Source organism: Gorilla gorilla, chromosome 14 (assembly GCF_029281585.2).
Source record: "Gorilla gorilla gorilla isolate KB3781 chromosome 14, NHGRI_mGorGor1-v2.1_pri, whole genome shotgun sequence".
NCBI classification, from domain to species: Eukaryota; Metazoa; Chordata; class Mammalia; order Primates; family Hominidae; genus Gorilla; species Gorilla gorilla.
The window spans coordinates 46,903,153-47,115,947 of record NC_073238.2 but is presented as its reverse complement, the minus strand read 5'-3'; the positions used below and the strand labels follow the sequence as shown (position 1 = coordinate 47,115,947).

The 212,795-nt window shown below is 36.7% G+C and overlaps 1 protein-coding gene across 12 annotated transcripts; it reads right to left on the bottom strand.

Moving 5' to 3' along the window:
• Positions 1 to 21,876: 21,876 nt before the first annotated feature.
• Positions 21,877 to 209,016, bottom strand: PDS5B (PDS5 cohesin associated factor B). 12 transcript variants are annotated; one of them, XM_019039884.4, is made up of 35 exons: positions 208,724 to 209,016; positions 146,489 to 146,615; positions 143,365 to 143,568; positions 137,040 to 137,126; positions 136,835 to 136,932; positions 136,090 to 136,216; positions 127,522 to 127,602; positions 122,016 to 122,156; positions 119,411 to 119,526; positions 116,463 to 116,557; positions 111,389 to 111,534; positions 108,123 to 108,274; positions 106,838 to 106,951; positions 101,127 to 101,208; positions 98,511 to 98,559; positions 95,539 to 95,678; positions 93,963 to 94,078; positions 88,388 to 88,493; positions 85,329 to 85,489; positions 65,468 to 65,591; positions 62,361 to 62,519; positions 56,545 to 56,613; positions 54,969 to 55,105; positions 51,601 to 51,724; positions 46,106 to 46,310; positions 43,698 to 43,812; positions 41,432 to 41,564; positions 40,998 to 41,117; positions 39,961 to 40,023; positions 38,934 to 39,079; positions 35,062 to 35,167; positions 29,118 to 29,557; positions 28,917 to 29,027; positions 26,355 to 26,490; positions 21,877 to 24,658 (listed from the first exon to the last, which is right to left on the bottom strand). In XM_019039884.4, exons 2-35 carry the CDS (start codon positions 146,594 to 146,596, stop codon positions 24,623 to 24,625), a joined length of 4,347 nt encoding a protein of 1,448 aa, XP_018895429.2. In that variant the 5' UTR covers positions 146,597 to 146,615; positions 208,724 to 209,016; the 3' UTR covers positions 21,877 to 24,622. The 12 variants fall into 12 exon arrangements, with proteins under 12 accessions (XP_018895429.2, XP_055216538.2, XP_004054403.2 ...); XM_055360563.2 differs by having other exon boundaries at positions 35,068 to 35,167; positions 208,724 to 208,961; XM_004054355.5 differs by having other exon boundaries at positions 28,917 to 29,024; positions 208,724 to 208,914.
• Positions 209,017 to 212,795: the final 3,779 nt, after the last annotated feature.

The following is a 212,795-nucleotide window of genomic DNA, read 5'->3' as shown; positions in this document are numbered from 1 at the left end:
TTCTAGATATGATCTTGATTGGGATCTCTGGCACCATCTAAGTTGAGGATGAGAAGCTGAGCGAGATGTGTGGGGGATCTTGATTTGGAAAGTGACTGAGATCTTGGTGGGGGTATTTTCCTTTTTCTTTTCTTTTTTGGGAATTTTTTTCATTTAATCTTCTCCTAGCTGTGGCTCCATGTTCTTGAGCTCAAAACAGCTCTACTACTCATTGACTGATCTTTAAACACATACATCTGTGAAGGAAGCTCCCTATTTGAAATTCTTCTGCCAAGTATAAACCACTTCTTTTTTTTTTTTTTTTTTTTTTTTTTTTTTGAGACAGTGTCTCACTCTGTTACCCAGGCTGGAGTGTAGTGGCACAATCTCTGCTCACCACAACCTCTGCCTCCTGGGTTCAAGCAATTCTCCTGCCTCAGCCTCCTGAGTAGCTGAGATTACAGGCATGCACCACCATGCCCAGCTAATTTTTGTATTTTTAGTAGAGATGGGGTTTCACCATGTTGGTCGGACTGGTCTTGAACTCCTGACCTCAGGTGATCCGCCCACCTTGGCCTCCCAAAGTGCTGGGATTATAGGCGTGAGCCACCCCGCCTGGCCTCAAATCATTTTCTTTTAAATTAATTGCTGTAGAGAGGCAGATGAGGTTACTGAGCTGGAGAGACTTACATTCAGATCTAGCCTTGCCATTTTCTGTGTGGCCCTTTGCAAGATTAAGAGTGTTAGGTGCAACTATTCCAGTTGTTTCAGAGTTTTGTCTAAAAGTCCACGGCAGAACAAGCATTCTGTGTCCCATGAGCCATATGGAAGATGGAAAGCACCTACCAGGACACCTAAGAGACCTTGAAGCTTGGGTTCGCATGCTCAGGCTGGCAGGGAGAGGACACCATGTTCCACTCTCTACAAGTCAAGCGGGGGAAGGAAGGGGAAGAAGGAAGGGAAGGAAGCTCAAGTGGTGTTCAGGAGTTAGAGGCACCGGGGGACCAGGCTATGAAGGTGAGAAGAAGCCTGTCTGTGGTCACCCAGGAAAACCATGGGACCTGTAACATCCCCTGGTGGGAAAGAAGGGAGTGGGTTTGAAGTGACAGGGAAGGGGAAAAAAATGTCGCTTTCTCCTTGCTCCCTACTAAACTTGGGACTTGCAATAAGCCTAACATATTTATTACTCAAAACCCAATGAGACTCAGTTTCCTCATCTGTAAAGTGGAGATAAGAATAGTGGCCATCCCACAGGGCTTCTGAGGATTTGAGATAATAATAATGAACTTAGCATGCAGAAGACACTCAGTTGTATTTGTATGTAGTTCTATGTAGTTTCTTCCCTTCAAAATTGGAGTATTGTATTGTAGTAACAGTTTTATTACTGGATTAAATCATAAGAAATTGTTAATATTCAGCCATTTTGTCATACGGAAATGGCAATCTCCTATGTTTTGACATAAGGTATCAGGTGTCTTTTTCATATTATCAAATATCTTTGAAAACATAATTTTTAATGACTGCATCTTGTTCCATCATATGAATAAACTCTGATTTACTCAGTTCTACTCCCTGTTCTACATATTTAGGTTGTTCGAAATTTTTATTGTTTTCTACAGGCTTCTAACTAGAACATAGGTCATTTAATGAAATCTAAAATAATGCGTTGTGTAGTGTATGCATCATAGAATTTTCCAGAAGTGCTAATGAATATTTTCTTTCTAACCCACACGGACTCTATTAGTCTGCCCTCGACGCTCTTGGCCCCCACCCACCACCACGCAGAGCACTGGGCTGGCCCCTCCCTCTGCTTCTCTTCAGCTTCATTGAGGCTTTCCTGAGAAACACAGGAAGTGGGGTTGGAGGAGCCCAAGGCTCTGGGTGTAGCCATAAAAGAATCTTGCCAAAGCTCTTCTTACCAGTACATTGATGTGGCATAATTACTGAGGTGCACTCAAAATCCATGTTTCTTCTTCTTCTGTTTTCCACTCTGGCTTATAACCTAGACATTGGGCGGGGGGTGGGGGGTGGGTATTGCCCTAACCTCGGAAAGAGAGCAAGCCCATGCCCTTTCTCACCGCTATTAGATACACAAAACTCTATGGTTACTTGAAGCCATCCATCTTCAGTTCAAACTTGAAATGTTTGGTCCAATATATTAATGAATACTTCACTCACCTCCCTTCCCTCTGCCCTCCTCTATCAAGTTAAGGCTGGCAGGTGGTTGGCCTGCTTTGGGGGGAGGATGTGCTGTTTTTCTCCCTTCCTACCCACGTCCACAATGTCTGAAAGCCATTTCTGAAGGCTACATGGCAAATCCAGAGGGTGCAATAAGGAAGGAATAGAGACCAGGGAAAGACAGCTCCTACTTGTGTCTTGGTGGTAGGCAAGCTCTCTGAGCTGGGCAGATGCTTCTGGCAGATTCTTTTCCTCTTAGGCTTTTCTCCCCTGCTGAGCCACCTACCCCCATGCCCCTTCAGAGTGGCTCTCCTTCAGTCAGCCACTCTAGAATTCCCTCTTAATTTTGGAATCCCCCACAATTCTGAGCAGTCCTCACCCCAGAAGGCCACCCTCTTGGACAAAAATCTCTTCAGTGACCCCAGGCCTTCCTCTTACCCAGATTCTACAACCACTGCCCAGGATCCAGGACTGTAGACCAGCCAGGCCAGCAGAGGGGAGAGTAGCACTTCCCAGGCACTGCCCAGACCGGCTGCTTTCCCTCCACCTTCATGCCCACCCCACCCCCACTCCTCTCCCCTGACCCTTCAGATCTTGCTAGGTAGGCCAGGCAACAGGACGCTGAACAAGCCACTCAGCATATTATGGGTGGGGAGTGGGGGGCTCACAGCACAGCATTTTTCCAATATATCCTCTCTCCCTCTCCATACAGTCAGCTACTTGACATCTTCCCTTATATGGAAGATCATTTATATCTTCTCTAACCAGTTCTCAAACCCATTCACACTTTGCCATGCACAATCATAGCCATGTTTGGGTGGCCTGCCTTTCATTTTGTCCTCTGCTGGCTGTGGCTCCACGTCCTTGAGCTCTGAACAGCTCTGCCACTCACTCACTCATCTCTAAACACATACATCTATGGAGGAAGCCCCTTATTTGAAATAATCCTTCTGCCAACTAAATGTCTTCAAATGCAAACCATTTCCATTTAAGTTCATTGCTCTTTGTATTAGAATTCTCCAACTTTAGGTGTTTTTTTGTTTTGTTTTTTGTTTTTTTTGAGCAGGAGTAGGGGAAAGTTGTCTGCCAGTAGACAACTTTACAGGGCAGAGGGATTAATTACTTCTGTCATACTTTCCTTTTTATTAAATTATTGTAATTGCAAGCAATACTTTTCCTTCCTACGACCTTCAAGTGTATTAAAGTGTCCGTGACGCATGAACTGAGGGTAGCAGTGAAGTTCAAGAAAGAAAGCCACAGGGAAGAAGGCTGCCACTGGGATGGGACAGGAGCCAAGAGTCAGGGGTCAGAAAGGCCAACATTTCCAAAGGCTACGGACAGCACACAGGACAGAGGGAGTGAGGAATCAGAGGCCAGGCAGGGAAGGAGGGACACGCAGCTGAAGGAGGCAAGCCCATCTATTTCTGGTCACTCACCTGTGGCCGACGGAGTCCTCGAGGGAGCCACACCACTGCCACTGGCACTACTACTTAGAGAGGTGGAGTCTGTGCTCTCAGGCAAATGACAATCAAGCATGAATGTAGAATAAATTTATTTTCAAACATTCAAGTACTCACAAAATTTACTTCCCATAACCCTTTCTTAAGAACGCACGTGAGGATGAGCTCCAGCAAAATAAGGAAATAATCTAAGAGGAAGACGTGAGATGTAGGAAACAAACGGTAGAATCTACCCAAGAGAAGGAAGGTCACAGAATGAGAGCTGTGCATTGGTCCTGGAACAGAAAGACAGAAAGCTCCAAGAGCCAGGTTCAGGGAAAAGTACGGGTGGGGTCGGGGTGGGGGTAAGGATTCAAGAACATACTATCCTTGAGAGTTTGGGACATTTCGTTACAGGCCTTCCCATAATGTTTTATTTTTTCAATCATGTTTATGTATTACTTTATACAAATTATAATCATCTTAATAAAAAATAAAACACTACTGGTGTGACTTAACAGTCCAGATGCAGCCACTGAGTCAAGAGAGAAATGCTTTGTATTTGGGGGCCTTGTTAATGATACTTGCAATGTGGGTTAGGGTTAGACTAATTAGATGATGATGCAATGATCTAAATATTGGCTATTAAGATAGAAACAGGCCAGGCACGGTGACTCAACACCTGTAATCCCAGCACTTTGGGAGGCCAAGGCAGGCAGATCACCTGAGGTCAGGAGTTTGAGACCAGCCTGACCAACATGGAGAAACCCCGTTTCTATTTTAAAAACACAAAAAATTAGCCAGGCATGGTGGCACATGCCTGTAATCTCAGCTACTCGGGAGGCTGAGGCAGGAGAACCACTTGAACTCGGGAGGCAGAGGTTGTGGTGAGCCGGTATCGCACCACTGCACTCCAGCCTGGGCAACAAGAGCGAAACACTGTTTCAAAGAAAAAAAGAAACAGCTTGCAAGCAGGAGACAAACTTTAAAATGAAAATTAAAACTGTATTTTCAGCTTTAGTTAGCATATATATTGATGTCATTATAGCAAAGAAAATATTTATAGTCTGGTTATGAGGCCAAGAGGCCTCCAAGGTTCTACTTCAAGCTCTGTCACTAACTTATTGTGTAACCTGGAAAAATTCCTAACTGCTGTGTTCTCCAGTTTCGACATTTCTAAAATAGGATTCTTTTATTTGTATTGAATATGTATTGACTGTCTTCTAGTAGACAGTGTGCTGGACCCTGGGATTGCAAAAGAGAGCAAACCCCACTAAACCATATTCTAATGGAGGGGCAGACAATAAGCAAAATGTGGACATCTATTATAGTGTGTACCAGAAGCGGGTGAGTGCCATGCAGAAAAGTAAAGCATAATACAGTAGTAAGGAGTGCTGGGGTAGGGGATGACATTTTAAATTAGAAAGTCAGGAAGGCCGTGTTGAGTCAGAAACATCTGAGTAGACTTGATGGAGATGAGAACAAGACTCACCTACACCTGGGTGAATAATATTCCAGGAAGAGGAAATACTACATACAAGCACTATGACAAGGAAGGAAACTTGCCTGGTACGTTAGAGGGGCAGCAAGGAAGCCTGGGGGCTGAAGCACAGCCTGTGAGGGGAGAGTAGGAGGCGATAAAGTCAGAGATGTGATGGGGACCAGGTCATACGGCCTGTGAGACCACTGTAAGGACCTTGGCTTTCATTCCAATGTTGATGCACTGGGGAATTTTAAGCAAAAAAGACATAGGACTTGAATTCCATTTTAAAAGGGTAACTCTGGCTGCTGTGTGGAGAAAGGGCTCTGGGAGACAAGAGAAGAAGTAGACAAACCAAGTAAGAAGCTTCTGCAACAATCCTGATGTTATGGGTTGAATGTGCCCCTACCCACTCAAATTCATATATTGAAGTTTTAACCCCCACTACCTCAGAATGTGACTTATTTGGAGTTAGTCTTCACAGAGGTTTTAAGACGAGGTCATTAGGGTGGGCCCTAATCCAATATGACTGGTGTCCTTATAAAATGGGGAAATTTGAACACAGATACATACATAAGATGATATAAACAGACGCATGGAGGAGACGGCTACCTACAAGCCAGAGAGAAACCTGGAATAAATCCTGCCCTCAGAAGGAACCAACGCTACCAGCACCTTCATTTTGGTCTCCAGAATTTCCGGCCTCCAGAATTGTGAGCTAATAAATTTCTGTTAAGATATCCAGTTTGTAGTAGTTTTTATGGTGGCCCTAGCAAACTGATAAACCAGGTAAGATATAATAGTGGCTTGGATGGAAGTAGCAGTGGAAGTGGTTAGATCCTGGATATATTTTGCAAGAAGAGTCAACAGGATTTCCTGACAGATTAGAAAGGATGTGTGAGGGAAATGGAATTGACTTCAGGGCTTGGGCATGAATAACTAAAATAATGAAATTGCTACAGACGGAGATGGGGAAAGCTGAGGTTGGACCGGGTTTGGAGGTGGGCATGGGTGGAAAGCCCAGGAATTCAGTTTTGGATATGTTATTAGAGATTGAATCAGGGATGATTATGACACAATTAATTGTGAGAATCAAACGAATTCAGTACATATTTGTTACATGTTTACTATGTACAAAGCACTGTGGCAGTTTTATGTAGTATTTTTTAAATGTTTAAGTCTCTGTTTTATAGAAGCATAGGTGACAAGTTGTATGATGTTCCACCTCAAAATGGTGAAAACACTAAAATTAAGAAGTGGCATAGGCTATGCATGGGTTGGCCATAAAGTAATCAGAGTTTCTTTAATGGATTGTTAATTTCCTCTACAGATAATTTCATAGCTGTAAGTTAGCAAGATGATAATGACAAGTCATTACAGTTAATACTCTGAGGTATTCATTTAGAGTCATATGCTCTAGTGTGACTGGTTTTCTCAGTCTTGTCACTATAAAGATACGTATGCTTTGTGGGCTCAAGAATCAGAAAGATCTAAATCCAAATTCTGGCTCTGACCCGAGCTGTGTGAACATGGCAAGTTACTCTTCAAGTCTTGGTTCCTTTATCCGTAAAATGGTGATAAACATACCTCATAGGATTGTTGTGAGGAGTAATTAAGCGACACACATAAAATGCTTACTCTAGTGATCAGTTCACAGCAAGTACTCAATTAAACTATTACTATTCGTTTCTCATGGTGCTATAGGAATTCCGGTTGAAGCGAATCACTATCACTATATGGTCAGAAAAAAATATAATGGGACAAACAACCCCTAGGCTAGGACTTAAAGCAGAAGGGATATTTGCACAGGCAGCAGAGACCAATGCTTCTCAAGTTTTAAGGTGAATTTCAATTACACAGGGATCTTATTGAAAAGCAGATTCTCAGGAGGTCTGGGGTGGGCCGTGAGATTCTGCATTCTTAACAAGCTCCCAGGTAATGCCCATCCTGCTACTTGACCCACACTTTGAATACAAAGGGTCTAGATCACTGACAAGCAGAATGATGTAAGCCAGGACTAACGGTGTAGATATACAGTGTGTTGAATGACAGGTACAGTCAGTCTGGCAGAAGTAAAGTTAACAGAAATACCATGAAAAAGTTTGGAAAGTAGGATGAAGCCATATTCTGGCAGGCTGTGAAAGGCTTGTTGATTTTATACTTCATTGTGTAGTAGACAGCTGTGAGCGGGAGAACAATAGCTTGGTGGAGGTCAGGCAGGGTGACTCACACCTGTAATCCCAACACTTTGGGAAGCTGAGGCAGGACTGCTTGAGTCCAGGAGTTCGAGAACAGCCTGGGCAACATAGTGAGACCTGGTCTCTACAAAAAGTACTGAAAAATTAGCCAGGTGTGGTAGCACACACCTGTAGTCCCAGCTACTTGGGAGATGGAGGTGGGAGGATTGCTTGAGCCCGGGAGTGCAAGGCTGCACTGAGCTGTGATCGCACCTCCGCACTCCAACCTGGGCGACAGAGCAAGACCTTGTCTCTAAAATGAGAAAAGAATAACATGGTAAGACAGCACCTTCACACACTCTGGTATTTATCTGTACAACACATCTGAACAAACAGGGGCTGAAGATGAAGAGGTCCGAGCAAGACTGCTCCAGTCAGGGTCCTTTCATCTGGGAGAAAGTGAAATCCCTTCAAACCAGTTTGAATAACAAGAAGTGGGGAGGTGGTTACTGCAAGGCCACAGGGCTCAGAAGGTGCAGAGGTGGATTCAGATCGAGGCCACCTCTTTCTCACAGAATCTCTAGGGACTTCTCTTCTTCTTTCCACACATCTGCTCACCCACCTTTGTCCTGCAGCAGGCTTTCCCTTAAATTCCTCTCACATATGGCCCAGAGTAGCCCGTGGATTTTTTATTTACTCTCCATGACTCACTAGAAACTTGTCTGTGTCTTTTAATTCAAATTCCTACAGGAAAACACAAATAGGTCACACAATACATAGGTCATTGTGAACGGGCTACTCTTCTCTGTGAGGTAGGATCAGAGGGAAGACAAGATCATGCAACTCAGTAGAGGCAATGTGCCACAGCAGATTAAAAAGGCTGTGGCAGGTACCCCAATATATGTATGTTTAATGGGAAAAAATGTTCAAGTATAGTTTATCCTTAAAAAAAAAAGGCATCTCCTTGTTCCTCCTCATCCAGACTTCTCCAAATCAGCCTCCACTATCTCCACTTCCTGAACTCACATTTGCTCACCCCACTGCAGTCTAGCTTCTGCCTTCTTTTCCCCCACCCCAATAATGCCCTAAGTCTGCCCTATTAAAAGTCACCTGTGATTTCACAAGTCACTAAATACCAAAAACAGTAATGTCAGCGTCTCTGTGGCTCCAATTCTGCCTTGTGTCAATAAGTACAGGGAATCTAGTTTCTCCACCAATATGCCCAAACAAATCCAATCACATCAAATATATCAGTTTGAATGAGGTAGTAATAAGGTAAGATTACACAATGAACATAATTTCATTTGACAAATTCTTTCCTCCGACATTTGCCTTTACTCGGTTTGTTCCTCTCCATATTCACCAAGGACAGCTCCTAGCCCCTCTGAAAGTTTGAAGCCAGCTGATCCCCAGAATCAAGGCTCAGTATTCTCCAACTTGAATGGTGATCTCACAAGAGGGAGTTCTCATCCCATACTCCTACTAGTGGAGAAGTGTCACCTTGCGGTTTCTTCCTGCACCATCTGCCAGATATGCGTGACTGTCCACTGTCCAATCATCTGAAGGTTCCTGTAGGCTGGGGGCTATCGTCCCATGAACAAGGTGAACAGAGATCCCCAGGAGCCAGCTTAGGCTCCAGTCCCACTGAGATCTAGGCGCAGGCTGATTCCCACAGAGGTCAGCTATGAGTTAAGTACAGCTCATAACTCCTTGGAGAATTCAGAGTCCAACCGTATTTAGGGAAGACTATTTATTCTCCTATTATGGTTTAGATTTGTTTCTGGTAATAACAGGTATCCCTCAGTTAATGGCAACTCCTCTCTCCAGTGCTTGGGCCAGGTGCTTTCTCTCACAGTTCATACCCAATATATCAGCAAATTCTGTTGGCTGTACCTTTAGTACATATCCAGAACCCAACCACTTTTCACTACATCCATTACTACCATCCCATCCATCAAGGCCATTCCAGTCACAGATAACCCAGATTAGCACAACCGCTTCCTTAACTAGTCTGCCTCAGCTATCCCCCCTCACACTAGCCAGAAGATCGTTTTAAAATGGAAGTCAGAGTATATGACTCCTCTCTTCAAAACCTCAGGTGGCTTCCCATCTCACTCAAAAGCCCTATGGCTTTTGCTTATAGTCCTTGTAATAGTCCACAAGGTCCTACATCTGTGCTTCCACGCCCCTGACTTCATATAAAGCTCTTCCATCTTTACTCCATTCTAGCCACACTGGCCATCTTGGAAAATACTAGCAATGGCTAATATTTTTTGAGCACTTACTCTGTGCCATGTACTTCTTTACATTTACTTAACCCTTCAGAACTGAGACTCTGAGAGGTTATACAACTTGCTCAAGGTTACACAACTGGTAAGCAGCAAAACTGAGGATGAAACCCAGAGTATGGCTGCAAAGCCACAGTCTCAGCCATATATATAGTATAGCTATATACTGCCTTTAATACGTATTTTTATTAGAGCTACTTTCTAAATATTTGTCATTTTTTTCCTCGACCTGAGAATATTTTTTAAAATTCCAGGTAATTAGATATTTCATTTTAATTCATTTTTAATTTTGTAATTTGAGATTCTTTTGGCTTGATAGCCAATTTCCATACGACTCAGTTTCTTGACAAGGTGTATTGTTTCAAAATTACAATATTTAACATCTCTATTAGATCTACCTTATTTTGATCCCTTATATACTTTGATATGTAACTTTTTGCACAATCAGTTTTCATCTTTATCTCATCATTAGTTCTTTGAGCTCTTTTTCAGAATTCAAGTTCTCTAATTTATTTGCGAGTATGGAGAATGTCTGAAGTCTTTCCTGGGATATTCTTTTGATAGCTGTTTTTTTCTTTTGTAGGAGAGCAGAGATGTTGGTTTGTGGTAACTATTCATAGTTCCCCTGCTGATTCCTTTTTGCCACTAGTCACCTTCTGAGGATGGCAGGTCTATCTAGGCCATCTGTTTACAAAATCCATGACATTGTAAGAGATTGGCCACCTGAAACAGCTGGTAGCTTCAACTTGAGTTTCATGATATAATCTCACTGAGGAGTAGGGGGCAGATCCCATCCTTAGTTTTTGCCTTGCCTCTGTAGAGTATGAGGTAGGCATGGCTGACAGTGAAGCCTGTCATGGGTTCTCTAGAGACCCATCTGTTGTTTCTCTCAGCTGAATTCAGTCTCCACCTGCAAGTGGATTGTGCAGCTGTATTTTCCTTGGTGATTTCTCACTTCAGGATTTATTTGAAGACTAGAATGCAGAAAGTGCAGTGTTTCAATGAGATTTCTCATCAATTCCACACCCGTCACTTAAGATGAATGAACTGAGTTACTGCAGGGGTGTCCAAAATGTGTCTTGGGCCCAGTGGAAGCCCTTTAATCATCTTTGTCACACCTACCAGAGGATCTTCGAGTGTGTTTTTCAGAGTGGTGACACCTTCAGAGAATTCATTCTCGAGCTTGAGAAGTCTATCCCAAATTGATTTTGGTTTTAGTCCAAAAATATTTGGTGGATATTCTTCCTACTTTGTGGTATAAACTTAGGCTTTCTCCCCACTCCCCCTTAACTGAAGTTTCCTAGTTATTTAAATCCTCCTGTTTTCAACAGTTGCAATAGCATGGAAAGTAAAATGTCTTCTGGTTTAAAAAGTGAAATAATCAGGACTCCTTGATAGTCTATATCCCAGGTAATTGAAAAAATGATGTATCACAATGATGATGGTGGGTAGAAGGGCTGTGGTGGGAACAGAAAAGGAAGATGAAGTCACAGGAAATACAAATAATCAGTAATCAGTCCAGGCACAGTAGCTCATGTCTGTAATCCCAGCATTTTGGGAGACCGAGGCAGGAGGATGGCTCAAAGCCAGGAGTTTGAGACCTGCCTGGGAAACACAGGGAGACCCTGTGTCTATGAGAAATATTTTTAAAAATTAGTTGGGCATGGTGGTATGCACCTGAAGTTCTAGTTACTCGGGAGGGTGAGGCAGGAAGATCGCTTGAACCTAGGCGTTCAAGGTTGCAGTGAGGTATGATCATATCACTGCACTCAAGTCTCGGTGACAGAACAAGACACTGTCTCTAAAGAATAAAAATAAGTAAAACAAATAATCAGTCACCAGAGATCATAATTAAAGTCCAGAAGCCAGTAAGGGACACAGACTGGGAATTACTCATCAGAGCTGAAGCTACCAATAATTTGTCGCACAAATAAAGTTTATTTTTTCTCAGAGTCACAGTATTTAGTCTTATCTACAGTGTAATCAAGTTGGGCCATTTAAAATGATAAGCTCTAGTTTAAGAGGTCAAAAGCAGCAAGTAAGGCAAGAAGACACAGAGCTTGGTCTCAGAATCAGGTCTGGATGAGATTACAGCCTAAGACATAATAAATAGGAATCAAAACAAAACCAGTTGGCAAGATGAACTGCAGTTTAGGAAATGGGCAAAGGTCCGATATTTGAGAGCCCATAAGAAGTGGATACTGGAAGATGGTAACATGGCTTGGATATTCTCCACCTCTGACTCATATAAATCTCAGTGAGATATATCTATAGCTACATATCTGTATCATATCTCTGCAGTTAATGTTTTCTTTAAATACCAACTATTACCCTCTTATCCACAAGTGGGCAAGGATCCCCATGAACTGAATTCGTGACATATGCTTTGATAATTAAAGGCTAACAATTTTAACTGTTATTTGTTATATGAGGTAGGCATGGCTGACAGTGAAGCCTGTCATGGGTTCTTTATCCTTTACAAAGATTTTTCACACACACCATATTTTATTTGATTGATGACACTCATTTTTAAGAGCTATTTTTTGCCTATTTGATAGATGAGGAAGCCATACTGCAGACAGATAAATGACTTGCCTGTGATCACACATCTATTACATTTACATAGCCAGCAGAATGAAGGCTCCATCAGCTATTTTACACTTGGCTTTACATCTGGAGTTAACACAAGTAATAAACACATCTACACCAAAATAAAGTGGTGAATATTTTCCCCATAAATGTAATATCATTCAAATGTACATGGGGAGGAGTAAAAACTTATAGAGCATGGCAAATCTAAAGTTACTGCCTAAGTTTAGGTATGGTCAGAAGTACCCTTGAGGCCGGGCACAAGGGCTCACGCCTGTAATCCCAGCACTTTGGGAGGCCGAGGTGTGCAGATCACTTGACACCTCATCAGCTCCTGACAACTCCTGACAGCTGGTCAGGAGTTCGAGACCAGCTGGCCAACATAGTGAAACCCCATCTCTACTAAATATACAAAAATTAGCCGGGCATGGTGGTACACGCCTCTCGTCCCAGCTATTCGGGAGGCTGAGGCACGAGAATCGCTTGAACACGAAAGATGGAGGCTGCAGTGAGCAGAGATCATGCCACTGCACTCCAGCAGTGATACAGTAAGAGTCCATTTCAAAAAAAAAAAGTACCCTTCAGAATAGGTAAATTTATAAAATATTATTGCTTCCTTGCAAGATTTACTTCATTTTATCTGCCTTATACTTATCCAATCATACTATATGTTGTTGTGATGATTAAAGAAGATAGTAAAGTGAGATCTTTCAAAGCAAGTGTTTTTAAAATCAGTGTATATTAATGATATGGCTCTACCAAAGTAATATGTCTGTTATCTATATACATACATATTTTCTCAAGGGATAATAAAAGTACAATTACTATTGTATAAAAGTCAGTACAATTATTTTTTACCTTTAAAAAGAGGACAAAAAGCCGATGACTCTTACATTAAGTTGCAATGCCAATTAAGTAATGAGTGAAGAAAAACCACCAGTGAAAATAAGGGGGATAGAGAAAGGTAGGAAGAAAACCCTATTAGAATAGTGTCACAGGGGCCAGTAAAAAGGAAGGGATACACAGAAGTCATGAATAGGACCTACAAAAAAGGACGGGATACAGTCACTGACACTCTCCAATAATAGCTCCAAAAAATGAGCTGCTCTCCATCTGGGGTGGCTAGCAGAAGCTCTGAGGAACTGAAGTGACTCCAACTTATGAGATGAACAGTAGTAAAATAATGACACGCTGTAAGATAACAGCCTTTTAAGAAACAGCTCAGGAAGGCTCAAAGATGATGGATTGAATACAGGTTTATGAAACTCTTGTGCCCCAAACAAAACAGGTTAAGAATAAAACCTAAGTGCTGGAATCAGGGAGGGACACCACAGGATCAAGACAGAACAATGATTACTGGCAACTACCCTCCCTCATAAAATGATGGGAGATAATATAAAAACACAGAAACATACTAGATAAATCCGCAATGATGATAAAAAGAAATGTACAAATCTTGACAAATTCTGGGGAAAAAAGTATATCTTGAGAAAGAATTATAGCCCAAAGCACATGCTGGAGAAAAGTGTTGCCAGGGTAAAGCTGAGATGTGGAAGACAGCTGGCTCTAAAATCTCAAAAACTCTAAGACTTCCTGAAGAAGAATAGAGAAAATGGAGGAAAAAATAAGTAATAAAAATAGCTAAATGCTGTTTTTGAATCAGATGGAACACAAAATGACACAGGGAAGTTGATAAAAAGGAGTATCATATACTAATAAAAAGCATAGCAAGATTAAGACCATAGAATTCAATCAAAAAGCATTAAAGAGAAAAAAACAGGTATTTAATACTGCTGACATGATACAATGCATCAAGAATACATATCAGTCATAGGACTCCTCACATCAAAACTTTGAAATATATAAAGTAAAAACTGATACAAATACAAGGAGAAATATTCATAATCTTTATGGGAGACATTAACAAAACCATCTCCCCTAAACCAGAAAGTTTGACAGACAATAAAAACAAGATATAAAAATTTAAATAACCTAAATAAACAAGCTCCATCTAAAATACAGATACACACAAACTGTGAATAAACCTTCCTTTCAGCATACATAAAAACACAGAAAAATCTCTCAGTAATACAGACAACCGAAATTATACAAGTGACATTCTTGGCCCATAAATTTAGCTACGTAAGAATAACAAAAGGATAATAAAATAAAAAATACGCCCCTCCCTTCAAGCCTATCCCCACATTTTTTTCCTCTTTTGGGAGGAAAAAAAAGAACACTAGGCTTAATAATCAAAACTAAAATGACAAACTATTTGGAAATGAGCAAAAAGTGGAACACCACCAAACAAGACCTATGTGATATAATCAAGAAGTACTTAGAAAAGGAATGCATATATTAGAAAACAAGAAAGACCAAGATATACGTGAACTAAGCATTCAACCCAAGAGACTAAAAGAACTACTAAGTGCAAGTGAAGTTGAAAAAAGAAATGAAGATCACTGCAAAAATTATAGAAATAAATAATAAATAAAACCAAAAGCTGCTTCTTGGAAATTTTTAATGATTCCAGTGATAAAGGAAAAAATGTTGACAAAAAACTTAGACTCAAGAAAACAAAATATAGAGAGAGAGATGCTGCAGAGATTTACAAAATAAAACAGCCTATGTTAAAACTTTTCCTAACAAATTTTCAAACCTAGAAATGCATGATTTCCAAGGAAAAGATGATTACCAAAATTGAGCCAGGTAGAAGGAACAATCTGGCTTAACCAACCATAAAAGCAGCTAAAAAGACAATAAAAGTTTCAGCTCCTAAAAAAATCTACTAAGCACCAAAGGAGTCACACAGTTTTTAGTAAGATGATATGGAGACTAAACTAGTGTTCCTATCCACCAACAACAAACAATTAGAAAGGTACTTTTAAAGAAAGTTACAATGTGCAAGACTGTTATGAAGAAAATTGTAAAACTTTATTGATAGAAAAAGAAGCAAGATTGATACAAAGAGACTGACCAACTAACCAGCCATATTCAAAATGGGAAGATTCAACATCATAAAGATGGCCATTTTCTCCAAATATATATTTTTAAATTCAAAGTAGTTCTAATAAAAATCCTAAAGATTTTTCCCCAGAATCAGGCAACATGATTTAAAAATTCTTGTAGTTATAAAAAGACAATAGCCAGGACAATTTTGAACAGTATTAATAAGGAGATGCCTTACTATAAAACTACAGTAAATATACTACATACATAAGCTAATGCAATAGAAAAGGAAGCCTAGAAACAGATCTTAATCTGTAACTGCCTGCATTTAGTATATGGCGGATAGAGCACTGTAAGTCAAGTAGAGAATAAACTATTTAATAACTAATGATACCGAGGCGAATGGCTATCCATTTGAAAAAGAGAAAATAAGACCCTTAGCTCACAACATAAATACAGTTTCAAACTGATACAAATCTAAAAATGAAAAGCAAACAGGAGCTCTTATACATTGCTGGCGGAAGTATAAAGTAATATAACTACTTAGGAATGCAATTTGGCAATACCTAGAAAGCAGAATATCCATATTTACTAAATTCAACATTTTCATTCAGAATAATTGTTTATGAGACAAGAAGAATGCTTACTTTCGAACTGCTTATAAAAGTGAAAGTGCAAACAACCTGATTATCTACCAATAAGAAAAATGATTAACTATGATAGAGAAATGGATTAACTGTTGTATATTCAAACAACAGAATGCTTTACAGCAATTAAGAGGAATTAACTACTGGATGTAATCAAATCTAAGATAACATCGATTATAAGGTACAGCATTATTCTGTCATTAAGAAAATGCTGCCAATTTTAAGACACCACTGATTTAGGGAGCATCCCAATTTTAAAAGATGTTATATTGTGAAGAAATGGAGATCAACAAATGTCAATACAGCTATATTTCAAAGACACGGTGTTGGGTGAAAAATAAGTTTCAAAACGATAACTATGATGTCTTTTTTCCAAAAAATTTTAAAAACACGAAATAGTCCTATGTATTTTAAATACACATAAGTAAAATGAAGATGAACACATGCATGAGAATGATACACATTATTAGGATAAGACAAAAAAGGGAATGCAGCTTGTGCACAGCTTTTTTATATGTTAAAAGTGAGCTTATCTTCTCCACCAAGGGACAGAGACAAATCAATCACTCCACAGTGCCTGTGACACACACAATTATACAACATTCTTCAAACCCAAGAAACACAGCTTGCTAAACGTTTCTGAGATCTTATTCCTTATTCACAGGAAGTGGGTAGGGTGTGCATCTGTGTGTGTGCACGCGCATGTGCATGCACGCGTGTGTAGGCGTGTGTGTTGAGGGGGAGAACTTAATGCTAACTGAAACACAGCAACGTTGGTATCTTTTAAATTTGGGAAATGAGATCATGAATATCTATTAATGAGATAATCAATGTCTGCTGTATTATTTCCTGCATGTCTGAAACACTTTTTTACTTAAAATTTTAGAAAGCATCAAATAAAACTTTTAAAAATGCTATTATAATTTCAGGAAGCAAATAACTCCTACACTACATAAACGTTCATAGAAAAATACAAACAATTCTCCAACTCATTCTAGAAGGCTAGCAAAACTCCTTACATCAATACTGGAATAATGCTAGTATGATAAATTATAAAGCAATCTCAGACATGAGAATACTAAGTAAAATGTTAGCAAACTGAATCTAGTAGCATGACCAAGCTGAGTTAGTCCTATCAAAGCAAGGATGGTTCTATATATGAAGTTTATTAATGTAATTCATTAAATTATCATATATTTTTAAAAACATAAACTTCCATACAAACATGGAATTCAACATATATTCCAGATTTTATTTTTCAATAACCCTGATTAGAACTAGATACTTTCTTAAATTAGAAAAGGCAGAATGCTTTCTATTTAACTATGCTCTGGAGGAGCCAACCAATGCTAATTAGACCAGAAAGACATTTTGTATACGTTTCAGAACAATATAAAATAATACTGACGAAACAATTTGCAGATCGTATTATCCATCTGACAAATCTAAGAGAATTAACTGAAAAACTATTAGAGTTCAACAAAGCAGCTGAAAACAAAATAGCAGCTGGGCTCAGTGGTTCACATCTGTAATAACAGCACTTTGGGAGGCCAAGGTGGGTGGATCAACTTGAGGCCATGAGTTCGAGACCAGCCTGGCTAAATAGTGAAACCCCATCTCTACTAAAAGTATAAAAAATTGGCCAGGTGTGGTGGCACACACCTGTAGTCCCACTTACTTGGGAGGCTGAGGCACAAGAATTGCTTGAGCCTAGAAGGCAGAGGTTGCAGTGAGCTGAGATTGCTCTACTGCACAGAGCAAGACTGTCTCAAAAGAAAAAAAGAAAAGAAAGAAAGAAAAGCATAGCAGCTATACCAATTAGAAAATAATGGAAATAGCAATGTAAGTAATAATAATAAAACCCATAAAACATTTTAAAAGGTGCAAAGCCTATTCTTACGAAGAAAATAAAAACTGTATTGAAAGGAAGGCCTTAAAAAAATCTATCTCAGTGGGAAGACTCAATACTGAATAAGCGAAAATAACAAGAAGAGCCAAGGAATGACCAAGATTAAGACTTCAAGAATTTTTGGACCAAATATAAAAACTTATCAATATAGTGAATTAGATATTGGTACAGGCAAAAGATAAAAATTAGAAAAAGAAATCAATGAAATAAAATACAAAATATGAACGAAGAATTAGCTAAACAAGAGTGACCCATGATGCAGAGCTTCGTGGGGCACATTATCCTAAAAGCGATGGTAAATTATTGAAGAGATATAAGGTTTATATTATTTGCTACTGTTGCTGCTGCTGCTGCTGCTGCTGCTGCTGGGAGGTAGATGAAATCATGGTACTTCACAATCTGGCTACATTATGAAAATGAATTTGAGGTGGGGCAAGAGTAAATGTGAGACCAACAAAGAGGCAAAGAAATGATGAGAACTTAAGGGAGACTGGTGGAAAAAAGTAGAAAAACTCAAGGGATAATAATCAGGAGGTAAACTCAACAGGATTTGATGACAGACTGGATACAGGTGTAAGGGACAGGAGTCAAAGCAAATTTCTAGATTTGCATTACTAGGTGGATACTAATTCCATTTTCAGACATACGAAAATGATCAGATTTGGGAAGGAAAGGTTATTCATTTAGTTTCAGAAATGCTGAATTGGAGGTATTATAATAAATTTCTTAATAGTTATATGCTTTCAGATTTTAGAAATGCCAGATGATGTAAAATGTCTACATTTTTTTTTTAGAAGCTGTTTCCACCTTCAAACAGAAATTCACATAAAGGACTGGAATCCAAATATCCAAAGCACCCAAAGACTATGTAAATATTAATAAATCACACGCTGAAACTGATGAACCCTGACACCAAATATTTTATCCTGAAGAATATGTCCCACCTAGCTTCCTTCATATCAGTAAATGACACCACTCACTCAGTTTCTCTGGCTCAAAGTTTAGGAGTCATCTTTGATTCATCTCCCTCACGCTTCCATATCCATCAGCAAAGGGCTACTAACTGTAACTTCAAAATACATCATGAATCCAAGTACTTATCACAATTTCTATCACTCTTATTGTGAAATGAATGAATTGTCTAGACTACTAATATAATTTAACTAAGCTGGGGGGCTTCTATTCTTACACTCTATTAGCCATTCTCATCAATAGCCAGAGTAGTATTTTTAAAAATTAAAACAAAGAAACCTTGCCACTCTCCTACTCAAAGCCTACAATGGATTCCCATCAACTTTTGAACAAAATTACCAAGAGACATAGGTGTGATCTGGCTCTTTCTTATCTCCTTTCTATCCTACCCCTTCCTTCAGCTTTTGCTCAATTCAACTCCAGAAACATCAGCCTTCTTGAAATCCTTGATGCACAAAGTTCATTCTTGCCTAAGGACTTTCATACTTATTCTTCCCTCTGCCTGGAATACTCTTCTCCCAGATATTCATAAGGCTTGATGCCTCACTTAATTGAAGTCCATGCTCAGATGTCACCTTCTCAAAGACGCCGCCTTTGACTACTCTGTGTCAAACAGCGTCCCTGCTGGGGAGCTGGGCGGAATAGCCTGAATGAAATCTCCTGCAGGCTTGCTGTGCTAGTCTGTCATATAATGCATGTCTTACCATTAAGACATTTGAAACAACCAGATTGAGTCTAACTAAAGTTGCAACCCAGGCTCAACTCTTGAAGTGATCAATCTCTAGAATGCCTAAAAGAAAAAAGAGCAAATCTGCTCTTGGGAGAAAAATCACATCAACTTCAATCCTTTAGTACTTTTAATTCAATGTCCTCAAATAAGAAAAAAGTTACAAGATTCACACAAGGAAGGAAAAAATGTGACCAGGAAAAGTTTGATGGATGTTCAATAGAAAAAAGAGTTAAAAGAATCAGATCGACAAATGACTGAGAAGTTGTATTTAACTGGTAAAGATTTGGACTATATAATTAAGAGAAAAGGGGAAAAGATGAGTAAAAAGAGACTTTCAACAGAGAACTGAAATCTATAAAATATTATTAACTGGACATTCTAGAACTGAAAAATACAGTTTTTTGTTTGTTTGTTTTAAAGACAGAGTCTCACTCTGTTCCCCAGGCTGGAGTGCAGTGGTGCGATGATTTCAGCTCACTGCAACCTCTGCCTCCCAGGTTCAAGCGATTATCCCACCTCAGCCTCCAGAGTATCTGGGATTACAGGCGCCCGGCTAATTTTTTTATTTTTAGTAGAGACAGGGTTTCACCATATTGGCCAGGCTTGTCTTGAACTCCTGACCTCAAGTGGTCCGCCCATCTCAGCCTCCCAAAGTGCTGAGATGACAGGTGTGAGCCACCACACTGGCCTGAAAAATACAATATTTGAAGTTAATAACTAATTGAAAAGTTAACGGGAAGAACAGACAGCAAAAGAAATCTGAAGATCGATCAACAGAAATATCCAAAATGAAGCACAGAGAGAAAAAGTGGAAAGAACAGAAAATACACTTAAAGGCAGATGGGACACAAGCAATCTAATAGATTTATAATTGGAATGTCAGAAAGAGAAAATAGTGTAGAATATGTGAAGAGATAACAGCCAAAAATGTTTCAAAACTGATGAAAGACATCAACCGGTCAGTAAACTCCAAGCAAATTAAATAAAATGAAAATCATACCTAGGCATACCACAGTCAAAGTGCTGAAAACAAGAAATTTAAAAAAAAGAAGAAGAAAAATGAACTAAGATGATAGCACATAATGATTCTTAAAAAAAGAACAGAGCAAAAATGGAAAATCTATGGGTAAATATGAGAACATGACTATTCAACAAGGATACTGTAGCATTTTTATACTGAAAATAGACAACAACTTTAGCACAAAGGCTAGAGAGGCAGATACAGCTGAATTGTTTTAAACTTTTTGCATTGTTCGGATGGTGGCAAAAGCATTAATCACAGACTATAATAAGCCAAACATAAATACTGTAATTCTAAAAGAATAACACAATCAGGTTTAACTAAAAAGCTAATGGAAGAGATAGAATAATAAAAAGCACTTTAAATGAGCCAGAAGGAGGCAGGAAAGGAGAAAATAAAGGAGAGATTGGCATAAAAGAAAATAAATAGCAAAATGGTAGATTTAAAATCAACTATATAAGTAACTACACTAGAGCTTAAATACTATTAAAGAACAAAGATTCTCAGATGAAAGAACAAAATACAATATACTTTATACAAAAGTATAAAATGTTTACGATACACATTTTAACCATGAGAACATAAGTATGTTGAAAATAAAAGGAAAAGTTTTATCATGCAAACAATAGCTGAAACAAAACTGATATGGCTACATTAATATCAAGCAAAGTAGATTAGAAATATTCATAAAGATACCAAGTGACATTTTAAATTATAAACCATATCACTTCATCATGAAGACATAACAATCCTAAACTGTATGTTTCAAAGTATATAAAATAACTTCTCCACCTATCATTAGTACTTTCTATCCTGCTTTTCCTTTCTTTCACTGCATTTTTCACAATCTGACATCATATATTAATTTTTTTTTTCTTATTCACCCACCTCTAACATAATGAAAGTACCACAAAAGCAGGGACTTACACTATCTTGATCACACTTTATCTTCTGCAAAACTGAGTAAAATTTTTGAGTGCCTGGCACATAGAAGGCACTCAATAAATGTTTGCTGAACGAATTAATGAAACTGCTACTGGCAACTTATTTATTTAGTGCTTATTTTTAAAGTTTATATTATACATTTATTTTGTTCAGTTACACAATTATTCAACTTAAATAATACTTAGAATTCTCTGTCCGCCAACATTTTGCATGAGAAGTTTAAACAAAAGGTTTGGAAAAAGTTACTGAGACGTGTTTCCACTTCACGAAACAAAGGCTCCAAAATTAAAAATCATCAAATGTGCCTTTCTCCATTTAGTAAATATATATGTTGATTTACATAAACAAAATAATACAACTGTATTAGCTTTTATGTTTATTCAACTTCACAGAAATCCAAAAATGTGTCTGAAAATTGGTTATCTATTTAAATAGCAATTGTTCATTATGGTGACATAATACTATGTGGTGGCAGAGATATGCCTAATTTAAACAAATTCTTAAATTCCTGACGTTCTTACAAGTGGACAAAAGGAAATCTTAAAAATCAGACTTACAAGTTATAAGAAGATATAGAAAGCAATTTAACCTTTAATACCTGGAATAAGTTTTACAGCCACATTTGTAATTTACATATACAGTGGAGATCACTGAAAAAGCCTCCTGTTGCACTGCAGCAAGAAATTTTATTATAATGTAGATTAAACAAATGTGCTACAGAGTGCAGCAAGATAACCTCACTGAGGAATAAGATTTTCATAATGGAACTTGTTACAGGGACTTAAATATTTTCTTAATGTTATACAGTACATATTTTCAAAATGAACATTATCACTGAAATAGTTTGCTAACAATTGTTAGCAATTAATGTTTTATACACAATTTTACTGTAAAGTATGTGGCTCTCCAAATCTTACTACATGAAATGTTAAGCTTAAATGTAAGATAATCCCCTAAGATGGAGACTCAAGACATCAAAACTTTGATCATTATTGCACCTATTTTTCTACAAAAAAAAAAAAAAGAAAGAAAAGAAAAGAAAAATTTACATCGTAATCCACCCAAAAAAAGAACAGACAGGTCGTAAAATTACAGACTCATTGGCATTGAACATAACAAAATCTACAATGAACATTTTTTTGTGAACTGCTGTACAGCATTACAAAAATGTGAAATGAAATTTGCTTAACTATAATCATGCAAATAAAAATCCTTCACAATCATTTTTCGTATGTTTTATAAAATGTTCTTAATATTTCCATAAACATTTCTGGTGCAATTTAATCAATGACAAAAATACAAAGCTATTCCTTATTCTTTATGTTATAGATTTTAAAACATGCCTTTTTACTGCTGAAACAGAAATTATGTGTTTGGGAGAACCGAGCTAAGGAAACATTTCAAAACCAATGTATGTTGATCCCACCTGAGCTGCTTTGATATATGACAGCCTCTCATAATTACTGGTGTCAGTATTGTTGTAAATGAAGAATAGTTAAATATGGAGAGATTAAGACACAATTCAAAACACTTTTTAAAAAATAAATGGCTGTTTCATAAACACAAACAAATCTTTAAAAGAAAAATAATCACATCAATTGCAATATACATTGGCAAATAGTAAAATGTCATTTTCCAAAATAGTAGCTTCTTTATTATATGCCCCATCTATTATAACCAATCTTGGAAATATATCTTAAACATAATGGTGTATCATATGAAAATGTTCCACTATTCAATGTGATAAATTTAATAAGTTAGAATATGATTTTTTCCCCCTCTGGTGTTAACCATGAAAAAACATAACAGCACCTAAAATACTAAAATGAAATTAGGTAAGCATTAAGTAGTAACCTATATGTTTTGGTTCAAAATACAGTTTATACAACTGTATAAAGGATACTGCCTTAAGTAATTTATTTCTACATTTTGCAGACTACAATGAAGAAAAAAAAAGACCTGCTCTAAATCCAAATAAATTTCCACTTCTCCCAATCTGGACAAAGTGGAATTTCATTCAAAGTTCACAAGACTGTGACAACTACAGTAGCTGATATACTTGGATATACCACTTCTACGCTGCCCCCACCCCCCAGAATCAATTTTTTGGCTCCAAAATAAAGTACAATAATAAACTCTTGATGAAAAACTATGTTATGGGGCAATCTATCATATACTATGGCTAAATATGAATTTACAGAAAACAACACATCCCATTTTCAGCACTTTTTTTCATAAACATGCAACTCACTATAAAATACAAAACACTTGGCTTTCAAGAACAGCTTTATAAAGACACACTGCATCAATAAAATTTTTTCTTTCTGATTAACTTTACACTGTTATGGAGAACTGGAATATTTCTAATGTGTATATATCAGGTTTTATATTATAGTGTAATTTGCATTTTCTGAACATAATGTTCAAGAGGAAATATCTATACACAATAACATTCTAGACTATTAAAAACTCAAATTACAGAATTTTATTGATACAGTAGATTAATAAAAACTGAAAGGATGATAAAATGGGATAAAGAATTCAGTACATTATTTTATAACACACTCTTTAAAATTAAAATACTTTAAATCTTTCTTCTTAAAATTTTCATTGCCATGAAAGGCCAGAAAATTCTGGGACAAATCAATACTGAGGTGTAAAGTAATCCAAGAACTTCAGGACTATTTCACAATTTGCATGGTTGTCCTCCTATCAGAGGCATCGTTCTGGTGTAATGGCAGACAATTTAGCACCTCTGAAGATTAAGGGTGCCCAGGAGTAAACACTAGGTAAGATACACAAAGGGAAGAGACCATTTAACTCTCCAACAAATAGTGACATCAAGAAAATGACACCAATTGTTGAAAACAAATTTTTTTTCACAGTAAAATTGCAGAGAATACAAATACAAACACTGACAGATTACTGCTTAAGATCTATCCTAACAAATTCTTTTCAAATCAATAGATCCAATAAACAGTCGGGTACTGTCAGTTTAAAGCCGCAGATAAAAGCTATACAAGCACTTCAGAAATCAGAAACATTAAAAAAAGAAAAAAGATATTTACAAGTTTCTTCTTTATGTCTACATAGCCATCGCACATTACACTTTCACAAGACTCCATAGTCAATGTTACCATGCGTATGGCTAAAGCATGTGACCACAAATGTATGGGGTCACCAAAGTAAGGTCCAACTGTCCACTCTTCAGCAGTCCCATTTTGTGCATCAAAGGCTTTATTCAGCCTCAAGCTTGACCAAAAAAAAAAAAAAAGATTTTTCCAAAGCTTTCACAGAGAAAGTTATTAATTACATTTGTTCATCGCCGTTCCCTTTTAGCACTTCGCCGCCGTACCTTAAAAGGAAAGTCACCAGATGCTTAATTAAAATGGGTATATGTGCATAAGATATGCAGTAATCATTTTTAACTAATCTTTATTCTCATTTGTTCCTGATTTTCTTTGCTTTCCTTTCCCTGAAACTTTTTATCCTTACTTTCTGCCCCAGCATCACATATTTAGACCTCTATAACATTTGAACCCTTACAGGCTCACAGACTTCCCCAGAACAGTGAAAGAAAAATATTATTTTACTTTTCTATCTAATAATTTTAAAGAGAAATGAACAGAAGTCAACGTCTACAGCAAGAAAAATAACTCAAACAGATTAATCATCTTTCTACTTATGTTTCCTGTGGTAAATGAAAACATTTCCCATTTATGAACTTACATTATCTTTCTGGGAAAGTAGTTACTGAGTTTGGATCTTAACAATTATCAATACAGTAAAATAACCTAAAATTCAAACATATTATCATTTGCTGGCAAGCACTAATGAAAGCATAAAACTTTAGTTCAAAAAATGTCAATATTAACAATAGGAATATAAAAGAGGGTTTTAATTTACATGTAGTTTTTCTCTGATGAAGACATCAATCATTATTGACTCTGCTTCAGACTTACTTTGATGTCCTCCCCAAAACCCTTTAAGAAACAAGCCAAACTAATTTGAGGCCACAATTAAGCATATTTTCCTGTGTACTTAACTCACTTATTCACAAAAATGAATCCTGGTACAGATAGGAGTTCTGATTCCATTAAATAGGACAGAACAGCAGAGACCAATTCTGAGACTTGATTATAGAGCTTAGGTTTCTCAAACAAAGATGGGAGAAAAGCTTCTACTTAAATGTATTATGTTTTTTCCTAAGAGAAATATCTGAGTTGTATTAACTGGTAAAGTTATTTATTTATTACTTTAAAAGTCAAGAAGGGCCGGGTGCAGTGGCTGATGCCTGTAATCCCACCACTTTGGAGGCCAAAGCAGGCAGATCACTTGAGGTCAAGAGTTCGAGACCAGCCTGACCAACATGGTAAAACCCTGTCTGCACTAAAAATACAAAAACTAGTCAGGCATAGTGACACTGGCCTGTAATCTCAGCTACTTGGGAAGCTGAGGCAGGAGAATTGCTTGAATCTGGGACGCGGAGGTTGCACTGAGCCCAGATCGTGCGCCACTATACTCCAGCCTGGGCGACAGAGTGAGACTCTGTCTCAAAAACAAAAAAGTCAGGAAGTAACACATACCTACTTTTGCAAAATAAGTATGTATTACCAATTTTATGAATTCTCATTCAGCTCAAACTTCAATTCCAAAGGCTGATTTTATTCTGTGTAACTAACTTCTAATTTCTATTATGAAATCCAAATAGAAATACCAAATGGAGAGTTGTAAAATATAAACAACAGTATATTTAATGGGTATCAGTGCCCTAAAATCAAGGTACAACTTACATGCTTAAAGTGTCAATATTAGAATGCTGTACATTCAGTTCAGACTTGACATTTACATTCTCATTAAGCTACACCTATTTGCTTAGTTTCGGGCTTCCATAAAAGATGTTCTCCATTATCCAACCTGGTAGATAAAATGACGCTATAAACTAATGAAGTAAAACATATAAATACTAAACAAGTACTAAATGTCTAACCAAACATTTACTAACTCTGTTTTTATATCCCACACCACTCACAGAAACTTTGAACACATACATTTACTGTAGAAACTTCCTCCTCCTCTGTTTCTTCCTGTGGAATATCATCGACAGGAGAGCTACCCTGAAACACATCTACTTCTTCACTTGAATCATTTTCCTTAGTAGCTGCTTGTTTGGAGCGTCCTATACGGCTAGAGTAAAACACACGTAAAACACAATGAACGTTCCAATCTTTCAGCAGATTACCTCGTTAGAAGAAATGTTTCAAGTATTTCATCGTCATATCATGTTTACCCTCAGTTACTTTATGAGACAAGAACATTTCTTTAATATTCTGAATCCTAAACCAGCATTTAATCATAGAATGTTACATATTATCTACCAAGTAACAACAAAAAAATGTGACTGAGAACATACCATAACCTAAAGTCTGCTCTTCCTTTCATCTTTCCTAACACAGTAAAAGGCATCTATGTCTACTGAGCTGCTCAAAGCAGAAAGGAATTCTGCTTTGAATATAGTGTACCTGTCTTTGTCTGGCCTTGTAGATTCTTACGGAGATCTCAAATCCATTCACTTCTCTCCACATCTCCATTGCTACCACCTAATTCAAACCATTCCCATCTCTTGCCTCTTCTCTTTACAAAGTTATCTTTTAAAAGTACAAGAACAGATGATGTTACTGCTCCCTACTGAGCTGAGAATAATTTTGTAAACCTCCTTAACACAGTATACAAGGAACAGTAGATGGTCCTTGCCTACCTGTCCACTCTCATCTCTTTCTGCTCCCCAACTCCCCACAACTACAATACAACAAACCCTTGCCTTCCTTTAGCTTTCTGATTTTGCCAAGTTTTTTTTTTCACTTCAGAAACTTCAAATATAGTGTTCATGCCACCTGTTCTCTGCCTGTCTAGCCCCTACTATTCTCAAGATATCAACTCATTGTTACTTTTAAAGAAAAAACTTCCTCACTCCATTAGATGGTGGAAAACAAGAACCACGAGCCCATGAAAACAAGTACCACGTCTGTTTTGTGTCCCTAGCACCTAGTACTCTCTGAAACACAGGAGGCATCAAAAAATATGTAATAGAACCATCTAATCAAATGGATCCCTCTTGATAAATATTTATTTTTTAAAATTAGAAACATAACATCACTTCTATAAGCAATCCAAAATATGTATTTTTTTAACTCACGCTCGAACCAAACAATTTTTTTTACTTGGTTTGGTTTTTCGAGATTAATGAAACTAGAAATAACATGAAACATGATGGCAATCTTTTTCAATTTCACTGAGGTCAGAACAAGAAAAAGAAACAAATCCTAACATATGTTAGTATACTAGCTCTAGAAAGAGCTTCCCAGTGAAAGGAAGATAGGCTTCCAAGACAGACTACAGAATCTTCTTCCATATCAATTTTTTTTTTTTTAAGAAATACTTGTTTGGTTTAGAACATTCATAGGACTTGTGTAATTTTAGGAGAGCACAATAATCATTTAAACCCTGAATTTTATGATGTCCAAATATAAACAAACTAAAATTATGAGGTTTGTTATTTCCTTGTTACATCATTCATGTGTATTTTATTAAATAAAGGATTCCTTAAGAATCCTTTGTTTAGAAATAGTGATTTGGTTGAACCCAAACACATTTATAAAGCTGCCACAAAAATGTACTTACCTTTACTTTTAACCTGATAGAAAAATTACATGGAAGATGGCATGAAGTACTGGCTAGACACCCAGGCAACTTTTCCTCTTCCTGTGGAATACACAGGAATAGGAAAATCTCTAAGATAATTGAGTATTTAATGACAGTACATTGGCAACTCTGAAAAGTTGAGCCACTGATGTAATTATGTATGGGTGGGATTACTCTCAGAAAAAGTGTTAAATTTCCGACTAATAGAAGACATGCTACTCTATTTCCACTCACATAACTGAGGAGAAAAAATACTGTCAAATCTACAAATTACAGCAGTGATACTCTGGTGACACTAAAATTTGGGGTACAGATTCTTACTGTACCTCTCTTATAAATGTGTTTGTGTGAACATCTAAAACTATATACATGTTGATGTAGATAAATGAACTGGGTTAGAAAACAAACAAAACCAAGATATCAAACGCTTGAGACCAACATGTGATAATTTCTATGGATATAATTTTTAAAAAATGGTACCTGTTACTTTCCTACTACAAGTTCAAAGAATAAAAGCAGAAGCATAAGACCGGTTTTCCTTTTTTTAAAGGAAAAGGTGCTAATGAGAAACATTTAAAAAAAAATTGTAGTGTGGAATGACAAGGCAACCTGGTCAATGTGTGGTGATTATTTAAAAATACCTTATCATTTCTTTAGATGTCATAAAGTCTGTATAGGAAATAATATACTATTTGGTATTCATTTATAAAGATTTGCCTGCACCTGTAAAAATGTACAAGATAGTTTATTGAGATATCAATCACTAAGGTAAGTTTATAAAAATTTTATCTTACCTAGTGTAATGGGGCTAAATATATGGAATTTAAATACAGCAATATGTATGTTTACAAATTTAGGAACTTTTGCAAAATAATTTGAAATTGGTTTGAAATGTAATATTTACAACTTACACATTTTTTTTTGGTTGTGATGGTGATGGCGTTTTTGATGGTCTTCCTCGTCCTTTCTGTGGTGTGGACTGTGTGGATTCAATTGCACTAGATTCAGGAGATTCTGCTCTGCTTTGGGGAAGACCCAAATGTGGATAGCATCAAATTATGATTTATAATATAGTAACGAAACAGATGCAGTTTAGAGTTACACATGCTTACCTCTGCTGTGCTCTCCTTGACACTCGGTGCTGTTTGCTTTTGGACTTCTGTTCCGTATTTCCACTTTGTCTTTCTTCTTCTTCCTCCTCCTCTGGTGCTGGAGGTCCAGATTTTTTTTTGCTTCCTTTTTTAGAAGTTTTCATTGTTGGCTCTTCTTTTGGTGTACCTCCACCAAGAGGTTTTGGTGGTCGGCCTCTCTTACCCTTTTTTGGCGGACTATTCTGTTCATCTTCATTTTCTAATATATCTTCTTTGAGCCTCTTTTCCTCAGGCCACTGCTGTTCATCAGATTCTGAAGCCGTATGGCCTCTTTTCCGACTTCGCTGACTGCCTTTAGGTTTCTGTTCCTGTACCAACTTAGTCAAGTCATCCATACCTAACTTCTCCTCCTGTTCTGTGACGGGCATTTTTTTCCTGCCTCTAGGCTTCTCCAATTCAGACTAGGGAAAAAAAAATCACAATTTATGGTTATGAAATTGTGAGTATACATATTTTGAGGAATGAAACAAAAAAATCTGTTATCTATTGTTGTCCTAAATATGTACCTAAAATATACAGCTCTTAAATACACCAGAACTGTATTTATTTGCTTTTATTATAGTTTTTAATTTTAAAAACTTATCTGGGATAAAAGGGTACATTTGCACTCTTACTTTTCAGCTAGAGTGTCTTAAAAGGCAACCTCTCAAGATCAGTATCTTACTAAATTATAAATTTTAGTGAAGAGCTATCTCATTAAAAAGAGCATTATAAATTCAGTGCTTGGTCCTAAATGACAACTATACTAAAGTATGTGTTTGGATAGTCAATTTAAGTAATTCTAATTTTACCACATAGTGCGTAAGACATAAAATATTAACTATATGACATGCTTACAACATCATAAAAGAACTATTATTTTACAAATGGAGGTTGCAAGATACAAAAGATCAACATATTCATCATTTATTATAAATTTTGGAAACACTTCTGAATTAGAAATACTGCTTCTTTCTAGGTATAACTAACTGATTAACAACAGAAACAACAAAAAACCAGTGGCTTTCACATTTAAAATAAAATCCTAGTCTACATTCAGAGAATCTATATGTGAACCAGCGTGAAGGCTGAAGAAATTCTCCAAAGACCCAAGAATAAATTGTATGTATGAACACTTATAATACAAAGTTAATTTCCAAAAGTCTGCGCAATTTATATTTTCAAAAATCACTGAAAAGAAAACAAAAACTATCGAATTATCTGTAACTTTTTCTAACTTTAAATTGAGTTTCCTGTGTGTGAACTGCCTAATTACATCCTTCCTATTGTGTCCTTTGTCAACTTTGACTACTGCGGTGTTAGTGGGTTTTCTCTATATTCCTCTATGCTTTTGTGTATGCCTCTATGCTTATTTTTAAGTGTTATTTCTTTATTATTAATATTATCTTTTATTATTTTTGAGATGGAGTCTCACTCTGTCACCCAGGCTGGAGTGCAGTGGCACCATCTCTGCTCACTGCAAGCTCCGCCTCCCGGGTTCACGCCATTCTCCTGTCTCAGCCTTCTCCCGAGTAGCTGGGACTACAGGTGTCTGCAACCACGCCTGGCTAATTTTTTTTTTTTTTTTTTTTTTTTTGTATTTTTTTAGTAGAGACGGGGTTTCACCGTGTTAGCCAGGATGGTCTCAATCTCCTGACCTTGTGATCTGCCTGCCTCGGCCTCCCAAAGTGCTGGGATTACAGGCATGAGCCACTGCACCCAGCTTTTTTTTTTTTTTTTTTTTGAGACAGAGTCTCGCTCTGTCACCCAGGTTGGAGTGCAGTGGGGCAATCTCGGCTCAATGCAACCTCTGCCTCCCGGGTTCAAGTGATTCTCTTGCCTCAGCCTCCCGAGTAGGTGGGACTAGAGGCATGTGCCACCATGCATGGCTAATTTTTGTATTTTTAGCAGAGATGGGGTTTCGCCGTGTTGGCCAGGCTGGTTTCAAACTCCTAAACTCAGGTGATCCATCTGCCTCGGCCTCCCAAAGTGCTGGGATTACAGGTGTCATTGCACCTGTCCTTTAAGTGTTATTTCTTACTTGCTTTGGACTGAATTGTGGCCCCCACCACCAAAGAAAAGAATTGTATGTTGAAGCTCTAATCCCAATGTGACAGTATTTGGAGATGGGGCCTTTAGGAGGTATTTCGTTGAGATGAGGTCATGAGGTAGCACCCTCATCATGAGATTAGTGTCCTTATAAGAGGAAACATCAGTGAGCTTGGGTGCCTTTCTTCTTCCTCCCACCCCACACCTCTCATGTGAGGACACAGGAGAAGGTGGCATCTGTAACCCAGGAAGACAGCCCTCATCAGGAACCAAATCTGCTGGCACCTTGATCTTGTACTTCCAGCCTCCAGAACTGCAAGAAAATACATTTCTGTTGTTTAAGCTACCCAGTCTGTGGTATTTTATAACAGCAGGTTGAGCTGACTAAGACATTATTGTGTATTGTTTTAGAACAGAATGTGAGATGAGATTCTAAACTGGATTTTCCATTCCCAAAGACACATCCAACCATTTCAGAATCAATGATTTGTAGTGCTTCCTTTATTTTATATGTTTTGAACAAGAAGAATATTTCTGGGCTATCATAACAGAAGCACAATATTTTACTAAGTATAATTATGTATCTGGTAGGGCTGAACCTACCTTTATTTCTCCTCCTTTTATATTTATTTATTCCTCCACATAGACTTGAAACAAAACCATGCTGGAATTTTGCAATTATATATTCAGTTGAAAAAAACTTTCATCCTTTTTTATTCCTTTTTCCTATACAAGAACATTGCCTGCCTTCTCTCTCTTCAAGTCTTCCAGTTTTGAGATTTTCTACATATAGGTCCTCCCTATCTCAGTTTTGCGATTTTCTACATATAGGTACTCCCTATTTCTTTTAAAGGTTATATTTAAATCTATGAATCTGTCAATCAGTCAATCTAAGTTTGTTGTTGCATTGGTTCTTGTGATGAAGAAAATAATCCCTTTTCCCCTAAATGTACATCTGATACAAACCAAAATTATCAGAGTAATGTTAGTTACAAACATAAATATATACATAGGTAGGGATAGATTTTCAATTGCTTCTTTTATTTTTCTAAGATTACAAAAATAACAATTGGTCAAACATTCTAGAGCAATTTTAAAAAACAGTGGTGACAGCAGGTTGCTTGTTTTGTTCCTGATTTTTAAAAAGAATGCTTCAAGTATTTTGCCTTTAGGAAGAATGGCATTGACTACTGATTTAAAATAGACAAAACTTTTAGCACATTAAAGATGTATCCTTCTGGTACTAGTTTACTAAAAGTTCCTATTTGTCAAGAACGGATTTTAAGTTTTATTTATGTCCTCTTGGCATGATCTGAAATTATTTTGTTTTTGGTTTTCCCTTCGGTTTATTTAATATACTATCATAGTAAAAGATTTGGTAACATTAAGCTATCCTTACATTCTAAGGAGAGGGGAAGATCTATACATGACTGGATTTAGTTTGTTTTATTTATTTAGAGTTTTGTGCACAAATTAAAAATTAACTGTTGTTACTCAAAGATAAGAAGGTAAAAGAAATGTTAAATTAGAACTAAATTTAAAATGTCACTTCTTATTTTAATTACTATAATTCTTTTTGATGTCCAAAGATCTAAAAAGGTAGATGATTTCCTTTAAGCTTTGGAAAAGGTTGGCAGTAAAAAGAAAACCCAATGTCTACTTTCTTGAGAATACTAATCTAGTTTCCTAAAGCACCACTACTTCTCATTTCTTTTTCATTTTGCATTGCACTGTTTTAAGAACAGAGGGAGTATAAAATTGAGGTTAGAAGCAAAAGACAGGAAAATATTTTATTTATAAAGCTAAATATTTAAATACAAACGTATATGGAAAATAATTCCTTTGCTGTGAAATTTCAATGAGAAGCTGGTAACAAGCAAATGAGACCGTGCTCTTTCATTATAATCTACTGGTCTTTAAATTCAACTTGTGTCTCATAATGCTCATCTCTCTGAGGGCACTTCAGTCAAAACTAGCTTATTAATAAGATTCTTCTAGCACCTCTAAAACTGGACCTAACGTTACACATTATCCATGCCACAACAAATAGCAAAAGGCCTCCATTACAATCATACTAATAGATCTCAAGAGCTCAAAAATTCAAAATAGTTCAATGAAAAATAGAGTAGACTTTGTTCTGTACTATCCCAAAAGGTAAAAGCAGATGCAAAATTTATAGGATAACAGATTAAGAATTAATAAAAACCATGTTTCCCAACTTTTGGGGGATGGGAACACCAAGGTATAAGTGTAGTACACTATAGGTGTGGGTATGAGTGACCTAGTTGACTTTTCCAACAAATGAAATACATCATGAGCTCTCTGCTTAAAGCATTTTCAACGTGGTGACCAGCTCTCATTAATAATAAAGGAATTTCTGCAGTAAGTGAGAACTAAGAAGACATAATACCTTTTCTAATTCAAGGATTTTCTTCTGTAAATCCAGATAACAAGATTGTTTCCAAGCTAAGTGATCAATTCTTAATTTTGCTCATGTGAAAATTTTAAACAGCCAATAAACATCGTAACTTACAGTACACATAGTTAGAATTCAGTAAAATTTTAGAATAATTCTTTCACAGCAGGCAGTATGGCTCAAGCCTGTAATCCCAGCACTTTGGGAGGCCAAGGCAGGCAGATCACCTGACATCAGGCGTTTGAGACCAGCCTGGCCCACATGGTGAAACCCCGCCTTTAAAAAATACAAAAATTGGCTACGCATGCTGGCACATGCCTGTGGTCCCAGTTACCCAGGAGGGTGATGCAAGAGAATCACCTGAACCCAGGAAGCGGAGGTTACAGTGAGCCCAGATCGTGCCACTGCACTCCAGCCTGGGCGACAAAGTGAGACTGTGTCTCAAAAAACAAAACAAAACAAAACAAAAAAGAATAACTCTTTCTAAATGGAAATAAACACCCTGCCAAAATAAGTTATTGGAGAAACATGAAAATAAACTTCTTGGCATGTGTAATGCTGGACTTGTGGAAGATGGGCAGTAATATTTTAGAGAAAGTAAAAGTAATTATTTCTTGGTTAACCTCTCACCTCTCTTAATCACGTAGATCTGAACATTTTAACTTTTATTATTATGATAACCATAATCAAAAGTCGTAACAATGAAACAGCAGCAACAATTCATTTTGGCTAAGTCACTTACTCTGATAAAGCTTACCAGCTAAGTATCCAAAATTTACATACAGATAAGAAAATTGATTCTGATAGCCTAATTAGTTATTAAGGAAATGATCTGAAGCTGAACTGTAAAGTCAAAACAAACCCAGTTAAGTCCATTGAGTTGTGTTAGAAGACATAACTGTATTTTGTCTATGCTAAAACTTTAGCAAATTTGTCTTAAAACAACACAAACTGTCTATCATACAAGTTATCATTTTATCATTTCTATTAAGATTTAAAAACTGAACAAGGACTTGACGAGAACTATAGCATTTTCTACCTTTAACAGCAGCTTATTTAGTAAAAGGCTCAAGAAATAAATTAAATGAAAGAAGCTTTAAGGGTCCTCATTCCATTCCCCTTCTCTAAGGCTAAGTCTAAATATCCTATGTTAACAAAAACAACAACAACAAAACCACAAGCAAATGAGGAAAACAATACAAAAACCAAGCAGTTGAGTATGCAATTGGCAAGTCTAATACCAAAAATCTGAACAATCGAGATTACTTATCACATTGATAAGAAGCACAGATTCTATATACTTAAATTACATAGAGGATAATTATAAACTCAGGTTTGTGGTTAAAACCACTAAAATAAAACAAAATGTAAATTTGATAGTCATGTTAACTGGTTTCAGTGTAAACATTACTAAGTAAAATTATCATTAATATTATTATAAAATCAATGCAAATATCTCACCCTTACAAGATCAGAGTCGTCTCTCTTGTCACTTTTTTTCCCCGGCAAAGGTGAAGACATTGTGTAATCTTCATTTTCACTGTGATCCATTTCAGAACTATCAAGCCTTTTAATATAGACATTTGTAATTGTTATTACAATCAAATAACCTTACAAGCTTTTTCTGTTCCTAGTGTAGCTTTACAGATTTATGGAAAAAATTTCATTCTTTTCAAAAATGAATCAGTTTCATTCTACCATATTTGGTACCAACTCAACAAGCAATGAAGCTCATTTAATTTAATATAGTGAGAAAATTTTAAAAATCAAAAATTTAAATCTAATATTTTTCTAAGTCTTTTTAAAACCTAAATTCTATTTTGGGGTCAGATCATAGAACCAATTAAAACTTTTCTCGTTGGCAGGTTAGCTTGGTCTACACTGCAACCTGCCCTCGTTCCTTACCCTATTCTATTTTTTCTTCTCTCTGTAGAATTTAACACCCTCTAACACACTATAATTATTACATTTATTACGTACTGACTGCCTTCCCCTGTTAGAATATAAGCATGAATCTTGTGTCAATCAATTTTACTTACCAATGTATGCCAAGCACTTAAATCAGTGCCAGGCATAGAGTTGGCATTCATATAAAGGTCCAGGCCTCTGTCCTGGGTGGTCTCATCTTTATCTAGTTTTTAAAACTATTTATATGTTGTTGAACTCTAAATCTCAATCTCTGGTCCAGCTACGCTGAGTTCTAAACTCACATATCCAATTGTCTACTCAACACTTCACTTGAAATTCTAATAGGCACCTGATCTTTAATGTAGCCAAAACAGTTATTTGAACACTCTTCTTATTCCCACTTCCCCAAAACACACACATACAAACAGAGCCTGTTCTTCCTCAAGGCTTCTGTATCTCAGTAAACGGTACCACCATCTCTCCAGTTATTCAAGTAAAAAGCCCAGGATACACCCTTAAATCGTCCCTTTCCCTAACTGTTCACATCTAATCCATCAGAAAGATCATCTGATCTATCTAACATCAAAATAAATCTGAGGGTGGTCTAAAGGTAGTGAGTTATTCTCAACTGATTGCTCATAGTTAGTTAGACATCAAACTCCTTGTTTTAACTCACTCCTCCCTTCTCACTACTGCATTTCACTACTCTTAAAAAAAAAATCTGAAATTTGACTATTTACCATCTTCTTCCCTCTTCATCCCTGCCATAGATTATGATTCGCTGACTCCTAACTGCTTTTTCTACCTAAATTCTAGCTCCTCTATAGTACATTCTGCACAAATCATCAGGGCAATTTTTTTTTAAAACCACAAATGAGATTGCTAGACTCCCTGGCAAATCTTTCAGTTGCACTTAAAATCAAATCCAAACTCCTTACCATGGTTCACGAAGTCCAAACATAATCAGACTACCTCTCAACTTCCTCTCATAATTTTTCCCTCATTCCTACTTTCCAAACAGGTTTCTCAAATATACCTACTTCATTCCCCGCAAACAGTCCCACTAAACAGACGGAATTTGGAAGAAAAAAATAACAAAACAGATTGGTCAAACATTGAGAGAAAGTTTAAAGAAAACTATATTGAAAAAGTATAAATTAGGATACTTTTGTGTTGAATAACAAATGGATGATAAGGAGAGGGTGAAATTATACTTGTCTTGGAAGCAAACAAGGGAAGCCAATTAAGATCTCTGAGCAATGAAATAACATCACAACAGTAGTTAGTATTTTTAAAGGATTATCTAGCAGTGATACAATATACACAATTGAGAGGAATAAGGAAGTAAACTAGTCAAATACAACAATAATTAAAGAAAGAAAATGAACTAAATGATGACAGTAAAAAGAGAAGTACAAAACATTGCACAGAAAAATGTTAGCAAAACTCAGCAACTGAACAAATATAGAGGGGGGAAGAGTCAAACACAATTTCGAGGCTTTCTAACTGGGTGAATTAGATCATCTTTGATTATAATAAGGAATTCAAGGAGAAAAACCAGTAATTTAGAAAATGAGTTGATGGAAATGTTTCTGGTCATGTTAAATATGAGACCATTTGATAGAAAATGTCCAACTGATATAACTAAAGGGTCACTTAGGTATTAGCCACTAACATGCATTAATACAGGAATCTAGAACAAACAAAAGCTATAAATGCAATTTCTTTTATTTCTATCATACTATATATCATTCAACAATTTATTCATTATAAGAAATTTGGTAAGATTTCATAGAATGTCACCTACCTTCTTTACTGATTGGTTATCAACAATGAAAAAGACAGTAGTCTTTTAATAATAACTTGGCAAAAATCAATAAATAGTGGCAGTTTAGCCCTATACAATGCTCTGTGCTAACAAATCATGCCCTAAGCACTTATGCTAAAACCAGTGAAAGGATGAATTAAGTTTCCTTTTGTTTTTCTCAAAGAATCATTTTAAAAACTCTTCTTTAATGAGCAAAGGACATGAACAGACACTCCTCAAAAGAAGACAAATGGCCAACCATTAAAAAATGCTCATCATCGCTAATCATCAGAGAAATGCAAATCAAAACTACAACGAGATACCATCTCACATCAGTCAGAACGGCTATTACTAAAAAGTCAAAAAACAACAGATGCTGGTGAGGCTGCAGAGAAAACAGAACGCTTATATGTTGTTGGTGGGCATGTGAATTAGTTTAGCCACTGTGGAAAACAGTTTGGAGATTTCTCAAAGAACCTAAAACAGAACTACCATTTGATCCAGCAATCCCACTACTGGTTATATACCCAAATGCAAATAGATCATTACACCAAAAAGTCACACGCACTCATCTGTTTAATGCAGCACTATTCACAATATCAAAGATATGGAATCAACCTAGGTACCCATCAATAATGGACTGGATTAAAAAAATGAAGTTCATATATACCATGGAATACTACGCAGCCATAAAAAAGGATGAAATCATGTACTTCACAGCAAGAAGGCCATAGTCCTGAGCAAATTAACACAGGAACAGCAAACCAAATACTGCATGTTCTCACTTATAAATGGGAGGGAACATCAAACACACATGGGTATACACATGGAAACAACAGACAATGCGGACTACTGGGGGAGCTGGAGAAAGGAGGATGTGGGCTGAAAAACTACCTATTGGGTACTATACTCACTATCTGGATGCAATATACCCATGTAACAAACCTGCACAGGTACCCTCTGTATCTAAAATAAAAGTTGAATTTTAAAAAACCAAAAAAGCAAAAACATACTTTTAAAAAAACGAAGTTTATATATGTACGTGGTACTATACAAATAAATTCAAATGATACCAAAAAGTATAAAATAACCTCCCTTTCTATACTAGGTTAACATAAATACTGTTAAGATTTTGCATATTCTTCAAAAAAACTTTCTATGCATATAAAAACAAATGTGAACATTAATCTGCTTTCAAAACTTAAAGATTCCATAATGCTGTTTCATATACTTTGCCTTTTTCACTCAATAATGTATTGTGGAAACTCTTCCATACTAACTCAGACCTCATCATGTTTAATGACTATGTATTCCATTGTATCATACACCATAATACAACAGTTTTACAATTGCTACACACTGAGGTTGGAAACTAGTTTATGTGTACTAACACAGATTACCCCCAACAAGCTAAAGAATGAAAGACTAAGACAGAGCACCCATCCAAAATAAGCAAGCAAATAAGTATGAACTTGTGACTACCAATGTTAAATGGAAAAATTAAGCAATACATTACTTTCCATTTACTGACATGAAACATTTTGGATTATATTATTTCAGATCTCATAGCCTTGCTGGAATCCTTAAATGTAAATTGTGGCATTTCTTTTGCACTTACCTCCCCTTTATTCTTCCAGGAGAGCTTGGATTTGAGCTGCTGCTTGCATTGCTTACAGTTTCCATTCGTGATGATTTGGTCTGAGATTGCTTGCCTGCTGATGAAAGTGGCTTGTTAACAGCTCCTAGAACATTGGTTGTTTTAGGCTGAAATGAGAAATGTACATCTCTTTTTATTTGGTTAAAGCCAAAAGAAAGTTACGTGTAAAGAACCATAAATAACATCTCTAAGTATTTACTTACAAATCATGAAAAATGTGTCTATCCTTAAGCAAAATAATAAGTATAAACTAAATATCACTTGAACAAATTAAAAACTATACAGACAGAGTAACAGTTGAATTTCTTAGTTATTTGGAGAAAACGGCTTACATAAAAAGTGAGAACAAATGAAATAAATAATCAACAATGAAAATAGATAATTAGACTCTTGCCATGGAAAGACATAAGAATATGCTTTTTTGGCCGGGTGCAGTGGCTCATGCCTATAATCCCAGCACTTTGGGAGGCCAAGGCGGGTGGATCACGAGGTCAGGAGATCGAGACCATCCTGGCTAACACAGTGAAACCCCGTCTCTACTAAAAATACAAAAAATTAGCCGGGCGTGGTGGCAGGCACCTGTAGTCCCAGCTACTCGGGAGGCTGAGGCAGGAGAATGACTTGAACCCAGGAGGCGGAGCTTGCAGTGAGCCGAGATGCGCCACTGCACTCCAGCCTGGGCAACAGAGACTCCGTCTCAAAAAAAAAAAGCTTTTTAAGATTTTTTTATCTTGATATTAACCTAAGAAGTCTAAGAATCAGGTCTCCTAGGACTTTATTACAAGCTAAAAAGTAAGTTTGTGTATTTCAGCTTGTGTATATCTAGTAAATATAATTATTTCTTACTAGTAAACGTAAGATCGTTAATACTTATATTTTCCAGCTTGAAAATATAAATTTTTGAAGAAATACAAAATAACACAATTTTGCCAATAATCATGCTAAAATAAGCTACCACATAAAAATTAAAATGATTCTCAAAACATACTTTTCCAGGAGTGAAAAATGATTTCATTTCAGGAGGCAGATAATTTTTGGTGTTACTGAAATTCTACAACCAAGAGAAAAAGAAGTCGTCAGTGAATATTAAAACACTATCTACAGGTGGTTCAAAAGCCAACAAAGCAAACAGCAGTTTTTTTATTTAAACTAAATTATCATATGAAACACAAAATTTCAGTCACTGATTTTAACTACTGTAATAAGGTTAAACCAACCTCATGCCAACTCTAATATTAACAAAACATATTTGAGCTCTAACATGTTAGAGCTCTAAGAGTGCATCAGAAAACACATGCTTCTTTAATAACACCCTTCAGGGGAAAGACCACATGTACATACTCCTATTACTCTGCTCACACCAACGTGACAGCCCTTTTAGCTACTGAGCAATCCTACAGGGCTGTTCCAAATCTCTATACACTGGTAAGGTCTTAACTGGCATTTTGCTTTAAAAGCAAAAAGAGGATAGTGGTTATTTCCAGACTCTGTTACTCAGTATGTTCAGCTAAATTACGAGGAATTAAATAAATAGATTATAAGGGAGTAAGAGGGACTGTGGGAAACACTTTTTACATCTTATATCACACTCGAGTTTTTGGAGCATGGTTTGGTAACACTCTTGTAGTATTCCCAGGGTCTTAGGCATGTTCTAGTGTCTGTTCTCTGCTTGTTTCCTCATACCAATTATAAATCCCAATAAAGGGCTTTTAACTTCAGACTGTATCTCTATCAGCACTCTCCTTCCCATTTTGAACAATGGCCATTAATTCACAGATTCACATGCTTTGATCACATTTCTACTTGTGCTCTAAGACTGTCTTAAAACTGAACATAAACACCAGATCATCCTAATATCTGAACCTTACGTGTGTCCTCCAGTTTGACTCATATTCTGGTTCTGATCTTAAATCACATTCTTAAGACTCACAGCAATTTTTCCATGATCCTTCCTGATCTTCCTACAACCCAGTGCTGAGAATACATTTTATTTCAACTTACACAAACAAACTGTAAAGTAACTACCTTGTCAGGTTGAGTGAAGAAACGAGCTGGTAGTACCGGGTCTTTAGGAGATTCCAAACTGTATGTAGTACTCTTTGACATGATGATATTCATGGCAACATCACACACGGTGTACAGTTTCTGCAATAGTATATTTTTTAAAAAACAGATACTTAAGCTGGCAATCTAGACTCTGTAAACTAGGAATAATTTCAGAACATGAATCCAGTCTGAATAGTAAACTAATGAAAGCAACAGTCTGTGTAAGCATTTTAGCTTACACTACTGGTTTTGCTCATTTACTTGTAATAAAATTACTGCTAATTCTACGTAATTCTAATTACTAATAGAAAAAATTATTTGATGTTATCTATAAATACTACAGAAGTTTCATACTTTACACCTAAATTTTTAAATCAATATGGAACCATAATTATTTACAAAGAATTACATACTTCATTCATTTTTGCATCATCTGGTCCTTGGGCATCTTTTGTTTGTTTAATATTTTCTACCATCTTTCTGATAAAAGCGTGACTGTTATTTTCATTTTTAGCCATTAATATTTCCAGAACAAACCAAAGACATCTAAAAAAAAAAAAAAGGAAAAAAGAAATATAGAAGAAAATCATCCTTTGTTAAATATAGATACAATAATTCTAAATATAAATATAACGAACCTAGATAATATAACTCCAGGAAGAAAAAAAAAAAAAAGAAACAGTTACAAACCAGCAGGGAAAAAGAATATGTCACACAAACATATAAAAACAGGTCAACAATGCAGATATGAGCTTATAAGATCCCTTCTTAAAATCTCACTAGATTTCCAAGGAGGCAGGTTAAAGGGGAAACATAAATGGTAGAAAGGATGAAGTTATCTTAACCCTCAGCTATGACAGGGAGTTAAAGACTATCAAAGGAATAGTGGTGCCACGGATCAAGTGAGGCCTCAGATACTCAAGACTGACTACAGTCCTGATGGGAACTCTTCAAGAGAATATAACTGCCTTATTAAATATAAACAGTTAAGAATATTCAATAATAGAAAAAGTCACGACTGACAACTATAAGCATTGTCTTTGCTTAAAAAGGGAAAAATTAAAAGAAAGCTTCAGTAGCTAAGTTTTAAACTTAATTACGTACAACTCTACTCAATAAAAAATGAAAATTTTTTTGCTTATGTATTATAGAGACAGAAAGGAACAAAGTTATAGTTGATACATAGAGGAGAAAAGTAATGGGAGAAGGAGGAGAGAAATGTGAAGCAAGGTATTATTCTAGAACAGAAAAGAAATAACCTTTAGGAACTTAGGTATAGGATAAGTTCTTCTGAAGTGGCTCCCTGATAGAATGGAGATTATGCATGGCTACACTGGGGCTACTTAGAAATATAACCGTAAGTCTCTAGTAAATTCCAAAGGATGTTTTATTTATTTTTAAAAACCCAATGTTCTCAGAAAGAAGTGGCTAGAGGTTTTCAATAGTTTTAATCACTCTAACACAAAACTAATTTTGATAGAACTAATTTTTTTTTTTTTTTTAATAGAGACAGAGTCTCACTCTGTTTGCCCAGGCTGGAGTGCAGTGGTGCGATCTTGGCTCACTGCCAACCTCCACCACCCAGGTTCAAGCAATTCTCCTGCCTCAGCCTCCCAAGTAGCTGGGACTACAAGCACGCACCATCACATCTGGCTAATTTTGTTGTACTTTTAGTAGAGACAGGGTTTTGCCATGTTGCCCAGGCTGTTCTGGAACTCCTGACCTCAGGTGATCCACCCGCCTCAGCCTCCCAAAGTGCTGAGATTACAGGCATGAGCCACCAGGCCTGGCCGAACTAATTTCTCATTTTTTAAAAAAGGAAACTGCAGTGGGAAAAAAAGGGCATTTTTTCCTTTGCCATGAGAATTCATCATTAATTTGATTTTATTCTCCTGAGGCTTCTCAAATTATTTAACTATAAAATACTTCTAAAAATTAAGACATTAAGAAACATTTTAATATAATAGGAAACTAAAGGCATCATAAATTAGTTGATTAAAAATCCCAATGGTAATCTTTTATTGTAACTGAACGAGGACCAGGGTCTTGAGCTTATTTAAAGAATTATGCTGGTCTTAAAAAGATTTCTCTAAATATCACTATATTCCTATTCCCCATCCAGGCATGTACAGTGTTTTCAGTCTTTAAGCAATAATCTTTGAAAAGAATTACAAATATTTTAAACTCTAGCTAGAGAATCACCAATTAAGTAATAAGTAGGAGTAGTTCCCCAGTTACGAATTTGGCCCATTGTTAAAATTAGACCATTCTCCTTCTACAGAGGAAGACAGTTATTGCAAAGAAAAATGTGCTTACTACATGAGTAAAAGCAAGATTATTAATTGACCTCACATGAAAATCTACACAGTTTCAGAAGGAAGAAGGAAAAGATAAGAAATGGAATGGAAATTTTAATGAATTACTTCAATAGAAAAGGAACACCAGACTGGTAAAGAAACATAACTATAATAATTATGATTAAGTTTTGGGAAACTACATTAAAAATGTAATATAAAGAGATGGTATGAAAAAAGAAAGACAAGAGAGCAAATAAAGAACCTTAAACACCTAAGAAATGAAATACATCAATAAACTAATTATAACTGAGATCCAATTATCAGCATTAAGGAGAAAAAATAACTTTCAGAAAATATGAAAATGGGATGGAAAAAGTCTTACTCTTTAACATCTTTAAGTTGTTCAATATCCTGTACTTTGACATAATCTGGGTCATGTGCCAAAAGGTGAATTGTATATGGAACAACATACTCTGGTAGAAGAGACAATAATTTTTCTGAAAAAGAAAACAAACAAACAAAAAAAAAAAAACAGAAGAAAAAGAAAAAAACAAAACAAAACAAAAATATCCAGGTTAGAAAACCAAATCTTACACACTCTTTCTTTCGTACTATATTTTCTGCATCCCAACAGTTCACCACAATGACTTGAAGAAAAATATATTGAAATACCCTGTGTTGAGGTACATGATAAACAGTCTATTCATTCATCTACCATGTTCAATATTGAAATGGCCTACTAAATACACCATGGGCTGAGGCTACAAAAACAAATATTTCAGTTTTAAAATACATAAGGAAAAAGTGACCCAAACAAACTATATTCAAAAGTGAGAGAAAAAACATCTATTTTTCCTATTAGAAGTGACTCTATGTTTAACACTCTCTTGTAAGCTGCTGAGCAAAATAAGTAACATCTAGTATTTTTCAGAGTCAATATGGAACAAGAGGTTGATAACTACTTGTAACAGAAGAACAGAATAAAGGAACAGACTTAAGAGTTTCTAGGGCATTTTAAATAAAGAAACAGCTATTTAGTTTAAATGCAATTATTTTTGTATGTTGGCTGAGATAAGCATATTCTGTTAAAGAGGTCAGAATGGTAATCCTAATTGGTTTAATAAGGGGTACACATAGACTGGGACTCATATTCTGGACAATTTCCATTTATATTTCCTATTTTCCAAATAAAAATATAAATTGGATGTTTTAACCTCATGTATATGTGTCAATAAAGCATCAAATTTTCTTTATTTCTATTGCTAAATCTACAAAGAACAGTTTGTGTGTAACATCATTCATTTCAAGGCCGACGTGGAAAGAAAAAGGCAACACGGTTCAAAATCTGGTGAAATTAAAATTAAATTCTATCAAATATTTATTGACTGTTTACTATGTTCCAGGCCTATATTAGAATCTAAAAATATAAAGATGAGTAAGACTAGGTAAAGAGCTCACACTAAAGCATAATCAGAGACAGAAGCTACACTTCAATGTGAAAGGTGCACCAAAATAAGAATGGCTAACACATACTGAGCACTTCTTTGGGCCATACATTATGCCAGGCACTGTATGTAATTTTTTAAATTCTCACAACAACCACAAGCAATCAGTATAATTATACCAATTTTGCAAATAAGGAAACTAGGGCACAAATGATTAAGTAATCTGCCAAAATACGACAGGTAAACGGCAGAAATGGGATGTGACTGCAGACCCCTCACATTTTCCAGCATAAGGAAAGAAGAAAAAGAAAGAGGGTCACAGTGATGTGGTAACCCCAAAACTGTATTTTAAAGCATTCAAAAGGTGTCAACCATGTTCCTTGGTTTTGTTCATTGTTTGTCTGGAAACAGGAGGCAATTTCCAGATAGAGTTGACAACAGAGAAAAAAGACTGTTACACAAATTTCAAGTAATCGAAAGTAAATGAAACACAGATTTCATAATAGGGAGCAGAAAGAAAGCTTGAAACTCAGGCTGAGAGCAAACTATAAAGGGCTATAAGGTGTTTCAACTTTATCCCACAAGCAACAGAGAATCAACAGAAATTTCAAGTAAGGGACTGATGTGATCTAATCTGTTTTAGAAGGATAATTTTGATAGCAATGTGATACAGCAGGCAGTGGGTCAGAGGCACAGGAGCAATTACAACAGGGAGGCAATGTATACAACAATCCAAGTGAAAATATAGCAAGGTAGGAGAGTAGAAGATGAATGCTCAAGACATTTGGAGAAAGAATTAACAGAATTTGGTGACGGATGAGAGGAGGGAAAAAAGGTATGAATAATGCCTCTGATTTCTGAGTGAGATAACTGGATGGATTTTAATGCTGTTTGTTAAATCACAGAAGTCAAGAGGCACACCAACTAACCTCAATGGGGTAAAGTGAGCAGATGAAAAGTAGGCATGCAAACACCTGATATTAATGTCAGCTACAGGTGAGAACAAACAACAAACTTATACTTTTTTCCAATTAAAATAAGATAAAGCTCAGACAATCTATATAAACGTACAAATTTTACTATTCTGTTAAAAGTACCTCCAATGTCATTGTTTATTTTCCTTGGCCATTTAGTCCTTTACATAAACAGATATAGGTTGATATTTAAGTACCATGCATTTTTTAAATGACCTTCATATTAAATGAAAAGCAGTTATTGAAAAATGGTAATAAAAAGTGTCAATTACAAATAATAAATAACAGTAATATCATATATCATGCTATATTCTATAAAACTGAAACTAGCAGGCTGAAAAAGTATCCTTTTCATTTTCTTATATGCTTACCACTAACAGCTGCATGCTGCTTCAGATACTCCCGCCTTACATTTATATTTTTCACCAAACATTGCCTAGCATGAGCTCTTCTCTCCTTTACAGGATCTTTTGCACAAAGGGCACAGATTGCCATATACTCAAGTGGAAGCCGTAAACGGGAAAGGCCTTTGTGAAGTTTCTGGGCAAACACTTGTCTTACTTGATAGCATTCATCCTGTAAAGACACAATTATTCCAGATATGATTCAAATGGCAGCAAAGAGTAACAACTTCAGATATAAAATTTGCTATTTTAAGTAAAGAAAAGAGTAAACAGTAGCAAGTTTATCTACAATAATTGCTTCACTGCTCACAAGAGTGAGATGTTGTGACTAAAGTTCATTTCAAAGCTGCAATATTCATCTGGGCCCTAATAAGTACCAGTTAGATGTGTTAGAAAACAAACATACTTTTAAAACAGAAAAAAACTAGTAAATATAAATCTGCCCTAACTTAAATAAGATACAAATATTAAGGCTTAAACACCATCTCATATATATCTTTTTCATTTACTGGGCAAGATAAAACTGCCCAATTTATACATTTGAGTTCTGTCACTGAAAAAAACTATTCATATTAAAATGTACAACTCTAGCTGGGCATGGTGGTACACACCTGTAGTCCCAACTACTCGGGAGGCTAAGGCAGACATAGCAAGACCCTGTCTCTTAATAAAGAAATAAAAAGCACAACTCTGAAGGTAAGGATTACTAATCCATTTCAGAAACACCAAATTATTTTGACTTCTATACTTAAACCAGGCTGATTATTACCCGTGTGCCTGCTTAACTCATACTACTCCCCTCTCCTAAACTACCCACCCCTAGTCTCCTAGCTAACTCCTACTTATCCTTAAAGATAGCTTCTATATCAGACAGAACGCAGTGTGTAATCTGTATCCAGCACCCACCTCTGTACTCTTAGCATTCTGTACTTATCTCCAGCATAGCATTTAGTATAAAGTATTAAAATGATTGGTTTAAATGTCTGTCTTACCCATCAGTACTTGTTCCTTGAAGAAAAGAATTATGTTTTTATCTCTCTAAGCCTAACAAAAAACCTGGCACATAGATGATCAGAAGTTTTTCTGAACGACACTAGTTCCCCCTTATCAGTGGAGGTAGAGGATACATTCCAAGACCCACAGTGGATGCCTGAAACTGAGGATAGTACCAAATCCTATATATATTCACAAATGAACAGGCCATTCATTAAAATCCCAATCAAGTCCAGGTTTTTGTCCCTCTCTGACTAATCATTCAGGATGCAACAATACAAGACAAATTAATTGCAATGTCAATCCTTGAAGCATCACACAAGTAGCAGGTTTTCAAAAAGTCATCAAAGTGATGTTAGAGAACTGTGAAATCATAGGCAACTCCACTAACATAAATAACAACTGAAGAAGAGAAAATTAACAGGAATGATGACACACACATAGGTACTTCAAGAGAATCATATGAATAAATAAGTATAAAAAGCGCTACTGGGAACTGAGGAAGTCTTCAAATATTTTTCTGCAAAGATGATTATCCTTTTGACCGGTATTACAAAAGTTAAATGTGAAGTAAAGAATAGAGTAATACAATTTTATCTGAAAAAAATGTACCCTCAAAAAAGCAAACACTGGATATAATTGGTTAAACATAAGAAAAAAACAGATGGTGTCTAATACTACAAATGTCCCCGCCCCCCCAGATAAAGTTCCAATCAAAGCTTTTATTCACTACTGACTATAAAATTAATTTTAGTCTGCAGCTTAAGTAAATTCACTTTTAGTAGCCTTTTCTAGTTCAAAGTATCTCAAAACTACCATTAATACCATGTAAATATTTCAATTAGTTTGTGTATCTCATTGTATTATTGATACATCTCTATTTTCTGTTCTCCTAAGAGATTGTTAGCTTCTCTGGGCTATAACCATGACTTACTCATCTTTGTATTTCCAGAACTTAGAACAATGTACAGCACACAGAAGTACAGAGTAAATCTTTCATGAACTGAATTCCAAGTTCTAAAATATCTAAGTAATTAAATTATATTAAAATTAATATTGTTTTATTAAATTTCTCCAAATGTACTTTCTGTTCAAATACATAACAGCAGCCTCCCAGATACAATACCGCATTTAAAGAGCCTCAAGAAATAAAGTACATGTACTAAAGCACAAAGCATAGTCCTGTATGTATCAGGGGACTACAAATAAAATTCATAGGAAATCAAAGACTTCTTCCAGCTAAAAGACTCAGAGCGAGTTTTGTAAAGAAGGTTGTGTCTGAGCACTGACTTGCAGAAAGGGTTAGGTTGGATGTGTGGAAATGGGAGAGTAAAGAGAAAATTAAAGGCAGCAAAGTACAAGGCACAAAAAAGAAAAAAAGCTGTTCAGCTACATGAAAGGAGGTTAAGTAAAGGAGAGTGTGCTCAACAAGATTTTTAAGCGTACATTTGGGTTAAAATATTAGAGGGGCTCAAACACCACGTTGTAAAATATGTGCAGTTGTTTTTACAAGCATCAACCCCCTAAATATTTTTGGAACAGAGGAATGACATGATTATAACTGTAATTAGGGAAATTTACCAACAATAAAAAAGATTCCCAACAGTCTTGGTGAGAGCTAATGATGATTACGGCAATAAGAATGGTCAAGAAAGTATGAATAAAAATTATATAATGGATATCAAAGGACAGAATTATCTGTACTTTGCAACAAGGTGCAAGGACAAGCCAAGAGTCAAATATAAACCATGCTTTTAGGTATAAGAAATGCCATTCAGATTTATTTAACACTTATATAGGCTCTTCATGTCAAGAAAGAATAGATCTGGGAACTACTATATTTAACACTTATATAGGCTCTACATGTCAAGAAAGAATAGATCTGGGATATATTATAACTCTCAGTATTATATTCACAGAACATAAAAGTATAAAATTTCTGTTTAGCATCTGAAGTAGGACCTGAGTCTTGAAAAACCTTAACGTTGCTGATGTAATAGTCACTTACATAGATGATGAGATGGCCAAAGAAGACTGTGTAAGTGAAGAAGTTGATCCTAGACAGATCCTCATAGAAGACATACATTTAAAAAAAAAAAAAAAAGAGGAAGAGCCAGAAAATGTAATCAGATAAGTAAAGCAACAATCAAGAGACAGAAACCAAATAAGACAGTTTTAAGAATAAAGAAGCAATGAGTTGTGTCAAATATAATGAAGCCCAGTATCACTGGACTTGAGGACTTCAACAGGACATTTCTGGAAAACAACAAAGGCAAATGACAAAATATGAGTAGAGAAGACAGGATAAGAGAGTAAGAGAGACAAAGACAGATTATTCTTTCTTGAGGTTTGGAGGTTTAAAAAGAGGAGATGGGCATATGATTTAAAGGAAGAACAGATTACAGAAAAGCTTTGCTTAAAATAGGGTAATTTGATATGTTTCTAAGTTGTGAGAAGATGCTAGTAACTGATTTTTAACCACTGACACATGTTCCATAGTCAAGATAATTCCAAAGCAATCTTAAAGTTTAGGCCATTTGAACTTTCACCTTGGGAATTTGGTGCTTGAGGTGGCAATGTATAACAAATATTTGCTAGAAAAGGAAGTCCTTAGAAGTCAGTAACTGTGGATGCTTTTTACTTAGAGTGGACATTTACCTAATGGCTGGCACATACTTCTTATATACTGTAAGTTTCAAATAAAGTCCATTTCTTGTATTAGCATACTTTGTGTTTTTTAAATATTTCCACTTCAATAATGATAGCAGCAAATGCTCTAAGAAATGCCATACCAAGAACCTGATAAACAGACTGCAAGTCTTCCCAATTTAATAAAATAATTACATATGTTGGTTTCTTCTAAGAAATGTGATAGATGCTTTTTAAACAATTTTCAGTTTAAGATTATCTCCAAAAATTAAGTGGGGAAACTATACCAAGGAAGTTATGGGCTCCCCAAAATTCCTTTTTTTTTTTTTTTTTTTTGAGATGGAGTCTCGCTCTGTTGCCCAGGCTCGAGTGCAATGGCACGACCTCGGCTCACTGCAACCTCTGCCTCCTGAGTTCAAGCAATTCTCTGGCATGAGCCACCACACCCGGCCGAAATAGCTGTTTTTAAAAGACTGAAGTACCAGTCTTGACAAATCATTTGACAAAAATGATTACAATTTAAAAATAGATGACTGTGTCTAGAGAGTTATACATAAGTGGCAATTTAAAAATATGTACTAGAATAAAGTGTGGGGAGGAAGAATTGCAATGATCACTGAAGTAAATTCTTAAGACTACTTGGAAAAGAAGAGAAAAACTAAGTGTAAAATAACGAAATTATTAATGAAAAACTCATACTGAAACTATTTTATTTACTAATGTGAAAGTCCTTTTTACTTTTCTCAATGATGCTAAAGACTTCTAAAGCGGTACAGTCCAAATATAAAGTTACTCTAACAAGAAATCCATAAAACTGGAATAGGAATCTGAAAGTTTCACTGCTTATAATCCGAAAACTTAACTCACTGAGTAATAAGGAATGCTTCTAACCTGAAATTAGTTCTATGTCATGTCTTTATAAAAGTATAAATTTCGATACTGTTGTTTTCCTTTCAGGAACTGAATACATACAGTCAGTCTTCCTTATTTGTGGATTCTATGTTTAGGAATTTGCATACTCATTAAAATTTATTTGTAACACCAAAATTAATACTTGAAGCAATTTTTGGGTCATTTGCAAAGTAAATACACAAAGCAGCAAAAAATGTAAGTAGCCAGATGTGCACATTCCCAGCTAATGTCAAAGAAGGCAACACTGTGCCTTCTTGTTTCAGCTTTCATACGTAAACAGTGTCCTTTTTGAGGTCTATTCAGTGCCACATTTTTCACAGTTTTGTGGTTGATGTTTTTGTTATTTCATGATGAAGTACTGTCTGGTGTTTCAAAGCACAAGCATACAGATGAACTGCTGTCTGGCGTTCCAAAGCACAAGAAGGCTCTGATATTCCTTACAGAGAAAATGTGTGTACTAGATAAGCTTTGTTCAGGTACGAGTTACAGTGCTGTTGGCTGTGAGTTCAGTGTTGAGACAACTATATATAATAAATAGTCTTTAAACAGATACATACATAAAACAAGGTTGTATATTAACTGGATGATGAAAATGTTGTGGCCAGGGGCTTGAAGGAATCTATTCTGTGAGTTCTCTTAAGAGCAACTGTTCAGTATCTGCTAACTGAATGCCTGTGATAACATTATAGAACAAAACTATTACAAAGAAGAAGATCAACTGTACTATGTTAGCAACCCAAAACTCAAATGACAGTTTCAGAACTCTGAAATGTTTCTCATGCATAAATTTTTCAGAAACAAACCAACCATACACATTCAAGATTTTAATCTATGTATCACAGTGGATGTTTTTCCTTCCTAAAAGTCAAAGACCTTCAAAAAGTAGTTGTACACAGCCATTTCCTTACGTTGATAGCTAATGCACATAGCTGATATTGTTCTAATGTGATGATTTCATGGTAACAGGGTTCTTGCGCCAGCTTCACAATAGCACTCCCAGCAGCAAGTCTCAGACGTGACATATCTGGTTTACTGAAAAATGAGTAGAATGAATATAGATTAGCATTTAAAATACTTGTACAAAATCTTCTGTACATCTAATATTATTAAAAATTCTGGCACAAAAAAGTTAAAAAAAAAATGCTGTGATCTGAATGTTTGTGTCCCCCAAAATTCCTATGTTGAAATGCAAGTACCTAGGAGATAGTATTAGGAGGTGGAGCCTTTGGTGAGGTGATTAGGTCATTGTGGGAAACCCTCATGAATGGGATTAGTGTCTTTAAAAAGTGGCCTGAGAGGGCTTGTTTACCACTTCTGCCATTTGAGGACACAGCAAGAAGTCAGCAGTTTGCAACCCTGGAGAGGGCCCTCACCAGAACCCAACCATGCTGGCACCCTGATCTTGGATTTCCCAGCCTCCAGAACTGTGAGATAGAAATTTCTGTTGTTTATAAGCCTGGTATTTTATTACAGCAGTCTGAGCAGGCTAATACAGAAAATAATTTAGTGATACTGAACACCATATTATGCTCATTTAACTTTGGAAGATGTTGTCTAATACTACAAAATTCTTCTTTTAAACATAAGTCAATGCTAGTGTCACTCAAGTCATTTAATTCCCTCATTCTAAATAAAACAGGTCTTAGTCAAGCGTAGAAGAAATCTGTCTCTATGTTTAGTTGTTAGGTTTTACATACTCTACTATGGATTTTGTTGGAGAAATGTTTATATATAGATGAGGCATCAAATATGTTCTAGCTTGCTAATAAATCAAACACAACTACTGTGCTAAGCACAGAAGAAGAATGAAAGCAGGTGTGGTGAGGAAAACATTACTATTCTTAGCTAGAATTCAACTTTTCAAATATTACCAAGAGGCTCTTTTTAAGTTCAAGGAAAGAAAACTGCTAAAATGAAGCACAATTCATAGAATTCCAGACTAGTAAATACATCTAAACAATCCTTCCTAATATAGTGATATATTAGCTGAAATAAAAGGGATCTTGAACAAATATAAGGAGGGAGAAGTTGTAACTCCTTAAATAGAACCCCTTTGTAGCTCTATAGTAAAAGATTGTTATTCAACATCCATGCAACAAATCTATGTCTATTGTGTACATATAGCACTGCGGGGTATTTAAAATAAAAGACAATCTTAGTTTTCCAAGACTTAATAATCTAGTTGGCCATGTAAAAATATTGACTGGATGCTAGCCAACATTAGTAAGTTTCTAAAGTTGTAGGACCTCGTCTCAAAGGTGTGTCTCATCTCATCAACAACAATATTCCAAGTAGCTATTAATCAGTAAATCACAGTTCTTAGTGCAAAAAGTATAAACCACCTGTTGGATGTTTTCCTCACAGATATGGATAACAGATGCTTCCTGTGTTATCTATCCTTAAAATTTCCCATCTAGACCAGAGGTTTCTATTTAACCTCGTAAACTTTTTTTGTTTTGTTGTTTTTAGCTTTATTAAGCAGAGGAAACTTTTCTTGAAACCAAATCTTACATAAAAGTTTAAGGTGTAAACACAAAAAATCACTTTTGCTTAAATAGGAATGCAAGCTTCCTACTTAAGGAAAGGACACAGACCCCCACCTACCAACTCCCAAGACTCCACCTGTTATGTCTCTACCAGAAAAAATTCTTATTCCAACTCTAGGCTGCCCCTAAATATTCCTGAATGTCATATGGGTTCCACAAAACACAGCATAAGTGACATTATATACTGGGTATTATTCCAATTACATTCGAAATTTTAATACATATAACCCTTACATAAACTCTATAAGGAGATACTATTGTTATCCTCATTTTACAGATGAAGAATCTAAGACACGTAGAAGTTAAATAACTTGCTGATAAATAAAAGCAGCTGATAAATGGTAGAACCTCAGTTTGAACCTGTGTAGTGTGTCTTCAATCTGCCTGAATGTTGTAAACCACCAAAGAACTTTGCCTCTCTGATAAAAGTTTATATAGCTGAATATAATTGGCCAAATAAGAAGTATAAAATAATATAATTAATAAATTGATTTATAAGGCCAAATGTATTAACACTGAGGAAAATTTCTTTACCAGGCTGAGCTGATCAATACAAAATTATTTCAAATTCAGTAAAAATTTTAAATCAAAACATACTTATTATTTGTAACTCCTAAACATTGGCATATATAAATTAGGGGAATAGAGACATGAAAACAGAATAGATTAATTAGAATAAAAGAAAGTAAACAGATACAGAATGAATAGTTTACCAAGTTTTTTTTATATGTTTTGTTTGAGAAGGATGTGCTTCTGTTAACATTCTATGCAAAGAATACAGTATAAGCAAAACATACAAGCAGAATACAGTATAAGCAAAACATACAAGATGGAAAGGCAGAAGGCAGCTGGCAGTCATCTTTGTATGTTTTCTTATTAAAGTCTTTAGATATATTAAGGAGCACAGAGCTATTCTCCTATTTTGTATTACCAAGGAGGGGCACCAAATGGCACTTGGTTTACAAGAGGACAAACCTTAAATTTTAACTAACACTGACATAATAACCACCATTATCATCAATGCTTCTAATTATTATGTGCTAAGTAGTGTTTTAAATGCTTTAGGTATACTAACTTATTTAGTTATATCATAACAGCTAGATGAGCCAGGTACACATAATTATTACCTCTACTTCGTGGGTTAGGAAACTGAGGGACCAAGAAGTTAAAGCAACTTACTGAAGTTCACCTGACTAGTAAGTGGTGGAACCAGAATTTGAATCCAGGCTCCAGAGTCCAGTAGTTTTCAATCACTACACTCTACTTACTACATCTTTCAAAGAAAATAAAATAACAAAAACCAAAAAAGTGTGCTCATTTTCAATAATTTACTTCAAGTACATTTTTAAAGTATGCATTTATTTATACTTCTGGAAACAGATTCAATAAGTTGCCTTTCACCCAATCTGTTGTTTCCCCTTATATATTTAACAAGAATGTAAAACACCAGTTATTGACTGGTACACTCACACTTTCATACGAGATATTCTAAAATGTAAGAATCTATTGTTTAAAATATTTACAATGTATAACAGTACCCTGCACCAGACATGTGACCGCCACTGTAAAATAACCACTGTACAAAAGCATATTCCAGTAAAAATATATGCACATGTACAAAGCAATTCTAATTTTAAAAAAAAAAGAAAAAGAAACAGCACCATTCAACAGTTACACCAAGAGCTGAAATATTATGCAATCCAAAGAACTGTGAAATAGTAATTGCATACCTGATTTTCCCCTGTTCTGTCAAGTCTCCATCACTATGCAATATTGTTGTTAGCAATCTTAAGGTAGAAGTTCCTGATTTACTGTGATTATTTTTCATTCCAAGTAGCCATCGAACCATCATTTTAATAGCCTGAATCTATTTAAGAGAGAAGTCGACAAATAAAACACTGGTACATTTTGAAAGAATTTCCGTATCAACTTTTTTTAAAATAAAATGTATTTAATGGATGCTTTTTAAGAAAAGAAAAAATTCTTTTCTGTATATATGAAGATAATCTTGAATGTTTTAAAGATGTTTCAAACCTCCAAGAAAATGGCAAAAGAATGATTTGACTAAAGACTAGTTTGTTCTTTGCTGTTTTAAAATGTTTCCCCAACATGTATTTGATCCTGTAGAACATACAGTAAAATCATGCTTAACCTCTCTAATCAGAAAAGTTAAGTTCCCAACTACAAATTACATTTAATCTTTTCTGCCTAAAAAATGATACCACTCATATTTGTTCTACATTTTATGATTATGAAGTATTTAAAGTATTTTTACACGCATTACTTCCTTTAATGTTTCCAAGAATTCTTTTGAAGAAGTACATATTACCTCTTTTTAAAATGATGTACAAATTATCTTTCACATATTAGCTCAGCTTTTTACAGAGCTAAGGCTCAGATGCTAAGAGGGTCTTCGATAGTGTCTGGCTCACGGCAAAGACGGAAGATCTCTTTCCTGGCCAGTTGGTAAGTATGCCTACCAACTGGTAAGTTGGTAAGTGGCCTACCTTCTAGTCCAGTGCTGCTTTCAAGTATACAAAAACTGCAGCTTGAGACCAATGCCGAGAAAAACAGGTTTATACTGAGACTCAAAGTATCAAGCATCATTCATTGATGTAAAGGTGGGGCTATTGTACAAGTCTGCAAAACTAGTATCATAACCTCAAGCTAGAACAATGTGAAAAGGTAGTTCGTAATACGAACTATAAACAAATATAAATACACACACACACACACACACACACACACACACAGAGACTGAAAGGGTTTATAAGAAATTACAGCTAGAAAATAACAATATTTAATGTATTTATTTTTGGCCTTCATATCTTGGTAGTGGATTGACATGAGGTCTACACTACAGGCCATAGATGGTTTTAATAAATCAAGAGTCTATACCAATGATGAGCAATCTTATAAAACTCCTAATTCAATAAATTATAGGCTGAATTTTTTAAAAATAAAAAGTTTTATTAAATCCCATGGAAAAGATGAACAGGCTTAAAATCTGAATTATCATCTTTACAGAACAGAGGAAAGTCCATAAAAACTAGCACTGCCTTTTGCCATCAGGGAAGCAGCTTTCAAATCTTTTTTTCTCCTCAAACTAGATTATGTGCAGCTGTCCACAAAATCCCAGCTTTCTCATTATTACCCTATAGTCTCACAGCACATAAGACATCATACAATAAATATAAATACTTGAGTGACTTTAACATCTTTCCAATAGAAATAGAAATTTTAATACCTCAAATATTACAATGTGGTGATTATATTAAAATCAATAGATCTATGCATATTACTCACTTTGACCATTGTCTCAGGAGATACTTCTTCATCTGGAACCCAAAGTTTAGTTGTCTTTTTCCCTGGAAGCTAAAAATAAACGAGAAAAAAAAAAAAAACAAGGACTTTAAAATATAAATATGAATTCTTTTCAATTAGCACTTAGAAAATGAATGAAATCTGTACCTTCTGCAGTGACATTTGTTATATATGACTAAAGTACTTCATCTAACCCTATTTACTTTAAAAAAAAAAAAGGTTGAAAGGCATACCTTCACTAGCGCCTATGTACAGCACTTACAGATCCATCACGACTGGTTCTTTCTAGGTCTGTGGTGGGACTAACTCTAACTTCTTACACATCACTCCCTTATTTAGCCCCTTTTGAGATTCAATTATCTAATGCAAGAACTAGGATTTTAAAAAAACATGGAGCCAAAAGGTGTAGCTCTTAAACAAGAAAGTTATAAAAAAAAAAAAAAATCTTGAGCTGGAGAGGTTTTGTTTTTGTTTTCAGCACAACTGCAAACTAATCCTGAGGTGATCATGTGCAAGTACTAGCAGGTAGGTGTTTACAGTAGTAACCAGGAAATTAAAATAAGATGGCAAAAGAGCTGAACCAATCTCGGAACACTTGAGATCCCATTTTTACCCTCAGGTCAAAGAACAGGAATTGAATATCACCTCAGGTAACCCTCTGGTAACAAAACAGGTAGCCCCCAACATCTAAAAAGGCAAACTCCCTCAAACACAAACAGCTACAGATTCACACACAGTTTATAACTCATTTCTTCCACTGAGAAGTGCCTTCAAAGTATGAAGTAAAAATAATGAAAAAGGAATCACATTAGGCACCTTGTGATGAAATTTCTAACTAAGGATGTCAAGATCCCAAAAGCTTCCATAGAGAAACTACCAAAAAGGAATAAAAGATTAACTTCAGATTTCTCAGCTGCAAGACCAGATGCCAAAAAAACAATGCTCTGAATTTTCAAGTGACTTGAAACACAGAATTCTAATATCCAAAAAACAGTACTGAAGAATGAACACTAGAATTCAAGACAGAAAGCTTCCAAATTACAATCCATGTTGAAAGAATTACTCAAAGATAACACTATTTAATTCACAAGAAAAAACTAAATTAGTATAAACTATTACAAATACAAAGAAAAATGAAAACAAAAACCTTACATAAATAAGAAACTATCAGATACTACCAGAAACAACAGAGACTATCAGGTAGATTTATAAATAATAAAGCCACAAAAGATACAACAAAAACAAACAACATAAGAAATCTGAAAATTATGGGATGGAAAAATATACCAGTCAAGATGAAAAGCACTGAAGAGGATATGGACTTAAATGGGATACTGATATATTTTATCTTACAACACCAAATAAAATATAAAATTCATGAACATTTACACAACCAGCAGAATAACATCAAAATAAACCAGAACAAACATGATTAAAATCAGAAGATTGAAAACTTCATCACAGCAGAATATGTGAATATATCTCTTTCAAAAACTGGTAAGTTAGGATGAAAAAGGATAAATACCTAAAATGGAAGTAAATATACAGAAATAAAATATGCAAGCATTAGAAAATAATCAAAGCTGGCATTCTTTATAATTGACAAAATTAGAATTTAGCAAGAAAGATGGATATAAAATCAGAATTACCAAATAATTCACCTTATCAATCATAAACATAAAACATAATCTTAAAAACTTTATTTAGTGCCTAACATAAGTTGTGTGAGAGAAATTTAACATTTTTCTTTTTAGAGAAAACTATAAAACATTAAGGAAAGACATCTTGTGGATGGGCAAACACATCAGTGGAAAAGAACAGAGGCTCTATAGGAGACATGAGTGGTAGCACTGCAGATTACCAGGAGATGGTAAGATATTTAATAAACAGTGCTGGGAAATTTGGTAACCCTAACATGCAGCAAAAATGAAATCCTTATATCACAGCATACAAAAAAAAAAGTAAATCAATTCCAGATGGATTGATTTTTGTGTGTGTAAAAAAAGAAAACCTTTAAACTTTTAGAAGAACATATGGGAGGCTATTTTCATGACATTAGAGTAGGAAAAGATTTCTTAAATAAGATGTAAAAAGTATTAACTACCAAAGAATAATGATAAATACAGCTACATTAAAAGTAATAACTTTTGTTCAGGCCAGGAGCGTGGTGGCTCACGCCTGTAATCCCAGCACTTTGGGAGGCTGAACTGGGTGGATCACGTGAGTTCAGGAGTTGGAGACCAGCCTGGCCAACATGGTGAAACCCCATCTCTACTAAAAATACAAAAACTAGGTGGACATGGTGGTGGGCGCCTGTAGTCCCAGCTACTCGGGAGGCTGAGACAGGAGAATGGCTTGAATGTGGGAAGTGGAGGTTGCAGGGAGCCGAGATGGCGCCACTGCACTCCAGCGTGGGTGACAGAGTGAGACTCCATCTCAAAAAGAAAAAAAAAAGGAATAACTTTTGTTCAAAGGATCAAAGGACACAATAAAGGAGTGAAAAGACACACATAAATGAGGTTTTACACACTTCATGATGATACTATAACATGTACCAGATAAAAGATCAATATAGGTAAAGATTGCCTATGGGAAAAAAACACCAAGGGGAATAAAAGGTAAAATACATCAAAAGGGAATTTCAGAAAGTAGGCAACATGAATGGTGACTAGACACACAAACTTAATTAGTAACCACAGAAATGCACATTGGGACTATAATGAGCTATAATGAGATACTGTATCTATTAGATATTTTCTCCCAACAGTGTATAACATTATTGTCAGATTTCTTAATAGAAAAATAAGTTTTAACAAACATTATAAAAAATGACTTAAAAAAAGTGAAAAGTTAAATATGTCTATATACCGTGATTCATCAACTTCACTCGTAGGAATAAAACCTAGAGAAATTCTTGCTCATATGTAGCATGGGGCTTCAATAGCAACATTCATAGCAGCACTGTCCGAAAGAGTAAAGAAATGGAAATATTCCACAATCTACTAGAAGAATAAATAAATTATGAGATATTTTCCACAGTGAAATCATAGAGTAACAAATGAATGAACCACAGTTAGATTTAGTAACGAAGATTATTCTTAGAAACAAATGTGGAGTGATAAAAGCAAATCCTCCAAGACTATACAGGGTATGATATAATTCTTAGAAACCTCAAGAACAAGCAAAACTAAACAAGTATGTGGTAAATTTTGTTGCTGTTACAGATTAACCGAAGATTCAAGAGAGTAGATATTAGGGACAAGGAGGAAGTAGAAAGGATTGAAGAGTAATAAAACTCTAAGAACTCTAAGGAACTAAAAGTTCATAGGTGTTCATTGTATTATGAAACATGTTATAGAAATGTTACATATATTCCTTTGTACATATCAAATATATAATAAAACAAGACAAATTAATGGATTAAAAATGGTGAGCAGTTCTGTTTCTGACAAGATGTGACTAGGTTGTTTTGAACCAATTTTCATACTGAAACAAACGGAAAGGCTAAACAAAATATTTTTTAAAAATCAGTTTGAAGGGAACAGACAGCTACCAAAGCAGTGAGAATTTGCAGGGCAAAGTTTCAAATAAGGAGGGAAAGCAAAGATTTGAGTCTGGCACTGAGATTAGTTTTTTCACACAGACGATTAATGATTCTGAAAGTGAAAGGGGGATGAGAAGTTGAGCAAAGCTTTCCTGTCACAGAGCTAGAAGAACAAGATTAAGAATCCTGAGCCCATTAAAAAGTAAAGGCCTTGTTAAACAACCTGGACTTCTGGGTGGATCCCAGACAAATATACTCTAGACATAAGGTGACCAGAAAAAAATAATAAGCTTGTCCAAAACTGAAGCCAAACTTCCATTTTCATTGGATGGAAGTGATCTGACGATAGCTTAACTGCCTGACAGAAACAAAAGTAAAACTCTGGAAGAATATAACCACATCTGAAGCCTCACATTATCTCAACAACTTTTCATACAAAAAGTCTATCACTCAATCAAAAGCAATATATGTACAAGATAAGATTTGACCAAAAATTTGAGAAAAAAATAGACAAAAGTTACAAGAGATCATGATTATAAGCCTAACAGATACAAACTTCACATAATTAAGATTTTTCAAGGATTTAATGACAAGCAAATTCTGCAGCAAAACAAAGAGCTATGTTTAAAAACTATAGAATTACAGAATTGAAGTATGTGTATATATGTGAAATTAAGAATTCAAAGCATGAGCTTTACGTACGATTAGACAAAACTGAAGAGAGTGAACTCAAAGATAGGTCAGAAAAAAAACAAAAACTGAAGCATGAGGAGGCTGGTAGAAAAGTACAGAAAAAGTGTGTCACACAGCTAGGTCACAGCAAAAAAAAATGTACGTTTAAAGTGTGTTAATAGAACTGCAGTAAGAAAGGAAAGAGAATATGAAACAGAAATTGTATATGTAAAGATAATGCCTAAAAATTATTTAAAATTTGTAAAAGACTTTAAGCTATATATACAAGAAGAGCTATAAGCCAAGTACGATAACTATAAAGGAAAGCATACCCAGACACATCATAGCAAAACTGGAAACCAATGGAAAACAGAAAAGACAAAAACATTCACAGCAAAAAGACAGAAGACCTTCAGAGGAACAAGACTGTCAATAAACTTCAAGAAAAAAGAAAATGGAAAATAGAATAATATATTCAAATCATTGATGGGGGAAAATACGCCAGTCTAGAATTCTTAACCCAAAGAATGCATCCTTTAAAAAATCAAGGTAAAATAAAGATCTTTCCAGACAAACAAAAACTGAGAAAATTCATTAGTGGAAATCCAAACTAAAAAAAAAGTATTAAAGTAGTTCTTTAGATAGAAAATCATTACATAGAAAGGAATGAAAAACAAAAGGAGAAAATATGTTGGCAAATCTAAATAAACATTAACTGCATAAAATAACAGCAGTAATAGAACTGGGTGAACAAGAGCACAAAAAAGCACCAAGGAATAAAAGGGATTAAAGTATTTTGAAGTTCCTTGTGCTATACTGAAAGTTCAAAGCAGACCAATTGACACTGGCCTTTAGAGTAAGTCCAAAGTCCATGTCGTAATTTCTAGGAAAACTACTAAAATAATAGCAAAATGTAAAACAGACTGGTAAAATGAAATAAAAATATTTAATCAAAAATAAGAAAAGAGAAAAATACACAACTGACAGGACAAACTGAAAACAAAAAATCAGGTGGCAGATTAACCCAGATATCACTACTTACATTATGTTTACTTTTTGGAGGAAAAACTTTATCTCATGTTTCTTTTAATTTTCCAGAGAACCTAGTACAGTGCTGTCACAGCAGATACAAAATAACTGGAGACTAACAAAATCATTATTTCCTCTCCCAATGTTTTTTCGTTCTCTCCCAATGTAGGGAAAAGAACAAGTTTATATAGAAAAAGGTAAAACTATAATCATGACAACCATACTATGAGCTGGTTTACCAATCTGCATATTTTTAAAAATAGATGTCCTGTCAAAAATTAAACCCCTGTAAATCTGAAATAGATAGCATCAGGTTATACTTTATATTTATCAAGGAATGTATTTGAGGTCATATGCCTATTCTCAACTAAAAAGATGTTTCAAGGTGGTTTTGCTTATAATGGAGACAAGCCTTATTTTTTTTAAATAGGAAAACCTAAAATCAAGGCAGTCAAATGGAAGTATTATTGATATCATTTCACTTCTTTCTTTGTTGGATAAAATTGCAAAAGTTAACATTACAAAGAACATGAATCTAAAAAATATAAATTACCCGATCATTCATGAGAAGATCTTTCACAATGAAAGTAGCTACCAAAGATTTCAAAGGCGCAGCAAATTGATCAGGTGCAAGGAGAGCAATATGACCAATAGTAACCAATGGTGTTATGAGATGTTCCAGGTTGCTTGGATCTAGGCTCTTATGCAGAGGCTGAAAATGAGGGGAGGAAAATATATTTCAACTCTACACATATACAAATAAACTGTTTACATATTTCATTTTCAAATTACAAAATTTATTTTGTAATTTATTTTGTAATTCAAATTATAAAAACTACAAAAATTTCAATAAATATACATAGTATAAGTAGTAACTCAAGATTACATTTAGACTTCTATAGGTTATCTATGTCCAGAAGGCATCAGGTTCAAACATTTTCAGTTTTGCCCAATTCAGTTTAGAGGTAGGGTAAAGAAACATTTCGACACAGACTTCATAGCATATAGTTTATGACCATATACATGAATGTGTTAGAGACTGCTAGGGCTCACCAATATCCACTTCAATTTCCTGGGCATAAGGATGACTCCACTTGCAGCTTCCTGTGCAGTTAAGTGAGGATATATGAATGAGTTCTGGTCAAGAGAGTGGGAGTAAAATGAAGTATGCCACATATGCACTGAGGTAGGTATGAGCAGTATGTCTTCTCCACAGGCTCTACTCACTGGCTGGCTTGATGCCAAGAATCCAGTGGGATTTAAAGAGAAGTCACTAATCAGAATGAGTCTGTGTCCCTAAGCCACTGATTAGAAGGTCATTCAAACACCCACTAGACTTTTCAGAAGCAAGAAATAAGCTTTTACTACATCTAGTCACTTGAATTTGGGGATCTTCATTATAGCACCAAATATTAAATACCATAACAAATAAAATGATTTTTTGTTATTCTGATAGGAAACCCAACCATTAATATGCATTTCACCATGATAAAAGAATGAACAAGCTCTTCAAATACTCATATAAAATGATATCAGAAATATATTGTTAAGGCCAGACATTAACAATTACAGATTACATCTGTAATCCCAGCACTTTGGGAGGCCAAGGCAGGCAGATCACCTGACGTCAGGAGTTCGAGACCAGCCAGGCCAACATGGTGGAATCCCATCTCCACTAAAAATATAAAAATTAGCCAGGCTTGGGGCATACGCCTGTAATCCCAGCTACTCAGGAGGCTAAGCCAGGAAAATCACTTGAACAAGAAAGGTGGAGGTTGCAGTGAGCAGAGATCACGCCACTGCACTCCAGCCTGGATGACAGAGCAAGACTCTATCTCAGAAAAAAAAAAAAGAAAACAAAATATATGTTTGTGTGTGTGTGTGTGTGTCTGTGTGTTTTAATTTTTGAAATCAGAAGGGTGACTAAAATATGCCATTGGCATAAGGAGAGGAGAGGGAAACAAAATATGCGTGTGTATGTGCATGCATGTGTGCATGTGCATATTTACATGCCCTTACTTGTATATGAATAAAATATCTCTGGAAAAGTACGTTTAGAAACTAGTAACAATGGCTCTGCCTCTGGGAAAGGAAACTAAGTGGCTGGGGATACATGGGTGGGAGAACTTTTCACCGTATATTCTTTTTTGCATCCTTCTGATGTTGAAACAAGTGAATATATTTTCTATTAGACATTTTAATGCCACATTTTAACGAAAAACTGGTGCTCTATTCTCCCACACTGAACACCAAGAATTGTAGGCTTGAAAGGCCAATACAAAACTGTTCTTTCCCAACAAATTAGGGCAATATGAGGCTTCATTTAGTCAAAAATACATTTAAATGAGTTTACTTCTTGCTATTCTTGAAGACTTCCCTCAGTACTTCCATTGCACATCTTGCCAGCCTATTGTTCATATTATAAACAAAAATATCATAGTGTAGTTTTTTCAACTAGATTATAAGTTTGGTAATTTTCCATAACAAAACCATTTCTAAAAAGCAAAATTAATGGCCAGGCCCTAGATTAGTGGAACCTCAAAAATGCCAGATATTTCTAAGAAACCTTTTCTCAGGAAGCCAGCCAACCAAATGCTACATAGTAGGAGGACTACAGAGGTTCTTGTAAAGATAAAACAGCAGATACAATATCAAAATGAAAAAACTACTCTGAAATTCAACTTATATCAGTGTTTCTCTCATCACCATTGAGAGGAAAAGGAGAGCAACCAAAAAGAAAACTTTCCTATAAATTAACATCAATTTATTGAAGCCATTCTCATATACAAACACAGACTACAGAAAATACCGCCATCCCCAAATACACAAAAATTAAATTATCTGCTATCTACAGGAAAGATGGTGTTTGGAGGATATACTACTTTTCTTTCTCCTTCAGGTCTTTAACATAATACATGAAAATATGACAAAAGTACCAACTTTCTAAAACAAAGATATTAAGTCCAAGTACTTATGTCAAGGAGCATCAGAATAATTTCTAAATTGTTTTGACTCTACTCAAGGCTCTTGAACTAAAATTACAAAGTAGGATTTTATGAATTTTCTGCTTAGCTTTTATTTGCACTAACAGTGTTAGTGTTAGGTTCTAATTACCACAGGCAGCAATAAAATTGCAATGCCTGGGTAAAAGTTATTTAGAATGTGGATAAAATAATATAAAATACATATTGAAAAGATACTTTATATCTGACACAAAATTAGGTCAGTCATAAAACTATAAACTTACTTTATATTAACAATTAGTACTGATTTACAAAACCTTACACTTCAATAGTTTCTCAAACAGAATTCAAATTTTTTGATCCTACAAATGAAAGAATAATCATCTGTTACCTACTATCTGTAACTATGATTTTATATGTAATTACCTGTTAACAAAACATAGTCTCCAAATACAAATATATAAACCAATGTACAAAAATAAACAATTGCTTGATTTCTGAATCTGTTATCATTAAACATTTGAATACTCAGATATTTTCATATTTTAACACTTATCAATGTTGATTTTACTGATTCAAATTCTGAAAATATATTACAAAATGATGCATCACCAAATGTGAACATTCCATAAAATCATCAATATTTGTTTTGTAACTATGACATATGAAATAAACAAGAAAATTTTTTTCTCATTACCTCAAATATCTGTGCAAACTGGGTCTCTTTACTAGAAAATATCGCATGGATACAATGAATGGCATATTTGGCTTGACGGGGGGGTCCTTTTTTAGATTTGTGATGTAAAACAGGAAGCAAGGCTCTATTAAAAAAAAATCAAAGAAAAACAATAAACCAGAAAAATCAACAAGACTTCTGCTAGATACTTTAATATTTGTATTTTTAAGTAATGATTTACAAGGTCAGAAAAAGTCACCAAGATTTACTCAAACTCACTTTCAAAGGCCTATGATTTTGCTTTATAAATATTTATATTAAAAATGTAATCCAAATACAAATGTGGTGCTTTTTACTTTTTATTCACCAATAGCAAACACTAACAGGCTGGTGACTCACACTCTCCTGTTAACGTCGCTCCCAACAGGCCTCTCTCTTTTTATTCTTACTGCTATCATTCCAGCTAAACTTCTGCCACCTTACACATGTATGAAACTGACACTGTCTCTTCTTTCTCAAGTCTCTGCCTCTTCCAATTCACCTTTCATTTTGTGCCAGAGCAAACCACAAAAAGGAAAATCTGATTAAACAATGCTTATTAAGCAATATTACATGCCAGGGACTATTAAAAGGCTCCAGTATTTAACTTGATGCTACTAGCATTTTAGGGACAAGATAAATTAACAAAATAAATGTTATGTTAAACTGTGAGAACTGCTACAGAGAAAAAATTTTTTAAAGATGGAGGATAGAAATAGGAAACAGGGAGGGAGGTATAAGAGAATTACAATTTTAAACAGAAGATCTCCCTGATAAAGAAACATGTGAGCAGAGTTCTGAGGGAGGTACTGAGTAAGTCATATAGCCACCTGGAAGAACATTCATGCATCGTATTATTTCATAACTCAAACATTTAAAATGAATACTGAATAAAGGAGCTCTTAAACTATTATACAAACATCTCAAAGCAAAAGAAACTTCCATATCTTCCTCATTGCCTGATACCAACCCAGTGCTTATTACACTAAGAGTAGAGTCTCACAAAAGATACCAAAGGTGAAGTATAATTAAAAGAAATATATTCCTAACATGTAAAGGCCTAAAAACGGAGAATGAAGAGACCAACAAAAACACAGAAAAACAGGCAAGACAGAAAAAGGTAAAACATTCTTTAATATTATACTGAATGGGCAAAAGCTGGAAGCATTCCCTTTGAAAACCGGCACAAGACAAGGATGCCCTCTCTCACCACTCCTATTCAACATAGTATTGGAAGTTCTGGCCAGGGCAATCAGGCAAGAGAAAGAAACAAAGGGTATTCAAGTAGGAAGAGAGCAAGTCAAATAGTCACTGTTTGCAGATAACACGATTGTATATTTAGAAAACCCTGTCGTCTCGGCCAAAAGACTCCTTAAGCTGAGAAACAATTTCAACAAAGTCTCAGGATACAAAATCAATGTGCAAAAATCACAAGCATTCCTATACACCAATAAAAGACAAACAGCCAAATCATGAGTGAGCTCCCATTCACAATTGCTACAAAGAAAATAAAATACCTAGGAATACAACTTACAAGGGATGGGAAGGACCTCTTCAAGGAGAACTACAAACCACTGCTTAATGAAAAAAGAGAGGATACAAACAAATGGAAAAACATTCCATGCTCATGGATAGGAAGAACCAATGTCGTGAAAATGGCCATACTGCCCAAAATAATTTATAGATTCAATGCTATTCCCATCAAGCCACCACTGACTTTCTTCACAAAACTAGAAAAAACTACTTTAAATTTCATATGGAACCAAAAAAGAGCCCATATAGCCAAGACAATCCTAAGCAAAAAGAACAAAGCTGGAGACATCATGCTACCTGACTTCAAACTATACTACAAGGCTACAGTAACCAAAAAAGCATGGTACTGGCACCAAAACAGATAAATAGACCAATGGAACAGAACAGAGGCCACAGAAATAACATTACACATCTACAACCATCTGATCTTTGACAAACCTGACAAAAACAAGCAATGGGGAAAGGATTCCGTATTTAATAAAGGTTGCTGGGAAAACTGGCTAGCCATATGCAGAAAACTGAAACTTGACCCCTTCCTTACACCTTATACAAAAATTAACTCAAGATGGATTAAAGACTTAAATGGAAAACCTAAAACCATAAAAACCTTAGAAGAAAACCTAGGTAAAACCATTCAGGACATAGGCATGGGCAAAGACTTCATGACTAAAACACCAAAAGCAATGGCAACAAAAGCCAAAATTGACAAATGGGATCTAATTAAACTAAAGAGCTTCTGCACAGCAAAAGAAACTTATCATCAGAGTGAACAGTAAGTAGCCTACAGAACAGGAGAAAGTTTCTGCACTCTATTCATCTGACAAAGGGCTAATATCCAGACTACAAGAAACTTAAACGAATTTACAAGAAAAAAACAACTCCATCAAAAACTGGGTGAAGATGAACAGACACTTCTCAAAAGAAGACATTTATATGGCCAACAAACATATGAAAAAAAGCCCATCATCACTGGTCATTAGAGAAATGCAAATCAAAACCACAATGAGATACCATCTCACATCAGTTAGAATTGCGATCATTAAAAAGTCAGGAAACAACAGATGCTGGAGAGGATGTGGAGAAATAGGAACGTTTTTACACTGTTGGTGGGAGCATAAATTAATTCAACCACTGTGGAAGACAGTGTCGCGATTCCTCAAGGATCTGGAACTAGAAATACCACTTGACCCAGCAATCCCATTACTAGGTATATACCCAAAGGATTATAAATCATTCTACTATAAAGACATATGCACACATATGTTTATTGCAGCGCTATTCACAATAGCAAAGACTTGGAACCAATCCAAATGCCCATCACTGATAGACTGGATAAAGAAAATGTGGCACATATACACCATGGAATACTATGCAACCATAAAAAAGAATGAGTTCATGTCCTTTGCAGGGACATGGATGAAGCTGGAAACCATCATTCTCAGCAAACTAACACAGGAATAGAAAACCAAACAACACATGTTCTCACTCATAAGTGGAAGTTGAACAATGAGAACACGTGGACACAGGGAGGGAACATCACACACCAGGGCCTGTTGTGGGGTGGGGGGCAAGGGGAGGGAGAGCATTAGGACAAATACCTAATGCATGTGGGGCTTAAAACCTAGATGACAGGTTGATGGGTGCAGCAAACCATCATGGCACATGTATACCTATGTAACAAACCTCCACGTTCTGCACATGTATCTCAGAACTCAAAGTTTAATTTTTTTAAAAAAGAAGACATACAAATTACCCTAAAACGCATGAAAAACTGTTTACCTTCACACATTTTTTAAAAAAACTATAACAAGAGGACTTCTGCTTCAGATTACAATGGTGTAACTAAGACTATTTACTCTCCTGCCTTAAATGCCCAAAAGAGATAAATACGCTAAAGGTTTCAGACACTAGGGAACAGGTAGCAGAGAAATGTGATCCCTGATAAATGAGAAACAAACTAGAAGAGCTTTACTGCCCAGCTTATTGCATGGAAGTATTAAATAGTTTCTAGGCTGTAGTACAAATGACCCAAATAGAGCCTGGGTTGAGGGAGATAAAGATGAGAGTTCAGGGAGGCCAAGGAAGCTCTGATTTCTAGAGCACAATACCAGAAAGGAAGGAGTTACAAAGGGAAAGGCAGCATGAGCTCTGCTAATCTGCAGAGGCTATCCCTGAGTCTTTGGCTGGATAATGATCCTCAATCGTGTTAGGAGGAAAAACTACCTGAGACCAGGAAAAGGACCATGGAAAGCAGTAGGACAAAAAATTCCCTCAACACAAACAGGGCGGTTAATTACTCATTCCTACTAGACATAGTAGAAAACCCTTATAATATACAACCTGGAGAAAAATTACTCAATAGAAATAGACCCAAAAATGACATAAGTGATAGAATTAGGGTAGACATTAAAAGAGCTGTTACAAAAAAACACTATGCTACATAGACTCAAGAAGTTAGAATAAATCAGGAACGCAGTGCTAGAAATGAAAAATATAAAATATAAAAAATATAAATAGATATAAAAATATAAAAAAAGAACACAAATAGAATTACTAAATATAAGAAATACAATAGAAATGGAAAATAAACTGATGGAATTAAAAGCAGATTATACACTGCAAGAGAAAAGTATCAGTGAACTTGAAGACACAGCAATAGAAACTATCAAAATAAAATGAGAGAGAAAAAAGGGCAAGAAAAAAATAGTAAGACAGCAGCTGTGATCTATAAGACAGTATCAAGTAGTCAAAAATACTTGTAATTGGAGCCCCAGAAAACAAGAAGGCAGATGGAGAGAATAGATAAAAAAAAAAAGTATTCAAAATAATAATGGCCAATTTTTTTCCAAATCTGATTAAAATAACCTTAGAGATCCAAGAATCTCAATAAACCTCAAGCAGAAAAAAGATAAACCATTTCAAGGCATATTATTATTCATTTGGTTAAAAATTAGTGAAAAACAGAAAAATCTTAAAAGCAGTGCAAAAACAGAGGAAAAAGGATTGATAGAACACTTTTCATCAGAATCTGCAATCCAGAAGATAATGGAGTGACATCTTTTAAACACTAAATGAAAATCACTGTCAACCTAAAATTCTATTCCAAGCAAAATTATCTTTTAAAAATGAGGGAAAAATAAAGACTTTTTCAGACCAAAAAATTCACTATAAAATTCACTATAAAGAGAACTATACATCAAGAAATATTAAAAAGAGTTCTTCCAGAAGAAAAATGATACCAGATGAAAATATGGATAGACATCCAACAAATGAAAAGTGACAGAAATGGTTATTATGTGTGTAAAAGAAATTTGTCATTATTAATTCGAGATACACTAGACTAGAGTAAAAATATCAAGAACATATTATGGAGTTTATAACATAGAAAAACAAAACATAAGACAACAAAACTTAAAAGACTGGAGGAAATGGGCATGGAAGTATAGTGCTGTAAAGTTTTTACACATTAGTATAATTTTATTGGATGTAGATAAACCAATAGTAAAGATAAAATCATAATACTTGATTAATCTCAAGGAAAGCAGACATAAAGAAGAAAATAGAAGAGGAAAACTATCAAGATGGTAGCTTTAAACCCCACCATATCAATAATTACAATAAGTGTAAATGCTCTAAGCACTCCCATTGAAACAGTCTGTCAAATTGGATTCAAAACAACCAATATAAAAGCAAACAAGGAAACAAAAAACAACAACAGAAAGACAACTAGGACATTTATTTAAAAATAAATAAAGAAATAAACTTTTTCTTTAAGGGTCTTGCTCTACTGCCCAGGCTGGAATGCAGTGGTACAATCATAGCTCACTGGAGACTGAAACTCCTGGGCTCAAGTGATCCTCCCGCCTCATATTCTCAAAGCACGGAGATTTACAAGTGTGAGCCACCATGGCCGGCCAAGAAACTCACTTTAAATATGAAGTCCCAGGAAGACTAAAAATGGAAAGGAAAAATATATGCCTTACAAACACTAGGACCAAAGAAAAGTACAAATGGCTACACTATTCTCAGACACAAAAGCCTGCAGAACAAGGAAGATGACCAGAGTTAGGAAGAGACATATTTCATAACAACATTGTCTACTGGCAAGGCTGTGGGGAAGCAGACACTCTTACATACTGCTAGTGAGAATGCAAAGTGGTGTAACCATTATGGATAGGAACACAGTAATACCTAGCAAAATTGTACATGCATTTACTCTTCTATTTCTAAGAACTGCTCCCAAAGATAACTGTCAAAAAACACAAAAGGCACAAATACAAAGCTATTCACTGAAAGACTGTAATACTGAAAACAACCCAATGTCCATAAATAATGAACTGGTTAAATAATGATACAGCCACACAATAAATGGGGATCTCTCTATATTTATATGAGATAATTGCCAGTGCATGCCATTAGAGAGAAAAAAGGTGAAGAAAAGTGTATATAGTTTATCTTATTCATTTTATCAACTGTGCATACATATGCAGACAGATATGTGCACAGAAGAGGGCTTTTTTTTTTTTAAGTTTATCTACAGGGAAGAAAGGAATAGGTTAGAGGATTGAGGAATAGATGCTGGACTTCCTGAAATTTATCTTGCTTCCTTTAGATATGTTTAAAGCCATTTAACATTTCATATAATTAAAAAACAAAATTAAATTTTAAAAGAGCGACCTCTCAAAAAGAATGGAACAAATGAACAAGGGTATGTATCCATGTGCTAGCATAACCACCCAAAGAATTATTATTCCAAATAACTTTAAAATGGGAATTTGACTGCAGATCTCTAATATGATACATGCTAAATAAAAAAAAGAACTAGCTAAAAAAGTAAATGACTACTTTTAGGAATCATATTGGTGGTGCTACTGCTATCATGAGACTGCTATGGATGTATTATGAGATAAAGCATTGAGTTATTATGTAATATTATAGTGTTGTTACCCTGTACCATGAGGGAAAAAAGAGATATAAATGTAAAATTGAAGTTCAGTAAAAACCATGTAATCCTGAATTTGAACTGGAAGTAGCCGTATAAACAAACATGAATTTCATCTTTCAAAAAAGCTATGTCTACTGAATTATCATAGAGTCATGACTTATACATCAGCAATTAGTACCCACAGGACTCATGTTGTGATTTCTTAATACCATTCCCATTAAAAGGAACCAGAGCCCCTCGGAGAATTGGCCAATTCCAGGTCTGGGGCAGAACAAGTACAAGATAGTCCTGGAATATCCTGTCATACAAGATAGCAAAGAAATTACAGAGATTATTGGGATTGTTTCAAAGGACTCAGGGACTAACATGAAGAGGCTTCCAAGATTATACACGGGACAATCTGGGCATCAATGCATGTGATCACTATAACTGACTGAAACACAAATATGTGTAAACCCATCATGATTTTTTAAAAAACGACACTCAACTGGTCACCTTTGGAGGACACTAGTCCTCTTTATTTTGAATACTACTAAATAACATTCAAAAAATCAAGCATTTATTCTGCCTTTCCTAAACAAATATAACACTGGGAAACCAAAGAATCGATAAGAAATTTGCTTTTTACGAAAGTATTCAGCTAGGAAATGAAGAAGACTGACAATAAGAATATCAAGACTGACTACTAATATCAACAGCTGCAAACATCATAAATAGAGAGATGGCCAGCTATTATGAGCCTCCTGACAGGAAAGCATACCAATCTTATAAAATAGTCCTGTAAAAATAAAAAAGTTGAACCAGAATCCAATGAGGTCTCTGGACTCAGCCATCATTTTAGAGAAAATAAAGAAATATGGCCAGGCACAGTGGCTCACACCTGTAATCCCAGAACTGTGGGAGGCTGAGGTGGACAGATTGCTGGAGCCCAAGAGTTCGAGACCGACTGGGCAACAAGGTGAAACTCCGTCTCTACAAAACAACATAAAAATTAGCCAGGCATGGTGACATGTGCCTGTAGTCCCAGCTACTTAGGAGGCTAGGTGGGAGGATTGCTTGAACCAGGAGGTCGAGGCTGCAGTGAGCTGTGATCGCACCACTGCACTCTAGCCTGGGCAACAGAGCAAGACCCTGTCAAAAAAATCAAAACAAACAACAACAAAGGAGAACCTATCAAATTATGTCTAAGGGATAAAATTAGCAAAAATCAGTCTATGGGAAACTCTTCAAGAGAAACAACCTGATTCCTACTGCAAGCAGAGTGAGAGCTAGAGAGAAAGCCCACAAGAAACAAGATACTTAAAAGACACAGCAACCAATCACAATGTACTAAATCTTACTTGCATCCTGAATCAAACAAACAATTTTTGAGGAGGAAGAGTGGCTTGAGCCCAGGAATTTGAGACCAGTCTGGGCAACATAATGAGAGACTCCATCTCTACAAAAAGTTTAAAAAAAAAAATTAGCTGGATGTGGTGTCTGTGGTTCCAACTACCGAGAAGCTGAGGTGGGATGGTCACTTGAGCCCAGAAGTTCAAGGCCGCAGTGAGCTACAATCTGACTACTGCACTCCTGTCTGGGCAACATACCAAGACCCTGACACAAACAACAACAACAACAAAAACACATTTTTTGAGAAAACCAATTGGACATTAAGTTATTAGTGTTAACTGTGTTTGGGATAAAGATATATAGATAAAATGACAGTATCTGGGATTTGCCTTCAAATATAAGAGGAACAAGGGAGTGTGTGGAGGCACAGAAAAAATAAAGCTGGCTGTAAGTTTATTCATTGTTAAAGCTGGTTGGTGAATACCTGGGGATCTGTATTCTCCCTATTTCTGTATATGTTTGAAAATTTCAATAATATAACGTGGAAAAAAATTAGTATAACTAAAACACTAATCTTTTAGTCTATGGTCTGTGGTTTCTTTGTGAAATAAAAGATTATTATTCTGAGGTTACTTCAGTAACTAAACTTCATAGATAAGACCTATCTTCTCATAAATCAGATTTGATAACACAAACACCTATAATCTCTTTCCCCAATAATCAAGAGAAAAATTATTGTTCACACTAGCAGCAACTTTAGCTGAGATTTTTAAAGATAGTTACGTGAAACCTTTAGCTCATCCAATATTTTACATACTCAGTTATTTTAAAAGAAAACAAACTGAAACAATGAACATAAAGAAAAAACAATTTTAAGAATTCTGCAGTACTAAGTCAATGAAAATAAATAACCACCTATGCTGACTGCTTTTCCTATTGAAACGAATTTCTTATTCCCTCATTAAATTGACTTTCTACCTTCAAGTTCAAGTTTTTTCCTTGATAACAATCATACCAATATAGAAAATGAAAAATACATTCAAACTGAAAAATACATGAAAACCCTAAAGAAAAAACTCAGCATCTCACTACCCTGAAACAATACTGTCAACATTTTGGTGAACACTCCTAAAATTTCTCTAGACATATTATTATACAGACATTAATAAGTAAGGATATAAAATACACAGTATTTGGAAACATTTTTTTCAACCAACAATGTGTGTAGAACCTCATTTGTCAAATATTGCTAAGCACTATTCTTTTTAACAGTCACATAGCTCTCAGTGTATGTATAGTGTATGGCTATACCAAAACTAATCTCATACTGATAAGCATTTTAGATTTAAAATTTTTTTAAAACACCTTAACAACAATACCATGAATATCCCTGTGCTGGCTGTTTACATACTGTCTCTGAGCTTTAAACCTATCCTTTCATAATCTGCTCAGAGATCTTGAAGCTGTAAATCTGCAAAGAGCTGGTTTCCTATTAATTTCTTCCACTACAAGACACTAGAGCTTCTTAAGGCATTCTGAGCAGTAGTTTCACTGCTCCCCAGCAACAGCCAGGCCACGCCATACTTTGGCAGTCTGTTGGATGATACTGACAGGACTCCTCCACCTCTTAACATTACTTCTTCCCAATTATCCCACCAGCTCTAGAGGTAGTAGCTGCTTCCACCAATTTGTATCTCTGAATTACCAATGCAACATTTTTCTCTTTTGTCCTTTAAACATCTGTATTAATTTGTTTAAAATACAGTCATGCATCACTTAACAATAGGGATACATTCTGAGAAATGCATCACTGGATGATTTCATTGTTGTGAGAACATCATAGAGTATACTTACATAAACCTAGATGGTATAGCCTACTCACACCTATATGGTATGACCTATTACTCCTAGACTACAAACTTGTACTACATGTTACTGTACTGAATACTATATGCAATTATAACACAGTGGTAAATATTTGTATATCTAAACATAGAAAAGGTACTGAAAAAATATGGTGTAAAAGATAAAAGTTGCTCTCTCTCCCTCTCCCTCTCCGTCGTCTCCGTCTCCCGCTTTCCACGGTCTCCCCCTCTCCCTCATCTCCCGCTTTCCACGGTCTCCCTCTGTTGCCGAGGCTGGACTGTACTGCCGCGATCTCGGCTCACTGCAACCTCCCTGCCTGATTCTCCTACCTCAGCCTGCCCAGTGCCTGGGATTGCAGGCGTGTGCCACCACGCCTGACTGGTTTTTGTATTTTTTGGTGGAGACGGGGTTTCGCCGTGTTGGCCGGGCTGGTCTCCAGCTCCTGACCTCAAGTGATCTGCCCGCCTCGGCCTTCCAAGGTGCCGGGATTGCAGACGGAGTCTTGCTCACTCAGTGCTCAATGTTGCCCAGGCTGGAGTGCAGGGGCGTGATCTCGGCTCGCTACAACCTCCACCTCCCAGCTGCCTGCCTTGGCCTCCCAAAGCGCTGAGATTGCAGCCTCTGCCCGGCCGCCACCCCGTCTGGGAGGTGAGGAGCGTCTCTGCCTGGCCGCCCATCGTCTGGGATGTGAGGAGCCCCTCTGCCCGGCCGCCCAGTCTGGGAAGTGAGGAGCGCCTCTTCCCAGCCATCATCCCGTCTAGGAAGTGAGGAGCGTCTCTGCCCGGCCGCCCATCGTCTGGGATGTGTGGAGCACCTCTGCCTGGCCGCCCCGTCTGGGATGTGAGGAGCACCTCTGCCCAGCTGCCCCGTCTGGGAGGTGAGGAGCGTTTCTACCTGGCCGCCACCCCATCTGGGAGGTGAGGAGTGCCTCTGCCCGGCCGCGACCCCGTCTGGGAAGTGAGGAACGCCTCTGCCCGGCCGCGACCCCGTCTGGGAACTGAGGAGCGCCTCTGCCCGGCCGCCCCGTATGAGAAGTTAGGAGCCCCTCCGCCCGGCAGCCACCCCGTCTGGGAAGTGAGGGGCGCCCCCGCCCGGCAGCCGCCCCGTCTGGGAGGTTGGGGGAGCCCCCGCCCGGCAGCCGCCCCGTCTGGGAGGTGGGGGTCGCCTCTGCCCAGCTGCCACGTCTGGGAAGTGAGGAGCCCCTGTGCCCGGCCACCACCCTGTCTGGGAGGTGTACCCAACAGCTCATTGAGAACGGGCCATGATGACAATGGTGGTTTTGTCGAATAGAAAAGAGGGAAATGTGGGGAAAAGAAAGAGAGATCAGATAGTTACTGTGTCTGTGTAGAAAGAAGTAGACATAGGAGACTCCATTTTGTTCTGTACTAAGAAAAATTCTTCTGCCTTGGGATGCCGTTAATCTATAACTTTACCCCCAACCCTGTGCTCTCTGAAACATGTGCTGTGTCAACTCAGGGTTAAATGGATTAAGGGCGGTGCAAGATGTGCTTTGTTAAACAGATGCTTGAAGGCAGCATGCTCGTTAAGCATCATCACCACTCCCTAATCTCAAGTACCCAGGGACACAAACACTGCGGAAGGCCGCAGGGTCCTCTGCCTAGGAAAACCAGAGACCTTTGTTCACATGTTTATCTGCTGACCTTCTCTCCACTATTGTCCTATGACCCTGCCAAATCCCCCTCTCCGAGAAACACCCAAGAATGATCAATAAATACTAAAAAAATTTTTAAAAAAATAATAAATAAATAAAAATAAAAAATAAAGATAAAAGTTGTACCCCTGTGCAGTGCAGCTCCATCATAATCTTACGAGACTACCATATACATCTGGTCTATCGTTAACCAACACACCATTATGCAGTACATGACTTTATACCTAGTATAGTTTGTTTCTCTGACTGAACCCTGAACTATATGACAGATTATGTGCACATCTTTTCTAATTATCTCTGGGATAAGTTCCTGAAAGTGCAGAGTCAAAAACTATACACATTTTAAGTTTGCATATATTACCACATTACCAACCTAGAAGCATAGCATCATTTTATACTTCCACCAAGACAGCATTGTTGGAATGCTAACTAATACTGGTTGCATCACATAATTGCTTTTATTTGTATTTCCTTGATTACATAAGCATCTTTTCATGATTTGGAAGGCTGACAGGACTTCCTGCTTGTAAATTTCCTGTTCATTCTCTTTGCTAGTATTCTATGAGATTTATATTTGTTATTCCTTCATTAAGAATCTTTAATACATTGCAGCCAGGCACAGTGGCTCACACCTGTAATTCCAACACTTTGGGAGGCCAAGGTGGACAGATTACTTAAGGCCAGGAGACAGAGATCAGCCCGGCCCACATGGCAAAATCCGGTCTCTACTAAAAACACAAACAAAAAAAAATTGCCAGGGGTGGTGGCACACGCCTATAATCGCAGCTATTTGGGTGGCTGAGACACAAAAACTGCTAGAACCTGGGAGGCAGAGGTTGCAGTGAACCAAGAGATCAAGCCACTTACACTACAGCCTGGGAGACACAGTGAAACCCTGTCTCCAACAAAAAAAAAGGGGGGGGGGGGGGTCTTTATACATTGCAGGTATTAACCTTTTCTAACTAATATACACTGAAAATAGTTTTCCAGCATATCATTTGTGTTTCCAACTTATTTCATGCTTTTGGCTTTTATCTAAATAGTGGTTCCTCACCCCCACTAAAATAAAAGGGCACAGACTTAGCCTGTCCTCTTTATTACAATGTCCTCGACACCTAGAACTGTACTGTACACCTACAACCGTACCATACATGGTGGGGCAGGGAGTGGTGGGTAACATATAGATTTTTTTGCAACAAATGAATTTTTTAAAAATAATACAATCCAGGCCAGGCATGGTGGCTCATGCCTGTAATCCCAACACTTTGGGAGGCCAAGCTAGGCAGATCACCTGAGCCCAGGAGATCAAGACCAGCGTGGGCAACATGGCAAAACCCTGTCTCTACAAAAAATACAAAATTTAGACAAGCATGGTGGCATATGCCTGTAGACACAACAACTTGGGAGGCTGAGGTGGGGGGACTGATTGAGCCCAGGAAGTTGAGGCTGCAGTGAGCCATGACTGAGCCACTGCACTCCAGTCTAGGTAACAGAGCAAGACCCTATCTCAACAAAATAATAATAGTAATAATAACAATAATCCAACCCATCAATATTTCATTCATGACTTGGTATAAGTGTCCCTTCCTCTACAAACAAGGAAGTTATAAAAATATACTGGTTACTAGTACTTTGATTAATCCATGTTATATACTTAAACTAAATCCATGTTATACACTTAATGCAATAATTTGTCTTTGATTCTTCTGGAATATATGTAAAATCAAAGTAAGCGGTCTATTTTCCTTTCAAAACTGCTTGCTAATTATTTACTAGGTAACGTACCTTTTCCTGACCAATGTATTTGTTAAGTATTATATCCCCCCATCCACCATTATTACAGCATTGCAAATTTCTTGTATACTTTATTTCTAGGTCTTCTGATGTTTACTCCCATAATAATGTAAATGATTGTTGGTTATATACAGAAAACTTTGGATTTTTACATACTCATTTTGGCTACCCCATTTTGAGTAGTTTTTCAGTTGATTCTCCTGGATTTTCCAAGAAAATGAAAGCTTCTTCCTTTCCCACACTTGTATTTCTTATTTTATATTCTTACATAATTACACTAGCTAATGCTTCCAAAACAATGTTAAACAATAGCAGAGATAGTGTGGTATCTCACCTTGTTCCTGCTTTTATTGGGAATGCTACCGGTGTTTTACATGATGCTGCCTATTGGTTTGAGAGATATTAATTATGTTATGAAGGTACGGATTCCTATCTTATTAGATTTAATTAGAAACAGACTGATTTTTCTGGCCAGGCACGGTGGCTCACACCTCTAATCCCAGTACCTTGGGAGGCCGAGGCAGGCAGATCACGAGGTCAGGAGATCGAGACCATCCTGGCTAACATAGCAAAACCCCGTCTCTATTAAAAATACAAAAAATTAGCCAGGCATGGTGGCGGGCGCCTGTAGTCCCAGCTACTCGGGAGGCTGAGGCGGGAGAATGGTGTGAACCCGGGAGGCGGAGCTTGCAGTGAGCCGAGATCATGCCACTGCCCTCCAGCCTGGGAGACAGAGCGAGACTCCGTTTCAAAAAAAAAAAAAATCAGAAGCCCTTTCAGCATCTATCAAAAATGATCTATTGTATACCCTTTTCCCTACTTATATAATAAATTGTAAACATAAATAGTAGGCTTACTAATATTATGCCAACCCTCTCTGTATACTCCTAAAATTAACCATGTTTGGCCATAATATATTCTCGCTTTATTATTTAAATTCTCTTTTTGCTAGTATCTTGCTTATACAAAAATCACATATTAGTAAGATTTGTCTCAGCATTTTTTTGGGGGGTGGGGTGGGGTGGGGAGGATATCTTTTACTAGGTTTTAGTATTCATGTTAGTTATCCTGGCCGTAAAGAAAATGAGTGCTTTCTTTTCTATACTCTGAACAATTAAAAGAATTAGAATTCCTGGTTTCTTATAGATTTGAAATATCTCCCTCAAGACACAACTTACACTGGTGCTTTTATTAGCGAATAATGTTTCAATTTTTTTATAACTAGAGTCTGTTACGTTTTTGTCTTCCCTCATCTTGAACTTATTTACATCATTCTTAAAAATCCAGGTTTTCAAATACATTTACATAGCCATATCTAAAAGTTAAATAATTAGAGTAAAATGATAGGCAAAGACAAATCAGAGATATACAAACAAAAAGGAAACAAAATCTAGATTTAGAGGGCATAAGCAAAACTGAGTTCCAGACGGAAAAGCATAAAACTATGTAGACAGGGTAACCTCATGATAAAAAAGGGGTGGTACATTTACTGAGTCCTGTATACTTAAGAATATCCTTCATTTGCCCCTACTTAAAAATAGCTAGGGCTGCCTAGGAAATTCTTTAGTTATACTGTTTTTTCCATCAGAACTCTCCAGCTGTTGAATCATTAACTTCAGAAATTGTATGTGGTTTGAAAAGAAGTCAGCCAGCTTCATTATTTTCCACTGCACTGACCTAACTATGTTGCAGGAAGTCAGGGACCCCAGAGGGACCAGCTGAAGCCATGGCAGAAGAACGTGGATTGTAAAGGTTTCATGGACATTTATTAGTTCCCCAAATTAATACTCTTGTAATTTCTTATGCCTGTCTTTACTGCAATCTCTAAACATAAAATTTGTAAACATTTCATGGACACTTATCACTTCCCCAATCAATACTCTTGTGATTTCCTATGCCTGTCTTTACTTTAATCTCTTAATCCTGTCAGCTGAGGAGGATGTATATCGCCTCAGGACCATATGATAATTGCGTTAACTACACAAATTATATAGCATGTGTGTTTGAGCAATATGAAATGTGGGCACCTTGAAAAAAGAGCAGGATAACAGCAATCGTTCAGGGAATAAGAGAGATAACCTTAAACTCTGACCGCCGGTGAGCCAGGCATAACAGAGCCGTATTTCTCTTCTTTCAAAAGCAAATGGGAGAAATATCGCTGAATTCTTTTTCTCAGCATGGAACATCCCTGAGAAAGAGAATACGCACCTGGAGGTACAGGCTTATAAACAGCCCCCCCAGGTGCGCCTGTCTCTTATGGTTGAGGCTGCAGAGCTAAAACAGACTCCAGTCTCCCATAGCGCTCCTAGGCTTATTAGGAAGAGGAAATTCCTGCCTAATAAGTTTTAGTCAGACCGGTTGATCTCAAAACCCTGTCTCCTGATAAGATGTTATCAACGACAATGGTGCCCGAAACTTCATTAGCAATTTTAATTTCGCCTCGGTCCTGTGGTCCTGAGAGGCTTATTAGGAAGAGGAAATTCCCGCCTAATAAATTTTGGTCAGACCAGTTGATCTCAAAACGCTGTCTCCTGATTAGATGTTATCAGTGACAATGGTGCCCGAAACTTCATTAGCAATTTTAATTTCACCTCTGTCCTGTGCTCCTGTGATCTCATCCTGCCTCCACTTGCCTTGTGATATTCTATTACCCTGTTAAGTACTTGATGTCTGTCACCCACACCTATTCACACACTCCCTCCCCTTTTGAAAATCTCTAATAAAAACTTGCTGGTTTTTGTGGCTTGTGGGGCATCACGGATCCTACCAATGTGTGATGTCTCCCCTGGATGCCCAGCTTTAAAATTTCTCTCTTTTGTACTCTGTCCCTTTATTTCTCAAGCCGGCCAACGCTTAGGAAAAATAGAAAAGAACCTACGTGATTATCGGGGCAGGTTCCCCAATATAACTAGTTTTTCTTGATATTTGTGAAATCACTTTTGCAATCCCTGAAAATTTAGCAAACTGCACCAGTATATTTTCCAAAAATGAGTCTTCACCTCCAGATTCATATTTTAAATCATTCAAAACAAATTTATTATTATTTTCTTGAATATTTTCCATTTCCCATTATTCTACTGTCTTCTCCAAAGATGTCAATTATGGTTTTTCACTATCTGCAATTCATTCCCTTTAACTCCATTTTTTCTCTCCAATTTCTCCATATTCTATGCAGATTTCCTAAAGCCAAATCTCTAGCTTACTGATTCCATCTTCCACATTGTTTATTCTGCTCCTTGCTACTTATATTAAATTATATTCTATAGTCAATATCCTTAGCTCTTTTTCATGTATTACTTCATTTTTGTTATCTTTTTTCCTCTCATGTCATTTGCTGTTTACCTTCCTTGGCAGCTTAAATAACTGTCTAAGACAGTTATTTAAATATTGCTTATCAGTTACTTTGGAATGCTAAGATATTTACATAGGTTTTGTGTTTGTTAACTTGCTTATCTGTATTCTGTTAATTCATCTTTGAGTAAGAAAAATTCTCTCTGGCTTTGCTATTTAAACAAAAGTATAGTTAGCATCTCCCAGATGACTGAACACTTCTTTAAAAAATTAACATCAAAGCTCCCAACTCAGGCTACAGTTGCTTCATCACCTGGCTAAGTAGCATAGGAATGAGAGTTAGGACTAAAGGTAGTAAGTCCTTTTTCTCTGTGTAATTTATCTCCAAATTTGTTAAAACTCTTACAAGGATAAGAACCAGTCACTTGAGCTATGGGTACATCACATGTTATGACAGGATCCTCAGTTTTGGCACATCTAACTACTTTTAGGAGAGTCAGACTCCTGAGAGACAAGCTGAGACACAATGGAATTCATGTAACTCATCGTTATGGAACCCCATAACTCATCTTCATTTTTTGTTTAATGGGTTAAGCGTATAATTTTCTTCTGTTCTCGTAAAGTGGGTAAAAAGATATTTCCTTCATGATTTTCCTTAGTCTTACCTTATCACTAAACTTTGCTCTTCCTGGTAAACAGGTTGACCTAAAGAAAAATACTATGACCACAAAGCCTCTCCTTTAGTCCTAGTACAGCTAAAATCAGGTTTTCTTTCTTTCTCTTAAAGTGTGTCCATATAGCAATATCCTCCCTCTAAATTAGCAAATAATAGGACACTTACAGTACACTGCCAATACATATCCCTTGTCAGTGTTCTCACTTTCAATAGAGTCTTAATGGCACATCTGGTGCCAATTCTGTCCAGTTTGTGGTAGCTTTACTTAGATACATTTTTCTTTAGGTTCTTTTTAATTATTCTGATGAATTCAAGGGAAGGCAGTTTAATCAACATTCTCTTAACTATATTATTTTTCCTCAAAATCAACTCACCCAATTTAATAATTTAAAAAATTAAATCTACATACATAATTTATCTCCTGGAAGAAATTATTATGAGTTATTTCATCAAGAACAGTGTGTGCACACTGCAGGAATTCAGTATCAGCTGACTTAATTCTCCTCATGAGAAGTATCTGAAATATATTCAGTATATAAATCAAATATTTTAAATACTTCAGTTCCATATTAAAGCAATACATTTTAAAATGCCCCATGTACATTTTAAAATGTCCACCTTTTGACCCTGTTCTTGTGGTTCTACAAATATATCAAACCATGTTTCTTTAAAATATAAAAGTTACTAGGGAAAAACAATCTAGAATGAAAATAATAAAACCTCCAGGGAATAAGCCAAATTTGAACTTTGTCAATGCTCTAATTAGAAAAGAAACTGCTGTAATGGATATCGCACCATAGGCACTGGAGCCAAACAGGCCTAAATTCAAATCCTGGCTCTGTCACTTGCTACCTGTATGACCTGGGTCCATTTACCACTTGAACATTAGATTCCTCATTTGGAAAACTAGGATAATAACCGCACTTCACTGAATTGTTACAATGTTTAAATGAGACAGTATAGTAAGTGGGCATTCAGCAAATGGTATATTGTTATATACAGTTTATACATAATGAGTGGGTTATGTATACATAATACATATGTGTGTGTGACAAATACACACATACACATACACATACACATACATACAACCAAACTCTCATCTCTGATCTGATTAGGAGAGCCACAGCACCATCCAAAGGGAAGCTTATGCTCTGGGATTACTTAAAAATTAGAAGTCAAGGCCAGGCGTGGTGGTTCATGCCTGTAATCCCAGCACTTTGGGAGGCGGAAGCAGGCAGATCACTTGAGGCCAGGAGTTGGAGCCCAGCCTGGTCAACATGGTGAAGCCCTGTCTCTATTAAAAATACAAAAATTAGCCAGGTGTGGTGGTGCAGGCCTGTAATTCCAGCTACTCAGGAGGCTGAGGCAGGAGAATTGCTTGAACCTGGGGGGCAGAAGCTGCAGTGAGCCAAGATTGCGCCACAGCACTCTAACCTGGGTGACAGAGTAAGACTTCAAGTCAGTTCCAAACAATAAGGTTTCTTACTCTTGCCAGAGAGAGTACTGTTATAAAATTTTAGTAGGTTTCTATTACCATTTAAATAATTGCCGGCCAGGCACGCTGGCTCATGTCTGTAATCCCAGCACTTTGGGAGGCTGAGGCGGGCAGGTGATATCACCTGAGGTCAGGAGTTCAAGACCAACCTGGCCAACATGGCAAAACCCCGTCTCTACAAAAAATTAGCCGGGCATGGTGGCGGGTGCCTGTAATCCCAGCTACTCAGGAAGCTGAGGCAGGAGAATCGCTTGAACCTGGGAGGTGAAGGTTGCAGTGAGCTGAGATCACACCACACTACACTCCAGCATGGGCAACAGAGTGAGGCTCCATCTCAAAAAAAAAAGAAAAAAAGAAAGTAATAATAATGCCTTTGTTCTATTTATCAGCAGTTTCTAGAATAAAGTACACATGAACAGAAAGGAATAACAAAAATTATACCTGAAACTCTAATTGTGAGCTAGCTTTACTCCCAGTCTCTTTCTAAGGAAAAGACCCATAGGCAATTCTTCTCCATATAAAAGCATGGTACCCCAATCACAACTAACCAGACTAATGGGTAAGCCAGAAGTGATGAGGTAGAGGTGAAAGCAACCACTTATGACTACGCCAGTATCAGAACCACCTATTCCATCTTCTCTCCAAGAACTAGAAGAAGAGATATACATAGAGAAGCAAGCAGTGCCATGTAAGAAATGAAGATTTATTCTTCTGATTATAAAATCTTGAACTATGATTATCCCAGGATAACAGCTCAATTTGCAATTATGGGAAATACTGGAACACAGACAAAATTGCACTGCTGTTAAGGTAAGTATTCCATGCTTCTCTACTTCCCTGTGTCAATTAAAGCACTGCTTCCGAATTTTTTTTGTTTCAGCCCTAAATCACAGAGGAAACTAAAGAATATTATGGATAGTCCTGATGAAATTCCTTTGAAACTTCCCATCATACCTTAAATTCATATGAATTGTTTATTCTATGCCATAATATACCAGGGACTATCTAACTGATGCATCAGAAAGACATGCCATGTTTATCCCCCACACTCATGCATCTTCTAAAATACCAATCAACGCTTTCTCCCAGGAAAGGAGAATCTAAACTGAACATTACAGACTTAAGATAACCTAGACAGTTTTTCCTCAAAACTTGAAAGATTCCAATTATTGCATAAATCAAGAAATAATTATGTTTCTGATGTCCAGAATATTTTTGAAAATAAACTCAACTCACGATCTGATGTGTGGAAAATCCTCTTCAATTTTGCTTCCTGTGTTTTTGAAAATTTGTAGTGCAGCTTCTGCTACTTTTTCATCATCCATTTTCAGACAAGCCAGTAATGATTCAAATGTTTCAGCAGAATGAAATGAGATGGGATGTGTAAATGAGAGTACCTATAAAATGAATCATAAAAATGATTTGTAAAACTTTTTCATCTTTATAATACAAATCCAAAATATTACATATTAGAAATACTATAAATCAAAGTCTGTTAAAAAAAAATTATGTTGACCAAAATCTGAGAGCACTATAAATAAAATTTAAAACATACTCAACTATGTAACAGAAATGTTCCTCTGTAGGAAGATTGTATGATATAATGAAGTAATTTCTTCTAAAATTAAATTACATGTTAATATAATTTTAATCAAAATAATTTAGATTTTGATTATTATTCAGGTTTTTTGGTGGGGAATGAGAGGAGAAAAGGGGACATGAAGAGAGAATTTAACAAAACATCTCTCATCTTCTCAATAAACATCATTAGCAGAGACGGAATAAGAAGAGAATAAACTAGACTGACCAGACAGTAAAAAAGTCTATAAAGTTCCAATGTCCAAATCACAATGGTACGAACATTAGAATAATCATGAAACAGAAAATGTAAGGCAGTTAAGTAGACTCTAGGATATATAAAAAATTAGATTATATAAATTGTAAGAGATTACAAAGAAGTCAACATAAAATAAATAGTCCTGGGAAAACTGAATAGCTATTGGGAGAAAATCAAATTAGACCCCTTGCCCCCACAACACACTTTCAAAATAAATTTCAGATGGGTTGTGTTTAAGATTTTAAAAAATAAAAACAACAAAAACCCTCCGTAAAAGATAGGGTTTTTTAAAGCATAAAATAAACAAAAGGAATCAAATGTGGAATGTAAAAAAAGCACACAGCAGAAAAATATACCAAGTATAATGCCACATTTATAAGTTTCTAAAATAATCAAAATAAGCAACATGTTATTTAGAGATACATACATAGATGATAAAACTATAAAGAATATTGAAAGATTAATAAATCCAAAATTCAGGATAATGATACCTGGTAAGGGGATGTAAGTAGGCAAGAAAAAAGACTACTCAGAGAACTTGAACAGTATTTTTAATATTCAATTTAATTTGACACTCTATTTACTTTTCACTTGTATTCACTTGGTTACTACACTTCATAATTTACATATAAGAGAATACATGTTTGTACATATATCAAATATGTCCCAGGAAAAAGCAAAGGAAATAAAAAGCTTATTTAAATCAGTTAAAAAAAAAACAAAAGATAGAGATGTCAGTAGATGTATGAGCAAAGGATAAAAATGACCATAGGGAAAACACAAATGATTAACATATGGACCTCACTAGTATTAAATATGCAAATTAAAACATTATTTTTGCTTATCAGATTCGCAAATCTTTTAAAAATGTATTATATTCCATATTTTGAAGGTTAAAAAGATGGGTACCTTCACATACTACTGATGGGATTATACATCGGTAAAATTTCCCTGTACAGCAATTTAAATATATATTGCTCCAAGAATTTTGAAAGTGGTCACTCTCTTTAACTCAGTAATGCTCTCCCAGTTTTCTAAAAAATAAGATATTACCAAGAGATCTTACATAGAAACATTTACCTTAGTGTTGTTTGTAAGAATAAAAGTAGAAAAATCAAAATATTCAACAATAGGAAAATACTAGTGATACAGAGAAAGGAGAGTCCCAAAGTGAGGATTAGCCCGCAAGGATTCTTGGATTTGCCAAGTAAAGAATTCAAGGGCAAGCCAGTGATAGGGTAGAAGAAAATAACTTTATTGAAGCAGCAGTCTTACAGCTCCGGAGGTGTTACATACACTTCTATGACTGCTTCTGCAGAACAGCACTACCCCATAGGTAGGGTGCAGAGAGTTGTAGCTCAGGGCAGTTTTACAGTAATATTTATACCTACTTTTAATTATATACAGACTAACGGGCAGTTTATGCAGAAATTCCTAGGGAAGGGGAAGTAGCTTTTGGGTCATCAGGTCATTGCCAAGGAAAGGGACAGTAACTCCCAGATATTGCCATAGCAATGGTAAACTGACAAGGCACATTGGTGGGCGTGTCTTGTGGAAAGCTGCTTCTATCTCGCCCTTGTTTTAGCTAGTCCTCAATTTGGTCCTGTATCTGAGCTCCGCCTCTGGAGTCCAGTCCTGCCTCCTATCTCGGTAGGATAGTATGATACCCCAAATATGGGCTAATCACCATTTCAAAAATGTTTATTATTATTTTTACTATGAGCTAGGCACGGTGCTAACAAATTCATGTACAAGCTTTAACGTCCTTTGCAAGACAAGTACTTTATTATTATCTCGATTTCATATGAGGAAATGAGGCAAGTAATGTGGTCAAAGGCAGACAGCTACTAAATGACAGCCAAAAACCAGATCTGCTTTAGACACTCTTAAAAAAAAAACTCTTGAAAAACACCAGAAAAATGCTTATACTTTAATAAGGGAAAATAGTTAGGGATACAAAATTGTATATTCAGTTTGATCTCAATGATCCCAACTATGCATTTGTTGAAGATTAAAAGGAAACAAAAGAAACTAATGTTTATGTATGATCAACCTATGTTTTTTATAATTTTATATATTCTAAAGTTGTCAATAATGAACTAATATTTTTACAATCAGTAAAAGACAGAATATTTTATGAAACAAAAAAAATAAGTTTTAGAAAGAATTTGGCTCATTCTACAGTAGAGTTGTACCTTCTTTGCTCACTAATGACACCCTGAATTATACTCCACTATTTTAATATAATTAGTACTAGGCTAGATTATAGCATTTAAACCCCAAAATAATCAGATTACATGTAAGAATAAATATACAACTTCTAAATCATCTAAAACAACTGAGAAAATTTTACTTTGGATTATACAAACTTAAGAAGAAAACATCAAGAACAAATAATATAAACTGTATATGTTAAACAGATATCTAATTAGGCACTTAATTTTAAATAGATACTTACCTTAAGCAGTTCAAGACCTGCTCTGATGGCTTGATCAGTTGGAACACCCTCATCTTCATCATCTGCTGTTCCATCTATTGATTTGTTCACTTGTTTAATAAGAGCACTAAAATATGACCAAAAAAGTCACTTTTTCAAATGTTACTAGCAATGTCTAAGAAAAATAATCCTGTGTTACATATATGTGCACATACATATATACATATCCGAACCAAATACAAATTTGATATAGCTGGTTTTTAACACTACTGCAAAACAACTATAGTATTTTCAGATGCTTCTTTTCAAAAACAATTCTTTTCCCTTGCCCATTCAAATGAGGTCAAAATGTTATTCAATTTGCTCTTTATTAATGCTATCAATATCTTTATCATCTTTTCCATGGCAGGTCTGAGCCCAAACACATAAATGACAAATTATTTTTAATTATCTAAAACTGATCACTAGTCCAGCAAGTAGAACAATATACACAGAAATAAAAAAGGATAAAGGAAACATTAAGCACTTCCAAACTATTTACCAAACATTACTGTGTGTCAGGCACAGCTGTCAAAGTCAGAAATATACCTAGGCCTCCTCCTAAAAGGTGTAAGAATACCTAGGTAACAGACATACAATAAAACCTCATTAGAACATCAGAAAAGGAACTACAATAGATCAAAAGGAAACATGATGTTTTCAAGCTTTCTTCTAATAAAAACAAGCTTACGTTATTTTATTTATTTATTTATTTTATTTATTTATTTTTGAGACGAAGTTTCACTTTGTCGCCCAGGCTGGAGTGCAGTGGCGTGATCTCGGTTCACTGCAACCTCCACCTCCTGGGTTCAAACAATTCTCCTGCCTCAGCCTCCCAAGTAGCTGGGATTACAGGTGCGCGCCAACAAACCCAGCTAATTTTTGTATTTTTAGTAGAGACGGGGTTTCACCATGTTGGTCAGGCTGGTCTCAAACTCCTGACCTGAAGTGATCTGCCCGCCTTTGCCTCTCAAAGTGCTGGGATTACAGATGTGAGCCACCACGCCCGGCCAAGCTTGTTATTTTAAAATAAACATCTGTACCCAGGCACAGTGGCTCACTCCTGTAAACACAGCCACTTAGGAGGCTGAAACAGGAGGGTCACTTGAGGCCAGGAGTTCAAGACCAGCCTGAGCAACATAACAAGACCCTGTCTCTACATAAAATTTAAAAAATTAGCCTGGCATGGTAGTGTGTGCCTGTTATCCCAGCTATTTGGGAGGATCACTTAAGCACAGTAGCTTAAGGTTACAGTGAGCTATGATGCACCACTGCACTCCAGCCTGGGTGACAGAGTGAGACCCTATCTCTAAAAATATAAATAAACATTTGTAATGCATTGACAATTATCTAAAATAATCATTTATACTGATGGGTATGTATTTGTCCTTTTTATAAAAAACACCACCAGAGACAGAAAACATACCAAAATACAAGAAAATTCAATTATTCAATGTTCCTTAAAATGTTTAGTAAATATGCTTCTACAAAAATATTATATATTCAAATTTAAGGTCAAGTTAGGAGTTAAATATATCTGTCCCCATTATAGGGTCCCCTTAAATTGATCATCTCTTTAACAGTTGGTATTTCTGAGGGTGTTTTCTCTTTTTCTGCTCATTTTCCCTAATCAGCTTATTCTCTTATCTCCAACTATTCCAAATACAAATCTTCAATCTGAATCCTTCCCATATTTTCAGTAGCCCCAAGATTTTTTAACCTAGATATACGCAGGAATGAAAACTATCACATTTCCAAAAGTAAACTCATTTTCTTCCACGACTGAGAGTATGAAGCTCTCAGTGAAGTGAAGCAAGTAAAAAATAAGTTAACAAACACATTAAAAAGATCATCAGAGAACAAGACGGAATACAAAAAAAGGCCACAACAAGAAGAAAAGTTCCATAGCCAGGGTAATTAGGAAAGGGATTTCTGAGGAAGGACAACTGAACTACTAACAGCCAGGCATACGAAAATCTATGGGAAAGCACCTACCTGAAAGATCAAAGAAAATCAACTGAAAAACTATTTTAAAATACTAAGAATTCAGTGGGGTAAAACAAAACACTCAAAAATCAATAGCACTTTTCTGTATCAGCAAAAACTACCTAAAAAAACAGAGAGGGGAAATCTATTCACAATAACAAGTCAAAATATAAAAAAATAACTAAAAAGTTGTAATGTACAGAATCTCCATGTCATTTGGTATGGGACAAGATTCCACAGGTACATACTAAGTCTCATATGGAAGAATTAATTAGTGCTTAGGAACAGCCAATAAATTTTACGGAAGGAGGGATGAAAGAACTTCCTCTAATGTATCACAACCTCAGAAGACTAAAGAACCAAAGGGAATCCAGCAAGGATCCAAACCATGTAAGAATTTATGCTATAATAAAGCAACACCTCAAATCAAATGAGAATCAATTTTTCTGTAAATGGAGTTCATACAACTATCTACCATGTGCCTTTGAAAAAGACTGGGTCATCCCTTCTCAGCCTTTTGGCTAGGATCAAGTGTAAAAAGGACTGGGTCAAGGGCAGGGCACAGTGGCTCATGCCTGTAATCCCAGCACTTTGGGAGGCCAAGGCGGGCAGATCAGTTGAGGCCAGGAGTTCGAGACAAGCCTGGGCAACACGGTGAAACCCCATTTCTACTAAAAATACAAAAATTAGCTGGATGTGCTGGCACATGCCTGTAATCCCAGTTACTCGTAAGGCTGAGGCAGGAGAATCGCTTGATCACAGCAGGCGGAGGCTGCAGTGAGCTGAGATCAAGCCACTGCACTCTAGCCTGGACAACAGAGTGAGACTTACTCAAAAAAAAAAAAAAAAAGACTAAGTCTCTATGTCCACCTTACACGAAATTCCAGACTAATTACAGATTTAAATGTAAAAAAGCAGAGCTATTAATATGATACCAAAGGCTGAAATAAACCACAAAGGAAATGACTGACATTTAATTATACAATGTAATATTTATTAATTGCAAAGAGATTTAAAAGGTGATTCAACTGGGTGAACAGCCTTATTTTATAAAGCATTCTTATAATCAATAAGAAAAAGACAATTTCACTGAGTCCCTATAGAAAAATAAAAGGCATTCTCCAAAGGGATAAAATTAGCCAAGACATAAATGAAAAAAAAAGTTCAACCTTATTAATAATTGTTCAACTTTTCTATTTGAAACACAAGAAATTTTTTAAAGGGTACATCTCTTCATTCACCTATAAAATGACAAATATTGAAAAGAATAACAGCCACTGTTGGGAAGAGTCAGATGAAATGGACATTCACTGACTACTATAGGGGACTAAAAGTAGAATCTTTCTGTACAGTGTAGTGGTTAACCAAGTGGGCTCCAGAGACAGACTTCCTAGGTTTAAATGCTGTTTTCCACACTCCAGCAGTGGGAAGGTTACTCACCCTATGTGCAGTTTACTGCTCTTTATCTGTAAAATGGGAATAATAATACTTCCTATCCATGAAGAAAGAAGTTAGTTAAAACATAAATTCTTAGAATAACACCAGGCACATTATAAAGCACTAACTGCTACTTGTTCTTATTGTTTATGTTTTGACATATCTTCTAGATCACTATGACCTTCTGATTCCTAAAGCCAAGATCTATTCCTGGTTTTCAGTCTCTTTGTCCACAATATACTTTACTTCTGAAAATCTCCTCCATCTTAACTCAAAACATTACAATAACCTGGTCTTCTTACATTTCTACAATTTCTCTACTGTAAAAAAAATTTCCAAAGTTCTGTCTATGATCTTTTTACTTCTTTCTATACAATCTGAGCAGATTAATCCATTCTCATAGTTTCACATTAAACTTGATAAGCCTTGATTTTTTTAATTGTTTGTCATGTACAAGTAGGAAGCACATCCTCTCTCACCTCCTTCAAAAACAGCTCCTTTCATTCTTTTCAAGGTACTACTATTCTCCACATCATTTGGACTTGAATCCTAATATTTCTGGTTCTTCCTTGCCTTTATTCCCCATATCCAGTAAGCTGGCAATTTTTTAGGTTGTTGTTTTAAAATTTCCCTCAAATACGTTGTCTCCTTTCCATTCCACTACTAGCCATAGACAATTAAAACACCTTGGCAATCTATCTCTTCTACTTCCCTCCTCCTAGCCATCATCTCAATCATCCATAGTTCTCAACAGATCAAGTAAAAGGAAGCTCAATGTTAAAGGCTTTCACAATCTGCTCCCCATCTGGCTTTTTAAGGATCATCTCATAACAGTTTTATATGATGCCACATTACACTATAAATAGATGGCAATCATTTTCTAAATATCTCTTTTCTTTACTATCAAATTAGCTTAATTTATGTTAACCTCAATGGCAAGAATGGCACTTCTATAAAAACAGAATCTTACCCATTCTTCCCCTCTTAGGTGAAATATTATCCCTTAGAGATATCCTCTTTCAATACTGTGAACTCTATTTGCAATAATCTTACTGAACTACAATATAATCTCCTGATTTGAAATCTTTATTCCACTACTGACAGAAGGTATAACAGCAGACTATGCTTTGCCAGTACCTAAAGAGTACTGCCTTGAATAGAGAAGGCATGGGATTACTTACTTAATAAATTTGTCTGATTCAGAGTCTTCCTCTTACAAATATAGAGGCTTCTACTTCTTGTCTTGCTTTTTAAACCTCAGAACTACCTCTTCAAATGAAAACTGATACAAGAGGAGTCCAAAGTGACTGACAGGTAACCAAAGTAGGGTCTCTCTATTTGTAAGGGGTCAATGACCAAAAGCTACGCCCAATGCCTTCCCCAACAAAACATCTCCAAAAGGGTTTGAGCATAAGATGAAAAAATAATTAGTATTATTTATTTTAGATTATAATATATAGCTCTCAAAGAACACTACTGATGACTAACTAGTAAGTCAGTATGCGCTATATATATTGTATAAGTACTTTATTTTTTCAACCAGAGGAAAACATTTTAGGGAAAGTTTAAAAATAAAAAAACACCTCTTCCCACATTTCACAAAAGGGAATGCAGAGATAAAAAGAAATAAGTTTCCAACTTCTCACAGGTAGTATCAAAGCTGAAACTTTAAATGAGAGTTGTTTTAAAAAACAACATTTTCAGTTCTCAAATTATCTGTGAAAATGTATCATTTGTTCCTTTGCAACAGATTCACCTAGTTTCCCAAGGGTATAAATAAAATTTATTTATATTACCTAAACTACACAAGTTAACAAAAACAAAGAGTGTCTGGTATACCGTTAACAGATAAAATTAGGCTTAGATTGACAATTTCTCATACAATTTGAACCAATCCTTAAAATTAAAATAAATAACAAGAATAACAACAAATATACAGGTACAGATGAGTGTGTATATATATATATGTGTGTGTCTGTGTGTGTGTGTGCATATACAAATACAGATATATACAGAGGAGTACACAATACACACGGATGTGTAGCTAGATATAGCAGGCACTCAACAATGACTGATTCCTGAATGTACACATTAATGAACAGCAATGAGAACTCAGTATTTTATATACAAATACCTGATAGATTCGGTATCTATGTGCACAGGTGCTATCCTCTCCAAGAGAAACTTGATCATTTCCAGGAAAGGATTTGTAGGCTGTTTGGGGTTGCCCAACTTCTTAGTTATTTCACGCTGTAATACAGATTATTTCAGTATTACAAAAGTACATTTAAACAAATCATTATGTTAAAATATTAAGAACCGACAATAATTAAAACCATGTAGTACTGACGCTGAAATAAACAAACTGTAAGAATTGAACAACCCCAGAAAAAAAGACTGAATTAAGGATTTAGCATATGAAAAAGGTAATATTTCAAGTAATCAGGGAAAAGGTAGACTAGTCAATACACTGTATTGAAATAACTGGATAGACATTTGGAATAAGAACAAAGTAAGGTCCCTGTCTCACATATTACATCAAAAATATTCCAAAAGAATAAAAATACAAATGAATAAAACCAAGAGTCACTGGATGCACAAACTTGAGGAAGTAAAATTATCAGAAGAGCTTGTTAAAACTATAGATTCCTGTATTTAACTCTGAAGATTCTCATTTAGTTGATCTGGGGTGAAGTCAAGAATCATCTTTCTCTAAAAAGCATTTCAGAAGGTACACAGGTAACAGATTAAGAATCACTGACAACAATAAATATTTTCATTGACTTATAACAGAATAGGATTTCATAAGCAAGACAGCAAAGCCGAACACCATGAGGAAAATACTGACTTACCTAAAGATAGAAACTATGGTATGTAAAGAACATAATAAACAAAAAGAAAGGGTCAACTAAAACTGACAGAAAATTATCTGCAACTTAGCAAATGCCATATGACAAACTCACAAATCAGTAAGATAAATACCATTCTATAAAAATAGGCAAATATTATAAACACAACTTACAAAAGAAATATGAATGGCCAATAATCCCAAGGAGAAAAAAATGGTCAGATGACTAGCGACTAACAAATATAAATACTATCAAAATAATTGTGTTTTTCTTTGTTTTTACTTGGGTTTTGTTTCCAGTAATGATACTGACCAATATTGTTGTGTGTGAGAAAATGGTCACTCTCATTACTGGTGATTAGCATAAAATTAATTCAGTTCTGGAGAACAATTTGCCAAAGCATATTAAAGGCTTTAAAAATGAGCTGTTAGCCCATGCAATTGTACTTCTTAGAATTTATCCTAAAGAAAGAATCAAGACTGTGTAAAAATATTAATTATATTCTTCTTCATAGTAATCAAAAAGTAGGAAAAAATCTAAATGTGTAACTTAGTGGACTACTCAACAAATTATAGTACATGTATTCAGTGGTATGCTATGGAGCTATTAAATACTATAAAAGACTAATTAATGAAAAAGTAAAATGTACAAAACTGTATGTATAATATCTCATTTTAGAAGGACATACACCACAATATTAACAACAGTTGTCTCTATAGAGAAATTATAGTTTATCTGCATTGTTATTTATGTGACATTTTTCAAATTTAATATAATGAATATAAATTACTTTTATAAAAGAGAGAGACAATAAAGAAGATTTGGGGGCTTTTTCAAACATCAGCTCTTTTCTCTCCTTACCACACAACCTTCAGCCTGCTTGCAGGAGCACGTTGGACTAACAAGTACTTCTAACTGCTTTCTTATTTTCTCATCATCTTCTAACACCTGTGTGAATTTCTTCATGAAATCCTGAGCCTTACCAGGATCAGGTAAATTTCCTTAAAATAAATTAAAGTTCAATTAAAATCAATTTTTTTAATTCTTAAAATAATAATAGGTCAATATTTTTCATTCCTTTTATTGCCTTAAAATCCTTACGTACAAATTCAGTTTAGTTTAACAAAATAAATTGTGAAACACCTTCAACAGTCAATTTTCACACATAAAAATATATTTTCTAGAAATATAAAACAGGAGCATTGTGAAGAGACATATATGCAAGGAAAGTCTAAAATGGCTACTTCTAAGTAATCCCTTGTAATATTTAAAGGCATCAAATGTCAACCTGAATAATGCCAATTTTATTACTGTCCCCTTGAGCTTGTTGCATACATTGCTCTCTTATAATTTAAGAGATTAATCACTAAGTTTTACCTTTAAGAACTATTTTCCTGTATTTCCCTGTTTATTGTTAAACCAACTCAGAGAGTTTACATATACACGCATGCTATCTAGCAGTGACATATACTGAGCAACCTATCCAGGTGTTACTGCTGGGTAAGTCATTACTGCATGGGAAAGAATGAGTCTTTGCAGAATCAAAAATGATTTTTATACTATTCTGCTAATGTGTCTATGTGTCAAAATACTTATGAAAGCTAATAAAACGTTGACTGTGGTATCTTTTTTTCCTGGCTTCTTAACTGTTGCAGAGAGCCAGACTAGAATATAGCATCTCCAATAACAGAAATTGTAAAATGGAACTTTGGCACTTTGTGAGGCCGAGGCAGGAGGATCACGAGGTCAGGAGTTCAAGACCACCCTGGCCAAGATGGTGAAACCCTGTCTCTACTAAAAGAATACAAAAATTAGCCTGGCGTGGTGGCAGGTGACTGTAATCCCAGCTACTCGGGAGGCTGAGGCAGAAAACTGCTTGAACCCGGGAGGCGGAGGTTGCAGTGAGCTGAGATCTTGCCACTGCACTCCAGCCTAGGCGACAGAGTGAGACTGTCTCAAAAAAAAAAAAAAAAAAAAAAGAGAGAACTCTGTGGACTATCGAAATAGCAGTAGAAATTCGAGTGAATCCCAAAATATGAATATAGTAAATGTAGTCTTCAAGTTCACATATAATTCTGAAATCCCATTTTATGTCTTGGTGAGATATTTAAATGACTTAATATAGTTAAGAATCTAAAAATATATTAATCCTCCTAAATACTTCTGTATGACTTTTTCCTGTTTCTGTAATAGAAAAAAATCTGCAAGGAAAGAGAACCACATTATAGTACAACAGATAAACATGATCACTTATAGAAGATAAATGGAATGTTTTTAGAAGTTTACATAATAAGCACCTGAGGGCAAGCTGGAAAACTGCTAGTGCAGCACTTCGCAATCTGTGTTCCAAAGACCACTAGTAGTTCAGTGGAGTTTAACAGTGTTAAGGAAAAGGTATTTTTTCAAATAATTTTGGAAAGTGTTATTTTACAGCCCCTTCATAATGGATGGGCATCATAATAAAGGCTACAATAAGGCCTATTATTTCAGAAAAAAAAAGCAAAAGGGGGGAGGGAAAAGAAGGGATAAAGAAAACTTTCAATTTAGCATTCTATAAACATATATGACAATGAAACCCCTTTTTCTCACAAGACTATTAACAACTGCAGGATACCAGCATTCCTTGAAAACAGAATCTGGGAAATATTGAACTCACTGGAAGAAAACTGATAGGGGAAGAAAAAAAAAGAACTTAGGGAATGATCTCTTTTAGGAGGCAGTATCCATAGCCAAACTATAAAAAGGTGATAGGCCAGGCACCGTGGCTCACACCTGTAATCCCAGCACTTGAGGCCAGCAGTTCAGCACTAGCCTGGGCAACATAGGAAGACCTAGTCTCTTAAAAAATGTATTTTTTAAATTAGCTGGGTGTGTTAATACATGCATGGAGTCCCAACTACTCAGGAGGCTGAGGTAGGAGGATGGCTTGAGCCCAGGAGGTCAAGATAGCTTTGAGTTATGATTGTGCCACTGCACTCCAGCCCTGGGCAAAAGAGCAAGATCTCACCTCTAAACATCAAATTAATTTTTTTTAAAAGGACTAGCACAAAACAACTTGCTTTAGCAAGTTACCCAGGGGACTGGAAAGTAGTTTTCCCAGGACAGAAGAACATTTTGGTCTTAAAGTTCTACTCATTCTAATATTCCCATTACTTAATCCAAAAACCAGTGAGTTAGGTTTACTGTTATCTTCAGTGTCTTAACATTACTTTCATACACATCTTGGAATATTTAGCATCTCAGATCCATCTTAAGATCTCTTCATTATCACCAAGTGGAAGTTCAGCAGAAGTATACCTCCAGGTGTTTCTGATTATCCCTCTATCCATTTGCTATACACAGTGACCTCTGAGGTGGGAGGAAAAGCAAATGACCTGCAAAAACAGCAACTTTTCCCTACTTTTCCACTGAACAAAGGAGATGTTCCACATAATCCTTTTGCATTTACTGTTAAATGAAATACCATTTTACTTAACATCACCTAAAGCAAAAAAGCAAATTAATATTTTTTCAAAGAAGCTGTTACGTATGTAGTTATTAGGTATATCCTTTATATTTTGGCTTGGAGTGAATTAGCTTCAGTTACTCACATTAGAGCAAGCAAAACCAAACACAGATTCAGTTTTTACAAGTTTACATGATGATTTCAATAAACTCTTAAAAATAAATTTATGTACTAAATCCTCTCTCCAGCTCTAGCTCATGTAAGACACTAAAGAAAATTTAAAATTCCTATATTATCATAGCCTATAACAAAACTGCATGAAACACTTAAAATTATAAAAAATGTTCCAATAAAAATTACATTTTATACAGATTTTAAAATAACTTACTTGTAATAACCATCACTTTTGAAAATATGGCCTTGACACTGGCATCTGTCTGTAAATCACACAAAAAAATGCAAAATTAAAATTCCCTGACAAGAAAACTTCATCATACTCTGCAAAAAATTAGACAAGCATAACCCTCTAAATGCTGCAGACCCATGCTCTTACCACTACTGTCACCTTCTTCATCTATTTTTATTAAACTCCAGATAAACTGGACAGGAGGTAGAAGTAAACTCCTTCTCTACTTTCATCACGTCTTCCCTCACCCTGTTGTGTTAGCCTCCAAACAGAAATCAGACAGCTGCACTACATTTTGTAACAGGTACATATTTTGGGGTTTTTTTTTTTTTTTTTTTTTTTTTAGAGCTGAAAGAACAGGGAAAACTCCTACAATGTTTAGACCTGAGAATTATAAGGCATGGTCATGAAGCTTATGGGGAAGACACTGGAGAAAGACAATTAAGATGTGACTGACACGTAAAAAAGATGTTTCTAAGAGTGTTAGTTACGGGTTGCATCAGGGAAGTGTTATTTCAGTGAATTAATTCATTACATTATACCATATGTAATACATTCATGTACTACTGCATGTAAAGTCATGTATAAAAGACGTTTCTTAGAGTGCTAATTATTCACTGCATCAGAGTAGTGTTATTTTAAAAAACAGAAACAAAAAAAGTCATTGAGCAAGTGTATTTAAAGTACTGAGCTAAATAAACATTGAACTGAAAGCAATAAATCAAATAAATACACAAAAAGACCAACCCTATTGAGAATGAGCTTGCTAAGAGGAACTGAGAGTTAAAGCGTAATAAAGTTCAAGAATTAATTCCCAACTATTTGGAATTTAAAGCATCTAACAGCTGTCTAGAAACATGTAAGATTTCTATTGTTGCTGTTTTATTTGGGGTGAACGAAGCGGTGCTGGGCTATCCTCCTCCATTCTGTTACTTTTTCAAAACCATCACACATGAATGAGAACTCCATCTTTACTGTGGATAACTGGGTAATTATTTCAAGACAAGCAAAAAGAAAATTCCACACTGTAGAAAAGAATTAAAACATTCTAGCTGAATTGAGACTGTATTTAGTGATTTCATGTATGACTCAGCAGGAAAGTCTAAGACCCTCCCAATTTTTAACAACAGGCAGAATGAAGAAGCTCCAACTAAATACATAAATTTTAGAGGAACAGTGAGAATCAAAAACAAAGTTATATTTGATCACAATCTCACACATCATGCTGTTCAACATATGATTTATACACTTAACATACTACCTGGATGTTATTATGATTTCCATAATGCCCAAACACAAATAATTTTATATACATGTAAGTAAGAACATCTTAAAATTTTAATAAACAGTCTTACATCTCTGGCCAGAAGGAGGTAAATATACAGAGCTCCAAGTAGCAAAGAGAGGCACTTTATCCAGAGATTATTAATGAAAACACACTAACTTACATTATGACACTAACTGAAACATGCTTATTGGCTAAAACATACTAATTTAACAGGGTTTAAGAAAAAGGACAGCAAAATCACTAAATTAGTTTTAAGTCATTTATTTTCAAGGAAAACATATTTTAACAGGTTCGATATACTCAATAATCACAGAAAAAAGGTTATGTTCAATAAAACACAAAAAGGTCATTGTTAACCTATAAAACAAAAATACTACTCAAATGTGAGCTTCAATTAGGCAAAAAAGGTGGTAGAAAATGTCTTATTACTAGTGATCTGAAGGTTTAAAAAAATAGTGAGAGGGTCACTATAAACCACTCAGACAAATGGTGTGAGTTTTTTGATTTGTAGAGCAATTGGTGAATTTATGCCTAGGGAAAAGGTGAAAATTTTCACCCCTTAGATGAAAACAACACTGCTCCATTGACCTCTGTCCTATGAAGTGTATGTGTGGAAGGGAGATTGAGAAAAAGCACTCTAAACTGAAAAAGAAAAAAGAATACTCTTGTTTTCCCTGAAGGAAATTTAAAATGACCAGGCGCACTGCTTTTTAGATGAATTATGCCTTTTACATGTCTACATACAGCATTTCAATGAAAAAAAAAAAAACCCTGGAATCATTCTAAATGATTGATAAAAGATAAAATATGATACATCCAATGGATGAATACCATCATTACATTATAAATACTAGGTAGTACATTAAAATCTCCATAAATATTAAGTAAAAACATCAAGATACCTAACTATAATTACATAATTATTGAAACTTTCTAAAACCACAAGCATATACAAAAAAGTAGGGAACATCTTAGAGTGGCAACATAAAGTGTAATTTCTTTCGATTTTCTATGCTTTCAATAATGCTGAGTTATTGTTACATCTTTATTTTAAAGCTACCAAGAAACTTTGAGTACATAGACCCACACTCTCTGTAATGTTGGGTATTACCTTTTGCAGATATAAACATTTATCACTTTCTATCTAATAAGTTTCTTAAAAATTCAGGGTTTTCTAAGCAAGGAATCCTAACTTCTACAATCAGAACTTTTGCAAACAGAAAGAATTGTTTAACACATAGCAGCAATGGTAAATAGTAATTAAAATACATGTGTTTTAAGAAACATTGAAGGAAAAAATTCTTTCTTACTTTGGGTTGCTTAATCAAGTCAAGCAAATCCTTTACTTGATGTCGGAGCAGATTTTGACATTTCCACATTTCATTCAATGCTCTGAAAAACACAAACATACACATTTAAACAACAAAAAAGAATAAAAATCTTTCTAGAATATTACTACTATATAATTTAAGGTTCAAATTATAAAAGGAGATGACAGAGATGAGATGAAATTCACAGGACTAAGCAACTGATAATGTGTAGAGGGAAAGAATGGAATCAAATATAACACAGCAAGATCAAAAGAAATAATCAGTAGTCGAATTAGGGTAGGAATTAACTGGAGAAATTATAAATTTGAGAAATAAAGGAATAACTGACAGCGTAAGGTGTTGTAGCAGGCAGGATGAAATGGAATCAAAAACATAAAAAGAAGAATTAGTTATGAGAGAATGGGGATACTTTTTCTTAAGACAAATCTTATTTAAATTGTAAACAGTCTGGAATTATTTATAAGTGAATATTTTTATATGTCAAAAACTCTGATGTTCTCTTAATAGTTGTATTGTTCTCAGGCAGAAATTTAAATCTAAAAAAAATCATACAGGTACTCGATATATAAGCAACAATATTGTATTATAATATCGTTTAATATATTATAATATATAAATAATATTAACATATAGAGAATAATTAATGAAACACTTGGTTACAGATTAGAGCCACACAATTAAAAATTTTTAAGGAAATCTCCAAAAACAAGGAAAACTTTTCATCAGTTTGTTTTCAATTATTCTACACTTCTATTAACCTCTATTACCATACATATGAAGCACTGCCAAAAAGCAGTAACACAGAGGCATATAAGAAACTCTTTTTCTTTTAATAGACAAAGAACATCGTTTAATATTTTAATTCTGCCCTTTAACAATATGTTTGAAAAATGCCTTTGGATTTTTTAAAGGAGATAAACCAGTTCAAATTTGGGACACCTGAATTCCTTTATAGTAGTCACGTCAAAATGGTACCGGCAAAAGCAACATTATTAGGACATTTTCATCTTAGAAGTTATATTTTAAATAGCTATACTTTACTAATTTAAAGTTACTAAGTTGTATAAATTTTCATAAGCACAGTTCAAGAATATAAACATTGAAAGCAAAATGTTCATACTCCAGAGGACTAAAAATCTAACAAGAGTTGTAAGATTAAAATAATTTTCAAAGAAACGGGGTAGTCATTTGTAAAATTACTTCTGAACTCCAAAGTCAATGTATTCTCTCTTTCCTATACACTCAATCATTCTAACTTCTGAAAGGCCTAGATTTTGAAGCTTACTTTCACTTAAAATAAAAGGGAAATTACTCATTAAAGATGAAATGTCAAGCTATTTTAAAGCCCATTATAAACTGTTATGGCTATAGCTTAAATAAAAAAGTGACCATCTCTAAGAACTTGTATTATAACATGTTTATAGGAACTATCCTTTCAAGTATTTTAATAAAATTGTATTAACCAGCAAGGCAATCTGTGCCTGTTTATTGCCTTTATAAATAATTCTCTAAAAAAGGGAAAAAAGTTATACTAGGAGAAGCAGTATTACAATAGGAAAAATCTCTATTTAATATTAGTCTGAATTGCAGTTCTGTTGCTAAGCAAATGTAAAAACTCCAGTTACAGCCTGGATATTCTTATATTTGTTACCTGACATTTTAAATAGACTATTAGTTCCCACAAATCTCCTTGTTACCAAACCACAAGTTTGCAGCAACTCAAAGAAAAAGACAGCTACCATCAGGTTTTAGTCAGTGGCCTGTCCAAATGTTGAAGAGGACCTGTCCTCCAACCTTTAGCTCCCAACTGACAAGTCACCCATCGGACTCTATCTCAAAAAAAAAAAAAACTATCTGGACGCAAACTTGTTTAATAAAAGAGAAGATCACAACAAAGACCCCGATACCATCTTCTACTACCTGTCGCTAATAGGAGTTCTGGGGAATTTGTGAGAGGTGGAAGTACACACTGTTCTCTTTTTCAATAATCAAGATATTTAGTTTACTTAGGAGCTTATTCAAAAACTGATTCACATAAAAAGTCTGAAATCTAAGAAATACTCTGTCTTCCCCAAAGAAAAGTAGTCAGAGAATAAAATACATGGCTCTTTCAACAAATAAGAGGAATTCTAACCAAACAAGTTCTTACCAGGAACATGCCTGACAAGCAGCTATTTTTAAGTCCCTTTCAAATTAAGTCGAAGTCATATATTCAAATGACTTCAGGACTAGAATGTAATTTAAATGAATAAAGAGGAACAGGTGTTGCAATACGTAGTAGTGGGGAGTGTGGTGAAATCAGAACATTAATGGACCATGAAACTATAAAAGATCAATATTACCTGCATTCAGGAAAATTAAAGATAAGAAAATTTGATACACATAAGATTAGGAAAAATTTAAATGTCTGATAATACACAGGAGGACGTAGAAATCCATAAACCACTGGTAGGAGTATAAACTAGTATAATCATGTTGGAAAACAATTTGACACTAGTTTACAATGATGAAAAGGCACATAGAAACTCCACTCCTAGCTATATACTAGTGATTATGAACCTTGGTTGCCCATTAAAATCTCCTGAAAGGCTTTTCTAAAAATCGGAATGCCCAGACTACACTCCGGACAAATGAAGTAAGTATCTCTGAAGGAGGGACTTAGTTGTCAATTGTTTAAACCTCCCAGGGTGATTTCAATAAGTAGTCAAATTTAAGAATAACTCATATTCATACCTCAGAGAAACTCTTGCATGTGTATATTAAATTGAAAAGTATTTACATCAGCACTATTTGAAATAGTAAAAAAATAAAAAAGGAAGTAATACAGACATCCATTTTCTGCATTGACTCAAATTTCTGATATCAAAATAATGGAATAAAATTATGGATTAATGACATAGTGCAATTCTATAGCACAGTGAAATGAATGAGGTACAGCTATGTATAATATTATGACTGAATCTTGGAAATAGAATAGAAAAAAAGACACACAACGCTGTATACACAATTGTTTCTTTCATAAAGTTCAAAAACAAGCAAAAATATATCACTGAGGGATACACATATATACACATACATATACATATATATGTTAAAAAAATTTTTAAAGGAAACATGAAACAAGGGTAGAGGTTACCTCTGGGAGGAAGATGAATGGGAGAAAAGTTTACAAGTTGGGTAATAGATTCATAGGTATTTTTACTTTATTACTATGCTTCATAACATATATACATGATTTCTTTATTATTACATAATTAAAAAGGTAATGGATTTTGGAGAAAACAACCACAGATAAACATAAAGTACTAAAATACTGGTAAGTATAACAGTTGGTCAGCTAATTACAAAAAGCTGGTTAAAGTGAAAATCATCTAAAAAATGATATATATGTACCCTAAATATTTTATCTTAAAACAAATAAATTTCCATTCATTCACCAACCATTTTTGTAGAATCAAAGCCTTTCCTTTTGAGTACTGGTCCAGATTGGAATTTACTTTTAACTTTTCAATGGCATTATTTTTCAATATATCTCTTGTGAATGGCACTGTTTCACTTTTGAATTCAATCAAATATACTTATCATTTAAGTGATGAGTGATATCTGACATGTTTAGTTTTATAACAACTATACTTTGTGTATTTATTGTTATTTTTCTTGTTTTCTATTTTGTTTCTGGTATTAAAGTTTTCATTAATTATTTTTTGTTCCTCTGTGTTTGGAAGCTATACATTTTAACTGCTTTCAGAGGTGACTGTTAAATGCCCACTTATAACATAGTTAGTCAACATGTCTGCCCTAACATGACAAAAGAATCTTGGAACACCTTCATACTCATTACTTACCTATTACCTTACATGCTGTTATCTGATAGGACCCACCTGCAGTCAAAATTTTTCACAAAGGCATCAGGCGTTAACCAGTCAGAATCATGGGCAGTGCAAGAAGGTCCTGGAGACATTCCAGCCCTGCCCAGGCATGGTAGGACCATAGGAAGGAGGATTCCAGGGACACTCAGGAAATCTCACATAGTACTGCAGCGGTGTATGGTACTGGCTAAATACTGGTCTACATGCTACCTACTTTTTAATCCACACTCCCACCCCTTGCAAATGAAACTGTATTATTACTGTTTTTACAGTCCTTTATTATTTACATTTATAGAAGTGCTTCAAATTCTTGAATCTTATTACTTCTTTATAGATTTAATTTCCTTTCTTACCAAAATAAGGTTATTCTTTAGTAATTTTTTCAAGTAGGACTGGCAAATTCTTCATTTTTGCTTAAAAGTGACATTTCATTTTTACTCTTGAATGACAGTTGGGCTGAGTAGAGAAGTCTAGATTTACTATGATTTCCAATAGGTAGTTTCAAATATGATATAAATACCATATTTCATCCAATTTAAGAGGCCATCAATTAATTTTGCCATGAGAAAAAGAGCCACCAATTAGGCTACGACAAACCAACAATTTTAGGATGTATTTCAATTCCAGAGAAAAGTTTACAAGTAATAAAAGTAAATATGAGAGTAATGTATTTTACTACGTGTAGTGGAAAAAGAACAAGCTTTGGAACCAAGCAGGATTGAGTGCGAATCCTGGCTCCCTCTTACTCCTTCTGTGATTCAGTGGAACTTAACATTTGTGTGATTTATTTCATCATATGTAAAACAGGAAAAATATCACTTAAACCAGGGTTGCCAAGCTTTTTCTGTAAAAGGCCGGACAGTAAATATTTTAAGCTTTGTGGGCAATCAGATCTCTTTGCAACCTACTTTTCCACTGTAGCACAAAAGCAGTTATACATAATACAAATTCCAGTGCCTGAAATACAGGAGGTAGGGGAAAAAAATGTGTATTTCTCCCCTCTATAACCTTGTCCTCACTATTTCTGTATAAAACATAAACAGAAAATATAATTATTTCCATGGAAGAAATGAAGTCAAAAGTCTCATTAAACAGTGGTACAAATGAAAATTACATACAGCCCCTTAGATTTCTCAAATTTCTCAATATTTAACCCTTAATATTTGTAAACTACATTTGCTGGAATACTAAGGGTCTGCATTTCCTAAAACCTAAAGCAAATCTCTAAGACTTCAATTTCCTAACCCTTAGTATGATTCAATTAGACTAGCAATGTCTTTTCCATGTCTAACACACCAATGCCACCTTACCTAAACACCCAAAAGTACTTTCTGAATGACATGCGGTAATAAAAATATATTTGTGCTTACTCTTATGTCAAACTATAACACGGTGCTGCTCAGGCTATGCAGCACAAAATCTGCAGCCTACTGCTCTCCACCGTAATGCACATCAGTACACCAAGTGAGAATAAAAAGGTAGTATTTTCATAATATGAATGTTTCTAATGCCTTAAGGAAAACAAATAAAAAAGAATAGGTACATCAACATTTCTTGAGACACCAACAATATGAATAGAAAACTCAAATCCTAAAAGATTTCATGTCAATCAGCTCTATTTTTCAATTGCTTGTAATGGCTTAGTCTCATATTTAAAGTGGTACTTTCTGAAAAAATAGCCAAGTACTACGACATAACCCTTTAAACAATGTTTACACTACATAGATTACATTTTAAAATACAAGTGTTTGTAGTTTCTTTCAATAAAATCCAATATATTGCAAAGGATGAAAAGAACAGAATTTGATATTTGAAACATACTTCACAGCATTTAAATCCAGTGTGGCATACAAGTAATATAAGCATTTCATCCGTTCTGTAGTTTCTAAATTGTGAGGAACCATGTATTGAGCAAAGATCCGTTCAACAAGTAGTCTACAAAAAAGCAGAGAAGGCATTGTATTGATGTTTTTCTAATGTTCTAAAGTTGTATATAAAATTCTAAAACTATGTAAAGAACATATATTAAAGAAGTTCCTGCCGCTCTGAGTGGAAATGAGATTTCCAAATCAAAACGTTCTATCTGTAGATAGAAGGGGACCAAAACAGGATTTAGCTGGATGTAATGAAAACAGCCCTACACCAAGCTAAGACAACTATCATCTTCAGGATGTTGGGCACATTATGTACCAAGGATTTTTTCTTTATCTGTATAATACAGAGTTTTAAAATATGCCAGGTCCTTTCAAATGCCAAGTTCTAAATTTCTAAGTCAAAACTAAAGAAACTCTTAAGATTCTTTTGCATTTTCATAGGCATCATCATGAAAACAGACCTGGCTAAAAGTACCAAAAAAAAGTCCTACAAAATCATAATGTAATTCTTTGTGCACTGATGCCATACCCTCAAAAAGTACAACAACTTCAATTTTATAAAAACAACTATAAAGTTTCATAGATAATCCAGTTTTTAGTATCTATGCCTCTTAAAATTTTAGTGTGACCTGCTTCTTAATTTTCTCATTCTGATCTGCTACAGGCAAAATCATTTGGTCTCCACTAATAACCTACCAAATCATTTCAGACTATAAGCAGGATTTAGAGCTCTATTAACTAATAAATGACTGCAGTCCATACAAGATCTAATCTTAGCCTGGAATGGAAAAAATATTAAGATTATATTCAGATAATGTGTTTTTTATATAAATTTATAGACTGTTTTTTAGCCTTCAGTAGAAATTGTTTTTAAATGTGTAAAATTCAACAGGTTTTTAAAGTTTTCTTTGAAAAAAATTAATGATCCTTGTAACACAATTACCTATGAACTAAAATTATAACTATACAAATACCTATATTTTTAGATATTACTGTTCAAATACAGTATACGAAAATGGAACGTAAAACCTGTACCCATCCCTAAAGTTATATGTACATTACTGCTTCATTTATGGCTTGGGTGGGAATGAGCCCAGTCACTCACTACCATTACCTTGTACTAAAAACTGAGGAAGGAGTGTAAGGTCATAAAGAAAATAGTTTGCATAAAACAATAAATCAAGTTATATAACATTCAAAGTCACCAAATATTTATAGTGTCCTTAACTTACCGATCATCAATACTATTTTGATAATATATATGTAGCAATTTGTCTTTGATCCATGCTATCTGTTTTGCAGCATCTTTTCCAGCTGCTGATTGTAAAGCATATTTCTTATAAATTTGGGCAAGTCCCATCATGGCTTCTTTGCGTACTCTCCACTTAAAAACAAAAAGTTTTATTTATAATGTAAAAAGGCTTCCATTATATAAATTAAGGAAAGTCTAGTTTCCTAGTTTTGTGTTTTCCTTCCCTTTATACATTTTTTTAAGTCTCAGATACTAAATATCAATTTATAATTACTACATTTATTAAAAAAAACACAACTATCACATAAATATTTCTACCATGTAAAGTATGGGAGAAAAATCAACATGTGTAAAGAACTTTAATGCTTTAATGTCTTAAACCTATCATCTATGCCTGAAAACAAAAGCTAATCATACTCTACACACTGTGACTTAAAATTGGTGAGGAAAAACAAGCTACCAAAATTCTTGTTCATGCATTTTTAGAGACAGGATCTCTGTTGCCCAAGTTGGAGTGAAGTGGTGCAATCACAGCTCACCAAAGCCTCGAACAACTGGGCTCAAGCAATCCTCCCACCTCAGCCTCCAGAGTAGCTGGGACTACAGGCATACAATGCCACACCTAGCTAATTTTTTATTTTTGTTTTTTGTAGAAACAGGGTCTATGTTGCCCAGGCTGGTCTCGAACTCCTGGCCTCAAGCAATCTTCCCACCTCAGCCTCCTAAAGTGCTGGGATTACAGGCGTGAGCCACTGCAGCCAGCTTAAGAAACCAAACATTAAAAGACAAAGACAGAATTAAATGGATAAACTGTGACCCATCCCTCACAATTTTTTTCTAAATTGTGGTCTATATTAAGCATACTTACACTATTACAAATAATAGTAATTAAGATGTATTAAAGGCATATATGATATTGGCTTTATCAAATGCTGAATGTAAAAATACTTATCAGTGGTCCATTCTGTACATCCGGGACTGAGTTGAAGTATAAGGGAAATGTATTCAACTTTTTTTTAAACAAGTGTATATTTGTTACAGTGCATCTGGCATTAATTATCTTAGAATAAGTTCATTCTTTAATTTTACATAAACACAGCACTGTAATCAAAAGGAAGCTGGTAATGTTGAAAACATCATGAATCTGCAGAGATTATTAATTTTTTCCTTCGTGGTCCTTTTTCTTTTGCTATGGTCTGTCATTCATAGCAACAAATTGTTCCCTTGGTTTTTCTTTCACTTAATTACAGTATATTAAGAATAGTTCTTATCTCATTCATCCACCAACTACATATTGAAATAAAAGACTTCTACAGGTCTTATAAGATTTCAGGCCAGTCATGGTGGCTCATGCCTGTAATTCTAACACTTTGGGAGGCCGAGGTGGGAGCATGGCTTGAGACCAGGAATTCGAGACCAGCCTAGGCAACATAGTGAGACCCTGTCTCTAATTAAAAAAAACTGGCCAGGCATAGTGGGATGTGCCTGTAGTCCCACCTACTCAGGAGGCTGAGGTGGGAGGACTGTTGGAACCCAGGTCAAGGATGCACTGAGCCGTGATGGCACCACTGCACTCCAGCCTGGGTGACAAAGGGAGACTTTGTCTCAAAAAATAAATAAGACTTCAATTTGTTTATAAAAAGTTTGTATCTCTAACTCCCTATGTTGTATCTAACTCTTAATTCCCTCTTCTTCAAAGAGTATTTAAAGATACATCATATTCTAATATTACCAAGAACATGTATATAGTCAATTATTTTTCAGTGCTCAATTTTTATATGAATGAACCAAGCAACTATACAACACAACATGATGATCAAAAATATACATTATGATCCCAACAATACACAAAAACAGCTCAAATTCTAAGTCTAGCTGAGAAAAAAGGTATTTAGAAGGCTACTATCCTATGAACAATGCAAATATCCTTTCCCTCTTCATGCCTTTTGGCCCTTTTCACTAATTAATACCACAACGAAATATTCAATAAAGATTAGTCTAAATTTATTGGTTAAAATAAATTGTTCTGGATAACTATAGATTTGAAGGGAAAACCATGTGCTTCTTGCCCATTTATCCTCCACGCACAACCAGCATTATCAAGGAGAGTATTAAACAAGGGAGATGGCATGATCAACCTGTTACATTGTTTTTTTTGAGACGGAGTCTCACTCTGTCACCCAGCTGCAGTGCAGTGGCACAATCTCAGCTCACTGGAAGCTCTGCCTCCCAGGTTCACGCCATTCTCCTGCCTCAGCCTCCCGAGTAGCTGGGACTACAGGCGCCCACCACCACAGCCAGCTAAATTTTTGTATTTTTAGTAGAGACGGGATTTCGCCGTGTTAGCCAGAATGGTCTTGATCTCCTGACCTCATGATCTACCCGTCTCAGCCTCCCAAAGTGCTGGGATTACAGATGTGAGCTACTGCGCCTGGCCTACAAAGTTTTAAAGAATTTACCTAGTCAAAGATATTCCAACAACCAATAGGCAGGCCTCCCACTTTCTTTGATAATTAGCACTTAAATAAGTCAAAAAGTCTCATCCTTCACCAAAATTACTCTTATGCCTAAATGAGGCTTAGATGCCATTATGGCAATCAGGAGGGGAACAGAATGAACATTCATTAAAGTATTTCCTGAGTGCCTAATATATTCCATGCAGTATGAAACACAAACATAACAAGATACAGGCCTCTCAAGTTCACTGATTAATGAGTGGAGCTAGTGGGTACTCATTCAAAAAAGCTGGCTTGAGGACACAGAAAATAGGCTAGAAGCATGGTGCTCTATCGGGTTTAGCTTTGCTAAGCTGAAAACATCTTTCATTTTCTATTCCATGTTGATTATAATACAACCAGCTAGACAACTACCAATTCATACCCATATAACAACAGCCCTGAAAGGAGAAAGAAAAAGAAGAGTCAACAACATAAGAGAAGTTGTATCTCAGGCCTTTACAAAAGTCCCTTATCATTAACACTGGTATACAGGATAAACATTGACTACCATTAAGAGCTGTCTTATCTTCAGGATTAGAACAAATATCTTTAATGAAGAAAAACTGATACAATTTAATGTAACAGAAAGTAAAACCTCATAAAGGTAATTTTAAATATTAAAATGCCTCCATACCCCTAAAAAAGGCTAATTATATTTAAATATATATATTTAAATATATTTTCAAATATTGTTAAACTTCAAGTATTAAAAATGAAAACTTAGTAATAATTATTTATTCATACTTACTCGTTTGTCTAATGTTCTCTCTCTCACAAAATTAAGTAAGTGATCATTGACCAGAAGAATATCCTTTTTAGCAGCTGTAACTATTGACACAATAACATCATGTCTAATAGCTTCCTCAGGGTCATGTGACCTCACTTTAAGATACTCTGAAAGATAACATTTTATTACAGTGGAAATTTTAATAACTAAAATATTTTTAAAACACTGCATGATACCCTTGAAAATAAGCCCTAGCAAAACAATACCTACATAGAAGTTTCAAGAAAATTAAGAGCCCAGAAAGAAAGGGAAGGAAGAAAGAAGAAGATTAGTTCTTCAGTCAAAAAAGAGCCGTGACATCCAATTGAGTAGTAACAGCCTCCTCTCCATTTGGTAGATTGGGAACTTGATTAAGAATTCACTAACCTGGCCAGGTGTGGTGGCTCATGCCTGTAATCCCAGCACTTTGGGAGGCCGAGACGGGCAGATCACTTGAGGTCAGGAGTTCGAGACCAGCCTGACCAACACGGAGAAGCCCCTTCTCTATTAAAAATACAAAATTATCCAGGAGTGGTGGCACATGCCTGTGATCCCAGCTACTTGGGAGGCTGAGACAGGAGAATCACTTGAACCTGGGAGGGAGAGGCTGCGGTGAGCAGAGATCGCACCATCGCACTTCAGCCTGGGCAACAAGGGCAGAGCTCCATTTCAAAAAAAAACAAATTTTAAAGGCCAGGCGTGGTAGCTCACACCTGTAATTCCAGCACTTTGGGAGGATGAGGTAGGTGGATCACTTGAGGCCAGGAGACCAGCCTGGCCAACACGGTGAAACCTCGTCTCTACTAAAAATACAAAAAAATTAGCCAAGTGTGGTGGCACACAGATGTAGTCCCAGCTACTCGGGAGGCTGAGGCAGGAGAATTGCTTGAACCCAGGAGGAGGAGGTTGCTGTGAGCTGAGATCGTGCCACTGTACTCCAGTCTGGGTGACAGGGCGAGACTGTCTCAAAAAAAAAAAAAAAAAGTTGTTTAAAAGGGACAAATAACAAGAGAAGAGATCACAACAAGAGATCACAGCAAGAGATGTGTCAACAAAATTTTGGCAGATGGACAACAAGTAAATGTCACAGGACAAAGGAAAAGGATGAAACCCAAATAGGAAAGAAAACAATAAACAAGCTTATTTCCAGAAAGAACACTGAAAACATTTAAAATAGTTGAAGAACCTGTAAGAATGGTTAAAAACAAAAAGACTGAAAACACAAAATGTTGTCAAGGATGTTAAATGACTGGAACTCTCATTCATTGCTGGTACAAATGTAAAACAGTATAACTAATATGGAGACTGTTTTCACTGTCTCTTATAAACATGTATCTACACTATGACCAGCAATTTAATTACTGTTTTCAAAAAGAAATAAGAACATAAGCCCACAGAAATACTTGTAAAAGACTATTCACAGTAATCACTATTAATAGCCCCAAATCAGAAACAACCCAGATAACCATCAAAAGAAGAAGTGGGTAAACAAATTATGGTATATTCATACAACGGAATAATAATAAAGAATAAATTAACAAAACAGGATAAATTTCAAAAACATGTTATGTGAAAGCAGCCAGATCTCTCTCCATTCCCCACCCTCAAAAAGAATAGTACACATTGTATGATTCAACATATATGAAATTCAGAAACAGGCAAAACTAACCTACAGAAATAGAAACCAGAAAATGGTGAGAGAACTAACTGGAAGGGGATATAGGGGGACTTTTTGGCATCATGGAAATTCACTCTCTTCAAACATCAAACTGAACATTCAGGATCTGTGCATTTTCAGTTAATTACACTTCTTTTTTTAAGTTAAAAAAAAACGTACAACAGACTCTGATATTTTCTCTAAAATATAGATAAATCTGAGTTAGCTGTTCAGGTAGTCATCCAAATACCTTATCAATTAGGATTCACAGAGCTTTCCATATCCCCCTGTGGCAGAGAATAACTAAGTGAGAAACTTGTGGAGGCATCTGTTATCTCTGTATGTCATATCCAAACATTTAAATATTACAATATATACTACTTTATTATAAATGACTTCCCTTTTGTTTCTCCTGTATATTACAAATAGGGCAATTAATTTTTTAACTTTTTAAGTGGATTGTTTTATCTATTCATTTTACTTAAGGATCTCAAAGGGAGAATTACAAATTATTTGCTTAAAAAGGGAGGTACTGGGTCTGATAAGGTTGAGAAGCACTACAGTGTAAGGTTCACATGGATAAAGTGAAATGATCCTGCTAGTCAGGAATGAAGCTGGAGAAACATAAAATGGAATAGGGTATATGGGGTTTAAAAGAAAATAATTGAAGATGTGATTGAAACTACTTAAAAAAAAAAAAATCAAAGCCTCACTTTTTTTTTTTGAGACTGAGTCTTGCTCTATCGCCCAGGCTGGGGTGCAGTGGCGCGATCTCTCGGCTCACTGTAACCTCTGCCTCCCAGGTTCAAGCAATTCTCCTGTCTCAGCCTCCCGGGTAGCTGCGATTACAGGCGTGTACCACCACACCCGGCTAATTTTTGTATTTTTTAGTAGAGGTGCGGTTTCACCATGTTGGCTGGGCTGATCTCAAACTCCTGACCTCAAGCGATCTGCCCGCCTCGGCCTCCCAAAGTGCAGGGATTACAGGCGTGAGCCACCGTGCCCAGCCTCAAGCCTCACTCTTTCAAACAAAAGCAAAGATTGCTTTATTACTCTTATATACTTTTATCACTTTATCCAGCAGTGAAAACCTCTGAAACCTCCCATCATATTTCAGGTAGGGGAGAAAGAAAGAATCTTCTATAGAATGAGATACCGCAAGCCCTCATCTGTAACAACAGTGAGTAGAAGTTAAAAAGCAAGAAATGACTGACTCTAAGGCTACTGGGAAAGAGGAGATGGGAAGCCAATATGAGCCTAAGAAGGAAACGTATACATTGGCAGAATATTTCCAGCACTGCCTCTCTCCTACTCAGTCAGTATAAATTCTTTGCGGCCTATGTAACCTAACATGACAGCAAATTCAATGAAAGAGAAATTCTATTTAGCCATGTACAAATCAAATTGGTGCACACTGCTACACATTATCAACAGCAAAAAAGCAGGGGTCTGGTTTTACTTAATAACTGAAAAACATGATTTAAATATTTCAATAAAAAAATTCAAAATCAGCCTGGGCAACAGAGTAAGACCCTGTCTCTTAAAAAACAATTTAAAAATCACAACTAAGCAACCAACTCAATATACACTACACTCTTCAAAAGGCATAGGAACTAGCAACAAGAACTTCTGGATCTTAAAACAAGGAAGAGAAGGAAGGACTGGGTGAAGGCTGTTTGAGAAATCCATCAAGGAGATTGCCCCTATTCCACACCAAAAGAAGTCTGGAGATAAATACTATAATAAAAATATAAAACAGTAGCTCTAAACTGGGGGACCCCAAACGGTTGAGGGCATGGATACCATACCCAAAAGGGAATTATGTGACAACTAATCTGAAATGTGAATGCAGAAACCCATCATTCCTTTCCCAAACACATTAGTAACTCACCTTTAACTTCTAGATAAGATACTCTTCTATTAGAAATTTGACAGGATGAAGAGGAAGTATCTAAACTAAGGGCTCCCCAACAAACAACTCACTCTGATCACCCAAAAGTGAAGTCCACAGTTGACAGATGCAACCATGTACTCAGAGTGTTCCAAATGGTTTACAGCTTTTTATTCAGCCCCCCACTCTTAATCATGAGCAGATAGCCACAGATTGCCAATCATCTGAGGAAAGCATATACTCAGGGCTTTCCAAACAGCTTTTGATTTAGCACCCCCACTCTTAATCATGAGCAGACGGCCTCGGATTGCCAATCATTTGAGGAAAGCCTTTAACATGGAAAAAAAGACAAAAGCAAATATAAGGTGAAAAAAACAAATAGCAGAAACAGACATTTTGGAAGAAAAAGAAAAATTCCCCAAAAAACTACCATTGACACTCTCAGAGAAAATACTGTATTAGCAACACAAGAAAAGGATGCTAAAGAAAAAGGAACATCCAGAGAAAAAGGGAAGGAGAAAGGGGAGGTGTAGAAACAGACACACAGACACACACACACACACACACACACAGACGAAGAGGAAAGGAGGGAAAAAGAAGGGAGGAGGATGGAAGGGGAGAGCAAAAATGGGAGGAAGAATGGATGGCCCTAAGGTCAATGCTGTATAGCAGAAGCTCAGAGCAAGCAGTCTAAGCACTGCAAATGTGAGTAGGAAATCAGAAAGCTCCAAGTGGGATGTCTCCCAAAAAGGATGAAACTGGTAAAATATCTGCTGTTTTATTTATTTATTTATTTATTTATGAGATAAAGAGTTTCGCTCTTGTTGTCCAGGCTGGAGTGCAATGGCACAATCTCAGCTCACTGCAACCTCTGCCTCCCAGGTTCAAGCAATTCTCCTGCCTCAGCCTCCTGAGTAGCTGGGATTATAGGCGCATGCCATCACACCCAGCTAATTTTTGGATTTTTAGTAGAGACGGGGTTTCATATTGGTCAGGATGGTCTTGATCTCCTGACCTCAGGTGATCTGCCCACCTTGGCCTGTGCTCGGCCTGAAGCTAGAATTTCTACAGCATAGTTCCTACATAGGTTGGAAGCATCTATGAAAATGTCTGTCTCCAGGAACAATTACTAGTTTCTTAGTTTAAGGATAATTCTAAACTTATTTTAGACATTTGGATTTGAACAGGTCTTGACTTTGACTAGATTATAAGACTAATGTTCTTCAATATTTTAAGAACTTAGGTGAGTCATGGTAAACTAATTTAACCAAGGCAGAAGGACAGCTTGAGTTCAGGAGTTCTAGGCAAGCTTGGGCAACATAGCGAGACCTTGTCTCTATTAAAAAAAAAAAAAAAAATCTAGCTTCAGAGAACAACTTCCATGACCTTAAACTAAAACAAGACTTCACCTACCACCCCCCAAAAAAGGGATTTTTTTCCCCCTATGAAACTTATTTTTTTCCACTGAAGAGCATGTAAGAATATTTGCTGTTACATATATATAGTACCTGTTAAGTCCTTTGCTAAATCAGGATGGTTCATGAGACAATGGCTAGCAAATTTCACACATTCCAGGCGGATTGGTACATGGATATCATTAAACCTGATAAAATATAAAAGCACAGAGTGATCTTTAAAATAAGAGAAACAGACATGTGTTAAATCTGTACCCAATTTACATTTATCTAATTAAAGACAAAACAGTTTACGAAGGAAAATGCAAAGTAGAACCAAACCATTTTACAAAGTTTCTGATATACATGTATGTCTGAATGCTCTGGAAACTCTATACAAACTAGGGCAATCTCCTGTGAGAACTACGTGATTTTAAGGAACCTGAATAAACCATACACATTTGGCTCAAATGTAAGAATGACAAAAAAATTCCTATCAACATTATACTCTCAAATACATCTACTTACGCAAGTGTGCATATATAGTTCATAGAAACATCATAAATCCCAAACTATGTTTGAAAGAAAACTTTCCCTAAAGTATTCCCTTTTAAATATAGGGCATTCACTAATGTATGGCAGATCTCACACTAAACCCTACAGTATATTACATGAATCTAAAAGTGTACCCAAATTACTACTATCCAATTAATCATCACCATTATTACATTGCCACTAATGGCAAGGCCACTTTTTACATTACATCTGTAAATATGTATGTATCCCTAAAAAGTTAAAATTCTTTGGTTGATATGTCACTTAAGCCTCAAATCTTTTGTTTTCCCTCCAACTCTTTTTCCTGTAATTTGCTAGAGCAACTGCTGTGTATGTGTATGGTTTTATTCCATAATTTAGATTTTGCTAATTGTATCATTCTGATGTAAATTAACAGGCTCCTCTCTCTTCTAAATCCTGTAAACTGGTAGTTAGATCTAAAAACTTGATCATATTTGGGTCAATTTTTTTTTGCCAGACTACCAAAATACCATAGATGGCCACTGTGTTCTTCCATCAGGAAGCACATGATGTTTAGCTGTCTCTCAACCACTGATGTTCCGTCTGTATACATTATCACAGAATGTAAAATAGTAATTTTAAAAAATTAAGTATCAAGAACATTGAAGTGAAGCCAAGATTTTTCCATTCGATATTTTCATATGTCTTAATTCTATGAAATCAAAAGGCTCCCAAATCTTACATCATTCAACACCTAAGAAACTAAAGTTAGCATTATAAAGGAGTGGGAAAAAGTCTTCAAAACCAGCACCAAATTACTCATAAAAATTAGAAAAAAAAGCATATGCTCTATGAAGTATACCTCCCCTCCCAGAAGTTATAAAATCTAGCCTCTGGTCCCATATAGCTTCCTGAGTGTTTTGAATTCAGATACTCAATCCTATATATGTTACCATTTCTCAGGTAAACATGCACCTTACAACAATTAAAAATAAATATACTAAGATGTCTTTTAAAAGACTAACTCCTTAAAGTTGGTATTATTTAATACTTGTAAGTTTTATGTTATTAATATTAAAGGGAAAAATTACAACATAATAGAAAGGTGACATATACATTTACATTAGGATTTCTCCAGCTAAAAACCAATAAAATACATCCCGGCTAATCCAAGTCTTAATTTAAAGATATAATAAATATATATACAGTAAAAGTATTTTGTTTTAAAATATTAAACTTTAAATTAAGTTGCATAATTTAAACTGATATTCTTCCCTACTGTCTAAAAACTTTCCATTGTATTTAAAAGAAAAAAGTTGGCTTAACTTGACTCACTGAATATTATTATTGAGCTAAATAAGAATCAAGAAATCAGACTGGAGATCTGAAGCTTAACAAACACTTATCACAACTTATATCCTCTTTCAACAAATCAGAAAAATGAGACCAAAATATTAAATTTACAGTAATCACCGACAGTTTTCAATAAAATGTAAAGAAAGTGGTCATACCATTGCAAATATTTCAACACAAAGAATATAAAATCAGGGCCTTTAAATCTTTTTTTTTTTTTTTTTTTTTTGGAGACAGAGTCTCGCTCTGTCGCCCAGGCTGGAATGCAGTGGCGCCATCTCAGCTCACTGCAAGCTCCACCTCCCGGGTTCAGGCCATCCTCCTGCCTCAGCCTCCCATGTAGCTGGGACTACAGGTGCCTGCCACCACGCCCGGCTAATTTTTTGTATTTTTAATAGAGACTGGGTTTCACCGTGTTAGCCAGGATGGTCTCGATCTCCTGACCTTGTGATCCACCCACCTCGCCCTCCCAAAGTGCTAGGATTACAGGCATGAGCCACCGCGCCCGGCCAGATCTTGTTTATGACTTAACTGCATTATTTGTTATGAGAATAATCTGAGGGGAAAATTTCTCTTTTTTTCTGAGTCAAAGCAGGTTTCAGCCAAGGCACTTGTCGGGCTTTTAATATTTCAAGGTCAGGGATGAATACCTCTCACAGAAAAGTGACATACACAAACACACTCAAAATTCTGCAACCATTTCAGGGATTTTGTGCATCATTCAAACCATGCAAGGAATCCAGGCCATCATTTCCTTTAACTGAGAAATACAGAAGGAAGTTAGGAAGAGAAATATAAATAGTCATTTATTCACTCTGTGAATACTCTTATCCTGTCAATGTCTCCAAACAACCTAATTAATTGTAATTAATTTGTAGAGGGGCTATATCTCCCAAAGACGTATTTTCAGTTGGAATTAATCACTGCCTCAAAGTAATAATATTAACTTCACGGTCATAATACCATAAGAGATAGCTTTAAAATGTATTATCTTTTAAAAATTACTGAGGATAAAGACTAAAAAGAGTAAATATAAATATAGCCAGTCATTAACAACTTTCAAAACTTTCAACATAAAAAATCCTTCATTTTTATGATTCCAGAGAACACAGTTTAAATGTGGATAATGTTTCTCAAAAAAACGGTCAGTAGAATAATGTATTACTTTTAAATGGGAAACCAAAATCATATACCTGCCCAAGTAGCACTGCCAAAGTGGCTTGTTTTGAGAAGCCAATTCTGAATCCTTTGCCCCAAACATTTTTGCCAGTAGTTTAACAACTTGTAGGCGCTCCTCATTATCATTGCTCTAAAATAAAACACAATCACAGCTTTAAAACCATGCAGTAGATATTCAGAATAAGGCTGCCCATTCTTTGCCATGATTTCCCTGATGCTCCAATTCCACAGAAAATCTTTCATGAACTCTAAATGAAAAATTACATAAAAATGCTCACTATACTTTTCACAAAATTAAATGTCACCATAAATGCTCTAATTATCTCAAATTCCATTAAAGAAGTACCTTTCATGAAAATACATCTTTAAAGTTTGTTCCAATGTTAGAGGCCCCTCCTACAATTAAAGTTTATTTCTATTCAGAGTCAAAATAAAAAATGAACTCTTATAAAACCTACCCAGGACCCTTGAAAAACTTATGTGTGGTTTTTCAGAACAGACACTGACAGAGGCCAGGCCTACAGAAAACAGAAAACTCTGTGTGAATAAACTTTTTAGCTCTATTAGTATGTGCTACAGTCTCCCAGTAAGACACTTCATCTACACAGACCAGATTTCTAAAAGGAGCTCAACAGTAAAAAGAAGCCTTAAACCTGTGAAAACTCAAATTTGTTTTATATATTATATTGGGGGCACCCTAAGGATGTGAACTCAATTTTACTATTGATTTTGGCACTTCCAACAAATGACTCAATGGATAAGTGAATGAGCCAGTCACAATACTAGACTTGAACATAAAGTGTGGGAACTGGGTATATCAAAAGGCACTGATATTCAAGGTGCTATGGAAATGTCACTACACAAATTGTTTTTAAATTTTAAACCAATGCCACAACCTGCCATGCCAAGAGCCCCGACAATATGACCTAACTCATCTCTATTATTTCTTTCTTTATTCGTCTAAGTAATTATATCTCAAGCCTGGCTGTACATTAGAATCATCTCAAAACTTAAAAAAAAAAATAATTACAAGAAGAACAAAAAAAAAAAACCTCTATTCCCCAAAACTCGGAATCAGCTAGTCTGGTTTAGTGCCTGGACAGCTATTTCTTTAAGGCTTAACAAGCAAAGATTCTAATATGCAGCCAGGAGTGATTTAAACTTACTTTATGCTATCTTCCAATTATAATTCTTTGTGTTCCACAAATTCACCCGGAACCTTCCTACCTCTATATGCTTCTGCATGCTGTTTCCTTTGCTTCAATTGTACGCTGTTTGTATCTCTTATGACACTTATAATATCTGGCCTCATATTAGATCTGGATTTTTTTTCCTCTTCCTCTCATACTAGATGTTAAGTTTGCTGAAAGCAGGGATGATAATTTCCTTATTTTTATATTTCTCATAGTGTGTAGGAACATGCATAGCATTTACTCAATATTTTTACTTCAGAAAATCATATAAACCAACAAATAATTTGAGGTGTGGCTACCTGCTGCCTCACCCAAATCACTAACCACATTAAAAAGGGGACAGGAAGGCCAGTTAATTGAATGGCTCATTTGAGAAATATACCAAAAACTACTCCAGAATATAAAAAGAATACTTATTTACTGGCTACTTGGGGTGTTCACATTACCAATGTGGACTGTTTTGTTTTTGAAAGAAAATCAAAATTTTTATACACAGACATCATTTAAGAACTTTTCTGGGTCCACAAAGATTAATAATTATAACCAGCTTTACTTAATCTTATTGTAATGATTTGAAAAAGAAAACTATATTCTCCGATTCTGCTCAATTTTACAGCACAATTTAATGTCAAAACAGTTAGGAACATGCTACCAAAAAATTTCACTCGGTCGGGGGTGGTGGTTTATGCCTGTAATGCCAACACTTTGGGAGGCCGAGGCAGGTGGATTACTTGAGGTCAGGAGTTTGAGATCAGCCTGGCCAACATGGTGAAACCCTGTCTCTACCAAAAAATACAAAAATTAGCAGGGGTGGTGGCACACGCCTGTAGTCCCAGCTACTTGGGAGGCTGAGGTGGAAGAGTAGCTTGATCCCGAGAGGCACAGGTTGCAGTGAGCCAAGATCACACCACTGCACTCCAGCCTGGGCAACAAAACAAAAAAAAATCCTGTCTCAAAAAAATAAAAAAATCACAGAACTATATAAAAAGCAAACAAACTTTCAACATAGGCAACATGAGATAATATGCATAAAGGGAAAGCATTTCACACTATATGGATAAAAAACTCTAAACTATTTTTATGGCCTCAGTGGTCAAAGGAACTACTATAAACTGTGCCTTGAAAACATAAGCTTGATGTATAGCTAAGACTTCAAAAGTTAGTCAAATCCTAGAATTTATCTGGAAAATGTCTGGAGGAAAATACCATCTTGCTAATCATTTATTAAACAGTTACTATCTGCCAGGCACCTGCCAGGCACTAAAGATTCACAAACAGACACGGCACAAATACGTGAAGAAATAATAGTAATACTTCCCCCTCGTCTCTTACATTCAGTTAAAACTACTGTAAAAATTAAAAAGCTATAAATAATGCTCTTTGCTAATAACTTGGTTGGTAGAATCATATTATTTTTACAAGTTACCTTTAATTTAAATTCAAGCTGGGGTAACACAGAGAGCAGCAAATGACTATCAATATTGTAGAGCTCCAAAATTAAGTCAAAGACATGCTCTGACAAATCGCTGATAGATGTTTTCCCAAGCATCAGAACCTGATTAAAAAACTTTTGAGGAGAAAGAAAACCTATCATTAGTAGAAAAACCAGAGACAAGATGAATGTTTTAAAATCTTATTTAACCAAATTCATCATTATTTTATACAAAGTCAAACTAGGCATATCAAAATATTTTCTAACATTATATGGGAAACCAATATAGGCTACACGAAAGATAAAACATGGAATCCATCTTGTATACAATAAAACAGACTGAAACATTTCAATAAACATTCTACTTTTCAAATATACTCTGCTCCCCATTATAATACTGATTATATTCTATCCTATATTATTTGTGCATATTTCTGCATGGTTAATTTTATGTGTCAACTTGACTGCATTAAGGGATACCTAGATAGCTGGTAAAGCAATGTGTCTTGGGTGTCTGCAATGATGTTTGCAGAGGAGATTGGCTTGTAGACTGAGTGGGAAAGATCTGCCCTCAGTATGGGCAGGCATCATCCAAATAGGCTGGAAGGCCCAACAGAACAAAAAGGCAAAGGAAAGTGAATTCACTCTCCTCTGGGCTGGGACATTCATCTCCTATCCTTGGACAGCAGAACTCCAGGTTTTCCTGCCTTTGGACTCCAGAAATTGCACCAATAGCCCAGTCCCCTGCTAGGTTCTCAAGCCTTGCCTTCTGCCTCTGAGAGTAACACCATTGGCTTCCCTGGTGCTCCAGCTTGCAGACAGCCTACTCTCGGACTTCTCAGACTCTGTAATCTCATAAGTCAATTCCCCTAATAAATTCCCTCTCATACATATACATATGTCTCTGTGTGTGTGTGCATACATACACTATGTGTGAATATACACACATATATGTATATGTGTGTCTGTATATACATACACTCACTCAATATTGGCTGTTTCTCTAGAAAACCCTAATACAATGTCTTAATCTCCCCAAGGGTGAGGGATAATAGCTTGTTCACCTTAGTACATATGGAAGAAAACATCATCCCATAGATACAGCCTTCTTACATTTTCATAGAAGGCAATTCTATGTTTGAAATATGTAATTTTTTATTTTTGATGAAAAACTACCTCTTCCTAATCCTTTGTCTTCTTTTACATTCTGATGTGTACGTATCTACATGGTTTACAACACTAATTAAAATCCAATTAAAAGCACACACAAACACAAGGAAAATCCAAATTTAAACAATTTTTCCCTACCATATAGCTAGCTCTAACTAGTTTCCACACTCAGATCATTTATCATATTACTACTGAAATTGGCAAAGATGCATGGCATAACTGTCAAGTTCCTTTCTATTTAAAATCTTCCAAAAACATAAAAAATTAACCAAAAGCATACCCTGCCATGTATCCTCAATGGTTTCCTGAGTCTCAGCGGAGAAAGAGTCAAGGATTCTTTATACCATACAAGCTGCCCTAATCTCTTCTGTGACAGTTAACACACAACTGGCTTAATTAGGCTTTAGCTTTCTACACTGAAAGTACAGAGTGGAAGATTTCATATTTCTATGTCTTTTCTGCTTACTTTTACTTCTTGGGTTGTTTTTATGTGACTTTTTTAGGTCTATGAATCAGACCAGACTACCTAGCCATGAAGAAAGAAGAACAAATTCTATTTTGCTATTCTTTCTTTTTTGGTTTTAAAAAGAACTTGTTTGTCCTTCCTATTTATCAATTTTATGGGAAGAGAATTTCATGACATCAAAGGTTAATTTCTTATTCAGGCTGAAAATAAAGCGGCTTTTTTGCTTCCATTCACAAATTTTCTCCTGCTTAAAAAATAGTAAAACAAGTACTATTTACTTAATAAATAGTATATTCCTTAATAAAGAACAATAATCCTTCCCAATCTCACCACCAAAGTGGTCAAACCATCATCATCTTCTTCTAACAGTCTGGGAAAAACTTATTTGAAAAATTAAGGGAAAAAAATCATTCCCTGGTTTAATTTCTCACAAATTCCATAAAAAAAAAACATGTATTGAACACTTTTATAATCTCCAAAAAGGCAATGACCAAGTTGGTCTTCTCCAATGTGTAAAAGCCTACCTAGCACAGTGCCTGACACAGAGGAGGCATAGAATATATGTTTAGTAAATGAATAAAAAATATGCAAAAGACAGTATGATACAAATATGGGTAAAACAATCCAAGTCCTTCCTAAGAGCTGAAAATTTAGTGGAGGTAGTTTAGATTTGATTAAAATATTTCCTTCCAAAAATTCTTTCATTTACAAAAGGGTAGCTAATTACATACTACAAATTAATTTTTTTGTACAGCAAATGTCTCCTAATGAAAGATGTCACCAGTCAGTAATAAATTCTACCTTACATTTACATGGCTAATTTTAATTACAAAATATTTCACATTAAATAACACATTCTCCTCCACCACCCAAGCATTACAGGTGCAAAAACAGAGGCTCAGTGGAATTAAGCAATTTAACCAAATTTTACCTACTCCAACAAGGATTGGATGTACTTTTTTCAGTCCAACAAAATAATTTTTTGCCATATCCTGAAATTTGTGATAAAAAAAGAACTGGTGAAAAATAACATCATTAAGAAGTGATGCGTGTAGGAAATTTTTAGAATTATCACCATGTACTTTTTGTTCTTGATATTCCATTTTACCTTTTAAACAAATACATATGTACTGTTTAGCTTCCTGGATTGTTGTGTTACAACAAATTCTTTTAAAAAAAAATAACCTAGGCTGGGCATGGTGGCTCACGCCTATAATCTTAGCACTTTGAGAGGCCAAGGCAGGCGGATTGCTTGAGCTCAGCAATTCAAGAACAGCCTGGGCAACATGGTGAAACCCTGTCTCTACAAAAAAATTTTTAAAAAAGGAAAAATTCACCAGACATGGTGTTTCATTCCTGTAGTCCCAGCTACTCAGGAGGCTGAAGTGAGAGGATCACTTGAGCCTCAGAGGCAGAGGCTGCAGTGTAACAAGATCACACCACTGAACTCCAGCCTGGGTGACAGAGCAAGACTCTGTCTCAAACAACAACAACAACAAATTTTAATACATAAATAACCTATACCACCACAGTGATTTCTTAAGTCTTGATATGTAAGAAATACTATCGATTAAAAAAAAAAGAATGTGTCTGTATGTGTGAATGAAAAAGAAAAACAGAAGAGAGAAGTGGGGTTATTATCTCAGTATCTTACTCCTATTTTTAATTGTTAATTCTCAACTAGAAGGATGAGTAAATAATAGCTGTTTTAACTGTAAGTCCAAAAGGGCTAAGAATGATTTCTAACACTGAACTAATTTTACCCTACTACAAGACGATTAAGTCCACTAGAAAGTGATTTTACATGTAATTATAAAGGTCTGAAATGGAAACATAAGTAGACAAAAAGGAACTAAAGGGAGGGAAAAAGCAATTCTTATTTCCTAGCTAACCTTCAAATAAGGCAAGGAACAAGAAAACAGGGAGAAATAAGAAAATAGTGGACAACGTACTGGGAGAAAGTATATAATTCAATGTGTACTCAGAACACTCTAGCCCCTGCTCCCCAGCTTTTGATAAAGACATAATATGAAAGTTTGGGGAGTTCATGGGGGAAGGATTCTATTTCTGCAAGCAAGAATAACAGGAAATTAACACAAGGTATAAGTGATAAAGAAATGTTTTTACCTTGATGTATTCTAGGATTGTTAAAAATATTTCCTCAGCCTTTTTTTCTTTATTTAACTTCCATTATAAACATTTTCAAACATACAAAATTTGAGAGAACAGTATAACAAACCTAATCATCTAACAAGTATCATCATTTATTGTGGGTTTTTTCCTTTAATTGCCCCAATCAGATATTGATTTTCCCCAATAACAGTAGAGATATCAATACGGTATAGCGTTCTTTTCTTATTTTTATGCCAGAAAAAGAAATCAAAATAAGATGTGTCCCCCCACCCCTCCGAAAAAAAAGAAAAAAAAAACTGGCTTGGCAATATGAGTTTAAATAAATGGCCACCAGGAGGAGCTCACCTAGTGTGCTCTAATGGCCCATGGAAATAGTCATTTAGAAGTACTCGAAGCAAGGGAAAAGGATAATTGCAGAATGTTTTAAGTCTAGGTCTACACACTTCAAGTAACACTAAGCCAATGATGAAAAAACTCAATCCAACCAATTTATTTCAGCCAGTACCCGTAACTTACAAAACTGCAGAAACCAGTATTGGAATTTCCCTGAAAATCTTGGAGCAATTAAGATAGATTACAGATTTGATTCCACAGCTTCTGAAAGTTTACCCTTCAAAACAATTTCTTACAAATTAAATTAATTTTTCCAAATCATCGTATGCTTTGGATTCTCTAAGGCTAAAAGCCAGAAACAAAAGCTGGAATTTATTAAGTTACTGTTTTATGAAGTAGTTAGTTTTCAAAGTACATCTTTTCATGATATATTTCATACACTGACTTTAAATTTGTGTATACTACAAGAAAAACTCTCCCTCAATAAATTTTAGGAGAATGCATAAGTAATTATTAAAGGCTTTCTTTCTTACTTTACTCAGGAATGCAAATTTATATCCTTTACTTGTCTGGAGGTGAGTGAAACTGAAAAGCAGGTGGAGGGACTGAACTGTTACACAATTCCAAGGGCCACCATTAACACTGTACTCTACATTTGTATTCCAGGAGGCACCATTCACACAGAATATAATATGAATACTGCCACCTAAATCTGTAGAACTCAAAAGAACTGTGGAGAGAAAATAAAACTTACCATAAACTTCTGTCAGTGAACCTAGCAGCTAAAAAATATTTCTTCTAAAAGTAAATACAAGATAGTCAATCATAAGTAAGTAGATTTGGGGTGATACTGAAAGGTCTCATTTTATTACAATTGTTCCTTTTTTCCAGAAAAGATAGATTTATACGGAATCTACCCCAGGAATAGCAATAGATAAGCAACTTTTACTAAATCACTACTGCCATTCATACTTGCCTTCAATTTCTAGGTCTTAATATTAGTTCATATCTTCTTCTTGTACAAATCAATTTAAGCTCCAAAAACCTGTAAGCAACGTCTCTGAATAATGAAAAGTTCCATATGTTTTATCTAATTACATTTAACTCTATTTCTATCAGTAGAAACAAACAGAATATCTTGCTAACCAAAATAAAACTGTTTAAGTTCTCAGGCAATTTGAAAGAAGATAAAGAACAAATAGGATGAGAGCAAGCCTTCCAAAAAATATTAAGCAAGAATAATTTTAAGAAGGAGAAAGAAAATATATTACTTAAGGGTTAAAACAACACAAATTTGTTGTTTTTAAAACTATATACTATCTGATGAAATTTTGCTTCTAGCAAGTCTTTAAATTTTCAGTTTAATCCTTCTGACAACCAATTACAAGTAAGACTTACATTGGTAATATATGGCTCAATAGCTTGAGCTGTCCTCTTCAGTAAAGCCTTTGCCAAATCATATGCTTGCTTGTTTAAATTCTGAAAAACATAAACAATATCTATATTATATATCTCTAACTATGAAAAGCAAAATATTACCTGTATTCAAAATGCTACTTGAGTAAATGAATGAAAAAACTAAGACTCAATTGGAATAAAAGAGAGAAGGCAAAACCACTTTTCTTTTTTTAGGACTAACTGGCCTACTGGATCTAAGATTCCATCCACGTAAGGATAATTATATTCTCTTCCTATTTTGTTCATAACATAATGTAAACCACACAGAAATGGTCAATAAATGCTTATTAGATAGAGTCACTCTAGATCTAGTCCCAAAATCAATTCAGTTAAGTACAAATACAGGCTGTTCCACTTCAGGTCCAAAAAACACAAAATATCCTAAGAGAATGAACTATGTTCTAGTGTGGAAAGCGATGGGCATCCCATAGGCGGGGAGGGACAAAGGAGTTTTGGGCAGCTGTAAAAAAGCAGATTACTCAAACACATTTCAGAGCACAGGTAAGTCAAAGGATACAACAGGAAATACAACAAATAGTAAAGTACGGGCGGAAGATAACAAGAAAAAACATCATAAGAAGCTATGTTTCTAAGAGACTTTGATAATGATACAAGGAAGTAAAGATAAAAAATGGAGTCACTACCCCAGTTTAAACATATTCCAGAGAACAGGAACACTGTATATATCCTTAAACTCACACTCTTTACTCAGCATATTTTTAGATTTACCTGCCTTAATGCTTGTATTTTATTATTTCATTCATACTAACTGCTGTTTAGATATACTAGATTCTTTACTGATTCTCCTATTCATTGACATTAATATGTCTTGTACAAGTCTCCTTGTGTAAATGAGAAGTAATTTTCTGTAAGTTTTATCTTTGCCATTTTTCAATTAGGCTGTTTAGTCTTGCTTTTATTTATTTTTAGATTTTCTCCATAGATTCTATGGACTAAACTTTCATCAATTATAGATGTTTCTTGACTTATGATGAAGTTACATCTCAATGAACCCACAGTAAGTCAAAATGCATTTAATACCCCAATAAACCCATTATAAAGTAAGTCAAACCATTAAGTCAGGAACTGTCTGTACATGTATAACACACCTTAGTCTATACTTGTCTTTTCACAATATTTATGGTGTCAAAGTATGGAGACGTTTTTTCATTTTTTTTTATGGATATGTAACAACTATGCTTATTCTGGGGGTACGTGTGCTATTTTGATACATGTATACACTGAATAATAATCGAATCAAGGTACCTGACATATCCATCACCTCAAATATTTATGTTTTCTTTGTCCTGGGAACATTACAAATCTTCTCTTTTAGCTATTTTGAAATATAAATTATTGTTAACTATAATTTCCCTACTGTACTATCAAATACTAGAAAGAGGACGGGCACTGTGGCTCACACTTGTAATCCCAGCCATTTGGGAGGCAGAGGCAGGTGGATCACCTGAGGCCAGGAGTGCGAGACCAAGCCTAGTCAACATGGCGAAACCCCAATAAAAAACTCCAATAAAAAAAAATCAGCCAGGCGTGGTGGCGGATGCCTATACTCCCAGCTACTTGGGAGGCTGAGGCAGAAGAATTGCTTGAACCTGGGAGGCAGAGGTTGCAGTGAGCTGAGATTGCACCACTGCACTCCAGCCTGGGTGACAGAGTGAGACTCCATCTCAAAAAACAAACAAACAAACAAATACCAGAAAGAACTATGCCTTCTATCTAACTGTATTTTTGTACTCCTTAATTTCGCTTCATTCCTCCCCTCCCCAGTTCCTTTCCCAGCCTCTGATAACCACCATTCTATTCTCTACTTCCATGAGACCTTTCTTTAGCCCCCACGAGTGAAAACATATTTGTCTTCCTGTTCTCATTTTATATCACTTTACAAAATAACCTCCAGTTCCATCCATGTTGCCGCAAATGACAGAATTTCATTTTTTTATGGCTGGAATAATATTCCATCGTATACATATACCACAATTTCTTTATACACTCATCCATTGATAGACACAGTTCAATTCCATATATTGGTTACCACAAATAGCTTTTATTTTTAATGTAATCAAATTTATCAGTCTGTTCTCATATGGCTTTGCTCTATAGCTTTCTTAAGAAATTCATTCCTATCTTGAGGTTGTAAAGATGTTTATTTTCTTTTTTTTTTTTTTTTTTTTTTTTTGAGTTGGAGTCTCGCTCTGTCGCCCAGGCTGGAGTGCAGTGGAACAATCTCGACTCACTGCAAGCTCTGCCTCCCGGGTTCACACCATTCTCCTGCCTCAGCCTCCAAAGTAGCTGGGACTACAGGCGCCCGCCACCACGCCCAGCTAATTTTTTGTATTTTTAGTAGAGACAGGGTTTCACTGTGTTAGCCAGGATGGTCTTGATCTCCTGACCTCGTGATCCGCCCACCTCGGCCTCCCAAAGTGCTGGGATTACAGACTTGAGCCACTGCGCCCAGCCCCCAAAGACGTTTATTTTCAAACAAAATTTTAAAAACTTACTTTTCACATTTAGACCTTTATTGCACCTGTAATTTATTCTTATGTATGGTCTGAGATAAGTAGCTAATTTTTATTATTTTCCATGTAAGTGCTAAACTGTCCTAAAACCATTCATTAAATAATTTCTTATTCCCCCTTTGATAACTTGTAATACCCACTCTCTCTCAGCTTCTACATAAGGATGCTTTCATTCAGAAATTCTCCATTATTTCCATATGTCCCTTTGTCTATCACTGACTGATTATAGCCAAAGGGACACAAGAAAATAATGTCAAGATTAGGTCCCTGTTTTCTTATTCTTCTTCAAAACTGTTTGGCTATTATTGGTCATTTGCTCTTTCACATCAGTTTTAGATTCATCTTGTCAAATTACACAGAAGTGCACATGCTATCACTTTCTTTTTTTTTTTTTTTTCTTTTTTCCTTTTTGAGACAGAGTCTCAGTTGGTCGCCCAGGCTGGAGTGCCGTGGTGTGATCACGGCTCACTGCAGACTTGACCTCCCTGCAAGCGATCCTCCCACCTCAGCTTCCCAAGTAACTGGGACTACAGACATGCGTCACTTGTCCAGCTAATTTTTCTAGAGACAGGGTTTTGCCATGTTGTTCAGGCTGGTCTCAAACTCCTGAGCTCAAGTGATTCCCCTGCCTCGGCTTCCCAAAGTGCTGGGATAATGAGAGAGGGCCAGTGAGCCTGGCCTCGGTTTCTATTTTTGACTGAATTATTGATCAGTATGCAGAAGATTGACATCATTATGATACTAAGTCTCCCCTTCCATAAACAGTAAATCTCTCAACATATGTAAGTCTTCTATTATGCTTTTCAGTCAATTATAACAATTTTCAACATAAAGGTGATACACATTACGGTTAAATTTCTAAGTACCTTACATCTTTGTTAAAGCTACAAATGAAAAATTTTTGAAATTATGCTAGCAGGTTTTTGTACCTTATGTCTCACAACCTTCTAGCATGTTCTTATATTTTCTAAAAATTTGTCTGTACACCATTTTGTGTTTTCTGCACAATCATATTTCAGTTCAGTTTCTTCCAATCCTCTTATATTGTATGTCTTGTCTTATTCCACTAATATAACACACCTACTATAATGAGGATTAAAAAATAGCATGCTTAAGATATGGAACCAATTTAACTGTCCACTGACTGATGAGTGGATAAAGAAAACGTGGTATATATACACCATGGAATACTACTCAGGGATAAAAAGAATGAAGTAATGTCTTTTGCAGCAACTTGGATGGAGCTGGAGGCCATTATTCTAAGTGAAGTAACTCAGGAATGGGAAACCAAATACTGTATGTTCTCATTTATAAGTGGGAACTAAACTATAGGTACACAAAGGCACACAGAGTGATATAATGGACTACAGGGAATCAGAAGGCAGAGAGGGAACAAGAGACAAAAAACACATTGTGTACACACTGGGTACAATGTACACTTCTCAGGTGACAGGGGCACTAAAAGCTCAGACTTCACCACTACACAATTCATCCATGTAACCAAAAACCACCTGTACCCCAAAAGCTACTGAAATTTCAAAATATATAAATAAATACAAATTTTTTTAAAGCATGTTTGCCTTTTTGCCTGAACAGAAGCAGTATTTTTACAATGTTCCTCACATCAAAGAGAATGCTTCAACATTTCACCATTAAATACTGTATCATACATATCTCCTTATCAGTTTAAGTTCTATTTCAAATTTGCTAAGTTATAAATTACAATGAATTGTATCCATCTTTTTCTATATCTATTAAAATTTGTCTTTCTCTTTGATCTATTAAACAAGTATCTTAGTCTATCACTAACATAATGTTAATCCATCTTTGTATTCCTAAAATAAAGTCAATTTGGTGATTATCAATAGTATTTTAAATCATTCTGAAAATTACTATTTTATATTGGGAATCAATTAGCCTTTTTTTTTTTTTCTTGCTTGGTTTGCACCTGGTTTCCCTAGGAAGATTATTCTCTGCTCATAAAATGAGTTATGGAGTAGTCCTTTCTATAATCTGGAAGTGTGCTGAAAGTTAGGAATATTTGCCACTTAAATAATCAACAGAAATCCCTGGTAACAGGTTTACAGGTTCTTTTGTTGTTGGTTTGAGTTCTGCTCCTGTAATTATTTTTGCTGCTGTTATCGTTGCTATTGTTGTTTGAAAAGAAGAGTTTTGTTTTATAGGCAGAGTTTTTAAAACCAACTAAATGTACTGGTTATAGGCTATTTGTCTTGATTTTCTCTCAAGACAAATTTGCCAGGTTATATTTTCTAGGAATTTATTCTAATTTCAAATATGTTAGCATAAAATATTCCTCATGGAATTGTCTTTTGATCTTTTTCATGTCCATTGTTCCTCATTTCATTCTAAAACTGTACATAGACACCATTTCCTCTTTTGTGATCTAGCTTTCCAAGCATTTGCTTATTTAAAACATTTTTCAAATTACTAACTTAGGGTTTTGATGGAATGTCACTGTGTTTTCTACTTCACTAATTTCATTTATTCACTACTTTCTTCCTTGTAAAATTTGTTTATTCTCATGTTTTTATTACTCCTTGAAACGGACATTTAGCCATGAAGTTACACTTAAAGTGTATCCTGCAAGTTTTAATATGTATCACTTAATTATCATTTCTAAATATTTTAACTGCCATTATGACTTAATGTTTTGTCAGATTACATGCTTGCTATTAGTGGTTTTGTGTTTCAAATCCTCAATATTTTTATAAACTCAGTTTACCTGATTTATAATCACTAAAATACATGTTAAAATGGAACACAAATAGTGAATTTGCTTCTTTCTGTTAATTATGCTTGTTATTAAATTAGTAGTTTTGTTTCAAATCCTCAATATTTTTATAAACTCAGTTTACCTGATTTATAGTCACTAAAACACATGTTAAAATGGAACACGAATAGTGAATTTGCTTCTTTCTGTCCATAATTCTTTCAATTTGTGCTTTATATATTTTAAGCCTGTGTGCATACAAGTTTAGATATCTTCCTCAGTACTGAATCTTTTCTCATTATACAAAACTCTTCTTTATCCATTAAAGACTACTATGTCTAATATAAGGTATCTTGGTTTTCTTTTGGTTTATAATTGCCTGGCAAGTACTTTTTCCATCCTTTTATATTCGACCTTTTGTGAATGTGTTTTATTTGTATTTCTTAGTAAAAATAATCACCCAGATTATGTTCAATCCAATCTGAGAACCTGTCTTACATGGTAAATACAGGTCATTTACATTTACTGTAACTCTTCCTTTTATTATAATCCTTAACATTTTAACATAAATGGTTCATTTAAAGTTCAAACTTAATAGCTACAAATACTCCTGATCATCCCAGGATCATATCACTTATTAATTCCATTAAACCACTCTATTTTACATAAGATTCATTTATTCTCTAACACTGCAAATAAGAAGTCAGTAATCAGTTTAGCGTTCATTCCTTGGTAAGGGCCATGCCTTTACATTCTGGGTGCTTTATATATGATTTCTGTTTCAGTATTCCACAATTTCAGGATGGGCCTGGACAGGGATTTCTTCTTTTTATTTTTTATTTTTTTTACTCTAGTCATGGTACTTTTTCTCACTAATCCATAAATTAACGGCTTTAACCAATTCTGGAATATTTCAAGCTAACTTCTACTTGAATATCATCTCTTCTCAATTCTCCATTTGTTATTCTGAAATCACTACTAAATATGTCAGACCTTACCTTTCATGTTTCATCTCACTGTGCCTGTATAATTTCCTCACATCTATCCCAGTTCTCTAAATATGTTTTACATATAATTCAATGAAGGTTTATATTTTGGTGGTCATTTTTCTTTTTCTGTTTTTTTTTTTTTTTTTTTTTTTTTGAGACAGAGTCTCACTCTGTCACCCAGGCTTGAGTGTGCAGTCGCACAATCTCAGCTCACTGTAACCTCCACCTCTCAGGTTCAAGCAATTCTCCTGCCTCAGCCTCCTGAGTAGCTGGGATTATAAGCGCATGCTGCCACGCCAGCTAATTTTTGTAAAGACAGGGTTTCACCATGTTGGCCAGGCTGGTCTTGAACTCCTGGCCTCAGGTGATCCACCCGCCTTGGTTTCCCAAAGTGCTGGGATTACAGGTATGAGCTACTGCACCCAGCCATTTTTCATTGCTAATGAGTTTTTCTCCTAATTTTCTCCTTTAATATGTCTAGTTATTACGTTTTTTTTACCTCTTATTTTATCATTAATCCTTTCAAGAGTATTTATAATTTTTTTTAAAATTTTGTCAGAATGTTTTATTCAGTGTCATTCACTAAACTACAAGGAGCTATGCAAATTATGCAAAGGGCTGCAAAACAGTAATTGCCTTGAGAAATTTCCACCCTAAGCTAAATGGACTAAGCAAAAGATTGAATCTATAAGTACTTGGTGGAAAGATTCCAGCTCCTGTACTTAGAGACAGGAAGTTTGGAAGATCCTATGATTCTAGTTTCTGGAAGTACCTACAGGTCCTCTCCCTACAACAAGGCCAAGGAGAAAATGTTTAATCAGGAAGGGTGGGTTTATTTTCCCCAACAAAGTCTTCTCCACGACAATCGATGGATGGAGGCCTCAGATGCCTCTGGTAGTCAGCTGCTCAGTGCAGAAAGCCAAGCTAGATACTCGATTTGTGTCTAGGAGGGTTTGTCTTGGCACAGCTGACAAGTGGATAAGGGTTCCAGAGAGCTAGGCTGAGAGTCCAGTCAGGCACAGCCCATTTGAAAGGCTTAGCAGGTCTCCCCCTGGGAATTCAGTCCTCCTCCCTAGGGCATTCTGTGGCTGGATTCATGACCTCTGCCTTCTCACCTGAGCACAAAGGCAGTAGAGCTTGTGGCATCAGGCCAGGTGTTCATTTGCCCAGCAGAAGTCACTAGCTGGGCCCCAGGCTGATTTTTACAGCTCATTTAATAAAATGGATTAATGGGGATTATAACTAGATGTGGGCACCAAGGTGAAGGAGACGATGGGAAGAGCCCCTGCAGGTCTACTTGTCAGCTTCCCCCTTCTCTCCTGTGGTCACCTGAGGCAGAAGTGAGGCTGGGCTGGGTAGAGTCAGGACATGGTGGGCTGCATTCAGAAGGTGCAGCAGGAAGGAGTGAGGGGTGGGAAGAGGAGCAAGATGGCAGCTGACTAGGAACCCACAGCACCAGGACCTGTAGATTTTATTTAATAAATATATTATCTGAATTTCTGAATTCTAATCTTGCTATTTGTAGTGTCTGCTAAGTTTCAGGATTCAGAGACTGTTTTCTTTAAGAGTTTGGAATTTTTGAATTATGAGATCATTTTCACTGAACCATTATTCATGTCAATCTCTACAATGAGATTATATCTTGCCAGAGAGGTCTTATATTTGCACAGATAACTACACTGGTGATTCCTGTCCTCCTCTACTTAACCCAAACCCCTTCTAAATAACAGAACCGTATTTCTAACTGAAGATTCAGTCATTTTCTAAAATCAAAACACAAACACACACAAAAACATACAAACATAACATCTTAATTAATCACGCAGGCAAGAAACACTGTCACCAACATATCACTCCTCTCCCATTTAGTAGAGACTTCCCTTTAAATTTCACCAGTCCTCTCTATCTACATTATCACTGTCTTTTAGTTATGGCCCTACTTGGTTCCATCTTCTGACAAGTAAGTTATGTAACAGCATCTAAGTAGCTACTACTAACTCACTCCCTGAAATACACTCCATATGCAACTGAATTATAACAAATATGTTATTACATGAAATCTACAATTTCTTATTAGTTATTAAGTGTATCTTTTTATTACACATTAATCACAATAAATATGTATTAATATAACTAAACGAACAGATTCTCTAAAAGATTAAAGCAGGATAAACCATATTTAGAACCTAAGCACAAATTTTAAGCCTTAATATTAACGGGCATTAGACACATTACAGTATACATTGCTACTCACCTTATGAGCAGGTACCAGATTTACTAAAACTGTATCCAAAAGCTCCTGAGACACTGTATCACCTTCACAAATAATAGAGCTCATAAGGTCTACCATGTGCATATGGACTTTCTGATTGTGGCCATTGCTGCAATTCAAGACAGATTTTGTTTCAATTACAACTGAGATATACAGGATTTACTCTTAAGATGACACTGACAAGCATTATGCTTTAAAAAATAATACTAAAATATTAAATAAAATTCTATGTATATACATTTAAAGCTTCCCTCTCTCCCACATCATACAAAAGTATACAAATTATATTTTTACACTATATTTCTTAGATTTTTCCCTAATTTTAACCAGTCTCACAATCAAAAGTAATTACATCAAAAGCAACTTCAGTTCTGCCTTAAATTCAGAAAATCGAATTGCTCTGAAGTTAATTCTAGTAAATAATTTTAAAGCATACACAAAAAGCTCAAATAGCCATATGCATTAAGAAGTCAGTATGTATATGTTTTATAGACAAATAATGCAATCCAAAAAAATTTTATACTGGCCTTATGCCACTCCTCTAACCAACAATTACATATAATACAAAATTAAGCTCTATTCATTTTTGAAACATGTATAAAAATAAAGTGTGTTAAAAGTTACATCTCTTAGCCTTCTAATATTCATTGTAACAGTTTATGCAGATTCACCTACAAGTTCAAAATTTGTTACCTTTAATGTTACATACTTAATAAAATAAACTTACTTTATAACTGAAAATAAGGTTCTGTATAGCTGGGTGAAAATTTCATTGCTATCTTCTAACTCAAAGCATATGTTATATGACTTGACCCAAGCAATGTTCTAAAAATAAGATGTAAAAAAGTGAAAGTTAAGCATTTTGATTTTAAAAATATACAAACAAAAAAATCAGTTTAAAATGTCATCTCAAGATACAAGATATTGCTTACCTCAAGTAAATAAAAATACCTATTGAATTGTGGGCTCTTTGTATCCTCTAGCCCCTTCAACTGTCTTGTTATAAACATAAATATATCCTTAAATAAAAAAAGACAAAGTGCCATTTAGATTATGAACGCTAAATGAAAATGACCGTGAAACTCCAAGAGTTTATTCAGCACTCACATGTACATATCATAATAAACTATAAAGAACCAGAAAAAAATTTTATTTGGCTAAAATTTTTTAAAAGTACACCTTTATATGAACAACATTAAATATCTTACATTAAATATCTTACTATCCTTCATAGGAAAACAGTAAATCATTTGCCATAATCTTAAAGTCAAAAAACTTCATCTTATAGCAAAAGTTAAACAAATAAACCTGAAAACTGAGATAGCTAAAATTTATGCTATTTTTAGAATAAAAAATGTTGCAATGACTGAGAGCTGATCAGGTTTCCTGGAACAGTAAAATATATGGTAATTAAATAGCAAGAGCAGTTTAGGAAACAATTTTTTTTTAATTGCCAAACGACAATACAATAGATACCACAGAGAAGCTGAGACTCTTAGAAGTCAACTTGTCAAGCTTCCTACCAATCATTGTAATTACCTGCTTTTCCCCATCTTTCTAAATCTATTCCCATCTCATATTTTTGACTTATTACTATATCTGCATTTGTATCTACATTTGTATAAAGCAACCACACAATCAAGTCTGCATAATAACCAGCTAACAACATGATGACAGGACCAAACCAGCACATACCAATATTAACCTTGAATGTAAACACATTAAATGCCTCAATTAAAAGGTGCAGTGTAGTCAGTTGGTTAAAGAAGCAAGGCCCAACTGTATGCTGTCTACAAGAGACTCATTTCATATGCAATGACACTGATAGTGTCAACGTAAAGGGATGGAGAAAAATCTACCAAGCAAACAGAAAACAGAAAAAAGCAGGGGTTGCTATTCTAATTTCAGACAAAACAGGCTTTAAACCAACAATGACAAAGAAGAGCATTACATACTGATAAAGGGTTCAATTCAACAAGAAAACCTAACTATCCTAAAAATATATGCATCCAACAAAGGAACACACAGATTCATAAAGCAAGTTCTTAGAGACTTATGAAGAGACATAGATAATGACACAATAATAGTGGGAGGCTTTAACACTCCACTGACAGAATTAGATTATTGGGGCAGACAGCTAACAAAGATATTCAGACCTAAACTCAGCATTTGACCAAATGGGCCTAACAGACATCTACAGAACTCTCCATTCAAAACAACAGAATATACATTCTTCTCATCTGCACATGGCACATACTCTAAAACTGACCACATAATAAGCCATAAAACAATCTTCAGCAAATTCTTAAAATGTGATTCACCACATAATGATGACCACATATGTTGAAGTTGACAGCCAAATCAAGAACAGAATACCAGCCAGGCACTGTGGCTCAGCCTGTAATCCCAGCACTTTGGAAAGCCAAGGCGGGTGGATGGCTTGAGCCCAGGAGTTCAAGACCAGCCTGGCCAACATGGCAAAACCCCATCTCTACTAAAAATACGAAAATTAGCCAGGCATGGTGGCATGTGCTTGCAGTCCCAGCTACTCAGGAGGCTGAGACAGGAGAATTGCTTGTACCCAGGAGGCAAAGACTGTAGTGAGCCAAGATTGTGCTACTGCACTCCAGCCTGGGTGACAGAGCCAGACTCTTCTAAAAAAAAAAAAAAAAAAAAAGCCACAAAAAGAATAAAATACCTAGGAATACAGCTACCCAGGGTGGTAAAAGACCTCCACAACAAGAATTACAAAACATTGCTCAAATAAACCACAGATGACACAACAAATGGAAAATCATTCCATGTTCATGGATAGGAAGAATCAATGTTACTAAAAAGGCCATGCTGTCCAAAGCAATTTACTGAATTAAATGCTATTCCTATCAAACTACCAAGAACATTCTTCACAAAATTAGAAAAAACTACCTTAAAATGTCTATGGAATCAAAATGGACCCCAAACAGCCAAGGCAATCCTAAGCCAAAAAAAAAAAAAAAAAAAAAAAAACAAAAAAAAAAAAAACAAAACAAAGCTGGAGACATCACATTACCCAACTTTAAAGTATACTACAAGGCTACAGTAACCAAAACAGCATGGTACTGGTACAAAAGCAGACACATACAACAATGGAACATAAAAGAAACTCCAGAAATAATGCTGCACACCTACAACCATCTGATCTTCAACAAAAGCACAAAAACAAGCAATGAGGAAAGGACTCCCTATTCAATAAATGGTGCTGGGATAACTAGCTAGTCATATGCAGCAGACTGAAACTGGACCCTTTCCTCAAACCACATACCAAAATCAACTCATGATGGATTAAAGACTTAAATGTAAAACGTAAAACTATAAAATCCCTGGAAGATGACCTAGGAAATACCATTCTGGACATAGGACCTGGCAAAGATTTCATGATGAAGATGTCAAAACCAACTGCAACAAAAACAAAAATTGACAAATGAGACCTAATTAAACTAAAAAGCTTCTGTACAGCAAAACAGAGTTAACAGACAACCTACAGAATGGGAGAAAATATTTGCAAACCATATATTGAACAAAGGTCTAATATCAAGAAGGTAAAAGGAACTTAATTAACAAGCAAAAAACAATCCCATTAAAAAGAGGGCAGGCCGGGTGCAGTGGCTCATGCCTGTAATCCCAGTACTTTGGGAGGCCAAGGCAGGCAGATCACAAGGTCACGAGTTCAAGACCAGCCCAGTCAACGTGGTAAAACCACTCTACTAATACAAAAATTACCCGGGCGTGGTGACGGGCACCTGTAATCCCAGCTACTGGGGAGGCTGAGGGAGGAGAATCACATGAACCTGAGAGATGGAGGTTGCAGTGAGCCAAGATCGCACCACTGCACTCCAGCCTGAGCAACAGTGCGAAACTCCATCTAAAAAAAAAAAAAAATATATATATATATATATATATATATATATATGGCAAAGAACATGAAGAGATACTTTTCAAAAGAAGATATACGTATGGCCAACATGCGTATGAAAAAATGCTCAACATCACTGATTAGAGAAATGCAAATCAAAACCACAACAAGATATCATCTCGTACCAGTCAGAATGGCTATTGTTAAAAAGTCAAAAAAAAAAAATGACAGATGCTGGCAAGGTGCAGAGAAAAGGAAGTGCTGATACATCGCTGGTGGGAATATAAATTAGTTCAGCCATTGTGGAAAACAGTTTGGCAATTTCTCAAAGAACTGAAAACAGGACTACCATTTGACCCAGCAATCCCATTATTGGGTATATACCCAAAGGAATATAAATCATTCTACCATAAAGATGCATGTATGCATATGTTCGTAGCAGCAATATTCACAATAGCAACGACACTGAATCAACCTAAATGCCAATCAACAGTAAAATGGATAAAGAAAATATTTCATATACACCATGGACTATTACACAGCCATAAAAAATGAGATCATGTCCTGTGCAGCAACATGGATGCCACTGGAAGCCATTATCTTAAGCAAACAAACGCAGGAAGAGAAAACCAAATACCACGTTCTCACTTATCACCAGGAGCTAAACATTGAGTACATATGAACACAAAGAAGAGAACAGACACCAGCATCTTCTTCACGGTGGAGGGTGGGAGGAGGGTGAGGATCGGAAAACTACCTATTGGGAACCATGCTTTCACCTGGGTGACAAAATAATCTGTACACCAAACCCTCATGACATGTAATTTACCTACATAACAAACCTGCAAATGTACCCCTGCAACTAAAATACAATTTTTTAAAAAAAAAGGTTACTTAAAACAAAAAAAGTTACTTTGATAGTAGTACTGTGGAAAATATGTTCTCTATGAATGAACCCTTCCTCGATTGCTGAAAGAGTACACACGCCATATTGACCCTATGTAGTGATGGAAAGACAACAGTCACTTATAACCTCACCAATTACTGCCTAAACATGAAGCCAACTGTATAAAAGGGGTTTGCTGATGACAATAACTAACTGAAAGTGGAAAGGTAAGGCTCAAATATCACAATTTTCTAATATGTATACAACACTACTGTATACAAAATATATAGACATACAGATATACAAATCTGACGCTAATCAAGACGAAGTGAAATCTCTTAAATATTTAGAAAGCACCCTCAAAGTCAGTAATTTTTAAGTACTATCCCCCCCAAAAAAAAAAGAGACATTTAGAATAAGACTCAAAAATTCATCAGAAAAACCAAATACTTAACACTTTTCAGCTAGGGAATAATGCACAAAGACCCTAATTTCAGCTCTTTTACAGTCTTCTCATAAATTGTCCTGTTAGAAACAGAACAGATATGTAGCTATTCTTTAGGGAGAATTTCTCGTTACCCCCAAAGCCCTGAAATAGGTCCTTGATTATGCAAACTGAAAGATCCCCAAGAGAGATAAATAAATTGTACAGTAGCAGTCTTAAGTTAGACTTCCTCGTCATGAGAATGTCAACAAGACATCTAGTACGGGAGAGCCACAGCCACTATCAAACAAATGGAATCATTCCTTAAACCGATTAAGTATCTCCAAATGAGAAATTCACATTTAGAAATCAAGCTAGTACCTGGGTATACAACTACATGGACCAGCTCATGTTATCTACTTTAAATCTCCGACCATTCTCAAATCTTACAATTCAATACCACCTTTAAATGACAAATATTGCCCTCTACCTCCCTCATCCTAAGATTCTTTCACCAATCAAAATTTAAAACAAGCATGCCCAAAACAGGTTGCACATCCTCTACTTGAATTTTGGTAGACTTGATCAAATAAGCACATTCCTCACTTCAGTTATCAAGAACTCCATGAGTCCAAGAACCATGCCTGGGTTTTTTTCACCACTGTAAATCCAGTTCCTGACACATAAGTAACAGCAAGACTTATTAAGTGAAATAAACATAAATTGCCTATTTTTTCACACTGTGGATTAATAATCTTTCTATGGACTCATTCTCTAACCCATAGTTTCCACAATTATCTTTTTTTTGTTTTGTTTTCTGAGACTCTCGCTGTGTTGACCAGGCTGGAGTGCAGTGGCGCAATCTCACTCCATCCTCCACCTCCCAGGTTCAAGTGATTCTCCTGTCTCAGCCTCCATAGTAGCTGGGGTTACAGTCATGTGCCAACACAGCCAGCTAATTTTTGTATTTTGAGTAGAGATGAAGTTTCACCATGTTGGCCAGGCTGGTTTCGAACTCCTGACCTCAGGTGATCAGCCCACCTCGGCCTCCCAAAGTGCACAGGTGTGAGCCACCGCACCCAGCCTCCACAATTATCTTTTATTGTTGCTGTTTTTAATTCCTACCTGATCTGCCTTATAAACATTCAGTATCTTTTGCGCAACTCTAATTACTTCATGCTTTCTACCAGCATTTTCCTAAAAAGATTACTCGTGCTATTCCCCTTCTCATCTTTTAAAGATTTTGCATGTATATAGTTTTACCTACAATTACTGTAACCAAGTACATGTCTTTTGTACCTTTCCATTAAAATTTTGTTCACTGAATCTTTTTTTTTTTTTTAATAGAGATGGTCTCACTCAGCCCAGGCTGGAATGCAGTGGTGCCATTTTGGCTCACTGCAACCTCCGCCCCCCGGGGGTTCAAGCACTCCTCCCACCTCAGCTTCCCAAGTAGTTATGGGATTACAGGTGCACAGTACCACACAAGGCTAATTTCCTTTTTTTTTTTTTAAAGTAGAGACAACGCCTTGTTATGTTGCCCAAGCTGTTCTCAAACTCATGAACTCAAGTAATCGTCCTGCCTCGGCCTCCCAAAGTGCTGGGATTACAGGCCTGAGCCACTGCGCCTGGCCTGTATTTTCTTTGTAACAATTTATATCACACCTTCCATTAAATAAATGAGGATTATATATTATAAACTCATGTTTATACTAGGTATTGTGTTTTAAATAATGGCCATGGTCTTCAATATGGATTTTCAAAAGTGAAAAGGAATTGCCCCCAAAATTATAATGAAAGAAACAGAGCTAATGATGACATGATATAAAAAAAAATATACACTGTATTAATCTACTTCTTAACCTCAAGACCAGAAAGTTTTTCAAAAATAAGTTCTTAAAAAAATAAAAAATAAAAAAATAAGTTTAGCAAAAGATTACTGTAGCTAATGTCAAAGAATCCAAGGAAATCATCTAAATACCTTAACTCCTATTTTAGTTAGAAAGATAAATCAAAGTATCGGTCAATCTTGGAGTTATTTAAATCAGTACTTGCCTTTAGTTTATCAGGGGATGTGTAAGGAGCTTCAGGAGCATAAATCCTGAAAATATCAGCAAGGCAGCAGGCTACCAGTAAGCGAACATCTTTATCAGGATGCTTGAGAAAAAAATCTGAAGCAAGATGTAAAGCTAGGTTTAAATAAAGCTCCTTTTCTTCTTCAGAGTCCTGGTCCATATCCATAAAAGTTTTCACAACCATCTATACAAAAATAAAAAATCAAATAATGAAATGCTCCATGTAAAACTACAGTCATGTGAAATAAAGGTCATGTTAATTGCTAAGGTTAACTTCAAATGAATATACTTTCATTTTTCTGCAGAAAGTCTCTATTTGAGAGAACACAATTTTCCTAAAACTACAAAGTAAACTTCTATTTAAAAGACTTACTAAAATATTTTTTCATTTACCCAAAATATCTGCTAACCAGATTTTTAAAGATTAAATTGCCCTTATGTAGTAGTCATTATTGGCAGAATTCCAATAGAATATTTGTGGAAACTTCTGGTCTCACTTGTACAACTGGACTAAAAGGAGTATGTCCTTAAGAATACCATCTTTTTTAAAAATAATATTTCTAATCCTTTCATGAGAAGAAAAAGTATATGCCTAAAGAAAACCCTAAGATGACAATTTAATTTTCCATTTAAGTCATTAAACCACTCCAGTCACATGGTTTTATTTAAGAAAGGATGTCAAAGATGCATCCCTCAACACTGAAAAGCTACTATGAAGTATCTACCACGGCATCCAACAAAATATTTCTTGTGTGGCAATAAAAGAGAATATGATGTGGATAATTCATTAATTCAGTTGCACATGTGAGTTAAGACAAAGGAAGCTAAAAGAAATGGTTCTTTTTTCAAAAATATTTCTATAAAAGGTGAATAGAAAATAGAATGGTATACCATGAATTCTCAGAAGAGCTTTCTCTGATTTCAATATTAGTAATTACAATGATGATCTCAGTCTGCACTATTCCTACTTTAGATGAAACAAAATTGCCTGACTTGACAGAACTGACATTTAAATACAACTCCAATGGAAAGGTGACCACCCAGCATCCACTAGGTGGTGCTGCAAATACTAGGCAACAAGTGGGGCTGGCCACAAAGTATCAATAATGTTAAATGTCTTGGTCCTTTATGCTGCAACGATTTCCACTTGCCATCCAGCTAGACTTCTGAGTAACAAATGGCTCGATTTCTACTGAATTCTCAGAGCAGCTGTGGAAAACACTGCTCCTCACAGAGCAGCCTCTCAGTTCTATTATGCCAGATACCAGAACCAACAGTAGACTAATCCTTGCAACCTGGTACTACATTTAGATTAAGGGTATGATGTCTGGGTCTTTTAGCTTTTTTATTTTATTACTTTTAAGATTTATGCTTGATTGCCTATATGTTTAGGAAAAACAACAAAGGGTAAAAAAGAACTGCATGCATGTAACTATTTATTTCTGTAGATCTCTTAACAAAAGATAAGAGATTAAGCATATTTTGAATAAAATGTTACAGGAAAAAAAATTTTATAAACAGTATCACCTTACACGTTAACAAATTGTTATAATGTATAAAACTTACATGGGTATTTGTACATATCATCCTACATAATTTTTTCATATTTTTCTAAGAAGGAGGATGCTAAAAATGGAACTATAAATTAGGAAAATAAATGAGAAAAAAGTATAACTGGATTACTGCTAGACATAAATGTCTACAAAATAATGAAAGCATATTACAAACATTAAATATGAGTACTGAGGCAATCATTCCACCAACAATAACCACAAAGTTTGTTCAAGGTCCAGAAAATGGGAATTCCTCACTACTGTCTACAACTCAAATGCTGTTATGAAACTCATTAATAACTCATGAGTCCTCCAAATTAGGAAAGAAATCTGAGAAAATAACATCTCTAAAAGACACTAATGCTAATCAGTTTTAAGTGTAGGCTCTGAGTTCAAGATTAGTTTCTCAACAAACAACAGGAATGCTCACTTAGTATAAACAAATATAAGGTAATAAATGTATTAGTTTCTCTAAACATGCAATAGGTCAAGAGAAGGTAAATACATAGAAAATGAAACATGTCATATATAGAAGGGATTCATAGCTTGACTATTCTTAATAAAATACACACCAGTTCCCAACTAGATAAAATATCCACCTATTAGTAAATTTAATCTGCTCAAAGATGATTTTCCTTTGAATAAACATCTGATATCTGACATTCTGATACTTTAAGTATAAACATATACATGTACAATATTAAGACTTTATGTGAAATTTATGATAGTATTAGCATCTTTTTCTCTTTATAAAAATTCTATACACCATGTAGCAATAAAGAAGAGTGTTTTTAAGCCCCTGGATCTTCAATGATTAATTTGGGAACATTTTTCAGCCCTGACATCCAGGTAAATAATAATATATCAAGCAACATAAATATCTAGGTAGATACAACCTCGATCGGAAATGCTCAAAAATAAAGACCATCTAAACTAACTAATAGACCAGCTTAACATTCTCCTTGAACACTATGCTTCTTTATCCATTTTAACAATTACAGAGATCATCACCACCCTAAAGGAAAAGGTGAAAATATTATTCAAACACATATGAAGAGGCCCTAGCCTCATCCATAGAAGTTCACCAGCAATCTTGATTCATTACTACATGTCAGAAGCAGAGGGAGAAGCTTAAAGTGAAGCCCTTTGACCTACTTTGAAAATAACTTACAAGAAAGTAGTACACAGCCTAATTACTCAGTATAAAGACTTAAAACTCCCTTAAAGTGGCTGTCTTTAGAAACTATATAGGAGAAAGGAGACAACTTTGTATAGACAATAAGGAATATGAGTATTGTAGACTTGTTCTTTATACCCAAGTATAGGAGATCCTAGAAAATCTAAGCTTCACCTAATTGCTGTCCCTTTAATCATAGCCAAATAATCCCCACTGTACCTTATATACTCTACTCCCTTAGATCTTTTCTATGCCATTTGCTGCTTTGCTTTGCTTTTTTAAGTTACCCTAACAAGATACATTATAGCCCCATGTGATTTCCACAGGGGACCTCTGACCTACACAGATGTCCAAAAGAATAGAATTTTACTCACCTTTAATCGTCTCACCATCTCCTCTTTAGATATTTTATCTGATATTTCCTTGACCCCAGGCGGATATGTAATTTTTCCATCATTGGTCCTAGTCTTTGAATGAGCCATGACAGAAATATTTCTACCCCTGAAACAAGAAAACTATTAGATGCAAACCAAAAAATAGATATAAACATTCTTAACAAACATAAATGGTAACCTTCCCCACCAACCAAAATTTGTAACTACCTCCTAATTTACAGTAATTTACTTTACCATTTAATGAAAATCACTCTATTGAACATTTCCCAAAATTATTTTTAGAAAAACAAAACTTATTTTTACTTTCATTTCCTCAGTGGCAAGCTTTGTTATTTGTCCTAACCCTCCAACTAAAAATAATAATAATAATAGTAAGCTAGAGAAAAAGAATAAAAAATATATACTTTTTAAAAGCACCACAAAGTACTCAAACTAAAACCTAAGAGAAAATAGGAATCCAAGGAAGTAAGTGGGAACACTGGGACATTATAGCTACTTATACTCTGAAAGCATTTTTCATTTCTGACAAATGTGGGATTCAGTTTTGATGGTCTTATAGGGAAGGGGAACAGAAGTAAATCTGAACATGTCACGGCAGACAAATAGGAAACTCTCCTGACATTAATGTAGGCCACCACCCTACCCTAAGAAGATATACCTGCAAAGGAGAGGGTAAACTAGAAATGAACACCTCTTTTCCCCAGCCCCACCCCCTAGAGGGAACCGCTGAGAAGGCTGCCTTGGTGCTAAACAGAGAAAGGCAACACGAATACAGGGAAGGAACAGGTAATTAGTTTTGGCCATGGGCCTGCACACTTGCTGCGGTTGACATGACCTAAGTGGCCCAGAGAATCTCAAAACATGAACTCACAGACCCCTGGTTAATAACAGCCCCAAGCACCTAACATAAGTAAATCCAAGTCCTGCCTAGAGAAGGGTGCCTTCATCCTAAGTATCAAAGAATCCCCACTATGATGTTTCTAGAACAATGAGCAAGTATCAAGTCAAAAATAACCAAGCAACTATGAGGGAGAACCAGCAGAAATACCACACAACAAAAATAGACACAATTTTTGTGTCTATCAAAGACTGTAAAACTACTATAATCTTAAAGAAATAAAAGACAATTCCAAAAATATCTACAGGAAACAAAAAAAATTATAAAGCTAAACTAGAAGATTTTTTTTAAATAGAACTTCTAAAAATGAAAAAATACAATTACTGAAATTGAAAACTCAACAGGTCAATGTATTCGCAGATACGAAAAACCATTAAAGGCCAGGTGGGATTGCTCACGCCTGTAATCCCAGCACTTTTGGGAGGCCAAGGCAGGCCTTTTGAGCTTAAACTTTGAGCTCCAAAGTTTAAGAACAGCCTGGGCAACATAGCAAAATCCCATCTCTACAAAAAATACAAAAATCAGCCAGGTGTGGTGGCACACCCCTGTAGTCCCAGATACTCGGGAGGCTGCAGTAGGGGAGCTGCTTGAACCCAGGAGGTGGAGGTTGCAGTGAGCTGAGATTGCGCCACTGCATTCCACCTGTCTCAAAAAAGAAAGAATGAAGTGAAAGAAAGGTCATAAGAAATTATCCGGAGTGCAACACAGTGAAACATACAACTGAAATACATAAGGATAGAAAGGCCTAAATGTAGCCTACAATTCATGGAAGTTATAGAGGGAGAAGAATGAGAGATTCACTCATGGGATTCATGAGAGTACCAGAAGGACTAGGTTGAAGCAGAAGCCAAATACCTACAGAGAATATCATAAAATACCAACCTACAAATTCAATAAGCCAAACAGGATTAAATTTAAAATAATAATAATTCCAGAAAACAAACAAAATTTAGAGCACACACAGTACCTTGAAAGGAATAGCATTTAAACTAACAGGTGACTTCTCAACAGCAACAACATAAGCCAGAAGACAGCAAAATGTTATCTTCAAAGCAGAGAAAGAATATTACTGCAAATCTAAAAGTTTACAACCAAGGAGTATAATTTTCAAGTGCAGAGTAAAATAAGGGCAAATTAGCCAAATGAAAACTAAGAGGTGTAAGTATTTATATATAAAGTACCTACAACATTGCTTAGCACATACTAAGTACTATATGTGTATGTAATATACACAATCAGGTTAAAAGAAAAGATTTTTAAATTTCAACATAAACACCTTAAAAGACAATGAAAAAAGTGGATACATGCTGAAAGTAAAAGGATGGAAAATTATGTCATGCAAACACTAAAACCAGTTAAGCTAAATATCAAGTTAAAAAAAAAAAAAAGATAAATAGGCCCCAGATTCACTCTGTGGTATTTACTCAATAGAAACGTATAGTTTGTCCACCGTAAGACATATAAAAAAATGTTCACAGCAATACCATTCAGTTGCCAAAACAGAAAACACAAATGACCATCAACACTAGAATGAATAGCAATTTGTAGTATAGTCACACAGTGGGGGCAAAAAAAAAAAAAAAAAAAAACACCAGCCATGAGAGAATAAATCATTGCCTCACACAATAATACGGATTAACATTACAAACATCTGGATAGGCATGATGGTTCACATCTGTAATCCCAGCATCTGGGAAGGCTAAGGCAGGTGGATCACTTGAGCCCAGGAGTTCAAGACCAGCCTGGGCAATACAGTGAGACCTCATCTCTACAAAAAATAAAAATAAATTAGCCAAGCATAGTGGTGTGCACCTGTGGTCCCAGCTACCCGGGAAGCTGAGGTGGAAGTCCTGCTTAAGCCCAGGAAGTCAAAGCCACAGCAAGCCATGATCACACCACTGCACTCAAGCCTGAATGACAGAGCGGACCTTGTCTCAACACACACCACACACCACACACCCACACACCCACACACACACATCAAAGTGAAAGAAGCCAGACACAAAACACTACATAAGAGTATGATTACATTTATAAGCTCGAAAACAGAGAAACCTAATCTATGATAGTAAAAGTCAGGACAGTGATGTTTTGGGAGACAAATGTTAACGGAAAAAGGGGTGAAAAGATACTTCTAAGATGCTAGTTACACAAGTATTTTCACTTTGTGTGAAGTCATATAGAGCTAAAGACATAAGTTTTGCACTTTCCTGAATGTATGTTATACTTCAACAAAAAGCTTAACAAAACAGATAACAAGAAAAGCTCCAGACATTTAAATCTTTTAAAGCACTTCTTAATAATCAATGAATCAAAAGAAAACAAGCGTAGGATCAACAAAGTCAAAAAATCACAGGTCAATCTTATAAATTTGATAATATAACATTTGAAAATGCAGATAAAGCTGAGAAACTACATCTTATTACCAAAACTAACTCAAGAAAGAAAAAAAATGATTAAGAAACAAAATCAATCATTAACAGATCTTTCCACAAGGAAAAATATCCAAGTCTAGATGGCTTTACTAGTGAGTCCTGTCAAATAAAGGAAGAAATATTTCCCATGTCATACAAATAGTTCCAAGAAATGAAAAACAAGGGAATCCTTCCCAACTAGTTTTAAGCAACTAATTAGCATAACTCTGACAACAAAACCCAATGAGAACTATCAGAGGCCTGGCACAATGGCTCCTGTCTGTGATCCCAGCACTTTGGAAGGCTGAGGCAGTAAGACTGCTTAAAGCCAGGAGTTCAAGACCAGCCAGGGCAACAAAGCGAGATCCTGCCCCTACAAAAAAAATTAAAATGAATAAAAAATTAGCCAAGTTGAGGTGACAAGATCACTTGAGGCCAGGAGTTCAAGGATGCAGTGAGCTATGATTGTGCCACTGCACTCCAGCCTAGGCTACACAGTGAGAGTCTGTATCTGAAAAAGGAAAAGAAAAAAGAAAAGAACAATCAGAGAAAATAAATCACAGACAAATCTTAATCGTAAATGCAAAACTCCTAAACAAAACATTAGGAAACCAAATGCAGCAATATATTCGTAAGTGTTTATCCCGGGAAGGCAAGGTTAAATTCATCACATCAACAGGCTTAAAAAGAAAATCATATTTAAATTATATACTAAACAGATTTTTTCAAATCTCAATAAATTAAGAAAAATTTTATAAATTCAACAACTCATGACTGTAAAACAAAAACGAAACAAGAAACAAGTTTAATAAACTAAGAATTGGGTGAAAGTTTCCTTTATCTGAGAAAAGTAGGACGCTATAAACACCCTACAGCATAAATAATGTTTACTGACAATCCATTAAAAGCTTTGTGTTCAGGAACTACAGGAACATAACTACTATCATCACTTTTTTTTTAATTTGACACTGCAATAAAGATGCTAATCAACAAAAGAGGGAAAGAAAAAGAAATAAAGGGTATAAGGATTTAAAATGAACCAGTCGTTATTCACAGATGATATGTTTATGTACATAAAAACTTCAAAAGGATTTACAGATAAAACATGTGACTTATTAAGACTGAGTTTAGCAAGGATGAAAAGTAAAAAAACATCAATATAGAATCTCGTTCCTCAACTTACAATAAGGTTACGTCCCAATAAACCCATTGTAAATTTAAAATATAGTTAAGCCAAAAGTGCATTTCTATCATATGTCAAGAAACATACCAAATGTGTATTGCCTTCACACCATCATAAAGTCAAAAAATTGTCCTAAGTCGAACCACCATAAGTCAGGGACATCCATAACAAGCATAAGTCACCAACAGGTAACAACAGGTAACACAAATACTTAATGGTAAAAGACTAAATGCTTCCCCTTTAAGATCAGAAACAAAGAAAGGATGTCTACTCCCAGCACTTTTATTCAATATAATGCTAGAAGCCCTAGGCAGCACACAAAGAAACAGAAAATAAAAAGCATACATATTGGAAAAGAAACTGTCCCTACATCCAGACAACATGATTATCTACACAGAAGATGCCAAAGGAATCTACAAAAAATAAACTACTAGTTCATCAAGGTTCCAGGATACAAGATCAACATCCAAAAATCTGTGTTCCTCCTGTGCATAGTCATACATCACTTAATGATGGGATGCATTCTAATAAATACGTTGTTGGGGAATTTTATTGTTGTGCAAACATCATACAGTGTACTTACACAAACCTAAATGGAACAGACTACTACATACCTAGGCTCTATGGTAATAGCCTATTGCTTCTAGGCTACAAACCTGTACAGTATGTTACTGTACTGAATACTGTACACAACCATAACACAATGGTAAGTATTTGTGTATCTAAATGTATCTAAACATAGAAAAGGTACAGTACAAATACAGTATTATAAGCTTATGGAACCACCATCATATATGCAGTCCGTCACTGACAGAAAAGTTGTGTGGTACACAACCGTATATGAAAAAAAGTGGTAGCGGTAACAGGAAAGAACAGAGAGAATACAATAAAAAGTTCTGAAGACACTTTCATATCTATGTTTTTTAAAAAGGACACTGTACCTATATTTCACACCATATACAAAATTAATTCGAGGTACAGTAACAACTTAAATATAAAGGCAAAGTGTTAAAAGCTTTTAGAATATGATAAAAGAGAATAGCTGCATGACTTCAGGTTAGGAAAAACACTAGCAAGAACCAAGTTCATAGTTACATTCCTTCAACCAAAGAAGATACTCAGCCAATGCCTAGGACAAAGCACTCCAGGGAAAGATTGATAAATGTGATAGGCTTCTCTTCCACTGAGTCTGGAGTGGAAGAAAGTCTCTCTGCCTTATTTCAGAGACAAAAGCTGTTCATGATTCATAAAAACAAATACATGAATATGGCCACGACCACAGCTATACAATGTAGACAGAGTGACCTTGTAAAATATACTCATCCATGTAACCAAAAATTTATCAAGCGCCTCATATGCAGAACACAACAGCAGAAACTACAGAGCAAAACACGTAAAATGGGTCTCAAAATCCATGAAGAGAAACAGACATTCCCCTAAATAAGTGAATCACAGTTGATTCTGAAATTATCCTAACAGAAATAAACAACAAGCTTGGAAAAAATAAGACTGAAAGAAAAACCACTTCTGTAAGTGGACAGGGGTAAAGTGGTAATAATACAGAGAATAAAAAGACAGAAAAAAACATTCTGAATAAATCTCAGAGAGCAAATTTCAGTTACTGGACCAGAAGTATCACTGAAGGAAAAGGTGGAAGGAAGTAAAGGGAGCTAAGACGGAAAAAATAAAGAGACAACAAAGAGGGAGGTTACTCAATTTGCACTTCAGTCTTATAAAACAGCATTGTAAGGAGAGGTTTGAAACACCTCTGTGAATATACACAGGTTGTTTTTCCTATGAGTAAAACATACTGGCCCTTGTCTACTAAGCAAACTCTATAGACCTTAAAGTCTCATTTTAACTTTTTCTGACCTCAACCAGGCAGAGCTAGACTCTTCCCCTACAGCTAGTCACACTTTGAAACTACTACAATTAGCATTTATCACATTGTATCTATTGTACTTATTTCTATCTTTGTCTCTCCCACTAGACTGTAAGCTCCTTAAGAAAAGTAGCATATAACATTTATGCTAGCATCTATCTGCTAGCATCTATCGCATATAATAGCTACTATCAGTAGTAGGCACTCAGGAAATAATGAATGAATGAACGACCAGAACTATTCGAAGAAATTATGTTTACAGCAAAAAGTAGAGCTAGACACAGGAGAAATTAAAACAAGTTAGAAAACTACTGCAAAATTCCAAGAAAGAAGTAATGAGGAACTGACTGTAGGCAATGACTACAAAACAAGAAAACTGATTCAACGACTTATGAATGATTATACCAGAGAAGCAGAACACGATTATAAGATTCGAAACCTTTGTTCCTAGAAGGCCATTTATTTAAATATTTATTGAGAATTTGCTTGGTGCAATATACTAAGTACTAGGAATACAATGATGAGCAAATGTACAAGAAAGAGCTCTGCCCTCGTTGTAATGGAGATGGGGGAAAACCCAGAGAGAGAGATTAAGTCTTGGGAAAAATAAAGTTTGCTCTAGAAGGCAACTGTAGATTATACATCTAAAGTTCTAGAAAAAAAGTGTAAAATGAGAAAATATTTTTAGAACAATTTATTGTTCATGCTTTATGGGTTTACAAGATGAGTAAAGAAAATGAGTAGGGTGAGCTGAGATACCAACACTAAACCTTAATGAAATACCTATAGTGACTGGGGTGGTGGGAGCCCACAGGGGAGATAAAGAAGGAAAACAGAAGAAAGTCAAGAAAATGGCTTTAGAAAAATGAGAGTAATTGTTACAAAAATCTACGGAAAAAATGTTTGAAGATGAAGGGGTGATATATAGTGATATTACAAAAACCTAGGCAAAAATGTTTGAAGATGGAGGGGTGATATATAGTGATGATTACCCTCAGTGAAAACATACAAAATGACCTCAGCAAATACTCCCTTGAATTTGACAGGATATTTGAGAAAAAAGTGTCCAGAAAATGATGGGAATGAATACCAAATTACGAGATAAGAAAAAGGTGAAAAGAAAAAAGAGGAAGCAGAAAAGGAGCAACACAGACGAAGAGGGTATCATTGTCAATGAAAAACAGGTATTGATACAGAGCTGCTCCTTAAACAGAATGTCAAATAAATGATTTGACATATAATAGTTCCTTTCATCTTTGGGGAATCTCAACTATTCACTATTAAGGTAGAGCAAACAAAAAATGAAAAATAACTGCACTTAGAAAATAGTCATATAAAACTGGCCTATATCAGACTCTATTTTATAAACTATAGTATATTACAGAAAAATGTGATTTTTTTTTCTTTTTTTTTTTTTTGAGACGGAGTCTCACTCTGTCACCCAGGCTGGAGTGCAGTGGCGTGATCTCGGCTCACTGCAAGCTCCGTCTCCCAGGTTCACACCATTCTCCTGCCTCAGCCTCCCGAGTAGCTGGGACTACAGGAGCTCGCCACCACGCCTGGCTAATTTTTCGTATTTTTTTAGTAGAGATGGGGTTTCACTGTGTTAGCCAGGATGGTCTCGATCTCCTGACCTCATGATCTGCCTGCCTCGGCCTCCCAAAGTGCCGGGATTACAGGCGTGAGCCACCACGCCTGGCCAACAATGTGCTGATTTATCAGTTTCTCCATTTAAAAAATATAAACTTTAAATTTACCACCAATTTATAGTAAAACTATAACCTAGAATTTCCCTTCTTTCAAAGGGTTATTTGAAACAAGCATTTTCAGAAAACAATTCAGTTCAAAAATTATCATATGCATATTATTATATTTACATTTTTATGTTCAGCATGAACAGTAAGCATAAGAAAATATTCTAATACTAGGCCACGCACAGTGGCTCACGCCTGTAATCCCAGCACTTTGGGAGCCCAAAGTGGGCAGATCACCTGAGGTCAGGAGTTTGAGACCAGCCAGGACAACATGGCGAAACCCCGTCTCTACTAAATATACAAATATTAGCTGGGCATGGTGGCGCATGCCTGTAGTCTCAACTACTCGGGAGGCTGAGGCCAGAGAATCACTTGAACCTGGGAGGTGGAGGTTGCAGTGAGCTGAGATAGTGCCACTGCACTCCAGCATGGGTGAGACAGCGAGATTTCGTCTCAAAAAAAAAAAAAGAAAAGAAAATATTCTAATACTAAAGATTTTTTTAAAGTTCAAATAAAATGATCATTAATTAAATATATGAGAATCTTTTAATGACACTGAGTACAAGAAAAATCAACGAAATGGTCATTCTTTAATATTATCAGACATAAATAAATGTTCATAGATGTAACTAAACAAGAGACTGTAGTAAAAAAATATGTAAGATATTTTCACTGAATAGAAAAGGAAAACAAAGTACTGACTAAAGAGCAAGAGCAATCATAACAATAAGCAATCCTATTTTTTAATTGATTTAGGCATCCAAATCAACAAATAAAGACCGGCATCTGCCAGTTTCATGTTGATTTTTCTTAAAAATTCACAGTCACAGAAATCAAATCAAATCACCACTAGAATCCATACTGGGCCATGTTAATTTAAAGCTGTTTTTCCTTCTGGGATTCCACTCCAGGTTTGAGGTGGAATTCAAAGGAAAACATAAGATTTTGTGAAGAGTCTGATAAAGCTACAGAAGGCAGTCTTCGCCACAACTGCTACCTCTTGCAACCAGCAGATGGTGCCCTCCATAAAGACAACTCTTCAGTACACAATAATTAAACAGTGTAAGAAGTTTAGCTTATTCTTGTTGAGGGACAACCAAAAATCTAATGGGAGTTTTTCCTAAGAGAAAAAAGGCTAAGTAAATTATGCTATTCTCCCCTAAGCATACAACTTGAAAGCCCTGTTTACATATTTTCCAACTGTTTAAACAAAAAGCTGCCTTTTTCAACATACAATTTTTTGACTAATCTACCATGCAGCTTGAATTAATCTTTATTAATTCAAAATCAGTGTATTTATGTTATTCCTTATTTGTTCTGGTAAAACAGTGATGGTGAATACTTTAGGAAGTTCTTTTAGAAACTGGACCCTTTCTTTGAATACATATTTTTGTTAATGTTTATTTGTAAAAGGGCAAACATGGTCACCTGCCTACATCATTTTTTAAGGACCATCAATGTTATGGAAGATACTAAAGTTTAACTGGCTCAAACAGAAAAGGAGCCCCAGGCCCTGGAATATCTCGACCTGCATCAGTTTCTAACCGCACAGAAAGTGTTCTGTTAAATCTCTTTAAAGTAATTCTTGTATATTAATAGTGATAATATCTCTCATTTATTGAGTGATTAGTATCTCTCTGGTCAGTAGTCAACTCGATATCCCATTGTGGGGGGTGGGGGGGTGGATAAAATTACGAATTTTTCTATTCACGTCATATCTCCAACACACCTTCTTGTACAACACCGCCCTGCCCCACGCCCCCATGTAGACTGCTGCTGCTTCATTGAGAAAACAGAAGCGCCATCAAACGGAAACCCTCAGCCTCTTATTACCCAATTTACATGCCTATGTACATTTGCACCCATTCCCTCCCTTCCCTCCTTCCCCATTCCTTCCTTCCCTCCCTCTTCCCTAATACCAGAAAGGAAATAGCCCTCCTCACATCAAAACACTAACCCCTTCATAAGCACACAAAATCCCATCCTCTACTCAAAGACTTTTACTTGGTTATCTCCTCTTTCCCCCGTATCAGCATCCTCTGTGTCTACTAGATACTTTCTCTCAGCATTCAAATATATTCTGTTATTGGATGGATGGAAGGCATTCAGGCAGGAAGGGAAAGAAAATACAACATACCTGCTTAGACTACAAATACCTCCCCTGCCTCAGGTATTGTCCTCTCTCCCAAATTACCTTCACAGACAAGCTTCTCAAAGAGTAATCTATACTATCTACTTTCAATTCCCATTCACTATTCATATTAATCCAACCTGGCTTCCAAAGAGTTCCCCACCTGCACACTCCACCTCATCAGCAAAATGCTTTTGCCGCAGATTGCACTAAATCACTAGCAGATTGCAAAAAATGACAACAAATTTTTCCATTCCTTGTATCTACACCCTTACAATGTGACTTTGCTGCTCCTCCCATCAACAAATAAAAGTGTTTTTTCAGACCTAGAATCTGAGATGGCGTTATGACTCTTTTAGGCAATGGGACATTGAGAAGTTTAGTAAGTGTTTGTGCTCTGGGTTAGCTTACCTACTGCTCTTGGAATTCTGCTATGGAGATGTCAGCAAGTCCAAGCTATCCCAATGGAAAATTAGAACGTATATGCACAGAGGCACACTGTCCCAGCCATGGTCATCATGAACAAGCCAGCCCTAACCAAATCACCAGGTGACCACAGAGGCATATCTGTAGACGCATAAGCAACCCCAGCTAAAATCAGCTAAGCCTGGTCCAGATCAGTAGAACCACCCAGATAAGCCAAACCCAAATTGCCAATATACACAATTGGGAACAGTTGTTTTCAGTAAGTCAGTCTTCGGGTGATTTGTTATGCAGTAAAAGCTAACTAAAAGTCATCAGTTGACCTCTATGTTGCCAAATCAAGTGAACACTTTTCTAATCCTTATTTTATTCATCTCAGCAGTATGATACACAGTTGACCGCAGCCTCCTCCTTGAAACATTATTTTCCTTTTGTTTCTTCTAGTAACACATTGCCTTTTCCTGATTTTTTCCTACCTTACTGGTCATTCCTGTCTCCTTTGTTGATTTCTCTTCTACTCAACCTCCAAATATCAGTTAACTCATCAGAGCTCAATTGTCTTTTTACTGTTTATGTTCTTCTCCCAAGGCTTTTGCCCTAAGCTTTCTTTTAATACATACTCCATAAAGATCTCTCTTTTCAACTCCAGTCCGCACATACAATTGTCTACTTAACATTTCCACTTGGGTATTCTCAAAGATACCGCGAACTCAAGATACTCAAAACTAAACAAAATGTCTCCCAATTTTTTTCTCCCTCCAAAAAAATCCTCATTCTTCATTCCTCTCCCTCTTCAGTGTGTGTTGCCTTCATGTACCCATTTCTTCCTCGCAGTTTTCTGGGAATGAAGCTTGGCAATTCCCTTTCAATATTTACAGTCAACAATCAAGTCCTATAAATGCTACCTTGCAAAATGTAAATGAAATCAACCCTTATTTAGCCATTACTTCACCACAACATAAATCTACGCCACATCCAACTCATTCTTCAGAGAGCAACCAGAATGATCTTAATAAGCTAATCTCTTCATATCACTGCCTTACTTAGAATTCTTAAATAGGTTCTCACTGCCCTTCGAATAAGTTCCAAATATACTAATCTGACCATTTGCTCATTACACTCCAGTCACATCTCTATTCCTTGAAGACACTAAACCAAGATCCTTCTGTCTCAGGGTGTGCTATTCCTTCTGCTTCAATAAACTTTTTCTCTTCTCTAGCCCTCATGCCTGGCTAACACTGCTCTTTCAAGTCTCACCTGTCAATCAGGGAAGCTGTCCCAAATCTACTCAGTCTAAATAAAATCTCAACTGCATGCTCTCACACCACCCCTGCACTTTTGCTTCAAAGAATTTATCATAAATGTAAATACAAATTCTCTAATGTGTTTCCCCTTCTGAACTGTAAACTATATGAGAAAAGTTTAGGGATCCTAATTTGTTCACTGCTACATACCTAATGCATAACACAATGCAGGTTAAAAAGCAAAAGCTAAATAAATGTTCTTACTAAGATGAACTATATAATTATGCCCACTTATAAACAAGAAAACTGAAGTTCAAAAAGGTTAAATAACTATGCTAAAGTTATCAACTGAACTTAAATTGAGCCATATCTGATTCCAAAGCCTATGCCCTTAACCTAATGGTTTTCCAACTCTGGTGCACTGCTGAATCCTCTAATAATCAGACCCAAACACTTCCATATGAAAAAAGCTCCATCAGGAAATTTACATGCCAAGTTTAGTAACAAATGCCTTAACACTACAATATAGTGCTAATTCTGCCTACTATCTCTGTAAGCATTTCTGATACTTTATATACGTAAGCATGACAGCTTTTTTTAAAAACAGATCATGGTTTTCAAAGCTCTTTCATGCACACATTTTCCTTCAAAATTCTATAAAAGTAGGAATCATCCCTGTTACAGATGAAGAAAATGAAGTTCAGAAAGCTGACGAACTCGCATACAGTCACCCTGTAGTAAGTGGCAGAGCAATGACAAGAGGTCAAGTTTTCTCGTTTTTACTTCAGGCTCTTTAGGGAATGCTGAATTGGAAATTAAGAATCAGAATACTAGGCCGGGAGCGGTGGCTCACGCCTGTAATCCCAGCATTTTGGGAGGCCGAGGGAGGCAGATCACAAGGTCAGGAGATCGAGACCATCATGGCTAACACGGTGAAACCCCGTCTCTACTAAAAATACAAAAAAATTAGCCAGGCGTGGTGGCGGGCGCTTGTAGTCCCAGCTACTCGGGAGGCTGAGGCAGGAGAATGGCGTGAACCGAGCAGGCGGAGCTTGCAGTGAGCCGAGATAGCGCCACTGCACTTCCAGCCTGGGCGACAGAGCAAGACTCTGCCTCAAAAAAAAAAAAAAAAAAAAAATCAGAATACTAAAAAATCGGAGCAAACTGAACAGAAACAAAAACGTTAGCCCAACCAGAAACTCAAGGCACAAAGATATTTTAGCTTAATTAGGTGACTACAATGGCACTAATTAAAAAGGCCAGGCCGGGCACAGTGGCTCACGCCTGTAATCCCAGCACTTTGGGAGGTTGAGGCGGCCAGATCACAAGGTCAAGAGATCAAGACCACACTGGCCAACATGGTGAAACCCCATCTCTACTAAAGATACAAAAATTAGCTGGGCATGCTGGTACGCACCTGTAATCCCAGCTACCTCGGAGGCTGAGGCAGGAGAATCACTTGAACCCGGGAGGCGGAGGTTGCAGTGAGCCAAGATCACGCCACTGCACTCCAGCCTGGCACCAGAGCAAGACTCTGTCTTTTAAAAAAAAAAAAAAAAGACAGGCCAGGCATAGTGGCTCACACCTGTAATCCCAGCACTCTGGGAGGCCAAGGCAGGAGGGTCACTTGAGGGCAGGAATTCTAGACCAGCCTGGGCAATACAGTGAGACCCCCACTATCTCCACAAAAAAAAAAAAAAAGTAATTGGCTGGACATGGTGGTGCATGCCTGTAGTCCTAGCTTCTCAGGAGGCTGAGGCAGGAGGATGGCTTGAGCCCAGGAGTTCAAGGCTTCATCAAGTTACTGCACTCCAGCCTAGATAACAGAGTAAGGCCCTGCCTCTTTAAAAAAAAAAAAAAAAAAAAAAAAAAAAGGCAGTAAGAAATATTGCTGAGGTTGTGAAGAAACTGGAACCCTCATATTTTATGGGAATGTAAAATGCTGCAGCCATTTTTGAAAAACGTTTCACAGTATCTTAAAAGGTTAAATGTTGGCTGGGCACGGTGGCTCATGCCTGTAATCCCAGTACTCTGGGAGGCCAAGGCGGGTGGATCACAAGGTCAGGAGTTAGAGACCGGTCTGACCAAGACAGTGAAACTCCATCTCTACTAAAAATACAAAAATTAGCCAGGCGCAGTGGCAGGCACTGTAATCCCTGCTAGTCGGGAGGCTGAGGCAGGAGAATCGCTTGAACCCTGGAGGTGGAGGTTGCAGTAAGCCGAGATCGCACCACTGCACTCTAGCCTGGGTGACAGAGTAAGACACTGTTCTCAAAAAAAAAAAAAAAAAAAAGTTAAATGTAAACTTACAATATGACCTAGCAATTCCCCTTCTAGGTGTCCATCCAAGAGAAAACCTATATCCACACAAAGACTTTTACCAGAATATTCATGGCAGTATTATTCATAATGCCCAAAAAGAACAAACAATCCAAATGTCTATTAACTGGTGAATGGATAAACAAAATGATACTAATTGGAATAAAAAGGAAAAAAGTACTGAAACAAAAGTGAATCAACTAGATTCTGTGCATGTACATATACATGTGCACATATTGGTGAAGGTGTTATAAAAGAAATTGGGACCAGTTAATCTAAGTCTTTAAGTCTCTGATAAGGAGTCTGGTCATTATCACATAAGGCAGTTGTCATTTTTTTTCTTTCTAAGAAATTTAAAGAGAAATGAGATTTGTATTTTAGAGAATTTCCAAAGACAAAGACATACCAGCTAGAACACAGGAAGACTGCGGGAGTCTATGAGGGACTGCAAGCGGCTCACTGAAGCAGTAACAGGAAGCTCTGAACAATTGGAAGATAACATAAGAGTATTTGAAGAGAGGATATAACAGAAAACAGGAGAGAAGTATAGTTTAGTAGGAGAAAAGAGATTGAGACAGAAGTAAAATCCAGGAGGCACTGCATAACATTACAATGTAGCTCTTTAAGATGACAATAAAATAGGCATAAAAGTACCACCCATATTGATATGTAAGGACCCAATGTACCATACTGTATACAGGACAAATGAGAGTACAACCGTTAATTCTACCTCATTAAAAGTAACACAGTATCCATAAAGATAAACAAATATTCAACAAATCTGCTTACAAAGTTATGTACCTAGTAAATAAAATATTTATGAGTAAACTGGGGGAGGGGTTATAAGAAAAATTAGGATGTCAAGTCCACCAAAAAGTTTAATTTGATAAGTTTCTCAATAAATTTCCCTATAATGGGGAAAACTTAACAAAATCATTATAGTACATAAACACTTGATATATTCCTGAAAGACATTAGTTTTGAGGGACTGCATATGGATTAATATTACTAAACCTAATCTAAATCTAGTCTCACTGATTACATCTACCTTATATGCTTCCTGGCTAAAATCAACAACTTTGTTTTGTGACAGTGTTGTCCAAACACGGATAGCTGGTTTTGTTTTTGTTTTCTTAAATAGTTTTATTAAGATAGAATTCACATACCAAATAATTCATCTTTTAGAGTGTACAATTCAATAGTTTTAGATCTAATACATTTTTTGTGTAAAATATATGTAACATAAAATCTACCATTTATAAATGTATAATTAAGTGACATTATTAATTATATTTACAATATTGTGCAACCACTACCATTTCCAAAACTTTTTCATCACCCAAAACAGAAAGAAACTTGTAACCATTAAGCAATAACATCCCATGCCCTCTTTTCCCCAGCCCCTGGTAACTTCTACTGTCTGTCTCTATAAATTTGCCTATCCCTAAGTGCCGCATGTAAGTAGAATCACAGTATTTGTCCTTTTCTGTCAAATTTCACTGAGTATATTTTCAGGTTCACCCTGTTACAGCACTTATCAGAGCTTAAATTCTAGTAGCTGGGACCACAGGCGCGCGCCACCACGCCTGGCTAATTTTTGTATTTTAGTAGAGACGGGGTTTCACCATGTTGGGCAGGATGGTCTCGATCTCCTGACCTCAAGACCCGCCCGCCTCAGCCTCCCAAAGTGCTGGGATTGCAGATGTGAGCCACCACGCCTGGCCCAGAGCTTCAATTATTTGTATGACTGAATATTATATGTATATACCACATTTTGTTTATCCATTCTTCTGCTGGTGGACACTTGGTTTCCATTCTTGGCTACTGTGAACAGTGCTGCAATAAACACTGCTGTACAAATACCCATTTGAGTCCCTGTTCAAATCTTTTCAGCATACAGCTAGCAGTGGAATTGCTAAGTTTATGGTAACTTTATGATTAGCTTTTTGAAGAACCACCAAACTGTTTCTCACAGCAGCAGCTAGCTACATCAGCAAATGAGGGCTCCAATTTTTCCACATCCTCTTCAACAGTTATTTTCTGGTTTTGTTTTTTTATAGCCATCCTAGTAGGTATGCAGTGTAACCTCATTATGTTTTTGATTTTCATTTTCCTAATGATTAATAGTGTTGAGTATCTTATGTGCTTACAGGTCATTTGTGTATCTTTGGAAAAATGTCTATTCAAGATCATTGCTCACTTTTAAATTAGGTTGTCTTTTTGTCATTGACCTGTAGTTCTTTATATATTCTGGACATTAAATCCTTGTTAAAGATATGACTTGCAAATATTTTCTTCTGTAGGTTGTGTGTTCATTTTCTTATGTCCTTTGATGCAGAAAAGTTTTTAATTTTTATAAAGTCCAATATATATTTTTTATTGTTTGTGCTAATAAATTCAGGTTCATAAAATTCTACTCCCATATTTTCTTCTAAAAGTATACAGGCTTAAATCTTATATTTACATCATTGATCATTTTGAGCTCATTTTTATCTACTATGTGAAGGAGAGGTCCAACTTAATTCTTTTGCATGTGGAAATCCAGTTGTCCCAGTGTCATCTGTTGAAGATATTCTTTCCCTCTTTGTTTTTAATAAGGATATCCTGATTCCTCCTCTAGAAATTTTGATTCAGGAGGTGTGGGGAGAAGCTTCAGATTCTGCCGTTTGTAAGGAATGTCTCAGACAATTCCTATGGTCAGACAAGTTTAGAAAACAGTTTAGAACACAACTTCAGGTGTTCAATTCGTATTGTAAAGAAGCCAAAGAACTTTTTTTTCCCTTAAATCCTGGCTTTGCCTTCAGATACATATTCCTGGCCTATACTATATCCAACTGACAACTTAGGTAAGAACTCCTAATTTTCACAAAAAACTGTCAACTTTACTGCACCTTTGATCTCTAAAACATTGGGCTCTGCCAAAACAATACAATCAAACTTGCCACAATACAGACTCAGATCATTCATTCTTTCAACAACAAATATTTATTGAGCACCTATTATATCCCAGGTACTGTTGACTGGGGAATATAACCGTAGGAGAAAGCCAAAGATTATTGTTCTCGTGGCATAGCTTATATTAAAGTTGAAGGAAAACAGACAACAAATGTCAATGTATGTGTTAGATAATGTGAAATGTTAAGAAAAATAGAGGCTGAGCGCCACGGCTCATGCCTGTAATCCTAACACTTTGGGAGGTCAAGGCAGGTGGACTGCTTGAGCCCAGGAGTTTGAGACCAGCCTGGGCAACACGGTGAAACGCCACCACTACAAAAAATACAAAAAAATTAGTCCCAACTAATTGGGAGGCTGAGGTGAGAGGATCACCTAAGCCTAGGGATGTCGAGGCTACAGTGAGCCACGATCCCACCACTGCACCCCAGCCCAAGCAACAGAGTGAGACTCCATCTCAAAAAAAAGAAAAAAGAAAAAAGAATAGAGATGGCCAGGTGTGGTGGCTCATGTAATCCCAACACTTTGGAAGGCCAAGGCAGGTGGATCACTTGAGACAGGAGTTCGAGACCAGCCTGGCCAACATGGTGAAACCCTGTCTCCACCAAAAAAAAAAAAATACAAAAATTATCCGGCCATGGTGGTGCATGCCTGTAATCTCAGCTACTCGGGAGGCTGAGGCAGGAGAATGACTTGAATCCGGGAGGCGGAGGTTACAGTGAGCCGAGATGGCACCACTGCACTCCAGCCTGGACAGAAGTGAGACTCCGTCTGAAAAAAAAAAAAAAGTAAGGAAGAGAGCTGTTTTAGCTTGCAAAGACTGGAAAGGACTCTATGACAAGGTGACATTTGAGTGGAAACCTGAAAAAGAATGATGATAAACCATGCAAATACCTGAGGGAAGAATACTCAAGACAGAGTGAGGCTCAGAGATTTTAACCTTGCACTATCTACTACCCAACTACTATCAAAGAAGACCAGAGAACAATTATATTTCTGAAGGATTTTTTAAAGAAATCCCATTCATCACTTCCTCTAGATCAGGGCTTCTCAACCTCAGCACTCTCACGTTTTTTGCCAAAAATTCTTTATTGCAAGTGGAGGTCAGGGTGCACCTGTGCATTGTACAATGTTCAGCAGCATCCCTGAGCTCTGCTCACTAGACATGAGGAGGGCATGCACACCATCACCATCCCCAGTTGTGACAACCAAAAATGTCTCCAGACATTGCCAAGTGTCCCCTGCAGGGCAAAATCACCCCACACTGAGAACTACTGCTCTAGGTCTGTTCTTACACTCAGATTCCACATAGGAAACCCATAAATGGTCTTCAGGAGGTCTATGAACCATCTATAGTCATCTAAAAGAGTATACAGAGTTTGCATGCATGTGATAATGTACATTCTTCTGGGGAGATGGAGCAGAGCTTGTGGTGTATTCTCTAACATCTATCGTCAAAAAAGAAAGTTAAGGAACACTGCTTCTAATATCTCAAGGATGTTGAAGAACAACACCTGGAAACTCCAAATTTGAGCTATACTTGTCTTGGCCCCTACATTCACTTTCAGTTAGTTGAATGCAATTGGGTATCTTCTTTCTTTTCTTTTTGGCTTTCATTAAGTAACCCATTAAAAGCCTATAAACTAGTCACTGAATTTGCTGAAAGATGTTTTTGGAAAATCATCAACTCTGATTTTATTATCATCCATATTTTTTAACAAATGAAGAAAACTGGGACAAGAGAAATTCGCTGATTTTGCCCAAGATCAGAAAGTTCCCAAATGGCAGAATTAGAACTACATCATACCTGCTTACATGGTTATATGGCTGGAAATGGACACAGAGGCACACTCAACTTCTTGGTTTATTTCAAAAATAAACTATAAAAGCCCTGTAAGCAAAGTACAAAACCAATAAATCAAAGGGCATAAGATGAATAAGAAATATCAACCATAAGATGAACATTGTCTAAGAGCTATTGAGGAGAAGTGAAGCTTTATGTGACATCTGCATCCTCGCTGAAACCTAATGGGTCAGTGAGTAATGTAATGGATAACTCTATCAAGGATAAACAGAGAAGTGAGTTTTAACCACCCCTTTTTATCCCTCAATGCAAGCCAAAGTACAATTCAAAGTACTTAAAGTATGATTCAGTAGAAAACATTCTACAAGAATTGTAGCCAACACAAGGTATCCAATGTAGCCAACACTCGGTATCCAAATATACAAGAAATGCAGCCAACACAAGGTATCCAAAAAGCCAGTGATCTCAATGTCTGGTTTGACCTAGAAAAAAAGGAAAAGGTTAAAAAAAAAAAATCGAACAACTCGGAGCAATGATTCTTCAAACTTATTTTAATCATGAAACAAACTTTTCTAACCAAAACATTATAACAATGTGCAATATATCAAATAGGTTAAAAGAGCGCTGCTCTGGCTGAATTGACTGATGGGTATTCCAATACCCCCAACTTCTCTTGTCAAGAAAGTTCACAGAGAAAAATTTGAAAACCGGTGATCTGTCAGATGTTATTGGAAATGTGAATTATTACAGCCTTTCTGAAAAGATTTGTGTTAATATCTATTGAATTTTAATGACACATTCCCTTCAACCCAGCAATACTTCTCTTCCAATTCTCACAGGAATAAAAATGTCAATATAAATGTACTAGAATATTTATCTTAGCACTGTTTAAAACAAGTGGAAAAAAAAATCTGACATCGAAAAGGGAACAACAGCTACATGAAGTGTGGTAAATCTTTACCATGGAATATTATGCAGTCATTACAAAGAAAAAAATATAACAGTGTTAGCCAATAATACTAATGTACTAATGAGTGGGAAAGGCATTATACTCAAGTGTGTATGTGTGTGCACACATGTGGGTTTAATAGTATTTTTGGTAAAATAAACACTACTATAACATACACCAAAAAAGTACCTATTGGGCAATAAAAAACACCAAAAAAATCTACATAATTAAATTAATGGGAAGTATAGAGCATAATTTTTTTTTTTCCTGAGATGGGAGTCTCTCTGTGTCGCCCAGACTGGAGTGCAGTGGCACGATCTCGGCTCACCCCAACCTCCACCTCCCAGGTTCAAGCAATTCTCCTTCCTCAGTCTCCCAAGTAGCTGGGATTACAGGCACCTGCCACCACATCCGGCTTGTATTTTTTGTAGAGATGGGGTTTCACCTTGGCCAGGGTGGTCTCGAACTCCTGACCTCAAGTGATCCACCCACCACAGCCTCCCAAAGTGCTAAGATTACAGGCGTGAGTCACCACACCTAGCCCAAAATTATTTGTATTATTATTGCAAATATGTAAAAATGGAATATAGAAATGATTTGAGCTTGGGATGGAAGAAAGGATACATCTCTTGTAGATATGTTATTTCAAAGTATTTGTAATAAAGTATTTTTTAAAAGCAATCCTTAAAGAAAGAAAACTAATAATCTAGAGGTATTATGGATTGCCTATCCTTCAAGGCTGTTCTCTATTAACATTTTTTTCCCTTAAAACTGAACTTTAAATAAAGATTGGGCAACAGATCTATTCTAGATTATATACTCTGGCAGGAGCCAAGAGAGTAAATATTCTGAAATGTCAAAAGTGCTTCTGCTTTTAACAAGAATACAATCATACAGTATCACCCTCTTTCCTCCTCCTTCTCCCCACTAACTTCTCTTTCTCTCCCTTCTTACTTTCTCCTCCACCTCCCACTGTAAGATCTCAAACGGTATGCAAGAATTCAATTAGATGACCCAACTCTCATCTCTATCCTCATCCCACCTTCCAGATCTAAAACTCTCAATTCTATTATCTTACTATATCATGTACTTGCAGTTTTTGGCAATCCTTAATACTTATCACACCAACAATATTAAATATAATCTGTTCTTTACAGATTAATGCAATTACTAATTTGCAAATTAATTTTTCTCTTTTTTCCTTCATTTTCCCAGGAAAACAAATCACAATGGAAAGAACTGCAATACAGAAAATGGTTCTGCTAGAAAAAAGATTTTTCTTTTCAACCCCCTTGCAAACATAAAAAAATTTAAAAACTTTCTTCCTAAAAAAGAGTAAAAAAAACCAAGGAAACGAACTACATATTTTTAAAGTACCATTCAGAAATAAATTATAAAGTATATACTGTCTTGTGCGATGCAAATAACTCAACAGAGCAGCTTTGTACAAATATCTATAGCTAATTCTACAAAGTTGACTCCATTTTCTCTTCCATAAAATGTAGATAGCATCCATCTGCTTAATTACTGTACAGACTGTAAAGCACTGCACCTGCAGTTACCAAACTGTAAAACAAGACATCTCAGAGTCCCCTATATATCACAGCAAATTCACAGGCACTGAGGGATATTTTAAGTTCTCAAGGAAAATACAGCTATTCTCAAGACCTGTCAGACACCAGGTAAGCTTACCAGCTCAAGGTAGTTCCACTTGAACATGAGATCATTGTTCTACCTTCTTTTTGAAGGTAATATATCTTTGAGAAGCTAGGTTTTGGGACAGCTGATGTGATAAAAAAGTACTAGATAGAAATCAATGGAAAACAGGAAACAAAGGTGGCAGTGTTCAATCTGATTCCAAGACTTAAGAACTTTGCATATGCCCAACAGGCACACACATCAGATCAGTAAGCATATGTCACTATTTAAGCATAAAAAGGGAATGTTTTTATTTGATTGAACATATAATTCTTAAACCATAAATACTTATTAGGCTACTTGTATCTAACTAAAACAGAACTGTTATGTATTCTATTTTGGCTCCACGAAAAAATGATGAGACACTAAGGACACCATGAACAGAACATTTGGGAATGTCTCACTGTACATTTATAAGAGATTCTCATAGATGTAAGTTGCACAATTGTACAATATCTTTACTCTTTCTTCACTGCAGACAAGGCAAAGAAAATAAAAAAAAAAACAGCAAAACTGAAAACATGTCAAAAATGAGTAGGATGGTGACAGGAGGCTCATCATCACATTTTGTTCTAGAAAAGCAGGAGGCAAAACTAAAGACTGACTACAATAATTAAAGAAGAAAAAATTCCCAAATGTTGCTTATTTAATGGTTTATTTAAAGACAAGGTCGAATTCAGCCTTAAAACCTTGATTATCTAACAATGGTTTTCCAATACACTTTAGCAGATGAGCCCTCTTTTCAAGCCAAATCTCCCCTAAATTCTAGTTACAAAATACAGAAAAAGCAAAGTTCTGTTTGTAGTTGAGGAGGAACATAGGACCACGGTCTGGCTTATCTCCCTCCATACCTGTAACTGCATTCACAGGGGCCTCTAGCACTTCAACAACTCAGTAGGGAAGGGATTATGGTGCCCCAGACCTTCAATTAGAGCAGCTCAGCTTTACAAAGCATCTCACTTGAATAATGGTCTGGGGCTGGGTGCAGTGGACCACGCCTGTAATCCCAGCACTTTGGGAGGCTGAGGCAGATAGATCACTCGGGGTCAGGAGTTCAAGACCAGACTGGCCAACATGGCAAAACCCCATTCCTACTAAAAACACAAAAATTAGCCAGGCGTTGGTAGTGCGTGCCTGTGATCCCAGCTACTCTGGAGGCTGAGGCACAAGAATCGCTTGAATCCAGGAGGCAGAGGCTGCAGTGAGCCAAGATCTTCCCCACTGCAATCCAGCCTGGGCAACAAAGCGAGATCCTGTCTCAAAAAAAAAAAAAAAAAAAAAAAGAATACTGGTCTGGGCTGCTTCACAGACTAAAAGCTAGGACAATGCATTTCAAACTTTTTTTTTTTTTTTATTGCAACACAACCCAGTATATAAATATGCTTGGGAAAAAAAAATGTCTCATTAAACAATATCCTTCTTGTGTGTACTTCATTCTGAGGTTTTCTACTTTAATTAAAACCTGATTTACAAACTCTAGCCTAAAAAATTATTCCAATGACTTCTCAAAATACCTGAAATTAATTAAAATAAAATGAAATTCCACTTATACATAAAACCCCATCAGGATAAATCAAGTACATCAGGAGACTCAAATAGTCCAAAAGAGGTGCACAAACTGAGAATCACAACAGGTTATGTAAAATTAAACATTAATACAGAAAAACACAAAAGAATTTTTTTTTTAATTTTTAGTGCTGTCACAATGAAATGTGCAGAGATTTGTATATGTAGAACTAAAATATGTTAGCCAGGCATGGTGGAGCACACCTGTAGTCCCAACTACTCAGGAGGCTGAGACGGGAGGATCATTTGAGCCCAGGAGTTCAAGGCTGCAGAGAGTTATGATCTCGCCACCTCACACCCTGTAGTCCCAGCTACTCAGAAGGCTCAGGTGGGAGGATCGCTTGAGCCCAGATGGTCAAGGCTGCAGTGAGCTGTGATCATGTCACTGTACTCCAGCCTGGGCTACAGAGTGAGATCTTGTCTCAAAATGAATGAATAAATGAATGAGAGAATGAATGAAAAGGAAAAGCTTAAAAACTGAACATCTTTTTCCAGTAATATATATATTAATACTGTATATCCTGAAAGGCCCAATAAATCCAGCAGAAAACTGTTATCACATTGCTGAGCTCAAAAAAGTAAGGAAAATCTACAAGAACCTACCGACATCCAACCTTCATTTCCACACTCACCATCTGTCTCTTATCTGCACAAAAAAAGGGTAAATTGAAACCTGAACAGTAAGTAGTATGCACTTGGAGATGCAAAAGGGCAAATGTGCATATTAGCATTTGCCCTTTTGCCAATTGAGCTTGGACTCTAGAAAGTTCCCAGGTAGATGACAAATCCTATTTCTCAGTAGAAGCAATTTCTCAGTAGAAGCAAACTGAAATCTTCTGTGGATTTAAAAAATTCCTCAATTTAGGCACCCAAATTTTCCACATACCAAGCTCAACAAAACATGAGTCCTTCCCAAGAACCAACAAACACATAAGAAAACCAAACACCAAGAGTGATTCACGCCCCAATAAATTCAGATATTGAAATCTCATTGCCAAAATACAAAATATGAATGTTTAAACTTTTAAAAATGAAATCACAAAATCAGCAAGCAACAAGAGGCTGCTGAAAATAACAAGAGACTGAACAGTAATAAATACTTTAATGAAAAGTAACTGTTGATTTCAAAACCTCAATGGACAGGTCAAGCAGATTAAACACGACTAGTTTTACAAAAACCAGTAACTGAAGAAACTACCCAAAATGCAGGGCCAAGAGACAAACAGATGAAAATTTTTTAATGAAATTAGGAGATGCTAGAGGACAAAAAGACAACTTTGATATCTTAGTAAAAGAAAATAAAGAAAAAGAAACTCTAAACATGAAAGCAAAATATAAATACATAATAGCATGTATAATTTGGGGGATAAAAGGGAGAATAAAATGCTAGGCAACATCAACATGGAAGTTGGAAGGGGAGTGTTGACCAGATTGGTAAAAGGGCCTTTGTGTCAATTTTGCAAAGAGCTAAGGAATTAAGTATACAAGGCAAAATTTCAAGTGTAACAATTTTTTTTTTTTTTAAAAAAGGAATAGCTTGGCCAACATGGTGAAACCCCATCTCTACTAAAAACACAAAAATCAGCTGGGCGTGGTGGCACACGCCTGTCTTCCCAGCTACTCAGGAGGCTAAGGCAGGAGAATCACTTGAACCCAGGAGGTGGAGGTTGCAGTGAGCCAAGATCACGCCACTGCACTCCAGCCTGGCGAGAGAGCCAGACTCTGTCTCAACAACAACAACAAAGCAAAAAAAAAGGAAGAAATAGATTATAAACTGTAATTTCCCTAACAGAAAGAAAAAAGAAATGGATTGTGGAAAAATGAAAGTAACTAAACTTTTTTTAAAAGTAAAAAAAATGCAAGCAAAGAAAAGGGAAAAATAGGGCAAAAAGAAAATGAAATTTATAACAATCAGAAAGGTGGGTATGAAACCTGCCTTGCGAAATTATAACAGTGAGAGAAATCTAACATAACTGACTCCATCTTGCTTCTAACCTCACAAGCTAATTGCCTTTGCTTATTCCTATACATAGGTCAGGCTAACGATGTTACTATGTTTATAGTTTAACTTTAAAGCAAGGAGGATAATAGTCCCTTCCCAAGACTAATCCACCCCTCCTTGTTGAGGGACTAAAACCGACTTTGTATAACGAACACAAGGCCACAAGCTTAGACTTATGGTAGGGGCCTCAATTCTACTAAGATATAAGGATAAACAGTAACCAGTCATTGTCCCCTAGCCCCCTTTTTTATAATTACTTGCTGATCAGGAATCATGTAGCCAGTGGTCACAAGATATGTAACTTCTCCAATTACTCTTATAGATAACATCACTACTATGAAACCTAAAACTAGTGTTTGAGATATTTTTCAGACTTTGAATTCTGTTCTACCAACTGATGCCACACAGGGCTGGTGACCCATACCAAGAAAATGACTAAACTGGTCCTGTAACCCTCACCCAGGAACTGATTCAGCACACGAAAACAGTTGACATCCCTGTGATTTCATTTCCAACCAAACCAATCAGCAGAACTCGTTCCCTAGACCCCTGCCTGCCTGCTAAACCACCCTTAAAAACCCTAGTCTCCAAATTCTTGGCAAGGCACATTTAAGAACTATCTCCCATTCCCCTGACTCAGCTGCCCTGCGACTAAACTCGTTCTCTGCTGCAATACCTGTTGCCTCAGTGTATTGGTTTTTTCTGTAAAGCAGGCAAGAACCTGAATGGGCTGTAACAGGCACCTACATTCTCATCAGACCAAACAAATTTTTAAAAACAAAGAATTTTAACACATACAGAAGCCATCACAAAATGATTAAAAGATTCAAATTATCAGAAAAAAATTAATTTATATCAGCTATTAAACAATATGAAAATAATAAAAACTGATAGACCTGGAGGGACAAACCAACATGTCCACCGGCACAGTACAAGTTTTAACACATCTTTTCCACTACTGATAGATTATATACTAGAAAAACTAGTAAAGACATAAGAAGACTTAAGGTAATTAACAAGTACGTTTTGTTGGTCATTTATAGAGCTTTGTACCCTTACACAGTCTTTTCAAGCACACATATAACATTTACAAAAACTAATGACAATCTGGTACTTAACCCATGTCTCAACAAATTAAAAATAATCCAAATCTCACCCACATTTTCCCGACTAAAATGTAATCAAGTCAGTAAAAAAAAAAAAAAAAAAAAAAAAGAAAAAGAAAGAAAGTCATTTCCATATGTTAGGAAATGTAAAAACACTCAAATAATTATAATTGAATAGTAAAGAAAATAATACATATAAAACTTGTAGGAATTAGGAAAAGTGGTATAGAAAGGGAAATTTATAGCCTTAAATGTTTGTACTGAAAAGAAGAAAGTTTAATACAAATAAGCTAAGCATCAAACTTAAGCCAGGAAAAGAAATGAAGAATAAAATGAGAATGAAATCAAAGAACAGAGAAAGAAGATAAAAAAGAGTGGAAATTAGTTAATTAAATAAGAGAATGCATCTAAATAGCCCAAAATTAGCAGGTCTCTGGTGACGCTGATCAAGAATAGAAAAAAAAAGATTAACATTAGGGGAAAAAAATGAGATGTTAAATACAGAGATTAAAAGAAATATTGAAAGAATGATAGATAAAGAATAGTTCAAACCAGAGACTGGCAAACTTTTTCTTAAAAGACCAGACAGTAAATGTTTTTGGCTTGGGGCTCATACCTTCTGTCATAACTACTCATCTCTGCATTTATAGCACTAAAGCAACCAGACAATATGATTAGGTGTGGCTATATTCCAGCAAGATTTTATTTAGAAAAAGAGGCAGGCAGCCTGTGACAGGCCATAGTTTGCTGAGTCCTGCTTTATGCCAATAAATTTGCTATTTTAGATGATATTTCCTAGAAAAAAAAGTAATTAACAAAAAATTATTCAAGAAGAAATTTAAAACCTGAATAGAGCAGTAATCATTAAAGAAACTAAGTTAAAATATTCCCAAAAAGAAACATCAGGCTTGATGAGCTGTTCCAAATTTTGGAAGAACTGTCTCCATCTTACACAAACGATTCCAGAACACAGAAACAAAGAGAATACTTTCCACCTTCTCCTCTTTTTTTCGAGACAGGGTCTTGCTCTGTCGCCCAGGCTGGAGCGCAGTGGCAAAATATTGGCTCACTGCAACCTCTGCCTCCCAGGCTCAAGCAATCATCCCACCTCAGCCTCCAGAGTAGCTGGGTTTGCTACAGGAACACACCACCACACCCAGCCAATTTTTTTATTTTTTGTAGGGACAAAATTTTGCCATATTGCCCAGGCTGCTCTCAAACTCCTGAGCTCAAGTGATCTGTCTGCCTTGGCCTCCCAGAGTGCTGGGATTACAGGCGTGAGCCACCGCACCCAGCCATTCCATCTCTTTCAATGAAACAAGTATAAGTTTGACATGAAAACTCATAAACATACATACACAGATTAGCCAGATAACTTCAGCAATGTATTTAAAAAGACAACTCTACCACAGCACTAACAGAATTTTCCACAATAATGGAAATGTTCTGTAATTTCTGTTTTTCCATTATAGCCATAACCACAATTAGCACTTGAAATGTGGCTAGTGGTTACTATGTTGGCCAGTGTAGCTATATCCCAACCAAGCTTGGTTTACTCTAATAATGCAAGGTTGGTTTATTATCAGAAAAATTTATTATTCACCACATCACCAGACAGAAAGAAGAAAACTATGTCAACAAATGTAGAAATCAATACCCATTTGTTAAAAATAACAATAAAAAGAAAAGCTTTACCTGACAAAGGTTATCTACCCAAAACTAACAACACCATTCTTCATGTTGAAACACATCAAGCATTTCCTCTAAAGCTACAAACAATCAGAACCCCATTATCACTACCACTTTTTTTTTTTTTGAGACGGAGTCTCGCTCTGTCGCCCAGGCTGGAGTGCAGTGGTGCAATCTCGGCTCACTGTAAGCTCCGCCTCCTGGGTTCACGCCATTCTCCCGCCTCAGCCTGCCAAGTAGCTGCTGGGACTACAGGCACCTGCCACCACACCCAGCTAATCTTTTGTATTTTTAGTAGAGATGGGGTTTCACCATTTACAGAATGGTCTCGATCTCCTGACCTCGTGATCCGCCCGCCTCGGCCTCCCAAAGTGCTGGGATTACAGGCGTGAGCCACCGTGCTATCACTACCACTTTTTAACAGTTACCAAAGGACCCTGGCCAGCATACTAAGAAAAGAAAAAGAAATCAACAACATAAGGATTGGAAAGAAACCACAGTCTCATTATTTGCAGGTGATAGTACTGTCTATACAGAAACTCAAAAAATTAGTATTGTGAACATTAAAACTTAGCAAGGTGGACCAAAAAAATCTGTTTCATTTCCATATACCAGCCAAAGCAGCTGAAAATGTAATTTTAAACAAAAAGGTTTATTATAAGATACATTTTAAAAATCTAACCAAGGCCGGGTGCATTGGCTCATGACTGTAATCCTAGCACTTTGGGAGGCCGAGGCGGGTGGATCACCTGAGGTCAGAAGTTAGAAACCAGCCTGGCCAACATAGTGAAACCCTGTCTCTACTAAAAATACAAAAATTAGCTGGGCGTGGTTGCGGGCCCCTGTAATCCCAGCTACTAGGGAGGCTGAAGCAGGAGAATCACTTGAACCCAGGAGGCAAAGGTTATAGTGAGCCAAGACCGCACCATTGCACTCCAGCCTAGAGGACAAGAGCAAAACTCCATCTCAAATAAAATAAAGTGTTTAACCAAAGATGTCTCAGACCTATGTGGAGAAAATTATTACATTTGGGGGGCCACGTAATGTTTCAGTCAACAACAAACCATATATAATGGTGGTCTCATAAGATTATAATAGAGCTGGAAAATTCCTATCATCTTGTGACATCATAAACCATCATGATATCATACTTTATTTTTTGAAATAAATTTAACATAGCCTAATTGTACAGTGTTTATAAAATCTACAGTAGTGTACAGTAATGTTCTAGGCCTTCACATTCGCTCACCACTCACTCACTGCATCACCCAGAGAAATTTCTAGTCCTGCAAGTTCTATTCATGGTAAGTGCTCTACCTTTTTTATCCATCATATTTTTACTGTACCTTTTGTATGTTTAGATATGCAAATACCATTGTGTTACAATTGCCTATGATATTCAGAACAGTAACATGCCGTACAGATTTGTGGCCTAGGAGCAACAGGCTACACCGTATAGCCTATGTACACCCTGCCATGTTCACATAGTGAAGAAATTGCCTAACAAAGCATTTCTCAGAATGTACCCCTGTTGTTAAGTGACACGTAACTCTACTATGTCTATATCATAAAGATGCTCAATATCATAAAGATGTCAACTCTCCCCCAACAGGGTACCTCAAAGACCTTACCACCAAATTTTTAAATCATTTGGACATGCAAACAGCCAAACAACTTCTGAAATACAGGGTAGGGGTATTTGCCCTGCCAGACAGTAAGACTTGTATAAAGCTATAATAATTAAGGAAGTGTGGTATGACGGTGAAGATAGACAATTAGGCTGCAAAACAGAATTGAGTCCAGAAACAGACTCACACGAATATGGAAACTTGATGATGAGAGTTCGTTCTGCACATCACTGCAGAAAAGATGGACTCTAAAAAATGAGGTTGTGACAACTATCCATATGGCAAAAAGTAAGTATCAATCCCTGTTCCACTACTGGTCGGGAAAAAAGAAAAAAGCAACCCCAGTGGACTGAGATGAAAGACAAAGCTTTAAAGCAGGAAACTATTTTAATTACCCAAGTTTGAAGAGATGACTTCTTAAACAAAAGTAAATATAAATAACTACATGAATGCCCATATAAACCATAAAAGATCTTACTACATTAAGACTGTTTTTCACAAGACACCAAAAAAAGTAAATTAACTTCAACAAAGGAGAAACGAGGGAGAAGGTACGTGAGGGATATGCTCCAAGACCACCAGTGGATGCCCAAAACATATAGTACTGAACCCTATATACACATTTTTTTTTCTACACAGTAATGGGCCAGTAGTATTACACTGGACGGGTAACTGGACAAACGAATAATTCACATCCTGGACAGGATGGAGCAGAATAGCAAGTGATTTCATCATACCACTCAGAACAGTGGGCACCTTAAAACAGCAATTGTTTAATTATAACAATTTTCCATTTAGTATTTTCAGACCATGGTTGACCACTGGTAACTGAAATCACTGAAAGCAAAACCTCGGGTAGGACCATTGTATCTGTAACTCACAAAACTGATTTTTTTTTAAAGTTAGTGAATTCAAGTTAGTAGAATGTGTCCCCTCCAAAATTCTGGTGTTGAAACTTAACAACCAATGTTATAGTAGTATTGAGAGGCTGGGGCCTGAGTGCTTAGGCCACGAGGGCTCCTCCCTTATGAACAGGATTAGGCCCTTAAAAAAGCAGCTCCTGGCAGCCAGCGTTTGGCTATCTGGCCCTTCCGCCTTCCTTCCACCATATGAGAACACAGCATTATTCACCTCTGGAGGATGCAGCCCTTACCAGACTACACAATCTGCTAATGCCTTCATCTTGGACTTCCCAGCCTCCAGAACTGTGAGAAATAAATTTCTGCTCTTTATAAAAAATTACCTGGCCTTAGGTATTTTGTTATAGCAGCACCACAAGACTAAGTTAGTAATCAGAATATATAAAGAACATACATAATGATGAAAAACACAACCCAACAGTAAGATTAGCAGCACACTGCAAAAGAAGAAATATCCAATAAACACTTGACATGTTGTACCCCTCTCATTTGTAATAAGAGGAATACAAATTAGGACCACATTGAGGATTTTACACCCACTGAATTAGCAAAAACTGAAACAGGTAATGCCATTATTAAGCCAGATAACAGCAAGGGAAACAGAAATGCCACAGCTGGTTTAAACTACTCTTCTTTGACCCTTAGGGTTCACAGGGACCAGCCTCCTCTGAACCAAACGGGCCCTGAATACCTGTAAAAAATCTTGAGTTATATGTGCAAGAAACAAGTGGGAGAATAGCTACTGAATAAAAACAGCATTTGCCACAGTGGTCTCTTCCTTTCCAATATTTACATATCTTATTTATGTCATATTGTTCTGTTCCCAAGATATCCAAAACAATATATCTGTGTTGTAGATATGTATGTGGCTGCCTCTCCCACAATCATTACACCTCTCTCTCTGATAATGTAACTACAATAAAATTTAGGGAAGTACTAACAAGCAACTCTGTAAGTAGGTGCTAACTGGTGGCCAAGACAGGATAATTTCATCGCCCTAGATTATATTAAATAAATGGCTTAGGATAAAACAGATTTAAGCTGATTGAGATACGGCAATTCTTCTAGCCAAGGTTATTTATTCAGAGGTGGTCTGACCGTAGCTCAGAATTTTGGATGAGACACATAATATGGACATGATTTCACTGTCTCACTACTGGGAGAGCTCTCTTTTGCATAAGAGTTCTCTACGCAAAGACTGTCAACATCAGAGAAACTATTAATAGATGAATTACATTAATAGGTAAAAGAAGAAAATGCACAGGATCATCTAAATTAAACTGTTTATTATTCCTGACTTTAATCCCTTAGAGAAAATCAGGAAGAGAAGGAAAATTCTTTACTATGATAAATACTACTTTTCAGAAATAAACAGTAAACTTACAAACACTAGGGCATTTCCACTAAGACAACTGAAAAATGAGAGTGTTCGCAATATGTTAGGATTCTTGAATTGTTAAGGAACAAAATTTGCAGTTCAACTACCTTAAACAAATTTTTTTTTAAAAGGCTATATTGTCTCAGGTAAATAAATAATCCCAAGGTAGAGAAGGCTTCAGCATGGTTCCAACAGTGTTCTTGGCCCCATTTCTGTCCAATTCCCTTGGATTAGAAATCAGACAATGGCAACTCGGGCTACATTTTCTTTTATTTATATGCAGACATAGGCATAATAGCAAAATACTGAAAATACCTACATGTCCTTCAATAGAAAAGTTATATATTTCTTGGTAACATCATAAAATGGTGAAGTATTTTATGTGCTGGCTCAAAATCCAAAATGCATCACTAAATTGAAAAGGCAAAATAGTATCCATAGTATGATCCCATTCGTGTTTTTAAAGTATAAAAAAATTTTAAAGAGATGGGAGGGGCCAGGCGCAGTGGCTCACTCCTGTAATCCCAGCATTTTGGGAGGCCAAGGCAGGTGGATCACCTGAGGCCAGGAGTTCGAGACCAGCCTGGCCAACATAGTGAAACCCTGTCTCTACTAAAAATACAAAAAATTAGCTGGGTGTGGTGGCGGGTGCCCGTAATCCCAGCTACTAGGGAGGCTGGGGCAGGAGAATCGCTTGAACCCAGGAGGCAGAGTTTGCAGTGAGCCAAGATCACGCCATTGCACTCCAGCCTGGGCACCAAGAGCAAAATTCCATCTCAAAAAAAAAAAAAGAGAGAGAGGAGGAAAAATATCACTTCTAGCTTAGCATCTTGATGTATTTCCAGAACCCAACATATAGCTATGTTTCATAGTATCAAGGAAGTCTTTGACTTTAGGCAAGAATTTAGACACTATAAAAAAATTTCAATATTCTGAAAACAAAAGTCTACTCTGGATTGATGAATTATTGCACTAATCACATAATAAAGATTAAAACTAAAATTCACAGAGCACCTATTACCAGGGACTATGTAAGTTACTTATATGTAATTTCTATGATTTATATTTCCAGCAACCATGAGATATTTTATATCCGTGCTTATTAAGAGAAGCAACATGTCCAGAGCTCACATGGTGAAAATACTTGTATTTGATACAGCTGGAATTTAATTCCAGATGTAATTCCAAAATTCACACACTCTTCATTACACCATGATGACTAGAAGTTCAATAAGTGTCTCTAAAGGGTACAGACTTTCTCTTCACTCATTATAAAAACGTCACAACTAAAAATTATAGAAAAGGCAAAATATAATAAAGTACAATCAATCCCAGTAGGAGCCATCTATTCTTGATGATTCAATACACATGCTTTATATAATAAATTATGATAGCACATTTCACTTTTGTATACCAGGAATCTTCCTAATCACTCTATCAAAATTCTGATTCCCACAAATCTCAATTCAGCTTTGGATAATATAATTTTTCAATTGATGAAAAACTATCTCATGAGTAACTGAAAATAATGTATAAGAATTTAATGACAAAAGTACCAGGAGTATCCCTGCTTACTCTACTACGTGCAACAAGATAGACAAACCTCATAAACATGATGCTGAACAAAATAAGTCAGATACAACAAACTATATATAGATATGAGTCAATTTATATCAAGTTATAAAATAGACAAAACATGCTATCACAAAATCAGGATAGTGGCTACCCTTGGGGTAATAATAATTGATAGGGGGCACAACGGAGGTGGTTCTGTGGTGTCGGTGATGTTGTCTCTTGATCTGAATACTGGTTACATAAGCATGTAAAAATTCACAAACCTGTCCACTTATAAACTTGTGTTTACTTTGTACACACATCAAGAAAAAGTTACAAAAGGGACAAACTCAACTAAGCTCAATCAATCTCTACTGGAGAACTTTAAATAATAATAGTCTCAGAGAAATATTCACAAGACTTCCAACAGGATTAAGAGGAAGATACAAGAAAATCAGTCACATGAGTAGGTACAGTGGAAAGAACCTGATATTTGGAGTCAACAGCCAAAATGTTTTGACTTGAGCCACTGTCATCTTAGACAGCTCACTCAACCATTTTGAACGTTTTTACGTTCGTAAAATAAACCTGGCAATAAGTAATATCTACTTCGCCTGGTTCATACATCATAAGAAATTATTAGATAAATATTTGAGACAGATGAGTAAACTATTGAAAATCCAATGTGGACCAGGCCCAGTGGCTCACACCTGTAATCCCAGCACTTTGGGAGGCCAAGGCAGGCAGCTCACTTGAGGTCAGGAGTTCACGGCCAGCCTGGTCAACATGGTGAAACCCCTTCTCTACTAAAAATACAAAAATTAGCCAGGCATGGTTGCAGGTGCCTATAATCCCAGCTACTCTAGAGGCCGAGGCATGAGAATTGCCTGAACCTGGGAGGCGGAGGTTGCAGTGAGCTGAGATCACACCACTGCACTCCAGCCTGGGTGACAGAGTAAGACTCCGTCTCAAAAAAAAAAAAAAAAATTCCAATGTGAATAATGTGAATCCCAGCTGATTTTCTTGCCAAAACGGATAAGCTCATCCTAAAATTCACATGGAAATTCAAGGAACCCAAAATAGGCAAATGAAACTTGAGAAAAAATTGAAAGTTGGAGGGCTCACAATTCCCAATTTCATAACTTACCCCAAAGCTACATTAACTAAGACAGTACAGCACTGGCACAATGAGATATACACCAATGGAACAGAACAGACAGCCTAGAAATAAACTCTCATATTTACAATCAATTGATTTTCCAAGGATGCCAAGCCAATTTAATGGGAAAAGAACAGTCTTTTCAACAAACGGTGACAGAACAGGTTATCAACATGCAAAAGAATGAATGTGCACGCCTACTTCATACCATATACAAAAATTAACTCAAAACAGACCAAAGACCTAAATATAAGAGCTAAAACTATAATATTCTTAGAGGCAAAAACAGAGATTTAAATCCTTACAACCCTAGATTAGACAGCATTTTCTTACATATGACACCAAAAGCATAAATAACATAGCAAAAATGGGTTAAACAGACATGATTAAAACTTACAACTTTTGTGCTTCAGAAGCTACCATCAACAAAGTAAAAAGACAATTCACAGAATGGGAGAACATTCATACACATCATATATATGATAAGGCACTTGTATCTAGAATATATAAAGCTTTATTACAACTGAATAGTAAAAAGATGACCCAATTTAAAAATGGGCAAAGGATCTCAATAGACAGTTTTCCAAAGAAGATACACAAATAGCCAATATACAAATAAAAAGATGCTCAGCATCATTAATCATCAGGAAATGTAAATTAAAACCACAATGTGATACCAGTTTACACCCACTGCAATGACTATAATAAAAATGACAGACAATAAGAAGTATGGGCAAAAACATGGAAAAACTGAAACACTCATGCACTGCTGGAGGGAATGTAAGATGATGCAGTAGCTCTGGAAAACAGTCTGGCTTTTCCTCAAATGGTTAAACGTGGAACTACCATGTGATCCAGCAATTCTACTCCTATGTTTATACCCAAGAGAAAGAACATATGTCCAAACACAAACTTGTACACAAATCTTCAAACAGCATTATTTATAATAGCTGAAAAATGGAAATAACCCAAATGCTCATCAAACTGATAAGCAAAATGTAATACAGCCATAAAATGAAATATTTGGTAATAAGAAAAAATGAAGTACTGATACATGCTAAAACATCAGTGAACTTTGGAAAACTGCACTGAATGAATGCCACTAGTTACAAAACACCGTATGATTTCATTAATACGCAATGTTCAGAATAGGCAAAACTACAGACAAAAAGTCAGTCAGTGGATGCCTAAGGTTGAGGGGTGTTTTAGTCGATTTTGTCCTGTTGTAACAGAATACCACAGTCTGGGTAGTTCATAATGAATGGAAATTTATTTGGTTGACAATTATGGAGACTGGAAAGTCCAAGATTGAGGGGCCAGCATCTAATGAGGGTCTTCTTACTGCCACATAATACGGCGGAAGGCATCACATGGGCAAAAGAAAGAGAAAAGGGCCTCCCCTTTTATAACGAATCCACTCCTGTGATAACTAACCCATTTCCGCAATAGCAGCATTAATCCATTCACTCAACCCTCAGGATCTAATCATCTCAAATTAGGCCCCACCTCCCAACACTGCTGAATGAGGATCAAGTTCCCAACACATGAACTTTGGGGAACCGTTCAAACCATAGCAGAGGGCATTGGCTAAGAGGTGCAGGGTTTCTTTTGAGGGTTTCTAAAATTGATTGTGGTGATGGATGTACAACTCTGTCAATATACTAAACCACCGAGCTGTTCAGCTTTTAAATTAGTTAACTATACGATATGTAAATTATACCTAAATAAAATTGTTCTTAAAAAAAACAATGTGGGCCGGGCATGGTGGCTCACGTCTGTAATCCCAGCACTTTGGGAGGCTGAGGTGAGTGGATCACCTGAGGTCAGGGGTTCGAGACCAGCCTGACCAACATGGTGAAATCCCGTCTCTACTAAAAATACAAAAAAATTAGCTGGACTTGGGTGATAAATGCTATAATAAAGGCATATACCAATACAGGTAAAGATTCCAGGTGTCTGAATACATGTGCACTGAGGTAAGGAAAACTCCCTGAGAAATTACACCAGTTAAATCTTTAAAAAGATGCACAGTCTCCTGAGGGATGGCCTACGTGAAGGAAAAAAAAAAAAAGATGCACAGTCTGAAAGTCTGCCAACAGAACAAACCCAGGCAGATTTCATATGAAATTAAAAGTACTGAATATGAGAGTATTCAATAGTTTCATATAGCCAGAACTCAGAAATTCTGTTGAAAAGTAAAGATTCTGCTGGAGAGGGAAGCAGAGACAGATGTATCAGGAACCCTGAATGATCAAACTTATTTTTTCTTGCAGACAATGGGAAGTTAACAAAAAGGGGGGCGGGGGCAGTGAGAACCAGGCACAGTGGCTCATACTTGTAATCCCAGCACTTTGGGAGGCTGAGATGGAAGGATCGCTTGAGCCCAGGAGTTCAAGAACAGCCTGGGCAACAAGGTAAAACCCCGTATCTACAAAAAATACAAAAAATTAGCAGGGAGTGGTGGCACGCACCTGTAGTCCCAGCTACTCAGGAGGCTGAGGCAGGAAGATCACTAGAGCCCAGGAGGCAGAGGCTGCAGTGAGCCAAGATCATGCCACTGGACTCCAGTCTGGGCAACAGAACAAGACCCAGTCTCCAAAAAAAAAAAAAAAAAGTTTTAACCAAAGTAATAAAATGATCAAATGTCTTTCACAGAAACTGTTTTAACAATTACTGAAGGATGGAGTAGAAAAAGACAAGACTGGAATTGGGAGACCAGTTAGGAGGCTACTACACTAATGAATGAAAAAATAATAATAAGGACCTTAACTAAACCGAAAGCAACAGGCATAGAGAAGAGAACGGTTTGGGATAATATAAGAAGTAAATTTAGTGACTAATTGAAGAAAGAAGAAAAGAAATCAGTGAATGAAAATGAGAAATGAGGTAAAACATCAGGTGCTGATTTGGGAGTAACATATAAGGGAAGCCATGGAAATGAATGACTATGCAGAAAACGCTTAGAAAGGAGGTTGAAAAACAAAAAAGACAAAATCCTGTGGGATAGTTTTTCTCCAAACTGAAATGCCCCTATTTGTGATCAAGTCACATAAGTAAAATTCATAATTATTATATTTGGGAACTTAAACCATAAAGATTAATACTACTTTATGAAAAAAAAAAGATGGATCTAAAAAGGAAAGTGATAATTTCAGCCTCACTTAAACTTTTCAATAAAAAAGGTTTTAAAAGGTTTGAACTAAAGGCAGCATGGTATAATACTAAGAGGAGAGGAATAACACTGAGTACCTACCCAGTGCTCAAAATTCTAACCACTTAATGCGTATTAATTCATTTCATCCTCACCAAGAACTCTGAGGTAAGTAATCTCTTTCCTAGAGAGTGAGGCACAAAGAGGTTAAATCATTCACTCAAGGATGAACAACTACTAAGGGGAGAGCCAGGACTCAAACACAGTGAAGTTCCAGAGTCCACATTTTTAACCACTATATATCTCTCAAAGGAAAAAATTAGATTTTTAAAGCAAAAAAAAAAAAAAAATTTTGGGTTCAAATGTTGGATCTACTACTAACATTAGCACATTGGTAACTTTTAAGCAACTCTATCCATCTCAAGTGTAAGAAGGAAAAGATCACAGTATTACAGGATTATTATGAACATTTGGTTAGGAATGCAAAATATCAGAGTAACTGTTAGTGTTACTAACAATCATACTTAACATTTATTGAGTACTTACTGGAATACACCAAGACATTACACCTTAAGCACTTTACACAGGGTATTTTATCTAATCCTCAAAACTGTCTTTCAGAGAATATCATTAGAATTAGAACTCAATCGCTAACAGCAACCTGTCCCTTAACTTATTATGCACTTTCTTATTTATACGTCTTCAACATTTTTGTATTTGGCTCCCTTAACTTCCCAAGTATTACCTATACGTACCTACATTGATTTGTATTAACTCACTGTCACTCTCAACTGATGATCTAATCCACTGATACATAAGACACACCACATCATCTGCCAGCTTATATGCATCTATGCCCATATACTCTACCATCTCTTCATGTTACAAGAAATTCTCAGTGCTCTTAAATAAGCCAACTCTTACACTAGTTAGTCAATCTTTTCCTACTGCAGGACATTGCTCCAGCAATTCTATCATCTCTTTCCTGCCTCCATCAACTTTTTTCCTCTACTAAATTTTATTGCCATTAGCATAAAAAGGTGTTCCCATTTCTTTTGTTTTTTTTTTCTTTTTTTCTTCCCATCCCCACAATTTTAGCCTCTGCTAGAGATCTCAGTTCCCAAGGAAGGAATGTTTCCACCAACGGATGCAGCAATGGTTCCATTACTGTAAGCTGAGACTGCCACCCAGCCACTTTGGACTCTTCATGACCAACAAAAGATGAAGATTACAGAACTGACTAGAGTGACTGATCTCACTATCAAGGGGAAACTGGGTTGCTACTACACAAGGGGGCTAAGAAAAAGTATGTCTGGAATGTAGGAGTTCCTCTGGGACACCACTTACTATTTCCATGGACTATGGTTAAACTCAGTGGAAACAATCCAGGCAAGACTGCTAATGGTCCAGAATTACAGAATAAATGAATGAAAGCAAGCAAGCAAGCTTGGTTCACCCCACCAGGCAAGAAACCACAACCAACTGAGTTGTTAGCCAAAGACAGAGGGAACATGGAATGGCAGTGGAAGAAGGTAATTGCAGGTAACAACTAAAAGCACATAACTTGATGCAGAAGTAAGAACTCTAATAAGTATTTTCCTCTTAATGTAAAAAAAATCTGTATACAATTAACCAATTTATTCTTTTCTCACCTTTTCTACAACAATCTAATAGTAGCTAGCCTCATATTTCAGTATTTAAATTAAATACAAAATGTGACTTAGGTAAAAGAAAAATTAATCCAACAATGGATAAAGGGATTTGGAGCCTCTCTTAAGGAGAGGATTTATGTGTTATTTGAACTAAGGATAGTTGCATTATGCACAGCAAAAGTACAATTTTCCAACCACCTTTATTTGCAAATTAAATATGATTAAAAGAGGTGTGTATGACAAGAGGGTGAACTGTGATGGCTTTGTATTGTATCAACCTAGCTAGGTAGCAACTACCCTTCTCTAAATTCTTTTCCATGAATGGGTGTGAGTTAGGGTTCACCTCAAAAGAAATTTCCATGAAATTTAGAAGACAAAAGTGAAGCAGTAGCCACGTTTGTGTTCAGTAGGTCAACATAAGATAAGCACTGCCACTTTCTCACATGTTGTCACAGATCTTTTGGTTCACCTTCGGTGGCATAGGGTAGCAACTGGGCTCACAGCTCCTCCAGTGCCTATCAAATCTCGTTCTCCAACTTCTCCAAATAATCCTGGGACCAGTTTGTGTGCAGTTCCATGGTAAAGTGTGCCATATCTACTGCCCACATCATCAAAGTTGCAGGTTCAGAAGCAGTGAGACAACAATGCAGGTTCAAGTTTGAGCTTATGGGTCAGCTCACTTCCATGATTTCCAAATCTCTGTAGGTTCCAGTTTAACCATGATCTCCCCCACTTCATGTCTATCGTCCCTTCCCAACTGCCAGCCCTAACAACTTCAAGTCTAGCACCAGACTCAGAAGCACACAAACGCTTCCTACAATTGGTTAAAAATATATATATATCAATCACTGTAATAAATCTCTTAAACACAATAATTTTACTTCTTTAATCAAACCCTAGCTGATAGAGATGGAAATGTAATTTAGGGTTAGACTACTATAGAAAGGGGCGAATATGTCCACCTGTCTCCTCTCTACCTCATATAACCCCAACTAAATTTTTGCAACTTTTTAAAAGTCAGTTGGGGTTATATCAGGTAGAGAAGAAGCAGGTGAACATATTCAGCCCTTTTGTGGTAATCATGCACTGGCTTTCCTTCCATCAGCAAAAATACTTAAGAATTTAACTGAAGATCCCTCTTCAAGATGGCCAAATAGGAACAGCTCCAGTCTAGAGCTCCCAGCGTGAGCAACGCAGAACATGGGTGATTTCTGCATTCCCAACTGAGGTACCGGGTTCATCTCACTGGGGCTTGTTGGACAGTGGGTGCAGCCCACGGAGCAGGGCAGGGCATCGCCTCACCCGGGAAGCGCAAGGCGTTGGGGAATTCCCTCTCCTAGCCAAGGGAAGCCATGACAGACAGTACCTGGAAAATCAGGACACTCCCACCCTGTTACTGTGTTTTTCCAAAGGTCTTAGCAAACAGCACACCAGGAGATTATATCCCGCACCGGGCTCAGCAGGTCCCACACCCACGGAGCCTCACTCACTGCTAGCACAGCAGTCTGAGATTGAACTGCAAGGCGGCAGTGAGGCTGGGGGAGGGGCATTCGCCATTGCTGAGGCTTGAGTAGGTAAACAAGTCAGCCGGAAAGCTCGAACTGGGTGGAGCCCACCCCAGCTAAAGGAGGCCTGCCTCTGTAGACTCCAACTCTGGGGGCAGGGCATAGCTGAACAAAAGGCAGCAGAAACTTCTGCAGACTTAAACGTCCCTGTCTGACAGCTTTGAAGAGAGTAGTGGTTCTCCCAGCACAGAGTTTGAGTTCTGAGAATGGACAGGCTGCCTCCTCAAGTGGGTCCCTGACTCCCAAGTAGCCTAACTGGAGACACCTCCCAGTAGGGGCCGACTGACACCTCATACAGCCAGGTGCCCCTCTGAGACAAAGCTTCCAGAGGAAGGATCAGGCAGCAACATTTGCCGTTCTGCAATATTTGCTGTTCTGCAGCCTCCACTGGTGATACCCAGGCAAACAGGGTCTAGAGTGGACCTCCAGCAAACTCCAACAGACCTGCAGCTGAGGGTCCTGACTGTTAGAAGGAAAACTAACAAACAGAAAGGACATCCACGCCAAAACCCATCTGTACGTCACCATCATCAAAGACCAAAGGTAGATAAAACCACAAAGATGGGGAGAAACCAGAGCAGAAAAGCTGAAAAATTCTAAAACTCAGAGCACCTCTTCTCCTCCAAAGGAACGCAGCTCTTCGCCAGCAATGGAACAAAGCTGGATGGAGAATGACTGTGACAAGCTGAGAGAAGAAGGCTTTAGATGATCGGTAATAACAAACTTCTCCAAGCTAAAGGAGGATGTTCGAACCCATCGCAAAGAAGCTAAAAACCTTGAAAAAAGATTAGACGAATGGCTAACTAGAATAAACAGTGTAGAGAATACCTTAAATGACCTGATGGACTGAAAACCATGGCACGAGAACTACGTGATGAATGCACAAGCTTCAGTAGCCGATCTGATCAAGTGGAAGAAAGGGTATGAGTGATTGAAGATCAAATGAATGAAACGAAGCAAGAAGAGAAGTTTAGAGGAAAAACAGTAAAAAGAAATGAACAAAGCCAAGAAATATGGGACTATGTGAAAAGACCAAATCTACATCTGATTCGTGTACCTGAAAGTGACAGGCAGCATGGAACCAAGTTGGAAAACACTCTTCAGGATATTATCCAGGAGAACTTCCCCAACCTAGCGAGGCAGGCCAACATTCAAATTCAGGAAATACAGAGAACGCCACAAAGATACTCCTCGAGAAGGGCAACTCCAACACACACAATTGTCAGATTCACCAAAGTTGAAACAAAGGAAAAAATGTTAAGGGCAGCCGGAGAGAAAGGTCGGGTTACCCACAAAGGGAAGCCCATCAGACTAACAGCAGATCTCTCAGCAGAAACTCTACAAGCCAGAAGAGAGTGGGGGCCAATACTCAACATTCTTAAAGAAAAGAATTTTCAACCCAGAATTTCATATCCAGCCAAACTAAGCTTCGTAAGTGAAGGAGAAATAAAATCCTTTACAGACAAGCAAATGCTCAGAGATTCTGTCACCACCAGGCCTGCCATACAAGAGCTCCTGAAGGAAGCACTAAATCTCGAAAGGAACAACCAGTACCAGCCACTGCAAAAGCATGCCAATTGTAAAGACCATCAATGCTAGGAAGAAACTGCATCAACTAATGAGCAAAATAACAAGCTAACATCATAATGACAGGATCAAATTCACACATAACAATATTAACCTCAAATGTAAATCGGTTAAATGCTCCAATTAAAAGACACAGACTGCCAAACTGGATAAAGAGTCAAGACCCATCAGTATGCTGTATTCAGGAGACCCATCTCACAAGCAGAGACACACACAGGCTCAAAATAAAGGGATGGAGGAAGATCTACCAAGCAAATGGAAAAAAAAAAAAAAAAAGCAGGGGTTGCAATCCTACTCTCTGATAACAGACTTTAAACCAAAAAAGATCAAAAGAGACAAAGAAGACCATTAAATAATGGCAAAGGGATCGATTCAACAAGAAGAGCTAACTATCCTAAATATATATGCACCCAATACAGGAGCACCCAGATTCATAAAGCAAGTCCTTAGACACCTACAAAGAGACTTAGACTCCCACACAATAATAATGGGAGACTTTAACACCCCACTATTGATATTAGACAGATCAAGACAGAAAGTTAACAAGGATATCCAGGACCTGAACTAAGCTCTGCACCAAGCAGACCTAACAGACATCTACAGAACTCTCCACCCCAAATCAACAGAATATATATTCTTCTCAGCACCACATCGCACTTATTCCAAAATTGACCACATAGTTGGAAGTAAAGCACTCCTCAGCAAATGTAAAAGAATAGAAATTATAACAAACTGTCTCTCAGACCACAGTGCAATCAAGCTAGAACTCAGGATTAAGAAACTCACTCAAAACCACTCAACTACATGGAAACTGAACAACCGGCTCCTGAATGACTACTGGGTACATTTAACGAAATGAAGGCAGAAATAAAGATATTCTTTGAAACCAATGAGAACAAAGACACAACATACCAGAATCTCTGGGACACATTTAAAGCAGGGTGTAGAGGGAAATTTATAGCACTAAATGCTATAAAAGAGAAAGCAGGAAAGATGTAAAACTGACACCCTAACATCACAATTAAAAGAACTAGAGAAGCAAACGTATTCAAAAGCTAGCAGAAGGCAAGAAATAACTAAGATTAGAGCAGAACTGAAGGAGATAGAGACACAAAATACCCTTCAAAATATCAATGAATCCAGGAGCTGGTTTTTTGAAAAGATCAACAAAATTCATAGACTGCTAGCAAGACTAACAACGAAGAAAAGAGAGAAGAATCAAATAGATGCAATAAAAAATGATAAATGGGATATCACCACCAATCCCACAGAAATACAAACTACCATCAGAGAATACTATAAACACCTCTATGCAAATAAACTAGAAAATCTAGAAGAAATGGATAAATTCCTGGACACATACACCCTCCCAAGACTAAACCAGGAAGAAGCTGAATCCCTGAATAGACAAATAACAGGCTCTGAAATTGAGGCAATAATTAATAGCCTACCAACCAAAAAAAGTCCAGAACCAGATGGATTCACAGCCAAATTCTACCAGAGGTACAAAGAGGAACTGGTACCATTCCTTCTGAAACTATTCCAATCAACAGAAAAAGAGGGAATCCTCCCTAACTCATTTTATGAGGCCAATATCATCCTGACACCAAAGCCTGGCAGAGACACAACAAAAAAAGAGAATTTTAGACCAATATCCCTGATGAACATCGATGCAAAAATCCTCTAAAATACTGGCCAACCAAATCCAGCAGCACATCAAAAAGCTTATCCACCATGATCAAGTTGGCTTCATCCCTGGGATGCAAGGCTGGTTCAACATACGCAAATCAACAAACGTAATCCAGCATACAAACAGAACCAGAGACAAAAACCACATGATTATCTCAATAGATGCAGAAAGGCCTCTGACAAAATTCAACAGCCCTTCATGCTAAAAACTCCCAATAAACTAGGTATTGATGGGACGTATCTCACAATAAGAAGAGCTATTTATGACAAACCCACAGCCAATATCATACTGAATGGGCAAAAATTGGAAGCATTCCCTTCGAAAACTGGCACAAGACAGGGATGCCCTCTCTCACCACTCCTATTCAACATAATGTTGGAAGTTCTGGCCAGGGCAATCAGGCAAGAGAAAGAAATAAAGTGTATTCAATTAGGAAAAGAGGAAGTCAAATTGTCCCTGCTTGCAGATGACATGACTGTATATTTAGAAAACCCCATCGTTTCAGCCCAAAATCTCCTTAAGCTGATAAGCAACTTCAGCAAAGTCTCAGGATACAAAATCAATGTGCAAAAATCACAAGCATTCCTATACACCAGTAACAGACAAAAAGAGAACCAAATCATGAGTGAACTCCCATTCACAATTGCTTCAAAGAGAATAAAATACCTAGGAATCCAACTTACAAGGGATGAGAAGGACCTCTTCAAAGAGAACTACAAACCACTGCTCAACGAAATAAAAGAGGACACACACAAATGGAAGAACATTCCATGCTCATGGATAGAAAGAATCAATACTGTGAAAATGGCCATACCGCCCAAGGTAATTTATAGATTGAATGCCATCCCCATGAAGCTACCAATGACTTTCTTCACCGAATTGGGAAAAACTACTTTAAAATTCATATGGAACCACAAAACAGCCCACATTGCCAAGACAATCCTAAGCCAAAAGAACAAAGCTGGAGGCATCACACTACCTGACTTCAAACTATACTACAAGGCTACAGTAACCAAACCAGCATGGTACTGGTACCAAAACAGAGATATAGACCAATGGAACAGAACAGAGCCTTCAGAAATAATACCACACATCTACAACCATCTGATCTTTGACAAACCTGACAAAAACAAGAAATGGGGAAAGGAATCCCTATTTAATAAATGGTACTGGGAAAACTGACTAGCCCATATGTAGAAAGCTGAAACTGGATCCCTTCCTTACACCTTATACAAAAATTAATTCCAGATGGATTAAAGACTTAAATGTTAGACCTAAAACCATAAAAACTCTAGAAGAAAACCTAGGTAATACCATTCAGGACATAGGCATGGGCAAGGACTTCATGACTAAAACACCAAAAGCAATGGTAACAAATGCCAAAATTGACAAATGGGATCTAATTAAACTAAAGAGCTTCTGCACAGCAAAAGAAACTATCATCAGAGTGAACAGGCAACCTACAGAATGGGAGAAAGTTTTTACAATCTACCCATCTGACAAAGGGCTAATATCCAGAATCTACAAAGAACTTAAACAAATTTACAAGAAAAAATCAAACAACCCCATCAAAAAGTAGGCAAAGGATATGAACAGACACTTCTCAAAAGAAGACATTTATGCAGTCAACAGACACAGGAAAAAACGCTCATCACTGGCCATCAGAGAAATGCAAATCAAAACCACAATGAAATACCATGTCACACCAGTTAGAATGGCGATCTTTAAAAAGTCAGGAAACAACAGGTGCTGAAGAGGATGTGGAGAAATAGGAACACTTTTGCAATGTCAGTGGGACTGTAAACTAGTTCGACCATTGTGGAAGACAGCGTGGTGATTCCTCAAGGATCTAGAACTAGAAATACCATTTGACCCAGCCATCCCATTACTGGGTATATACCCAAAGGATTATAAGTCATGCTGCTATAAAGACACATGCACATGTATGTTTACTGCGGCACTATTCACAATACAAACACTTAGAACCAACCCAAATGTCCATCAAAGATAGACTGGATTAAGAAAATGTGGCACATATACACCATGGAATACTATGTAGCTATAAAAAAGGATGAGTTCATGTCCTTTGTAGGGACATGGATGAAGCTGGAAACCATCATTCTGAGCAAACTATTGCAAGGCCAGAAAACCAAACACCACGTTCTCACTCATAGGTGGGAACTGAAGAATGAGAACACTTGGACACAGGGTGGGGAACATCATACACCAGGGCCTGTAGTGGGGTGAGGGGAAGGGAGGGGAGAGGGATAGCATTAGGAGATATACCTAATGTAAATGACGAGTTAACAGGTGCAGCACACCAACATGGTATATGTATACATATGTAACAAACCTGCACGCTGTGCACACATACCCTAGCACTTAAAGTATAATTTTAAAAAAAAGACAAGGATTTAAAAAAAAAAGAATTTAACTGAAAAACACTGTTTTGAATGCATTCACTTCCTAAAGGAGCAAGATCAAATATTAAAACCTAACTTCTTACAGTTACATTTACATTAAAACAAAACGGGCAATGTTCAAATTCAAAAGAAAAATCAACTTTAATAAATGCATTTAAACTACACTGTCCCTTATACTTGTGCTGGCAATACAAAAGAACCAACTTATTAAAAGATGTATGTGCCATCTCTAAAACCAATTCAATCTAGTTCCCTCTTGAATATACCTTTTCTTTAATCTGCTTAGCTAAAGTCAGAGCCATAAACAAATATTTGTAAAACGATCCTAAAGGGTCTTTTGGACTTGAGCTGGTCCTACCTAACCATTTAAAGATAAATGTCCAACAGCCCTATCTATTTTTAGACAGAAGCAGTTGAGACAAACAATTACATTTTAGTATTTTTTCCTCAGAGTAGAAATATCAAGAGGGGTAAAGGTCAAAGACAGCTGAAAAATGATATTTTCTTCCAGTATCATCTGGTACCATGTGTCCCACTGCTGTCTATCAGGTTGCTGCTAATAAAGAGGAAAAGAGACAACAGTAGAAATATGGCTATCCCTTTCACCAGCCTTCATAAACATTCATTAGCTCTTAGCTTTCCATCAAATAACCTATTCTTATCAAGTGTATGTGACTGAAACAATACTGAGTTTCTATCTTATTCTAAAACAAGGTGTGTATTAAGTTAGCAACTGTGTTTAACACCCAGTTTAAAATGAATGAAAATGAGTGTGAACAGTTCTGGATATGGTGGAATAGAATTCAGCAAACTCACTGAAATAATCTTTCCACAAATAGCAATTATAAACCCTGGGAAAAAAATACTTTTAAAGAATGACTTGAAAACAGAGGAAAGCAATCAAGAGCAAGTAGAAACTGGAGATCTGACCATGAAAGAAGGGGAAGTACAGTGGAGGAGATTCAAATTTGTACAGCATTACTCCTGAGGACACTCCCAGTTTGCAGCAGCATAGGGCAGATAGAGCTCAAGCAGAAAGCTGTTTTATTCAAGGCTACAAAGTGGCTAGAAAATCAAAGGAAAAATTCAAAGGAGAGAGCTACGGTAGGGAAGCCTCAAATACTAATATAAAAATATAAACTCCTTCAAATTATTTGCTGATCCCCAAACTTCATATGCTCAGGGAAGATTCCAAGGATCCCAGAAGAAAACAACAACTAAAAAGCTCAAAGAACTCAGCAGCAATTTTAGCTGCTGTCCACTGCGGAGAACACATGAGCTTTAAGTTTGGACAAGTGAGAAGGGCTTGGTAAACACCTCAAATTTTTTTGTTTTGTTTTGAAGACGAAGTCTCACTCTGTTGCCCAGGCTGGAGTGCAGCGGCACGATCTCGGCTCACTGCAACCTCTGCTTCCCAAGTTCAAGTGATTCTCCTGCCTCAGCCACCCAAGCTGCTGGGATTACAGGCGCCTGCCATCACACCCGGCTCATCTTTGTATTTTTGTAGAGACAGGGTTTTGCCATGTTGGCCAGGCTGGTCTCAAACTCTTGACACCTCAAGTGATCCACCCACTTCGGCCATCCAAAGTGCTCGGATTACAAGCATGAGCCACCACACCTGGCCAACACCTCAGACTTTCTATAGACCCATCTTAAAACAGAAGACCAAGGTTCCAAAAATTCAATATAATCAGCCACTAATTTTAACATTCATCAAGGGAAGATAAAAAGAGTTTAGAGATATGATGTATCATATCCACTCTACAACAAAAATTTTGTATTTATGAAATGAAGCAGGAAAATGTGACCTACTATCAAGAGGGAAAAAAGAGTCAAAAGTCCATTAATACAGACAAAGGAATAAACAAGGACTTCAAAACAGCTATTATGAATACATTCAAAGACTTAAAAGAAAAATATGGTCACAATGGGGAATCTTGGCAGATAAATGGAATTTTTTAAACAAAATACTGTAACTGAAGAGTGCATTCGTTGAAAACAGGCTTCACTGCACACTAGATACAACATTTAAAAGAGTCTCTGAAAAACAGAGAAAAAAATTAATACATACTCATGGACCAATTTTAAACAGAATAATGTGTAAGCAGAATCTCAAGAGGAAAAACAGAGGAATGGGGCAGAAAAGGTTTTGTTCCTGTTTTTGTTTTTTTTGAGACAGAGTCTCGTTCTGTCACCCAGGCTGGAGCGCAGTGGCACGATCTCGGCTCACTGCAAGCTCCGCCTCCCAGTTTCACACCATTCTCCTGCCTCAGCCTCCCAAGTAGCTGGGACTACAGGCACCCGCCACCACGCCTGGCTAATTTCTTTTTGTATTTTTAGTAGACGGGGTTTCACCATGTTAGCCAGGATGGTCCAGATCTCCTGACCTCATGATCCATCCACCTTGGCCTCCCAAAGTGCTGGGATTACAGGCATGAGTCACCGCGCCCGGCCGGTATTTTTTAAGTAAGGCCTAAAATGTACCAAATTTTGGGAAAAAGTATCAACTTACAAATCAAATAGGCCAGGTGTGGTAATCCCACACCTGTAATCCCAGCACTTTGGGAGGCCAAGGCGGGCAGATCACAAGGTCAGGAGTTCAAGACCAGCCTGACCAACCTGGTGAAACCCCATCTCTACTAAAAATACGAAAAATTAGCTGGGCATGGTGGCATGCACCTGTAATCCCAGCTTACTCGGGAGGCTGAGGCAGGAGAACTGCTTAAATCCAGGAGGCAGAGGTTGCATTGAGCTGAGATCATGCCACTGCACTCCAGCCTGGGTGACAAAACAAGATGCAATCTCGCAAAAAAAAATAAAAATAAAAATAAGCTCAGCAAACTCCAAACAGAATACAAAAACAATTCACAAATTCAATATAACTTTATCCTACTCAATATGAATGTTATATTTATATGACAATAACTTTCAACATCAAATTGTTGAAAGTTAAAGAAACAATGGAGACCAGAGAAGAATAAAATGACATCTTTAAAGTGATTAAAGGAAAAAAACTGAGGCTGGGCGTGGTGGCTCACGCCTGTAATCCCAGCACTTTGGGAAGCCGAGGCGGACGGATCACGAGGTCAGGAGATCGAGACCATCCTGGCTAACACAGTGAAACCCCGTCTCTACTAAAAATACAAAAAATTAGCTGGGCGCCGTGGCAGGCGCCTATAGTCCCAGCTACTCGGAAGGCTGAGGCAGGAGAATGGCGTGAACCCAGGAGGCGGAGCCTGCAGTAATCCGAGATAGTGCCACTGCACTCCTGCCTAGGTGACAGGGCGAGACTCTGTCTCAAAAAAAAGAAAAAAACCATCAACTGAGAATTCTATATCCAGCAAAAATATCCTTGAAAAATGACAGTAAAATATAGATATATTTAAAGTAATGAAAACTGATGCTATTACTAGACCTATGCATTATGCAACATTAAAGGAAGTTCTTGGTGGCATGTGCCTGTAGTCCTAGCTACTCAGGAGGCTAAGGCAGGAGGACTGCTTGAGCCCAGGAATTTGAGGTTACAGTGAACTGGGTACACCACTGCACTTCAGCCTGAGCAATACAGTGAGACCCTGTCTCTAAATAAGTTAATAAAATGGAATATTTAAAAACTACAATAATCTCAATAAATAACAAAAAGGAGAGAGGGTATCTGACAAAATTCAGCACCCATTCATAATTTAAAAATAAAAATCCTGGCCGGGCGCGGTGGCTCACGCCTGTAATCCCAGCACTTTGGGAGGCCAAGGCAGGTGGATCACAAGGTCAGGAGTTCGAGACCAGCCTGGCCAACATAGTGAAACCCCATCTCTACTAAAAATATAAAAAAATTTGCTGGACGTGGTGGCGGGTGCCTGTAGTCCCAGATACTTGAGAGGCTGAGGCAGGAGAATTGCTTGAACCCGGGAGGTGGAGGTTGCAGTGCGCCAAGATCACACCACTGCACCCCAGCCTAGGTGACAGAGTGAGACTCCATCTCAAAAAGTAAATTAATTAATTTGATTTAATTAAAATCCCAGTAAACTGGAAGGAAACATCTTGTCTGATTTTCTTTTTTTTAATCTACAGAATATCCACTGCTGACATACTACTTACTGGGGAAAGACTAAATGCCTTCCCCCTGAAGATCAGAACAAGACCAGGATGTTCACTCTCATTTAAAAATAAATTCATCATTTTAAAACATATTTTATGTTAACACTGAAATTAATTTTCTTTTTTTTTTTTTTGAGACAGAGTCTCGCTCTGTCGCCAGGCTGGAGTGCAGTGGCGCGACCTCCGCTCACTGCAACCTCCGCCTCCCAGGTTCAAGCAATTCTCCTGCCTCAGCCTCCTGAGTAGCTGGTACTACAGATGCACGTGACCATGCCCAACTAATTTTTGTATTTTTTAGTAGAGACAGGGTTTCACCATGTTAGCCAGGATGGTCTCTATCTCTTGACCTTGCAACCCCCGCACCCCCTGCCACCCCACCCCCACCCCCGGGCCTCAGCCTCCCAAAGTGCTCGGATTACAGGCATGGGCCACCGCGCCCGGCCTCTTTCTTTTTTTTAAAGAGACACGGTCTCTCTGTGTTACCCAGGCTGGACTCGAACTCCTGGGCTCAAGCAATCCTCTTGCTTCCCAAGTAGTTGAGACTACAGGACCATACCACTGCACCCAGCCATTCTCACCATTTCTCTTCAATGTTGTATTGAAGATCCCAGATGCTGCAATAATATGTGAAAAAGAAATTAAAGGGCCAGGCACGCTGGCTTATACCTGTAATCCCAGCAGTTTGGGAGGCTGAGGCAGGAGGATCACTTGAGCCTAGGAGTTCAACACCAGCCTGGGCAACATGGCAAACCCCATCTCTACAAAAAATACAAAAAAAAAAAAAAAATGAGCCAGCCATGGTGGCACGTATCTGTAGACCCAGCTACTCAGGAGGCTGAGATAGGAGGGTGGCTTGAGCCCAAAAGTTCCAGGCTGCAGTGAGCTATGATGGCGCCACTAAACTCTAGCCTGGGAGAGTGAGACGCTGTCTCAAAAAAATAAAAAATAAAAAGAACTCAAAGCACAATCCATAAAATAAAAAGTTGATTGACTGGACTTCATCAAAATTTAAAACTTCCACTCGTCAAAATATTGTTAAAAAAAGATAAGGCAAGCTACAAAACAGGAGAAAATACTCTTAATACTCTGATCTGACATAGAATTTGTATCGTGAGTACATTCAGAATTCCTGCATATCAACAGTAAAAAGATAATCCATTTTTTAATGGGCAGAAAGCTTGAAGAGGCATCCTACGAAAGAAAATATACTGTCAATAACCATGCAAAAAGGTGCTCAACATCACTAGATATCAAGGAAATCCAAAATAAAACCACAATGAGATACCCTTCCACACCCACTAGAATAGCTAAAATTAAAGATTGACTAACCAAGTGTTGGTGAGGATGTAAAACAACTAGAACATTCATATATTCAGGTGGGAATATAAAAAGGAAAACCACTTTGAAAAACTAGTTTCCTGTAAAGTTAAACACACGTATGCCTACAAACCAGCAATTCCATTCCTAGGTATTTACTCAAGAGAAATGAAAACACACACTTGCAAAAAGATCTGTATAAGCCTTATTCATAATAGTCAAAAACTGGATTCTACCCAAATGTCCATCAACAGAAGATAAACTATGAAATATTCCCCCAATGAAATATTACTTAGCAATAAAAACTGATACATCCAACCCCATGGATGAATCTCAAAATATGTTAAGCAAAAGAAGCCAGATACACAAGAGCACACACTGTATGAAGATAGAACAAAACTAATCTACATTTAGAAATCAAAGAGCGTTTGGAGGCAAAAGAAATTGAATGGAGAGAGCAACAAGGAAACATTGTGGGGTAATAAAAATGCTCTACATCTTCTTGTGGTTATTGGTTACATGTGTATAATCATCACACCTCATCAAAGTGAACAGCTAAGATCTGCACATTTTACTGTATTTTAATTACACCTCAATAAAAATAAAATTTTAAATTTCTAAATAAATCTGTGAGCTTAATATTGTATTAATTTTCCTTTTCTTGGGTTGTCACATATGTTTAGTATATATACATTCTTACACATATTCAATAAATATTCATCATCTACAATGCGCTGAAATCTTTGCTAGATCCCAAAGTAACTGCAAGTCTATGGCCTCAAGAAGCCCACCTCGGCCTCCTAAAGTGCTGGAATTACAGATGTAAACCATTGTGTGTGGCTGCCAGCATTTTCTTTTATTTCCTTATAGGTCCTTTGAATCCCCCAAACAATGAAATGTTCTAGCATCCTATTGTTAGACCCTTTGTCTCTGTGTCTAATTGATAGTTCTCTGCTTATTAACAGCTCAGTTTGGTTCATTCACCTGTCCAAAGTTCTCCTTTTCATCTTCCATTCAGGACCTAATAGGAAGGTTTTTCCAATACCTAACTCTTCTTTTAGGGAATGCATGGTGGTTCTTTCTCCTTCTCACAGACTCTGTGTATACCTCTATTGTGGAAATCCCATGCTGTGTGTTACTATTTGTTTAAGTATGTGGTTCCTTCTATATAGTTGTGTTTTTAAACCCCCAGAAGGATATAACATAACATTAACATATATAAACTTTTGTAGGAGTCTAGGAATTAGGCAAATGGGGAAGGAATGAGTTTTTTTATTGTGTATCTTTTTTCTTTTTGCCGTCTTATCTTTGGAGTATATATGTGCATATAATTTAAAATAATAATAACCTTTAAAAATACTATATCAGAATCAACAGGATTTGGTAACTTATTTAATGTGAGAGGTAGGGGAGATGGAGAAGTCAAGATGACTCCCAGGTTTCTAGCATGATGATAAACCTAGTCATGTCATCCCCTACAACTTTTTTTTTTTTTTAAGAAAGAAATCTGTTATTAATCAAGGTACAAGTTGGAAAGATGTTAAAGAGTAAGAGAAGGTAGATCAGTTTGGGATATATTGTACTGGAGGTGTTGTGTCCAACAGTGCACTAGAAAAAGAAGATGGGAAATTCAGGAGAATGGTCAGGGGACATAGTTGTTACTAGAAGCCTTGGAGAAGAAGACATGTATATGAGGCTAATTTATCTAGGAATTACTTATTCTGTAAGACCAATTAACAGGGATGAAACCAAGACCCACAGAATAAACTAAAAAAGCAACTATATCAAAACGACAGCGTAAGACCATATATTGGTACCCTTTTCATACAGACATCAGGCTCTCACTAAAAGATTATTTACTAATTTAGTCCCCCAGGTTCATAACAGATTAGAAACATCAAAAAAAGGTGTAGGAATAGCTTCCAGAGGCAATCATCTGCCAGCAGCATGAGGGTACAAAAACAAAAACAAATAATTTAAGACTTCAAAAAGCGCTGCATTCTTTACTCTTCATTAAAGCCAGAAATCCCATCTTTCCATCATCTAAGACTTGGTCAAAATGGTTGCTCCTTCAAGAATTTTTTCATAGTTCCTATACTCTCAGAGTAACACGACTAATCTCCATTTGTCAAGTTTCCAATTCCAAATATTGTATTGAGCCCTTCCTGAAGGCATTAACTATACTCTGGCTTGTTTTATAAGTATTTTTATACCAGCCTCTTTCCTCCCACTTGAATATACATCTCTTGATTGAATATCTTTCATCTTTGTATCTCTAGCCAGCACTGTGCACCACATCCTTGCACAGTATGGAAGTATGCAAACATCCATTCAGTAATTATCCCATTTTTGCATTCTCTAAAACTATGTAAATGGACTTTGCCACACATAGTCTCCCTGCAAAAAGTTATAACTGCTTTTTTACTGTGTACTTACATTTTGGCACCAACCTAAGCATTTGACCTGGCTTATCCCAAACACTAAAGAAATAAGGGGTGATGGGAAGTGACAGCTAGTAGGTTCGGGGGTTTTATTTTTATGCTTTTTAACCAGCATATAACTGTACATGTTTGTGGGTTACATGGTGATACTTCAACACATACAATGTGTAATGATCAAATCGGGATAATTAACATATCCATCACTTCAAACATTTATCATTTATTTGTGTTGGGAACATTCAAAAGCCTCTCTTCTAGCTAGTTGAAAATACGTAACAACAACACAGGTTTGAACTGCGCAGGTTCACTTATACATGGATTTTTTTCAGTAAAAGTTACAGTGTGCCTCCCTCTCCTGCCTCCTCTTCCACCTCCTCTCTCTCTTCCACCTTGCCACCCTCGAGACAACAAGACTAATCCTTCCTTTTCCTCCTTCTCCTCAACCTACTCAACAGGAAGACAAGAAGGCTGAAGACCTTTATGATGATCCACTTCCACTTAATGAATAGCAAATATATTTTCCTTCCTTATAATTTTCTTAATAACATTGTCTTCTCTCTAGCTTGCTTTAAGAATACAGAATGGAAGCCAGGCGTAGTGGGTCACACCTGTAATCCCAGCACTTTGGGAGGCCAAGGCGGGTGGATCACCTGAGGTCAGTAGTTCAAGACCAGTCTGGCCAACACGGCGAAACCCCGTCTCCACCAAAAATACAAAAATTAGCCGGGCGTGGTGGCAGGTGCCTGTAATCCCAGCTACTCCAGAGGCTGAGACATGAGTGTCGCTTGAACCCATGAGGCAGAGGTTGCAGTGAGCCGAGATCGTGCCACTGCACTCCATGTGTTAACTGACTGTTTATGTTATCAGTAAGGCTTTCAATCAACAGTAGGCTATTACTACCAAAGTTTAGAGAAATAAAAGTTATATGTGGAGTTTCAACTGCACAGGGGTTGGTGCCCCTAACCCCTTCGCTGTTCAAGGGTCAGCTGTAGTCACCCAGTACAACACTAGAACTTATTCTTCCTATCTAGCTAAATTTTGTAGCCTTTAGCCAACCTCTCTCTATCCCTTCTCACCTCTTGAGGAGCCCCCATAATATTCTCCGTAATGGCTCTACTCATTTACATTTGGTTTGGCGTTTTTCACAGAAGACAAAAATGTTCCAAAATCAGACTGTGATGATGGTTGCACAAACCTATGAGTATCCTAAAAAATAATGAATTGTGTATTTTCAATGGATTATGGTATGTGAGTTGTATCTCAATAAAGCTGCTTTTAAAAATCAGGTTTCTGCCGTTAGTCCCACTGTTCAGATTAAGAAGTTGAGATTTAGTAAGATTACGTAACTGCTCGTTTAGCTAGAGGAGATAAAAACCCAAGCTGTCTTGACTCTTAAGTCTATATGCTTAAATTAACCACCATGCTCTTCTGCATTCCTTAGAAAGGGACCCCACTTATCAAGCATCACATCCTGATATATCATAGGAGCATATATTGTGATATATGCTCCTATGTTCAAGTCTTAAATGCCAGTGACCTTCCGAATTCCAACTACAGCTATAAAGACTTGACCTATTTATGTTACCCCAGAAGGCTAGGAGAGTCGAAAGCTGAAAGGAATAGTACCAAAGAGACAGAGGGGGAAAAAGTGCTCAAGAGCTTCTACTTAGGCCAGGCGCAGTGGCTCACGCCTGTAATTCCAGCACTTTGAGAGGCCAAGGCGGGCAGATCACCTGAGGCTAGGAGTTCGAGACCAGCCTGGCCAACATGGTGAAACCCTGTCTCTACTAAAAATGCAAAAAATTAGCCGGACGTGGTGGCATGCACCTGTAGTCCCAGCTACTCAGAAGGCTGAGGCAGGAGAATCGCTTGAACCTACCAAGGCCGAGGCTGCAGTGAGCCGAGATCGCACCACTGCATTCCAGCCTGTGCAACAAGTGCGAAACTCCGTCTCAAAAAAAAGAAAACTAAAAACTAAGCACCCCTCATCTCTGGGGCATTTGAAATACCCAGGTCCAGGCTGCCATGCCTGACAGGAAAAGAGGAGAAAACCAAATGACAGTATGAATAAAAATGAAATGATAGTTGAAGGTGGGAAGGAGATGTGATGAGACAGGATAAGCAGATGGTACAAGGTGGGGTTGACTCTATACAAAATTTATTTGCCCTGACTCTCAAATCTCCCTTCCTGTGTGTCGCTTCAGCTTCTCTTCTACCTTATGTTTACACCAAGTCAAGGGCTTTCAATACTCTCATACTGACCCAGAGTTGTTCAAAGCCAGGTGCTGTAGCCTCTCCATTCAGAGCATTGCTCCCTGTCAAGGTGCCATGAGCCCCAAAATATTTTTCCTCTTCTAAAATTCCCACTTCTCTCAGACCATCTTAGCTCTTAGGTAAGGGTGAAGGTAGGTGGTGGGGACAGCAAGTAAATTAAACTAGCATTAAACCACTTGATTAAAGAATATGTTGCAAATGGCCTCCCCCTAATAAGCATATAAACAAATGTTTACCTTCACTCACAAAGAAATACAAACCCAAAACAAGACAAATTTCATATATCAAATTGGCAATATAGTTTTTTAAAGTCCAATGTTGGTAAATACATGTCACAGGCATTCTCATACGCTGCTGGTCAATGTAAACTATTACAACGTAGTACTACTCAACAGGAGTCAGAAAAAATAAATTATGTTATAATAAAATATTCTTATTATTTCTTAATTATGTTGATCTGTATGTGCCAGCATGAAAAGAGCTTGTGACTTAACTAAGGAAAAAAGTAAATCACAGTTAAAAAATAAAACAGTAGGCCGGACGTGGTGGCTCATGCCTGTAATCTCAGCACTTTGGGAGGCCGAGGCGGGCGGATCACGAGGTCAGGAGTTTGAGACCAGCCTGGCCAACACAGTCTCTACTAAAAATACAAAAATTATCTGGGCATGGTGGCACACGCCTGTAGTCCCAGTTACTCAGGAGGCTGAGGCAGGAGAATCACTTGAACCCAGGAGGTGGAGGTTGTGGTGAGCCAAGATTGCCCCACTGCACTCCAGTCTGGGCAACAGAGCGAGACTCCATCTCAAAAAATAATAATAATAATAAATAAATAAAATAGTAAATTACAGTACAACAGTATAACAATACTCTTTGTACAATTTTTTTTAAAGTAAACTTTTAAGAAACTGTTAACAGTGGATTACCTGTGGGGGGAGGAGAAAAGTAACATTTTTTACTCTCTGTACCATTAAAATTTTTTTTTTTTTTTACCATATACCTGTATAACTTTTAACTTAAAATACACAATTCTTTAGGTACTCTATTTCCCTAATAGAGTACTTAAGGCCTGCAACTCTCACCCCTGCAATTTGCCCAGCATCTTGCCCCTGCAACTTGCCCCTGCAACTCTCACCCCCACACCCAACCCAAAGCATCCCATATCTGAAAGCTAACTGAAACTACCTGGTAGAACTTCAGCTACTAAATAATATTTTGGAGATATGCAGCTTTCCTTTAAAATATCTTCAATTACTTCCCTAAAATCACCTCTGAGGAGAAAGAATCCTATCCTACCTAAGGAAACACAAAATCTCATTTCTTTTCAGGTCCCTAACCATCCTCTTCTAGAGAAAGACAATGGTCTTGGTCATAAGAGCCCCTCCTTCTCCTTATGGGATCTAATCTTGGCTAATTTCACTCTCCCACATAAAAAGAGCAACCTCAACTGTCACTGAAAAGGAAGGAGGGCCTGCTCCTTCGGAACTAAGTAACAGCAGAGATCCTACCCTCTGGTCTGTCTCAGCTCTCATCACCTTGCTGTGGATGGCCAACCACTACTCTGCACTTCTATAGGACAGGGTGTCTTCAGTCCTGTTTAGTGCATCATCCCTGGTACTGTATGTATATGGAAGTTTTGTACCTGTTCATTTTAATTGAATCAGGTAATTATCTGTCAAAAAAGAGAATGGCAGGCTAGTGGAATACTTTTAGTCCTTAAAAAGATGCCTCAAAATAGTTTCTTAATCAGTCTTTCCCCCAAGCCTGTTAGCTTTTAAGTTTTACATAGCTAAACCAAGTATTTTTAATTACTACTTATTATTAATGTCTAATTATTAGAACACGATTATACTTTTTAAACCTCAAAGGCTTTAAGATTTGAACAACTAAATTTTATTCATCTGTTTTATTATCATGATTTTTTCACTGTGCACGATCACTCATGCCAGCTAAAACAATTACAGTCTCAACACAGCAAATTTATTCTTAATTCTGAACTAATTAATGAGAAAGGATTCTAAAACCTTTTTCAAATAATGGGGGGAAATGGTTAGAATCAGGTGGTTATAATAGAACAGTGTGAGGAAAGGGCTTCTTACCTCTACTCTCCAAGGAGTCAGAATTGCGAACCATTTGGCAGCTTCTTAAACTTAAAAAGTAAATACACTCTCAGAGAAACTACTGGGCTTGTTTTTAAACTAAGTATTTTTGGAATCTTTAACATTCCCGAACAGGAATACGAAAACCAAGTAAAACGCCTATTGTAACTAGAAGTGACAGATGACTTGTGTAGCAAACTGAGTTTAAAAATGAAAAAATACACGCATACTCATGCACGCACTATATCTTGTAACAAAACAAAGGTCAATACTAACTTTCCCAAATTACTCTTAGAAGTTTCACAAAGAATAAATAAATGCCATGTCAAGTGATGTTACATAAAGAAAGACGGCTCCCGGAGACAGAGACCTACAAGAGGCTATCTTCTGAGACAACCTAAATGGACTGAATCCTAAACAGAAATTATTAAAAACCAGACGCTGAAACAGATGACTGACCACAAAACTTTATTCTTGGTTAAATGAATAAAAAGGTGAGAAGGGGATGGAGGGTAATGTCCTACCCTGAATTTTTATTAATAAATATTGCTAAATCCTGAATAGAACAAAAAAAGACAATGGGGAAACTTCTAAGCTTCCAGGATATCTAAGGGCTGCCCCAATTCCACCACATGAATATGACTGTGACCTCAGATAAATGAATGAAATTAAAATCTGAACCTAATTTCTCATGTATAAGTGAGTTGGAGATCATCCTTAAGTTTTCTTGTTGCTCTCTAACACAGAGGAAACACAAATGTATTCTTTTCCAATATACGTTATATACAGTCCATGTCATTCAAGAGTCCGTATGCCAAATCATACTGAGCACTCCTGTTAGTTCTAAGGCAGTCTCTAAATTTCCCAAGAGGTAAAGCAGAAAGAATACAACTTCCCGAAATATTCCTTCCCCACAAAGTTTTGGGTATTTTCTACCATTGCACCCCTCTCCAGGGCAAGCCCTGCCTAATACAGAATATCACTTTATCTTAGGCCTAACACATTATTGATAAAGCCTACTGCTCAAAATGTTACTTCGTTAAACAAAGCTGCAGAACAATTTAAACAACTTTCATCCAACAGCCAACTCGGTAGAATCTTATTACAAATAAGTTTAATACAAACATCTCATAACAAGAATCACTATCATCACCACATCTCTCTCTAATATGGGGAGAGGGGAGAGACATAACACGAGAGAACAAAGCCTACAAGAGTAACAAAAGCTGCTGTAAAAGAAAAGTTAATATAGGGAAAATCAGCCTTAACCGAAACAAGGAGAAAAGAAAAAAAGAAAAAAGGCCAAGACAAACACTACCTTCCCATTTAAAATATACCTTTAAGTAAACGCCAGCTGAGAAGAGAACAATTTTTAAAACCATCAGAAAAAGGAGGAAAAAGTCACTATTTTGGTAATTTTTATAAAGTCTAAAGTGCATCTTGTTATACATATTTGTAAATGTATATTAAGTACAAATTTTATTTCTAAGGAATAATGTTCTTAAGATGTGTTTTTACAGTTAAGTTTCTGAGACTAAATCTATCTTCACATAAAAGGTCCCATGTAATTTTCACCTACATATTCAGCACTACAAATTTTAATTAGGTTTTCTGCTATCACCATGAGATACAAGATTAATTGTTCCACGAACTGACCTGCATACACCATTGAATACTCATTTTATTGTCCCTAAAGATGCGAACATCTCAGACATGTGTACTGCATAAAGAGCTGTCTTTCAAGTCCATATTTGTGGCTTTTAACTACTTTACCTGACCACTACATGAGTTAATATAAAAAACGTTCTGTCTGGGAACTCGGGATGTGTTAACTGAGAACAATGACTATACTGCCGTTCAAGCATTGGGTAATTACGATTTATTTACAGCTCGCCTCCTGTATGTAAACACAACTTGAGTTTTTGAAGTTCATTACGAAGATAGTATAGGATTACCCAACTCTTTCCACACCGCAGACCAACCCTCTAAATTAAGGCTATACCCAAAGTTTTCGAAACTATTTCATCAACAGGGTAGGATCAGTCTGGGCACCACTGCCCATCCATCACCTCTTATTAAAAGTACGAGAAGCACTTTCTTCGACATAAAAAAGGGTTAACCCTCGCTGGGGGAGAGAGGCTGTTGAAGACGCGAGTGGAGTGGGTGGGTAGCTGCTCTACCAACCCTTCCCGGAGCTCGCCCCGTCCGCGGCAAGGAACGCAGCAGCCTGCAGTTCCGAAGGCGAGGGGCGGCGTTTCTGGTTTCAGTCATTCGTCCAAAATAACTGTCGAGCTACTTAAGAGTTAGCTTTCACGTCTCTACCAAAAACCAACAGCAGTAGCAGCAACAACAACAAACAAGGTTTTTCTCCGGACCGAAAACTTTTAAAGTAACAGTAAAATAACAGTGCAAAAACAATAACAAGTCACAATTGCACACCATTTTCCCCGCCGTTCCTTCTGAAAGGAAAGCTAGAACCCAGTTGTCGCCTGGGAGGAGTCCCTCCACGCCAGCGCTGGGCTCTTCCTCAACTGGGTGCTCGGGGACCACTCGGGGTGGCGCGGTGAGCGCGATTTCCCTCCGGCGAGCGGCGAGGGACAGTGCAAAAATGTCACGCTCAGCCCGTCCCCTGGCCCGAAGCGGAGGCCAGGCGGCGCGCGGGGACCCGGCGGCGGGGGCGAGAGCGCCCGCAGCCCCGACCCGCGGTCCCCGCCCGCCCCTCGTCCGGAAGGGGGAAAAGCCCGCCCGCGGGAGGATTCAACAGGAGCACCGCGCCGCCCGCCTGCCGCCCGGGAAACAGCCGCCGGCCGGCCGGGGCGCGGGGGGAGGGGCGCGGCGGCGGCGGCGGCGACGGCGGCGGCGGGAGGGCGCGGGCGGCCGGGCGGCCCCGGGACCCCCGCCCACGCGCAAGGTCACCGCCCGCCGCCGCCGCCGCCCCGGCCGGGATCAGAGCGGCAAGTTTAATTTCCAGAGGCTGCGGCAGAGCCCGCGGCGTGGAGGCGCGCGCCGGCCGCGGGGCCCTCCCCACCCCCACCGCGCAGCCGGCCCGCGCCCCGCGACCCCCGCCCCGGGCCACCGCCAGGCAGCCACCCGCTGCAGCCCCCGATGCCGGGAGGCGAGTCGCGCCTGGCACCCAGGCGGGCGGCGCTTCAGCCCTGCCATACACACACACACACGCACACAGCGGCAGTGGCGGCCGCTGAAAAATGGAGTGCCGCAGCCAGAGAAGAGAGACATTTTTTTTCCGTTAACTGAATTGTTTCCTACCTCCGGGTTGCCGACTCGCTACTCCTCTCACTCCGGGGCTCTCCGGGATCCGCCGCCGCCGCCGCATCCAATCGCCTTCTCCCCCCCCTCCCCTTCCGCAGCCAGCCCTGCCGTTCCTCCTCCTCTCCGCTTCAAAATGGCGCCAAGCGCTCTTCGGCGGCTGCTCCAATCGAACCGCCGCGGACAGCACCCGGGGGCAGGCAAAGCGCGGCATGGGTGCGCAGCGCCCCCTGCCGACCAGACGGCCCCGCGCGCGTCCGCCCTCCGAGCTCCACCCCGCCCCGTCCGCGCGCGCGCACGTCCCTCCTCAGCCCCGCCCCGTCCGCGCGCACGCAGCCACACGGGCACGCCGCCGCGGGGGCCGCGAGACGGGCAGCTGTCAAGGCGTCCACTACTCTTGCGGCTTCCTAGACCTCTACCGACAAAAACCACACCGATTGTTACGTAGCCCTATCTTTTTAGATAAAGGTTGGGAGATTTTTTTAAACCCTGACATTCAGCACAGGTGTTGTGATGGGTAAAGAGAATTGGTATTATTAACTACTTTCCTCCTTACTTGTTAACTCTGACCTAGTCGTCTCGGAATGCCATACAAATAGTTTTCCTACACTTTACGTGTTATGTCTTTATTAAATCTCCCCGCTTTCCTAATTTGAGGAATTGTTTATAGGTGGTAGGCTGGCGGAGACACAGAGTAATTGAGCCTGTGACGAAGCATTCCATTCCTTTGGCAGAATTGTCCTTATTAGAGGAAGAAGTCATCTGGAGACCACAGGGACACATTCCAGGAGGTGGGTCTCCTCCCCTCTTCACCTCTAAGGGATGCCAGTCCGTCCTGCAGCTGTAGAGTGGGTTTAGCCTGGTCACCACAGCAGATCACCTACCTTGCGGGAAGGTTTCCTCCCCAGCCAGGTCCCTGCCAGAGCTGAAGAAGGGACTTCCTCCTCTTTTTACTTTAATACCATCCCTGCTGTAAGGAAGTTTCCCCCGATATGATGTATTTGGTTACTAGAATTTTGTTCCAGGGAGAATTTGTTTCAACAATGAACAAGCAAAGGGTGAATGAATGGATTACAGTAGGATACTTATCAACTGAAACAAAAGAGAGGTAATGCTGATATATAAACTAATCTTACTGTGTTAGAAAAGGTATGTACATCGGTATTCCATCGGACCCTGGCACCTAGAGATACTGAGACCTCTTCATTTCCATTTTTGTGGGATTCCCTGGACAATTCCGCCTCAGTCTCCTCCAGTGCTTGCTAGACCAATATGTTGTGTAACTGTATTCCTCTGTCCAAGATTTTGCCACTGAATACTCCAGGTTCTACCCATTTTATACATTCCTCGATGAAGTCTACTATGAGTTTTTTCTGCCCTCTTTTTAAAATTATCTCAGGAATTTTCTTATTTTACATTGTTGTTCCATCAACATAAATCTTGTATGGGAGAGTAGGATGTCTAGATCTAGAAAAACCTTTCCTCTTTGGTTGTTTTTATTATCTTTTTTACTTTATTTTCTTCAATTCCCAAACCTCCAAAGCCAGGAAGCCAGAAAGTTTCAGAAGAAAGCCAGGATGAAAGCAAGAATTTTTTTTTCTTTTTTCTTTCTTTTTTTTTTTTTTTTTTTTTTTTGAGATGGAGTCTTGATCTGTCGCCAAGCTGGAGTGCAGTGGCGGGATCTTGGCTCGCTGCAACCTTCCTCTTGAGTTCACGCAATTCCCCTGCCTCAGCCTCCCAAGCAGCTGGGACTACAGGCACACACCACCACTCTCAGCTAATTTTTTGTAATTCTTAGTAGAGACAGAGTTTCACCATGTTGGCCAGGATGGTCTCGATCTCCTGACCTCGTGATCTGCCTGCCTCAGCCTCCCAAAGTGCTGGGATTACAGGCGTGAGCCACCATGCCCGGCTAAGAGTTTTTGTATAAATTATTCAGTGCTCTTATCCCCATTATTTGACACCTGGAAGCCTCAGTAAATATTTTGTTGGATGTATGAATTGTTTAAGAATGTCACTCTACATCTTGTATATGGCAGTGAGTCCTGAAAAGGCTGAAGGTGTCACGTCAACTTTGTGAGCAGTTTTGCCAGTTTCACCATTAACCCTCTCTCTTATAAAATGATGCCTTGAATTTCAATGAGGCCCGGAATACATATTGCCCACGTTAGGCTGCTAACACCACAGGATTAAGCCCAAGAAAAGAGTGGGCAGAAAGGAGATAGCCTTCAAAATAGCTACATTGTAAGGGTCAATGGGACAATTACCATTAGGACAGACAGAGGAAAAACTCTAAAGCTTTAATGAGGCATAGTTTCTAACAAAAGGGCATAGTTTTATGACTGCAAGTGGCTTTACAGAAATCAGTAATATAAACCTTCATTTAAAACAATATTGTTTGGGAAAACTAAAATCTAAAGTTGATATTTGAACAAAAATAATCTTCTGTGTTTGGGATTTTTAAAAATAGCCAAGTTGCAATTCATTAGGAGCAACAAAACACAACATTGTTTAAGACAGTTAAGAGTGTGAACCATTCAAAACTCAGTTGTGAATGCTTTCTACACCAAGAAAGAGAAATTATGTGGGAATTATGTCCAAATGCTGGTTTTATACAGAAATGGTTAGGAGAATTGTCTTTGATTATGAATAACCACAAATGTAGTTCCCACCTCTACTAATTTTACTTTGTCACTATAACAAATTATCGCAAAGTTGGTGGCTTAAAAGAGCACAAACTTATTGTCTTACTGGAGTGCAGAAGTTTGACAGGTATCTCGCTGGGCTAAAATCAAGGTGTTGTCAGGGCTGTGTGTCTTTCTGGAGGCTCCAAAGGAGAATCCATTTTCTTACTATTTCCTTCTTCTAGAGGCTGCCCAGATCCCTTGGCTCATATCCTCCTTCCTCCATCCGCAAAGCCAGCTCCATGGCGTCTCTCTGACCTGCTTTTGTCACCGCAGCTCTTCCTCTGACTCCCTCATCCACTTTTAATACTCTTGTGATTATATTGGGCCCACTTGGATAATCTCTAATTTAAGGTCCATTGATTAGTGACCTTTATTCCCCTTTGCCATATAACATAACATATTCAAAGGTTTGGGAATTACGACATGGATAATGTAAAGGGACCATTATTCAGCCTGCCACATCACTCATATTTGAGTTACCTGGGCTTTTTTTAATAGAGTCCAAATTTGAGGTTAAAGAGGTTAGGAAGTTGAAAGACATCAGGAATGCACACAATTAACCTGGACAGTCCTAAATATACCCCTATGGCCCCTACTGCATTTTGAGTACAGCCTTGCTGCACTACAGCATGGTTTCCAAAATATGGTGAAATGTTTATCATATTATACATAGTAGAGCACACTGGGCAGCTAATTAGTAAATGATAAGACTGGGCCCTACCTAGACAAACATTACCTGTTCAGCATAATTCAAGGTATGTCCCAAAGGCTAGTCAAGACAAAAATATGATCCCTGTTAGCCTGCAACAGTGCTGAAATTCCCACTAGACTAATTTATTGGGTTAAGGCATTGGATTCTCAGGAAACATGTTGGAATGTGGTTGTGTTACTTGAAAAAGTTAGGCAGGGCTCGGTGGCTCACGCCTGTAATCCAGCACTTTGGGAGGCCGAAGCAGGTGGATCACGAGGTCAGGAGTTCAGGACCAGCCTGGCCAAGATGGCGAAACCCCGTCTCTACTAAAAATACAAAAATTAGCCAGGTGTGGTGGCAGGTGCCTGTAATCCCAGCTACTTGGGAGCCTGAGGCAGAGAACTGCTTGAACCCGGTAGGGGGAGGTTGCAGTGAGTGGAGATCGCACCACTGCACTCCAGCCTAGACAACCGAGCGAGACTCCATCTCAAAAAAAAAAAAAAAAAAAAAAAAAAACACTAACCCATTCGTATCCATTAGGAGAAACTAAGCCCAACAGAAATTAGCTTTGTGATATTTTAGGCATTAGGCAAACAGGTGAGGCATTTTGATAAACTCCAAGCCCCTGAAGTTGATCCTTCATTCATGACATCACTACTGCTGAAAGATGGTATACGGGCTCTTTTCCTTCACC

Coding starts and splice junctions, on each gene's coding strand:
- PDS5B (XM_019039884.4), bottom strand. CDS start 146,596: ATGGCTCATTCAAAGACTAGGACCAATGATGGAAAAATTACATATCCG. Junction 143,569..146,488: donor AGATGGTGAGACGATTAAAG/GTGAGTAAAATT, acceptor ATTTTTGTATAG/ATGGTTGTGAAAACTTTTAT. Junction 122,157..127,521: donor TTGAGCCATATATTACCAAT/GTAAGTCTTACT, acceptor TCTCCTCAAAAG/TTTTTTAATCAGGTTCTGAT.